Below are 288358 nucleotides of genomic sequence, written 5' to 3' on the forward strand. Positions count from 1 at the left end.
ATACGAAAAGGACTGAGGTGAGAACAAAAATAAAAAACAATACCTCCTTTCCCTGTCTGACTTTCTTTTTCATTAACAACCAACCATCAAGGGAACTCCCCGATGTGTGCTGATGTGCAGTTATGTCTGAGACAACCACTTTGTGATTGTCTCGTTGAATAGCTCCGTGTTTATTCTTCAAATACTTTATTGTATACGTTTTTTTCAATTTTTGTTTTAGTTTGTTTCTATGTGCTTAGTATCCTCTCCCTGGCGATGGCCCGACCCTCTCTAAGCGCTCTCGTTTTTTCATGAGAACTTATCGTTCTTTTTTGATCCAGATAAAATCCAGATAGATTCCTGCCGCTTCTGTGGGGTCGCGGCAGGAATCTATCTGGATTTATCTGGATCAAAAAAGAACTGATAAGTTCTCATGAAAAACAAGAACGCTTAGAGAGGGTCGGGCCATCCGCCAGGGAGAGGATACTAAGCACATAGAAACAAAATAAAACAAAATTGAAAAAACGTATACAATAAAGTATTTGAAGAATAAACACGGGAGCTATTCAACGAGACAATCACAAAGTGGTTGTCTCAGACATAACTGCACATCAGCACACATCGGGGAGTTCCCTTGTTGGTTGGTTGTTAATGATTTTCTTGAAAAAAAGGGACGAGGTTTGGTTGTTAAGTGACTTTCTTTTTCAGGAAATTCAGAATTCTCCAAATACTACACCTCTTACATCTTCGTTGTGGATAGCCTGAAAACCAGGCCCATTAGCTGCACTACAGGACCAGAGTTGCCTGCTCCTGATGTAAGAATTTGTAATTCTGTTATTTGTTTGTGGGGATATTTTGGCGGGAGGGGGGGGAGGGTGTTAGCAAACCAAGGTCCTGACTCAGCTTCCCCCCCCCCCCGATGACCTGAAGCACTTATGACTCGCTGGGTTGAACACGCAGTGACTCTTGCCCTGCAGATGATGCAGGCTCAGTTTGTTGTGTAGTCGCTATATTATCCCAACCAGTTTCTTTTGCTCATGTAACCTCTGGCTGCCTCTTCTCTTCCATTTCATATTGCTGACCCATTCCGGGATGCTAAGGCTGACTGGCATTTTCAGGGTCCACTTCATCCAAATTTAAAGTGTTCAAAAAAAAAAAAATATTCACTTTTGCATGCACTGCCTCTGTGGATACAATGTATCTCCAGCAGCACTCAAGGTAGGGGTAAGCAACTCCGGACCTGAGGTGAACTGAAGAAGATAAAACCAGGACAGCTCAGCTTTTTCCCTGATGTCCTGGGGTCATCCGGTCATTTCAGGAGCTGCGCATTGGAATGTTCCCACTCATTCTGAGTCAGCGGGAGCATTTATCAGCAAAACGAAACATTTTAGAGCAAGATACAGAGGGGCGGATTTTCAGAGCCCTGCTCGCCTAAATCTGGGCGGATTTAGGCGAGCAGGGCCCTGCGCGCCGTAGGCCTATGTTCAATAGGGCCTACCGGCGCGCGCAGACCCCGGGACTCGCGTAAGGTCCCGGGGTTTGGCAAGGGGGGCCATGTCGGGGGCGGGCCCCGGTCGGCGTGGCCGTTTTGGGGGGCGTGTTGGCAGCGGGCCCGGGGGCGGGGCCGCGCCCTCCGTACCCGCCCCCAGGTTGCATCCCGGTGCGCTAGCGGCCCGCTGGCGCGCGGGGATTTACGTCTCCCTCCGGGAGGCGTAAATCCCCCGACAAAGGGTAAGGGGGGGGGAAGGTGAGGGGAGGGCAAAGAAAGTTCCCTCCGAGGCCGCTCCGATTTCAGAGGCGGCCTCGGAGGGAATGGGGGTAGGCTGCGCGCTTGGCGCGCGCGCGGCTATAATCGATAGCCTTGCGTGCGCCGATCCAGGATATGCGCGGCTGCGCGTATCTACTAAAATCCCCACGTACTTTTGCTTGCGTCTGATGCGCCAGCAAAAGTACGCCTATTCGCGCGGTCCTGAAAAATCTACCCCAAAGAAAATAAGCCAGGAGAAAGTGTGACATTCTACAATCGCCTCAATGAAATCTGTATGCAAAATTACCAAAGGATGAAAAACTCCATATATCTATGTTCCTTATGCCCGATATAAAAACTTTCATTAGAAATGGGCCCGGTGGCTCTTGAGAAATCAGTTGAATTTGTGCCCCTCCCCCAATACCCGGCAATTTTTATACTGTTAACTTTGCCCCCTCCCCAAATCACTCACAAAGGGGCGAATGCAATACTCTATGCGGTGCAGCATGACTTAATACAATTGGATGCATGCTTTGGATGTGCGTCCATAACCCACGATGCAGTATAGGTATTAACGCATACAAAACACGCGTCCAAACCACCGCGTAGCTAAGAGCTCTCATTCACATGTAATTCCATGTAGATGAGCACTATTAGCTCATCCCCACGATGCAAAAAAGTTTCACGTGCAGCCAATGCGCCCATTGCAACGCAGCAAACTTTAAAAAGGTAGCCACAGCAAGGGCTCATTGATAAAAGTTACAAAAAAAAAAAAAAGTGCTGCTTTCTGTGGTTCCTCCGACTTACATTCATGATGGTAAAAAAAAAAATAAATTCTGGACGCTCAATATATACGATCCAGGCTGTGTATATATTGTGCCGGTAGCGGGAGAAAAGAAAACAGATCCTACATTGATCATTAGTTTTCCCAACCTGCACCGACAGCCTCCTTCACTGGGTGCCCAATACCGAGGCGGCGCTACCAGGGATGCACAATTTTCCCTACCACCTCCCTTTTAGCGCGACCCTTCATTTAAATATCGCATCACGTGCCGGGAAAAGGCGCAGGTTAGGGAAACGGGTGCTCAACACCGAGTGCCGTTCTCCGCGCACAAGTCCTGCATCAGCCCCAAAGTCAGATGTCCCACAGGGGGGGGGGGTCCTACCCTCCACCCAAAGTTTGGCTCAACGCTAGCTGTTTAAATTGAAAGGGCGCGCGCGCACACACACACACAAGATACAGTACCCAAATGTAATCCGCTTTGATGTACACTTTGAAGTGCCGAAAAGCAAAAAAATTAAAAAAAATCTAAACAAATAAATACGACTGTTCCAAAGGAACCCTGGCTAAAAATTACAAAACAATATGAACAAGCAGAACATGCAGGCTCCACATTTCCTGACTGAGCTGCCAGGAAAGTTTGTCGAGGGAGCAAAGGAAGACAAAAAGCAAAGGAAAAGCCCTGGGGTCTTGGGATCTGCCCCCGCCCGCCGGAGCGCCTGGTGCTGGCAGGAAGGCCTCCCCCCCCCCCAGCAGCTCACAGCAGGGAGCCTGCCCGAGGGCCGCCCGCAAGGGGTCGCTGCGGAGCTTATCCGGCGGGCGGGCGGAGTCCGAGGGAGGAGGCTGCTCCTACTCTGAAGCGGGCACCGCCGATGCCGGAAATCCAGGGCCGGCCTACGGTCGCCCTTCTTGCCCGGGATGCTGAGAGTAGTGGCGGGCCGAGAGCGGCGTGGCCGGGCGAGGGAAAAGCCACAGGGTGCTGAAAAAAGAAAGCGCGAGAGAGCGAGTCTTTTCCTCCTTCTGGGGTGCACAGGAGATTCCCGTTCCCCACCGGCCCCCGTAACCTGGCTGTCCGAGAAGTTTAGTTCGGATAAGTGTAATCTAACTAAGGCCAGCCCGTACAGCTGAATCGCGAGAGATGCAGGGCTTCTCCCACGGAGCCGCTCTGGGGTAGGGCAACCAGCCGGGGCTGCTACCCTGCTTAGTACTATTCACACAGAGCCTGTCCCTGCTCCCTAGAGCTTCCGGCTAGATCCAGACTACCCTGGCAGCCGATGGCCCGAAATCGGACGGAAGATTTACCCCCACCCCGCGACTAGTACGGAAAAAACATCCCTGCGAGTCAGGGCCACTCCTGGGCACTCACCGGCCTTCTCTCCATGCCTGCGATCTGAGCAGGGAAGCCTCCGAACACCCGCTCTTTCACTTCCGATTTCTTTTTTTTCTCTTGCTTTTAATTTTTTTTTTTTTTTGTTTAAGTCTCGGGTTGCAAAATCCAGTGTGGAGGAACTTCCTGGTGCGTTGCAGTTTTCGATGTACACACTGGGTGCCTTCAGCCTGCTTCCTTATAGATCCTGGGGGAGGAGCAGCACTCCGGCCCTTCCAGATGCAGGTGTTAGGCGGGACGCAGACACCTTGGCGAACGCCTTCCTTACGTATCGCTTCTTTAAAAGCTACAGCCCTCACAATAGCAACTCGCTGGTTTCCTGGCTTTCTAGCTCCTAATTTTCTTCCAAGGTCTTTCTATTATGTATTGTCATGTTATTTCTTATGCACCTTTAATTATAGCCATACCTTCTGTTTATTTATTTATTTTTTTAAATCTTTCTCCGAGTCCACTTTTCAGATGTTTTTAGCTGTATTCTGTTAGGGCTGTAATAACAAGAAGGAGATCTGGCAAGGATAAACACTACAGTACTCAGCCCCTTCCCCCAGGTGCCCTCCCATCTTGATTTGCTTCGAATGGTTAAATGTGAGGAGCTTTTATACATTTCTTACTCCTCGGCGAATTCTGCACACAAAACTTAAAATTCTGCAAACTTTATATTGGTCAAAATAACACCATTTACACAACAGTTATTAAGTAATTACATTTTAAATTAATACAGAAAAAAGTTATTACCGGTACTTAGAGATGCAGAATTTTAAATATTTTGAGCAGAATTTCCCTAGAAATTCACTGTGTCCCCTTCCACTCACTCTCCCTACTCCCCTGGCCACTTTGCCCTCTCAGGGTCCCTACTCTTCCACCTGCCAATATCTCTCCCCTCCACATCTTGGCTCAACCCCTTCCACTCTATCTCCACTTCCAGAGTTTGACCCTGTTCTCAGTACTGCCCCTCACAAAGGCTCCCTCTGTCCTTCCCTTTCTCACACACAAGCTCCCTCTCTCTAATTCACGTACACACACCCTCATACAGGCTCCCTCACACACACATCCCCTCATACAGGGTCCCTCACTCTCACATGTAGTACATGTTAGATGAGGCTATTAGCTATATCCCTGTGATGCAAAATGTTTTCTTTCTGCGAAGCCAATACACCCTTAGAACACGGAAAATTTTATGCCAGCCAAAGGAATGTTTGCACTCAGAGATTATTGTAAAAAAAAACCAAAATTCCTGCTTTCTGTGATCCCTCCTACTAGTATCATCGCAATACTAAGTAGGAGGGACCACAAAAAAGCAGAATCATGTAAAAAAAAAATTTGTGAAAAAAAAAACCCCAAATTGTGTCCAGCCAATATACACCCACAATGTACACAGTCCAGGTCATGTATATTGTGAATGTAGTTTTCCTAACCCGCACCGATAGCCACCTTTCCTGGACACCCAATGCAGAGGGAGCGTCGAGACGCACCAATTTCCCCTAGCACTTCCTTCTTTTACCCGGTGGCAGCTAATTTTAATATTAAATCGCCAATCCCGGGAGAGGTGGATTGGCGCACATTAGAGCGGGTGCTCAATCATGAGCGCCTGTTTACAAGTGCTTGATATTGCATCGGCCTGACTGGGCACACATTTTGCACACCACGCTGCACACGAGGACTGTTTTGTGGGCACAACCCACAAAAAATTAGAGGGAACATTGGCTGGAAGCCTAAAGGAGCAAAGAGCAAGTGGAAACTGCTGAGACCTGGAAAGAAGAGGGGTGCTTGAACTTATTTATGTTTTGTTGTTGTTGTTGTTTTTTTTTTTAATCATTTTGTAGTGAAGTTTGTGCTTGCTCAGGATTGACAAAGTCCTCCATTTTATCCTCATCCTCTTTATTTATTATTTATTTATTTATTTAACAGTTTTATATACCGAATTGTAAGGGTTTACAAATCAGTTCGGTTTACATTGAACAGAAACAGTGCTTCAGTAAATGAAAGCAATTACATTGAACATTGACAGAGCTTCAAATGTGAAACAATTACAAAGAACTAAAATAAAATATCTTATTAACCAAAAACAAGCAGAATAACATTTAACATTTGTACAGAAAACAATGTCTCAAAGAGCGTAAATATAATACATATGTGATCGCAGAGGCTTAGGTCTTGGACTAAGCAACAGAAAACTAGGGGTTGACGCTAAGGTATAGCACCAAACTGAAATCTTGGAACAGAGGGGCATAAGGGTGTCACTGTACAATATAATAAACGGCTAGTGGAGTGAGGATTAGGTATGTGAACCGTAGTGAAGGCAACAGGAGCTAAGTAGAGGAGCAAATCTGAACATGAAATTTTTGAATAAGGAGATATAAATGAATAGGAAGAGTGTAAATACTGCTGAGGAACGGGGAGGAATTTAATTCAGAGGATTATCTGAATGGGAAAGGCCTGATTGAACAACCAGGTTTTGAGTCTTTTCTTAAAGTAACCGGGCAGTGTTCTAGCCGTAGGTCTGGAGGGAGAGAATTCCAGTGTTTTGGACCAGACGCTGAGAGGGCTCTCATTCCTGAAGTTGTTTTTTGAAAGGGAACTTGGAGGGTGTCTTTATATGCTGCTCTTACCGGCCTGGATGGTAAGTGCAGTCTGAGAGGGAACTTGAGATCCAAAGGTGTGATGTTGAAAATTGCTTTGTGGGTGATGGTTAGAACTTTGAACATATTCTGAAATTGATAGGGAGCCAGTGGAGGATCTTCAGAATGGGGGTGATGTGGTCCCATTTTTTTGGATCTGGTTAGAATCCTGGCAGCGGCATTTTGTATATCACACCTTCCCAGCCAGGGAGTTCAAGGGCGTGATACAGGCAATACCTGTTGCGGTCCCAGTTGCGGCAGCCGAAACTGGGCCCTACCTCCTTGGTCCCGGTCCGTCTCCGAGGGTCTGGGCCTGTTTCGTGGCATCCCCGCTGGGAGGGGGGGGGGGACGCCACCTAGAAGCCCTGCCTGGAGCCTTCTCCCTAGGCGCGTGCGCAGTCCGCGTTATGAAGGCCGTTTCCCGCCACTGGAAGCTCCGCCCCATCGATGACCTCAGTCGCCGTGGCCTATGTAAGGCCGCCACGGAGCCCAGGACTTGCCTTGCAATGGGGTTCCTTGCGGTTCTCAGTTGCTCCCATGCGGAGTGTGCTATTGTGTTAGCGACCCGTTCCTGCCTGAGACTTGTGTTCCTCCGTGCTCAAGTCTTGCTTTTGTCTGGCTTGCTTGCAGTAACCTGTTCTGCTCAGTTTCAGCTTGGTTCCAGGTTCCAGCAGCCAGTCCTGCTTCAGCTCCTGCCTGGTTCCAGTAGCCAGTCCTGCTTCAGCTCCTGCCTGGTTCCAGTAGCCAGTTCTGCTTCAGCTCTGTCTGGTTCCAGTAGCCAGTCCTGCTTCAGCTCCTGTCTGGTTCCAGTAGCCAGTCCTGCTTCAGCTCCTGTCTGGTTCCAGTAGCCAGTCCTGCTTCAGCTCTGTCTGGTTCCAGTAGCCAGTCCTGCTTCAGTTCCTGTCTGGTTCCAGTAGCCAGTCCTGCTTCAGCTCCTGTCTGGTTCCAGTAGCCAGTCCTGCTTCAGTTCCTGTCTGGTTCCAGTAGCCAGTCCTCTTCAGCCTGTCTTTCCAGTAGCCAGTGCTTCAGTCTGTCTGGTTCCAGTAGCCAGTCCTGCTTCAGCTCCTGCCTGGTTCCAGTAGCCAGTCCTGCTTCAGCGCCTGTCTGGTTCCAGTAGCCAGTCCTGCTTCAGCGCCTGTCTGGTTCCAGTAGCCAGTTCTGCTCCAGTTCCTGCTTGCTTCAGTCCTAGCCTGCTTCAGTTCCTGCCTGTCACCAGAGCCGTGCCTGCCTGCTTCAGCTCCAGCTTCAGTGATCGCCTAAGTCCCAGCGGCCGGGCTCCTCCGGGCTCCTCCCGGGGGAGTACCGGCTTCCAGGGTGAATCACTTAAGTCCCAGCGGCTGGACTCCTATGGGCTCCTCCCGGGGGAGTTCCGGCTTCCAGGGTGAAGCTCACGTCCAGCTCCTGCCTGGAATCCGCCTCCCGACCTGTCACTCTCCAGAGACTATAGTACACCTCTCCCCAGTCTCTCACAGGTCGGCCAAAGGGTCCACTAAACACTTCACTCACAACAATACCTGGTTAAAATAGCAGGCTGCAGTACCTTACAGTAAAAAACCGTGGGAGAGCCGGCGCTCCGAGGTGAGCGCCCTCTCTCCCGACGCGCGCCCAGGCCACTCTCCTGGGCGCGTGATCGAGTATTTAAATGAGGGCCCACGGTAAAAGGAGGCTGTCAGCGGGTTTGACAGCCGATGCTCAATTTTACCGGTGTCAGTTCTCGAACCCGCTGACAGCCACGGGTTCGGAAAATGGATGCAGGCTAAATTGAGCGTCCGGCTTCCAACCCACGGGCAGATTTAAAAATTTTTTTTTTAATTAAAATTTTTTTTTTAATTTTGGCGCCTCGGCTTAATATCGCTATTATATTAAGTTGAGGGTGTATAGAAAAGCAGTTTTTTCTACTTTTCTGTACACTTTCATGTGCTGGCCGAAATTAACTTCTGCTTTTGGGCAGGTGTTAATTTCTGAAAGTAAAATGTGCGGCTTCGCTGCACATTTTATTTTCTGTATCACGTGGGAATAACTAATAGGCTCATCAACATGCATTTGCATGTTGCGGACGCTATTAGTTTCGGGGGGGTTGGCAGCCCATTTTCGACGCTCTATTACCCCTTACTGTATAAGGGGTAAAGCTAGCGCGTCGAAAACGAGCGGCCAGATTGAGCGCACTATACTGAATCGGCCCGATAGTTATAGCAGCCGCTATAGGTACAGGACTAGAACGTAAATATAATATGCTGAAGACAGAGGATGTCCATAGGCTAAGGAGATTACTAAGGTTAACTAAGTAATATGTGAGTGACTTAGGTTTATTTATTTATTTGTTAAGTTTTTTATACCGGTGTTTGGAAATAACCGCACATCGGTTTACAGCAATTACATTAAACATAAATAAAAAATGGATAAGAAAAGTAATAATAAAAATACAGTACAATTAAAATAAACATAAAACTCAGTATTAAACGTTAGCTATTACTCTTATTGTTACGTTGTGAGGGTGTTTAGTGTGCCCTTGGGCCTCAGCCCGGGCCCAGACCTTCTGGGCCGAGCCGAGGGTTGACGGTGGCTCCGCATGGCTGACGGGCTGACCCTCTGCCAGGCCTGCAAGCTCCTAAGGCCAACATCCAAGGATGTTGGAAGTTGAATGGTTCTCCGACCATTCCGAGCCCTTTTGGACCTGCTGCGAGCAGCAGGCCTGGCCTGAGGTTGAGGGCAGACGGAGGCCTTGACACGAAGACAGGACTAAGGTCAATGCGGCGGCATCGCAGACAAGACACTTGACAACAGCTAGGTTGATGCATCGGCATCACGGACAAGGAACTTGACAACAGCTGGGTTGATGCATCAGCATCACGGACAAGGAACTTGACATCCATACAGGGTAAGACACAAGGCATGGACATTGGCACTGTCTCTCAGGGCGCCCTACTCAGGCCACCCATGGGACTGAGTCGCGGACCACGCTGTCCCACTACGCGCCCTACACAGCCCTTGCAGGTTGGTCACGGACCACGAGAACAGGACAGCGCAGGAAAGGTCCAGGTAGAGAGGGACTCCAATGACGAAGCCGGTGTCACCCGAAGCTCCCTCTAAGGCTGGCGGGAACGGAGGCTCCGGAGCGCAGGGACACTTCCCATCTGCAAGCCACCTCATTCTCGGGCATACACCATCCGAGAGCACCGGCTTACAGGAACAGAAGGCTCAGGAGCACCAGACGAAGATGCAGGGAAGAACATCCTGGCAGGAAGACACATCAGGACGTGGAGGAAGACGATCATGACGAGACATCAAACATGGACTGGGACCTCAGGCGGAACACCAAGACATGAAGACGTGGAAGAAGGCAGACGAGACGAGGAGCTCCACGAAGAACAGAAGACCTTACAAGCTCTGGCAGGCAGGAGCCTCCAGAGGGAAGTCACGATGATGCAAGGCGAAGAACAGACTGACGAAGCAGCCCTTTATAGGCTAGAGCAGGAAGTCCACTTGAAGGTGGGGCCAGCACACTTCCTGTGCCTGGCCCTTTAAATCTGGCAGAGAGGCGCGGGCCGGCGCCTAAGGAGCAGGAAGCAGGGCTGTGCAGGACCATGGCCAGCGGCCTGCACAGCGTCTGTGCGTCAGATGCAGGCAGGCCTGAGGAGCAGGCCCTGACGTCGGCAGCGGCTCCAGCCGCTGCGGGGAGCCCCAGGGGCGGCTCCAGCCGCCGGATGGCACCGGGGCTTGCGGCCTGGCGCCGCAAAGATGGAAGAAGCGTCGGGGGCAGTCCCAGCCCCGTAGGAAGGCCGCGGAGCAGAGGACACTCCAGGGCGGCCTCCTGCCGTGTCGGGTGAAGAAGCAGCGTGGGGAGGTAAGTCTGCTCGCAGGGAACCCTGCGGGCAGCGCGGTTCATGACACTTATTACAGTATTAAATGAGGGAATATACAAATTAAAATAGTTGTGAAAACAAAATAAACATAAGAATCAATTTGTTGTAGCACAGTTCAGGTGTATGAACATGCGTGTAGAAATGATGCCAATAGAAACATAGAAAATGACGGCAGAAGAGACCAAACGGTCCATCCAGTCTGCCCAGACAAGTTTCGCACTTTTTTTTTTCATTCTTTATTTAACCATTTTACAATTTTACATGAAATTATCCTTTCATTGATAAGATATAATCCAACATAATAAATAATAAAACATTAACAATCTCAGATAATTTAAAGTGGGACCTAAATTAAATCAACAATGTATAATATCTGATAGAATATTAACAACCAAATTCAAAGTAGAAAAGCCTAACTGAGGCGATCAATTGTTAACAGGAAGTAATAAACATAATATCAGTGAGGAATGGGCATTAATATAGACTACAGTGATAATTTTTTTAATAGACCTTCTACCTTTAGGCTTGGGTAGTTGACATAGCGGCCTTATGGGCCTCAATAAACTGTCGCAGCTGGTCAACTTGAAAAAATACAAATATTTCCTCTCCTTTCTTTATAATACAACGAGAGGATATCTTAACTAAAAAGAAAAATCCTAGAGAGGTTACACTTTGTCGTAAGATAAAAAATTCTTTTCCGCGATATTGTGTAATTGGTGCCATATCTGGGTATATTTTTATCTCTTGATCACCAAAACGTTAACAGGAAACTTCCTAAAGTAATTTCTCATTACTGCTGTTACATCTTGAGTGGAGATAAAGGAAACTAGAGAACTTTACGCTCTGACACCTCAAAATTGGACGACTCAAGGAAAACTAGTTAGATTAGATGGGATTTCTGTTTGTGAACCCCGATCGCGTTTTGCACGCGACCGGGCTCCCCTAACTTCTCCAGCCAGGCCAGCTCGGGTCCACCTTCCCCGCAGTCCGCGGCGCACAGAGCAGCGGCAGCAAGATGGCCACCATCCGGGGGAGCAGCGTCGTCATGCCCGCGATCGGCCCCGCCCCTTAAAGGGGCTGGTACCCCGGAAGAGGGGGCCGGCCCCGGAAGAGGGACGTCAGCAGGGAGGGATATTTAAATCCCTTGCAGTGTAGGGCTGATTGCCTTTGCAATAGGTCTGGTGGTTTGTTCCTGGTTGCGGTTCCCTGGTTGTTTGACTCCTGCCTGCCTGATTTTGCCTTGCTTTGCTGCCTTGCCTAGACCCGGATTGGACTCTGACTTTGCCTTGCCTGCTGCCTGCCTGGACCTCGGATTGAACTCTGACTTTGCTTTGCCTGCTGCCTGCCTGGACCCCGGATTGGACTTTGACCTTGTATTGCCTGCTGCCTGCCCATGAAATCGGATTGAACTCTGACTTTGCTTTGCCTGCTGCCTGCCTGGACCCCGGATTGGACTTTGACCTTGCTTGCACCTTCTGCCTGCCTGGACCTCGGATTGGACTTGACCTTGCCTTACCTGCGGCCTACCCGGACCTTCGATTGGACACTGACCCCTGCCTGGAACCAGGACGCTGTACCCTGGTTGTCGTTGGCCTGTACCCGGTTCATGCTGAAGCCAGCATAGGGTACTGAGGGGTTTCTAGTACCGGGACTTCCACTTCCAGAGTTCGAAAAGCACCTAGATTCCTCAGGTGGGTGACTTTTACTCTGGGTCAAGGGTCCACTTACATAACAGATTGCAAAGGCCATGGACCCGGTGGACCTGTCCGGTCTTCAGGCAATCCCAGGCCTCGCCCAGCAGTTGATGCAGCAACGTCAGCAACAACAACAACAACAACTGAGCTTGGAAGCACTAACAGCCACGGTGGATCGGTTAGCTCGGCATCTGGAAAGACCCCATGGAGCCGAGGCCGCGGTTCCAGCACCACCTCCACCAACTATTCATGCTTCAGTATCTCACTTGCCCGCTCCTCCTCGCTTTTCCGGGGAGGCCAAGTTATGTCGAGGATTTCTTAACCAGTGTTTTATAAGGTTTTCGTTACAAGGACAACAATTCCCCAATGACCAGACGAAAACCTCTTTTATTATCTCTTTGCTCGACGGGAAGGCCATGGCCTGGGCATCCCCTCTCTGGGAGAGGACAGACCCCATATTGAATGACTTGTCTCGGTTCGTGACTACATTCCGCCAGGTGTTTGATGAACCCGGAAGACTGGCCACAGCCTCATCAGAACTACTAAATCTGCGCCAAGGTTCCCGTACCTTGGCAGATTTTGCTATCGAATTTCGGACACTGGCCTCCGAGTTAGGATGGCAATCAGACTGTCTAGGGGCATTTTTCTTGAAGGCCTATCTCCCCGCATCAAGGACGAACTTGCGGGTAGAGATCTTCCGGAGGATCTAGATTCCTTGATCAACTTGGCAGGCCGTATCGATCGACGAATCCAACAGAGGGCCAGAGAAACAAGAACCTCTCGCCGACTATTTTCCTTGGCTCCCAACTTCTCCCGTCCATTGGTAACTCCCGGCACGGCCGAAGTTTCTCCGGAGACAAAGGATGAACCCATGCAGTTGGGAAGAAGTCGGCTGACGGTTGAGGAGAAACAACGACGAAGGAGGCTGGGGCTGTGCCTATACTGCGGTAACCGAGGACACCTTCTGGCTCAGTGTCCCGAGCGCCGGGAAACTACCGGTCCTAGGAGTCTCGGAGGGGCAGACCCTAGGGAGTAATCCTGCTCCTCAATTTGTTGTACCAGTGACACTTCAATGTGAGACAGGACCTTTCACCACCCAGGCCCTGGTTGATTCCGGTGCCGGAGGAAACTTCATTCTGGCAGAACTGGTCCATCAATTACAGATTCCGACTTACCTTCGTAAGACACCACTATTCATTTCCTCCATCCGTGGTGAGAACCTTCCTGGACGGATTACCTCCTGCACTACACCTTTACTCCTCCTCACTGGAGTGTTGCATCAAGAAAAGATTTCTTTTTTTGTCCTGGAAAAAGCCATCCACCCAGTGGTACTGGGTCTGCCCTGGTTACAACGACATTCCCCTACGATTGATTGGAGTACTCTCCAAATTGCGGCATGGGGTCCAGAATGCCATGGGACTTGCATTCAATGGACTCATCAACCTGCAATTCCAGTAACCACCACGAAGCTGACTTTACCACCACAATATGCCGAATTTGTGGACGTTTTTTCTAAAGAAAAAGCAGAGATCCTACCCTGTCATCGAAGGTTCGATTGCGCTATAGACTTACTCCCGGACACCATTCCTCCCAGGGGACGAATTTATCCACTCTCGGGGCCAGAGTCCCAGGCCATGTCAGATTACATTAAGGAGAATTTATCCCGAGGATTTATTCGTCCTTCCACATCCCCGGCAGGTGCGGGGTTTTCTTTGTACCCAAGAAAGATGGGTCATTAAGGCCATGTATAGATTACAGGGGTCTTAACGCCATCACTCGCAAAGATCGTTACCCTCTTCCACTGATACCTGAATTACTAGACCAATTGCACGATGCAAAAATTTTCTCGAAACTGGACTTGCGGGGAGCATATAACCTGGTCCGAATTAAGCCTGGGGATGAGTGGAAGACCGCTTTTAATACTCGTAATGGCCACTACGAATACCTAGTCATGCCTTTTGGATTGTGTAACGCACCTGCGGTTTTTCAAAACCTTATGAACGAAGTTTTTCGTGACATGCTATATAAACAAGTGATTGTATACCTTGATGATATCCTCGTTTACTCCAAGGATCTGAACACACACCGCAAAGATGTTAAACGAGTCCTACAACGTCTCAGAGAGAACCAGCTGTTTGTGAAACTTGAGAAATGTCTCTTCGAGAAACAATCCATACCTTTCTTAGGATTTATTATATCCACCACGGGGTTTCAGATGGATCCAGAGAAACTGGCCAGTATTCGAGACTGGCCACAGCCCAAGGGACTTCGAGCCATACAGCGATTTCTTGGTTTTTCCAATTTTTACCGGAACTTTATCCCACATTATTCACACATCATAGCTCCGATTACCGCTTTGACCAGAAAGGGGGCTGATACCAAGAGATGGTCTCAAGAGGCAATACAAGCATTTAAGGATATCAAGATGGCCTTTTTACAAGAACCATGTCTCCATCATCCGAACCCCAATCGTCCATTTATCGTTGAGGTGGACGCATCCGAGGTAGCTGTGAGGGCTGTCCTCAGCCAGTGTTCGGATCGAGGGGCACTAATTCCCTGTTCTTTTTTCTCTCGTAAGTTCTCACCCGCAGAAAAAAAACTATGGTATCGGTGATAAAGAATTGCTGGCCATCAAGATGGCTTTGGAGGAATGGAGACAGTGGCTGGAGGGGGCGCAACACACCATCACCATTTTTACTGACCACAAGAATTTGGAATATCTTAACAGAGCTCAGCATCTCAACCCTCGCCAAGCCCGCTGGTCTTTATTCTTCTCACGTTTTGACTTCAACCTCCGGTATCGTCCAGCAGCAAAGAATGGGCTGAGCGGATGCCCTATCCAGATCGTTCGAGGTCGAAGATTCACCAGAGACTCTTCAACACATTATCGATCCCGCCAAACTTATGCTAGCGGTCACTGAGACGGTACCACCCGGAAAGACTGTAGTGCCTCTCAGACTACGCCCCAAAGTACTTTCATGGGCTCATGATTCGCTATCTGCTGGACACCCCGGGAAAGCACGAACCTGGGAACTACTTGCCCGTTACTACTGGTGGCCCCGGATGAAGGGGGATGTACAAGCTTATGTTTCCTCCTGTCCAAAGTGTGCTCAGCAGAAGCCGTTGCCGGGTCGACCCTGGGGTCTCCTCCAGCCCCTTCCACCCCCCCAAGAGCCCTGGACCCACATTTTCACGGACTTTGTAGTCGACTTGCCTCCTTCTGGGGGGAACCAGGTCATCTGGGTCGTTGTCGACCGTTTTTCTAAGATGGTCCACTTTTTGCCCTTACCCAAATTGCCTTCTGCTCCCGAATTGGCGGATCTCTTCACCTCGCATATTTTTCGACTTCACGGCCTTCCTCTTCACATCACTTCTGACCGGGGACCTCAGTTCACGGCCAAATTCTGGAACGCGCTTTGTCAGAAGTTCGGCATCCAATTGGACTTTACCACTGCTTTCCATCCGCAGGGGAATGGTCAGGCTGAATGGGTCAATAGGGGATTAAAATTATTCTTACGTCTTTTTGTGAACCACCGTCAGGATGATTGGGCCAGCCTTGTCCCCTGGGCCGAATTCTCTCATAATTCTCATGTACATTCTGCCACTGGACACTCTCCTTTTCAAATTGTTTTTGGTAAACAACCTCGCCCTCCACTACCTCTCCCTCTTACGGTAGCTTCTCCTGCTGCTCAACTTTCGGCTCAACTCCTACATGAACTTTGGGTCACCACCAACGCTCGCCTGCACAGGGCTGCCGAGGCAGCGAAACGGATGGCTGACAAGCATCGCCGTCCCGCTCCGCACTTTCTTCCGGGAGATCGGGTTTGGCTTTCCACTCGTCATCTGCGTCTCCGGGTTCCTTCCATGCGACTGGCTCCCCGGTACATCGGACCTTTCCTTATCAGTAAACGTCTGGGTCCGGTAACCTACCGCCTCCGGCTTCCTACTAGTCTTCGAATCCACAATTCCTTCCACGTGTCTCTATTGAAGCCTCTGACTTCCTCTCCTTTCCATAAGACCCCAGGTCCGGCCCCCACCGTCGAGTCCGCTGAGGATGCCATCTATCAAGTACCGTGAGATTCTGGACATTCGGCGCCACCATCGACGGTGGGAGTACTTGATCGCCTGGGAGGGCTTTGGCCCTGAGGAAAACTCATGGGAGCCTGCGGCAAATATATTGGATAAATCGTTGCTTCTTCACTTTCATCGGATGCATCCTGAGAAACCCGGTCCATCCAGGAGGGGACGTAAGAGGGGGGGTACTGTTGTGAACCCCGATCGCGTTTGCACGCGACCGGGCTCCCCTACCTTCTCCAGCCAGGCCAGCTCGGGTCCCTTCCCCGCGGTCCGCAGCGCACGGGCCGCGGCAGCAAGATGGCCACCATCCGGGGAGCAGCGTCGTCATGCCCGCGATCGGCCCCGCCCCTTAAAGGGGCTGGTACCCGGAAGAGGGGCCGGCCCCGGAAGAGGACGTCAGCAGGGAGGGATATTTAAATCCCTTGCAGTGTAGGGCTGATTGCCTTTGCAATAGGTCTGGTGGTTTGTTCCTGGTTGCGGTTCCCTGGTTGTTTGACTCCTGCCTGCCTGATTTTGCCTTGCTTGCTGCCTGCCTAGACCCGGATTGGACTCTGACTTTGCCTTGCCTGCTTGCCTGCCTGGACCTCGGATTGAACTCTGACTTTGCTTTGCCTGCTGCCTGCCTGGACCCCGGATTGGACTTTGACCTTGCTTGCCTGCTGCCTGCCTGGACCCCGGATTGGACTTTGACCTTGCTTGCCTGCTGCCTGCCTGGACCTCGGATTGGACTTGACCTTGCCTTACCTGCGGCCTACCCGGACCTTCGGATTGGACACTGACCCCTGCCTGGAACCAGGACGCTGTACCTGGTTGTCGTTGGCCTGTACCCCGTTCATGCTGAAGCCCAGCATAGGGTACTGAGGGGTTCTAGTACCGGGACTTCCACTTCCAGAGTCGAAAGGCACCTAGATTCCTCAGGTGGGTGACTTTTACTCTGGGTCAAGGGGTCCACTTACATAACAATTTCTATGATCACATTCTCATTTCTCGCCATTGCACTATTTGGAAGAAATCTACAGAAATTTATTGAAGGCATATTTTGATCATTGAAACCCAGGCTAATGGTCAGAAATCTTTTTAAAGTTGTATATGGAATTTCTCCCATTATTTTGGGAAAATTTTAAATCCTCAAATGTAATTGTCTCAGTCCATTTTCTAATATCTCTAAATGTTTAGAAGTAGAAAGTTGCTCTTTAATTATCACCGAATTTACTGTAGCATTGGTTTGTATTCTCTTCTCAATTTCTAACATCTTATTTGTCAAAGTTGTTTCCTGTTCTTTTTTTTTTAATTTTTAATTTGCTGAATTTTCAAATACATAACAAAGAAACCTTTGTACAGAAATTAATGAAAGTTTTACAAATAAGCAATATATTTCAAATTATTTAAATCATACACCAATCGAAACAAATCTTTCAATATTTCAAAGTAATATTGGGGGAGAGAGAGATAAGAAAACATCAGGAGCTTAAAAGAAAACTAATCAAAGTAAAACTCCCTGTTAACCATTACCCTTTCATTTCAATCACGAGTTTTATCTTAATTCGTGGGGGTGACTACTCTGGCATTTAAGAATTCCCTTAGACGTTCAGGGTTAAAGAAAACAAAAACATTACCAGAGTGTTTTATCACGCATCTTGCAGGATATCTTAAAAGAAATTCTGCTCCGATCGCTTTAGTTTCCGGGCGCATTGAAAGAAAAAACTTTTCTGCGTGTTTGTGTAACTCTTGATAAATCTGGAAATATCCGGATTAATCCCCCCATATACTCAACATTTAGTGCTTTTAAAGTAATATTTCATAATAAGTGCCTTATCTGATTCAGAGAAAAAGACACAAACAAACCGATCTTTCTATAACTTCAAATCCCGTACTTTCTAAATATTCAGATAGATCTTCCATTTCTCCAACATTCCCTATTGGAGATATCTGAATTTGATTTTGTCTTTGTTTGAAATATAGAATTTTTCTTCACCGCTGGTGTTTGTTCATCAGGAATCTTTAGGATCTCTTTTAAATATCTTTTAAATGTTATTAATGGAATTTCTCCCAACACTTTGGGGAAATTCAAGATCCTAATATTCAACTACCTTAAATAATTTTCTACAGTCTCTAACCGACTGGTAGAGACTGCTTGTTCTTCATACATCCAATATTCGAACAGAATAGCTGTTTTATATCATTTTTATTTGAAGCGCAGTTCGTTTGTTTGGCTTTCATTCTTAATTTGATTTTCCAGGGCATCCATTCTAAGGGTCTGTTCATCCGTTTTTTGGTATATTCCTTAACGACCCGAGTCATCCCCACGATTAGGTCCCAAAGGACTCCATAGTTATTACTGCCGGTTTTTTTTACCTCTAAGGAGAGTTTCAGACTTCCACTTGCCTCCGTCTCTCCTCCTCCTGTTGAAGGCAAAAACCTTTCTCTCCCGATGTTATCCGGGGGCAGCGCAGGACTCACGGAGTTTATGAGGTGAGGAGTCGAATTCTCCAACTCCAGCGGGACGCCAAACAGCCCACCATGCTGAGATGCTCCTGTGACTTCATCCACTGGCGTCTCAGCCCGCTCAGGAGTCCATGGAGGGGTCATCCTCGGCAGCTCTCGCGGCTCTGGGGGGGTCAGCAATATTTCCCCATGCGGCAACGGAACTCCTGCTTCCGTTCCACCAGCGGGGCTCACGGCCCCAGTCTGCAAAATGGGGGTCGCGTACTGCAAAATCGCTCGTTGACCGGCAGAAAGTGTGGGCACAGGTGGTACACCCTCACTTTGCCCTTTCTTTGTGCGGCCATCGCAATTAACCGCGGAAATATAATTTAAATTCAGGAAAAACTTGCAGAGCGTTCAGCCAAGCGACCATTCAGGGAGCCATCTTGAATCTCTCCCCCCGTTGTTTCCTGTTCTTGAAGTCCCAAAATCTTCCCTTGTATGTTATAGTTTAGGGAATCCACCTTTTTTTCCAGCCGGTTTAAAGAGGGCCGCTGGTCCGCTATAAGGTCCCAAATAGCTTCAAGGGTTACCGCCTCTGGCCTTGCTATCCCCGGTGTTGACTCACCCTGAGTTTCCAAGCTCCCAATGTTCTCTCTGGCCTCTAGGTCCTGGACCTCTCCCACCAACGCGGGTTCTGTCGAGGAAATGAGCCTCTCTCTACCACCTTCTTGGTTAACTGACTGGTGAGCCAGCACGACACCGCTTCCTTGCTCCGGGGTCTCCCCCCTCAAGTTCGGCGCTCCGGCCACATCATCCAGTTGCGCCTGAGCGGATTCCTCGAACTGGTCGCATTGCGCCAGAGGCGCACGAAGGTCAGGACTGAGGGACGCCTCTTCCAGCGACGCGACTTGCTCTCCTGTCGCAGCGCCCACAATGGTTCCTCGGCTCCCTCGGAAAGCACTGCTTGGGTCAGGAAACGGACTATATCCAGCTGACTGGGGACCTGGTAAGGGTTCTTAGGGGAAACCCTCACCTTCCCTTCCTCTTAGAAAGCCTTCTCGTTTAAAGATTAAAAATTGTAGAAAGCTTAAGGTAGCTGGCATTTCTCCGACCTGCTATGCCGCCATCTTGAAAGCCTCCCAAGTTTCGCACTTTTTTTTTTCTCTTCATACTTATCTGTTACTCTTGGCTCTTAGTAACCTTTTGGTTCTATATCCTTTCCACCCCACCATTAATGATGAGAGCAGTGTTGGAACTGCATCTAAGGGAAATATCTAGCTTAATTAGTTAGGGGTAGTAACCGACACAATAAGCAAGTATCACCCATGCTTATTTGTTTACACAGACTAAATAATCCAGTCCTTGTTGGCTGTTGTCTGTATATAGATCCACTTTTCTCTTCATCCCCCCTGCTGTTGAAGCAGAGAGTATGTATGGATATGCGTGAAGTATCAGTCTTTCTCCCCCTGCCGTTGAAGCAGAGAGCTATGCTGGGATAAGCGTGAAAGTATCAGACTTTCTTCCCTGCCGTTGAAGCAGAGAGCTATGCTGGATATGCTTGAAGTATCAGCCTTTTCTCCCCTGCAGTTTGATGAAGCAGAGAGCTATGCATTGAAAGTGATAGTATCAGGCTTATTTGGTTTGGGGTAGTAGCCGCCGTAACAAGCAAGCTACTCCCCGCTTTTTTGTGAATGCATATCCTTTTTTCCACATTTCCTCTTGCTGTTGAAGCTTAGAGCACTGTTGGTAGTCGCAGTAACCGTGTGTATGTTTATTGAATAAGGGTATTATCTCCAGTGTTAGTAGCTGTCATTCCCGTGAGCCACCCACTCTTCATTCATTCAATGTCACCTAGCCTGTGCCATGTTTAAAAGCTTGATTAAAAGGTTATATAAATAGGTTATATCAAGTAAGAAATGAGGGTATATCAAAGCCTATAGATACGTATAGAAAGTAATTAGGATCTATATTCAGAGGTTTAGTTCTTAAAGTCCTTTATCCACAGAAACAGCACAGGCGGCAGCAGTGCAGGCCACACACACACACACAGTGAGGGCAGCAGGAAAGGTTCATGCCTGGTCTTTGGCCTTTCTGCTGAGATAGGGTGCCAGTCTGTGCTGATGGAGGCTTAGGTTATATGAATATCCCTCCACTGGGAACTGAACTAAAGACAGCAGATCACTTCACAGCAGCAAACCAAACAGCTTTTCAAATGGTTCACTATCAACCCAAACCAGAGCTGAACCGGTGGCCTAGATGTGAATATTCCCATTGCATCTTTTTCCCATGGCCAATACTAAGGCTTTTTTTTGTTCCCATGGAAATTAATATTGATTGCAACGCACCTTCATGGGTGCTGTCAGGCTTTTGGGTTCTAGCTTGGTCTGGTTTCTGATCCACACGCTCCTCAGGAGCAATGCCCAGAAAAACCACCAGGATTTGTGCGCACAGGACGGAGACTTACAGGCAGGAAAATGGGAAACTCTCAGGAGGAAGAAGGAAGACGAGGACGAGAGAGAGGAGGGTGACAGAGAGAAGAAGAGAATGGTACTTGGCAACTTCACTGAGGTCCTTTCATGAGAGATTTCCCGAAACAGCAGGAGTCCGTGCCAGCGGAAGAGGAGATCACTTTCAAATTGGCACCATCGGCAAAGCAAAGTAGGTACCAGAAGCACCAAGCAAACATGCCTGCAAGAAGAAACCTCCAAGGAAGTCACTTCAGCACAGGGGAACAGTCTGAGCTCCCTTCGAGTTTCCTCTCTTATCCGTCGCCCACCTGCTAAGGTCTCTGCAATTCCTGCCACAGGCTCACTGGAGATAAGCGCCTGGCTCCTGGTCAGAAGGCACAACTAATGCCAGTCCTGGTTTCTCAGCTCTGTGCTAAGAGTTTCTCAGTGTGGAACTGCAAAACCTGGACTGGCTTAGCTGGTCCTCTGCACCCTCCCCCATTCCCCCCCTTTTCCCCAGTATAGCCCACCCTGGTATGAGACTGGAGGGGAGGCAGACTGAGAAACAGCACACAACAGGAAGGGTGGTGGATGCGGGGAGCAGCCTCCCAGGGGCTGTGACTGGGGCAAAGAGTAACAAAATTCAGGAACGCCTGGGATCTGCGCAGAAGTTTAACGTCAGAGAACAAGTAGGGGCTTTGCTATTGCAACAGGAAGTGGGAGTGGGCAGATGAGATGCACCGCGTGCTCATCATATTCCTGCCTCTCTCCCACCCTTTTGAATGCTAAATACAATTCAGTCACATAAACAGCTGAGCAAGGAAACATTTTTGGTTTGGTTCGTTAATTTGGTTTGGTTTGCTTCCCAACTTCATTCGTTATGTTATTTCATTCATTGCCATTAAAATCAATGGGGGAAGCAATGCATCCTCCTTTTTTTTTTTTAACAATATATTTATGAGTTTTTTCACAGAAATCAAACAGCAATATAGCACAATTCATAATTCTGCAAACAGATATTTTGTGATTGCACTGAAACACATGCAAAACTACCAATAACTGAACATCTGTAACCACAAGATTTCTCACCTCTACCCCCCTCTTTTGCTTATACCCACCCCCCTACCCAGAAAGATAATCAGCGGTTGGATCAATGATATACATCTATACAACCATCTTGCATTAACACTTACAACAAAATATCTAGATCGCATTACCTATTAAGAACTAAAGAACAGAGGGCATTTCAGTCTGGGTACAGCCGCCCAACTGTTATGACTTGTAGGTGCGCCCTGGGTTGAGGTGAGAGATGGTACCACCCATAGGAAGGAGCCCTGTGAGCCTCACCTTCGGGGAGGTGCGGTCTCAGTGGACGTCCGACACAGCTGTGGAATACAGTCTTTATTGTAAAAGTAGAAAAGGCACAGCCCGCGGAGTGGGGGGTGCAGGAGGAGGAGATAAGGTCTGAGAAGGGGTATACCCAGAGGGAATGCCTCAGACGTGAATATCTGGTAATGGTCCGCAGAGCGGGGTACACCGAAGAAGTCTCTCTGAAGTGATGATGCGGTAGTGGCCTGCAGCGCAGGGTACACCGAGGGATTCCTCACTCAGAGATGATGTTGTAGTGGCCCGGGTACGTTTCTGTAGCGATGATGTGGCAATAGCCTGCAGCGCAGGATACACCGAGGTGGCTCCTCACTAGTGCTGGCACAGTAGTGGCCCGAGGTACGGGGTACACTGGAGAGGATCTCACAATAAAGCTGGTTCAGTAGTAGTCCGTGGAGTCAAGGTACTCACAGAGTGATAGTTCCAGGAGAGGTCCTGGGGCACTGGAGCAGACAGCAGTCCAAGGCAGAAGGCCCTCCCAGGAGCAGATAGCCAGAGACGAGGAAGGGCCCCCGAGGAGCGGGTACCCAGAGCATCTCACGCCGAAGTGCAGGAACTGGAACAGGAAGTCCATACAAGAGAAGCGGATTCAGCAATGAGGGAACTCCTTGCTAACTCGTTGATAGGCAGGGCCAGGCAGCTTAAGTACAGCAGAGTGTAGACGTTATCTGGAGGGGACGCTCCCGAGGTTCCCGCCATGGTGTGCTTAATACTGGCACGCGCGCCTAAGTGATCCCATGAGCAAGAAGGTGGTCGGCAGCACCCTCGCTGTCCCGGGAACGCCAGGGAGGTCGGCGGTAGCTGTTGGAGGCCGCCACTTTCCCCAATGATGTCAGGGCTGCATAAAAAGAGGTGAGCATTAGTGGTCGCAGCCATCTGGGACCGATGGGCATAACACCAACATTTTCCCCCAAAGACAATTTATCATGGCATGTTTAACAGAGATAAAGGATTCTGTATTTCAGCTGGTACTACTGAGAAGAACGGTTTCCAAACCTCTAAGAAACTTTTTTGCTTTTTGTATGTAAAGGATTTATAGATTTATGTTCCAAAAGTGACAATTCCAACATATTTACTTTCCATAAACTTTCAGAACCCCATCTAACCATTTACTCAGTATACATTTCTTTGCTACTAAGCTGGCTTTTATCGGTAATAACGTTTGAGCCTTGTTGACTATAATTGCATCTCCCTTTATACCCAACAGGCAGAAAAACCCAGACCAAGAGAATTGGAGACCCAATATCGAGTTCAAAAACTTTAGTATTTTGCGCCAAAATTCCTGAATATGAGCACATTCCCAAAGACAGTGCAAAAAAGTTGCTTTTACCTCCGAGCATTTCAGACACTTACCAGACAAAGCAATATGAGCCTTAAAGACCTTCAATGCTGGTAAAACAGTTTGTGTACTGTCTTAGCTTGCATTTCTTTTAAGGACATACTCTCTGAAGCAGTATTAATGGATGAAACACCCTCTAGAATCTCTTTTTCCGTTATTTCAATAACAAGGTCCTGCCTTCACACATCTGCCATAGATTCCAGTAAATTATATTGCATAATAAAATTTCAGCCCTGAAAATTTTCCAGAATCTGTAATCAACTCAAAACATTTGGAAGGGAGTCTTGTGCCCCTGTTAGGGTCTTTAATATATCGTCAGCAAATAGCATAATTTTAGATTCCAGTGGGTCAAAAGAAATGCCCCAATAGACTCTTCTTGCTTAATCCATCTTATCAATGGCTCCAGGGTCAATATAAATAAGAGGTGAGAGAGGGCATACTTGTCTGGTCCCTCTATACAATGAAAATGCCTCTGAAAGCATCCCATTTACTTGAATGTACGCAAGTGGATTAGAATACAAAATCTGTATAGCAGCCAATATTTGCTCACTAAATTCAAATTCACCCAGTACAAATTGGAGAAAGGAGCAGGAAACCCTGTCAAAGGCCTTCTCTGCATCAAAACTCATAATAAGTGGATCTTGGACCTTTTTAAGTAGACTCCCTTCCATGTCTTGAACGAGTAGATGTGAATCGGCTATTTACACTTTCGGATAATAGAAGGACTAGGAGGCATTCCATGAAGTTAGCAAGTAGCACATTTAAGACTAATCGGAGAAAATTCTTTTTCACTCAATGCACAATTAAGCTCTGGAATTTGTTGCCATAGGATGTGGTTAGTGCAGTTAGTGTAGCTGGGTTTAAAAATGTTTGGATAAGTTCTTGGAGAAGTCCATTAACTGCTATTAACTTTCCTCTCTCCTCTTGCCTGCCGCTGCTGCCTCTGGACCAACGAGGCTCTCTCCTGGATTTTGCTGCTTGTTGACCTTTACTGCTGTTCCGCTCCAGTTCCCCCCGCTAACACCGCACCGTTCCCCCCTTGTGAGCTGACTCTGCCCCCTTTGACATCACCCGAGGGGGCCATAAGTGCGGCGCAGGAAATTGGAGAGAGTAACTTGCCTCTCTCCACTTGCCTGCCACTGCTGCCTGTGGACCAACGAGGCTCTCTCCTGGATTTGGCTGCTTGTTGACCTTCACTGCTGTTCCGCTCCGTTCCCCCCCGTTAACGCCGCACTGTTCCCCCCTCGCGAGCTGACTCTGCCCCCTTTGACATCACCAGAGGGTGCCGAGGGGGCCTTAAGTGCGGCGCAGGGAACCGGAGAGAGTAACCTACCTCTCTCCACTTGCCTGCCGCTGCTGCCTGTGGACCAACGAGGCTCTCTCCTGGATTTTGCTGCTTGTTGACCTTCACTGCTGTTCCGCTCTGGTTCCCCCCGCTAACGCCGCACCGTTCCCCCCTCGTGAGCTGACTCCGCCCCCCGTGACATCACCCGAGGGCACCCAGGGGGCCATAAGTGCGGCACAGGGACCCCAGGGTGTTGCGAGACAAAGGGGCTTACCCCTTTGTGCACCCCTTCGTGCAGCCCTGAGGTGTTCGTTGATAACATCACAGAGTTGGTTGCCGTCCAGAAAAGATCAAAATGGATAAAGTATCAAAGTCAAAACCCATAACTGTTATGATGAACCGTGGAAAATATCAGATTAACAACAATACCATCTGGAAGCCTCAACCTTTAAAGCATGCAGTAAGGAAGAAAAAGGTTTCACATTTGAATTTAATTAACATTAATACTAACATTTGGTATTTTTTGAGTAATTGTCTAACCCTTTCTTTTATTTTAATTGATATACAAGCCCTAACCAAAAAAAACATCATTATTGATGATATTGTATTAAAATTCCATGTCCAGACTTAGCTCCATCACTATGATTCTTTTGTCTTCACTACGATCTCATACCTTATCCTAACCCCACTAGCCTCTCATTATACTGTAGAGTGACACCCTGATATGTTCCCACAGTTCCATGATCTTAGTTTGTAAAAGCCCATGTTGATCTTAGTTTGTACAAGACCTTGTTGTCTGCAATCTTACGGGGTCATTTTTCGTATGGTGCGATGCAAATCCCAACGCAGAGGTTTAGCTACACCTTTTTCAAATGTGTCCCGTACGGCTTATGTCAGAGGACTTGAGAGAGAGAGAGAGAGAGAGAGAGAGAGAGAGAGAGAGAGAGAGAGAGAGAGACTGGCCATAATAGTATGTCCCATACATAGGTATTTGTATCCCTAGGATAGGCCCACCTAGTAACTAAAGGTGGGGATTAGGTAAGAGTGTAGGGGGTTAGGGGCCGCTTTCACATTGTACATGAGACGTACGAACAGAACAGTGATCTCTTGTGAAGATTAGCTGGCCTTCGGAGTGAGGAAACTCACCCAAAGATGAGATTTGGGCAAGGGTCTCTCAACCTAAGCTAGGTAGGGGAAGGGAGGGGAGGCTGAAGGAAAGTTCCCTCTGAGGCCGCTCCGATTTCGGAGCGGCCTCGGAGGGAACAGGCAGCGTGCGCAGGGCGCAGCGCGTGCAAGGAGCACAAATGTGCACACCCTTGTGTACGTTGACCCCGGATTTTATAAGCTACGCACGGCTACGTGCGTATCTTATAAAATCCGGCGTACTTTTGTTTGCGCCTGGTGCGCGAACAAAAGTACGCGCGGGCATACATTTATAAAATCTACCCCTATATGTCTCCCTTCTTGTGGGTTAAGCCAGCAGTGGAGCTTATCTTGCTTAAGCCTAACTACCAGGCTACTATGCAGGCATCAGCTGTATGACATGTATGACCACCAATGATAACATCAACATGAAGTAGGAATAATGCAACAATAATAATAATCATGGTACTTATAAGGAATCATAATAGTAATAATAGAATGGGAGTAATGCAATAGATAGGATAATAGTGAATAAAATCTTCATTATGATGAGGAAAGGCAAAAAGTATATTGAAGAAATAAGGAAATATTGTAGTTCTCACGTGGTGCATGCTATAGAAATATGAGGTAGCTTATTTTTATTTTTTATTGTATCACTATTACTTACAGTATATTTTTGTTTGAAAATCGTTTTGAATGAAAATTGAATAAAGAATAAATTAAAAAAAAAAAAAAAGAAATATGAGGTAGGGACAGCATCTCAAGACTTAAGGAAAAAGAAGAGGCAAAAACTGACAGAAATTTTTTTTTTAAATATATCTGAAGTAGAAATCCTGCGAGGGAGTCAGTTGGACCATTAAGACGATCGAGGGGTTAAAGGGGCACTTAGAAAAGATAAGGCCATCACAGAAAGATTAAACAATTGCTTTGCTTCGGTGTTTACAGAAGAGGAGAAGGTTTTCATGGGTAATGATTCAGATGGACTGAACCAAATCACGGTGAACATAGAAGTGGTAGGCCTGATTGACAAACTGAAGAGTAGTAAATCACCTGGACTGGATGGTATACACCCCAGGGTTAAGAACATAAGAACAAGCCATACTGGGTCAGACCAAGGGTCCATCAAGCCCAGCATCCTGTCTCCAACAGTGGCCAATCCAGGTCATAAGAACCTGGCAAGTTCCCAAAAATTAAGTCTATCCCAAGTTACTACTAATAGCAGTGTCTATTTTCTGTCAACTTAATTAATAGCAGGTAATGGACTTCTCCTCCAAGAACTTATCCAATCCTTTTTTAAACCCAGTTACACTAACTACACTAACCACACATCCCCTGACAACAAATTCCAGTTTAATTGTGCATTGAGTGAAAAAGAACTTTCTCCGATTAGTTTTAAATGTGCCACATGCTAACTTCAAGGAGTGCTCCCTAGTCCTTCTATTATCCGAAAGAGTAAATAACTGATTCACATTTTCCCGTTCTAGACCTCTCATGATTTTAAACACCTCTATCATATCCCCCCTCAGCCGTCTCTTCTCCAAGTTGAATAGTCCTAACCTCTTTAGTCTTTCCTCATAGGGAAGCTGTTCCATCCCCTTTGTCATTTTGGTCGCCCTTCTCTGTACCTTCTCCATCGCAACTATATCTTTTTTGTGATGAGACGACCAGAATTGTACACAGTATTCAAGGTGCAGTCTCACCCTGGAGCGATACAGAGGCATTATGACATTTTCCGTTTTGTTCACCATTCCCTTTCTAATAATTCCCAACATTCTGTTTGCTTTTTGACTGCCACAGCACACTGAACCGATGATTTCAATGTGTTATCCACTATGACACCTAGATGTCTTTCTAGGGTGGTAGCTAGCGCCTAATATGGAACCTAACATTGTGTAGCTATAGCATGGGTTATTTTTCCCTATAAGCATCACCTTGCACTTATCCACATTAAATTTCATCTGCCATTTGGGTGCCTAATTTTCCAGTCTCACAAGGTCTTCCTGCAATTTATCACATTCTGCTTGTGATTTAACTACTCTGAATAATTTTGTATCATCTGCAAATTTGATTACCTCACTCATCGTATTTCTTTCCAGATCATTTATAAATATATTGAAAAGTAAGGGTCCCAATACAGATCCCTGAGGCACTCCACTGTCCACTCCCTTCCACTGAGAAAATTGTCCATTTAATCCTACTCTCCGTTTCCTGTCTTTTAGCCAGTTTGTAATCCACGAAAGGACATCGCCACCTATCCCATGACTTTTTACTTTTCCTAGAAACCTCTTATGAGGAACTTTGTCAAATGACTTCTGAAAATCCAAGTACACTACATCTACCGGTTCACCTTGATCTACATGGTTATTAACCCCTTCGAAAAAGTGAAGCAGATTTGTGAGGCAAGATTTGCCTTGGGTAAAGCCATGCTTTGTTCCATTAAACCATGTCTTTCTATATGTTCTGTGATTTTGATATTTAGAACACTTTCCACTATTTTTCCTGGCACTGAAGTCAGGCTAACTGGTCTGTAGTTTCCCAGATCCCCCTGGAGCCCTTTTTAAATATTGGGGTTACATTGGCTACCCTCCAGTCTTCAGGTACAATGGATGATTTTAATGATAGGTAACCCCTTCAAAATAATAAAGATTTGTGAGGCAAGACTTCCCTTAGGTAAAGCCATGTTGACTGTGTTCCATTAACCATGTCTTTCTATATTCTCTGTGAGTTTGATCTTTAGAACACTTTCCACTATTTTTCCCAGCACTGAAGTCTTGCGGAGGAGCCAGTCAAGGAAGTTCCAGGAGCTGGTGTACCTCCAGACAGATCTTAAACCAGACCATCATCAGGATGGGAGGATCCAGGCTTAATGAAATCATGGGAAGACAAATCTCCCTGAGCGCCCAAACAGCACTGAAACATTAGAGGACAGGTCAGGCCGAGAAGCCCGAATATGACAGGCAACACAGAAAGGCACTTAGGTTTCTTATTCACCAGTGCCATAAACTGTGGTGAATGTGCATCCGAACGGCTCGCACTGAAAAATTAATGTACATAAAAATTAGGCGCCTCAAAAATAAGTGCCGTAAAAACGCACTTGTGCGCCAAAGCTTGAGTGTTATCACCATGCTAAAAACTGTGCGTGCAAAAGGCGTGCCCAAAACTGAATGCACTGCACACACCGTCCTGCAGAGCGCAGTAAAGTATGCACAGCATGCGAAAACGCCACCGCGGAACACAGTCAAAAACTTTACTGCAGGGCCTAGCCCACCGGGGCCGCTCAACCTGCCCGGCTGCCCAGTTCCTCTAAGCCCAATGGGAGCAGGAACAAACGTCACAATGGCAAGTAGAGCACGGAGACCAGAGAAAGTCCTAAAAATCCCGTCTCTGTTTCTGAAGGTAAACTTTTTTTTTTTTAAACCTTACCTGAGCTCAGCTCTTACTGGCTGAGTACAGAAACGGTTTCCAGCTGCGGGGGAAGAAGGGATCTGCCCTCACCGCTGCGCTCAGCCTCCTGTATCCGCTGCCTTTAAACTGTACAATTAGTTAAGTCCACGCTGGGCAACCCAGCTACTGGACCAAGGCACATGTCCGAGGGACTACAGAAATCACCTCAGGAATTCTCAACTGGCGGAGGGACTATTTGGAATCATCGCAGGAGAGCGAGGCTTTTCTTTCTCAATTTAAAATTCTCCTTCCAAAATCTGAAGCAATCCCCATAAGGAGATGCACGTCCACCATCTGCTGGAGACGGAGAATACTAACAGGCTGGGGTCACTGCTGGAGTATATATACTGTGACATCAGCTTGCTTTGTCTCCATCTGCTGGCAGGGGAGCATAACCCACTGGTCCTGAGTCCATCCATCTACATGCTAGAAAATGGATAGTTTGTGCATCCCTAGCGCTCTGCATGGGGTGCCCAGGAGAAGTGGCTGTGTATCCCCAAGAGCCTGGCCAGAATGCCATCCCCACCCCACTGCAGGGCTGTTCCCAATTGTTCCTTTTCAGTGATGAGTGCCAATAAAAGGACCAATCCCCTTTCAGGACAGCCTTCTTAAAGCAGATTGGTCCTTTCACCGACTTGGGACAGTGAACAAACCAATCTGCAGTAAATGAAGCAGTGAATAAATTAAGTGTCCTGTGTGTGCAGGTTACCAAAATGGATGCTGTTAAAAACCTGGAATTTATAAGCGTCCACTTTATCCCACAGCAGCAAACTTACTGGCACAACACGCATGCACAATATACATGGCCCTGAGTTTGTATATTGTGGGTGTATATTGTGTGCCCCGAAAAAAATTTTTACACGTACTTTTTTTTTTGCATGGTGCAGCTTTCTATGGTTCTTCCTCTTTAGTATTGTGATGATACTGTAGGAGGAGCTACAGAAAAGCAGGGGTTTTTTTGTTTTTAAGTTGAGCCCTTGACATGCAGGAAGACTTTATGCCTGCTCGAGGCAGGCTTAAAGTTTGATGGGTTAAAAAGTGCGCCTCAGGCCCACAGGGATTTTTTGCATTGCGGGGTAATAGCTACTAGCCTCATCTACATGGAATTTATATTTGATGAGCACTATTAGCTATGAGCGAGCCCAAGCGCTTATTAACCTATGCACTAGGCTCAGCGCATGATATTGGCCTGAGGATGTGGCACTTCCTCTCAGACTGAATGCCTGCCTGCTCAATATTGCTCTGATGCCAGCGAGGGTTACTGTAGTCATGGTTGCTAAATTCCCTCACATCCAAAATTCAGCTGTAACACTTCTGCAATGTGCCCAAGCCCTTCTGCCCGTTCCAGATAGGAAGCTCGAGCCTGAATTTCCTGTACCACACTACAGTGTGCTATAAATGAGCTGTCAGGCCAGCCCTTAAAAAAAAAGCCAACACTGCCAGGGTAGAATAGAATTTTATAATTAGTGCAAGTTTCACACACACATACTTATTGAGCCTATGTATTATGTCACTGTCAGACATACAGGTAAATTTTTAAAGACCAGCGCGTGCAAATACCGGGAGATACATGCGTGGCCGGGCTGTTTTGAAAATGCACTCTGTGCGTGCACCGTCTGGCCATGGGCGTATCTCCTGCTACACGCGGAAGTGCTGGGGGTCTGTGAAAGGGGCGGAGCCTGGATGGGCCAGGGGCAGGCCAGGGACCAGCCAAGACAGCAGCCATTAGGCCCTGGAAGCGCGGCTGGCTGCCGCACGGAACTTACTTCAACTCCGAAGAGGAAGTAAGTTTTAAAACAAAACAAAAATCGAACAGTTAGGTGGGGATTAGGGGTTGGGGCAGACAGGGGAAAAGGGAGGAAGGCCAGTTAGGATATTACCGCACGTTTTTTTTATAAAATCCCCCCTCCCCCTTGCATGCACTGATATAAAATCGGGCACGCATGTGCACGCGGGTATCATATTTTATAACAAGTTATAAAATTGGTGTGCATAGGGACGTGTGCACACGTCTGGAAAATCTACCCCATAGGCTGTAGGATTTTTTGAGTATTGAATAGAAAGTCTGGAAATCTGTCACCCTCTAATGGCAAACAGAACTTACTACCCAAAAGTCAACACATTTGCTTTTCAGTCTATTTTCACCTATGATTTTGGAGTACTCTGGTAGTTTTCAAATTGTAAAATATGTATTGGCAGAGCTTCTTATACATCAAGCAAAAGAAAGGAAAAAAGAAAACAGAGGGAGAGACTCCTAAAAGTAACCAAAACATATATTAAGCAAACCTATTTGGGATACACAATGGGTTGATGCATATAATGATTTTATTTAGTTTACACAATATAATCATGAAACAAAACCATGTGTGTGTTGTGGGAAGACATGCTGAAGGAATTATAGTGTGCTGCAGGGCAGGACTGGGGTGCATTTGCCAGAGCTATAGTTGTGGGTATGGGGTGAATTTCAGAACTGAAATAGCAGGTGTGGCACATCAGGACTAAGGTGCATTGACAGCGCTGTGTGGAGGTCTCAGTACTGGAACAGCAGGGGTGCAGTGCACAGCAAAACTGAGTTGTACTGGCAGTTATGTGTGTGTAGGTGGGTGGCAGATTGGTCTATTGGACATCCCTTGGTGGGCTGGTCGCACTGGTCACGTGGTCTGCTGAGAGTGTCCACGACAGAGCGTGCAACTCATCGTAGGTGGAAAGGCTCAGCAGGGCACAATGCAGCTCAAACAGCCACGGCTAAAGGGCTTGACGGGGCCGCAACAGAGCTCTACCCACTGCCTGCTGTGGCCTGAAGAGAAAGGCCTACCTGGCTGGAAGAATGACACATCTGGCAGTTACAGGGCCACCAGGAGCACTGACTTCCTCCCACCTGCCCTCCAGCAGTAAGGAGCAGCGCTGGCGTGGCCAAGGCCCAGCAGAAAGGAGGAGCCCTAAGGTACAGTGTGTATGAGAGAGCCTGCATGTATACATGCATGAGGGAGAGGGCCTGTGTGTTCATGAGAGGGAAGAGCCTGCAAGTGTGCATGACACACAGAGAGGGCCCTGCATGAGTGTATGTGATAGAGCGCACTTGCATGCATGTATGAAAGACAGAGCTTGCATATGTGCATGAGACAGAGTGCTTGCATGTGTCTTATGAGAGACAGAGTGTGCAGAGTGGTCGTGTGGGGGTATATTTTATATTATGTCAAAGAACACTCTACACACAATCTGGTAAAGCAAAACTCAGTTTATTAAATGTAAATATATGGATAATAAATCAGCAAAGTAATATCAATACTGAATACAGTATCACAGTACGCTGTAGATAAATCAATACAGGTAAATAGGAGACAGACAGAAATAAAGATGGAACATTAATCAAAGAACAAAAGACCTGAACACCACCCTTATCAGTCCTCATGTATATAAGCCAGCCTTCATAGGAAATCTGGGGGACTCTGAAGAAGACACCTCTGTGTGATCTATTCAGCTTATCCAACTAAAATAAGCAAATGCTATGCTTTATATATCACTCTCTGCAAGTTAGGTGCTTCAGTTTGCACTTTTACCCAGGAAGGTATGTCAGTACCAGACCTTTGATCTCCCATTTGGTAAAAGACACCAACTGTTTAACTTATTATAAGCTCACTGGTATGGGTACTTTGTCTTTAGCATTTGATCTTCCCAGGTGATAAGAAATACCAACCATCTTAGTCTTTGATGTCCCCAGAGATACCAGATGTTCCTTGGGGCCATCCCAGCTCTTTATCAGCACATTGTTGCCAGAATGTCTCAGGAATGCAGGGAACAAATGGCGACAGTGTCATGCGCCTTTGTACAACCCCTGCACTCACATCACGTACTCATCAATCATTAGAACCTGTCTATTCGCAGTACAAGGTCTTCCAGAGATCTAGCTGTCTAAAAGTTTCTTTCCACAGAGAGAAAGCCTGTATGTGAAGGAGATTGAGAAAACCTACAGCTGTGTGAGAGAGAGCGCCTGCAAGTTCGTATGAGAGGGAGAGTGTTATGAGCGAGCTGGAGGGAGGAGCTAGCAGTCTGTTATGAGCGAGCTCCTCTGGAGCGAGGAGCTAGCAATCTGTTATGGTTAAACTCCTATGAAGGGGAGGAGGTAGCAAGCTGTTATGGTTCCTACTAGGGGGTTAGCATTCTGTTAGGAATCTGCTCCTGTGGTAGGAGGAGTTAGCAATCTGTTATAATCTATTCATGAGGAAAGAGAAGTTAGTAAACTGATATGCTCAGCTCCTGTAGAGGGAGTAGTAACAAACTATAATGAATCTGTTGCTGAAGACTCCTGGTGGGGAAGGAGTAGCCATCTATTACCAGCGGAGTGCTTGGAGAGGACACTCAGCTGTAGAGGAATGTAGGTAGGTGAATCCTTGGGCCGATGGCAGATGACTGCGCCCCCAGGAGGATATCCTGAGAGGGACCACCGGCTAGGCTTGGGTATGGAGACAGACACAAATAATTCTTTTATTAGACAGGATAGTAGAACCACCAGAGGTGGCAGTAGTGAGCTGACATGCCCGGCAGGGCTGAAGTCCCTCAGGTACTGGATCAGCGATCCCAGGGTTGCTGAGCTGTAGAGAAACTATAGATAGTGAGTAGACATGGTATGCTGTATTCATAGCCAGTACTGGATGATAGATCTCACATAAGGTCTTTAAGGAAGCTCAGTAGCTGGAAAGGGTTAGGCCCTCGAGAAGCGAGTACCTGGTTCCAGGGAAAGCTCTGAGAGAGCGATGGTAACTCACAAATGTCTGTATCTGCGATAGCTTCCAGGCAGTAGAGAATCTTCAGAGTGTTCAGGAACATGGGCCCTCGAGGAGCGAGTACTGGTTCCTATTGGCAATCTGAAATAAAGAAAAGAGAGCGAGGCCCCCGAGGAGCGGGTACCCCTGGTAAGTCCGAGGAGACAGGGTAGCATAGGTAGCAAAACCCTTTGCTAACTCGATCCGTTAGCAATTTCTGAGACCTTTTATATTGGAAGCGGGTGACGTCAGTTCAGGGTGACGCCCCTGAGGTTCGCGCCCTTGCTGGTACATATTTCGGAGCGCGCACACGTGCCCTACATCATCAGGAACATGGCGGATCCACAGCGTCGTGCCGCTCCGGGGATGCAGGAGGAAGACTGCAAGAAGACGCCGCAGCAGCAAACCGTCTATCAGGCCCGGAGGGAGTTGCCACAGTGGTAAGGAGGGCGGAGTGAGGGCGTCGAGCAGCGAAGGACGCAACAGAGAGCACCTGCATATGTATATGAGAGAGAGAAAGCTCGTGTGTGTGAAGGGGGGAGAGAGAGGATAAAGATTGTGTGCCCCCCCCCCCCCCAGCAATCTCTGGGTGAGTGGAAATCAAAAGATCCTGGTATTTATTTATTTTATGGTATGGAGACCTGCAGATTTTTTAATCCTATTTTAAATTTTGGGGCGTTATTGCATGTGTCTGCTGTTTTGAAATATTTAGTGGTATTTGGAAAATATTACAACAACTTTAAGTGACATTTTAAGATTTAGATGTCTGTGGCCCGTTTTGACATGAGGAAGTCATGTCCCCGTGGCTGGTTTTGAACAAAATACCCTGGGCTGATATTTTCCTGCAAGCCGCCCCAGGCGGGTGGATGGTGGTCTCAGTAACGGGAATAGCAGGGGTTGCTGCAAGTCAAGGTTAAGGTTAAGGTTCATTAGCAGTGTGAGAAGAGAATTTGGGTGAGAGGGGGCAGGTCTCCACTGGCGAGGGAGAGCCCATAAGGCAGGGGTGGCCAATTCTGGTCCTCGAGAGCCACAAACAGGCCAGGTTTTCAGCATATCCACAATGAATATGCATATTCACCCCTGCCACAAGGAGTAAACCAATCCCTTTCAGAATGTCTGGGAATCTGCAGCAGCAGGGCTCCAAATTATTTAGCTATTTTCAGTTTTCATAGGAGTTTCCTGGATGAGTTTAGTCCTGGGGGAATTCTGCGCTACTGTGTAGAATTTGCACAGAATTCCCCCCTGCGCAAAATTGCAGAGGAGACCCCGGCATGCCGCAAACAGAGCACGTCTTACGTGTACCGCTGGATGTGCTCCATTCGCAGCGAAGATGAAGGCCTGGCGCGCCGTTCGTGGCGAAAAGGGAAGGGCACCCCCCCCCCCCCCCCCGTGTGCCAAGAATGGCGCGCCGCAGCACACGTGGGCCTCGCTCCGTTTGCGGCATGCCGGTGAGAGAGAGCAGGAGGGTGTGGGGGAGGGGAGGGTGAGAGACAGCATGGTTGGTAAGAGGGGGTGGGGGATGCTTGAGTGTGGATTTCAGAGAGGGAGCCTATATGAGGAGAGTGTGAAGGAGTGTGTATGTGTGTGAGAGATTGGGAGCTCGTGTGTATGTGAGGGTGTTAGTCTGTGTGAAGGGATTGTGTATGTGTGAGACAGAGCCTGTGTGAAGGGCTGCGTGAGAGACAGACATAGGTAGCCTGTGTGGGTGTGTATGCAAGAGAGAGGGCCCTGTATGAGGGGATGTGTGTGTGTGAGAGAGCCTGTATGAGGGTGTGTGTATGTATACTAGAGAGACAGAGGGAGCCTGTGTGAGGGGCAGTAGTGAGAATGGGGTCAAACTCTGGGACTGGCAATAGAGTGGAAGGGGTTGAGCCTAGAGGTGGAGGGGCGAGATACTGGCAGGTGGAGGAGCTGGGGCCTGAGACGGTAAAGTGGCCAGGGGAGTAGGGAGAACGAGTGGAAGGGACACTTACAGTGAATTTCTAGGGAAATTCTGCTCAAAATATTTAAAATTCTGCATCTTTAAGTAAACTTTTTTCTGTACTAATTTAAAATGTAATTACTTAAAGACTGTCACGTAAATTGTGTTATTTTGACCAATATAAAGTTTGCAGAATTTTGAGAATTTTAAGTTTTTGTGTGCAGAATTCCCCCATGAGTTGGTAAGAGCGACAGAATCAATAAGAAAACCAGTTGGCGTAGGCAAGGGATATTGACAGGCTAAGACGACAACTTTATGTAAAGGGTCCCAACAGCCCCTTACTATAAGGGGTATCCTTTATTTGTTTGGGATTTGATTACTTACCTACAGCATGTCGGTTCCTATCCCCAGAGCGCTTATGGTCTTAGGGCCTAATTTACTAAGACCTTTCTCCCATTCTGTGCCAATGGGACATGAGAAGACAGGCTCTACTAGGATCTGAACCCAGGATTCTCCTGTCTGTTTACCAACTAAGCCACTGCCCTGCTCAATTACTGAGCCTCTCTGATTACCTGACCCTGGTTCACCAAGATAATCAGCTGTTCAACAGCCCACGTCAAACACTGACCAGTGAGCCCACCCAGTCTTGATTATGGTATAGAGCATACGCTATGCGAACAGAGGGTAGAGTGACTTGCGCAAGGGTCATGGAGGAACAGCAACAGGATTTGTGTAGACTTATCCACGATGCCTATTACCCTGTTCTATGGAGGACACCAATGCCCTGCCGCCCGCTCCACCAGGGAAATTCATGCCATATCCAGCCTGTCGCCTTAGGAGCTCAGTTCGCAGCTCCTGTTACTGAAATCACCCAAGTGAAAGGAGGCCACTGGGAGCTCCCCTCCAGTGCACTGGAACGCAAACTCAAGTAGGTTCCCATGGGAGGGGAAAGAGAGGTAACTTATCAGTACAACCCTCCTTTTTCAGGGAATAAGCTTCTCGGGAAACCAGTGATCAACCCACCTGGTTGCCCTGGGGAAGGGAAAAATCAGTCCTTGTGCGGGATTGTCATCCCGGAAGAGTCCCATCTCCCAAACCTGGATACTTTAGGGAAAGCAACCATAGGAAGGCAGTCACCCTGGAGCCACCATTCCACGCCTGCTTTCTATAGCTGCAACACCAGTCCAGATAGCTACACATCTGTTGAGACAAAGACAAATACGGAAGGGCTGAGGCAGCACCAGACTCTTTTATGGAGAATGAAGTCAGCACTAAGCTTTTAGGCCAGTGATGGCTAACCTATGACACGCGTGTCAGAGGTGACACGCCGAGCCGTTTTTGCTGACACGCGTAGCGTTTCGGGACTATCGATTTTTTTCTTTTTTTTTTATCGGCTGCGCCAACCCTTTAAAATTAGTTTTTTAGTATCCCTCCAGCCCCCCCCCCCTAATGGCCCTGGGCGCAGGGAGGCGCATGCGGCGCAGCGACAGGCAGATAGGCAGGGCCGTGGTGAGGCTCACTTCACCACAGCCCAAAGAAAAAGATTGTGTTGAACGCGCTGATGCTCCTCCTCCTTCCTGCCTGTGCGGCCCCGGAAGTAAACGTTGCCGGAGCCGCGTGGGCAGGAAGGAGGTGAAGCATCAGTGCGTGCAGAAGAGAAGCATCGCTTGCACTTACGGGCCGCCGCAAATCTCAAATCGCAGCGGCCCGAGAAGAGGAAGAAGCCCGGTAGCAGGGCCGCTGCAGGGCCCATCCTGCGGCGACCCGCGAAGAGGAGGCCCAGAGGTGAGAGAGAGGCTGAGGGTTTGTGTGTGTGTGTGCGCGCGCGCGAGATGAGTTGAGAGATTGTGTGTGAGAGTGAGGACCTGAATGTTTGCAGAGACTGCATGTGCTTGAGCAAGACAGCATGTGGGAGTGAGAGAGAGCCTGTGTGTGTGAGAGTTAGACAGCATGTGCCAGTGAGAGCCTGTGTGTGTGAGAGAGAGAGAAATGCATGTGAGAATGAGAACCTGACTGTGTGTTTGAGGGAAGAAGATGGAGAGAAAAGAAACAGAAAAAAAGACAATATAAAAGGAATTGGCAAAAAAAATAAAGGGAAGGTGGGAAAAAAAAAAAGCCTGTGACCAACCAATTAGAAAACTAAGATCAGACAGCAAAGGTTAAAAAAAATATATATTTTTAGTGATTGGCACATGTAATCTTTGGGAATGTGCAAGAATAGCAACATCCCCAATAGTCATGTGGCAGCAGTGGCAGCAGAGGAATGAGAGAGGTTCCGGAGGTTGCTGGCAAAAGAGAGGGGGGTCTGCCTTTAGTGTGTGGCATGTGTATGAATGGGACTCTGCCTGGGGGTGTATGTGTGTGAATGCATAGGTGCCTGCCTGGGGGTCTGTGTGTGTGTGAGAGAATGAATTGGTGCCTGCCTGGAGGATGGAGCGGGAGTGGTGTGAAAATGAATGGGAGCCTGCCTGGGTGTGTGTGTTTGTGTGTATGTGAGGGAGCCAGTGAGTGTGAGAGCATGATTGTGTATGAGAAAATCCAGGGGAGTAAGAGTTTGTGTGGGAGGGGGAGAGAGTGTTTTAATTGAAGATTTAGCCGACGAAATTCAGCAACAAAAAAGTCACTAAGCAAGCAAGGTAAAGAATTATTTGTTTTTGCTTTATTAATAAATACAGTACATATTTATTTATTTATTTTTAATTTTTATATACCGGAATTCCTGTATACAATACAAATCAGTCCGGTTTACATGGAAAGAAAAGATAGCCCTGGTCTGGGAAGTCAGATCAGGTTTTTTTTTTTACAAAGAACATTGAACAATAACATATAATACATTCATAATACAAAGAACATTGAACAATAACAATAAATCCTTAAATATTTTCGTAATTTAATTAAAATTAGGCCAATGGCATGTTGAACTTAAATTAAATGTAAGGTAAATTGAAATTTAATTTTGCATAAAATTGCATATTATTAACTGTAACACAGAATATTCCCAAGTTCAATCAGGATGCGGCGCTTAGTTACATTCTGGAGATTGGAACGCTTGCCTGAAGAGCCAGGTTTTTAACTTTTTTTTTAACTCTGGTAGACTGGGTTCGAGGCGTAGGTCAGGGGGGAGAGCGTTCCAATGGTGTGGTCCTGCAGTTGAGAGTGCTCTTTTTCTTAGTAATGATGTTGCTGGAGGGGCGAATAATGTGCCTCTGTAAGCGCTTCTGATGGGTCTGGAGGATAGGTGTGGACGAAGTTGAGTTTGGAGTGATATAGGTGCGATGTTGTGTATTGATTTATGAATAATGGTGAGGGTTTTAAAAAGGATTCTCTGTTTGATGGGTAGCCAGTGGAGGTTGCTCAGAATGGGGGAAATATGTTCTCTTTTATTGGTGTTTGTTAGGATTCTGGCAGCGGCGTTTTGTACCATCTGTAGAGGCTTGATACTGTTAGCGGGGAGACCAAGTAGAATTGCGTTACAGTAGTCGAGTTTTGAAAAAATAATGGATTGAAGGACGAGGCGAAAGTCATTGAAGTGAAGGAGTGGTTTTAACTTTTTGAGGACTTGTAGTTTATAGAAACAGTCCTTGGTGGTGGTGTTTATAAAATTTTTTAAGTTAAGTTGATTGTCAAGCCATGCTCCTAGATCCCTGACTTTTGAGGAGAGATAAATGTTTAATGAGGAGGGTTGCGAAAGGCTGGGTGAGTAGATACGTGGGTCTTGTGAGATAAGTATCATCTCTGTTTTGCTGGAGTTTAAAATCAAGTTTAGGTTGGAGAGGAGTTGTTTAATTGGTTGTAAACAATCCTCCCAGAAGGAGAAGGTTTTTTGAATAGATTCTGTGATGGGTATGAGGATCTGGATATCGTCTGCATAGAGGTAGTGCGTAAGCTTGAGATTTGATAGCAAATGGCAGAGGGGGAGGAGGTAAATGTTGAACAGGGTGGGTGAGAGAGATGAACCTTGTGGTACGCCTTGGTCTGATAGGATGGGTTCAGATTCCTTATTGTTTATTCTGACCTTGTAGAACCTGTTTGATAGAAACGATTTAAACCAACTGTGGGCAGTGCCTTTAATTCCTATGTTTGATAGTTGGTCTAAGAGTTGTGAGTGGTTTACCGTGTCGAAAGCTGAGGATAAATCTAGAAGAACCAGTAGGTATGATTGTTTTTTCTCCAGATTCAGAAGTAAGGTATCCGTGAGAGAAAGCAGTAGGGATTCTGTGCTTAATGATTTCCGAAAACCATATTGTGCAGGAGAGAGAATGTTGTGCTCCTCGAGATATTCGGAAAGTTGTTTATTGACTGCTTTTTCCATCAGTTTGGAAATCAATGGTAAGTTCGCAATGGGTCTGAAGTTTGCTGGGTCAGTGGGAGATGCGTTTGGTTTTTTCAGTAGTGGTTTAAGAATTGCTAGTTTTAACTGATTGGGTACCGTACCTTGGGCTAAGGAGGTATTAATGATTTCAGCAATGGGTTTTGCTACGGTGTTTGGGATGGAAGTGAGCATGTTGGTAGGTAGAGGGTCTGAGGGATGTGCAGCTGGTTTGATTTTTTTGAGTATGTTTTCGATCTCCATGGCGGATGTAGGTTCGAATGCCTCTAGACTGGCATTCTGAGAGATTTGGTATGTACTCAGAGGTGTTAGTGGAGCATTGTGGGTTGTAAGAGGTAGAGTTAGGTTGGAGATTTTTGTCTTAAAATAGGTGGCCAATTCATTGGCCTTGTTGAGTGCTTGTTGGTCTGGAATGGAAGGGGGGGTTGGTTTGGTAAGAGATGAGACGTAAGAAAATAGAGCTTTTGAGTCGAAGATGAAATTGTGAATTCTTTTTGCGTAGAAGTCCTTCTTTGTTTTGTGTATGGCATTTCTGTAGGTGTTGAGGGTGTTTTTGTAGTCCAGTCTTGCTGTATGTGAGGGGTTGTTTCTCCAGCTTTGTTCTTTATTTCGCAGTTTTTGTTTCAGGGATTTGAGTTCCGGAGTGAACCACGGTTTTCTGTTGTCTCGTGCTGGTTGTATTATTTTGGAGGAGATTGGACAGAGTTGATCTGCTATTTTGTTCGTGAGTTTGATCCATGAGGTAGTGGCTGTGTTGGCGTCTGAGAGGTCTAGTTGGCTGAGTTCTTTGGAGCATTGTTCGTTAAGTAGTTCAAGTGAGCATGGTTTCCTAAACTGTATAGTGGTATTGTTGATGTTTGGAGGTGGTGTGTTTTTCATTTTGAGGGTTGTGTTGATGATCTGGTGATCTGACCAGGGGACTGGTGTACAGGAGGGATTAGAATAGGTGGATAAGCTGTCGTTGATAAAGATGAGGTCTAATGTGTGACCTGCCTTGTGTGTGGGACCGCTGATTATTTGTGTGAATCCTAGGTGACTGAGGGAGGTTAGAAATGTTTCGCAGTTTGAGGATTGTGGGGTGGAGTCAACGTGTAAGTTGAAGTCTCCTAGGATGATGGTCGGTTTGTCTGAGTTGAGGTGTTTGGCTATCAGCTCTATTAGAGGAGAGGGGTTAGCGTCTAGGGTTCCTGGTGTAGCGTAGATGAGGAATATTTGAAGTTGTTGAGATTTGAATGTGGAGCATTCCAGTTTAGTAGTGGAGTATGATTGTTGTAAGGTTAGGCCCAGTTGTTTTTTTGCAGCAAGTAGGATTCCTCCTCCTTTTTTCTTGGGTCTGGGTATTGAGAAGAGATCAAAGGTTTGTGTTGGTAGTTGGTTTGTTAGTGTTATGTCTGAAGGTTTTAACCAGGTTTCTGTTATTGCACATACGTCTGGGTTGTTATCAATGAGGTAATCATTGAGTAGGTGCATTTTTTTGGAAAGAGACTGTGCATTGAATAGGGTTAAAGTGAAAAGTGAGAGGCCTAGTAGTTGCGTGATGGGAGATGTCATGATGGAGATTAGTCTTTGTTGTCTGGGTATGTGGATTGGGTCTGGTGGGGTGTTATTTCTGGGTTTTCTCCTGATTGTGGGGATAGGATGGAGGTGCATTTTTGTATGGAAGCCTGATTTGTGTTAAATGTTGGCGTCCTCAGCGTGTATGCTGGAGTCTTGATAGGTTGTCTGTGTGTGGAGTTGTCTGAGGAGTTGTCTGAGTCAGGCGTTGTTGAGTGGCTGCTGGAGTCCTGATAGGTTGTCTGCGAGTGGAGTTGTCTGAGTCATGCGTTGTTGAGTGGCTGCTGGAGTCCTGATAGGTTGTCTGCGTGTGGAGTTGTCTGAGTCATGCGTTGTTGAGTGGCTGCTGGAGTCCTGATAGGTTGTCTGCGTGTGGAGTTGTCTGAGTCATGCGTTGTTGAGTGGCTGCTGGAGTCCTGATAGGTTGTCTGCGAGTGGAGTTGTCTGAGTCATGCGTTGTTGAGTGGCTGCTGGAGTCCTGATAGGTTGTCTGCGAGTGGAGTTGTCTGAGTCATGCGTTGTTGAGTGGCTGCTGGAGTCCTGATAGGTTGTCTGCGAGTGGAGTTGTCTGAGTCATGCGTTGTTGAGTGGCTGCTGGAGTCCTGATAGGTTGTCTGCGTGTGGAGTTGTCTGAGTCATGCGTTGTTGAGTGGCTGCTGGAGTCCTGATAGGTTGTCTGCGTGTGGAGTTGTCTGAGTCAGGCGTTGTTGTGTGGATGCTGATTCCCAGAACATTGTTTGAGTCTGTGGTTGTCTGCTTCGTCTGTTGTTGAGTGGGTATATTTCTGAAGTGTAGGAAGGAGCGAACCATGTGGCCCTTTGGGGTGTGGGTAAGTGAAAAAAGGATCCTGGCGAGAGTCTAACCCCGGAGTGCCTAGCAACGGCTGCGTGCTCTTTCTTTCTGCTGGTCTAATTTTTTTTTGTTTTTGTTTTTTTTGTTTTGGAGCTCCCGTTTCCTTAGCACGGCACCGAGGAAGGAGAGCGGGCTCTTACCCTGATTATGCTGCGCCGGTCGCGCATGGCCCGTCAAAAGAGGGTATATGTGCTAGAGTGTGTTTGAATGTCGTTGTCGATATAGGGTTCTGCTCCGCTCCTCGGGTCCGCACGAAGGGGCGCACAAAGGGGCTGGCCCCTTTGTCGCGCGCCTTTGGCACGCGCCGGTCTTTTAAATTTATCGGCGGGTCGCCTGTGAATGAGGTAATTGGCGCTGATAGGATCGCTAGCGTGAGCTACGGATCCCACGTGGTCGGCGCGGGGTCCAGCGGGGGTAGGGCGAGATTACAGGCCTTACCCCGATGGGCTCTTGCGCCGATCGCGCGGGCCTCTCTCCCAGCTCCTACGGGCTGGGAGAGAGGCTCGCGCTGGTCTGCAGCCGGCTCAGGAACACCTTAAAAATTATAACTTAAAATTATACTTAAAATTATAACTTCTTGTTATTAATTAGAGCTACAAATATCACAATTATGGATTTTTCTAGAAGTGACACACCACCTGAGTTATGCTCGGTTTTTTTATGAATTTTGACACACTGAGCTCAAAAGGTTGGCCATCACTGATATATACAGATGCAAACATGTACCCACTGCTGGGGACAGAACAAAGCAGATGTAAAATTGTTTAGAAAAAACCTGAAAACATGGCTGTTTTCCTGGAAGGAAAATAGGCATAGTACTCTTTTATTCAATCCTTTTTATTATACTTTAGTTGTTGTAATTTCCTTAAATAATTTTAGTATACTATTTTACTCTATTTTATGTAGGATGCAGTATTTTACGCTATTTGTTTTAGTTAGGCTGTATTTATGTATGACTCTAATCTTTTTAAAAAAAAAGATGTAAACCGCTATGATGGCGTGACTGAATAGAGGTATAAAAACTTAACAAATAAATAAATACCTTGACGATTGGCTGACAGTATCTCCCGACCAGATATCTCTCTGTCAGCATCTAGAATCAACAATTTCCTGTCTGGAGTCCCTGGGTTTCCTCAAACTACAAGAAATTGGTACGCAAACCGACTCAAGTCTTACAATTCATAGGAGTCAGAATAGACTCGATCCAATCTCGAGCCTTCCTTCCCCAAGAAAGGATCGATCATCTTCACCACTTCTGCAAGGACTTGCTAGTCAATTTGAACACCATGGGTCATCAAGTGTTAGTATTACTTGGTCACATGGCAGCAGCTATCCATGTAGTACTTCACACTCATTTTCACATGCACAGTCTTCAATGGGGACTAAAAGCACAATGGACACAATATATTCAATCAATATCCTCTCAAATAACCATATCAAACTCCATGAAGAAAGACATTCTTTGGTGGCTAAATCCAGAAGTGCTAACCAACGGATCACCTCTTGAGGATACAACCCACAATCTCATACTAACCACGGATGCTTCAACACAAGGTTGGGGGGCTTACCTATTCCATTACAAGACTCAAGGTTAATGATCAAAAAAAGAACTTTACCAAATAAATCTTTTGGAATTTAGAGCCATGAGGTATGCCCCAATGACCTTTACACATCTCATACAAGTCATGATTCATCAAGTGGTCATATTTTATGTAAACAAGCAAAGAGGGTCAGGTTTATTTATTTATTTTATTTTAAAGCTTTTTATATACCGGCATTCGTAGGACACATCATGTCGGTTTACAGGTAACTGTGAAAGGAAATTACAATGAACGAAGATAGCAGGTTAATTAGATAACACATGAAGGTACATTTTTGTAGAGGGTAAAAGAGCAAAAAAGTTTGGTTGAACTATTTGGAATTATAGGTTATCCATATTAAAATTAAATAAACAAAAGGTTTCCTGGATCCTTTGCAGGAAAGCAGTATGGATCTGGGAATGGGCCCTAAATAACTCTATAACCGTAAGAGCCATATACATACCAGGAATAGCCAACACCTTAGTCAACCGACTCAGACTGTTTCACCCCCACGAATGGTCTCTCAACCCATCAGTAACAAACAATCTTTCTTCACTGGGGTCAACCTTGCATAGATCTCTTTGCCACAGAACAAAACTGGAAAGTTCCTCAATTTTGTTCAGTATGCCCAAGCCGTCTCAGGACTACACAAGATGCCTTCCTAATGTCATGGTCGACAAGTCTCCTTTATGCGTTTCCTCAGATTCCTCTCATCTCAAAAACAGTACAGAAAATAAGAGACAGAGCCTGTATGATTCTCGTAGCTCCAGCAATGCCAAGACAACCTTGGTTAGCTTATCTAGTTCAGAACCCTTAGATATAGGTCAAAACCCAGATCTCCTGACTCAGGAAGGATTTCTTCTACAACCTCTGCACTCATCCCTCCATCTCATAGAAACATATATAGAAATGACGGCAGAAGAAGACCAAAAGGCCCATCCAGTCTGCCCAGCAAGCTTCACACATTTTTTCTCTCATACTTATCTGTTTCTCTTAGCTCTTGGTTCTATTTCCCTTCCACCCCCACCATTGAAATATCTAGCTTGATTAGTTAGGGGTAGTAGGGGTAGTAACCACCGCAATAAGCAAGCTACACCCATGCTTATATGTTTTACCCAGACTATGTTATACAGCCCTTATTGGTTGTTTTTCTTCTCCCCTGCTGTTGAAGCAGGGAGCTATGCTGGAAATGCGTGATGTATCAGTCTTCTCCCATGCCGTTGAAGCAGAGAGCCATGCTGGATATGCATCGAAAGTGAAGTATCAGACACATTTAAATCTCACAGATTGAATGTTGAACAGCAAGCTTTACGATCATTAACACTGGCTCCAGATATCAAAGAAATTATAATAGCAGCTAAAAAAAACCCAACCACCAGACGTAATTATTCTTTTAAATGGAAAAGATATGCCAACTGGTGCCAAATTCAAAGCATTAGCCCTTTCACCTCTGAACCCTCAGAGATCCTTTCCTACCTACTACATCTATCTAAAGCAGGATTAGCCATTAGCGTTACCTTTGCAAGATAACCAAACACCTGAACTCCTAGCATCCCTGGAAGAGGGGCCCCAGCAGGACTGTGCCACCGTAAACCAACACCGTGTGTAATAGGGATGAAAATCCCAGAGCTACAAGTCTATCGACTCTTTAGCCACCAAACCCCCACTCCTACTCTCCCCTGCAGCTCCGCTCAAGACTGCAGCTGCAAGAAGCGGGCGAGGAAGGGGAGTAGCTCCCGGGAAGCACTCGCTCCTAGGAGCTGACACGTTGAACGAGGGGCTGCCTCCATCCCGCTCCCGCCTCCTCCTCTTTCCAGCCTTGTGTTGACGTCGCTCCACCTATTACCACGCCCAATCCAGGCCGGGCAGTGGGAAAAGGGCTCGTGGCTTTCCTTCTGTTTCCTCCAGTAGACACCGAGAGGAAGCATGGAGAGGGCGGCGCGAGGCGACGTCGCAGGTAAAGCTCGAGACGGGACCGAATGGTGGGGGGACAGCGAGAGGGCGCCCTAGGATGAGCGAATGCGGTTTGACACCGGCAGGTGACTTCGTGTCCCATTCCCTGGGGGTCGGTGCAAGGGGATTAGGCGCCCTAGGAACCCCTCTGCATTGCACCGCCCCCCCCCCCCCGGTCGCGCCGACACCCACGCCCCGCCCCCGGTCGCAGACCCGACTCCTATCTCCTGGGGTGGGGTCCACATGCCGCAGCTCCCCTGCCCCTTGAGCCGCCCCCCCTCAAATTTAAATAAAATAACCCCTCCACCCTCCAAGACTTACGAAAACCCCTGGTGGTCCAGCGGGGGGCCCGGGAGCGATCTACTGCTCCCGGGCCGTCGATTGCCACTAACCAAAATGGCCCCGGTGTCCTTTAGCCCTTACCATGTGACAAGGACTACAGGTGCCATTGGTTGAGCCGTGTCACATGGTAGGGGCAATAGATGATCGGTACCATAAGGCCACCGGCGCCATTTTGGTTAGTGGCAGCTGTCGGTCCGGGAGCCCCAGATCTCGCCCGGGTCCCCCGCTGGACCACCAGGGGGTTTCGCATGCCTTACATGTATCAGTGTGATGCCTTTATGAGGCTCTGATGAGAATTTGTTCCTCAGCTGTCCATGGTGTATGCATGCTTTATGTATATCACTGTGATGCCTGTATGGGGCTCCGATGAGTATTTGTTCTTCAGCTGTCTGTGCTGTATTCATGTTTTATGTATGTCAATGTAACTCTTGGAAAGGGTTCAAATGGCAATCAGTACAGCAGTATTTTGAATTGAGGTGGCTATAGAAAATCTACACCCCCCTTTTGTTGTCTATGTATCATAATTCATGCAGTTAGATATTTTCTCCATTCAATATACCATACTTCATGTCTTTTGAGGCCAAAACTGTTTATTCGGGAGGGAGAGAATATACATATCCCAAAAAAACCCCACCTAAAATCAATGGGGTACGTTTCCACCCCCTATGTTGTTAGTGTTTCCCCAAAACTGTTCAAGCTCCTGTCATGTTTCTTGGGCAGAGTTGGACAGCAAGTCATGCCATAAATTTTTTATCGGCTTGAGGTGGGATCTCTGACTAGATTGCTGCAGAACATTTACCTTTTTGTTCCTCAGCCATTCCAGTGTAGCTTTGCTTGTGTGTTTTGGGTCATTGTCATGCAGAAAGGTAGTCTTCCATCCCCAGTTTTAGCTTTCTTGCAGAGGGCAGTGGGTTTTCCTTAAGGACTTTTCTGTACTTTTTTCCATTATTCCCTCCTATCCTGACAAATGCATCAGTCCCTGCCAACGAGAAACATTCCCATAACATGATGCTGCCACCACCATGTTTCTCAGGAGAGATGGCATTCTCTGAATGAAGTGCTGTGTTGAGTTTGCACCAAACATAATGCTTTTCATTCATGCCAAAAAGTTTTTAACCGTGCCACAAATCTTTTTGCTATATGGCTACTGTATCCCCTGAGTGTTTGCACATTTTAAATGCAATTAAAGGTAACAGCTTCCTTTTTGCCACCCTACCATGCAAGCCGTATTTGTGGAGTGTTTGGGATATTATTGTCAAATGTGCATGTTGATCAGTCTTGACCATGGAAGCCTGTAGTGCTTTCCAAAGTTGCCATTGGTCTTTTGGTTGCCTCTTTTATCAGTCTCCACCTTGCTCAATAATCCAGTTAGGACCAGTTGGTACGCACCCCAGAGTTCTGAAAAAACTAAAAAATGAAGTTGTAGATCTGTTACTAATAATTTGTAACTTGTCATTAAAATTGTCCATTTTACTTGAAGATTGGAGGGTGGCCAATATGACACTGATCTTTATAAAAGGCTCCAGGGGTGATCCAGGAAACTATAGAAAAAACTGTGGAAACTATTTTAAAGAACAAAATTACAGAACATAACCACCCAGGAAAAGGATCTGGGTGTCATAGTGGACAATACTTTGAGATCCTTGTCTCAGTGTGTGGCAGCAGTCAAAGAAGCAAACAGAATGTTAGGAATTATTAGGAAAGGAATGGAGAATTTCATAATGCATCGTATCGTGCCATCATGAGGCTGCAACCAGAGTGGAGAAATAGCCTTTTGGCTAAAGCAGTGGGCTATGAACCAGGGAAGCCAGGGTTCAAATTCCACTGCCGCTCCTTGTGACCTTGGGCAAGTCACTTCATACTCCATTGCCTCAGGTACAAACTTATAGGGTCATTCATCAAAATGCATTATGGCACGGTGCACATGTAAATTTTGGGAAGGGGTGGGATTAGGGAGGAGTTTGGGCGGGATTTATGAAAATGAGGGGGCAATATTACACAGGAACCAGTTATTTACTCTTTCAGATAATAGAAGGACTAGAGGGAACTCCATGAAGTTAGCATGTGGCACATTTAAAACAAATCGGAGAAAGTTCTTTTTCACTCAACGCACAATTAAACTCTGAAATTTATTGCCAGAGGATGTGGTTAGTGCAGTTAGTGTAGCTGTGTTTAAAAAAGGATTGGATAAGTTCTTGGAGGAGAAGTCCATTACCTGCTATTAATTAAGTTGACTTAGAAAATAGCCACTGATATTACTAGCAACGGTAACATGGAATAGACTTAGTGTTTGGGTACTTGCCAGGTTCTTATGGCTTGGATTGGCCACTGTTGGAAACAGGATGCTGGGCTTGATGGACCCTTGGTCTGACCCACTATGGCATGTTCTTATCCAGTTATTAAATCTACATCATCTGTCAGATTCCCCTATACCACATTATCTCTACCTTGCGCATCTACTTTTTCTAGGAGCTAGAATGCCCCAGAAATAATCGTAATTCCTCCAGAATTTTAAGTATTTTCTGGAAAAATTGTCTTAAAAGGTCAAGAGATATCAAACCTAGGGCTGGATTCCTCATTCTTCGCAGAATGATGAATCCCGTGAAAAAGGGGGTGGGGAAGGCGAAGGGGGAGGCGGGCCTGCGAAAGGCCGCAGCTGTTCGTCTTGCAGTGGTGCAATTTCGCCGGCCGTAGTGCGGCCAGCTGCAACCATTTGCACCAATACCGCCACCGTAAAAGGTGGTGCTATTCGCTGTGCTACTGCCGGCGATAATGTTCCTCACATTATTGCTGGCAGCGGTGCTGCGGCCGACTCCTCCCCTCCAGCTAATTTGAATTATATCGCATGCGAAAAGGCCCTAACGCACGCACTAATGCTTTGAAAAATAACCCCCCAGTTTGTTAAAACTTAGAAACTCTTCTTGAATAATTTTCAAAATATTCAAATTGATGGTTAAACCACTCTATATCTTTAACTAAAGAGTTTTGACATTGCTGGATTCCCTTACATTGAGAATCCAACAAATTCACTCATCTAAAATCTTTACCTTTTGATCACACATTTTAATTTGATTTTCCAAGCCTTCTTACGTAAGTAACATAGAATCCGTTTTAATAGTGAACTTCCCATTCCCATAATAGCAGACCATAAAGAGTCCATGGTTATCACAGTGGGCTTGATCAAATTAAGAGAACACGGGTCTTATAGAAGAAACAGGAGTAGGAGTAATAATACTGGGATCTACCCTACTAGAGCCCCGTTACTCCCATCATCTGGAACAGAATCACGAACCTCTTCGAGTAGTAGACTTACTTCCAGTACCTGGGGCCTCCCTAAAAGCCTGGGAGGAGACGGATTATCGGTGCTCAGGGAGAGAGAATCTCCCCCACCAGCGTTGGCAATTGAAGCCAAGCTGCACTGCATCCAGTTATTGAATATCTTGGGGTATCATGAAAGCAGTAATGTGCATGCAGGAAACCGGGCATTCTCCCCTCCTCCTCACACAATAATTACACTGCCACCAAAATTGGTATTTGATAAGGCTGCAGTTTATTACAAACATATATAACCCAAACCATAGCGTAATGCAATTTTACTCTCCCCCCAAGCCCCTTCCCCCATTACCCAAACATCCTGTCCGAGTATGCTGCCACCACGCCCCAGTATCAATTGCCCCTCCTTCTCCCCCCTTCGCCAGCAGGGACAACCCACAGCCTGCACAATGACCTCACTGTGCATTAGCTGCACCGTGTATGCAGCCCCCCCACCTACCCCCAGCTACATCTGCACTTCCCTGTTCCCCCACAGGTCAGGATCTTATCATTAACAATTCTTCACTTTGGCTCGGGTTAACCGCCAACGGCAACATGACTTTCCACAAATAACATCAGAATGGGAGGGAGAGAGGGAGAAAAAAAGGCACGGCACCTGCAAATGCTAAGGTAACAGTTTTTTGGGAAACTGCTCCCTCACAAAGGGCCGGATTTTAAAAAGGTTACGCGCGCCGGGCCTATTTTAAAAAGGCACGGCGTCACGCGTAAAGCCCCAGGACACGTGTAAGTCCGGGGGCTTGCAAAAAGGGGAGGGGGCAGGGCGTGGGCGGTCCGGGACGGTCCAAGGGCAGGGAGAGGGCAGGATCAGCGGCCAGGCACAAAAGGTAAGATAACAATATTGGGGGGGGGTTAGAGTAGGGTAGGGGGGGAAAGGTTAGGGGAAGGGGTGGGTGGTTAGGGGGAAGGGAACGGAGGAAAGCAGCACGGCTTGGCACGCGCAAGGTGCACAATTATGCACCCCCTTATGTGCGCCGATTCTGGATTTTATAATAAATGCGCGCGCAAGTTATAAAATCGGACATACATGTGCACTCGCCGGATAGCGCGCGCATATGTACGTCGCGCACGCTGCTTTGAAAATCTACCCCAAAATGTTTCAGTAAAATTGCACCAAAAAGCCTTCCTGTACTCTTTTATATATCCCCCTCCCTCCTTTCCTAATGTAACTCACCGCTTCCCTGTACCCAATCAGGCTTCCCCTTTCCCAAATCCCCAAACCATTGAGTTACTAACCCTAAGGGGCTCTGATCATAAGCTGGAATTCTGCTTATCTCCCCCCATCTTATAATAATAGCAGGCTGAGAATTAGAAGGGGGAGATGCCTTGGAGATCCTTTCCCGCTACCCCATGTGAAGAAAAGAAGGGTGAGGCACAGGAACTTAGTTCAAAGGAGCCAAACGCCTCGGATGTTCACTAACGGTGCAGCCGCGATGAGTGCCGGTGGTGGCCTGCCGCAGGCCACAGAGTCTTAAAACGTGGTATCAGCGGCTCTCGATGACGTCTCTCCAGGAGCTCCCAAGACACAGGCTGCCTCCAGTAAGGGTGAGGTGTTGTCCCTGCTCCCTCACCAGCCGCCCCTTTGGTTACCTTTACAGAAGTACGAGGGGGTGGACACTTATCCAGCTAAGCTAGTCCATGTTTTTATTTCTACTTCATTTGGTAAAGAATTCTAGAATATTTTTTTGACTTGGTAGTTATGGGATGGGTGGATATATGGAACATGCAGAAGTTTTTAAAAACTGCATCCTGCAGAGATTTGCTCCAGTGCATAATACTTTTGTTCCCCTTTGGGCTTTGTTTTCAGAACAGGGCCCTGATGACGGGGCACAAGTGAAACCATGTCTTCTGTAGATTATGGCCATTCCGTACTGTTACCTCAAACCTGCTTATTTCTGGGATAGCCCAAAAAAAAAAAAAAGGCTACCGATTTCATTCAGTGCATTTATTTCAAAATTGAACGTTTCTGTATTTTCTTTGCATAAAAGTCTTCAACTTTTAAATATACATAATCCCTGCTCTTCAGTCAGAAAACCGTTTGGGAATGAGCGAGCTTTGCAGAAGACAGGAGTATTTATTCTGTAGTTACATGGGGTAATCTTCAGCACTGGCCGCACAGTTGCAAAATCTCCAGGTACTTTTACCAGAGGCTTGTGCACCGGTTCTCCAAAGGGAAGGTAAGAATGTGCTTTCCCTCAGAGAACTGCTCAGGGAAAAAGTATCCCTAGAGATTTGTACCTGCCTTTTCCGTGGGCATTGGGCATAGTTTTAAAAATGCAAAATATTGCTTTGTCTTCCCTCCCCTAACCTGACCCAGTCTCTGAGTCCACTTACTTCCCCCCCCCCCCCCCAGGTAAAATCAGGTGTGCCGTTGATCCCAGTGCAATACTTTTACCAGGGAAAAGGACGGGAAATTTTAGGATATTCACTTTACCCAGATAAATGAGTTCTGAAAGCTGGCCTAGTACATCTGAATCTAATACAAACTGAAGCAAAAAACCCCCAGTTTTCAAGCAAAATAACTTTAAAAAATAGGGTCACTAGCAACTGTAGTGAGCAAACATGTAAAAAGTAACTGACACGCACTGTAGTTTTCCCTTTGCATCTCTGCAGCCAGCAGTGCCAGCTCATTCAGGCTTCCACCAGCCACAGAATCCCCGAGCCACGTAAACTGTTTTTAAACCACCATCAAATGAAAGCAATCTTTGTTTTTGATTGTGGTGCTGCTGTAGGAAAGTAGATACATTCTGAAGTCTTTCCCCCTCCCTTAAAAGTAACTGGCAAGACTAACAGGCCGATACAGAAAGGAATGCGGGAGAGCCGGCGCGCGCACAGGCCAGTGTCCTGTGCTCGTGATCCAGTAAATAAAAATATGCTAATTAGGGTACGCGGTGAAAGGAGGCGCTGGGACACTAGCGCGTCCCTAGTGCCTCCTTTTTGACAGGAGCAGCGGCTGTCAGCGGGTTTGACAGCTGACGCTCAATTTTGCCGGCGTCAGTTCGCGAACCCGCTGACAACCACGGGTTCGGAAACCAGACGCCAGCAAAATTGAGCATCCGGTTTTTGACCCACGAGCCGCAGGCTGATTTTAAATTTTTAAATTTTTTTATTTTAAATTATTTTTTACTTTGGGACCTCTGACTTAATATCGCTATGATATTAAGTCTGAGGGTGTACAGAAAAGCAGTTTTTACTGTTTTTCTGTGCACTTCCCCGGCACCGGCAGAAATTAACACCTACCTTTGGATAGGCGCTAATTTCTTAAAGTAAAATGTGCGGCTTGGCTGCACATTTTACTTTCTGTATCGCGCGGGAATAACTAATAGGGCCATCAACATGCATTTGCTATTAGTTTCGGGGGGGTTGGATCTGCGTTTTCGACACGCTATTACCTCTTACTGAATAAGGGGTAAAGCTAGCCGTCAAACGCGCGTCCAACCGCGGATTAACAGTGTGCTCCGCCGGAGCGCACTGTACTGTATCGGCCTGACAGTTGGCTAATGCATTGAAGGTCATTTGTGCTAAGTATTTTCTCCATAGACAACAAAAGAGAAAAAATTCCCATCACATCTGCCCCTTAGGTAGCAAGACAGGTAATACATTTAGGGGCGGATTTTAAATGCCCTGCGCGCGTAAATCCGGCCGGATTTACGCGCGCAGGGCCCTTGCGCGCCTATTTTGCATAGGCCGCCGGCGCGCGCAGAGCCCCGGGACGAGCGCAAGTCCAGGGGCTTCGTAAAAGGGGCGTGTCGGGGGCATGTCGGGGGTGTTCCCGAAATGCCGCGGCGTTTCGGGGGCGGGCCCGGGGGCGTGGTCGAGACCTCCAGACCAGCCCCCGGGTTGGGTGATGGCCCGCCAGCAGCCCGCTGGCGCGCGCAGATTTACGTCTGCTTTTAGCAGGCATAAATCGAGCAACAAAGGTAAGGGGGGGGGGTTTAGATAGGGCCGGGGGGGTGGGTTAGGTAGGGGAAGGGGGGGGAAGGTGGGGGGGAGGGCAAAGGAAAGTTCCCTCCGAGGCCGCTCCAAAATCGGAGCGGCCTCGGAGGGAACAGGCAGCGCGCGCTGGGCTCGGCGCGCGCAGGTTGCACAAATGTGCACCCCCTTGCACGCGCCGACCCCGGATTTTATAAGATACGCGCGGCTACGCGCGTATCTTATAAAATCCAGCGTACTTTTGTTCGCGCCTGGTGCGCAAACAAAAGTACGCGATCGCGCAGATTTTTAAAATCTACCCCTTATTTTTTAGTTATTAAGTAAAGGAACCGATTACAATATGGTTAAGCGGTTACCTTTCATCGTTTAATGCTACACTTTGTGAACTGACTGCATTTTCCCAGTACCTTTCTCATAACTCAGTCTGTTCGCCCAACAGACCCAGGTTTCTTTGGCTTAGTGGAAAATATATTTTCCATTTCTTTTCCGCCCTGCGTGTTCCAGCATCCTTGATGTATGGGAGTCTGTTTCTTGGTTGCATAATTTTACTCAGGAAGCAATTTGCAGTTTAAAGAAAGCTGCTGGTGTTGGATCAGATGGCACGGAGGAAGGGCTGCACTTCAGCACATCATGGATTCGCTTTTTTATTTGCAATTTAAAAGTCACTTCTTCGTCTTGGTGAGCACATCCACATTTTAAATTGGGTCTGAAGCCGCCTCTATGATAGCAGTTGTCCCCCGTCCTCCTGTCACTTCTTTGACACTCCTGTGCCCTGGCGAACATCTCCAGTATCCGTGCGTGGTGCTTTGGCAGCGCCACACTGATTGTCTTTTCCAGTTCGATGCCCGGCTTACCGAACAATTTTGTTTTCTTCAGTGTTGTCCATGCGCTATAAGCTGCTTACATCAACATTGCATGGTAAACCTCCTCACCCCACAACCCTACCGGCTGGATCCTCAGGTGGCATCGGCGGAAGTACTCATGGCTGTACGTTTGCTGCCCCGGATCCTGCACCTGCCACTGCAGGGCCTTTTCTCTACGGAGCTCTCTCTTTTTTTTGTGTCCATCAGGAAGCCCGGTGAGTCGTGCTCTGTGCTATTGCGCAGGAAACTGGGATTCCTGCATCCTTCCTGAGCCAAGCCCTTCTCTTGTGGTGCCACCCAGCCCTGGTATTGGAAGGCGCAAGGGGAGCAGGTCAGGACCTTATCATTAACGATGCTCCACTTGACATGAATTTTCCACAAACAACATCAGAATGAGAGGGAGGGAGAAAAAAATGTGCGGCACCCGCAAACGCTAAGGTAACAATTTTTTGGGAAACTGCCCCCTCACAACATGTTTCAGTAAAATTGCGCCAACAAACCTCCCTGTACTCTTTTATATATCCCCCTCCCTCCTTTCCTAACGTAACTCACCGCTTCCCTGTACCCAATCAGGCTTCCCCTCTCCCAAATTCCAAAAACCTTTGAGTTACCAGCCCTAGGGGGCTCTGATCATAAGCTGGAATTCTGCTTCTCTCCCCCCATCTTACAATAATAGCAGGCTGAGAATTAGAAAGAGATCCTTTCCCACTACCCCACGTGAAGAAAAGAAGGGTGAGACACAGGAGCTTAGTTCAAAGGAGCCAAAGGCCTCAGGTGTTCACAAACGGTGCACCCGCGATGAGTGCCGGTGGTGGCCTGCCGCAGGCCACAGAGTCTTACAGAGGGCATCAGTGGCTCCCGATGACGTCTCTCCAGGCGCAGACAGAGCCTGTGAAGTTTAAAACCCGGACGTGGATATTCAAGGCCCTTCGTGAGCGAGCTCCGTTTTGCTTGACTACGACCATTCAGAAATATCGGCCGGCTCGATGCCTTTGCTCTGCCTCACAGTACCTAGCGGAGGCTCCATCTTTAAGTCAGGTGCGACTTACAGAATCTAGAAAACAAATTTTCTGCCTAGCAGGCCCCAATTTATGGAATCGTCTTCCCGAGGAGCTAAGGTCTGAATCCGATCGGGTGGACTTTAGCAAGCTCCTCGAGCCGTCTCTATTCACCTTAAGCTTTCGGAGATAGTCCAGCCTAGTCTCACCTGGGCTTTTGTTTCTTTTTTCCTTTTCCTTCTCCTGGGTTGTCGTTTTTATGTAAAGTGTACAGTAATTTTGTAGTTATGTTTGTGGATTATGTTATCAATATGTATGTCGTAATCCGCTGAGGCCGGAGGATCAGTGGAATTAAAGTTTTGGAAATAAAGTTTCTTTTTTTCTTCCAGTTTTCCTCTCTTTTTCTGAATTGGAACATAGTTTTGCTTTCTAAATCAAGTATGTGCTTGTGTTACATTTAAATTCAAATAAATATCTACTTTTACAATGTATAAGCACTTGGAAGCCTTAAGTATGAGATAATAATCGGGGAGCTGTGATACTGACTGACTTGAATGAAAACCTCAGGGTCTTGTTATTCGTTGTTGACCCGACTGACGTTATTTCTGTATTTTTTATGTTTTACAGCGGCATGGCCGGCAGAGTCCCCCTCTGTTCGGCGAAGGAGAGGCAAAGATGCCGACAGGACCAAGGAGGAGGTTCTCAAGTCCAGAAAGACAGTGTGCAGCTGGATGAAGAGGGTTTTTGGGTTTGAGGTGTCTGACTTTTCCAGCTGGCGCCGTTTCGTCTGCCTGCTGAACAGGCCCACAGACCCGGCATCCCTAGGCGTCTTTCGGTTCCTCTTCGGTAAGCATGGACTGGAGGCGTCTGAAAAACAAGAGCAATGGGAGAAGACTTTAGGCTACAACTTATGGGGAAAGGGTACAGTTGAGAGAAATTGTCTGTGGACAGTAATGTAGCTGTACATTTTTGTTTTTTCCTTCACGCTGCATCCCCCGGCGTATGGGGAGCCCCACCCTGGGCTGATGAGAGAGAGATTCCAGGGTAATGATTGCAGTGGTTCCCGTGACTGACGCTGTGTCCTTGCCCCTGCTCAGAACCTGTCATTTTGTGGTTCTGTGAGGAGGGAGATGGAAACCAGTAACCAGCTGGTTTGTTTTTTTTTGTTTGATTGTTTCGTAATCCTGTGCTTCAGAGGAGCAACAACCTGGTGACCTCCTCGTTGGTGCTGTTGAGTGCTCGATAATGTGCTCCTGCCCCTCTGTGTGCAGCTGGGGACTGAAAAGTGCCGCTGAGGTGGCACTTGCAGGCCCTGGAAGGGTGTCAGCGGTATACCCGCGTGCACATTTAAGTGCATAAGGACAGAGCACATTTCAAAGTCATGTTGAGCATCTAAAATTCCGTCTGGAAAACGGGGGGGGGGGAGGGAGGTGGCGGAATAGTAAGGGGTGGGTGACTTAAATGTCTAACACTGAAAATTGGGTGTTTGTATCAGGTTGCAGCACAATGCCACCGGGCACTCTGCTGTTGTCGATGTCTGCATTCAGCATTTGGGCTCCACGTAGATACCCAACGGGTTTCTTGGAAAACTTACTAGAGTCTGAGAGAGAAGGTTTTTCCGAAAATTTGGGCACGGGTTTAAAAAAAAAAAAAAAAAAAAAGTAGGAGCTGGGTTTGAATTCTTTGCTTATTTTGCCAACGTTTGTAGTTTTCTTTCCGTCATTTTGATTTTCAGCACGTTTTTGCCATTTTGTCATTGTTCCCCGCTCCCCTCCGATACATTTTCTCCCTCTCCCTTCTTTCCAGGCTCACTGTAACATTTTCTCTAGGCCCCAAATTTTGGGTGCCTGGGTCTAAGAGCCGCAATGGTCCTAGCTCCTTGTTCTCCCATCCAGCGCTGGAACTGTATACAGGAGCCGCTGTGGGAGGATGCGGCAGGTCGAGGCCTTGGAGAGGGCAGGGAGGGAGAGAGAGGCTTGGCACGATGCGCTCCCTGGTGAGAGCTGAACGGAAGGGGGAAGAGCCATGCAGCCTCTTTCCGATCAGATGAATAATTGCGAATTGGAGGCTTCTTAAAAGTGTAGTACAGAAGAGAGGCTATAACTGCAGGCTGGAAAGCCATGCAAAGGGCACCGTTTGCCCAATTTAAATCGCCCCCCTCAAAAATGATTTCTGAAGGGATGTTGGCTTTATTTAAATTTTTTTTTTCCAGCTAATAACTGTGAGCATTGTGGGAAGTGAAAGAATTGACTGCATTACTTAGGGGCCGACGCATTCCCCGGCCCTGTAGTGCCCCTGCCTCTCCTCCTGGCTTCCATCTGTGTGCGATGGCCCCGGTCTCCCACGCTCACGACCCGCCACCCGGGCTTTTGCTGGGCTGCTTCAGAATATCGGAGGGGATGGGGGAGGCGGGTGCAGATGGGAGGGAGGGAAGGATTGCTGTACCGTCTTCACGTGTCATGTTTGGGCATATATATATATATATATATATATATATATATATATATATTGGGGGTTGCCAGGTAACTAAACCCTTTGAATGCACCGATGGCTGGTTGTAAACGATCCTCTGTGCAGGTTAATCACTATGCAAAAATGTTTCAGCAAAAGTTACCATAGATTATCCCGGTTCTTCATGTTTATTCTCCAGCCACTAGGGAGCCTGGATGGGAATGAAGAACTGCCAGACAAACCCGGCTTTGTGAGTGCCTGGATTTCCCCTGGGACTTTGTTATTACAGAGCTTGCAGCCTGCCAGACAAACCTAGCTGCTAGTCTATTCTGCTGTTGCAGCCAGCCAGACTCAGCCTGGGTCTCTGCAAGGACTTTTAACATTTCATATTAACCACTTTCAGCCAAAACGGCATGGATTGATAAGAACCTCGTGCTGAGGAGACAATCACTTCTGCTGTCTTTGGATACTAACCACTTTGCCATACATTCTGGCAGGCCCAGCAATAATTATTGAATCGGGCAAGTACTGCTAGGTCATGCTTTCTACTGTCTCTTCACTTTTAGCAACTAAAGATCTTCTCTGCTTATCCTATGCCTCCTTAAATTCTGTTGCTGTTTTAGCCTTCACCCAACTCGGAAGGATGTTCTATGCTTCCATCGAACAAATTGGGGCGGTATAGAATCTAACAAGTATCATAAAAAATTAAAAAAACCAGTACTTAAATAAAACAGGTAATAATAATAAAAAAAATAAAATTATTATAAAAAAAGTAACAGAATTATTCTTTTAATAAAAATTCAAAAGATACCATATATATTCTTATGTTTCAAATTTTTATTAAATGATTTTTTATGTATTATTGTTACATATATTTTTATATATATTATTATTCTGTTTTATTTCAATACTGTTTTAATCATTTTTATATTTTTTGCTGCCTTCGTGCGTGCATACCAGCAGTTTTGTGCGCCTTCCTTCCATTCACGAGATACGTGCACTCTGCTGAAACGAAAGGACGAACGAATGTGCATCCCCAATAAAATATAGCATATTTCTGCCCTGAAAGTATATATGTATGTTTCAGTATATTTGTAATGCAGGGAAACGCATAACTTCTCTACCCATTTTTATAAAATTATGCTCATATATTTTATATACTTAATAATTAGAATGTGCCTGTAATAACCCTGAGTTGAACCCAGAGGCATGTATTTTATAAAAAATGTGCCTACTCTGGGGCTGAAAACATTTGTGTGTGTACTTGCAGTCACTACTTTACCCTGACCTGACCTCCCTCTCAAAAGCTGCAGACAAAAGGCAAGTGCCATGACTTTAATTAGCAGGTGTAATCCACAAAACAAAAAATGGAGCAAGGTACTGCACTTCAAATATACAGTAACAACAAATAGGGAAATGCAGCAAATTTCAATGAGTCCAAAACCACTTCAGCGTTGTGAATAAATTTAACTCTTTATTGGCGGCAACTCCATTGCTTCAAGGTAGCTAAACCCTTTGAATGCACCGATGGCTGGTTGTAAATGATCCTCTGTGCAGGTTAATCACTATGCAAAAATGTCTCAGCAAAAGTTACCATAGATTATCCCAGTTCTTCATGTTTATTCTCCAGCTACTAGGGAGCCTGGATGGGACCTTGCCTAAAAAATGTGCCTTTTTGAAGCAATGGAGTTGCCGCCAATAAAGAGTTAAATTTATTCACAACGCTGAAGTTGTTTTGGGACTCATTGAAATTTGCTGCATTTCCCTATTTGTTGTTAATTAGCAGGTGTAAAAGCATCTGGACAAATTCGGTAGTGTGTGCACAAACACCGCTTACAAAATCTCAGCTTATGCACGTACCTCTGAACTCCGTCCTGGAATGCCACCTAAACCGCCCTCTTTTATGCCCCCTGTTAACATTTAACACACGTTTCCAAAATAGCATATAAACGTGTACACGCTACTTACACGCACATTTACCAGTTTTTCATGCAGAAACATTTTGAAAATTAAGTCCTTAATTGGTGCCTGAGGCACTGTAAAGTGACTTGCCCAAAGTCACAGTGAGCATCTGTGAGAGAAGTGGGATTTCAACCCTGGCTTCCTTGGTTCTCATCCTGCTGCTTAAATGTAGGGCCCTAGAGGGCCATATTTAGTAGCTGTCTGGAGAGCAAGTTAAGGGGGTTATTTTCTAAAGCTATCGCCCGCTTGCGCTGGCTTTTCGCACGCGCGTGAAAGCAACAAGGGGCGGAGTCAGCCCCGGAAGAGGAGGAGTTGGGGCGGCACCGGGGCCGACTCTGCGAGCACAGCGCGGACAGCGAAATGGTAAGCTTCCATTTCGCGCCAAATAACTACACCTTTTATGGTGGTGGTATTCGGCACAACACCGGCAGCGATCGCACCGTGGAGGTGCGATCGCTGCCGGCTAGCGCAGGACTGCCCCCCCCGCCTCGCCCCACATCAGTGCCGGGTTTCACTATGTCTTGCAGCGTTAGTGAATCCAGGCCTAAGTGGATAAACTTATCTGACTAACTCTGAAGTTATGTTCAATAGTGCAGCTGCACTGCTGAATAAAGTTGCTAACTTTATCCAGCTTAACATTAGGACAGTTCTTAGGCCTAACCAGACTTAGCTGGCTAAGTTAACTGGCTAACTTTGAATATCTGAGTTAGCCGGCTAACTCAACTCCTCCTAGTTACATCCCCGAAACGTCCCTATCTTACTGGGTCATTCATCAAAATGCGTTTTGGCATTAATGCACACGATAATGCATTAACGCTGCGCTATTATTCATAACGCACAGCACAAATGCAACATTTTTGGAGGGGCGGGATCACGGAGGAGTTTGGGCGGGATTTAGTTAAATGAGGGGCAATATTGCAAGATTTTAACGCTGGAAATACACCTTTTTTCCTGGCGCTAGGCTGTGAGATATGCCCGAAATGGCCATAACGCAATCCGCGATAGGGCTTGAGGGGAGAGAGAGAGAGAGACACTCTCTGGGGAGGGCCTCACTGTGTGCCCCTATTTATATCTGTATAGGAGGGCCATCTAATAGGTCGAGGTGAGGTGTTGGTGGTGGTTTAGGGACCAGTTTCGCATGCAGAGTGAGATGTATGAACAGCACAGTACACCTTGGTGAAGATTTGACATCATTTGGAGTGAGGAAAGTCCCACAAAGATAAAATTTTGTACTATATTCTCTCACCCTGGTTTGATGGTACCCTGTTATAGAGTCTCTCTCTCTCTCTCTCTCTCCTTCCTCGGGAAGCGGTAAGTTACTGCGTGGTGCAGTAATTAAAAAATTTCCATAACCACGCCCCTTTTTGTTATCGCGGGTGTTAACACTTTTTGATGAATCTAGGGGATAGCTGGCTGTATTCTAGCCAGCTGAGTGCCCAACATTCATTTAGCTGGATAATTTCTGAGTTGAAGCCGTCACTTTCTTCTCAGATGGTAGAAAAAAAGCTCAACAGATAGGAGGGATGGCTTCAATCCAGACATCTGGACTGATCTGGCTGGATTCAAGGAAGGGAAATTCAGGTAAGAACAGATTTCATCTTTCTGGGTCTAGTTAGTTTAACTTTATACCATCTCTGATTCAAGAGCCCAAACCTCCAAAAAAAAAAAACCAAACCCCAAACGTGTGAGATACCAGAGTTTGGGACCCCCTGCCGAAGGAACTCTCCTCCTGGACACGCCTACCCCATCCACTCACTGGCCCAATGCAGCTGAGAACTGTGTAGTGTGTTTTATCAGTTTTATGAGCACCACTCACATTGAGGCTGATGGAATAAGGCTGAGCACACATTTCTACTCGCGTGTGTGCACATTTTTGTGGTGTTCCACATTTTTTAGCTCCTGATGTATTTGTGTACCATTAGCTCACTACATTGGGAGATAACTCATTTATTCAGTGCACGGATAGAGAAAATGTGTGCTAAAATTTAATGCACCTTTGCATTCACGTTTTATTACCTTGGCTCCTAAGATGGGTGCCCAGATTTTTTGACTGACTAGTTCCTTGTCAGTTGTGACTGTGCTTGGATTTGTTTCATCTGATCTGGCCGTCTTTCTGCTTCTTTGTGCTTCCAGCTTAATTTCATCCGTCCTTTGTTCGCAGCTGCCTAGGGTTTTCCCTCTATTTTATAATCCCATCTACTACCCTGATGGGCCTTGGCCAGCGGGCACGGACTTTCTCCATCCAAAGCCCAGTAAATGTGCTAGGCAGTTATGGGGTCATTTTTATAACTGCCTTCCTCAATTAGGCAGTAAAGCCGTGCGTAGGTTACAGCAGTCTTCAAAGCAGACTTGTGCACACAAGTTGAAAATTATCCCACCAAATCTATCCGCATGCAGTTACACCTGCTGTTGTGTGCATGGACACATTTTGGGATAATTTTATGTGTGCGCTTTTGAAAATGCCAAAATGTGTTTGTGAGTTCAAAACCCTCACCCCCTCCGCCCCTGGGCTCATCTTTGCTCAGTCCAGGTAAACTTAAACATGAACAGGCAGCATGCACATAAGAAGTATGTGGGCGTGGGATAAACACTGTGGATCCATCAAGTCTAGAGGGCGCGAATAAAGTGGAGGCAGCAAAACACTGCACGGAGCGGCAGTTGCCACAGAGGCATTCAAACACTGCACGGAGCGGCAGTAGCCACAGAGGCATTCAAACACTGCACGGAGTGGCAGTTGCCACAGAGGCATTCAAACACTGCACGGAGCGGCAGTAGCCACAGAGGCATTCAAACACTGCACGGAGTGGCAGTTGCCACAGAGGCATTCAAACACTGCACGGAGCGGCAGTAGCCACAGAGGCATTCAAACACTGCACGGAGCGGCAGTAGCCACAGAGGCATTCAAACACTGCACGGAGCGGCAGTTGCCACAGAGGCATTCAAACACTGCACGGAGCGGCAGTAGCCACAGAGGCATTCACGGAGCGGGATGCCAGTGGCCAGTAGTTAATGTTCCACCTTCACGGAGCGGAAGGATGGAGGGCTGCTATCTCCAAAAATAAAATAAAAAAAACAAACAAAAAAATAAAAACAGGGGTGGGTAAGAGTATGGGGCAAGGGTGTGGCCTGCTTGTTACAGCTGTTGCTACCCCTAATTGAGTTGGATGTCACTTGGATGCAGATTCAAAGCTGCTCTCTAAATTGGAGGTGGGGTGGAGGGGAATCAGGGCTGGAGGGTACTGGAAGCCAATAGTAACAGGTGGGAGAGAGAAAAAGGGGAAAAAAATGGATAAAGTGCGTAGCTTGCTGGGCAGACTGGATGGGCCGTTTGGTCTTCTTCTGCCGTCATTTCTATGTTTCTGTGTAAGTAAATCTTCATTATCAGGCAGGCAGTTTTGTAAGAGGGTGTTTCTGTGGCTAAAATGCGGGTTTTTTTTTTACCTGTGGAGAGCCATCACCAAATCGGATTCTTATTCCCCAGAGGTTATGAGCGATGCCTCCGCAGCACCCCCAGCTGGCCCCATTGACTCAAACCTGGGTCTTGCCCATGGTTGTGCCCAGCACTGCCCCTGTGCTCTTGGGCCAGCCCTGTTTATAGCGCTTGTGAAGCAGTTTTCTTTTATCGCAGTAATAATTTTAGTTTTCCTTTAAAGAGTTCGGCCCGGGGTTTATAAAGCTGAAACTGATCTCCTGAATGAAGTTGGGGACTTCTCCTGCTGTTTGTTGTCACGCTCGGCATTTTGCTGAAGCCTTCTGTGCCTTCCCAGCTCCGCCGGAGGCAGAAACTGTGGGAAAAACGCGCTCTCCCTTTCTTTCTGAAAGGAGCAGAATGTTCTGTTCTGTTGCCGGTGCTCTTGATTGCGACACTGAAAGCTGTAGCTACCAAACAACTCCCTGTTTGAGTTTCTCCACATATTTGTAAACCTTTTACCTTGGCCGCCCCTTGTGTGCGTGGTTGTGTGGCCGATGGCTGCAGCTGCGTGGCAGGGCAGGCGACCTCCTGCTTTACACAAAGAGCCCTTGTGATCGCCACGGCTGCTGCAGGCCAAACCAAGGCTTGTCTGTTAAAGCCTCTTGTTTTTATTTTATTGCTGTATTTGCACGTCTTGTTTGTCTGTCTTGATTGGATTTTAAGCTCCAAGGAGCATAGACTGTCTCTCATATATCTCTGCATAAACCTGCTATAGAAGTTATTAATCATAATAATAATAATAATGTCTCCTGAAGGGCAGAGCATGCGGCTGGTGGAACTCTCTCGGCAAGGCTTGTAATGTCACCATGACGGTGCAGGACTGTGCTTGTTATTTAGTCTGGACATGGGTGCAAGAGGTGCAGAGCTGCTTTGGAAGTCTGACTGCGGAGGGGGCAGAGGCGGGAGTTGCTCCTGGGCGCGGGTTGCATTTATTCATTGCATTACTCCATTATCTCAATAGGAGGTGCTGATCGTGACCCTGGTATTTTTTTATTTTCCAAAACCTGTTTGGGTTTTTTGGGGGCCAGATTTGAGCAGCATGTGTGGTTACAGAGTATGTGTGTACTTTTTTACTGTGTGTGTTTTGTGGGTAATTTTCATAGAGAAACTGCCTGGATAGTTCTTTATCTGTGAAACTGAGCTCGTGTGACATCCGCATGTTAAAAGTGTCCTCAGGCTTCGCACCTGCTGTTTGTGCGGGTGGCGGGGAGGATAAAACTGGGTGCATGTGCTTTGAAAATCATACAACATGCGTCCTGTTTTCTTCTTCTGAGCTAAAACCCCCATCTCTTCCTTCCTCCTCCTCCCTCCACTCCCCAGGAGCATCTGTCTTTCACCCAGCTAATAGCATGCATGCAGTAGAAGCTTGCATGTACTCTTAGCCGGATGGAGGGTGGCAGGACAGTTTACCTTGGGAAATCCTTATTAAAAATGTCCTTTTTTGGTTGTGCTTTTGACTATAGATGCTGGTGGACCTGGATTTATTGCATGCATTTCCCCAATAGACTTCATAAATCAGGCCCTGATCAGTTTTCCTCTCAGATAACCCTAGTAGCTATTGTTTACTCTCAGCCATGTGTATCCATAAAGCAGACCCTCTGAGTCAGCTCTTATTGGAGGACTGTGCCTAAAGGCTCCCTGATGAGCGCCTGATAGGAGGTAGCAGGGAATGGCTTTGTGTAATTAGAAGATTTAAAGAGACAGATGTCATGACTTCTCCCTGATGAGAGCCAGTAAGTAAGATAGGGGCTGTATGCGATACCTCACTGATGAGAGCCAGATAGGGAAGCATAAGAAGAGAGTTAACAAGTGAGGAATAGGTGGCAAGGCTGCCCATGTTGATTCCATGAAGAGACCTTGATGAGGAATAAGGAGAGAGAGAAGACAGTAAAGAAACCTTCCCCTGTTATAAGGCTAATGTTGAGATGGTCTCTCTCTGATGAGACTGAGGCATCTTCGGCAGAAGGTGCTTTTGGGCCTCCTCCTCCTCCTCAGTACAGCGTTTCTCTTTCCTGTGCCTCTTGTCCCTCCCAGGTTTGTTGATGGCCATGGACATTCCCCAGGAGCGGGGCCTGAGTTACTTGGACTATAAGTTCCTGGATGGGCTGCAGGTGTGTCGCTTCCCATTGTTCAACTTCTTGGAGCCCCTCCCGTTGGATTGGATGTATCTCGTCTATGTGATCATGCTGACAGGTGAGAGGTCAACGGCCTTGAGGCGTGGGGTGGGAGGAGAGGAGAGGGGAGGGCAAAGCAAGAGAGCTCGGTTCAAAACGCACAGGCATGCCGGCATTTCCAAACCTTGCAGCGGCACTCAACGGTCTGTTTCTTGCAGTCACCTTGCTGTCTTGTGTATTTCTCTTCCTCTCGGATGTCTTGTAGCTCAGTACTCCCCTGCTCACTTCTTCTTTTTTTTTTTGTAATTGTATGTTTATTGACAGGAAAACCAATGCACACTTCGTAAAGAACAACAAGCAATGCAGTCTAATACAGAGACAAACTAAACCATTGTATATAAAACCATCAACCAACACTGCGATGAACTGATAAGCTGAATCACGAATATCTTGCATATCCGCCATTGGTTTCCACCATTTCTCTCCCCTCCCCCATATACCCAAAAATAATAACAGCAACAGAGTATAATAAAGCATAACAAATGCATAATCTTTAAACCAAAGTGAGAAACAATATTAAAGGCCCTACCCCCCTCCTCCCCTATCCCTCCCCCTCTCCCCGCCCCCCTAGCATGCGCTCTTGGAGCCGTGTGAGGCAGAATCAGACCACTGCGTATATAAGTGCCATATTTTACCCAACTTAGCCAAATTGTCTCTTCGAATAGCCGTCAAATATTCCATATAGTAAATCCATTTCAATCTCCGCAACATGTCGGACAGAGTGGGTGCACTAGGATCCTTCCATCTCAGATCAATTTCCCCTCTCACCGCATGCGCCACCGCTCGTAGCAATTGGCTATGCGCATGCTGGTCTTGAGATACGGGAATATGTAACAATACTTCCTTCGGGTGTAAAGAGACTGGCAAGCCCACCAAACCCCCAAACCATTGTTCCACTTGTTCCCATAAAGACCGTATCATCGGGCAGGACCACCACATATGATAAAAATCTCCCTCTAAGCCACAGTTCCTCCAGCACAAAGAATCCTTACGGAGCCCCATCTTGTGCAGCTTGTAGGGAGTTATATACCAACGAAATAACATCTTATAACCATTTTCCACCATAGAAGCCGCCGTGGAGGACCGCCCCACTGCGGAAAAGCATGTTTCCCACTCAACGTCCGACAGTGCTCCCCCCAAGTCTTTTTCCCAAGCTTTTATATGACTCGGCTTGCTCATGAGCGCTCCATTTAATAAGGAATACAACTTAGAGATCACTCCCCTAGTCAAATGTGCATATGTACAATAGCCCTCCAGTAGCGTTTTCCCTTTTAGCATATCTGGACGTACCTGCTTGGAAAGTAGGAAATGACTCACTTGTAAGTAAGCAAAGTACTGATCAGCCCCTATGTGAAACATGGTCTGAATCTCTTCCCAAGACCGAACCCCCTGATCAAACCACAATTGCCCCAACGTCGTTAAGCCCTTACTCCTCCAAATTTGAAAGGTCCTCTCCGCCCATCCACCTATTAAAGTCTGACAACCTCGTATGGTAGTGGAATGACAAAATGTCCGATTCCCAATAAGCTGTGCCCTCCATCTCCGCCATAACAGCAGTGTAACAAAAGTACACGGGGATTTAAGATCCAAATCAGGAGGAATGGACTCCAGCCCCCAAAACCGATCCTCGGGACTAGCACCCCTTAGCAAATAGCGTTCTAAGCGGACCCACTGCTTGACATCCTTATGATTGTGGAAATCCACCATTGCGCGAAGTTGGGAGGCAATATAATATTTGGGGAGATTAGGGACCCCCACTCCCCCGTCACGCCTGTGTTGGAACAACACCGCACGAGCTACTCTCGGCGGTCGTCGTTTCCAAATAAATGAGAAAATCTTGACCTGCAGTTTTTTCAATACAATAGCTGGTACCAAACATGGCAAAGTTTGAAACAGATATGCAATCCGGGGCAAAAAGGTCATCTTAAGAGCGGCGACTCTACCCATCCATGTGAGCGTGAGTCTATCCCAAGTTTGCAGATCCATTCCCAGCTTTTTAATTAATGGCTCATAATTTAATTGGTACAACTCCTTGTACTCTGGCCCAAGAAAAACCCCTAAGTATTTCACTGATCTAGAGGCCCAAACAAAGGGGAACTGAGCTTTGAGTTGAGCGAGCAAAGATGGTGCCAAAACAATGGGCAGAATCTCTGACTTATCTTTATTAACCTTAAACCCGGAAACCTTACCATATGCCTCTAAAATAGGTAAGAGGCCCGCTAAAGAACGGGCTGGGTCCGCCAGAGTAAATAGCACATCATCAGCATAAAGCGCAAGCTTGTAACTATCTTCCCCAATTGTGATCCCCTGAACCTCCTCCGCAGCCCGAATTCTAGAGGCCAATGGTTCTAAACTTAATGCGAATAACAGGGGCGAGAGCGGGCAGCCTTGACGGGTCCCCCGCTGCACCTCAAAATTCGCAGAATAACCCCCATTAATTTTTATACAGGCAGCCGGAGATCTATACAATTCTTGTATCCACTTGAGAAAACCCCCTCCCAGCCCCACCCTACGCAGCACCTGAAACAGGAAAGGCCAATGAACCCGGTCAAAGGCCTTCTCAGCATCAATCCCAAATAATACCGAGGGAGTAGAGCTCTGTTTAGCACTATGTATTATATTGACCACTTTGCGGATATTATCACCCGCCATCCTACCAGGCATAAAGCCCGCCTGATCATCGTGTACCAATAAAGGAATAACAAACTTTAAGCGAGTGGCCAAAATTTTAGCTAACAGTTTTAAATCAATGTTTATTAGGGATATAGGTCTATAGGAGCTGCATAACAGCGGATCCTTCCCGGGCTTAGGGAGAATCGTTATACCCGCCACATTAGCCGATGGTAGCATATGCTCTCCGGACCCCAGTGCATTAAACATTGCCGCTAAAGGGCTTACTAACACATCCTTGTATTTTTTATAGAAAAGAGGAGTGAACCCATCCAACCCAGGTGCCTTGCCAGGTTTCAGCTCTGCTATGGCTGCCAACACCTCTGCAGAAGTAATTGCCTGGCCCATACCCTCTGTCAGGGATGCTTCTAAACACGGCAACGAGGTCCCATCTAAATATTCTTGGATAGTGTCCTCTGAGGTATCCTGGTCTCTAGTATATAAATGTGCAAAGAAATTATTAAATTGTGCCCTAATGTCCGTCCCCACCGTCGTCACTTCCCCCCCTGGAGTCTTAATCTTAGTGATCTGACATTGTGCTGTTCTAGACTTCAGGGCATGGGCTAGTAATTTCCCGGCCCTATTACCATGTTCATAATAGGTTTGCCGCACCAGATCTAACTGATGGGCTCTCTCAGCAGCATCAAGCTGTTGCAGCTGATACCGGAGGTCCCCCAGCTCCCGTAACAAGGCTTTAGAAGGTGTTGCTTTATGAGCCGCTTCCACTGTTCCTAGTTTTCCTCTCAAAATATTGCCTTGTCGAAGCTTCTCCTTTTTCTTGTATGAAGCCATAGCAATTAATTTGCCCCGGATGACTGCCTTTAGGCAATCCCAAATCACCACTGGCGAGGACTCCCCTGTGTCATTGAATGATAAATATTCTTGGATGGCGTTTCGGATATCCTGTTCTGCCTGTTTTTCTTTAATAATAGAGTCGTTCAACCGCCAAAACCGACGACCAGTATCGGAACCTATAGTACGAAAGGACCACCAAATAGGGGCATGATCAGACCATGTAATTTGACCTATACCGGCATCTGCCGTGTCCCCCACCAAGGAAGAATCCGCAAACAGATAATCAATTCTGGTGTATACCTCATGTGCTTTTGAGAAATAAGAATAATCCCGTGCCGTTGGATTATGTTCCCGCCATACATCCACTAGTCGCCATTTTGCAATGAAAGAATGGAAGGCTCTGCTATCCACTGAGGCATAGTGGCCTACTCCCGTGGAACAATCCAGTCGCGAGTCACAAACCAGATTAAAATCCCCCCCTAAAATCATCCGCCCACTGGAGGTATGAAGCAATTGATCATCTATGCGCTGGATAGTATCCCTCTGCATTTTAGTAGGATTATAGACATTTACCAAGGTATACAATACCTGATGAAAATATATGGACACTATAATAAAACGCCCCTCTGGATCACGAAACACAGAATTCACTTGCCCCACCAGATCTCTGGAGATCAGAATCCCAACCCCATTATACTTAAAGTTTGGAGTACTCGCAGCTAAAAGTACCATAGGGAACCCCACGTGATGCAAGAGATTCTCATAACGTCGACGCAAATGCGTCTCCTGAAGAAATATAATATCGGCCTTCATCCGAAGCGCATCTTTAAAGAGACTGTGACGCTTGGCTGGATGATTAAGGCCCTTCACATTCATGGACACTATTTTAATAGTGGACATTATCATATCTAACCCCTCCTCTTCCCTCAGCATCTAAAACGCTCGCCCCATCCTGCCTGCCCCTAGAAAGCTCCACACTTGGCCTCAAAGAGTAGCCCCCCCCTATCACAGAAAACCCCGCAAAACTATAAAACCCCCAAAAAACTGCTACCCCAAACCACCCTCCCGGTTCCCCCCACCCCCCACCCCAGCACAAGTTCCCTGCCAGAATAACATGGACCAGGGAATACAGAGGTGAAGTGCGTCTCCCACTCCCCTCCCAGCATCCTATCACGCTGTAAGAAATAAACAGCTTAGAACTTTGCATAAAATGCAAACAGAATAACTTGCTGTGGACAGAAAACAGCCATACCAGGTTAATAACTGAGTAACCGTGTGCCACTCACACCATGCTTGCCCCACACAGAACATAACATTATGCAAACCCATCATAGCCAATGCTCTCCCCTAACAAGCAGAGTAGCAAGAAAAAGACCCGCCCAAGTGGGCTGAAAGACATGGAGGACGGTTCAAGGAACTTTTGCCATTGAGCTAGCCGCCACAGTCAGATGAGAATCAGAAGAATTTCTGCGCAGACGAGAGCCCGATGTCCCCTTTCGCTGCCACCGTGGTCGATCCACCGCCACCGATTTAGATAATCCAATGCCCGTCTCCGGAAGGTGCATGCCCTCCTCCGCCAAGACTGCAGCTGCAGCCGACGCCATCTTGATAACTCTGGTGCGTCCCTCCTTGGTAAAAGCAAGGCCCACGGGATACACCCATCGGTATCTCAGATTTGCCTCCCTGAGAATCGCTGTTATAGGTTGAAATTCCCGTCTTCTTTGAAGCGTAGCTGCTGCCAGATCATTGTAGACCGCCACACTGTGACCGTCCCAGCTGATGGTGCCCATTTTGCGGGCTTGTTGCATTATAGCCTCTTTTAGTCGATAATTATGTAAACATGCAATGATGTCTCTGGGGACATTTTGTCGTGGTGCCCCCAGGGACCGATGAGCTCTGTCCAGGATAATATCGCCCGCCCTTGTCCCCTCAGACTCAGAGCTATTATTAAGGATAGTTTCACATATTTTCTGGACCACCTTCGTGGCGTCAGCATAGTCCGCCGTATCGGGGACGCCTCTCACCCGAATATTTGCACGGCGAGAGCGATTCTCCAAATCCTCCATTTTAAGTTGCATCTCCTCATTCGCTTGTTGTAGCATCGCCACTTCTTTCCTGAGAGTCGATGTTTCCACCATTTGCCCCTCGACAATCCCTTCCACATCTTCCACACGTTTACCAATATCTCCGATTTCAGATCGAAACTCCGTCAGCGCCGCCTGCATTTCAGAGCGCATGGACTTAATATCACTTTGAATTTCCCGAAACCAGAGTTGAAAATCAGTTTTGGTAGGTTCTGACGCCTCTAAACGTTGTTGCACATCTTTTCCGGCAGCCGCCGCATCGGGAGCCGTCAAATCAGCCATCGGCCCGGCGTCCGCTATTTCAGGCGCTCCCGAATCAGGCTCCTCACTCAAGGCCGCAAAACGTGAACCTCCCGGTTCATAGGAGAAAGCTTTTAAATCCGCCGTTTTCCTCCTGGGATGCATCTGTAGGGATTTAAACGACCCCTAATGCGGTCCAGAATAAAAAATTTGCCGTTATAATGCTTTTTATCGCTGAATGTTGGATGCGAGGGAACGGAGCTATCGACTCAGACGTCCATGCTGTTGGGATGACGTCACTTCCCCCCCCTGCTCACTTCTTCTGCTGTCACCTCTCACCGTCCGTCTCTCTAACAAACGTGAACACAGACTCCTTTCTTGCCATCTTTCTGTAACATTGTATATTTACGTTGGGGGTTATTCAAGGACTCTTAATGCTCCCTGCCAGGTGCTTCTGTGGGACTTGGGGCTCCCAGTTAGGACCATCCAGATGGATGTTTTTATTTGCAGGTAGCTTTTCCCAGTCAGCAAGTTAATGTAAGGAATAAAGAGATCCTCTCCTTTGAACACCGTTCCCTCACTTCCCCTGGGCTCTTGCAACGTGAAGAATTTGTAGAAAGGCCTGACCCTCACAGGATGCGGCTATAAATACAACAAAAAAAAGAATTGCCCTCAGCCCAGGTCCTGTGGCGGCAGCAGCAGAGGCTCTCTTCTGCCCTTGGCCTACACGTGATGCGCTGGTGGCACCAAGCCCTGACGACAGGGCGATTGGGGGCAGGTCAGCTTGGGGGGATAGGACAGTTTGCTGACTCGTTGTGTCCTACTGGGTCCACGCACTCTGCTTTAGGGTCCCGCCGGATCCCCTGCACTCTCGCTCCAGTGGCAGTGTCTCCACATCATCTCGCACTGTTAGCGTTTTCACGTTGTCCACCCGCCCGCTATGCCCCCGCCTGAAATGTTAGTGTCGCAGGCGGATGGTCAGAATGAAACTGTAAGTGCGTTTTATTACGTAAAACATGCTAAAAAGCATTAAGAGGGGGCAGTGTTTAAAATATATGGAGAGCTTGGAGGCCTGGGCCTGAAAATTTGGTGGTTGGAGGCACCTCAGGTACTTCAGTGACTATGGAGGCGGCATCTACATTACAGCAGATACAAAGACAAAATGAAATCCCTGGGCCTTGTCTGCTGGCCTCGTCCCTTTGCGTCATGAGTAAAAGTACTCATGCAGTTTTACCCTATTTTACCCAGGTAACTATCTGGTTGTCTGAGTACAATTTTCTGAAAATTTCTTTCCTAATATTTGTTTTATATCTTTTTTTTTTTTGTTTGTTTTTCAAAACTCTGTCAGCAGCAGCAGCTTCTTCATACCTGACTGTTTTGCTTAGGGTGGGCTTGTCTTACACGTCCTCAGTAGATGGTATTAAGTGACCTCCTGACCAGCCCCATATTCCCTATGATTTTGTGATTTCAAGGAACAAAGTGCAGATGTTCTTCTAACTGAGAGGCCCACCAGAAATAGTGGAGTGAACATCATCCAGAGTAAACAGCATTCGGCATCTTAGGATGACCATATCTCCCTGTCCCGCTGTCTTTCCTTTCTCCACTCTCTCCTCATACGACCTCCTCCCATTTCCTTTCTACTTTCTGTGCCACTTGCGATGTCTTCTTCTGCTGATCTGGTATCCACCTCGCACTCTTCCTTCCAGGGGCCCTGGGAATCATGCTGGGCTGCTTTTACCGTCTCAGCTGTCTGCTCTTCGTCCTTCCTTACTGGTACGTCTTCTTCCTGGACAAGACATCATGGAACAACCACTCGTACCTGTACGGGCTGATCGGCTTCCAGCTCGCCTTCATAAACGCCAACAGATACTGGTACGGGGGGTTACAGTGTGTGGCACTGGGTCTGAACGAGCATGGGCAAGGGTGGGGCGGCCATTGGTGCAGAGCTTTGTGATCTAATTCTTCAGTGAGCAGTGGATGGAGATGCCAGGATTTAGAATTGTGGGAGGAGGAGTAGCCTAGTGGTTAGAGCAGTGGGCTACAAACCAGGGAGACCAGGGTTCGAGTCCCGCTATTGCTCCTTGTGACCTTGGGCAGGTCACTTTACCCTCCATTGCCTCAGGTAAGCCCTCTGGGGATAGGGAAAGCCCTACAGTACCTGAATGTAAACCGATGTGATATCTCAGATCGAATGTCAGTATATAAAAAATAATTATTAATAATAATAATTTCCAGGGACGGGGAAGAGGAGTCCATTTGCAGAGCAAAACATACTATAAGCAATAGCATTTCTGGTGAAGCTTATTTGTACCTGCAAAAGTAGCAGGGTACTAATATCTCATCTGGATTCTTTGTATTTTTGGTCTGACAGTTTTTTTTTCTTTTGCTCCTTTGGGCTTTCAGCTTAATTGGAACCATCCGGTACTGGCCACAGCGCGCCATGAATTTTCATTCCCAACTCTCCAGAGGGAGAGAGGTTACCCCCGCCCTCCCCCGCACATACTGCAGTTTTAAAACTCTTCCCTTGCTAGTCTTGCCCAGTCACTGCAGCGTCAGCCCTCATCCAGGGGTCATGGACTGCAGCTCACTCCCTCCAGCTGCAGGGTTGGCAGGTGAAACATTTCCCCCTTTTGACTGGCCAAATTTAACTTGCTAAGGGCCAGATTTAATAAGCACTTTTCCCGTGGAGATAGAATGAGAAAGAGAACCTTACTAAATTAGGCGCTACACGTGCGAGGTACCTACATTTAACTGTGTGGCTATGTCAGGGGATGGAATTTAGCCAGTTAATCTGATTTTAACTGTTAGCCATTAAGTTACCGAGTTGATGCTGAGCAGAAAAATAACAGACCTAAACCTATCTGGACAAATTCAGCTGAATTTTCAGCTGAAAAACCAGCCAGTTCGGTTTGGCTGAAAACATACTTTGTGGGTTTTTGAAGATGGAGCCATTTGAGTTTAGTCTCCCCTCCTTCTGCGGGTGGTTCACGCTACCTCCTTAGCATGTGCTCCTACTCCATAGCTATCCCCAGCCAGCTTAGAGAGAGAAGGCTTGGGAACTGGACCCAGAGCTGGTCCCAGCACTGCTGATTTTTTGACTATGAGCCTGGCGCTTAAGAAATTGCTGTACCAGGCATTGACCCTGGGACTGCGTGCAGAACTGTGCTGTACAGCCCTGGACCGAGTCCATTGGGCTGATGGAGGGTGGAAGCTTGCATGCTCAGACCCTGGTAGGAGGACTTTTCCTGGCCACGTTTTGGAGCAACTGATGCTGACGATGCTGCTTTTGGGTCTGATGTTGGGGGGGGGGGGGGGGGTGTGAGGCATACAAAACCAGGAGGTGAGAAGTAAGCGGAAGAACTCCCCCAGGTGTTGCGAATGAGTTTCCTACGTTGCCCTGGTTGTGGATACGCCTCTGATAAGTGAGGAGCATGGAGCTGAGATGCAGAAAGAAGGAACTCTTTACCCTGATGGGTTCTTCTTGTAGGTCCATCGATGGGCTGTGGAATGCCAGGAAGCGAAATGCAGATGTGCCGCTATGGAACTACACTCTGCTGCGGACGCAGGTGAGGAGGGGAAGGAGGCACATGTGGTGTCTTGGGGAGGGAGAGTCAGACATATGGAGAAAGTAAAGATGGGTGGATGCAGTCTTGATGCTTAGTGTGTATGTGCCAATCGTTACAGAGTTAGAGCCGAGCCGGTAATGTTATCTGTCCTCAGAAAACCCTGAGCCCTATTTTTGCATCTGACTGTTCCTGTGAATAGATGCACTTATATTCCCCATCCCCATAGTACTGTGCTGAATTAGGTTACTGGCAGCAGACGCAGAGACCCTGTGCACTTTCTGCTTTTGGGATGGGGAGGAAAGGTAAAGGAACTGTCTGGGCTGAATGCAAGTGGGTATTTGAAGACGGGAGGGTACTGTAGTTTTCAGTTGTTGCTGGTACCTTAAAGCCCATGTGTATATTTGCTATTGGTGAGCCAGGATGCACAAATCAGGCAGACCTTTGTAGCCAGCCTTTGCCTAGAGATTTCAGTCTATTGTCCTTATGCCTGTCGGGATTATTCCAGTGAAATGCTGCAAATTCAACATTTATCATAATGAGCCACCTCATCCTCCCACCCCTGCCCCATTAGATATTGGTGGGTTTGGGAGCTGGGGATTTCAGGCCTGGTTTATTATCCTAAACTGGGTCTTGATAGATTGTCATTCCCAGGAGAAAGCTTTAAATATTAATCTGTACAAAGTGGTATAGTGAAATTGAAAGGGGATAATGATCAATGGGTGGAGAGAGATGAATTAGCAGAAATATTAAACAAATATTTCAATTCAGTGTTCACAAAAGAAGACCCTGGAGAAGAACCGTCACTTGTTATCAAGACTGTAGAAGGAGGTAGCATAGACGAAACTCCATTTACAGAAGAGAATGTATGGGAAAAGCTAAGAAAACTGAAAGTGGACAAAGCCACGGGGCCTGATGAGGTTCATCCCAGAATACTGAGGGAACTCAGAGATGTGCTGGTGGGTCCACTGTATGACCTGTTCAATAGATCTTTGGAAAAGGGTGTAGTGCCTAGTGACTGGAGAAGAGTGGTGGTGGTGGTCCCGCTTCACAAGAGTGGGAGCAGAGAAGAGGCTGGAAACTACAGGCCGGTTAGCATCACCTCAGTGGTGGGAAAATTAATGGAGACTCTGCTGAAGGAAAGGATAGTGAACTATCTACAATCTGGTGGGTTGCTCGATCAGAAGCAGCATGGATTCACCCAGGGAAGGTCCTGTCAGACGAATCTAATTGATTTCTTTGATGGGGTGACTAGAGAACTGGATCAAGGAAGAGCGCCCAATGTAATTTACTTGGATTTTAGAAAAGCTTTTGATACAGTCCCACACAGAAGACTCATCAACAAAATGAGAAGCTTGGGAGTCAGCTCCAAGGTGTTGGCGTGGATTACAAACTGGTTGACAGAAGACAACGGGTGATAGTAAATGGAAAATACTCAGAAGAGTGAATGGTCTTAAGTGGAGTGCCACAGGGACCGGTTCTGTTCAACATCTTTGTGAGCGACATTGCAGAAGGGATAGAAGGTAAAGTTTGTCTGTTTGCGGATGATACTAAGATCTACAACAGAGTGGACACGCCAGAAGTACAGAGAATGAGACAGGATTTAAGGAAGCTGGAAGAGTGGTCGAAGATATGACAGCTGGGATTCAATGCCAAGAAATGCAGAATCATGCATCTGGGGTGTAGTAATCCGAAAGACCTATGTGCGTTGGAGGGTGAAGGACTGCTGTGCACGGAGCAGGAGAGAGTCCTTGGGGTGATAGTGTCTATCAACCTAAAGTCGACGAAGCAGTGTGACATGGCGATAGCCAAAGCCAGAAGAATGTTGGGCTGCATAGAGAGAGGAATATCTGGTAAGAAAGGGGAAGTGATAATCCCCTTGTACAGGTCCTTGAGGCCAATTCTGGAGACCATATCTCAAAGGAGACAGGATGGAAGCGGTCCAGAGAAGGGCAACCAAAATGTTGGGTGGTCTCCATCAAATGATTTATGAGGAGAGTTTGAAGAACCTGAATATGTATACCCTGGAGGAGAGGAGGAGCAGGGGTGATATGATACAGACCTTCAGATACTTGAAAGGTTTTAATGATCCATGGTCAACCACAAACCTTTTCCATTGGAAACAATTTAGTAGAACTAGGGGTCACGATTTGAAACTCCAGGGAGGAAGACTTAGAACCGAAACATTTCTTCACTGAGAGGGTGGTGGATGCCTGGAATGCCCTTCCGGAGGAAGTGGTGAAGACTAAAACTGTGAAGGATTTCAAAGAGGCATGGGATAAACACTGTGATGTAGATTTTAAAAAGTGCACGCGGGCGTACATTTGCACGTGCTACCTGGCGAACGCACGTGTACACCCAATTTTATAACTTGCGCAGGGGTCAGCGCACACAAAGGGGTGCACAATTGTGCACCTTGCGCGCCAAGCCGTGCTGCCTTCCCCTGTTCCCTCCCAGGCTACTCCAAAATCGGAGCGGCCTGGAAGGGAACTTCCCCCCCCCCCCAAATTTTTAATTTACAAGTTGCATGTGCTGGCCAACTGCTGCTGGCTTGTGATCCCAAGCACAGCGGCAAATGGCCGCTGTGCCTGGAGCATCCCGCCCCACCCCCTTCCTGCCTCTTTAGTAAAGCCCCGGGACTTACACGCGACCCAGGGCTTTACGAGCGTCACCAGACCTTTTGAAAATAGGCCCAGCGCGCGTAAGGCCGGTGACGCGTGTAACCTTTTGAAAATCCGGCCCTGTGGATTCCTAAAAGGCTGGAGGATGGGAATAAATAGAAAAGCTTAAACGGCACAGAGCGGCATTTACTAGCCTTAAGAGAAACGTGGGGGTAACCTACACGGAGCGGCAGTTAATACCTTGGGAAGCTTGCTGAGCAGACTGGATGGACCATTTTGGTCTTTTTCTGCCGTCATTACTATGTTACTAAATGTTACTATGTATCTTTGTTCCCTTTGGTGGTAGGATCTAATGTGGAATTTCAACCCCCCTTCCTCCTCTCGTATACTTCAAAGAACACAATGTGCAAATCAACTTGACATGGTATTCTCCAACCTGTGTGGTGCAGCAATTTGCTATAGAAAAGTCTACAACCTTGTTAACGCTGTCTGCCACTGGCAGAAGTCACGATTCCGATTTGCTGTCTTGATTTACAGATTTTCATTGTTTACTTCCTTGCTGGCATCAAGAAGCTGGATGCTGATTGGGTAGAGGGATATTCCATGGGTTCGCTCTCGCGCCATTGGCTGTTTGACCCCTTCAAGTAAGTTTTCTGTCTTTCCAGGTGCCTCATTCACAGGGGGCTACCAGGTTACTCGTCGACATCCAGGTTAAAGTTTGGCTTTTTAAAAATAAACTTCTATGCCACTGCACCTTTGGATCTGAAATCCTAATTTCCTTATGAAAAGGATGATGGTGGATCATTGAATGTGATGGGGGAAAAAAATTAAACAAATAAAAAAAACCCCCCAAAAACAAATACAATCCAGGACTGTTCGGCCTGACTTTGGTGATTAGGCTCCATTTTCTGAATGAAGCCTTTGTACCCAAATGGTCTTTCACCTGTTGGAGATGGACACTGGGCTTGAGGGTAGGTGGAGGTGCGCAATACGTTGCATATCACCATTGTTTCTGGTGATTCTGAAGTGGAGGCAACCATGTGCTAACATCATGAAAGTTTTCAGCTGTAGCGGAGGTGAAGGGTGAGTGTTGGAGGTATCGGCTCCCCTAACCATAAACTCAATTCCATGCTTCATGCAGTGAAGATCTGAAAAATATAAATAAGTGGAAAAATTAATTTTTATCTTAGTCACTTCTTTCCCACTCGTTGTTATTTATTCTTTCATGTCCTTTCTCCCCTTCCTCCCTCTCCCCCTGACCACATGAAGAGTCCTCTTGTGATCAAGTTCTCTTGCTAGCTGAATGTCAGAGGGGGAAACTTCTTGTGAGGCTGAACCCACCCGCCTCTCACTTTCAGATTCTGGGGCCCTGCAGCCTCAGACCTTTCTTGTCCCCAGGGCCCCAAGTCCATCACCTCCATGACAGGACTTGGACCGTACCATCCCCAGCCAGACTTCAGTTTGGGGTCTTCTGTGCCACAGCATTGCCTTTCCCTTATCCTCTTACAGGAGAAAGAAGGGGCCCTGCTGGGCAGAATGACTGAAACACTCCAGCACAGAGCTGTCACAAGCTGATAACCTGCAGATCTTAGATTTGGGGTTTTACAATGCAGAATATGTCTGAGATATGACACAGATAGAGATTTAATAAAAATATATAAATGCAAAGAATCTATTTATATCTTTTGTTTTTATATAGCTTTTCAGATATGTATTTATATATGTAAACTCTGTTCCTGTTCATACCCAGATCAGTCCCGACAAGTGGGTTTTGCATCCCTACCAGTAGATGGAGGCAGAGAACAAAAACTTTGAGGCACTGCTGCATAACAGAGAGTGCCACCTGCAGTCCCTCGGTATTTCTCTGTCTCCAGTAGATTGCAGAGGTGCAAACCTGCAGTCTGACTAAACTTAAAAAAAAAGGAAGATATCGGATTGGATTAGCATTCCCTGAGGTGTTAGGTATGTTAGTGGACCATCCTTCGGTGGTGCTGGGCGACCGGGAGATTGGTAATCCCTTCCTGTCTGTAGGCCACTGTTTCCGGAGGCCCTGAAAGCTAAGGGACTGGCTTCCTTGTTGCCTCCAAGGTCTCCCCCTGCATGTCATCGTCCTCAGACAGGGAAGTATTCATGTTTTTATGTTTTTGATTAAGTTATAAAAAAATTAAAAAGTGAAACCAGGCTCTTCAGTTGAGGTGGACTTGCGGCGGGGGCTGTCGACGCCAATTGCAAGGGGTGAATGGTAAGCCTGTCTTTACTTTGTTCCGTCAGGGGATCCCAGTGGCTAGGGGAGCTTTCCCACACGCCATTCTGAGCAAGCGCGACTGCGCGGCTCTTTTTGCTGACCAAGTGTGTGGCCTGCTTTTTTGTCGGTGCACACACGCACTTTTTTCTCCTGTAGCGATCTTTTCTGTCTCTTGGGGAATGACGCCAAAACCACACATGGCAGCATGCAGGGTGTGTGTCCTCTGGTCTTCGAGGCTCAGTACTCACTTCCTTTGCACCAGCTGTGCTTCAGAGGAGGAGGGAACCTCTTTGGGCGCAACAGGTGACTGGAGGGCCTCTAAGTCATTGGGGATTCAACTGTGGTCCTGGAGGGGAGATCAAATTTGTCGGCTGGTCCGGCAGAGGATCGTGGGCAGCAGCTGCCCGCACCCCCTAGGGAGGCAAATGATTTCCCTCCCCCATTCTCGCCTATGGGTCAGGTGCCTGTAGGGGATCAGGATGGAGGAAGGGAATCTGATGTTAGTCTGCCTGATCAGAATGCTGATGATCTGGAGGAGTTTTCTTCAGAATTTGACCTCCTCCTGCATAAGGCTTTTCTGGCGAGAAAGGGAGCAGGGAAGAAGCGTTCCAGTGAGAAGGTTCCTGGTCACTCGGTCAAGAGGCAGAAGGTGGGATCTTCTGGTGGCTCTGGGGACCCTATGAGGCATCTGAATCTTGGGTGCACTGGGGCCAAAAAAGATCCTAGGGATTTGGAGGACTCTGACATGCAGGAGGATCCTGCAGATCTGGATGTGGCTGCAGATCCGGACCCAAATTCCCAATCCTGATGTGAATACAGATGACCCTGATCCGGATGAGTTACCAGTGATAGAGGGGGATGACTCCAGTGTGGTATCTCTGTTCAAGAAGGAGAAGTTGCATTCTCTCATTTCCCAGGTTCTGGAGGAACTAGGGGTTAAGGTAACCCTGGAAGAGTCAGATAATGAAGGGGTGAAGCCAGTCCTGGATGGCCTGCATGGTTCCCCTATTGCCTTCCCTTTGCCTAAGAAAATCTGTAAGCTGGTGAACCGGGAATGGGACTTCTTGGAAGCTGGCTTGAAGGTTGGTTGCGCAATGGCGAAGCTGTATCTGTTGAATGAAGAGATTCTGGATCTCCTGTGGGTTCCTAAAGTGCCTGTGGCTGTGTCCGTCGTTACTAAAAAGACAACTATTCCAGTGGTGGAGGTCGTCTGCTCTGAAGGATGTTCAGGACCATAAATTGGAGATTCAGTTGAAAAAGATGTTTGAGGTTTCTTCCTTAAGCTTGAGGGCGGCAGTTTGTGGCAGTATGATGCAGAGGGCCTGTTTGTGCTGGGTTCAGAAGGCTCAGGAGCAAGCTTCAACAGGATCCTTTAGCACAATGCAGTCCGCTCGGCTGGAAGCTGGTTTGGCTTATGTGGCAGATGCGCTGTATGACTTGGTTCATACTTTGGCCAGGAGCATGGTCTCAGCAGTGGCGGCTCGCAGATTTTTATGGCTGCGCAATTGGTCGGCTGACATGAGGTCCAATTCTCAGTTGTGTAGTCTCCCCTTTAAAGGGAAATTCTTGTTTGGAGAGGATTTGGATCAGTTGATGAAGACTTTGGGGGAGTCAAAAGGAAATAAGTTGCCTGAAGATAAAAGGAGTGGCAAGAAAGTTTTCCCTCCCTACTTCCGTTTTTGGGATATGCGTCAGTACCGTTCAGTCAAGAGCTCCTCTCCTTTGTGGCCAAAGCAGTCTCTGGGTAGACAGCAGTCCTTTTGGGGGGGGCCCGCAGATCCTCCAGAGATGGTGCTGGTCAGGGGACTGGAAGTGGAAAGTCAGCACAATGATGCCAGATGCGCTCTTTCCACCGTGGAGGTAGTAGGGGATAGGTTGTCCCACTTTTACAGGGAATGGGCCAAGTCAGCTGAGGGGAGATATGATAGAGGTCTTTAAGATCATGTTGAACGAGTAGATGTGAATCGGTTATTTACACTTTCGAATAATAGAAGGACTAGGGGGCACTCCATGAAGTTAGAAAGTAGCACATTTAAGACTAATCTGAGAAACTTCTTTTTCACTCAACGCACAATAAAGCTCTGGAATTTGTTGCCAGAGGATGTGGTTAATGCATTTAGTGTAGCTGGGTTCAGAAAAGGTTTGGATAAGTTCTTGGAGGAGAAGTGCATTAACTGCTATTAATCAAGTTTACTTAGGGATTAGCCACTGCTATTAATTGCATCAGTAGCATGGTATCGTCTTAGTGTTTGGGTAATTGCCAGGTTCTTATGACCTGGATTGGCCTCTGTTGGAAACAGGATGTTGGGCTTGATGGACCCTTGGTCTGACCCAGCATGGCAATTTCTTATGTTCTTATTACCAGAGATCAGTGGTTTCTGAAGATGGTAAGAGACATTAGAATTTTCACACCCTGTCAAGGAGACCTTTCTAGAGTCCCACTGCTTGTCGCAAAGCAAGCGGGAAGCAATAAAGTGAATTCTACAAAGATTACAAATGTTGGACGCCATAGTTCCAGTTCCTTTGGTCGAACAGGGACAGGGGAGGTACTCCATTTATTTCATGGTTCCCAAAAAAGGATGGCTCCTTCCAGCCCATTCTGGATTTGCAAAAGGTGAATGTAGCCTTGCGGATTCCATGTTTTCAGATGGAGATATTGCACACCGTTATAGCAGTGGTCCGCAGAAGAGAGTTCTTGGCATCATTGGACCTGACAGTGACCTATCTCCATATTCCCATTAGAAGTTTCTACGGTTCATGGTGCTGGGTCAGCATTTTCAGTTTCGAGCTCTTCCCTTCAGCATAGCCACGGCGCCCTTCACCTTCACAAAAGTAATGGTGGTAGTGGCGGCAGCCTTGAGGCAAGGAGGGATTCTGTTCATCCATATCTGGACGATTGGCTCAGTCGGGCAAATACTGAGGAGGAGTTCAGTTGTTCCATCCAGCGAGTGATGCTTCAGTTGAGTTCCCTGGATTGGGTTATAAATGTGGCAAAGAGTCATCTGGTGCCATTGCAATCACTGGAGTATCTGGCAGCGAGATTTGATACCCAAAAAGACAGGGTTTTTCTGATCGCAGACAGAGTGTCGAAGTTGCAGGCGCAAGTGCAGTGTCTGCTCCATCTGCCGGTCTGGGATTATTTGCAGGTCCTGGGCTCCACGGCTTCCACATTGGACTTGGCTCCTTGGGCCTTTTCAGAAGGTGCTGTTGTCCAGATGGAATCCGTTGTTGGAGGAGTATCATCAACTTATACCTCTTCAGGGAGAATCCAGGTCCTGTCTCTCGTGGTTGCTGTCTCATCTCAACTTGAAGAAGGATGTAGATCTGGAGTCCCCAGATCGGGTAGTAGTGACCATTGATGCTAGCCTCAAGGGGTGGGGGGACAGTGTGTCAGGGGTGGTCTGCACAAGGCCGTTGGTCATTGGAGGAGGTGACATGGTCGATCAATCACCTTGAGACGAGGGCAGTATGCAGAGCCTTAAAGACCTTTCTTCCTTTGATCAAGGTTCAAATGGTGAGAATCTTCTCGGACATTGCAACAAAGGTGGCTTATATCAATCGTCAGGGAGGTACAAAGAGTCACGGAGTGGCTCTGGAGGCTCAGCAGTTGTTTGCTTGGGCAAAACGTCATCTTGAAGGTATAGCAGCATCTCACATAGCAGGCGTGGACAATGGGCACGTGTACTTCCTCAGCAGGCAACAGCTAGTTCTGGGGGAATGGGAATTATCCCCGGAGGCCTGGGATTGCCTATGTGCCAGGTGGGATGTTTCTCAGTTGGACCTAACAGCAACGAGGGCCAACACGAAGGTGGCAAGATTCTTCAGTCGCAGAAGGGAAGTTGGGGCAGAAGAGTTAGATACTCTAGTTTGCCTGTGGCCGATGAGGATTCTATTCATGTTTTCTCCTTGGCCACTTGCACTGCAACATGCAACCGACATAGAGGTACATCCAGGGCAGGTGGTTCTGATGGTGCCATCCTGGTTTTACTGCTGAAAGAGTGAATGTCCTGGTATTAATTGCAGAAACTTTACACATTGTAAATACGTTGAGTTTTGTGTTATATGGTTATCAGTGTTTTTCTAGAAGCATGAGGGGCTCCAGGTCAGGGGGTGGTCCAACCCTGAGTTTCCTGTTCGCCCTGAAAGTTAGGGTGATGGTCTCTACTTTTTAGATTGGTTACAGATCAATGCTGAGGGACTGCAGGTGGCACTCTCAGATATGTAGCAGTACCTCAAACTTTTTGTTCTCTGCCTCCATCTGCTGGTAGGGATGCTTACCAGCAGTTGGAGACAGAGAACAAACCCTCTTGTCTGGACTGATCTGTGGTATTACAGGAACGAAAATTAGCAGGTAAAAACCAAAGTTTCTTTCCTGCATATGTAAATCAGCCTGAGCAGGAGCTTTGCTAGATATGGGTACATCATAGAGGCAGAGCAGAGAAGAGCAGTTAAACTCCTTAATCAAATCCTTGCCATCCTGTCCTTTCTCATCACTGCTGCTTTTTGTCTGGTACAGCAGGGGAGGGGCTGGAGTGGGCATAGTCGCCCTGGGATTCAGCTGGAGATAAGGAGAGGAAGCTTAGGGATTAGCCTTGGATAGAAAAAGGATTAAACTGGGTACAAAAATGCCGGGGTTCAAGATGTTAGGTGAGATAGAAGGGGTGGATAAAGCATCCACAGGAGAAAGGTGGAAAGGGGGGGAAAAGAATACCTGCTTAAGGAAGGGAGAAAAGCAGGAAACAGTACTTGCAGGAGGAATGGAGGAACTGCAAGAGCAGAGTGCAGAAGGAAAGAAAGTTAGAGAAAGGGGGAAGAGAGAGTGCAGGGGAGAAGATTAACACAAGTGGAGGTGAGAGCTAGAAGGAAGAGGAGAAGAGCAAGATCTTAGGAGGAATAAGAAAGGGGAGAAAACATTGCAGGTAGATATAGGAGAATAGTGTAAGGAGGTGGGTGAGGTACACAGTGCAGAAGGAAGGGCTAGGGGGTGAGAAAACACAAGAATAAGAAGAGAAGATACAGGGAAAGAGCACAAGATGGAGGGGAGAGAAAGATAATGCACATGAGGAAGGGGAGAGAAGAGCACAGAAGAAATTTGAGGTGCAGAACGAAGAAGAGAGGCATCAGGAGGGGAAGAATGAGTAATGAGAAATACACTGCAGAAGGAAGGAGTCAGAGAGGAAGAGACAAATCCAAAACAGAAAAAGAGAAACCACACCAAACAAAGTGAAAATGAAAAGGCAATGGCCACATGACCAGAGAATGAGAGAGAGAAATGCAGAGCCATAAAATCAAGTCAGAGACAGCAAGGTTTGGAAATGATTTTACTGCCTGAAGGAGAATATGAATTAACTAATTGATGTAAAACCGGGTTGGACAAACCGTCTGGCTTGATGGCCACGTTGGGGTTTGTTGCTTCTCTCAAGACCAGCTGAGAAGCAGTGCAGAGATATCTCCTTCAAGGTCCGATGGAGGAGTTGGGGAGATCTCGTCATGTAAGTTTGTGGACATAAATGGCCTACATTCAACATCCTAACTGCAGTTACAGGCTAATAGGCAAGGCCCCCCTTCACGTTAAAGTATATTTCATTTTAATTAAAAAAAAATGATTGTAATTAAAACAAGTTTTGAGTAGGACAGTTTGCAGATTCCCTACGCTTTTGGGGCACACAGCAATACTGAAGATTTCTGCAGCGTTCCTTCTCCTTGTCTACTGTGTTACTACCTTTTAAGAAGGTTTGAGGTGTGGGAGTGAGGGAGCATAGCAGTGCAGGAAGCAGGACACGATTCGGATAACTTTATTGGCATGACAGTTTGATCTGTGTTGTCAAAGTAATACACAGACTGATTAAAAGGAGAAGAAAAAAAAAGAAAAAATAGCAAAATAATAATAGTAAAGTTAAGTTCCAGGTTAGAGAAAGTACAGTATGGGGGTCAAATCTCAGGTTTTAGTGCTGGTCCATATTGTTCTTGTTCAGAATTCATTTGTGGCCTGGTCATAGATACAGAATATTTTGCATCTGTATGATCCTGGGGGAGAAACAGGAGGAATAGCAGGTACAGAATATTTCCTAATCATTGTTCTGTGGGAGTCTTTTTGATTTTCCCTGTCAGCTTTGCGAAATGTGCATCTCTGTTATGTTTGTATTTGCACAGTGCAGGAGGAAATACATTTCTTTTTCTCTGATGTTGCATTGTACACCGAATCTGGCTTCTTGGACTTTACAGTTTAGGTTTTGTCTGCGCATTTATATTTCTAGTGCGTGGTCACTTATTCTGTATTTGGTGAGGGTCTGTCTGTTTTTGCATTTCTGTGCAGGGCTCTGTAGCAGTCCAGATTGTTCTGTTTTCTAATCTGCACTTCCAAATGGGAGGTATATTGGTGTTCTAGGGCACATTGCAATATTTTCCTTGCTGTGTTCTCTTGGCAGGCTTTTCCTCTCGGAGGAGATGACGAGCCTGCTGGTTGTGCATGGCGGGGGACTGCTCCTGGACCTGACAGCAGGCTATCTGCTCTTCTTTGATGTCACTCGCCCTTTCGCCCTCTTCTTCGTCTCCTACTTCCACTGTATGAACTCGCAGCTTTTCAGCATTGGTAAGGCATGGATAATGGGAGCAAGGCTTCCTAATCTCCTGCCAGCTCATGCCCAGGCTCTAGGGAGATAGACAGAACAGCCAGTGCATGTTCGGGAATTAGAAGGAGGTAGCCTGCTCTTCTCTCGGTGATTGCATTGCACACCTTAGATCTGTCCGCACCACTATTCTGTGGACATACCATGTTAGAGCAGACACCAGAGTTCATAGCTTTTGTTATATCCGCATGAAAGTAAGTGAAAGACCTACAAAGAGACAAAAAACTACTGCAATTCCATTTAGAGACCTGCAGATTTGCTTATGGTTTGCAACCACTTTTTGCTGCCTGCAGAAATGTTCAGTGTTCTGAGTTGACGGTCTGTCATGGATTTCTTGTGATGGGTGCAGTGACTCTGCTGTTGTGTGTTTGTCTCACGTCTTTGTGAATCGCATTGCAGTGTGAGGGTATCCCTGTATCTTCTGCCTTTGCATTCTCACTGCCTGGTTAACCCCCTTGCTTCCTTCTCAGGCATGTTCCCTTTCACCATGCTGGCCACCAGCCCCCTTTTCTGCTACCCAGACTGGCCTCGGCGGCTGGTGGCCAGGCTCCCGTCTGCGCTCAGGAAGCTCCTGCCGCCGGCCGAGCCCCCGCAACCTAGCAAGGAATGTGTCTACGAGGAGGGAAGTGGAGCAGAGCGGACGCAAGGACCTACGAGGGCAGAGAAAAAGCTTGGGCTGAGACAGAAGCTTGGAGCTGTTTTCACAGTGCTTTACATCCTGGAGCAGTTCTTCCTGCCGTACTCGCATTTCATCACACAGGTAACAGGAGGGGAACGGTCCTTGTTCTTCGCACACTCAGTCTAAGTGCAAAGGTTCCCGCATAGGTCTGCTCCTGTGAGCCGAGCCGGCTCTGGCAGCGGTGGGGAGGATGGTTAGCTGCAGCAATGTGATATTTCGTAGGTGACACCTGCAGTACTTCTTGTGATATAAGAGCACCACCGCGTGCAAGGTTAGGGGAGAAGGGCAGGGAGACCAGCATAGCAAGGAAAGGGATCATGTACAGAAACACCAGATAACTCACTGCAGTGATCTGACAAACGCCCTATTCAGAGGGATTTGTATTATAATCTTTAAACTGAAAGAATAAAACTTTGAAAGTTGTGGTGCCAAGATCGGAGGGAGGGGGCTGGCAGTGGAGGGGAGAGGGTTTGGGAAGTGCCCAGTACTGCCAGAAGAGGAAGTCGGCCCAATGGAGGAGGATCAAGTAGCAACTTAAATGTCGTTTTCACTGTTTTATACAATTCTGGAGGGAAAATTATTTCACTGTAACTCCTAATATCCAGGAGAGACGTGCCAGAATTCTCTGTATGGTGAGGCGTGGGCAATCTTAACGTGTACAAGCAGAGGTTCCACAAACCGTCACATCCAAAGGGCTAATTATCAGTGCTAAAAACACAGCATCAGAAGTAAGTAAAGTGCTAAATGCAATCTATTGACTCTTGCCTTGCAGGGGCCTGCAAACGGTGTCAGACGATAGGCACAGAAAGCTCTCCTTCATTTGCTGGTTCAAAACATTACCCGAATCATAGGTTCTAGAACCCCTCAAAAAAAACCCAAAAGTGAAAAAATACTTAAGCTCAGGACGCTTCATCTTATCATAGTTCCAAAAGCTGGGTTCAGAATAAACTGCCCAGCTGACACGGGCCCATGTTTCGGTGTCCAGAGCGCCTGCCTCAGGGAAAACGGTTTTACCAAACTCGCTGCAACATCCTCCTCGCGAGGCGTAAAAATGGCAGGAAGTGAATGAGAGCTTTCTGTGCCAATCATCTGACACCGTTTGCAGGCCCCTGCAAGGCAAGAGACAGTAGACTGCATTTAGCACTTTACTTACTTCTGATGCTGTGTTTTTAGCACTGATAATTAGCCATTTGGATGTGACGCTTTGTGGAACCTCTGCTCGTATGTGTTAGATTTATGGGAGGTTCTTGCTAGCTTTTATTGAAACCCTAGCCAGAATGTAAAATTTGCCAGCCCCCTCCGTTTAAGTCGTGCATATACATTTTATTTTCCCCTCTTTGGATACTGAATTCATTGTCATTTATAGTATCTTACTTATGAGACTCGCATTTGTTACCTGAACTTTATATTTTCAAATTGCTTCATGAGGACCTTCCTTGTCGTTATTATTTTGCCATTTCTGTCATATATTTTTTCTAAAGATGTTCTTGCAATTTGGAGAATTCTCCGAGCTCGAGTTCCTGGCACACATGCTCCCTTCTTACAATCCAGCTTCTACTCCCGCTGCCCTCTCGTCAAGTCTGCTTTCCAGGAGCCGAGTGTCCTGACTTCTATAGTCTAATACATTTTTCTGTTTTAAGGCCCAGTGGTGCAGTGACTTACATTTTAAATGTCCCTGTCTTATTGGAACCTGAATAAGGCATAAACGTTCTAGCAGCTCCCAGTGAATGGGATGGGACGCTCCTACTCTCCTGCCTAGCAGTACTGCTTCTGAATTGTTGGGGCAGGCCCATGTAGGTCATCTTTGCTTTTACCATTGGGACAAATAGGACTGGTGGGGGACCTGCAGGGTGATTCTTTTTTTTTTTTTTTTCCCCCAAAGAGCTCAAGACTCCAGTTTCTTCCAAGAAATTCTTGAGCTGTCTTATTTCCTTTCCTGTCTCTCAATAGAAGCTCCAGCTGGGACTCAAACCCTGAGGCTGCCGATGGCAGAGATCTAACCATGCTTTGGCACAGGCCTAGGTAGAGACATGCTCTCGTGGTGCCCGTGCCGCAGCATCTCTGTATGGCATGCGCTTCTTTTCTGAACCAAAGGAGGGGTAGCGTGGGAACCACGAGTGTGCGTGTATCTATCTCTGTTTCTGTGCTGCCCTAGAGAAGGAAGACAATTTAAGCTCCTGCTGCCAATGAACCTGGCACCTAAGACTGCAGTCAGGAGGTAGGGGCGAGAAAGAGCCAGAGAAGTGAAGTTTGGATGGAGAAAGTGAGAGAGGTAGGAGGACCAGAGAGGGAAAGATTGGGAGAGGGAAGAGAGAGAGAGAGAGAGGCAGAAGATGATTGGGGAAGAAAGCCAAAGAGAGAGAATGGGAAAATGGAGCCAAAAGGGGGAGGGAGCTAAAGAGAGCAGTCAGGGGATGGGGGAGGCAGAATATATTGAGAGGAAGAGCCAAAAGAGTAGGGGGTAAGAATTTGTATTATTTATTTAACTCTTTTCTATACCGACATTCACGATACAGATCATATCATATATCGGTTCACAGGGAACAAGGGAGTTATAACATTAACATAGAAGAAGAAGCAAAGTTACAATGAAACAAGGTCGTGAGAACTTGGGAGCTGGAATAGCCAGAGGCAGAGGTTTAACGTAATAAACTTAAGAAGGGTATACTGGTAGTGCCTTGTGTCAGATATAGAGTGCTCTGTATAAGTAGCACTTATATACAATTGGGATATTAGCTACCAAAGCGAAGCAGTGTCAGTACTGGGGGGGGGATAAGCAAGAGGGAGGAGGAGGCTTGCTAGGGTCAAGGAGTTAGGAAGGGGGGGGGGGGGTGGGAGGCTAGCAGGAATCAAGGAGTTGGGGAGGGGTGGAGGGGATGGGGTTAAGGGAAGGCTTGTTGAAACAGCCAGGTCTTGAGTTTTTTCCTAAATGTCAACAGGCAGGGTTCCTGTCTGAGATCTGGAGGAATGCCATTCCAGATGGCTGGTCCCGCTGTAATGTATCGTTCAGAGGATCAGGGCCACCACCTGTTCACTTGACCCTTGTCCCCTCTTGGCTTATGCCATGATTCTTTCTAATATGTTGAACCCCGCCTTTGCTGAATTTCTTATTCAAAAGGACAGGTATTAAATCCAAATAAATTATCAAAGCAGGTAGAGGGGCTGGAAAGAGGTAATTATGTTAATAGCAAATGTCTCATGAAGGGAGGGAATTTACTAGCAAAGCTGAAAGGCCCTGGTTTGTCCTGTGCTTAAAAACCTCCTCACAGGACTCGTTAGATTGCTCCTTTAGGTATTGTGATGTTGGGATGAATGTGGAAGTTTGCTTGGAAGGGCTGAGGATGGATGGGGTTGTTAAGAAGGAGAGAGGATCTGGTTTGGGAGGGGATTGGGAACCGTGGGTTAGAAAGTTGGTAGGTTGGTTTGTCTAGGGAGTGGTGACTTGTAGTATATGTGCAATGATGATTGCCTCTGTGTTTTGTATACTGGAAATTAAATCAAATCTAAGTTAAAAAAACAAACACTCATTAGACATGGCTAAACTTAAAAACACGAAACTTGATGCCATATAAAGATCAAATGGCCTAGCTAGGCCACTGATAACTATAAACCGATCTCTAATATCCCTTTCCAAGGGAAGGTGGTAGAAAGTGCTGAGTCTGCATAAATTTAAGTAGTGAGGTTTGATCACGTGGGCTGTTTGGACAATTTTCACTCTGGGTTTAGATCTATACATGGAACAGCCTTGGTGGGCCTGGTGGATGACCTCTGCAGAGAATTAGATAAGAGTAATGATTTCCTATTAATTGCAGCATTCGATATGGGCCTTATTACGCTGGATTGCTTATTTGAGTTGGGGGCGGGGGCGGGGGGGGTCGCAGAATCAGAACGGCTTTAAATCCTTCTTGGAAGGGGAGGCAAGAGGAAGCTGCATTAGGAGATTGCTTGTCATCTCCCTGGCTGCTATCCTAGGGAGTCACACAAGGCTCCATTTTTTGTCACTTATACCAGGGGTGCCCAACCTGTGGCTCGGGAGTTAACTGCAGCTCTTTCATGTGCAAAATGTGGCTCCTGCCTTCCTGTCCTGTGGCAGCCGAGCACCAGTGCAGAGAATGGGAGGGTTGGGGGCTGGAGCAGGGAGCAAACGCAGAAGAAGAAAAAAGCCGTTCTACATCCTGCTCCAGCCCCTCCCCTCCTGTCCTCACAGTGCTGATGATTGCAGTCGAAACAAAAGAGAGGGAGCAGAGGCTGGATCAGGAAGCAGAGGCTTTTCTCGGCTCACCCATGCACTGCTTCTCCCCTCCTGTCTGCAAGTAGTAGTGCTGGAGGAGAGGAGAAGAGGGGAGGGGGTGAGGCTGTGGCTGACGGGATAGAGAAGAGCCAGTCATCCTCCTGATCCACCCCTTCCCTTCCCGTCCTGTTCACGCTCCACCCTACCTGCTGCCTGGAGTGGCAGGCTCTTTGTTCTGCTTTCTGGAGAAGAGAAGCTGGAAACACTGCCTCAGACTCAGCAGATCACTGTGCTACCAGGACTTGGGATTCAGCTAACAGCAGAGGGAAGGAGAGAGTTACCCAGAGCTCCAGTCAGGCCAGAATGATTTGTGGTAAGGGAAAAGGGTGAATGCTAAAAGGGGATGAGGGAGCAGCAGAGTGAGAACTAGTGAATGTTGAAGGTGAAAGTTGTGAATGCTTGTGAGGGGGAAGAGTGGTGCAAGAGGAGATGAATGTGCGGGAGAGTGGAGCAGTGAAGAGAGGTGAATGCTTCTGGGAAGAATGATTTGAAAAGGGGTGAACGTCGGACACGTTGAGGGGGATGAATGCTGGGAGACAGCACAAAGAGCTGAAGGGTTGTAGGGGAGGTAATGAAGTGAATGTTGTCTCCCTTCCCGATTTCCTGACGTCAGCAATGCAAATTGGACCATCTGGCACCTTGTTCCTCCCCAATGCACACACTGCCACCAGTTATGCAGCAGGTGTGAGGAATGGAGGGAAGGAGATAGGGCCAAGATAGAGAGTTGCAAGATAGGCATGTAGGCATAGGATTGTGTGTGGTATATTATGGGGAAAGTGTAGGGGACATGATTTAGCCAGGGATGGGGTAGAAAGGGTTTGAAAGAACTGGGGGGAAAGCATTAGAGGGGTGCATGTGAAAGAATTCCAAAGTGGTGATGGCGGATACTGGTGAAAGATACAGCAATGGTGTGAGGGTGGTGGTCGGGCAAAGGTGGTGATGAAGGGTGTGTGAGAGAGAGAGAGCCAGAGGTGGTGAAGGGAGAGTGGGAGGGACAGGGACAGTCAGAACTGGTAAAGGAGGCTGGGGGACAAATATGGATGACAGAGCCATAGGTAATGAAGGGAGGAGGGAGGGTAAATGAGAGAGAGGGAGACTACTAGAGCTAGAAGTAATGATGAAGGGGAGGAGAGAATGAGAGCCCAAGGGGGTGATGGGGATAGAGGTGAAAGAGCCAGAGATGGTGATTCCGAGTGGGGAAGAGTTTGAGAGAAAGAGAGAGACATACACAGAGGGATAATTGGGGGGGGGGGGGGGGGAAGAGGTGAGAGTGAGAAGGGATGATGTAAGGGTGTATATGAGAGGGCTAGAGAAGGAGTGGAGGAGAGAGAGAGAGGTGGAGATAAGAAAAGAGAGGTGGGGAAGGGGCAGGGAGATGCTGGTGTTGGGCATAGCATAGGGGAGGAGAGAGAGTGGGAGGCAGGGGAAAAAGAGGGTGTCAGGGATACTGGTCCTGGGCAGAGGGTGAGGAGAGGAGAGGGGGGCATTACATTGTGGCCACCAAGCCCCCATCATTGTTCTTGTACTGGGTGGAGGATGTTATGCTGGGACTGCTGAGAGAGAGCGTTGGCGATTGAGTGAGAATCTTCTCCATCCCGGCCTAGACTCCCATTCTTGAAACTGTGAGGCTCTTAAGCAACTGTGCATTCTGATTCCTTGGCTCTTGCTTGGCCATTCTGTTTAATATCTGTCTTCAACCCTTAAGGAAATTGTAGCACTGGCCAACCACGGCATTTAGAACAGCCAAGAAACACAGCAAGACTTGGCTGTTCAGGTCAGGAACAAAATGTTTATTTACAGGAATTTCAAATAAAACAAGAAAACCAAACAAAAGCTCACCTCGCTTTAAAGTTCCAAGATAATTTAGATGCACTCGGTATGGGCATACCATGGGCTCAAAGCAGCTCCCTGGGGCCTCCTTAACCCTTCTGGGCCCTGATCCTTTATACTGTTACGTAGGGTTTCTCCTGGGACCCAGAATCCTTTGCAGCCTTGCACCTTAAGGCAGACTGCTGCAGATCGCTGTAGCCTGTGTTTTAAGGTGGTTTGAGGGAGTTTTTTGTAAACTCCCTCACATACCCTCCCCCTCAGCTCACCCCTACTCTCCTAACAGAAAGTCAGCATTGATGTTCTCTTTCCCAGGCCTATACTGAATTTTATAAATTAAGGGCTGCAAAACCAGTAACTACCTCATCATCCTGGGGTTGTCTCTTTGTTTTGGTTAATCCTATGAGTGGATGGTGGTCCGTCACTAGGGTAAACTGCCAACCCAAGAAGTAATATTGTAATGCTTCGAGGGCCCATTTTACCACTAATCTCTATTTCTCCACTGTAGAGTTTTTTGTCCTGTGGCAGGAGCTTCCGACTTATATAGGTCACCAGATGTTCTTGGCCATCCTTCTGTTAATTCTAAAGAAGCCACTGCTGCAGTATGTAATATGAAACTTTAATTAGAGAAAGCAGAGACAAAGGGGACAGAGACAGGGACAGGGACCGGAACAAAGCACAAGGAAATAGTTTGTTCCGGGGAGCAAAGGTCTATATGATGGTATAATCACCTAGTCACCCAATATTTACAGCAATGTGCATAACATTATACACCCTTCATACTGACCAATCAGAACATATTCAAAGTGTTGTTTCTAGATAAGTGCAGTACATCTGATTTGAGAATGTATTAGACCAACCAGCTAATGGGTCTGGGGTGTTGTCTGGCTGCATTCCAGCACATAGTCAGGGTATACAGGAACACAGCAGAAAGAAGTGTCCCAGTAAGTCAGTGCATACATACACTTCATTTGGCTGAGGATTGCCCCCAGTCCTATCTCTAAGGGTAACCATCTGAACGATGAAGGGTTCCGAAAAGTCTGGACTTATTCTGGGTTGGTGCAGATTGCTTCCTTCAGCTCCTGGAAGGCTTTCTCTATCTTGGCCAACCATTGGACTTTTTCCGGTGATTTTTTCAGTAAGAGCCTCATAAGTGGCTCTATCTTCTCGAAGAAGTTAGATATAAACCTTCTACAGTAGCCTGTCAGGCCTAGTAATGCCCTTACCTTCCCTTTGGTTTGTGGGACCAGTACCTTGGTAATCTCTTCAGTCTTTCTGGACTACGAGTGGACTTGACCCTTCCCCAAAGTACAGCCTAGATATTGGACTTCTTGTCCTCCCAACAAGCACTTCTTTGGGTTCACTGTCAGCCCAGCCTTCCTCAGAGTGGATAATATAGCTTGAATTTAGCCCAGGTGTGTCCTCCAATCTGGGCTACAGACCACTGTGTCACCCAGGTATGCAGTGGCATAGCCCTGGCGCAGGCAGAGCATATAGACCAAGTGCTGGAACATTGCGGGGGTGTCATGGAGGCCAAATGGAGAACTCTATACTGGAAGAGCCGCACCGGTGTTAAGAAGGCTGTCGTCTTCTTCACCATTGGCACGAGGAGTACTTGCCAGTGTTCTTTGGTGAAATCCAAGGTCAAGATGAACTGAGCAGATCTTAGGCATTGGTTATGCGTCCAGTTTGGAGACTCAGTTGACTTTTTTTTAAAGTCCATACAAAATTGTATGTTTCCATCTGGCTTCTGTACTAGGAATATGGGTGAAGACCAGTCACTAACAGATTCTTCTATGACTCCGAGCTGGAGCATCTCTTTCGCTTCTGTTTCAATGACTCTGTGCTTAGCTTCAGGGATTCGATATGGTCATTGATATATGACCATCCCAGGTGGGGTAATGAACCAAATGAGTACATCCTGGCAAACATGAGAAAATTTCTCCATTCTGCTCAAGGAGCTGTTTTAAGTCGGCTATCTTGGAAGTTGACAGCTCCTCTCCAAACTGCATGGGTCTGGTCCACCTCAGGTACAAGCTGTGGGCCAAATTCCTCTTATATCATTCCACACTCTTGAAGAACCCATTTCTTTAGTAAGTTAACATGGTAAATCTGACTTTTCAGTCTCTTATCTGGTTGGGCTATTTTGTAGTCCATTGGGCTGGTTTTTTCCAAGACCTCACTGGGCCCTTGCCAACAGGCGAGCAACTTGCTTTTTGAAGAGGGTAAGAGACCCAGAGCCCGGTCTCTGGACTGGAAGGTCCCCTGAGCTGTGGGACAAGTGTAATCCTGGGTTTGAGCAGTCTGAGCCTTCTCTAACCACAAGTGGGCCTCCTGCCGGGCTTTTTTTTTTAGGTGCTCTTGCACTTGTATATCACAGTCCACGAGATTCTGTCTGGTGTGTTTTTCATCCTCCCATGTCTCTCGAGTCACATCTAGTAGGCCTTTTGGTCTTTTACTATATAACAACTCAAAAGGCAAGAAGCCTGTTGAACTCTGGGGCATTTTGCGGACTGCGAATAGCACATAGGGTAGTAGAAAATCCCAATTTTTGCCATCTTTATCTACGAACTTCTGCAACATTTGCTTAAGTGTTCTTTTGAAGCGTTCCATGAGACCATCAGTCTGTGGATGGTATACTGATGTACGTAGATATTTCATCTTAAGCAGACTGCAGTGTTGCTTCATTACTTTAGAGATAAATGGGGCCCCTTTGTCAGTTAGGATCTCTTTGGGTAGTCCTACCAGAGAGAAAACTTCCATTAAGGCAGATGCCAGTGTCGGGTTTTCATATTTTTCAGTGGTAGGGCCTCAGGGTATCTCATGCCATAGTCCAAGATCATGAGAATATACTTGTTACCTTGAGTGGTTTTCTCTAACGGCCCCACAAGGTCCATAGCCACCTTTTCAAAAGGGGTTTAAATTATGGGCATAGGAATAAGAGATGCCGCCCAAACACTGGTAGGTTTAGTGAGTTGGCAGGTAGGGCAGGACTGGCAATACCACTGGACCTGTTTATATATCCCCAGCCAAAAGAATTGGGTTAAACTTTTCTGTCCTTTTTTTTTTTTTCTTCACCCAAGTGATCCCTTAGGTGACCATATGCTAGCTGTATGATTCTCTGGCAACAGGACTTGGGAAGTAAGAGCTGCTCTGTGTTGTCCCTCCACACTTCCATTTACAGTATAGTAAATCTCTTTTTCATTATGAAATATGGAGAATCTGGCGCAGTCACCAGAGCTCCCAGAACCACCTTACTGTCTACCCTCTCTAGGTGCTCCCTAACCCACTTAAGATTCGTCCTCCCTCTGGGATCATTTAAAGTCGCCTGGTTTACCCTCCTTTTCCCAGTTAATGGGGTTGGGCATGGCATTCGAGTTGACTGGCAATTCTTCCACTGACTGTGAGGTAGCCACCCCCTCGGTTTCTTGGTCAACTGCAAAACTAAACTTGGCCTGTCTCCATTGTCTCCAGGATTTTGGCATTTTTTAGACTTTAGGGAACAAGTCCATATCCTCTATGGGGAAGAGTTCGGGGAATGGTAACTCCTCCTTGTTGATGGTGGGTGTCTCCATTGTGAGCAGAGTCCAGAGATTGTTGAAGTTCGGACAGTCTCACCCAATTAGGATAGGGTAGAGGAGCCATGGGGAAAACCCCACTTTTATTTTATTTTGGCCAATGGGCGTCTTTAACTCCAGTTGGCAAGTTGCATATTGTCTGTGATCGCCATGTATGCAAGTCAACAGTACCATATTCTCATAATTTGGATCCGCTTTACCAACTCACATCAAATGAGGGTCTTCACGCTTCCCAAATCTACCAGGGTCTGTGTTGGAACGCCACCTATTTCTACAGAAATTACAAAAGTGCTGGTCTTTTGCCGGGAATGTCCGCAAAATGACAGTAATGTGGAGTCACAGCATTAATGTCCATAGCTGCTGCTTCACGGTGTGGACAGTCCAAAGTGAAATGGCTGCTTTCTCTACAAGCGAAACATCGGGGATTCCCCAAGTTAGGCATGGGGTTATGACTTACATTCAGGCCAGCTCTTCCGGCAGCCAGAACCTCTGCATTTTAGAATCTCATCAACCTCTATGCCCATCCCGTACCTCAAGAGAGCGCGGTGTCTCTGGCATAGAGCGAACCTAATAGTAGGCCTCAACTGCTCCTAAGGCCTTCTCCAGTGTCAGATTCGGTTGTTGGTAGACCCACTGCCGCATGGGTCATCTGAGGCCAACTAGGAATTGTTCCAAGAGAATTGTCTCTGCAAACTCTTTACCAGTTTTCCCCTCTGGGCGGAGTCATTTCTGGGTGACATTATGAAGTTGATGAAAAAGGTTTCTTGGATTCTCTCCAGGCTGCAGAGAGCCGGACCAGGAGCATTGTCAATAGGTCTCTAGGGTGAGCCCAGCTCGCTGAAGAATGGTGGTCTTAATTTTTTAATAGGCTGTACCATTGGGGTTCGCGGTCTGGAAAGCAGCTTGACAGTCTCCAGTTAATAAATTACCTAGATATGTAGCCCACCTATCCTCCAGCCAGCCAGTCAATCCACTCAAAATTCTTTAAGAAGCTGTCAGGATCCTATCCAGGAGTCATCTTCAGTAAGGCCGTGGCCAAGGAAGGTGGTTTAGTAACTGTTTGCACTGCCTGTGCCACTTGAGTCAGTATGGTGTTCTGTTGAGCCACTTGCTCCCGTAATGCGTGCTGCTGGTCAGTCTGGACCTGCAAAGCATTTTGCAGCTGTTGCTGGTATTATTTGCTCCATATTTACCTGTATTCTGGGGAAGAGGAAGTGCTAGGCAACGCCTCTCTGGAGAAAGAGAGAGAGAAAAAAAATCCCGCTGGCCTATCCGGCTCTGCTTTACTTCTTGAACCCTATCTATACCAGGTGGCCTACCCCTTAGTCCAGAGCTTTCCAAAGTGTGTGTCGCAACACTTTGGTGTGTCGCCTGAGGTGTGCCGGTGTGTCGCGCAAGCCCGGTGCACGTGACACACCGGCAAGTGGGAGCCAATGCGGCCGCCGGTGGTGCTCATCCCACTGGCGGCTGAGCAGTGAAGAATCGCAGCCGGAAGATCGGTAAGGCCGTGGTGAGTTCACGTCACCACGGCCGAAGAAAAAGGGCACGTCTAAACGTACAGGTGCTCCGCCTCCTTCCTGCCCACGCGGCCCCGGAAGAAAAATGTTGCCGGAGCCGCACGGGCAGGAAGGAGATGAAGCAGCCGCGTGCAGAAGAGGAGCTGCGTTGTTGCAGCGGGCGAGAAGAGGCCCGGTAGCAGGGGCCCCACCGCGGATCGGATCGGCCCGAGAAGATCAGAGTCGCCGCGATCGGCCCGAGAAGATCAGGGCTGCTGCAGAGCCAATCCTGCAGCGACCCGTGAAGAGGAGGCCCAGAGGTAAGAGAGAGGCTGAGGGCCCGTAGAGTGCGTGTATGAGCTGAGTTGAGAGATTGGGTGCGTGTATTAGCTGAGTTGAGAGATTGGGTGCCTGTATGAGCTGAGCTGAGTTGAGAGATTGGGTGCCTGTGTGAGTTGAGAGATTGGGTGTGGGAGTGAGGATCTCAATGTTTGCAGAGACAGCATGTGAGAGCCTGTGTGTGTGTGAGAGAGAGACAGCATGTGACAGTGAGAGCCTGTGCATGAGCAAGACAACATGTGGGAGTGAGAGAGCCTGGGTGTGTGAGAGTCAGACAGCATGTGCAAGAGAGAGACTGTGTATGAATGATTGTATGAGAGAGAGAGCATGTGAGAGTGAGAGCCTGTGTGTGTGTGAGAGAGAGAGAAGGCATGTGAGAATGAGAACCTGACTGTATGTTTGAGGGAAGAAGATAGATGGAGAGAAAAGAAATAGAAAAAAAGACAATATGAAATGAATTGGCAAAAAAATAAGAAAGGGGAGGTGGAACAAAAAAGCCTGGGACCAACCGATTAGAAAACTAAGATCAGACAGCAAAGGTAAAAAAAAAAAAAAGAAATAAATTACTTTTTACTGATTGGCACATGTAATCTTTGTTAATGTCAAGAGTAGCACTTTCTCTATGTGGATCTCACAATGTACGAGATCAACATGGAGGAACTGGAAACCCACGGGGCCTGCACAGAGGAGGCAGCAGAATGGGCTTCAGTGCCAATAGCAGCAATCAGCGCCTCCCCAATAGCCATGCGGCATCAGAGGAATGAGAGAGGCTCCGAGGTTGCTGGCAAAAGAAAGAGAGGGGGTCTGCCTTTAGTGTGTGCATGTGTATGAATGGGTGCCTGCCTGGGGGTGTGTGTGTGTGAGAATGAATGTGTGCATGCCTGGGGGATGGTGAGGGAGTGGTGTGAAAATGAATGGGAGCCTGCCTGGGGGTCAGTTTTAGTGTGTGAGAATGACTGGGAGCTTGCCTGGGTGTGTGTGTTTGTGTGAGAATGATTGGGAACTTGCCTGGGTGTGTGTGTTTGTATGTGAGGGAGCCAGAGAGAGTGTGTATGAGAAAATCCAGGGGAGTAAGAGTTTGTGGTGGGAAGAGGTGGTGGGAAGAGGTGGGGGTGGGGGGAGGGGTTGGGGTTGAGAGGGGGTTTCCAAATAGCAGTAATGTCACTTGGGATCCACCCACTCTTTTCTCTGGAAACAGTGACTGAAAATGAAGCCATCCAAGCACGAGTCGCACTTCCTGAAACTTGTTAGAATGGAAAACCTTGAGGCCAGTGAATCATACATATATATTTTTTTTACTTTTAATTTCTGTAAAGGTTCGTTATCCATAATTCCTTTTGCACTGAGCCTATGACGACTACCACTTCAAAAAGCAGTTCCCAGCAGTAAAAGCTCTGGAATTTGTTGCCAGAGGATGTGGTTAGTGCAGTTAGTGTAGCTGGGTTCAAAAAAGGTTTGGATAAGTTCTTGGAGGAGAAGTCCATTAACTGCTATTAATCAATTTTACTTAGGGAATAGCCACTGCTATTAATTGCATCAGTAGCATGGGATCTTCTTAGTGTTTGGGTAACTGCCAGGTTCTTGTGGCCTGGTTTTGCCCTCTGTTGGAAACAGGATGCTGGGCTTGATGGACCCTTGGTCTGACCCAGCATGGCAATTTCTTATGTTCTTATGTGTGTGGGGTGTGTGTGGAGGGGGAGAGAGTGTCTTAGAGCCTGAGAGTGTGTCAGTGTCTGTGAGAGCGAGAGGTTATGGTGGGTATAAGAGCATGAATGTGTATGTATGTGACAGTGTATGTGTGAGAGAGAATGGACATGTGAGTCTGTGTGAGAGAGGATAACCTCTGGGAAATTGTAAAAAAGTATATGATTTTAATTAATAGAAATTCTATTTATCAGTAGTTTTAAAATATTCTTTTATTAGTATGGTTTTACTGTTATAACTGATGCTTTATGTTTCTTGATTTTGTTTGTTTTATGAGGAATGGTGGTTCTGTTTTTCCATTGTTAATACACAGAGTCTGGCTTCTTGGAGTTTCCATTTCAGTTTTTGTCTAATCTGTGCTCCTTTATTTTGTATTCTGTATTTGGTGAGGGTCTGTCTCTGCTCTGTGTGTGTGACCATGATGAGAGATTCTGCTAGCATAGGGATCTATAGCAATCGGGTTTGTTTTGTTTCCTCAGTAGGTGGTGTATTGGTATTCTAGGACCCAGTGTAATATTTACCCATGCTTTTTCACAGGTAGGGTTATTGTTGTTTGAGTCCTTGGTGTTATTACTGTTATGTTACAATGGGATTGCAGTATAGATTTTGAGTGTCTTTTTTGCGAGGTTTTATTTTAGTTCACAATGTGCCTGGCAGTGGAAGGTGTTTGTGCTGCTGTTACTGTGAGGTGACACCAGCATTTGAAAATATCTTTTAGTATGATGAGCTGTAAGGGAAACATCCAAGCTCCATTGTTTGGGGGAATTTCAGTGGATGCACAGAGTTACAGAACTGGAGGTGCAGGATTTATATTGACATTCTGTCCCTTCCTATAAATTCCAGATTTCACTCTCATAGCCATATAGAATTAGTTGAATGAGGCTATCAAATAATTTTATAATGTGAAACTGGCCAGCTTTTTAAAATTATGCAGAAGACCCTTTGGACTTTTTTATTAACACCAAATATTCAAAAGCTGTGTTCATCCCATCAAGATCATATATCTCATTAAAGAGGTAAATTGAATAACACAATAACTTTGTTTTATTATTGTTACTCATAAATTATAACAATAACATTAATCTTGGAATATTATATATTTTTAATATAAACGAAAGGTTTTCACAAGATATGTTGTGTCGTGAAACATTTTATTATGTATATATTTAAGGAAACATACATAAATTGTCGAAATACATTTCGTTCATTTAGCCTTTAACCTCCGGTTTGCTTGTAGACTAATTACTGTGTCCCGAAATTATGTTTGTCTAAAAAGTGTGTCACCAACATGAAAAGTTTGGAAAGCTCTGCCTTAGTCTGTTTGTAGCGCTGTTAGGTGAGAAACTAGGGAAGTCCCAGGAAACGGGAGAAAATAAATGTGAGGTTTTTTTTTTCTTCTGTACTGTAGCTATGGTTTAGTGCTTGTGGTTCACTTTTTAGGCCACCAGATCCCACGCCTACCACCTTAGCGCTGGGCTGGCCATGGCATTTAGAACAGCCAAGAAACACAAGCTGTTCAGGTCAGGAACAAAAGGTTTATTTACAGGAGTTTCCAAGAAACAGCAAAATCAAACAGTAGCTCACCTTGTTTTAAAGTCCCAAAACAGTTCTGACATATTCGGTACGGGCATACTATTGGCTCAAAGCAGTTCCCCAGGACCTCCGGGACCCAGAATCTTTTGCGGCCCTGACCCTTATGGCTGACCAGGGCAGATGGCTCTAGCCTGTGTTTTTAAGGTGGTTTGAGGGAGTCTTTTGTATACTCCCTCGCAGAAATGAATTCAACAGAATGGGATTAAATATTCCATTTTTAAGGTTTCATGATTGTTTACTGTTTTACTATCTATTTAGCTTTGTGGTTTGAGAGTTTGTGATAACTTGCTGCTTATTTCTTGTTTAGTCCTTGTTTGATTTTTATATTGGTTCTTGGGGTTGTATTAATTTAGTTTACAGATTTAGATTTTTTTTATTTTTGTCTGGTTTTTAGGCTCTTCATTCTGAGATGAACCATTTTTAATAGTATGAACTCATTGTCTTGTTGTTTTACAGTGCTTAAGTCCATGTTATTACACATGGGGAACATTATCAAAGGGATTCTCCATGGGTAAAACAGTTGTTTATCTGTGGAGAAGGACCCTTTGAAAATTGATCTCCATCGGGAAAACATTTTGAAATCCCTACACCTGCATTTTTCAAGATTAACCTGCATACCTTTACACTACATATTTTGAGGTGCAGATTGCCAGCCAACACATTCTTATAGGGATATTCCATGGGGAGTTTTCCTTTTAAAAATTGTCTTACAGGGGGCGCTCTTCCGCCGGCAAACAAGATGGCCGCATAGAGAACTCGCTCCGCTCCCGACGCAGCTTTTACATTAAAAAAAACCCCGTTTCTCTCTAGCTCCGCCGCGGCGCCCACGGTGCACTGGTTATTTTAAGCGATTGTGCACAGGCTGGAATGGCGGCGCGGAAGAAAACTGTGGACCTGAAGCAGTTTCACTTCAGCAAGCTTCCTCCCGATCTCGGCAGCGACCACGAGGCAGGGCCGGAACAGGCCGCGGCCCCCGCGAACGACCCGACGGCACAGGTATCTGATCCTCCGGCTGGGGAAAGCGCGGAATGGGCGGAGACAACAGCCCAACTTAAAAATGACATTCGTGGCTGGTTCGTGGAATTTAGGGCTGATTTAAAAGCTCATAAGCAAGAGCTGATGGCCTCAATGGCAGACATACGAGAAGACATTGCAGGCTTAGGTCTTAGGGTGGATGAGCTTGAAACCAGAGTAGATGCGCACGGAGTATCCTTAAACACAGTAGCGCTGCAACACTCTCACATGGAAGAAGAAATTGGCACCCTACAGGAAAAACTAGAAGATTTAGAAAATCGCTCTAGACGCTGCAATATTAGAATCAGGGGAGTCCCTGAATCCTCTGACTATACGGATGTTATGCGCACTGCCACTACCATCTGTACATTTATTTTACACCACACTACAGAAGCGGGAGATCAGGAGCCGGGGACTCAGAGTGACCCCATCCGCCTAGAAAGGGCGCATAGGGCCTTGGGGCCCAGAGCAGACTCGAGGCCGCGTGATATTATTCTGTGCTGCCATAGCTTTCTACAAAAAGGTCAAATAATGGATGCCGCCAGCAAAAAACAGGCATGGTCTTGGGAAGGACATTCCATATCCCTGTTTCAAGACTTGGCCCCTTCCACTCTCCGCAAACGTTTTGAGCTGAAAGAAATTACCGCCTATCTTCGGGCAGAGACTATACGCTATCGCTGGACTTTCCCTTTTGGACTTCAATTCGCGATCAACGGCGTGAGCTATCGTGTCAAAACACTTACGGAGGCTCTGGGTGCCCTGAACAAGGCCGGACATCAACCTAATATAGTGGCACCGAAGAAACCCACACGAACCCTGAAGATGGATGATCATCCGAAATGGCGCAGGGCGGGGAAGGGAGGACGACACCTTCGTCGCCATTCTGAGGATTCCCGCACTGCTTTGTCCGATCAAGGCTGATTTCAAGTCTGGAGGGAGTTTGAGCTACGGCCACGGTCACAGAGACTCTAATCCGTCACTACTGCTTCAGGATTCCCCAAGTTGTTTTCCACACGCAGTTGTTCCCTGTGTGTGCTTGGGGTGTACGGAGAGGAACGGATGGATTTTTTCACATCGTGAGACTGTTTCTTGTTCTACTTACACATCTATTGCGGGGTTTATTGTTATACTACTAACGGGAGGGGGGTGGGGGAGTATGGGTTTTGTTGGCAGGGAGTGACTCCCAGGAGGGGAGTATACTCACCCACGAGTTGCAACGGGTGATGTTGGTATTGGGGATGATATGGGGATTAGCCTTTCCGGGGACTATACAGGTTACCACTGTGCTGTTTGGCTTGTTATTAGTTATTAGGGGGACACTATTTAATCATGGCTAAGCAACCTACATCCTCCACCAGTGTGGGTACTGGCGAGTGTATTATGTCCATTAATGTCAAGGGTCTCAACCACTACCGTAAACGATTTCTCCTTTACCAAGAGCTGCAGAATCATCATGTTTCCATTGCGCTACTCCAGGAGACACATTTAAAGAAGCGCCACGAACGGGTATTGTCGTCACCTCACTACCCCCATAAGTATCTTGCTGCTAGCACAAAAGATTCCAAATATGTGGGGGTAGGTATACTGATTGCCCGTGATCTAGTCCATGAGGTATTAGAGGTTGTGCGCGATCCTCTGGGGCGATATGTTTTGCTTAAATTGAGGGTGGGACAACAGATTGCTACTTTGGTTAGCCTATACGCACCTAATACAGGTCAGGATCTCTTCTTTCATATGATAGAGGAAGTGCTGAATAGGCACGCTGAAGGAGCACTCATTGTGGGGGGGGATTTTAATGTGACCCATAGCCCTTCTTTAGATAATTCCGCACAGACATCTACAGTGCCTCACAAAATACGGAAGCGCCTCTACACCTTAATATCCCACTGGCAGTTGGGAGATGTCTGGAGGTCGAGAAATCCTCATTCTCGTTGTTATAGTTATTTTTCACAAACTCACCAGCTTTATTCCCGGATAGATTATTTCCTGGTAGATAAGCAGTCACAAAACTGGGTGCTTGATGCTGGTATAGAACCCATAGTCTGGTCGGATCATGCCCCAGTGTGGATTAAAGTGCAATTCTCCCATCAAGACCCGGGCCAAAAATTTTGGCGCTTGAATGAGAGCCTGCTCAGGGATCCCTCTTTTGTGGCCCACTTGGGTGCCCAACTTACTGAGTTTTTTCACCGACATACTGCTGATTGTACCCCTGGACCGACGATATGGGACTGCTCCAAGGCAGTTGCACGGGGCATACTCATATCCCGGGCCTCTTTTTGCAAAAGGGAAAAGGAGACGCAAAGGCGAACCTTAACCTCCGAGCTGGCGCAGCTGTCTCAGAGGCATATGCAAACACAGTGCCCTCGATCCCTCAGGCGTATGGAGGGCATCCGTGCTGCACTTAGGACACTTGATGCTGAAAAAATTGCTTTTCAATTGGACATTGTAAAGCAGCAATACTTCGAAGGGAGTAACAAGGCGGGCCGTTTCCTAGCCCGCCGCTTAAAGGAGGTTTTTACCCAAAATAATATAGCCAAAATTAGGGATAGCGGGGGATTATTGGTTACGTCCTCTGAAGGGATACGGAAATGTTTTACTGATTTTTATGGGCAACTGTATAGCGAGGATACTTCCATAGTCAACACTGATATAGCGGGGTATCTGGAGGATCTTCCTCTGCCGACTATCACTGTCGAGCAACAGACGTATCTTGATTCCCCCATACTTCTTGAGGAGGTTCAACAGGCCATAAAGGCCCTAAAACCCGGGAAGTCTCCGGGCCTTGATGGTCTGACTGGATGTTATTATAAAAAGCTTTCTCATGTGGTGGCTGCCCCCCTTACTGAAATGTTTAACTCTTTGCGGACTACTGGGCGGCTGGCACATAATGCCAATGTTGCGGGTATTACAGTACTTGCCAAGCCAGGCCGGGACCCTATTCACTGTGGGTCATACCGCCCAATTTCACTTATAAATTTGGATTTGAAACTTCTGGCCCGCATCTTGGCGGAACGTTTAAAGGGTATCCTCCCTTCTTTAGTGCATAATGATCAGGTGGGCTTTATTCCATCCCGTATGGCTAGTGACAATATCAGGAAAGTGGTTGATCTGATTGATTGGGTACACCATCATAAGCTCCCTGCCGCGCTGTTGGCCATTGACGCGGAGAAGGCCTTTGATTTAGTTCATTGGCCCTTTCTCTTTAAAGTGCTGGACGCCATGAACTTTGGCGAATTTTTTCAAACTTGGATCAAGAAATTGTATATGCAGCCACAGGCTAGAGTCAAGGTGAATGGAGGGTATGGGCCGTTACTCAACATCCAGAGAGGGACACGCCAGGGATGCCCGTTGTCACCCATGCTTTTTGCACTTTTTTTAGAGCCCTTGGCTTGGACTATCCGACAGACGGCTAGTATTACTGGCGTCCGCCTTCCTAACTTACATTTTAAATTGTCCCTATTTGCGGACGATATCCTTTTTACATTAACTAATCCTGCCACATCCCTACAGGGGGTTGCCGATGCGCTGGATCGGTTTCATAAAGTCTCTGGCTTCACCGTGAATTTAGAGAAGTCAGAGCTCTTGAACCTCACTTTGTCTTCCCAAGAGGTCCTGGATATTAAACAACGTTTTTCCTTTAGATGGGCACAATCCTCTATTAAATACCTGGGGGTACGCATTGGATCCCACACTTCCCAATTACAATCCCTTAATTATGACTCTCTCTGGAAGAAGATTGACAGGGATCTGCTTACGTGGTATAGGGATTCATTCTCATGGCTGGGCAGACTGGCCATCGTTAAAATGGTAATTCTCCCACGCCTCCTATATTTTTTCTCTACCATACCTATTTTTCTCCCCACTGCATTGCTGAAACGCTGGCAGACTAAAATTTACAGCTTTATTTGGAGAAAACGGCCGCCCCGGGTAGCTCGAACTGTTTTATATTTACCCAAGAGGGCAGGGGGCTTGGGAGCACCGAACCTTACCTGGTATTACGCAGCAGCACAGCTTCGCTTTTTAGTAGATTTTTATCGTAAGGAGGATGCCAAACAATGGGTTCAATTGGAACAAAGGCAAATAGGGCCTATGCCCCTTCAGGCGCTCGCATTGCAGCCTAAATGCACCTGGCTGCCCATGGCCAGACTACCTCTAGCTCTTACTACCACACTTAGAGTGTGGAAGATTTGGAAGCCTAAACTTGTGGGCCCTTCTGAATATTTTCAGTCTTCTCGCCTTTTTTCCAATAACCTTTTTCAGGGGGGCACAGAAAATCCCCAGTTGGTATCTTGGGACAAACAAGGGCTCTCTACGTTTGGCCAATGCCTAATGGATATGTCTGTGCGGAGCCTGGAGGCTTTATCTAGACCAGGGGCGCTTGGCCTAGGACAAGTGTTGGCATATGCCCAGGTCCGTCACTTTCTTCAGCCATTATTATCTGCCAAAAAGATCCACCCCCATAAAACTCTCTTTGAGTCCTATTGTGAACATGCAGACAAAATGAGGGGAGTCCTTTCTAAAATTTATAAGCTACTCAATAATCACTCCCCTTACTCGGCCAAACACCTTCTGGCCTGGAGCAAAGACCTAGGGGAAGATATATCAAAGGATGATTGGGATCTCATCTTCCTGCAGTTTTCTAAGGTGTCTATTGCTGCTTCTATACAAGAACACTGCTACAAAGTGTTGTATCGATGGCACTGGACCCCTGAGAAACTTCATAGAATGATGCCTGCCATCTCTAATTTATGCTGGCGCGGCTGCGGCCTTGTTGCTAATTATACTCATATTTGGTGGCATTGCCCAAAAGTACGCTTATTTTGGCAACAACTTTTTGAATGGCTTGAGTCTGTGGTGCCGGGATTCCGGACTCCTAGTATACGGGGTGTTTTATTACATGAGCCCTCTGAGGACTATCCTAAGCATACTCATAAATTCCTTACACACGTATATATTGCTGCTCGGGCTACATTAGCTAAGGTGTGGAAATCTCCGGACATCCCATCCAGGGCAGAGGTCCTGCACAGGTTACATAGCCAGTATCATTTGTCGTACCTCACTGCGGTTAAAAATGACACTTTGAAACCCTTTTCAGCTATATGGCACCCTCTGACCCAATGGCTACGTACTCAGAAGGGTCCTACTCAGGGGACGGCCTAATAGCGGTGGGACACCTTAGCCCAGTACTTAAGGGTAGGATGATCTACCGACACACTTCTGAAGGTGGACAAAAAACAAATAAAAAATCTGACACCGTTTATTTCGATTTTATACCTCTTTATTGCAGCCAATACAGTTCTCTCTTTGCCTCACATGTTGATCCTGTGTATGTACCTGGAAAGGGGGGGGGGGGGGGGGGGGGGGGGGGAGCTGAAAAAATAAAACCTTACTTAGCTCATTTAGAGTGCAACATGCCTGCTGGTTTTGGCAGCGGATATTTCATTGCTCTTTGTACTCTGAGTTGTATTCTTCTTTAAGCTGTATTCCTGTTATTCTGCTTGCTTAATGTTCATGTTTTCAACTTTCAATAAAATACCAATTGCAAAAAAAAAATAAATAAATAAAAATAAAAATTGTCTTACAGGCCTGTGGAAGTAAAATAGGGTGGAGGAGGACCATAGTGGTTAGAGTAGTGGAGGGCAAACCAGGGAAACTAGGCTTCAAATCCCACTGCCACTCCTTGTGACCTTGGGCAAGTTACTTCACTCTCCATTGCCTCAACTGCAAATGTATGGCCTGATTTACTAAAAGTTTTCTCCTATTTTGTGTCTATAGGAAAAATGCTTAGTAGATGAGGCCCTTAGATTGTAAGCCCTCGTTCATTGACCAAGAAACTTGGGAATCATACCTGATAGAAATTTATCAATGCAATCACATGTATCCAAGACAGTAAGGGCTTAATTTTTCAAGTTCCATCTGCATAAAAGATTAAAACCACTACTTCAACACTGGTTAGTCCTGTGATCTCTGAAATTAACCCAACTAGATTACTGTAATTCTATGCATACTGGACTACCAGCAACAGTATTAAGTCCCTTACAAGTCATTCAAAGTAGTGCAGCATGAATCCTTACCAGCACCAGACTCTGAAGACCATAAAACACTCAGATTAGCTCATCTTCACTAGCTCCAATACATTTCCGCATTCAGTACAAAATATTAACTTTAGTGTACAAACTAATTAATAACGATTCCTCACTGTGGCTGAATGCATCACTCTGACTTTACAGACCCACTAAAAACCTCCTTGAGGTTTCTGCACCTAAGTTGGATATTACTTGAAAAAAGAGCCTTCTCGGTAGCGATTCCACCCCAGATTATCTACATAACATCTCCTGCTACAAAACTTTCAAAAAAAGGCCTTAAAGGCATTTCTTTTTACCAAAGCTTTTGACATTTCTTACATTATCTCTAGGGCATTAAATGTACTACACTGCTGCAAGGCATTTAACACCTGCTGTTTTAATATAATAGTTGCAAATTGTTGTTGGCCAACCTTTTTTATTATTTTATTTATTTATTTAAAATGATTTGTATTCCGTTTTTACAATAAAATAGTGAACAAAGCGGTTTACAATAAAATAATAGTAAAATGACGAACCAAATATAATATGAAAGAAAAGAAAAATTACATACATAAAATTAAAAATAACTAGGCTAGGATAAAATTAAGGAATAAAATAGAAATCAAAGAAGAAGGAATACAAGACTAGGTAGATCCTGGTAATCTCTGAACATTGAAAGTGGGAGGATTAAATGTGTTCTGTGTGGGAAGTGGCAAAAGCTTTTGAAAATAGATGTTTTTAACGATTTTTTTTAATTCCTTGGTCAGTAAGCTGCCTCGTTCTAAAATTGTAGGAAGCAGGTTATAAATTTTACAAAAAAAAAATAGTGAAATATCTACAGTACCTGAATGTAATCTGCTTTGAAAGCGCCTGAAAAGCAAAATATAGATCAAATAAATAAAATCCCTCTGGGCCTTCAAATACTGCAGCGGCACTGAAAATGGCCCTCATAAATTATTGATTGCATATTACTTGCTATTCTTTCATTTAAGCTGACATTTGGAAAAGCAGATAATAAATTGAATAAAAATGAAATAAAAGCGAAGGGGCAAAAGAAGTGGAAGAGGGGGAGATTGCATGATGGCGGTGGAGGGGGGGGGAGGGAGAGGGGATGAGAGATGGAGATGAGATAATAGAGAGAAGTGAAGGAAATCTGAAACATGAGAAGAAAGGAAGGCTGGATGCCAGTGACAGATACAGGAGGAGAGAAGAGTAATAAACTGGAAAAGAGAGCCTGGAAAGAGTTAGAACATAGACAAGAAGACTTGACCTTGATTCTTTAAGCCAGAGCTTTCCAAACTTTTCATGTTGGTGACACACTTTTTAGACAAACATAATTTCACGACACGGTAATTCAGTCTACTAGTAAACCAGAGGTTAAAGGTTAAACGAACGAAACATATTTCGACAATTTATGTATGTTTCCTTAAATATATACATAAATAAAATGTTTCACGACACAACCTATCTCATGAAAACCTTAAATTTATATTAAAAATATATATTCCAAGATTCATGTTATTGTTATAATTTATGAGAAACAATAATAAAACAAATTGTCTGTCCCCCACACACTCATCTCTCTCCTCCCCCCAGCACATGTCTGGCCCCCACACACTCATATCTCTCCCCCTCAAGCACATGTCTGTCCCCCCAGCACGTTTGCCCCCCACTCACTCACCTCTCTCCCCCCAGCACATGTCTGGCCCCCACACTCATGTACCTCGTCTTTTTGATTGTTGCCAGTTAAGTGCTTCACTCCCTTCCATGATCAACGGACACTGCTGCTTGCAGTCAGTACTCCTCATGGCCAGGCCTCATCGGCAGCAGCAGCCAATGCAAGGATGGCTGGGCTCGTTCCACCCACCAAGCCCCCCCAAAAAACGCGATTGACAGCAAAAATCACCCAATAATAAGCAACCCATAAACTGAAAAAAAAAAGTGAATTTCTAGGGAAAAAAAAGCCCAAACTCGCATCAGAGTTGACCGGGCTTGCGCGACACACCTGCACACTGCAGGCGACACACTAACGTGTCCCGACACACAGTTTGGAAAGCTCTGCTTTAAGCTTTGAGACTATCTCTGTCCCTGCTCATTTAAGCATTATTTGGATAATTCTTTTAGGCCAGTAAAAGATATTGGAATCTACCCAGAATCTTGTGATCGGAATGTGGTTTTCAGAATTAAATTATGCTCTTTGTATAATTTATATATGCATAGATATAAGGAGTAAATAATTTCATGAAAAGAAAACCATTTCTCACCAAGTAGAGCTTTGCTAGTGAGAGCTCCGTGATAAAAAGCTGGCATCTTATGATTTGATTATTCATATGAATTAACATATGACAGTGCTCTGTTCTTGCCAGCTCTGTTTCATACTGAGCAGCAAAGTTAACTGGTTAACTTCTCCAGATCTTCCGCCACAGTTAATATGCTAAAGCTGAGGCTAAATATCCAGTTAGAACTAATCACATACAACTTGTACAGTTAGATGTAGAATAACTATTTCTTTGCACATGGAATTTCAGCACAAATTTTAGCTGGGTAGCGATTACATTTGAAAACCCTGCCTTGGCCCATTTTTTTTTGGATCTGATCTGGCTAAATTTGTGTGCACAACAGATTTGTGTGGAAAGATTTTAGCCTGATAGGGATGAAAGGAGAGGGAATTTATGTGGATTTTAACAGCATAAATCATTTGAATATTGACCCCAATATTAACAACTTTAAATGTATCTAATGCTGTATTTTTGGGTTGAGTAGGACAGGGGTATTTTTATATATATATATATATATATATATATATATATATATATATATATATATATATATACACCCCTGACCTATAGTAGGACAGGGGTGTGTGTATATATATAATTATATATAGCACCAGGACAGACTTTCAGTGCCATGTGATCTTATTTCCTGTTTGTGCTTCCTTGCATGGACCTTTCAACTCCTTGGGCTCTCATCACTTTCCTCCCTTTCTTGTTTTCCTCTCCCTTTTTTCTTTTTTTTTTATTAGCCTGGCAGTTTTCCCCCCGCTCTTTTTGAGCTTCCAGTTCAATCATATCTGGCTTCTGTTGGGCTACAGTGCCACGAGCCTTCATTTACCACTACCCAGGGATTTATCCCCCTCCCAGTTCACCTAGCACACTCAATACAGCAGTGCTTGGCCAGGAGACACACACCAGGTCTCCTTTCCAGAGCCCTGCAGTCGTGAGTCCTGACTTCAACCACTAGGTGTCGCTGTTGTGCAATGACTGGCATGCCCTGTCATTCCCCCCCCCCCCCCCTTCCTAACCTTATCAAGGATTGCGAAGGATGGCGCTGCACCAGCCCCAGCCAACCCAGGGAACAGAAACCTGGAATGGAAATTGAACCCAGGTGCACCAGGCTGCCTACCCCCCCCCCCCCCCCCCACCTCCTTCCTTTTTCTGGCATGGTGGATGAGTTCAAAATTAAAAGTAAAGCTGCCTTCTGCTCAGTAATCCTGTTCCTTCCAAAGGACAATAGCAATGCAACTTTTCAAAATTAAAAAAAACCCATTTTGTTTTCCAAAAGCTATGGGCCCAATATTTAAAAAAAAAAAAAAAATCTGGTTTCTCTAAATTATCTGTCTATAACTTAGATAACTTGGAAAGGATTTTCAGTGGCAAACCTATGCCACTAAATATATCTGGATAAGTTCTAGTTAGCTTAGATAAGTTATATCTGGATAACTTCAGACCTGCTGTTGAGCAGGTCTAACTTATTATTCGGTGAACTTAACCAGATAAGTCTAAATATCGGTACTTATCCAGCTAGGTTAACTGGATAAGGCGCTTCTCCCTGATCCACCCTCATCCTGCCCACAGGTTATCTGGCCAGATAACTTCTTATCCATTTAAGTGGCGAGCACCGATCGCAGCCAGATATTCAGTAGCTTCCTCTTAGCCGGGTAAGTCCTACTTATCTGTCTTAAGTAGCGTTTCAGTATGTCTGTAATTGGTCCAGTGTGTCACCACCTGTAAGGTGGACCCTTTGTAATGCAGGACGCAGAAGGGAATGGCTTTCTTGTAGTGTAAATTTCTGCCACTGTTAAAATGATTTGTAATATGATTGGCAAGCATCACACTCTTCCCACCAAGCCTACGCTGGTAAATCAGCAAGAACCCATATACCAGTCAGGTCAGCTGCTCCGCTGGAAAAGAGGCATGGAGATCTTTCCAAATTCATTATTCAGGCGATGAGCTTGTGTTTGTAGTGCTCTGAGTTATTTCATAGATTCATCTTCCTTTCATCCTAACACCTTCTCCTGTTCTCTTCCCAGGGCTACAATAACTGGTCCAATGGACTGTATGGGTATTCATGGGATATGATGGTCCATTCCCGTTCTCACCAGCATGTGAAAATAACCTACAAGGATGGTGTAACCGGGGAAATTGGATACCTCAACCCAGGGGTAAGGACAGAACTGGGCATACGCAGCACTCTTGCCCCCAGATACGGCGAGAGCTGGGGTGTATGTGGCACGCACACTGTTCCTAGAGTAATATGAGAATTACGTGACGGCAGCACCCAGCGCTTTGTAACCCTCTCGTGATATTTTCATGCTATGGGATAATAGAAAGATAGAGCATGATGGCAGATAAGGATCTTAATGCCAATTTAGTCTGCCCATACTCCTTCCTGTCACAGTGTTTTAGATCCTGCCTTTCCCCTGGCTTACTCACAGCCAAGAATCCACTGTGCTTTTCCTGGGAGATGCTCGGGGCTTTCCTGTTTTAGTTTCAAGTTTGGTCTCATATGTACGTGTGCCTCCTCGTTCCCTCCGTGGAGAGATGGAGTGCATAGTTACAGTTGGTTAGGTTGACATAAGACCAGAGTGCCTGGCAGCTCTTTACACAAGTTTCCAGGGGAAGGTGAGGCAGTGCCATGTGTAGCCGGTTCAGTAACTGTGGAAAAAAAAAAAATTCCTTTCTGTCCCCAAATTAGGCAGTCAGCTCAGGATTGCAGGGCTAGCGCATTTCCTAGGCCTGAGCAACATCTTCCTACCCATAAATAGCTTTCTGCTCTAAAAACACATCCAGTTTACTTTTCAGTTTAGAGTATCGGTTATAACGACTTCCTCTGGCAAAATGATCCATGATTTTCCTGCATTTTGAGCTGATTCCCTTCCTATGGAGATGGTGAAATCTGTTACTCCCTTCATCTTAGAGGATTGCCTCCTTGGTTTTTTTTGGTTGTAGCTGCTGTGGTAATACTAACAATATCACCTGTGAGATCCCTGTGGAGTCCTCTGATTATATTTATTTAGTGTAATTTAGTTTCCATGAAACGTCTTTCTAATGTAAATAATTCAAGTTTGTATATGTAGACCCCACTGGCCCCTCTTTGTCCTGTAACACTCTGAGATCCTTTGAGCATGAGTGCACAGAACTGCCCCTGCCCCCTATATTACAGATGTGGCCTGATGAATGCCTTTAAACGGTGGCTAGGATATCCTTTTGCCAGCATATGTCCAGCTTCAGTTGCTGCTGCTGCAATCATCTGACTGAGCCCGGGCTTATGCCTGGGTAGTGTATTACTTGTCTGTTCTTGTGCCCCAAGAGGGCAATTTTTAAATTGAACGTGGGAACTGCAAGCACATTTTAAAGACAGGGCCAGTGACTCTCTCAGATACTTAGTACCTGGGCACAATTTGCATCTGCTTTGAAGCAAATGCAAATGTAGGGTGAAGAAAATACGTGCAGGGCTTTCAAAATGAAAACCCTGCATGTGCCTGCCCTTGCCAAACCTGACCAGACCTTTCTTGGATCTGGGTAAACGTATCCGCCTTGTGAATGGTAGAGGTTCTTTCATCTGTAGTTCTGGCTGGGAGGACGTGTAAAAAAAAAAAGCTGAAAATGTGTCCTCCAAAAGCATTACCTTGCACTTCTCCACATTTAATCTCATCTGCCATTTGTCTGCCCCATTTCTTAAGTATCAAAATTCTTTTGTGAAGTTGGTGAGTGCTGCTGAGTGTTTACCACGTGGAATAGTAAACCAAGGGAGAGTGGGCTGCATTAGGGCTCCAGCTGGTGTGCTGGGCTTGGATGCCTTCTTCAAGGCTGGACCTCCTCCTTAAGAGCCGGGTGACTGGCACTCATCTCCTCTCCCCATCTCCCACACATATCTAAGCCCTTGCCATCCGGCGAGAGTCTCCATTGCACACCATGCTGCTACCAAGCTGCAAGGTTAGGCTGCACAACCTTATCCTAAGATAGGGACAGCGGCTGCACTAGGCCTTCCTCTCAGTAGAATTGTGCTACGGTGATTATGGGAAATGGGTTGCTCCTTGGTTTAAATGAAAGTATATATATATATATATATATATGTGTGTTTGTAGGTGTTCACACAGACCCGGCGCTGGAAGGACCATGGAGACATGCTGAAACAATACGCCACCTGCCTGAACCAACTTCTTCACAACTACAATGTCTCGGACCCTGAGATCTACTTTGATATCTGGGTGTCCTTCAATGATCGCTTCCAACAGAGGTGGGTGGAGAAGGGTGGGTGGGAATCCCGTCTGCATGTGGCAGTGCAGTCCCTTGCTTCTTTCTTCGATTTCTTCTCTTCTGTTCTGAAAAAGTTCCAGCTTCTCTTTAAGTAGAGCAAGGTTACGGATCCATAGAGGTATTGGGGTAAAAGCCGGAAATATGAGCAAAAATATATGATTTGTTGCTTTTTTTTTTTTTTTTTTAAATCTTTGCTAGCCAGTTCCCTCCTCACTTCCCACCCCACTGAGTGAGTCTTGTTAGCCATCCTGAACCTCAGTGGTTATTTTCTCCGTAGCTCAGAAGTTGTCTGTTTGTTTAAAGTACACTCAGAGAGCTAAAAATATCTTTAAACCCCCCCTGAAATGTTAGATACAGCCACGCCGTAGTGCTGGTGCCTACAAGGAGCTCTCCATCCCTTCCCCACCATGGCATTCAAGTCCCCCATTTGCCAGAGTTTCCTTGGTGGACCTGCATGGATCAGGAGATTGTCATATTTTTATCTGTTGGCTTAAATCCACTTCCCCAAATTGCACAGGGTTATTTTGAAGGTGGCACCCTCCCACCCTATTCATTTACGGTTTCTCCTCCAAAATAACCCTGAACAACTTAGTGACATAAATTTAAGCCAAAAATTAAAAATAGATTGTGGGAAAAGGTCCTCTAAATATCAGACAAACTTTAATATTGCACAGATTTGGTACGTGAGAAAACATTATAGAAATAACATTGGAATATTAAATGTTTCAAGCTGTTTCTGTTTGATGCAGGCCACACTACTCTGGTTTCATTGCTTCCTTCTCCCATCCTCCTCATCTCAGACTGTTTAAAAACATCATTCATTCATTCATTATTCACTTTTAAATAAAATATTTTCCTCTTTGTCCAACCAGACCAGTCCAGATGCTTGGGTTTATGCTCCCCTACCAGTAGATGGAGACAGAGAACAAGTTAGCTGATGTCACCCTATAAAATGTTCCATATGGACATCATCCTCCCAGTTTTCTTGTAACAAGCAGAACATCAGAGGGCTTACAAGGGATAAACACTACTGAACCTTCCCAACTTCGGGAAGCTTTCAGCCACACAAAGCCAAAACAAGGCTATAAATCTAGCCATAAGGAACTTGAATTATCCCGAAAGAATAGACACATAAGACTTCCTGTATACAGAGAGAATAGCGGAAAATAGCATTTCGGGAGAGTCCTGGACTGGTCTGGCAGGACTGGAGGAAAGGAAATTAGCAGATAAAACTAAACTTCACACTCGTCTTTGTCCAGCTAGACCAGTACAGATACCTCGAATATTCCCAAGCCATCCCTCAAACTAGGTGGGAAACTGCTAACTCTGCTCTTAAGATCTTTGCATCAATGCAGCCTCTTCTCTGGCATTCACATCCAGACCGTAATACTTTGTGAATGATGCAAAGATGTCCAAGCAGCTATCCTGCAAATCTACGCTGGAGAAACCAATCTGATCTCAGACCATGACAAGGCCTCCGCCCATGTGGAATGCATTCACAAACCTTTGGGAAGTGGCACAACCTTAGCAATGTATGCTGAGCCGATCGCATCCTTAATACGCCGGGCTAAGGAGGCCTTTGCGTCCACTTCCTCTTTTCATTGACCATTGAAAAGGATGGACAAGTGATCCGACCTTATAAAGGGATTAGTCACATTCAGATATCACAGAAGGACCCTGCAAGTGTCCAGCTGGTGGAGCTCCTCATAAGCCTTCATAAAGGCCTCCATCCTGAAGGAGGGAGGGAAATCACCTGATTAAGATGAAATTGTGAAACCAGTTTAAGTAGAAAGGATGAAACTGTGTGGATCAAAATTGCCTTATCTGTAAATTTCAGAAATGGCTTTCTACATGAAAGGGCCTGCAATTCCAAATTTCATCTCATAAGAACATAAGAAGTTGCCATACTGGGTCAGACTGAGGGTCCATCAAGCCCAGAAGTGACTAATTCAGGTTACAAGTACTTGGCAAGTACACAAACATTAAATAGATCCCATGCTACTAATGCCAGTAATAGCAGTGACTATTCCCTAAGTCAACTCCCCAAAACCCACCAACCCATGGTACACCACAGAACTGAGAACCCTAAAATCTACTCTTAGGCAAAAGGAAAGACAATGGCATAAAGACCAAACCCCGCAGAACTCCGCAGCATACAAATCAGTTCTCCACAGCTACAGACTCTCCACCCAAAAACACAAACGAGATTATTACGCTAAAAAAATCCATGACTACAGATTCAACCCCAAAACACTCTTTTCCTACGTCTCTGGCCTCACGACTCCTATCCCTCCCACTACACCTGAATTCAATGACTCCGCCAAATGCGAGGAACTAGCCAAGTTCTTCTTCAACAAAATTGCAACGCTCCTAAAGAGATTCCCCCCTTCTTCGAACAGTCTCACACCTACCCTGACCATTCCCTCTTCCCCCTCCCAACCCTTAATGCCTACTCTTAACTTTACCTCCACCATAGAAACTCAACCCTCAATGCCCACCCTTGACTTCACCTCCACCATAGAAATCCAAACCATTTTCAAAAAACTCAAACCCTCTTACCACCCTGAAGACCTTATACCCTCCAAAGCATTTCTAACCATACCCAATACAATAGCTAAAGCCGTAGCAGATATTATCAACTGCGCGATTGCACATGGATCTGTTCTAGATGCACTCAAACACGCAGTGGTCAAACCCCTCCTTAAGAAACCTTCGCTCGACCCCAAAGACCCTGCTAACTTCCGCCCAATATCCAACCTCCCCTTCATTGCCAAGCTTTTGGAAAGAGTGGTTAACTTCCAACGCATGAACTATCTAGAAGACCACCAGATCCTCCACCCAGCACAATTTGGTTTTAGGAAACACTTCAACACTGAATCCCTTCTGCTCTCCCTTTCCGACCACCTCCTCAGAGGCATGGGTCAAGGCCATAGCTACCTCCTTGCCCTCCTCGACATTTCATCAGCCTTCGACACTATCAGCCACCACCATCTAATAACTCGCCTGGAACTCATTGGCATCTCAGACCTAGCCCTTTCCTGGTTTAAATCCTTCCTCTCAAACAGAAAGTTCTCAGTCAAAATCGGGAACTCCACATCCACACCACAACCCCTCCAACAGGGAGTCCCCCAAGGCTCATCTCTCTCATCCACCCTTTTCAATATTTACATCACCCCCCTCTGCCAACTCCTCTCTGATCTCCATCTCAAGTTTACCTCTACGCTGATGATGTTCAGATCATCATCCCCATCCAGAACTCCATCTCTGACGCACTAGAACATTGGGAGAAATGCCTTACAGCCATCAACTCCCTGCTCACCAACCTACACCACGCCCTCAACACGAACAAAACTGAACTTCTACTCATCTCACCTCACGCTGCCCCTGCACCTCCGCCATCTGGTACCTCCAAACTCCACCTCCTCTCAACACAACCAGCCGTGAGAGACCTTGGAGTTCTCCTTGACCACCAACTAAGCATGAAGAACTACATAAACTCCATTCTCAAAGCCTGTTTTTTCAAACTCAACGTACTTAAAAAACTCAGACCCCTTCTTCACACCCAAGACTTTCGTAAGTCATACAGGCCACCATATCATCCAAATTAGACTACTGTAATGCTCTTCTTCTAGGACTCCCTTACTCTTCCATCAGACCTCTACAAATGTTACAACATGCCACAGCGAGACTCATTGCAAACTCTCGTAAATACGACCACATCACCCCTATACTCAGAGACCTACACTGGCTCCCCATAGCCTCTCGTATTATCTACAAAACACTCACCATAATGCATAAAGCAATTTACACCCACAACTCCAACTGGCTAGACCTACCCTTCACAACCACCCAATCCAATCGACCGACTAGAACGACCAATAAAGGCACCCTAGTTGTGCCCTCCCTTAAAGCAGCCCATCTCACCTCTACACGTGACCGTGCTCTTTCCATAGCAGGTCCCACTCACTGGAACACACTGCCGCCTGACCTACGCCTTGAACCATGTATGAACAACTTCAAAAAGAAATTGAAAACATGGTTGTTCAAACATGCCTACCCAGAATAAAAACTCACACCTCCTCCAATAAAAAATAGACCACATTGCGTCTGTTCCATCTTCCTCATACTGAGGAACCATATGTTGTTATCCTCTCTCCTCGTTCACACCGAGGAACCATGTTAATGTTAATGTTACTGTGATTTCTCGTCTATCCTATTTAATTATTTACCCTCCTCCCAGTTTCTAATTCCCTGTTAAAATGTAACTTCCATACTTTACCAGTTTTGATGTAAACCGGCATGATGTCCACAACTAATGCCGGTATATAAAAATGTTTAAATAAATAAATAAATAAATAAATAGCAACTTATGGACTTCTCCAGGAATGTATTCAAACCTTTTTTAAACCCAGCCACACTAACTGCCCTAACCACATCCTCTGGCAATGAATTCCAGAGCTTAATTATGCATTGAGTGAAAGAATTTTCTCAGATTTATTTTAAATGTACTTGCTAACTTTATGGAGTTCCCCCTAGTCCTTCTGTTATCTGAAAGAGTAAATAAGAGTCACATTTACCCGTTCTAGACCTCTCATGAAGTAATAGACCTCTATCATATCCCCCCTCAGCCGTCTCTTCTCCAAGCTGAACAGCCCTAACCTCTTTAGTCTTTCCTCATAGAGGAGCTGTTCTATCCCCTTTATCATTTTGGTTGCCCTTCTCTGTTCCTTCTCCATCGCAATTATATCTTTTTTGAGATGCGGCGACCAGAATTGCACACAGTATTCAAGATGTGTCCTCACCATGGAGCGATACAGAGGCATTATGACATTTTCTGTTTTATTCACCTTTCCCTTCATAATAATTGCTAACATTATTTGCCTTTTTGACCACTGCAGCACACTGAGCCGACAATTTCAGTGTATTATCCAGATCTCGCCAAACAAATAGCTACTAAAAAGACTGTCTTGAGTCAAGTTAAAGGGCTTTTTGAAGCATTGTGAGTAGAAGTATATGAGTTCCTCAAGGTTCGTACTTTTACTCGCTGTGAGTGAAGTGTTCCCGGGGCAGGGATAGAGCTGGTGGTGCAGAACATGCACAGTTTTGAAGGGAAAAGTGCCCATGAAATAAGCAGACGCAAATCTCTGCACATACCTCTGCACATACGTAATTCTTGAACATTAATATTATATGGTTATTATAGTTAATGAAGTTAGCATGTTACCATTGAACCCGTTTTTTTTTTTTTTACTGTAAAGGTTGTAGCTGTTAAATGTTCTACTGTTTAAACTGTTATATGTAAAGCCTGTTGCTAATTTATTGTTTCACTGTAAACCGAGGTGATGTATAATTATACGTACCGCGGTATAAAAGAATCTATAAATAAATAAATAAATAAATAAATACCTTTTTTCCTAGGCAATTTTGAAAAGGCAGATAACATAGAAATGTGATGGCATATAAAGATCATCTAAAGTGTCCATTCGCACCAACTAATCCAGCTTTGTGATCTCTTTTGTTTATCCCATGCTTTTTTGAATTCCGATACTGTTCTACCCTCCACGGGGAGGCTGTTCCATGCATCCACTGTCCTCCCTGTAAAGAAATATTTCCTTAGATTACTAGTCTACCCCCTTTTAGCCTCATCCCATAACCCCTCTTCTAGAGCCTGCTTTCCTTTGAAAGAGTCCCATCTGTGTATGGAAACCTGGGAGGTAGTTAAACATCTCTATAACTCCCATAGCTTGCCTTTGCTCTAGGGTATACATGTTCAGATCTTTGTCTGTGCCTATATACTTTAGAACAAAGACCACTAGTCATTTAAATAGCCGCCTCCATTTTTTCTGCTGACCCTTCCTCTCCCTATGCAGCCAAGCATCTTTCTGGCTTTTGCCATTACCTTATCCACCCATTTGGCCACTTAATGATCATCGGATACAATCAATCCCAGATTCTGCTCTATTTTTGTGCTTAGACGAATTTCACCCCTAATACTGTCCCTCTCCCTTGGGTTTTTGCAGCCTAAATTCATAACTCTGCATTTTTATAACATTAAATCTTAGCTGCCAGACTCTAGATCGTTCGTCGAGCTTCGCTAGTTCCCTCCTTATGTTTTCCGCACATTCCTGGCTGTCTACCCTGATGCAAATTTTATCATTATTGGCAGAAAGAGAAACCTTTCCTGACAATTCTTCTGCAGTGTCACTCAAGAAAATGTTGTAAAGAGCTGGTCCTTGGATCCCTGTGGTGCACTGCTAGAAGTGCCTTCCCCCCCTCCCCCCCCTCCTCAGAGTAAACTCCATTTACCACTACCCTTTGTCACCCCCCACTCGACCAATTTCTATTCACTTTAGTGCCCATAACAAGGGTGGCTTTATTTATAAGTCACCTATGCGGAACGGTAGCAAAGGCCTTCTGAAATCCAGTCTCTTTGATCCAGATCTCTGGTCATCCAGTCAAAGAAATTGATCAGGTTCGCTCTGACCTTTGGTAAAACCACGCTGCCTCAGATTCCAGAAACTGTATTATCCTCTTTACACGAGTTCTTTCCCTTAGAGGATTGGTGCAGGGATAAATATCCAAACACTTTGCAACTACCCACAGATGTTTGAAATTTTGCCCCATATCAAATTTTCCAGGATAGGTGTATCTATATAAAAACTAAAACATATGGATGGAGCCCAAAAATAACTTACCGTATTTTTCGGACTATAAGGCGCAGATAAAAACCTACGATTTTCTCAGAAATCGGAAGTGCGCCTTATAATCCGGTGCGCCTTATATATGAATTTTTCTCAAGCACAGGCTCGCACTCACCTCTAGGCCTCCTCTTTGCGGGTCGCCGCAGGATGGGCTCTGCAGTGGCCCTGCTACCGGGCCTCTTCTTCTTCTGGGGCCGCTGCGACTTGAGATTCGCGGCGGTCTGTAAACGCAAGTGCTGCTCCACGTCTGCACGCACTGATGCTTCCCCTCCTTCCTGCCCACGCGGCTCCGGCAACGTTTACTTCCGGGGACGCACAGGCAGGAAGGAGGAGGAGCATCAGCGCGTTTAAACGCGATCTTTTTCTTGGCCTTGCCGATCTGCCTGTCGCTGCACCCGGGGGCAACTATGCAGATACTTGGAAAGCCCAGGGGCGCTTTAATCAGCGGACTTTGCACCGGTTCTCAAAGGGCAAGTATCTGCCTACTTTCCCTTTGGCTATTGCCCACAGAGATTTGCAGCTGCTTTTTCTGAAGATACATTTTCCCCTCCAAAACAGTCCATGTAGTTTTGAAAATGCAACACTTCGCATGCTCTTGTCCTCTCCCCCCCCCCCCCCCCCCCAGCCTAACCCCGTCTCTGAGCCCGCCTGCTTTTCCCAATGTGTAAAGGTACGTGCATTGTTGGTCCTGTGCATGCTCTGACCGGGTACAAAGAAGTCAAATTTCAGTCAAGCTGTTAACCCAGGGAAAAGCTTTTGTAAATCACCGCATCCTGTAATAATACTATCTGGTTTTAGTTGGGGGGATAATAAAAAGTACCGTAGTTTTAAAGGGTCGACGCAACAGATTAAAAAAAAGGCTCTGAGCCGCGCCTTATAATCCAGTGCGCCTTATATATGAACCTGGACGCCTTAGCAGGCGCTCATTGATAATGCGCCTTATACTCCGGTGCGCCTTATAGTCCGAAAAATACGGGTAATTCACCCAACATCAGTGGACTTCCTCACAAACTAATTCATAAAATTGGAAATTAAGAATGTCTTATTTGTGAAATCTCCCTCATATTCTATGTCTCTTTAGTTCTGGACTGGGACTGTTTCCTGTTCATACCCAGATCAGTCCAGACAAGTGGGTTTTTGCATCCCTACCAGCAGATGGAGGCAGAGAACAAAACCTTGAGGCACAGCTACAAAACCGAGCGTTCCACCTGTAGTCCCTCAGTATTTCTCTGTCTCCAGCCGATGGTAGAGGTGCAAATCTGCAATCTGGGGAAAAAAAAAAAAAAGAGAAAATAAGGAGTCAAGAGAGTATTTGGCAGAGGCTTCCCTAGGTGTTAAGCTCCTTTGTGGACCATCCCTCAGGTGGAGCAGGGCAAACGGGGGGTTAGAAACCCCTGGTTGGTATTCGCCCGTGGCCGGAGGTCCTGATAACCAGGGGGCTGGCTCCCTCGTGACCTCTGATATCTCCTCTTGCAAAATCACCATCCTGTCAGGGAAGTACCCTATTTTGCTTGTATTAAGTTTTAATTAAAAAGAAAAAAAAAAAAGCATTAGGGCTTACAGCGGCTGAAGAAACAGCAGTCTGTGCATGGTGGTGAGTGCACCTGGGACGGCGGGAGCTGTCGGCGCTTGCAGGAGTGGGAGCTTGGAGTAGCTGCCCTTTTCCCTTCTTCCCGAGGGCCTGGGGATTAGAGGGAGCCCCCCTGTCTTTCTGGTGACTGAGACAGTGCGGTGGTGCAATGCAGTTTTTCAGCCACGGGTGTGGCCTAAGGCTTTCCTGCGCATTGCTCGGGCCGGTGGTGCCATGGACCTGCAATTTTGCAGTGTCCGCGGCCTCGTGTTTTTTCCCCGCATGCTGTTTGGGCCAGCATTACAGCGCAGTGCTTCAGCCATGTGTGCGGCCTGCTGTTTGTTGAGTGGACCGCATGAGTGATGGCGCCAGAGCCGCACATGGCAGCTTGAAGGGAGTGTAATCTGCACTGCTCAACACTTATTTCCTGTGTTCTGGCTGCGCAGCGGGAGATGAAGGTACCTCAGCAGGGGCAGCCATGGAAAAGAGGGCCCTCCATCGGGGGCTGCAGCTGCGGTTCTGGGGGGACCTCTGAGTGCAGCCGTACCCATGGGGGATCGCGGGCAGGGGTCCTCGGTCGTCAAAGAGCCCAGGGATTCCCCGCCGCCTCTTTCGCCTGTGGTACAGGAGGGACAGGATGGCTGAGGGGATTCAGATGACAGTCTTCTTGAGCAAGGGACCAAGGATCCCAAAGATTTTTCTCTGGAGTTCTGCTCCTGCATAAGGCCTTCCTGGTGAGGAAGGGGGCAGGGGTGAAGTGTCCAAAGGGGAGGCCACCTCGTTCTTCTAAAAGACCTAAAGTGGCTTCTTCTGGAGAAGAACAGCTGTGACGTCTGGGTCTGGGTCAAGCAGGTTCGTAGGCTGATCCCAGAGATGTGGGAGATTCTGATGATTTGTATGAGGATCCTCTGGATCTACATGGGGAAGATCCGGATGTAGATGCAGAAGCAGCTCCGAATGCAGATTCTGATGCTATTAAGGATGATTCTGATCTGGGCAACTTTCTGGTGTTAGAAGGGGATGACTCTTCGGGTGGTCTGCTTGTTTAAGAAGGAGGAATTGAGTCCCCTTGTTCCCCAGGTGTTGGAGGAACTGAGTGTTAAAGTGTCTCAGGTGGAGTCTGATAATGAGGGCATGAATCCAGTCCTGGATGGGTTGCAGAGTCCTCCTAGTGCCTTTCCATTGCCTAAGAAGATTCGGAAGATGGTGAACCAGGAGTAGGACTTTCCAGAAGCGGGTCTGAAGGTCATCAGGGCCATGGCTAAGCTTTACCCTCGATGGAGGAGACCTTGGAGCTCCTGTGGGTGACTTAAGGTGGATGCGGTAGTTTTGGCAGTTACCAAGAAGACGACCATACTGGTGGCAGGGGCTGCCACCCTGAAGGTTGTTCAGGACCACAAGTTGGAGATTCAGTTGAAGCAGATGTTCGAGGTTTCCACCTTGAGTCTCCATGCCGCGGTTTGTGGCAGCATGATGCAGAGAGCCTGTTTGTGCTGGGTGCAGAAGACATAGGAGCAAGCCTCATCAGGGGATGTTAGTGCTCTGCAGTCGGGGCGCTTGGAGGCTGGAGAGGCTTATGTCGCAGATGAGCTTTATGATTTGGTATGCACTTCGACCAGGAGCATGGTCTCAGCAGTAGAGACACGCAGGCTTTTGTGGTTGTAAAATTGGTTGGCTGAAATATGGTCCAAGGTTCAGTTGTGTAATCTTCCCTTTAATGGGAAACTCATTTTTGGGGAGGATTTGGATCAGCTGATGAAGACTTTGGGGGAGTCCAAAGGGAACAGGTTACCTGAGGATAAGAGGGACCAGTAAGAAGGTTTTTTCCATCTCATTCCCATTTTTGGGAGTCGCGTAGGTTCTGTCCAGGCAAGACCTCCTCTGGTTCAAGAGTGAAGCAGTCGTCAGGGCGACAGCAGTCCTTTTAAGGTTCCCACAGATCTTCCAGGGATGCTGCCGGGCAAGGAGCCAGTGGTGGAAAGTCAATGCAATGAAGCCAGTGTTGTCCATTCCTCCATAGAAGCGGGAGGGGGCAGATTGTCCAGCTTTTACGAGGAGTGGGCCAAGATTACTTCAGACCATTGGATTTCACGCCCTGTCAGGGAGGCGATGTGGGGGACTCTGCAGAGGTTGTTAAATTTAAACACGATAGTTTCCTTCCCGCGGGAGGAGCAATGATGGGGAAGGTACTCCATTTATTTTGTGGTTCCCAAAAAGGAGGGAACTTTTCAGCCTATTCTTAACTTGCAGAAGGTGAACAGGGCCCTGAGAGTTCCGCATTTTCAAATGAAGACATTTCGAACTGTGATAGCGGCAGTCTGCAGAGGAGAGTTCTTGACATCATTGGACCTGACAGAGGCGTACCTCTATATTCCCATTCGGAAAAACCATCAGAAGTTCCTTCGGTTCATAGTGTTGGGACAGTATTTTCAGTTTCGAGCTCTTTCCTTCGGCTTGGCCACGGCACCACGAACCTTCATGAAGGTGGTGATGGTGGTGGTGGAGGCAGCCCTTCGTCTCTGGAAGCTCGACAGTTGTTTCTTTGGGTGGAACGCCATCTCAAGGGAATAGTAGCTTCTCGCAGGTTCGGACAATGTGCTATTGGATTTCCTTAGCAGGCAGCAGCTGATCCGGGGGAGTTGTTCCTAGAAGCTTGGGTTCGCAACTGTGCCAGGTGGGGCATTCACCAGTTGGATCTCATGGTGACTCGTGCCTATGCAAAGACAGCAAGGTTTTTCAGTCACAGACGAGAGGTCGGCGCAGTGGGACTGGATGCCCTGGTGTGCCCTTGGCCGACAGGGATCCTACTGTATGTTTTTCCTTCATGGCCACTAGTCAGTAGAGTTCTGTGCCACATAGTCTCATCAAAGATTGGTGTTGCTAATGGTACCAGAGTGGCCATGACGGCCGTGGTTCACAGATCTGGTGGTTGGCCCACCTGCTGAGGTTGCTTCGGCAGGGTTCCATATTTTCAGATTGGGAAGATCACTTCTGTCTCGCGGCTTGGCTTTTGAGATGCGGCAGTTGTGCCTGAAAGGCTATTTGGAGTAGTTTATTTCCACACTCCTCCGGGCTCGGAGGCCCTCTACATCTCTGGCATATGTCAGGGTCTGGAGGGTCTTTGAATCATGGTGTCTGCAACAGCGATTGCATTTCCTATCTGTGGATGTTTCTCATATCTTAGCCTTTTTGCAGGAGGGATTGTCTAAGGGTCTGGCCTATAGCTCGCTCCGCATTCAGGTGTCTGCCTTGGGTTCCTTAGGGGTAAGTTGTGGGGGAGGTTTTTGGCCTCTCATCCTGATATGATGCGATTCCTGTTGCGGTATCTGGAGGTCACTAATTATTTTCGGTGGTCAAGACCATCTTTTTGTTTTGTTCGGTGGTGTGAAGAAAGGATATAAGGCCTCAATGGCTATGATTTCTCGTTGGCTGAAGGAGGCCATTTGCTCTGCTTGTATTTGTAAGGGCCGCAAGATTCCAGTGGAACTGAAAGTGCATTCTACAAGGGCGCAGGCAGCCTCCTGGCCAGTGTCCTGGGCAGTGTTTCCTCAGGAGATATGTAGGAGAGTGGTGTGGTCCTTGCTTCATACTTTCACCAGGCATTACCGTTTGGACATGCGGGCGCAGTACGATGCGTCTTTTGGTGAGAGTGTTCTTTGTGCGGGTCTTTCAGGTTCCCGCCCAGTTTAGGGGTGCTTGGGTACATCCCACTTGTCTGGACTGATCTGGGTGTGAACAGGAAAGGAAAATTGGTTCTTACCTGTTAATTTTCATTCCTGTAATACCACAGATCAGTCCAGAGACCCTTCCCGTCACTGCTGAAAGACTGAATTTCCTGATAGTCGATGTCCCGTATTTCAAAGAGGTTTTTGCAGTTTGTACATATGTTGTGTTCAGTCTGTTTTTGGTTTCTGGATGCCTGAGAGGCTCCAGTGCAGGGGATTCCAACCCTGCCTTACCTGTTCACCCTGGAGAGGGTTTTAGGGACTAATCTTTGGCTTGGGTACAGGTCAGTACTGAGGGACTGCAGGTGGCACTCTTGGTTATGTAGCAGTGCCTCAAGGTTTTGTTCTCTGCCTCCCTCTGCTGGTAGGGATGCAAAACCCATTTGTCTGGACTAATCTGTGGTATTACAAGAACAAAAATTAGTAGGTAAGAACCAATTTTCCTATCCCAGGGGTGTAGGGCAAGGTGGAGTCCAGTGCTATTCAGGCACAAAATATTAAAAAGTATGCGGCACTCAGATATTTTCTTTATAGTTTATTGTTCTATGTTTAATTGTTTCGATATCAATTAATGATACTGTAGTGTTTATTATACAATGTGCCAATAAAAATTTTAAATAAAAAAATAAATTTAAAAAAAAAAATATTAAAAAGTATGGGGAGAGGGGTCACAAAAATCAGAGCCTCATACAGCCACTTAGCACAGCCATGTGCAATGCCCAGTGACATTTCCCCCACATGTTTAATTGCTCAAACCATTTCCAGAAAGGGTAACCCGAAAGTAAGAAAAGAATCGCAGAGCAATTCATAAGAGCATTTTTTGGAGAAAAAAAAAATTAAACAAAACCCAACAATTTACAACATATTATACAATCAGGGGTTCAGTCCCGTCCCACCACCTCTGGGCAGCATTGGGGTAATCTGAGCTTTTGGGGTGCTCTGCACAGCCACTACAGCTCCTCTCCCCTCCCTCCCAAATTCTGTATAATCACTTTCCCCAGCTTTGGGAGCCCTGGTAGAGCAAGAATTGCAGTGACCCATGAACAGAAACATCTGCCTCAGGCCAGAAGTACAGTTGCTTTCCACGCAGTCTCAATCCCCTCCCCGCCACTGGGCCTGAATAGTGAGAGAAGGTAAGAATTCCTCACACGCTGGAGAGACTGTCATCCGATTGGCAGATGGCCCTGTGCACATTTACAATTGACATTAGATTTTCAAAGGAATAAAATACTTAAGAGGCCAAATCTGAAACACTACTTAGCCGGATAAATAGGACTTATCCAGTTAAGTGGCAGTTCAGCAGTCACCATTTAGCCAGATAAGTCTCACATGTCAGGATTAAGTAGATAACTGGAAAGTTAGTGGGCGTGGAATAGGCGGATCGGGGTGGTGTTACATATCTGGTTAACTTAATCGGATAAGTGCTGATATTTCGGCCTTAACCGGTTAAGTTAATCTGATAAGTTAGAGCTGGTCTAACTTAGGTTATCCGGCTAAGTGGAGACTTAAACACGGATATTCAGCAGCATAGCAGTGCCGCTGAATATGCCATTTAAGTTATACCGAACAAGTCTTTATCCAGTTAACTTAAGTAAGCGTTTCTTTTGGAATGTTTCCCCCTAAAGAAGGATTTCATTGTCAGGTACGGTCTTGGATATGAAGGTTAGCAGTTCTGGTGCTCTTGCTCCTCTCTGTGCTCATCTTTCCCCTTCACCCATGTGTTCAGATTTTGAGCGTTTTTAATAATTCTCCCCTCCTCCTCCCCAGGATTACTCTTTGCTTTCCTCCTCGCTTTTTGCTCTCCATTATCAGTAGCAGATCAGCTAATTTGCCGCAGAGCCTTGGAGTACACGACCAGCAAATTTCTCTGTCCTTGTCTAAGTCTCCCACCTCCCGTTACCTCACGCACCCATTCATTATTTGACACAGCGTTCTTCCAGCTAAACGCCAAATTATTCCTGTAGCGCCGTATTTTCAAGTGCATGCGTTTTCTTGTGTAATCTCCTCACACTCGAGCCCTTAAGGGTGGGAATACATTTGCCACATGACAGGGATAACGCGTTGGGGGGGGGGGGAGGAATTCTGAGATGTCCCCTTGGGGAGAAGCACCTGGAAACTTGGTTTCAGCGTTCAAAGTTCCTGAGTATTTTCACTTGAAACCTGCGGTGGGTATATAATTTCCCTGCAGAGATTTGCACCTGCTCTTTGTACAGGTTCACCCCCTAGTTTATTGGGGTTTATCTGGTTCACCCCCTAGTTTATTGTAAACCGGTACGATAAGACCTGGTCTTGAGCGTTGGTATATTAAAAGAACTTAAATAAAATAAAATAAATAAAATACAGATGGGTGGCCTGCAGAAAATAATATCTGAAAATGCAGATTTGTCTGGGTTGTTTTCCAATCCCACGCAACATGGACCATTTGAACGCCCAACCTTTCCCTCCAAATGTGGCTGAAAGTACCAGGGCTATGAAAGCAAACGCTGAGGGAGGGCAGTTCTCAGGCAGCTAATTGATGTGGGTAAATCATTATATACCAGCGTAAAAAGGCTTTGAAATTTGCCCTCCCCCGTGACTCAGTGGTGTGGGAACTGTGGTCCCCGGTTACATAATTGGCTTGCACTATTTATACAATCCAGTGCATTAAGAAAGATGGTGAGAGATACAACAGTTTTGAATCTTTTTCCCAATCCCCCATCAGGATGTTTGATCCAAGGGTGGACATCGTGAAAGCAGACTGGTCTCCCTTCAAGAGGACGCCCTGGCTGCAGCCCCTGTTGGTTGACCTGTCGCCCTGGAGGTTGAAGTTCCAGGAGGTGGAGGACTCCCTGGATAACCAGACGGAAGTGGTTTTCATTGCAGACTTTCCAGGTACTGTGAGCGCTGCAGCTGGGCAGCATGTGGGGGCATTACCAAACCAGCCTCTGACTGGCTTTACATTAAGGCGGTGAGTGGCCGGCCAGGTTATCTCTTCGGGCGTAAGAGACATTGTCATGTGCTGATGCGCCGGGAGAGGCTCACTGACTTGTGCAGTGGGGTGGGGGGGGAGAGCAGCCCACCTCACACCACCTCACCCCTGGCACTGACATGGGGAGCAGTCTATTTCCATTCCTCTTAATGAGGTGGGACACAGAATAAGGGGGCAGCTCCTTTCTGTGGCACGGGCTTTTTGAAGGCGTTCCTTACAGGCTTCTCTCTGAAGCTTCCAGGCCTGATGTCCTGGTCTCATGCCGTCTGCGGCCTGCTCTTTTGAAAGTTATGGGGGGTTTTTTTCCTTCGTGCTGATTTCCGGGTTGTTTTGATGCTTTCTTTTCCTCCCTCATGTTTCCCTTTCCTCTTCCTAGGCCTGTACCTGGAGAACTTTGTAAGTGAAGATTTGGGTAACACCAGTATTCAGTTGTTGAAGGGAGAGGTCACGGTAGAAATTGTGAAGGAAGAGAAGAACTACACCCTTATCGAGGGGGAGAAGATGCAGGTGAGAGCATCCCCCCCTCCCTCCACCAATGTAAAGTGCTTAGGACCAAGGCCCTTACCCTAAGAGCTGCAGTGGTTTTATTTCCCTACTGCGGATTGTAACGGTGGAAAGGTTACGTACTGAAGCAAAAGACAAGCAGCCAGAAAAAAACATTGACTGGATGCTGACCCTCTTCAGTCTGTTTTGCTCTCTCTTGTTTTTGGTGCTTTTCCCCCTCCTCATCCTTTAAAAGCCAAAGTATACCACAGGGGTCAGTTTGTGTCCCTTTTGTTGGTGAAATAACACAGCTTTGCAGTTAGACTTTGGAGCGGAGGGTCTGACAAGCACATGTACCCAAGATGGTGGCGTAATGAGGAGGAAGACAAAAGATGGCCTGGATTAGGAGGGATTATCCTACTGGTAGTCACGCTGTATGGCTGGCAACTGGGATTTCCTCTTCAGCCAGTTAGATGAGTGGGGTATGTACTCTGACCAGCGGATGGAGACAGAGATGAACAGGTTTGCTGATGTCACCTTTCTGTGCATCCGTGCTGACCTCAGCCTGCCAGTATTCTGTCTCCAGCAGATGGTACAGGTGTGTGTGTGTCCTGTGTGGACGACGGAGGCCTGTAGGCTGAATAGGAATGGTTTGGGGTCAGCTCCTTAATTGAAAGACAGGCTCTCCCTTCCTCAGTTGAGCAGTGCCAGAGGGTAGCTGGATTGAAAAAAAAAACAAAAGAGAAGAGATCCAAGGGGCAGCTCCTGAGATGAAAGCAATTCTCCCTCTCTCGATGGAGCAGGGCCTGGGCATAGAAGGGGGACTTCTGTTCCTGTCCTTCCCTCCAAAAAATGGACGACCTCTCCCCTGCTGTCTGTTGATCCTCCTCCTCGTTTTTTTGACTGTCTCTTATGACACTGTTGGTGTAAAGTTTGAGCTGCGGGTTGACGGCAGGCCGGAAGCCTCAGAGTCAAGGCTGTTGCTTGTGAGTTTAGCAGTGGGACTTAGGTGTTTGAAGTGCTTTTTCAGCTCCCAACTGCAGCAGGTTCATTGGGGAGGTGTGAACTTGGGAGTTGGCCATAATGGCAGCGGCAGAGCACGGGGAGAAGCTGTGCTCTGTCAGGACTGCAGTACTTGTAAAGTGGCTGTGGGGAGAGCGTCCAAGTTGTGCCATGTCTGTCAAAGTGCAGAGGGAGAGCTTTGAGATGGTGAGTTAGCCTTTCGGGGGGGGGGGGAGCAGACAAGGCATCTGGGTGGTAGTGGGCCTGGGTTTCTGGATTCTGGATCAGCAACCATCTTAGAACTGCGTAGTAAGTAGTGCAAGGGAGTTAGGCCCTCCTCCACCCAGCCCCGAGGAACAGACATCAGAGAAGTGTGTATGTGTGTGTGTGGGGGGGGGAGTCGTCTTTAGATTCCTGTTTGTTGATGACCTTTAAAGGAGGTCCTATAATGGATGCTTCCGCTTCTTACCAAGCTTGGACAGCTATTTATAAAAAAAAAACATTTTAAGCGTTTGCAACAGGCCTTTTCTATGGCACAAGGTTCAGTCCTGGGATGTGCTCCCTGTCTTCTGGAGCCCCTCTGGCTCAGAGACCATGAGGAAGAAAAGACCCAGGGGAGAGGAAAATAAGGGATTGGAAGAGGAACATTTTTCGGATTCTCTGGGTGATCTTAAGAGATTGCCTGATGCTGTTTCTGAAGAGGACCTGGAGGAGGCTGAATATCCCCCTGACAGAGAGGATGCCACTGCTATGGTGCATCGCTTTCATAAAGAGGAACTCATGGCCTTGATTGCGGAGTTCTTGAGTTTTCCAAATACAGCAGAAGACAAGAACGAGGAGACTCCGGCTCAGCGGAGGATCCTAGTATGGTCGGTATCGGAAAGTCTTCCAGATCGCGTTTTGTTTGCAGTAGGGCTGTAAAGGACCTCAGTGATCTGGCGTGGGTTGTATCCCTTGGTGCCTCAGGAAAAGGGTAGATTGAGGTTCCCAAAAATGGATGCACTGGTTTGTTAAGTTATGAAGCCATAGTAACATAGTATTGATGGCAGGAAAGGACCAAATGATCCATCCAGTCTGCCATAAGTTTCTTATGGTAATAACTGCTGCTCCGGGCAGGTTACACCATAACTTATGCTAAGGGCAGTAATATTTGTAATCAAAACAAAGCAACTGCCCAACCCATAACAAAATTACTGCTACCAACATTTTTACCAGGTGAGCAGCCTTCCTGACAATTCAGCCATGTCTAGCCAAATTACTCCAGGAGACCAGGGACCTTCTCAAAAAAAATGTATTGGACAGCGCTCAACGAATTGCCCCTCTCCTGCCTGCCCCAGACTTTTTTAAAATGTAAAGTGGGCCAGCGGCTGTCGGGTCGAAAACCGGACGCTCAATTTTGCCGGCGTCCGATTTCCAAGCCCGTGGCTGTCAGCGGGCTCGAGAACAGACGCCGGCAAAATTGAGTGTCGGCTGTCAAACCCACTGACAGCCGCCGCTCCTGTCAAAAAAGAGGCGCTAGGGACGTGTTTTTACTGTATCGGCCCAATTCAGGGATCGGTTCAGGGATGTATCTTCCCCCTTTCCTTGATCGTTGTGTGTGTCCACGTGCTCGTTCCGTCTCTCCTTTTGTTCACATCTTCTGTTTGGACCCTTTGACTGCTTCGCTCCTTGCATCTCCTCCTGTTTCTGCAACCTCTGCCTTTCTCCCTTCTTCCACCTCCCCAACCTGTCTCGGCTTTTCTGAATCTGCTGTCTCCGCGCTTCCTGCTCTCCTTGTGACTCCTGCTCTCTTCCTTTGCTTTCAAGCTTCCAGCAGGAGAGTATCACAAGGTCTTCACGGTGTCCGAGGAGCCTTCCTGCTATATGTACGTGTACGTGAACACCACAGCCGTGTCACTGGAGGAGAACTTCACCAGGCTGCAAGAGCTGAAGGAGAAGGTTCAGAACGGCACCGGTGAGTCCTGCCTTTACCACCTCCCACACCTACCACATGTCCGTGGGATAGACTGGAAGAGCAATCCTCCCAGTTTGAAAAATGTTGCAATAAGTTATATGAGCATTTTAGACCAAAGAACTACCCCGGCTGATTTTGTAAAGAGGAGGTTGTCCCACTCAGATGAGTCAGACGAACTGAACGAAATCACTGTGAACTTGGAAGATGTAGTAGGCCAGATTGATAAACTAAAGAGTAGCAAATCACCTGGACCGGATGGTATGCATCCTAGGGTTCTGAAGGAACTCAAAAATGAAATTTCTGATCTATTAGTTAAAATTTGTAACCTATCATTAAAATCATCCATTGTACCTGAAGACTGGAGGGTGGCCAATGTAACCCCAATATTTAAAAAAGGCTCCAGGGGCGATCCGGGTAACTATAGACCAGTGAGCCTGACTTCAGTGCCGGGAAAAATAGTGGAAACTATTCTCAAGAACAAAATTGTAAAGCATATAGAAAGACATGATTTAATGGAACATAGTCAACATGGATTTACCCAAGGGAAGTCTTGCCTAACAAATCTGCTTCATTTTTTTGAAGGGGTTAATAAACGTGGATAAAGGTGAACCGGTAGATGTAGTGTATTTGGATTTTCAGAAGGCGTTTGACAAAGTCCCTCATGAGAGGCTTCTACGTGAGGTGAAGTTCTCTCACCCGCCCGGCCCGAGACGAGATCGTGCGAGGCCTGCGCAGCCGGCGCCGAGACCAGCCGAGGTAAGGCCTTGTTCGCACACCTACCTCGGCCGCTCACCACGCCGACAGCGAGACTCCGCCCGCCTCAGACCCGACGCCATTCTTCAGCCCTTCCGGGCTAGCAGCCAATCGCAGACCTCCGAGGGGCAGCCAATAGAGAGGGAGCAAGGAGCCCTTTAAATCAGCGAAGCGGCGCGATTCCTTCCCTTCTCTCACCCGCCCGGCCCGAGACGAGATCGTGCGAGGCCTGCGCAGCCGGCGCCGAGACCAGCCGAGGTAAGGCCTTGTTCGCACACCTACCTCGGCCGCTCACCACGCCGACAGCGAGACTCCGCCCGCCTCAGACCCGACGCCATTCTTCAGCCCTTCCGGGCTAGCAGCCAATCGCAGACCTCCGAGGGGCAGCCAATAGAGAGGGAGCAAGGAGCCCTTTAAATCAGCGAAGCGGCGCGATTCCTTCCCTTCTCTCACCCGCCCGGCCCGAGACGAGATCGTGCGAGGCCTGCGCAGCCGGCGCCGAGACCAGCCGAGGTAAGGCCTTGTTCGCACACCTACCTCGGCCGCTCACCACGCCGACAGCGAGACTCCGCCCGCCTCAGACCCGACGCCATTCTTCAGCCCTTCCGGGCTAGCAGCCAATCGCAGACCTCCGAGGGGCAGCCAATAGAGAGGGAGCAAGGAGACCTTTAAATTCACCACACGTCCAGGCGCCGCGCGCCGTGCGTCGCGCGCCTAAGGAGCACGACAAAGGGGCTTGCCCCTTTGTGCGCCCCTTAGTGCAGCACCTCAGTGCCACCCTCCACGCTCCTGTCCACATCTCTGCCCCGCAAGATCTCCCCCTCTACATACAATCAAACTACGCATCCAACACACGCTCCATACTCACAGCACACGATAATGCACCCAATCGCCTGTATTCCCATCCTTCAACACCCCTCTCTTATTACAAGGATACCGTTAAGGCACCCTAGACAACGCTCACTTATAAACCTGATGCCAATCCTAACTGCTCCGATCACCCAACTCCTAGGTCTTACCTTATTCTCCCTCAGTCTTTTCAATGCACAATCTCTAACAAAAAAATCCCTACTACTTAATGACTACCTCCTAGAGGCCAAACCTGACATATGCGCCATAACTGAGACATGGCTCAAACCCACGGACACTGCAATAATAAATCAACTGCCTACGCAGGACTACAACATCTTCTCCCTCCCCAGACTAAAAAAAAGAGGAGGGGGCATCTTACTAGCTACAAAAAAAGGCCTTGGCTTCAAACAACAACATTCAGCTACATCAGAACCCAAGTTAGAAATCGGATTCTTCTCCTCAGATCAACTCCAAATCCTATTAGTTTATGCCCCCCCAGGGCTCCTGGAAACTGACACCTCCCCGATCATCGAACTAATTACTACCACCATCAACTTGGACACCCCAGCAATCATCCTGGGAGATTTCAACTTACACGTTGACGAGCCGATTCCTTCACACAGCTGTGAATCCTTACTCACGGCCCTATCCGCCCTAGGATTTAACCAGATAGTCAAAAAACCCACTCACAAAGCAGGCCATACGCTTGATCTAATTTTTGTTAATTCAGGCATAAAACATCCTTCTCCCCCCAAATGTAAGAAGATACCCTGGTCGGATCATTCTCTTATCACTACCAAATTCACCTTAAATCAAATCATCAGGGAGCACGAACCTCAACCCTCCTTCCAATATAGGAAAACATGCACCACTGAAGACCTCAGCACGCAACTAATCCCTCAACTGACCAACATAGATCTCACCAATCCTAATACTGCTATTCGATCATGGAACAAAATTACGGAAAACATAGCTAACAAGCTCTGCCCCACCACAACAAAAAAATCTAACTCAAACCCGCAAAAAAAACCAACCTTGGTTCACGGAAGAGCTAAGAAAACTGAAACTTACCCTAAGAAAGAAAGAAAGTAATTGGCGTAAAACCCCCTCCACGAGCACCCATGGCGCCTATAAACAGGCCCTCCACCAGTACAAATCCGCCACTTCTAAGTCAAAAAAGGACTACTACGCAAACAAGACCCATGATCTAGTCTTTGACGCCAAAGCACTTTTCTCCTTTGTCTCAAACCTCACAAAACCCACCACTCCAACCATTCCTTTCACTCAAGCACAATCAAAAGCCGAGGAACTGGCCCAGTACTTCCAGGACAAAATCAGCAAGCTCGTATCGCAGCTACCCATCACTACCTCGCCTTATTCGACCCCCGCACCAAACAATACCAATGCAGCCCCGCAGATGGACCAATTCGAACCCACATCAGCCAAAGAGGTCCAATCTATCCTGAACAAAATGAGACCGTCCTCTCACCCTGCTGACCACATTCCCTCCAAATCCCTCCTGTCCATCCCAGAAATCATATCACAAAAACTAGCAGACATCATCAATTGCTCCTTATCACAAGGCCTCTTCCCAGATGACCTCAAGATGGCAGCAATTAAACCGCTCCTAAAGAAGCCAAGCGCAGATCCCAAAGACCTGAACAGCTTCAGACCAATCGCCAATCTACCATTTATAGCCAAAATAATGGAAAAACTAGTGAACTCGCAAATTTCAGACTACCTCGAAGACAACAAACTCCTCTTCCCCTCACAATACGGATTTCGCAAAGCTGCCAGCACAGAATCCCTCTTGGTATCTCTAACGGACCACCTGATTCTGGGTCTTGACAAAGGTCATTCATTCCTTCTGATCCTGTTGGACCTTTCAGCTGCATTCGACACGGTCAACCACACCAGCCTCATAAAACAACTATCAGCCATTGGAATCACAGGGTCCGCCCTAGCCTGGTTCAAAGTTTCCTTAACAACAGAGGTTACAAAGTGAAAATACACAATAAGGAATCCACCCGTTTTCATGCCCCCATAGGAGTACCACAGGGATCCTCTTTATCACCTACCTTATTCAATATTTACTTACGCCCACTGTGCCTACTTCTAACGGATCTAAATCTCAAACACCTTATCTATGCAGACGATGTGCAGATAGTAATTCCCATTAAAGAAACACTAGTCAAAACACTGGAATACTGGAATACGTGCCAATCAAAAATCAATGATCTTCTCTCCAGCCTGAACCTCATACTAAACACCTCCAAAACAGAACTTATTCTCATTACTCCTGAAAACAACAATCAACATACCTTCATACCAAACATCCCCCTATCTTCTCAAGTCAGGGACCTAGGAGCCATTATTGACAACAATTTGAACCTAAAAGCTTATATAAACCGGACCACCAAGGACTGCTTCTATAAACTACAAGTATTAAAAAGAATTAAACATCTCTTCCACTTCCAAGATTTCAGAACCATACTTCAAGCAATAATCTTTGCTAAATTAGACTATTGCAACGCCATACTTCTGGGCCTTCCATCTTCATACACCAAACCGCTACAGATGGTTCAGAACACAGCGGCTAGAATCCTCACAAACTCCAAAAGAAGAGACCATATCTCACCCATCTTAAAAAATCTTCATTGGCTCCCCATCCAGGCCAGAATCCTCTACAAATCTATTACAATCATATACAAGTCAATCCACCACCTTTCATCCCTGGACCTTCAATACCCACTCAGCCTTCATACCTCTCAAAGACCAATCAGAGAAGCACACCGAGGATCCCTCCAGGTTCCGAACACAAAATCAACCCGTCACACAACGGCAAGAGACCGGGCACTCTCGACAGCTGGACCCGCACTTTGGAACTCAATTCCTACTAATCTCCGCCTAGAACCTTGCCTTCCAACCTTTCGCAAGAGACTAAAGACTTGGCTTTTTAAACAAGCCTTCCCGGACAGCTCATAACCCCCTCCAGTTCATATAACAATGTCTCTATATAGTACTGTAAATAATTATTAAATTTATTTATACTTCCCTTACAGTTCCTGTTACACCCCACTCTCCCCCTTTCTGCTCATTCCATGTTATTTTCCCCTGTTTTTTGTAACTGCTTCCCCCCCTGCACAAGTTTAGTTATACTGTTCACTGCACCCCTTGTTCTATGTGAACCGGCATGATGTGACTTGCTCATGAATGCCGGTATATAAAAAAGCTAAATAAAAAATAAATAATAAATAATGGGATAGGAGGTGATGTCCTTTCGTGGATTACAAACTGGTTAAAAGACAGGAAACAGAGAGTAGGATTAAATGGTCAATTTTCTCAGTGGAAAAGGGTAAACAGTGGAGTGCCTCAGGGATCTGTACTTGGACCGGTCCTTTTCAATATATATATATATATATATATATAAATGATCTGGAAAGGAATACGACGAGTGAGGTTATCAAATTTGCAGATGATACAAAATTATTTAGAGTAGTTAAATCACAAGCGGATTGTGATACATTACAGGAGGACCTTGCGAGTCTGGAAGATTGGGCATCCAAATGGCAGATGAAATTTAATGTGGACAAGTGCAAGGTGTTGCATATAGGGAAAAATAACCGTTGCTGTAGTTTCACGATGTTAGGTTCCATATTAGGAGCTACCACCCAGGAAAAAGATCTAGGCATCATAGTGGATAATACTTTAAAATTGTCAGCTCAGTGTGCTGCAGCAGTCAAAAAAGCAAATAGAATGTTAGGAATTATTAGGAAGGGAATGGTTAATAGAACGGAAAATATCATAATGCCTCTATATCGCTCCATGGTGAGACCACACCTTGAATACTGTGTACAATTCTGGTCGCCGCATCTGAAAAAAGATATAGTTGTGATGGAGAAGGTACAGAGAAGGGCAACCAAAATGATAAAGGGGATGGAAAGGCTTCCCTATGAGGATAGGCTGAAGAGATTAGGGCTGTTCAGCTTGGAGAAGAGACGGCTGAGGGGGGATATGATAGAGGTCTTTAAGATCATGAGAGGTCTTGAACGAGTAGATGTGACCCGGTTATTTTCACTTTCGAATAATAGAAGGACTAGGGGGCTTTCCATGAAGTTAGCAAGTAGCACATTTAAGACTAATCGGAGAAAATTCTTTTTCACTCAACGCACAATAAAGCTCTGGAATTTGTTGCCAGAGGATGTGGTTAGTGCAGTTAGTGTAGCTGGGTTCAAAAAAGGTTTGGATAAGTTTTCGGAGGAGAAGTCCATTAATGGCTATTAATCAATTTTACTTAGGGAATAGCCACTGCTATTAATTACATCAGTAGCATGGGATCTTCTTAGTGTTTGGGTAATTGCCAGGTTCTTGTGGCCTGGTTTTGGCCTCTGTTGGAAACAGGATGCTGGGCTTGATGGACCCTTGGTCTGACCCAGCATGGCAATTTCTTATGTTCTTATGTTCTTATGAATGGAAGTAGGGGCCATTTTTGAGAAACTAAGGGGAAAAAATATTTCCCCCAACTCTCTTCTGTCATCGTGTTCCTCCAGTCTCCGATCCTCCCCAGTTCTGGTCTCCTCTCTAACAAGTCACCAGTTCCTTTTGGTCTGTCCTCCTTTTCCCTTAACATGGCTCTTTGCTTCACTCCTACTCGAATAGCAGTGTTTGGTTTGCAGGCTCACCGAGGGGCTGCACCACTATACTCATAGTGCTAGAAGTGAAACTAGCAGCCAATGTGCCTCCTCAGGCTTATGAACCAGGAGTGTGACTGAGAGGGTGGGGGGAGCCAGGAGACGGTGGCACTGCACCCATTGCCTAACCCTAAGAATATAGAAATCTGGTGACATCACCACCTGTGATGTCACAAGATGTCGCACACTGATGATAAAACAGAACAGATCAAGGAAGTTTAAAATCAATCTCTTCTCAATGTAGTTCTTCCTAGGTCTTCTGGTTCTCAAGCCTGTGGATTAAATTTTATCTTGGTACTTTAAAAAAAAAAAAAAAAAAAAAAAAAAGGACTCATTTTCCCTCTTGACTTTCGTGTTTCCATCTTGAATATGCCAAAGACGTTCTATTCTCTCTGAATAATCACACTGCTCTGATGGGTGTGCTAATCCTCTCCTGTTCTTCATCCCCAGAGACTGAGCCCCTCGCGGCTGAGCTGCAGCCCATTCTGGGTGGCGTGGGAGAGGACATGAACGTGACTGATCCCGTCGTCCAGGCCTTCCTACGTCGGCAGCGGAAGGTGGAGGAAATGGAGAGGAGGCGCAATGCCACCATGGCGGACAAGTTCCTGCGCTTTGCCAACAAAAAGTACTACCTCTTCAGGCGCAGGTAGGGAGCCCTGCTTGGGAGACAGGGAGGGATTGTATCTAAGACCATCTCAATAAAACAGCAGCCAGACTGCAAATCCCAGAATGCTTTGCTACAGGAGCTGAAACAGGAGCAGGACAGCGTTAACCTGAGGTCATTGGCAGGCTTGTGTAGTATCGCCCTGAGTCTTTGGATATCTGGAACAGAGAGCTCGTGGTGACCTCTTACCTGATAGATTTGTAGAGCCTGTGCTTTAGGGCTGAGCTCAGCTTCCCCACACCAGGGCATTTACCATAAGAGTTTATTCTGGGAAAAATGACACTCTGTAAGAAGCTGTTAAAATGTAATTCCTGTTCATACCCCAGACAAGTGGGTTTTGCATCCCTACCATCAGATGAAGGCAGAGAATAAAAACTTTTCAGGCACTGCTACTTAACTGAGAGGGCCACCTGCAGTCCCTCAGTATTTCTTTGTCTCCAGCAGATGGCAGAAGTACAAACCTGCGTCTGAACTTAGTTTAAAAAAAGATAGAATAGAGTTAGGAAAAGAGAAGAAGCGAAGACAGTGCTCCTAGAAGTGTTAGGTTCCTTCGTGGGCCATCCCTCTGGTTGAACAGGGCGAGCGGAGGGTTTGAAATCCCCGGCCAAGCTAGACCCATGATTTCCAGGGGGAGGGAAAGCCAGGGGTCCTGGTTCCCTCGCTCCCCCTGAGGCCTTCTCACCCATTCCAATCGTCTTCAGCAGCCAGGAGCACCCAGAAGCAGGAGAGTACAACTTCTCTTTGTTTTCTCTGGGTTGCTCGGTGACTGTATCTTTAAAAAAAAAAAAAAAAAAAAGTATAGTGTGAACTTTTTTTTATTGGCAGACAGCTCACATCAGGGTGAGAAAGAAGGTGCATGTGGCTCTTGCGAATTCAATACCCGGGGCCAGGCCAGCTCGGCAGCAGTGTCAGAGCTGTTTTTTCTCCTGCTCGGTGTTATTTTTAGCTGCGGGCTGTGTCGCTATTCATGCTGGTTCCCACGGAACATGGGAAAGTCTGTTAGGCCTGCGGGGGGAGGCGATCACACCTCAATGCTAGCTCTGGACTAGCTGTGCCTCTGGAGGCGAAGGGGCCTGGTCAGAGGGCTCAGCAGGTAGACCTTGCACTCGTTCTGTAAGTCCAGCTCAGGAAGCCCCAGGGGGTTTGAAGGAGATGGTGGCCATTTTGTTTCCACATGGCAGGAGGCCTGCCATGGATAGGGAGTGTAAGGAACTCCCCTCCACCGCTTTCTCCAGTACAGCAAGAGTCTGGAGAAGGTAGAGAGGTGGCAGTGGAACAGGAGAAGACCTGGCAATTGTAGAGGGCAGTGAGGGTGTCTGTTTTTCCGTGGATTTTGTTTTGTTGCTGCATGAAGCCTACCTCACCATCTGGTAAGCGGTTGGCCACCCAGAAGGCCCAGAGCACAGGTAAGAAGCCTCAAGCAGACGCGCCTCCCAGGTCAGGGGCATTCTTCGCCTACTGGGCCTGGGATGATCGGGAGTGGAGGAGAGCTCCTCTGAAGAATTGGTCGGAGACGATCCTCAGGAGGATCCATGAATTGACCAGGGTGCTGATCAGGGCACGGATCCTGCAATTGTCACAGTGGGTAGTGACCTGGATGCAGAGGATGTTCCTCTTGCGGAAGGGGATGACCTTAGTGTGATAAGTTTATTCAGTAAGGAGGAGTTGCAGTCTCTCATCCCCCAGGTTCTGGAAGAACTGGGGATCAAGGTGGCGTAGGAGGATTCGCACAACGAGGAGGTAAACCCAGTGTTGGATGGACTGCATGGACCACTGAAGGCCTTCGCTTTGCCAAAGAAGGTGAAGAAGCTGATTGACCAGGAATGGGATTTCCCTGAGGCAGAACTAAAAGTGGCCAGGGCTATGACTAGGTTGTATCCCTTGCCAGAGGACGCTTTGGAAGCTTCCAAAGATGGATGCAGCAGCGTTGACCATGACGAAGAAGACAACCATCCCCGTGGCAGGGTCGGCGGCATTGGAAGATGTCCAGGACCAGAAGCTAGAGATCTTGTAAAGGAAACTATTTGAGGTCTCTGCTCTGAGCTTTAGAGCTGCGGTCTGTGCTAGCCTGATGCAGACAGCTTGCTTGTGCTGGGTGCAGAAGGCACAGGAGAAGACATTGGGGACCTCTGCTGATTCTGGCCAGGAAGCTCAGTTGGAGGCGGGGGTGGCCTATGTGACAGATGCCTTGTATGATATGGTTTGGACTTTGGCCAGGAATATGGTGTCTGTGGTAGCCACTCTAAGGCTTCTGTGGTTATGTAATTGGTCAGTGGATGTGTGGTCAAAAACTTTGTAATCTCCCCTTCAAAGGGAAATTGTTGTTTGGGGAGGATCTGGAGAAGCTGATGAAGCATTTGGCGAATTCTAAAGGGAATAGACTGCCCAAAGATAAGAAAGGAAGTAAGAAGACATTTCCGCTGGGTGCTTGCTTTCATGAGATGAGATTTCGATCCAACAGAGGTTCTTCCAGATCCACGCAGAAGCAGGGTTCGGGAAGGCAGCATTCCTTTCGGGAAACCCATAGACCTGCAGAGATAGCTCCAGAAAGGGTTCTAGAGGTGTGAAATGTGCCCAATGAAGGCCGGCTAATCCACTCCTCCCTGGAAGCTGTTGGAGGAAGGTTGTCCCGTTTTTACGAGGAATGGACCAGAGTCGCTTCTGATCAGTGGGTTCTGGAAGTAATAGGGGATGGCTATGCCTTAGAAGTTTTGCGCCCCATCAAAGACGCCTTTGTGGTGTCCTGTTGTGCTTCATCTGTCAAGCGGGTGGCAGTGTGAGACACTCTTCTAAGGCAACAACGATTGGAAGCCATCATCTGGGTGCCGCAGGAGGAACAGGGTTGAGAAAGGTATTCTGTATACTTTGAGGTCCCCAAGAAGGAGGGCTCCTTTCAACCTATTCTAGATCTGCAAAAGGTCAATACAGCCTTGCAAGTGTCGAGCTTTTGGATGGAGATGTTGTGGACGGTGATTGCAGCGGTATGCAAGAGAGCGTTTCTTGCCTCATTGGATCTTACAGAGACATATCTTCACATCCAAGTAGATCATCAAAAGTTCTACGCTTTGTGGTGCTAGGAAAGCATTTTCAATTTCAAGCTCTTCCCTTTGACCTGGCTACTGCACCAAGAACATTCATGAAGGTGATGGTGGTGGTAGTGGCAGCCCTCAGAAGGGAAGGGTTACTAGTGCATCCGCATCTGGATGATTGGCTCATTTGGGCAAAGTTGGAGGTGGTGTGTCACTGTTCCATTTGGTGGGTGATGGAGCATCTAAGATCACTGGGTTGGGTGATAAACCTAGCAAAGAGCCATCTGGAACTGTCCCAGTCACTGGATTATCTGGGAGCATGGTTCGACACCCCCTAGGCAGGGTTTTTCTTACCCTAGAGAGGGTGGTCAAGTTGCAGTCGCAAGTAGTTCAACTGCGGAATCTGGTGGTCCCCAAAGTCTGGGATTATTTACAAGTGCTAGGTTCCATTGCCTCTACTCTGGATTTGGTGCCATAAGCCTTTGCTCACATGAGATCTCTTCATAAGGCACTCCTGTTCCATTGGGATCCGTTGTCGGAGGAGTTTCAGCTATCATTACCACTCTAGGAAGAATCCAGATCCAGTCTCTCGTGGTGGCTGTTGCATCCCAATTTGGAGGAAGGAGTGGATCTTGAAGTTCCAGACTTAGATGGTTGTGACCACAGATGCCAGCCTCAGCGGTTAGGGTGTGGTATGTCAAGGATCTATAGCCCAAGGTCAGTGTTCTCCGGTGGAGATGTCCTGGTCAATCAACCATCTGGAAATGAGAGCAGTACATAGGGCATTTCTCTTCTTTCTTCCTTGGATTCTGGGACGTGCAGTGCATGTGTTCTCGGACAGTGCGACAGTGGTGGCCTATGTCAGTCGTCAGGGCAGAATGAAAAGTTATTTGGTGGCTCGAGATTCAGAAACTCTTTGCCTGCGTGGAGCATCATCTAGCAGTTTTGCACGTGGCAGGTATGGACAATGTGCAGGTGGACTATTTCAGCAGACAACAGCTGGATATAGGAGAATGGGAGCTGTCAGCAGAGGCCTTTGCCATCATTCAAGGCAGGTGAGACAAGCCCCAGTTCGATCTCATGGCAATGCAGAAGAATGCCAAGGGAGCAGGTTTTTCAGCTGCTGGAGAGAGTTCGGCTCTGGAGGGATCGATGCACCTGGTTCAGCCGAGGCTAGTGAGGCTTCTGCTATATGTGTATCCCCCATGGCCATTCGTAGATCGGGTGTTACGGTGCATTGAACAACACCCGTGAAAAGTAGTCCTGCTGACACCAGAGTGGCCGTACTGTCCACCTGAGGGGAGTGCTGCATCAGGGACCAATCTTTTCAGAACAGGCAGGTCACTTCTGTCTAGTAGCTTGGTTTTTAAGAGGCAACACTTCTGCTTGGAGGAATATTCAGAGCTGGTGATTACTACTCTTCTTCAGGCTAGAAGATATTCTAATTCTTTAGCATATATCTGAGTTTGGAGAGTGTTTGAGTCCTGGTGTGGGGTTAATGATGCTGAACCTTTGCAGGCGAATGTTTCCCTGTTATGGTATTGAGGTGTTTGAGTGGATTCTTGGGTACTGTGGGGATGACCACGCCCACGGGGAGGAGCCCCGTGAGGAGCCACAGTACTAGGCTAGACTCGAGATGCACAAACACAGAGTTTTGTCTTTTATTATACAGCTGATATACGGCAGAGGGAAGCCGTCTCACCGAGATGGTATAGAGAGATCCAGGTGTAGGTTCCCAGCGCAGCAGAGCTGTAGATGAGACAGACTGATAAATTAGATTACTCACTAGTTGGTAGCAGGCAGAAATAGTTGAATACAGGCACTGACCCAGGGAGAGCAGGCCCTCAAGGAGCGAGTACCTGATCCCGATAGGCACCTGAAATAGAGCAAAGGGCCCCCGAGGAGCGGGTACCCAAGGTTAGTGAAATACCCCGAAGGGCAGAGAGAGCTTCCAGCAGCAGCAAGGAAGCAGCAGAGTAGCTCAGACCGGAGGCTTTCCATCCATTCACGATCCTCATATCGATCCTTGCTAACTCGAATAGCTAGCAAACAAGGGCAGGCTAAATACCCGGATGGCGTGACGTCACTTGAGGAGGACGCCCCGAGGTTCCCACCAAGACGTGGGTTGCGCACGCGCGCGCACCCTAGGAGGCCCTTAGGAGAAACATGGCGTGAGGCTTTGCCATAGCCAATCCGGGGACACCGGATAGAGCGGCATGCAGACGCGGCAGTGGCCATCTTCCCAAGGCTAGCTGGGAGAGCATAGAAAAAGGTGAGGCACAAAGGTTGAAGCCGTCTGAGACCAGGTGCAACATTCCCAGGTCTTGGCCTTTTTGCAGGATGGCTTGTCAAAAGGTTTAGCCTATATATCTCTCCGAGTCCAGGTAGCAGCCTTGGGCTGTTTCAGAGGGAGGTTGCAAGGATGACCACTAGCATCTCATCTGGACATAGTACATTTTCTTAAAGGAGCAAAGCATTTGCGTCATCCAGTCCATAGAATTTGTCCGGCTTGGAATCTTAATTTGGTTCTTTGAGCATTGTGTGGACCTCCTTTTGAACCATTAATAAGGACTTCTTTGAAGGACCTTACTCTGAAGATAGTGTTCCTAGTGGCAGGTTGTTCAGCAAGACGAATTTCAGAGCTTCAGGCCTTATTGTGCAGGCATCCTTTCTTGCGGATTTCCAACGATGGAGTTTCATTGTGTACGGTGCCTTCCGTTTTGCCCAAAATCATGTCGGCATTTCATCTCAGCAAGACGGTAGAGTTGCCGGGTTTTCCGTGCTTGATGGCTGATTCTCCCCATGCAAGGGAGCTTCATCTTTTGGACGTGCATCAGGTTCTATTGCAGTACCTCAAGGTGACTAATGACTCTCAGAGGTCAGACCATCTTTTTGTTTTATTCAGTAGACCAAAGAAAGGTTGCATAGCAGCTAAGAGCACGATTGCAAGGTGGTTGAAGGAAGCGATTGTTTCGGCCTATATTTGTAAAGGTCGATCGATCCCTGAGGAGTTGCAAGCGCATTCTACTAGGGCGCAGGCAGCCTCCTGGGCAGAGTGTCAATTGGTTTCTCTTCAGGAGATTTATCGAGCAGCAACTTGGTCCTCTTTGCACACTTTCACGAAACATTACCATTTAGATGTCAGGGCCCCGGAGGAGGCCTCGTTTGGTGAAAGTGTACTGCGTGTAAGTCTTTCGGGTTCCCACCCAGCATAGAGGGGTTTGGGTACATCCCACTTCTCTGGACTGATCTGGGGTATGAACAGGAAAGGAAAATTTGGTTGTTACCTGCTAATTTTCATTCCTAGAATACCACAGATCAGTCCAGACTCTCATCCCCTCTTTATTTCGAAAGACCTTTCCTACTTCTGGATACTGTTGCTGATGCAGAATTTAAATAAGTACTGCAGATTTTGAACAAGATTGTACATAGTTTAAGCTATTTGGAAGTTTTTTAATTACCCTAAGTTGAGGGTTCAGTTTTGTTGGGGGTTCCAACTAATTTCTCAGCTCGTTCTAGAGGGATAAATCCTGGGAGTTTGGGGAGTAGTCATCGTGGTTTGGGTACAGGTCAATACTGAGGGACTGCAGGTGGCGCACTCTGTTAAGTAGCAGTGCCTGAAAAGTTTTTACTCTCTGCCTCCATCTGCTGGTAGGGATGCAAAACCCACTTGTCTGGACTGATCTGTGGTATTCCAGGAACGAAAATTAGCAGGTAAGAACCAATTTTCCTTTCTTTCCACAATGGAAAGAAATTTTGCTCTGCAATGGCTTTATTTTCTAGGGGGTCCCATGAGTTAATACCAAAGCGAGCTAGGACTTGTCCGATCCCTGCTCCTTAGAACAATATACTTTTGATAAGGAGGAGGCAGCCAGTCAGTCACTGTAAAGTTGGTTACTAGAAATATAAGGACAACAGATTTAGCAAGCCTCAGCTCTCCAGTAATCCGTTGTTGCTTAAGGTAGGCCTGGAGTTATTTTTGTCCTTGTCTTTTTTCAGTTGATGATCTAGCATGCTGTGCACAGGCCTTGTATAATGATTAGCAGTGAATTTAGGATGGATTTTGTAGCAAGCACATACCGTATGTATTGCTAGAACATAGGATTGTGCAGCATATAAATGTTTTAAAAATTAAATTAGAACAGGTCTTTTTCACCCTGTGTTGAGATATATTCTAAGAGAAAAAATAAAACTGAATTCATTATGGCAATAACTATTACAAACCAATCAAAAAGTCATATATATATCAAATAAACTCTAATGAATGCCAGAGTAAAAGAGACCTTTATAAATATTCAGTTGAGCTCAGTGAAACAATCACTTATATGTGGTTACAAACACGTTTCATTAGCTCTTTAAACCACCAAAATGAATGAATGCCCAACAGTTTTCTAATCATCTGTCTCTTACACACACTTTTTTCATTTTCTTTTTTTGCATTTAAAATAATTTCACCAGTAAATAACCACAGATTATTAGAAGTTGTGCTGCATAACTTCTTTCATTATTTTGCCAGTGCTTAATATTCATGCTAAAATGCCCGATACGATTCGTGTTTCAAAAAACCTCCTTCCTCAGGGGCTACCACGGCACAAAATATAACTATTTTTGACCAAAAACAATAAAGGCTGGTTTTAATATAAAGCAATACTATTCCAAGATAACTTGACATTATATCTCAATAAAACATAAGTGTCTTGGATAGAAGATCCAATTTCCTAGTGTGTAGACAGATGGACTCAGGTTTATGCTCCCCTGCCAGCAGATGGAGACGGAGCAAGTTGATGTCACAGTGTATATAACCCTGCAGTGACTTCAGCCTACTAGTATTCTCCATCTCCAGCAGAGGGTGTACGTGCATCTCCCTATGGGGATTGCTTCGAGCTTTTTGGAAGGAGAACTTTGAAATTCTTAATTCAGGAAAAGAGAGCCCCGCTCTCCTGCAGTGATACCTAAAGGGCCCTCTCCCAGTTGAGAATTCCTGAGGCGATTTCTGTGGTCCCTCAGAGGTGTGCCTTGGTCCGGTAGCTGGGTTTCCCGGCGTGGACTTAGCTGATAGTTCAGCTGAAAACAGCGGGTGCAAGAGGCTGAGCATGGCGGTGACGGCAGATGCCCTCTTCCCCCTGCAGCCAGAGACCATCTCTGTACTCAGCCAAGCTCAGGTAAGGTTTAAAAAAAAAAAAAAAAAAAAAAAAAGAGTTTTACCTGAATCAGAGACAGAGAGTGGTTTCTGGTCTTCCTCCTGTCTCCATTCTCGGCACGCCATTCTGACGTTTATTCCCACTCCCGTTGGGGTTGGGGAACTGGGCAGCTGGGTGGGTTGAGCAGCCTCCGGTGGGCTAGGCTCTGCACTTAGGTTTTGTTCTTGCACGCCACATGGTAGGCCGCCGCGGCCATTTTCGCACGCTGCTGTGCATGTGCTGCTGCCCTCTATAGGCCGTCGGTGTGCACAGTGCATCAGCTGTGCACTCGGTTTCTGAGCACGCTTTTTACACACACAAACTTTTTTACAAGCTTAACTGGATGGACAGGTTATGCATAAGCTTGGCTACGCTTTCTTCTAGGTGTTTAATTTTTGGGTACACTTCTTTTTTTGAGCGTGAACTGATGGTGCCAATAAGCAAGAAGCCTGAGTGTCTTCCTATTTGTGTTGCCTGTCAAATTGGGGCTTCTCAGCCTGACCTGGTTTTTAACCTGTGTCAGCGCTGCTCAGAAGCTCAGGGAGAATTGTCTTCCTCTGATTTTGCTAAGCTTGGCTCTTCCCATTCTGATGATGGGTTGGTCACAGCCTTGATGCCAGATCTTGGTTCTCCCTTGACAGGCTCCTCCGCTGGTGAGGGCAGTTCTGTGGGACCAGCTCCAGTTCCTTCTGGGCTTGGTCTGGACCCGAATGCTTTTTCTTGGGTGGAATCCAAGGCTTACAAGCCTTTCTTCAGGCGCAGTCCTCTGGTTCCCCCATTTCTGTCCGGTTGGACCCTCAGCCGGTGGCTCCATGGTGAGACCGCACCTTGAATACTCTGTACAATTCTGGTTGCCGCATCTCAAAAAAGATATAGTTGCAATGGAGAAAGTACAGAGAAGGGCAACCAAAATGATAAAGGGGATGGAACAGCTCCCCTATGAGGAAAGGCTGAAGAGGTTAGGGCTGTTCAGCTTGGAAAAGAGACAGCTGAGGGGGGATATGATAGAGGTCTTTAAGTTCATGAGAGGTCTTGAATGAGTAGATGTGAATCGGTTATTTACACTTTCGGATAATAGAAGGACTAGGGGGCACCCCATGAAGTTAGCAAGTAGCACATTTAAGACTAATCGGAGAAAATTCTTTCACTCAACGCACAATTAAGCTCTGGAATTTGTTGCCAGAGGATGTGGTTAGTGTAGCTGGGTTCAAAAAAGGTTTGGATGGGTTCTTGGAGGAGAAGTCCATTGACTGCTATTAATCAAGTTTATTAAGGAATAGCCACTGCTATTAATTGTATCAGTAGCTTGGGATCTTCTTGGTGTTTGGGTAATTGCCAGGTTCTTGTGGCCTGGTTTGGCCTCTGTTGGAAACAGGATGCTGGGCTTGATGGATCTTTGGTCTGACCCAGCATGGCAATTTCTTATGTTCTTACCTCACATTACAGGAAAAGACAACATAAGAGCAGACTTTCTCAGCAGGGAGAGTCTGTACCCAGGATAGTGGGTGTGGTCAGCTGAGGCATTTCAGCTGATTGTGGATTGCTGGGGCCTTCCATTCCTAGACCTTGAAATGTGAAGGTTTCTCAATTCTGTAGTCGCAGGAGAGATCCGTGGTCCTGAGAATAGATGCTCTCGTACATGTCTGGTCAGAAGACAGATTGCTTTATGCCTTTCCTTCGTGACCCTTGCTGGGCAACAGAATTCGCAAGATTGAAGAGGGCTAGTACTCCTGGTGGCGCCGGACTGGCCCAGGCATCCATGGTATGCAGATTTGTGATGACTCCTGGTGGAGGCCCCCCTTCGTCTTCCGCCTCACATGGATCTGTTACAGCAGGGGCTGGTTCTTCATGAGGATCTGACTTGATTCTGTCTTATGGTCTGGCCCTTGTGAGGGCTCACCTGTTAAAGCATGGTTATTTCTCTGCAGTGATTGCCACCTTACTCCATACTCACAAGTTCTCCACTTCCTTGGCTATGTGCGGGTTTGGAGAGTGTTTGAGACCTGGTTTGAGGAGCAGGCTGTTCTTCCTCATTCAGTTATGATCCCTCTCATTGTGGATTTTTTTGCAGGATGGGTTGAATAAAGGTTTGGCCTTAATTCCTTGAAGGTGCAGGTTGCAGCTCTCACCTGTTTCAGAGGCCTGGTGAATGGTGTTTCATTGTCGTCTCATCCTGATGTGGCCTGTTTTTGAAGGGAGTGAAGCATCTTCAGCCTCCCTTGAAGTGTCTGGTTCGCTTATGGAGTCTTAACTTGGTGCTAGACTTTTTGGTGGGCCCTACATTTGGCATAGCCTTTCCTTGCAGTTGTTGACCTTGAAGACTGTGTTCCTGGTGGCTATATGTTCAACGTGTCAAATTTCTGAGCTGCAGGCCTTGTCTGTTCCTTTGGGTGACTCCAAGGACATTACAGCTGCATACTGTTCCATCCTTTTTGCCCAAGGTAGTCTCGGAATTTCATTTGAATCAGTCCATTTCCTTACCATCCCTGGATATAAGGTCAGTGATGTGGAGGAGTATCGCCTCTTGCACTCCTTGGATGTCAAGTGACTTGTCGTGTGGTATCTGGAGGTTTCTGATCCTTTTCAAAAGACGGACCACCTGTTTGTTCTCCATGGCGGGAGTAAGCTGGGCGCTCCGACTTCACAGGCTACCATAGCTCACCGGATTAAGGAGGTAGTTATGGCCGTGTATGTGGATGCTGAAAAGCCATTGCCTACTCAGATCAGGGCTCATTCCACTAGGACTCAGGCAGTGTCATGGGCGGAGGTTAGTTTGTTGTCTCCTGTCGATATCTGCCGAGCTTTAATATGGTCCTCCTTACACCCTTTTTTCAGGTTTTATCGTCTGGATGTGCAGACCCGGGAGGATGCAGCCTTTGCATGAGCGGTGTTGACTAGAACGCGGGCAGCCTCCCACACTGTTGGGGAGTAGCTTTGGTACATCCCACTGGTCCTGAGTCCATCTGTTTACACGCTATGAAATTAAGAAATTACTTATCTGATAATTTCGTTTTTCCTTAGTGGGGGGCCCTCTGCTGCCACACGAGTGTGTCAATAGTCGTCCTATGGGGCTCTGGGTCCCAAGGGATTACTGGTAAGTGTTCACGGTATATAAAAATAATAAAATAAATAAATCCTGTCCCTAGCTTGGGATACCTAGAATCTTATGTGAGTTCAGTGTTTATGGTTGGCTGAGTACAGTTCTGGTTATCTGTTTTTAATCATGTTTTTAATCAAGTTTTTTGCTAGTCTGTCCACAGTTGCTTTTGAAGAGAATACTGGCAAGCTGGGGTCACTGCAGGGTTATATATACTGTGAGGTCAGCTTGCTCCGTCTCCATCTGCTGGCAGGGGAGCATAAGCCCACTGGTCCTGAGTCCATCTGTCTACACTAAGGAAAACAAAATTATCAGGTATGTAATTTCTCCAATTTTCTTTATACACATCAAACAGCAGCCATGGTATTCTGAGCTTAGATCTACCATCTTGAATAAGCTTATTTATACCAGTTGAATAGATGAAAACAAACCAATGAAACAAAACCACAGTTTTATTGACTATGTTTAAGTATGTTTATTAATTTTTTATTGACTTTTTTTTTTAAAAGACAAATGTACTCCGAGTGTAATTCACATAATGTAATCTATGTGCTGCAATGTACAATGTTACGATTCCTCTCGTAGCTGTGCCACGGGAGGCCTCTCACCTTCTCTGGAGGCCGCTCTGAAGCCGGGGCCTCGCCTGAGTAATCCTTCGGATCTTGCTCCACAGCCTGGGAGGCCTTCGGTGTCAGCAGGGCCTACCCGAGGCCTACTCCACTGCAGCCTGGATGCTCTGGTGTGGGCCACGCCCTTTTCCTAAGGGGCGGGCCCGCGGCTTCTCTCCACTCTTGTAGGGCCAGAGAGGTGTGGCCCATCTGGACTCCTCCCAGGCAGTTGCCTGCTCCTGGGGTATAAAAGCTCTTCTCCAGCACTCATGGATTGCCTTGCATTGGAGTTACTCGTCTCTGGATGTCTCCTCTTCTAGCGCTCCGTCAGGCCTTCGTTCTTTGTTCCAGCTGGGTGTCCTGCGTCTTGCAAGTTCCTGATGTTTCCTGATGTTCCTTGATGTTGGTTCCTGTTTTTCCTGTCCCAGTCTTCGCTTCTGACTGCCAGTGTGCAGTACCTTGCTTTGGACTTCCGGTGTGCAGCATTTTGTTCCCGATTCCTTGTCTTTAGTACCTCGTTCCCTTCCTGCGCAGGTCCCACTCCCGCGGATGTAGGACAGGGTGGTCTGTGACCAGACCAGTGGTACTGGCTGTGTAGGGTGCCCTGAGGGACTGTGCCAACGACTGAACCTTCCAAGTTCCTGAGTCTACGTCTATAGTCTACAATTCTAGAGTCTTCGTCTTCTGTGCCTGAACCTCAGTCTGCCCACGCCCTGAGTCCGACCTGCTGCCTTTTGCTATCCCAGCGGCAGGTTCGAAAGGGCTGGGAATGGTCGGAGGACTGTTCATTACCAACATTCCATAGTTGGTTCCAGAGGGATGCAGGTCCGGCTGGGGGTCGGGGCGTCTCTCGCCACCCACGCTGACACACGCTACACCTACCCGTGGCGCGGTCCTGATCCACCTGGGATTGTGCCAGGGGCCCAAAGGCACACTCCCTCTAAGGGGGACCGCTCTCCCAGCGCTCCCCATAGCATACAATTCCTCAGTTATATGTTGGACGTACATCACAACCTATTAGAATGCGTCTGCGAGAACATCGCAGCAGATTACACACTCAGAAATTAGATGCACCAATAGTGAAGCGTTGTTTACAGTACCAACCCACTTTTGAACAATTACGTTGGACTATCATGGAAAGAGTAGTACTTTTGGATAGAGGTGGTGACACTAAATCTTTATTAAATTATAAAGAACAACGCTGGATCGCTATCTCTCTTCCAGTTTTCCTTTAGGTATGAATGATAAGAATGGATGTCCCTATGGTGACTGGTAATGGATAAGATTTTTCAAAAATCTTTGTTTTCATTACGTAGTTATTTCAAATGTGGCTTTGTTTCATTTGTTCGTTTTGTATCTATTCAAATAGTATAAATAAGCTTATTCAAGATGGCAGATCTAAGCTCAGAATGCCGTGGCTGCTGTTTGATGCGTTTAAAGTATCTTCTGACCAAGATACTTATGTTTTATTGAGCTATAATGTTAAGTCATCTTGGAATAGTATTGCTTTATTTTAAAATCAGCCTTTTAGGCAAAAACCCCTCTATGCTGGATGGGAACCGGAAAGACTCGCACGCAGTACACTTTCACCAAACGAGGCCTCCTCCGGGGCCCTGACATCTAAATGGTAATGTTTCGTGAAAGTGTGCAAAGAGGACCAAGTCGCTGCTCGATAAATCTCCTGCAGAGAAACCAATTGACACTCTGCCCAGGAGACTGCCTGCGCCCTAGTAGAATGCGCTCACAACCCCTCAGGGATCGATCGACCTTTACAAATACAGGCCAAAACAATCGCCTCCTTCAACCACCTTGCAATCGTGCTCTTAGCTGCCGTGCAACCTTTCTTTGGTCTACTGATGGTCTGACCTCAGAGTCATTTGTCACCTTGAGGTACTGCACTAGAACCCAATGCACGTCCAAAAGATGCCTTTATTGTTTTAGGCAAAAATGTTTTGTGCCGTGGTAGCCCCTGAGAAAGGAGCTTTTTCGAAACATGAATTGTGCAGGCATTTTAGTATGAATAATAAGCGCTGGCAAATTATGAAAGAAATAATGCCGCACAACTTCTAAGATAAGTGTCTGTGGTTATTTACTGGTGAAATTATGTTTAATGCAAAATAAAAAAAATGGAACAAGTGTGTGTAAGAGACCAATGTTTAGAAAACATTCATTCATTTTAGTGGTTTAAAGAGCTAATGAAACATGTCTGTAACCACATATAAGTGAATGTTTCACTGAGCTCAACTCAATATTTATGAAGGTCTCTTTTACTCTGGCATTCATAAGGTTTTTTTTATATATATATGACTTTTTGATTGTGTGAGATATAGTCTAAGTCTTGATGGGGGATTCCTCCTTCAGTATTCTTGAAAAGAAAAAGTCATAGGTGTCTTTTAAGTGAGGAAAAAATCTTTAATACCTGTTACCGCTTAGCTGAAAGTTTCTGGGCTCATCCTGACTGAGGTTTGGATGTTTCTGATGATGTTTCCTCTTCCTGCTAGTTTGACTCTTGGGCCTTCACTTTTATTTATTTTACTCGCCAGTGCCCTGATGACTGCTATCTCACTGCGGAACTTGGTATTTGGGCGCCCTTCACTAGAGCAGTTGGCACAAGAAGTGACCTATGCCAACATGAAATCTAGTGAGATGGCAGGATCCGAAACGAGAAGAAGTGAAGATGTGCAGCGGGAGGTGGAACACTCTGAGCTGTGAGGGTGGAGCCGTGGGGCCATTCTGTGTTGGGGAAGAGCGTTGGATCAAAGGTCAAGCGGTGCTACTAGGAGCCTGTCTCAATCCTTGGAAATGGACTTTGCTGCTGGTGTGGACTCTCTGAATGGTAACGAGGTGTCTCGGCTGTCAGCAGCTATATAACCGCCAGCATTGACGCTATCCCCCAGATTTCAAGAGAGCCTGGTGCCAGTTACTCAGCATTTCTGGCTTAGTGTTTGACTCCGGCTATGTGATTTTATTTTCCCATATTTTTATTTTTTTCCTTTGTCTAGTTTCTGAGCTACTTCAGAAATCACTTGAGGACAAGGTAAAAAGGCAATCATGGAAGTAAAGATGCCGAGCAGTAATGGAAGCTGTTTGTCTCTAATGCTCTGAGACCCCGCGAGTATCCCTGTTACAAGAGTGTCATTTGAGCTGACACTGCTGGATTTGATTGGTCTATTCTGGCTGTGATGTCACAGAGTACATCCCTCACACAGCATCAACTGGTCAGCTTTCTGTGTGCACATCTGACCCGTTGCACCCTGCGCAGACCTCTTTCATGCACCGAGGCGCAGGAGAGGACATGATGTATCCTAGCTTCTCCTTCTCTCTAATTTTCACTTCTCTCCCTTGTCCTTCCTTTTGCCTCCTCTCTCCCCTGCTTTCAAGACTCCTCCCTTTGTTACTAATTCCTCTCCCTTCCTCTTGTCCCATTCTCTGCCTCCCTCCAGCTGCCCTCTCGTCTAGTGTTACGAAACTACACTGCACCACTCCCAACCTGTGACCCTGTGCCAGAAATGGGTCTTGTCTGCTGATCAGTTTCTTTGACTGGGTGACCAGAGAGTTGGTCCAGGGAGCGCACTCGATGCAGTGTACTTAGATTTCAGTAAGGCCTTTGACATAATTCCATCTTATAAATAAACTGAGCGCTCTTGGTATGGGCTCTAGTGTGACCGGGTGGGTTAGAAATTGCTTGAGTGGAAGGAGACAGATGGTAATGATAAAGTAAGTTTACTATAAGGCGAGGAGTGTTACAACTGCTGTGCCACAGGGATTCGTCTTTGGATCGGTTCTTTGTAACATTTGCAAGCAATATTGCAGAAGTACTATCAAGAAATGTTTGTCTTTTGATGGATGATACCAAAATCTGCAACAGGTTAGTCAGCCAGGAAGGCATAGAAAATAGGAGAGATCTAGCAAAACTAGAGAAATGGTCCAGAGTTTGACAGTTAGGATTCAATGCCAAAAAATGCAGAGTCATGCATTTAGGATTTAGCAATCCAAGGGAGTGGTACAGCAGAAGCTGGGAGAGATCCTGTCTGATGATCTTAAAGTGGCCAAACAGGTGACTAAAATAATAGCAAAAGCAAGAAAGATGCTTTTGCTATTAGGGGCTGCATAGGGAGAGGAATGGTCAGCAGAAAAAGGGAGGTGATATTGCCCCTGTTTAGGTCCCTGGTGAGACCTCACTTGGAATACTCTGTACAATTCTGGAGACCCCACCTTCAAAAGGATATAAACAGGATGGAGTGGGTCCAGAGGGTGGCTACTAAAACAGGGCTGGACTGAGACATGTTGGTGCCCAGGGCAGGCTAGTAATTCGGCATCCCTCCAAACAGATAGGATTACACCTTAAATTCAGCATTCCTCATAAAACATCAAACAAAACAATCAAGAAATAATAAAACATCAACCATACTAATATAAAGAATAAGTATTTCAAAACAGCTGACAAATAGAACTCAATAATTAAAAACTCATATTAACATTTAAAAAAATTTACCAAACACCAATAAAATAATTCAAAAACAACAGACACATCAAATAGCATCCAATAATTACAACTTCTAGGGATAGAAAAAAATCCTCCACTCTCCATTTTGATTTCTAATCACCCTAAGATTGTCCTGAATTAGTAGGGGAGGAGCAGTGTGCACAGTCATTATTCTCTCTCTCTCTTATACAGAGCATTCAGAAAGTTATTCTAAAATGGATATGCATTTTCCCCTCCTCAATCTTCATACAATACCCCATAATGACAAAGCGAAATCAGGTTTGTAGAAATGTGTGCAAATTAATAAAAAAACATAAATATCACATTTACATACATTAAGTATGCAGACCCTTTGTATTGACATTCCAAGTTAAGCTTAGGTGCATCCTGTTTCCATTGATCATCCTTGAGCAGTTTCTCCAGCTTGATTGGAGTCCACCTGTGGTAAGTTCAATTGATTGGAGATGACTTGGAAAGGCAGACACATGTCTATATAAGGGCCCCCAGTTGACCGTGCATGTCCGAGCAAAATCAAAACCATGAAGTCAAAGGAATTGTCTATAGAACTCTGGGACAGGATTGTGTCGATGCACAGAATTGGAAAAGGGTACAAAAAATTGCATCATGGAAGGACCCAAGGAATATAGCGGTCTCCATCATTATTAAATGGAAGAAGTTCAGAACCACCAGGACTCTCCCTAGAACTGGCTGCCTGCCCAAACTGAACAATCGGGAGAGAAGATCCTTTGTCAGGGAGGTGACCAAGAACCCGATGGTCACTCTGACAGAACTCCAGAGTTACGCCGTAGAGATGAAAGAACCGTCCAGAAGGACAACCATCTCTACAGCACTCCACCAATCAGGCCTTTATGGTACAGAGGCCAGACGGAAGCCACTCCTCAGTGAAAGGCACATGACAACCTGCTTAGAATTTGTCAAAAGGCTCTTAAGACCCTCAGAGTATGAGAAACCAGATTCTCTGGTCTGATGAAACCAAGATTGAACTCTTTGGCCTGAATGCCAAGCATCATCTCTGCAGGAAACCAGGCGCCGCTCATCAACTAGAAAATACCATCCCCAGGGAGGAGCATGGTGGTGGCAGCATCAGACTGTGGGGATGTTTTTCAGCTGCAGGAACTGGGAGACTAATCAGGATCGAGGGAAAGATGAACAGAGCAAAGTACAGCGAGATCCTTGATGAAAACCTGCTCTAACATGCTCTGAACATCAGACTGCGGTAAAGATTCACCTTCCAAAAGGACAACAACCCCAAGCACATAGCCAAGACGACACAGGAGTGGCTTCAGGATAAGTCTGTGAATGTCCTTGAGTGGCCCAGCCAGAGCCCAAACTTGAACCGGATCAAACATCTCTGGCGAGACCTGAAAATAGTTGTGCATTGATGCTCCCCATCCAACCTGACAGAGCTTGAGAGGATCTGCAGAGAAGAATGGGAGAAAATCCCCAAATCCAGGAGTGCCAAGACTGTAGCGTCATACCCAAGAAGACTTGAGACTGTCATTACTGCAAAAGATGCCTCAACAAAGTACTAAGTAAAGGGTCTGAATACTTATGTAAATGTGATATTTCAGGGTTTTTAAAAATTAATTTGCACACATTTCTACAAATCAGATTTCGCTTTGTCATTATGCTGAGAAAGAAAAAAAATGCATATTATCCATTTTAGAATAAAGCTGCAATGTAACAAAATGTGGAAAAATGAAGGGGTCTGAATACTTTCTGACTGCGCACACATTCTAAAGTACACATGTGTTCTCTCTCTCTCTCTCACTCACTCACACACACACATACATTCTCTCATACTTACGCCCTCTCTCTCATACACAAACATGCTCACTAACACACAGCACATGCGCTTCCTCCCTCAGATACCCACATCAGCTGTGTCACACTCTGGGCCTCTTCTTTGGCCGCAGGATATGCGTCTGGGCCCTGATGGGCCTCTTCTGCAGTCAGGCCAGAAGAAACGTGCTTGGGTCCCGGCCACTGAGCCTCTTTTGCAGTAGCAAGGAGAGGTGCTGGTGGTTCTGCCGGGCTTTATATTGGGCCCAGGTGGGAGTAAAGATGCCTGCGCCCCCCCCCCCCCGGGCCTTTTGTTAGGTACAGGTAAGCAAGTTCCATCTCGTTTGGACCCCCGCCAGCTCCCAGTCGCCATGCTCTGACAGACTCGCTCAGTTCTCCCTTCTCCTCAGACCACTGCCTGACATTTCTCCCCCTGCAGGCTGCAGCCATGCAGAGTGAATCAACAGAGGGGACAGCAGCAGCCAAGGCCAAGCAATGAAAAGCAAAAACTGATATTTTAAACCCTAGTGCTTACCTTGAGATCCTGCAGGGCTCAGCTAAGCCAGCAGCACAGCAAGTGGCAAGTGCCACCGAAAAGGGGCAGAACAGTGTGGAACCAGCAACGGAGAGCGAGCACATCTGCACCTTTGCTTCAGCTCTTTAGCTGTACAGCACGAGGCAAAACAAGACACCCGTGTAGTGAGGTTTCAGCGCCCTATTGGTAGGTGCCTCGGGGGCTTGCTCAATTGGGCCCGCCCCTTAATCCAGCTCCTGTTCTAAAATGGCCGGTGGTCTTTGTTATAAAGCACATGGGGACAGATTTTAAAATACTAGATGAAAGGTGGGATAGGGAAGATATGATTAGAGACATTTAAATACCTCCAAAGTACCAATGCACAGCAGCCAGAACTCTTGACAGAAAGGAGGCTCTGGAACGAGGGGGGTCATGGGATGAGGGTGAAAAGGGGTGACTCGCAAGTAATCTAAAGAAATATTTCTCTACAGCAAGGGTGGTGGATGCATAGAACAGCCTCCCGGGGGCAAGGACAGTATCTGAATCCAAGTAAGCATGGGCCAGGCATAGGAGGTCTCTGAAGGCCTGGTAGGGATTGGGATTATATACTGTACAAGCCTGAATGCTGGTGATAACTGTTGGCACTGGTGTGGTATTAGCATAGGAAATCAATGTAGTCTGAGCCCTGGGATTAAGAAGCAGCTCTGAGGGCAGATTCTGTAACACAGGTTTTTGAAGTTCTACAGCACATATGCATAGAATTGCATGGTATATGTTTACAAACCCCCCAGTTTATCAAGTTCTAAAAATGTCCTTCTAAAAGTCACCAACTTCCAGCCTGATTGCTGAATCAATTATTTTTTCATGTTTTATGTACTTGTGTTCCTTCTCCTGTCTTTTCCTCTTCTTTACCCTTCCCTTTTCTTCTTCTGAAAGATGTCTTGCTTTGCGCTCAACTACCTCTACTCTCCTAGCCTTTTTTTTTTTTTCTGCCTCCCCCTTCAGTTTCTCCTTCCTAATTTTTACCTCTCCTTACCTTTCATCTCCCCTACTCACTCTTCCTCCCCTTTGCCCCCAGTTCCACTTCTTTCCTTTTTGCCCCATCCCCTGCTGCCCTCTCGTGCAGTACTACCGAACTATACTGAGCTGACACCTCGCCTGTGTCGCTGCGGCAGGTGGCAGGAACAGCATGACTCTGTTTCCCTAGAAGGGGGCCATGCCAACAGAGGAGAAGGAGGCGGCGACAGCAACACCCCTGCAGATTTACAACACAAGGAAATTTCTGTGGTAGGAATCCTGGGAAATCCATGGAATCCTGGGAAACAGGGCCCGGCCTGTTCTATCAAACTGTGGGAACACTTCACCTTTCCTGTTTGGATATTGTATTTTAGCCTTGTGGCTCTCTGGTCGCCTGTGTCTGCTTTGGGGCTGTGTGAATGTGCGCGTGTGTGTGTGTGTATGTTGCGAGGGTGGGTGAGATCAGTGTTAGTGTGATTGGCCACATAAACTCCCATGCTTGAATTCCACAAGACATTTTGTGCATGCACACAGAGAAAATCTACAACCAAGAGGTGAAATTTTAGGGCTTAACTGTATGTATATACCTGAAAGGAGGAGAGTTAGATACCTCAAAGATATAAATAATGCACCAGAGGCAAACATTTTTCAGTGGTAATTAATTTTTAGAACAAAAAGTTATGAGGTTTGAAGGGGGTAGACTGGAATAAATATTTCTTCACAGAAAGGGTGGTGGATACATGGAACAGCCTCCCCAGGTAGTGGAGGCAGAACGGGAGTTTAGGAAGGCATGGCGTAAGCACAGAAGATCCCCTAATTGTGAAGAATTTAAGCCAGATATGTACAGGAAGAAACTGGGCAGACTAGATGGGTGTTATGATCTTTTCCTACTGTCACATTCTGGGTAGATTTCAAAGGTACTTTATCTGGGTAAATAAGTCTTTGACAATTTCTCACATAGGTGCAGGGATCAACAATGCTCTTAGATTGCACTTATAGGAAGGTGGGATTAAGTCAGGGGAGGCAACAGTGCATGCAGTTTGGCATTTTTCAAAACTACATGCATTGTTTTTAAGGGAAAACATCCATGGAAAAAGCAAGGGCAAATTTCATCAGTTCTTACAGGGAACATTCACCCTTATTTTCCCTTTGAGAACTGACCAAGAATCCATATCTATGGACTCTGCACCTACCTGCACAGTTTTGAAAATTAGCCCTGTATGTTTAATGGGGCTATGCACATTGAGGAGCATCATAGAAATGATTAGTAGCAGCAGCTGTAATTCCTGGGGACCCAGGTTCCAATCCCACCTCCACTATTCAAGAAATCTTGTTCCGGGTAATTTGGGGATAGGGACACTGACTGGGTGCATGCCCTCTAAATATTTGTAATATCGGATATCAGCCAATGTTAATAAAATACTGGCACTGGGCAGTAGAGATGTGAATCGGAACTGAAATCTGAACCGATTCTGGTTCCGATTCACATCTATAGAGATGTGAATCGGAACTGAAATCTGAACCGATTCTGGTTCCGATTCACATCTCTACTGGGCAGTGACAGAGCAGGAAGTATGAGCACAGACCTTTACAGAACGTCTTGATTTTATGCTTGGACTATTTGCACCCATAGCTAGCATTCCAGGAAAGGGCTTATTTTTATCTTCTAAATGAACATTCCCACATTTATAGATACTGTATAAACAGTTTTATTTTTTGATGTTGTGTATTCTGTGTTTTATAACAAGCAATAAAGGTAAAACTTTCACTGGGAAAAGAATCTGAATAAATCCTATAGGGTTGTTTGGTTTTTTTTTTTTCTTAAATTTCATTGTGCAGCTGTGGTATAATTTTTCTGGGTTAGTACAGAGAACCTTGGCCTTGCCTTTCTCTGTACCCTAAACTGAAAGGTCTTCGGGTTACTGGTTAAAGTATGCGTTTGTCACTCTTAGACAATGTGGAGCCAGGCTGGTGAACAAAGGAGCTGTTGGATGGAGCCCAAGATTGAACATGCTCGCTTAGATAGGTCGGTTTGGAAAAAAAAAAGGCACCAAAACTTCCTCAAATTCAGGACTTATTTTCTAATCAATAAGCCAGAAAAAAAAGGGAATTAAAAATTCCTAGCATGCATCTGGCTGATTCAGCTGCAGACTCCAAATATGGTAATCAGTACAAGCACCTGGCTCAGCAGCCTTCCCTATAGTCAAATTACATTAAACCAACACTTTTTTCTTTTAAAAAAAATAGATTATTTTATTATGAAATCTTTTATTGAGCTAATGAAAAGAAATTCTACATGGGTGTTGATACACATGAACTTTCAAAGACTCTGGTCCCTTCAAGAGTTTTTTGTGTGTGCGTGTGTAAGCAGATATTTTTTTTTCATTGTACAAGTTAATCAGTAACCTTTCAGGCCCTCAGAGGGTTCTTTTACAATCAAGCATTTTAGACTTCCTGGAAAGAAAACTTTGGCCTGCATAAGGCACATTTAAACATGCTTAAACCACCACCCATCACCCATACCTTCTATTATTAATATTCTTTGCACCATAGGGGGTTCACCATTTCCCTGTGTATTCTATTGAGTTTTGAGAGAGAAAATTCCTATAGGACAACGTGTAGCCTTTGTTTGAATCAACGATGAACAATATATCACAACTATCTATCCAAATCCATGTAACAATATTTCCCCCCCACCATTTTGTTTCCAGTGGATTGCACAGCAGTGGGCTAAACTAGCTTGAAATGCTGATTAATCTGGGTGCCGGTTAGGGTGTTAGATTAGTATTGTTCACATGTTTTGGGAAGGAAGCAAGAATTAGACTAGCTGTTTCCATTGGGTCTCGTCAGTATTCTCCCACGCTTAAGCTTTACTACGTGTTGATAAGCTTCCTGCTCACCTCTCTACTCATGGGACCGCTGTAGAGTAGAGTGAAAATTGCTAAATAGACCCAAAGATGGCTAGGATGTCTACAAAACCATTTCTTTGTACAGATAAGACTCTTCAGATAAGGGTATTGCATGCTTGCTGTCAGCAAACAATACTTTCTTCAATTAGCAATGTGTACTCAAGATATTTACAGGAATCTCTCCCACTTTAGTACAATGGTGCTTGATTTTTCATTCACACACAATTTTTTCAAAAATATTCAAGGACATATAGAGTCACACACACAAAAAAGGATTTATTAAATGCCAGAAGAAATGAAGAGTTTCTCTGAAAGGGGTTTTTTTTTTCTCATGATGGCAGCTTGCGTGCAAGCTAGATGCTAGAATACTGCAGAAGTTTTAAGTTTTCTGCAGTGGCTGTCTGAGGTTTTCCTTTCAAAGTAAAATATTCTTCTTTATTGGAGACATTTACTCTTCTTTACTGGAGACATATGGTTGGTGCTAGATATTTATTTAGTCTTAAAAATGTTTTTCTTAAAAATTAAAATAATTATAAAAAAAATTATTTTGATATTTGAAATAACTAAACAATTTCCAGTGTATTTTGGATGTTTTTGCTGTACATTGTAGAGCATATCAGTTGGCGATTTATCTACTGAAGTAACAGTATTTTCCCATAATATATTGTTAATATGTAATTTTTATTACCTATTTCTTACTCACTAATATACTGATACACCTTCTTAGCAAGGAGCAACATTAAAAATACCTAAATACATACAAAGGCAACATTAAAAAAACACAAAATACAGCAATAAAAATTACAAAAAACATATCAATACATGAGTAACAGATAAAAACAAAACATCAAAATAAAATTCTGAAAAATGGAAACAAACAACACAAAGGCTACCCAAGCAAAGACAGATACTGGAAGAGAAAAGCAGACAAGAGCCTGTAAAAATAAAAATGTCTTCACTATCTTTCGAAAGCAATACACTTATCAGCATCAGTAGGGTATCTAGTTCCATAGACTTGGTGCCATGCAGTTATAAGTCTGCTTCCTTATCATCCTCCACCAGTTCAGATGTGGGTTTTTCTCCCCCTACTAGCAGATGGAGATAGAGGATCCACCTTTTTCTCTGACATCATCACTGGTGGTTACTATGCAGCTCCAGCAAAAACCAATATTTTCTGTCTCCAGCAAATGCTAGGATGCACTAGTCTGATGCAGCAGGATCAGTAGCTCCCAGGGTTAGCTTGCTTTGCCCAGTGCAGTAATTTGTGGGCAGTTCTTTTGCTATTGGAACTGCGGCCAAGCTGGTGTTCCTTTTCTTTTTTTTAACCAGTTTAGTGAGCCCTGTTAAAACTCTCAGCTTCAGAGGGGGTTTTGTAGAGTGAAGGGGTGAGGGCTTCTTTCCTCTCTGATGCTCTCATTGAAGCTTATTTGAAAAAAATATTGTTTTAAAAGACAGAAAGCTAAGAGTTTTCAGTGTTATTGGCTGAAATAAATGCACTACTCAGGGGGTACTTCCGGTCTTTTGAGCTTTAGGTCCAGCCAGTGTTTTTATTTCTCTGGTAGCCTGTACTACACTGCATGGAAATGGCAGCTAAGTGGTCGGCGTGTGCACTGTGGGAGCCAGCGCTCCAGCAGTATGACCAGCTCCGCTTGCCTCGTTTCCAACCACAGTACGAGTGTGTTAAGGGAGACCTCCAAGCTTCCGAATCAGATGGCGCAAGGTTTTTTAGAAGCTCTGAAGCTCCCTATTTCTTCCACGGTAGCTCTAGAGGTTTGTTAAGGCTCTTCATCTGAAATGGCTGCTATTTTGAAAGCCTTCCCATGGTGCTTCTCCCATGCTGATTCCTCTTGTGTTGGTTTATGTTCATGTCTGTCTGAGGCATGCTGCAAGGAGTGGCCAGTATTGCTTTGGTCAGTATCATCCTGGCTTCAGCCAAAGAGCACTAGATTAGGGCTGGCCTTAAAACTCTCCGAAGGTGCAAGTAGCAGCTATTTGTTGCTCCATTGGTGGAGTCCAGGGAGTTTTAGCCATTGCCTATTTAAATATATCTCGTTTCACCTGAGGATTAAAGCATGTTCAACACTCCTTTAGACCTCTGATCCTTCAGTGGGACCTTCATTTGGTCCTCAGAGTTTTAGTAGGTCCATCTTTTGAGCCTTTTAAGAGTTCTTCTCTGAAGGATGTGGCAGTGAAGACAATTCTTCTGGTTGCCATTTGTTTAGGCAGGCAGATCTCAAACTTGTCAGGCAGAGACCTTTTCAGGTATTTTCTTGGGACTCTGTTTTCTCATTGTCCAGTCCCTTCCTTTTTACCTAAAGTTTTCCTGCATTCCACTTAAATTATTCATTTCTCTTCCAGCTTTATTGAGAGAGGCATGTCAGGATAGTAATAAGAAAAAAAAATCACTCTGGTTTCTAATCTGTTCTGTAAATTTAATAGGTTGTCTTTCCTTTTCAGAGGGCTAAGTAAGGAAGAGGCAGTTTCTTTGGCCATATGGATTAAATATTATTGTCAGCTGGCTTATTTAAAGGTCATCAGCCTTCCAACGCTCTTTTAGATCCACTCAAAAGAGCTTATGCTACTTCTTGGGTGTTCAGCTCTAACTCTGGAAGATACCTGAAAGGCAGCCACCTGGTGATCTTTGCATGCATTCACTAAATATTCCAGACTGGATGTTGGTGCAAAGGAGGACTCGGCCTTTGGAGATGGTGTTCTCAAATTGGCCACAACATCTTTCCTCTCAGATTAATTTTGCTTGGGTACTTGCCGCATGTAGCAGGATGAGAAGAAAGGAGAAGTTTAATTACCTGATAATTTCTTTTCCTTGAATCCAGCTATACCAGTCCAGGACCCTCCCGAGAAGTTAGACCTGTACAATCTTTGGGACAGTGTTCCTTGGCTACTGGCTTTCGCTGGAGCTGCACCATGGGTAACTACTAGTGGTGATGTCACAGAAAAAGATGTATCCTGTCTCCATCTGCTACTAGGCGGAGTAACCCAGGCAGCTGGACTGGTGTGGCAGACTTCAAGGAAAAGAAACTATCAGATAAATAATGTTTCTTTTCTTCTGCTGACCAGATACATTTATGAGATGGTTCAGTTGGTAAAACTACCTGTGATTAATGCATGGATTGAATGGGATTATAGGCTGTCAGCCAATTCTTTAAATACCTAGGCTTAATACCATGCAGATTTTATATAAACGCCAGCTATAAGGTCTAAAATTGCATCTGGAACTTGCCTGGCAGCCTAGGGTAGCCTTTCTATCAGTATAACCACAGCCAGATATGATCCATTCTGCTCCTAATGTTTTTTTTTTGGCAAGCCAATAAGGTACTGTTAAAAGAGTTGAGCCTTCTGCTATGTAGCCATGTATTAGAGCAATGGAGGAAGCCTTTGAAGAAAGAATCTGTACTTCTTAATTGCCAACATTCTGTTTCCTGCTTGTAATAAGCTGTTTGTTAAGGCTGGGTACTGAAATTAAGTACATAGTTTTCTTGATGCATGTGCTAAAAAAGTTTTAACTCCAGTTCCAGTAAGCTAATGGTGTGCTAATGCATTGTGAGTTTAAATCGCAAAGCACGCTAACCCAAAAATGTGTGCAGAAGTAATACTTAGCGTGCATAAAATACAATTTATGCACATAAAACATGTATTGTACAAAGAAAGCATTTGTGTGTACAGTCTGCTACAGCTAATACATGATATATGCACACACAATTTGTGCACAAAGCATTTTCTCTTTGCATAAAATGTGCCTTATGTGGAGAAAATGTGATTTGTGCAAAAATTGTGTTTTTATATACATAAATTCAGAGTATAGGATCCTTGCCCCACAAACTTCAGGTTCAGCCCTATAGCTTAATATTAGCCCTCTAGATTAATATTAGCCCAAGTAACTTTACTCCAGTTCTGACCAGGAGTTAAATTTCTAGCATTAAGAAACCGTGCATTACTCCCTGCTCTAGAGAGACATATAGGCTTAATAACTAATGCCTTCATTAACATGGCATTTAAATAGAGGGGCGCTAATTTGTGCACACATTTTTTGCCTGCAAAACTCCTTGCTATATCAGGAGAAAAGTCTGCATACAAAAAATAAAGGCACAGGGTACTGTGCTGTTCATGCGTCTCACTCTGCAAGTAAAACTGTCCCCCAAAACCTAGACCACCACCAAATCCTCACTTCGAGTTACTAGTTGACTCTCCTACAGTGGTATAAATAGTTGACCAATATGAGCTCGCTTGCTCGCTCCCTCTCTCTCATTCGCTCTCCAGGCCAAAATAATGGAAATGCCTTTCTGGGCACTTCTCAGCTTGTGAAGTGAAAATATCACAGGTGCGATAAATTTAATGCGCATTGCAGTAACTCAAAAATTGCACTAACTATGACCTTTTTTTTTTTTTTTTTTTTTATCGTGGATGCTTTTCATGCAAAATTTATAGCAAAATGATTAATCTAGGCCTTGGTTTGTTTGACTTTGGTTTCTTTTGAAGTTATTTTGGATTGTTGCTACATCCGTTTGTCTTGGCAAAAAGGTTCTGTTTCTTCCCTGAGTAAAGAATGCCTTTCTTCTAAAGCTAGGTACAGCTATTGCCTTAGTGGGTGCTTTCATAATTTGGGGATTGCTTCTGGGGCTAAAAAGATTGCCTACATGATCTCTGTAGGTTTTATTGATGTGTTTATGGAACGTTATTAAAACTGACTTCTGTCCTCTCTTCCCAGACTGGATACTTTTTAACCCTAGGTAAGTTCTTGCATCTCCTCATTAGCTTAGCTGCCTTTTATCACACTTTTTCCCTTAAGTGGCAGAGTTCTTAATGCCAAGGTTAGCAACCGCGTTGCTGAGAGAAGTGTTCCGTCTGCTTTCCAACATTCATTTATCTGATAAAATATGATAGAGCAGAGGCAAAGAATGCTTATTAGAAAGTGATGAGGACAGAGCCTTCTCTTAAAATGTTTGGCCAATTCCAGAATTGCTCCTTTATCTCCCTTCCCCCAGCATTCCTTAATTCTTTGTACCCAGATCGACCTCTTCCAGTCAGGATTCCTTGTATATCTGGCAACTGCTATTGGAAATAATAAGAGGGGTGTGTGAGCAAATTTGAGCTGTGGCACTCTCTCTCTTCCATCCATGGAATTGGTAGGTGTATCCCCAAGATGGGGAGGGGTATGTGTGCATGTGTTTTAGTCTTCTGTTGTGGGAAGAAAAAGCCAGTTCATAACTAGGCAGGAAGCTAATTCCTTGCCTTCTTATTGCCACCAGACTTTGCAAGAGGTCTAAATCTCTACTGCTATAAAAAAAACCATCCCCGTTTTCCCATTTTCTAAAGTGCAACTTATAAATTAAGCCAATCACCAACAAATAAAAAGTGTCCTTATGAAGAACTCTGCAAGTAGCTCAGAACATATTCAGCTCTTGAAATTCAATAATTTTTTTTATGACCCCCCAACATGAGGCCTCTGCTTTCCTGTATGTCGCTTCCTCAAGGGGTTGTTTGTTGGCTCTACAGTTTTTTAAGTCATACTATGTAGCTGCATAGACCAGCCATTTTGACTCTTTAATGGCCAAATTAAGTTCTACGATATGTAAGTATGTGTGTGTTGGGACATTTTTTGTAAGTTGGTTTTTTTTTATTATTTCATAAGAACATAAGAAATTACCATGCTGGGTCAGACCAAGGGTTCATCAAGTCAGCATCCTGTTTCCAACAAAGGCCAAACCAGGCCACAAGAACCTGGCAATTACCCAAACATCAAGAAGATCCCATGCTACTGATGCAATTAATAGCAGTGGCTATTCCCTAAGTAAACTTGATTAATAGCAGTTAATGGACTTCTCCTCCAAGAACTTATCCAAACCTTTTTTGAACCCAGCTACACCTACTGCACAAACCACATCTTCTGGCAACAAATGCCAGAGCTTAATTGTGTGTTGAGTGAATAAGAATTTACCGATTAGTCTTAAATGTGCTACTTGCTAACTTCATGGAATGCTCCCTTGTCCTTCTATTATCCGAAAGTGTAAATAACCGATTCACATCTACTCGTTCAAGACCTCTCATGATCTTACGACCAGGAAATAACTTATTAAGGAAGGACAGAGAGGACAGAAAAGGGGAAGAGTGGTTCTTTATGTCAAAAACATTATCCAAGCATTCGATCTGCAAGGAGGATAGGGCAAAGAAGAAACTTTATGGGCCATCCTAAAAAAGGATAATGGGGCATCTGCTTTTATTGGACTGGTTTACAGACCTCCAAATCAAATAGAAGTACTAGACGGAGATCTGGTTGAAGACATCCAAAAGATGGGGAAGAAGGGAGAAGAGGTGATTGTTGGGGATTTTAATCTGCCGGACATAGACTGGAGAATCCCTTCTGCGGAATCTAACAGCAGTAGAGAGATAGTGGATGCCCTGCAATGGGCTCTGTTCAAACAAATGGTAATGGAGCCTACGAGGGAAGGAGCTATTCTCGATTTAGTGCTCACTAATAGAGATAATGTCTCTAATGTCCGGGTGGGCGCCCACCTCAGCACTAGCGATCATCAAATGGTATGGTTTCATATCACTAATAGGATATGGAGAAATTGCACGAAGACCCAGGTTTTGTGTTTCAAAAACACAGACTTTGTTGAAATGGGAAAGTACCGGGTGGAAGAACTAGAAAACTGGGAGAAAACGAGAGAAGTGGAACAACAGTGGGCCAAACTAAAAGGAGCAATTACAGACGTGACTAATATATATGCTAGAAAAATAAAGAAAAGCAAGAAAAGAATGAAACCTATCTGGTTCACAAAGGAGGTGGCTGATAAAATAAAAGATAAAAGAACAGCATTTAAGAAATATAAAGGATCCCAAAGGGAGGATCACAAGGAAGAATATCTGGTGGAACTGAGGGATATGAAGAAAGTAATCAAGACAGCAAAAAGTCAAGTGGAAGAAAGGATTGCCAAAGAGGTAAAGCAAGGTGACAAAACATTTTTCAGATACATCAGGGAAAGGAGAAAAGTCCAAAGTGGTATACTGAAATTGAAAGATGAAAAGGATCAATGGGTGGAGACAGATGAAGAAATGGCAGAAATATTAAACGAATACTTCAGTCTGGTGTTCACTAAAGAGGACCCTGGAGAAGGACCGTTGCTAGTTAACAAGAAACTGGAGAGGAGTGGAATGGATGAAACTCCGTTTACGGAAGAAAATGTATGGGAAGAGCTAGGAAAACTGAAAGTGGACAAAGCCATTGGCCCAGGATACTGAGGGAGCTCAGAGATGTGCTGGTGGCTCCGCTGCCTGACCTGTTCAATAGATCCCTGGAAACGGGAGTGATGCCGAGTGATTGGAGAAGAGCGACGGTGGTCCCGCTTCACAAGAGTGGGAGCAGAGAGGAGGCTGGAAACTACAGGCCGGTTAGCCTCACCTTGGTGGTGGGAAAAGTATTGGAGTCGCTGCTGAAGGAAATAATAGTGAACTATCTACAAGCAGCAGAATTGATGGACCAGAGGCAGCATGGTTTCACCAAGGGAAGGTCCTGTCAGACGAATCTGATCGACTTTTTTGATTGCTCGAATAAGGAATTGGATCGAGGAAGAGCGCTCGATGTCATCTACTTGGATTTTAGCAAAGCTTTTGAAACTGTCCCACACAGGAGGCTTGTGAATAAAACGAGAAGCTTGGGAGTGAGGGCCAAGGTGGTGGCCTGGATAGCAAACTGGATGAAGGACAGAAGACAATGTGTGATAGTAAATGGAACTTACTCTAAAAAAAGAGAGTGGTGATGAGCGGAGTGCCACAAGGGTCGGTGTTGGGACCGGTCCTGTTCAATATCTTTGTGAGCGACATTGCGGACGGGATAGAAGGTAAGGTTTGTCTATTTGTGGATGATATTAAGATCTGCAACAGAGTGGACACACCAAAAGGAGTAGAGAGAATGAGACGGGATTTTAGGAAGCTGGAAGATTGGTCGAAGATATGGCAGCTGAAATTCAATGCCAAGAAGTGCAGAGTCATGCATATGGGGTGTGGAAATCCAAAGAAATGTATTCGGGGGGGGGGGGGGGGGGGGGTGAAGGGCTGATGTGCACGGAGCAGGAGAGAGACCTTGGGGTGATAGTGTCTAATGATCTGAAGTCGGCAAAACAATGTGACAAGGCGATAGCTAAAGCCAGAAGAATGCTGGGCTGCATAGAGGAATATCGAGTAAGAAAAGGGAAGTGATTATCCCCTTTGAACAGGTCCTTGGTGAGGCCTCATTTGAAGTTCTGTGCTCAGTTCTGGAGACCGTATCTCCAAAGGGACAGAGAAAGGATGGAGGTAGTCCAGAGAAGGGCGACCAAAAAGGTGGATGGTCTTCATCGAATGACTTATGAGGAGAGATTGACGAATCTAAATATGTATACCCTGGAGAAAAGGAGGAGCAGAGGTGATATGATACAGACGTTTAGATACTGAAAAGGTTTTAATGACCCAAAGTCAACAACAAACCTTTTCCGTTGGGAAAAACTCAGCAGAATCAGGTGTCACGATTTAATACTCCAGGGAGGAAGACTCAGAACCAATGTCAGGAAGTATTTCTTCACGGAGAGGGTGGTGGATGCCTGGAACGCCCTTCCAGAGGAAGTGGTGACGACCAAAACTGTGAAGAATTCCAAAGGGGCGTGGGATAAACACTGTGGATCCATAAAGCTAGAGCATCATAAAGCCTAGAGGTTGGGAATGAAGAGAAGAGGCATGGGGGTGGCTTGCAGGAATGATGGCTATAACCTGGTGATTAATACACTTATTCAATAAACGTTCACATGGTTAATGCGACTCCAACATTGCTCTATGCTTCAACGGCAAGAGGAAATGTGGAAAAGAGGACTTGCATTCAGGCAACAACCATCAAGGCTGCACAGTCTGGGTAAACAAATAAGCGTGGGAGTAGCTTGCTTGTTGCGGCAGTGACTACCCCAAACCAATTAAGCCTGATACTTCACTTGGAATGCATATCCAGAGCAGCTCACTGTTTCACTGACAGGGGGGGAATGAAGAAATAGGATTTACATTCAGACAACAATCAACACTGATTGAATTGCACAATCTGGTTAAATAAATAAAAGTGGGAGTACTTGCTTGTTGAGGTGGTTACTACCCTAAACCAATCAAGCCTGATACTTCACCTTGAATGCACATCCAGCATGGCTCTCTGCTTCAGCAGCAGGAGGGGAATGAGGAAAAGAGGATTTACATCCAGACAACATGTAACAAGGCATTGATCTGAGCAGTATGAGTATACAAACATCGGGGTAACTTCTCATTTTGAAGGTTACTACCCTCAAACATTAAGCCTTATACTTCACTTTGATGCAGCTCCAACACTGCTCTCTGCATCAATGGTGGGGGTGGAAGGAAATTGGAATAAAAAAAGTTACCAATAAGGGCCCTGAACTCAGCGGTTGGGGTAACTGAAAGGTATGGGAAAATAAGTGTGAGAGCTTGCTGGGCAGACTGGATGGGCTTGTTGGTCTTCTTCTGCCATCATTTCTATATCCCCCCTCAGCCATTTCTTCTCCAAGCTGAATAGCCATAACCTCTTCATTCTTTTCTCATAGGGGAGCTGTTCCATCCCCTTTATCATTTTGGTTGCCCTTCTCTGTACCTTCTCCATCGCAACTATATCTTTTTTGAGATGTGGCGACCAGAATTGTACACGTTATTCAAGGTGCAGTCTCACCATGGAGCGATACAGAGGCATTATGACATTTTCCATTTTATTAACCATTCCCTTCCTAATAATTCCTAATATTCTGTTTGCTTTTTTGACTGCTGCAGCACACTGAGCGGACAATTTTAAAGTATTATCCATTAGGATGCCTAGATCTTTTTCCTGGGTAGTAGCTCCTAATATGGAACCTAACATCGTATAACAACAGCAAGGGTTATTTTTCCCTATATGCAACACCTTGCACATGTTCACATTAAATTTCATCTGCCATTTGGATGCCCAATCTTCGAGTCTCGTAAGGTCCTCCTGTAATGTATCAAAATCCGCTTGTGATTTAACTGCTCTGAATAATTTTGTATGATCCGCAAATTTGATAACCTCACTCGTCGTATTCCTTTCCAGATCATTTATAAATATATTGAAAAGCACCAGTCAAGTACAGATCCCTGAGGCACTCCACTTTTTACCCTTTTCCACTGAGAAAATTGACCATTTAATCCTGCTCTGTTTCCTGTCTTTTAACCAGTTTGTAATCCATGAAAGGACATCACTCCTATCCCATATTTTCTTAGAAGCCTCTCATGAGGGACTTTGTCAAACGCCTTCTGAAAATCCAAATACACTAGATCTACTGGTTCACCTTTATCCATGTTTATTAACCCCTTCAAAAAAATGAAGCAGATGTTAGGTAAGACTTCCCTTGGGTAAATCCATGTTGACTGTGTTCCTTTAAACCATGTCTTTCTATATGCTCTATGATTTTGATCTATAGAATAGTTTCCACTATTTTTCCCCAGTACTGAAGTCAGGCTCACTGGTCTATAGTTTCACGGGTCGTCCCTGGTGCCCTTTTTAAATATTGGGTTTATGTTGGCCACCCTCCAGTCTTCAGATACAATGGATGATTTTAATGATAGGTTACAAATTTTAACTAATAGATCAGAAATTTCATTTTTTAGTTTCTTCAGTACCCTAGGATACATACCATCTGGTCCAGGTGATTTGCTACTCTTTAGTTTGTCAATCTGGCCTACTACATCTTCCAGGTTCACAGTGATTTGGTTTAGTTCATCTGACTCATCACCCTTGAAAACCATCTCCGGAACTGGTATCTCTCCCACATCCTCATTAGTAAACACGAAAGCAAAAAATTCATTTAGTCTTTCTGCAATAGCCTTATCTTCCTTAAGAGCCCCTTTAACCCCTCAGTCATTTAATGGTCTAAACGACTCCCTCACAGGTTTCTTGCTTCGGATACATTTTAAAACGTTTTTATGTGTTTTTGCCTCTACAGCCAACTTCATTTCAAGTTCTCTCTTAGCCTGTCTTATCAATGTTTTACACTTAACTTGACAATGCTTATGCTTTATCCTATTCTCTTCAGATAGATCCTTTCAATTTTTGAAGGATTTTTTTTTTTGGCTAAAATAGCCTCTTTCACCTCACCTTTTAACCATGCCGGTAATCGTTTTGCCTTCCTTCCACCTTTCTTAATGTGTGGCATACATCTGGACTATGCATCTAGGATTGTATTTTTAAACAATGTCCATGCCTGTTGAACACTTTTAACCTTTGCAGCTGCACCTTTCATTTTTTTCTATTTTCATTTTATCAAAGTTTTCCTTTTGAAAATTTAGTGTTAAAGCTGTAGATTTACTTATTGTCCCCCTTCCAGTTATTAGTTTAAATTTGATCATGTTATGATCACTATTGCCAAGTAGCCCTACCACCGTTACTTCTCTCATTAAATCCTGTGTTCCACTAAGAATTAAATCTAAAATAGCTCCCTCTCGTTGGTTCCTGAACCAAATGCCCCATGAAGCAGTCATTTATTGCATCCAGGAACTTTGTCTTTAGCACGTCCTGATGTTACATTTACCCAGTCAATATTGGGGTAATTGAAATCTCCCATTATTATTGCACTGCCAAATTGGTTAGCTTCCCTGATTTCTCTTAGGATTTCATTATCTGTCTGACCATTTGTCCAGGTGAAAGGTAGTCAACTCTTATCACTATACTCTTACTCAACACACATGGTATTTCTATCCATATAGATTCTGAGCATTTAGTCTCTTGTATGATCTTTATCCTGTTGGACTCTATATGCTCCCAGACATAAAGTGCAACTACCCCCCCCCCCCCCAAGTTGATCCTCCCTATCACTGAAATATAATTTGTATCCTGATATAGCACTGACCCATTGGTTATCCTCCTTCCACCAAGTCTCTGTGATACCAATTATGTCAATCTCATCATTTACTGCTATACACTCTAACTCTTCCATCTTACTTCTTAGACTTCTAGCATTGGCATAAGACACTTCAAAGTGTGTTTTTTTGTTTGTATTAACAACCTGCTTTTCAGTTAGGGATAATTTGGAAATCTTTAGCTCAGGTGATTTTTTACATATAGGTACATGGACTATATTTGCTTTTATTGGAACCTCTCTGTTGGGATGCTCTAACTCTCCTGTTTCATTAATATCTTTCAAGGATACATTCCTCCAAACCATGCACTGCTGATTGACTTAGCTTTCCCCCGTTTGATAGTTTAAAAGCTGCTCTGTCTCCTTTTTAAAAGTTAGTACCAGCAGCTTGGTTCCACTCTGGTTAAGGTGGAGCCCATCCTTTTGGAAAAGTCTCCCCTTCCCCAAAAGTTTCCCCAGTTCCTTAAAAAACTGAATTCCTCTTTCCTGCACCATTGTCTCATCCATGCATTAGAACTCTGCCTGCTTCTGGGGACCTGCACGTGGAACACGAAGCAATTTAGAGAATGCCATGCTGGAGGTTCTGATTTCAGCTTTCTACCTAATATCCTAAATTTGGCTTCCAGAACCTCTCTCCCACACTTTCCTATGTCATTTCTACTATATATTTATTTTCTACTCTCTCTTTTCCTTTTCAGTCTTCTATCTTTATCTTTTAAATATTCTCTTCACATCGTAGTGGATCTCAAAATGTGGCTGTACCTTGTATTGCCTACATCCATCTCTTTGCTATGGGTCAGTAGTTCTCTCCTGTATGACACTCAGCTAAAGGCCTGCGAGAGATTTTATATAGGATGTGGTGCTTATGGGAGCCTTTGTTAATTAGCTTATGGGTAGGTGGGGGGGCGTGCTGTGCATGACAGGCAAATGTCTAATACTGCATATTTGACATGTGACGCTGGCAACTTTCATACCTCTGCCCCTCTCTCAACAGTAGATATAAACTGTGAGCGTACCAAGGTAAATGTTAGCGTGCAAGGCATGAGGACATTCATACTGCAGCCCAAATGCTCAACTTTCAGAGGTGCCCTTTCTCAAGAGTGCAAGCACTCAATTATTGCTGTCTAAAAGCTATGTATGCACAATTAATGCACACGCACTGACTGCTCTGGGGTATGGATTGGTGTGGCAAGGAAGGGATCTCTGAGTGCAACAGCACCCCACCATACAGAAAGTGATACAAGACTAACACAGCACGTCACTCACCGAGTCACACACTTATCTTTTGAGTACAGACTACCTACAGGAACTGGTCGAGAGCGAGACTGATTTTATGGGCTGAATTCACTTATCTCACCTGATACCAAGCATTAATCCTGATTTGAGCAGGAAATCACCTGAAATGATACCACTCGATTTCTTTGTTAAGTCCACTCGGGGCAACTGATTCCAATTGAAAAATCCATTTTTGTTGACACTGTCTAAGCCTCTTCACACGATCTCCCCCTCGCCAGTGTGGGTGAATGATCTCTAGCACTGTTCACTTAATATCCTTAAATTCATGATTACAGTCTTTAAAGTGAGCTACCAGAGGTTCCTCAAGTCTGCCCGTATTTAGGCAGCACTTGTGCTCTGTTAACCGGATTCTGATTTGGCATTTGGTCATGCCCATGTCTGTTAACAGGCATGGGCAAAAAATGGCATAAATCACAAATGTAGAATGGCAGGAAAACTCAGGTAAGTCTATCAGTCTGCCTGTTGCTGCACTCCGTGAAGTGACCAGAGGAGCGCTGGGCACAGTCAGCCGGAACATGTCCCTGAAGCAGTGACTCGCAGAAACCGCACGTCGGACCTCTGACTCCAACGAAAACAAAGGGCAGTAACATCTCTTGAATTTTAAGTAAAACTTAAAAATAAAAAAAATGTTTGTCTCTAAATACTGGATTACTAGGACCTATGATTAAAGATGACCCAGTAAAGTACAAAACACAAGTGTAAACTTGCAGCACAGTGGGTGTTATGATGGTCCCTAATTCATCACTAATGTGTTTATAGTAAAGCTTAAGAAGGCAAAAATATTTTCAGCTTTTTCAACAAAAAGTGTGTGATACGTCGTCTCCTATCGAAGTCCATTCAAAGCGTTGTTCTCTGTGTAAAGAGATTTCTTTTATTTAATGATTGAAATTTCCCATTATTTTTGCACTACTAGTTTATCTCTTTATTTTATATACCATCATTCAGTATTCTATCACAACAGTTAAATCATAAAAAACATTAGAAGAAAATCATATACAAGCAAAAATAAAATTATAAAACCAAACACAATACCAGAAAAATAAATAGCAAAATTTAAATCAAATACAATGATAAAGCCAAGTAAAATAAGATAAAGAGAGATAAAACAGACAAGATAAAATGGGACAAAGTAAGAATATACTGGTGCTATAACTTTCCATGTCAATGCTTGTCATCTAGTTATTATATCATCTGTGTCTTTGATGTGATTTCAATCCTGCTCTTGGTATGTCTGTGTAAATAACCATGTCTATTTCTTTTTTAAAGGTTTTTAAGTTATGCTGTAATCATAATTCAGTTGGTAATGAATACATATTTTAGGGCCCGCAACAGATATAAGCTCTGGCTCTCACATCGCTCAAGTGTGCAATACATATTCACGGGACCATTAGTAATCTCTTGTTTGACGATCTAAGGTTACGTTGGGGCATATGTAAATGAATTATCAAATTCAACCATGCTATCTGTTCTCCGAATATTGCTTTGTGTATCAGGCAGAGTACTTTGCAAGTGATTTGATATTTAATAGGTAACCAGTGCAGTGAGATTAGGATTGGAGTAACATGGTCAAATTTTTCACCTATCAGTATTCTTGCTGCCGTGTTTGAGTATTTGTAACAGTCGTAGTGTATGACTTGGGAGTCCAAGTAATGATGAGTTGCAGTAGTCAATATCAGAAAATATTAAAAGCTGCAATACTGAACAAAAATCATTTTGTTTTAAAAGTGGTTTCAGTCACCTTAAGGTGAGTAGTTTAAAATATCCTTCCCTTTATTTTGTATTATCGTGTTTTTTTAAAATTTAGCTCAGTGTCGATAATTCCTAAGTCTCTTGAATTGGCAGTCAGTTTAATATTTATATTTGGATTATCTGTATTTAAAATAGGGAGGTTATTATCAGTATTTATGTTTATTAAAATAATTTCTGTTTTACCAAAATTTAAAAACCAGTTTCATTTGTGTTGTTTATGATTGACATATCCATAGCTACTTCTTTTAGGGTATCTTTAATTGTACTTTTGATGGGTATTAATAATTGAATGTTATTTGCATAAATATAGTGTATAATACTCAAACCTGCTAGGAAATGGCAAAGGGGCAGTGTGTAATATATATATATATATAATTTTTTTAATTAAATAGCATTGCTGATAGTGAGGATCCTTGCAGCACAACAGAGTCTAATCTTTTTTTTTCCTGATAGTTTAGAATTGTTTACTTGAAGAAAAAAAAAAAGCAGTTATTCAAATATGAAGTGAACCATTATTTATATGATCCCCATAATCCAATTTCCTTAAGTCTATCGATTAAAATATTATGATTTACAGTGTCAAAGGCCACAGCCAAATCAAATAGGACCAAAAGGTATGATTGACCACTATCAAATTCTCTTAAAACTGTCTGATAAAGCCAAAAGTAAGGATTCTGTACTATGGTGTTTTCTAAACTCAAATTGTGAGGTAAAAAGTATAATATTATCTAAGTGTTTCGTCCATTGGATTTAGGCAACTTTTTCTAATAAATTTGCAATAATGAGAAATTAGACACCAGCCTATAATTATTAAAATTAATATCTGTCTTTTGCTTTTTTAATACTGGTTTGACTACTGCAGTTTAAGGCCTCTGGAACAATTCCTTCTTTAAGTGATAGATTAATCATTTCTGCTATGGGGATAGATAGTATGTGAGCTACAGCTTTGTGTGATTGTGGGAATGTTGTCAATTGGGTGTATTGCAGGGTTGGGGTTTTTTGTTTTGGGGTTGTTTTTTTTATTATTAGTGATTTAATTTCAGTTGAGGCGGTATATTCAAAATTGGACCAGATCTTAGACTCACGGTCCTTAAGTGTGATCTTATTACCATTTGCATTTGGGATATTTCTTACGAGGTTTAGAATTTTTTCTTCAAAGTATGTTGCTAATTCCTCACATTGATCAGAAACTACCAGTTGCAGAATGACAATTTTATCATCAGTTAGATTTTGCACTATGTAAATAATGCCCATGGGCTAAAGCTGAAATTATGAATTTTTTGCATGAATTATTTTTTTTGAATTTTTAATCAGTATTCTGTATCCAGATAAATATGATCGGTAGGCTCCTAAAAGTTGTGGGGTGGGATTTTTTCCACCAGTCTCTTTCTAACGTAGTCCATTTGGCTTCCCTAATCTTTGAATTGTACCAGAGATTATGATTCCTCGACTTAGTAATGGATTTAGTGATAATGGGGCTCAGTTTGTCAGCAATAGATTTTATCAAGCTGTGCCCTGAATCAGTGGCCTTATTGCTATCTTCCAGATCGATATTTTCCAATATATGTTCCAATTCTAGGGCTAACATCCTCTTTAATGACGGTGATAAGATAGTCTTTTGATTATTTGGAGTTAATTGGTTTAAGATCTAGAATTCCACAGGTGTGAATCAAATTGTGGTCAGCCCAGGGTACTAGTCTGGTTAGCTTCCCTCTTAGCAGTTCATTGTCCATCTCACCATTTTGGCCAGGTGGATGGTAGTATACTCTTATCACTATTCTCTTCCCCAACACACAAGGGATTTCTACCCATGATTCAATTGTCCATTTAGTCTCTTGCAGGATATTTATCCTGTTGGATTCTGTGCCATCCTAGACATAAAGCACAACGCTGCTACCAAGATGCTCCTCTCTGTCATTGCAATATAATGTGTACCCTGGTATAGCACTATCCCATTGGTTATCTTCTTTCTACCATGTCACTGAGATGCTAATTAAGTCTGTCATTCACTGCTACACACTCTAATTCTCCCATCTTACTTCTTAGACTTCTGGTATTAGCATACAAACATTTCAAAGTGTAGTTTCTGCTTTTCAGTTGACAGGGATAAATTGGAATTTTTTAGCTCAGGTGAGTTTAACTATAGGCACTTGGACTACTTTTCTTATTATTGAACCTGTGTTGAGATGCCACTAACTCTAATGCTTCATTAATATCCTTTGAAGTTATCTCCCTCCGAACCATGTGCTGAGCAACTGGCAGCTTCCCCCCTTTGTTCTAGTTTAAAAGCAGCTCTATCTCCTTTTTAAAGATTAGCACCAGCTGCTTGGCTCCACCCTGGTTAAGGTGGAGCCCATCTCTTCAGCAAAGACTCCCCCTTCCCCAAAAGGCTCTTTGCATCAGATGCACACGTACAATTTCTCACTGCTGGGTAAAAAATCATACATGTGACACTTGATGCAAAGGAGTGGGAGGCCCCCTCTTGTTGGACTGCTTGTCTTAATTTTGTTTAGTTCTTAGCTAAGTTCATTTTGGTAAGGGACTAGGTTTTAACTCCTAGCTGAAGGTCCTGCACAATTGAGGGAGAACTAGTCTTTCACCTCATGAGCCACCTCCTACAATTTTCTTTTTCAGCCTACTAGGCCTTAGTTCACAGCACAAGCACTCTTATCTACCATCTGCTAGACAGAGAATATGGGCAGGTTAAGGTGAACACTGATTCATGAGGTGAGGTTAGCAAACCTGTTGATCAGTTTGCCTCTGCTGCTCAGTGGCATAACCTATTTGTCGGGACTGGTCTGATGAAAGGAAAAGCTTGTTTTCTTTTCTCTCAGTTGAAGGGAATCAAGGCTAGTTCTGGGTTTATGTAAGTTTGGTTATTCCTGCTTAAATGGGGGTGTTGAGTTTGTTTAGCTTTGATACAGAAACACAGAGGAATTGCACATAAAACAGTGCCTTAACAGCTTCACTGTAACAACCTACTTATCTCTAGCTGCTGGTAGAGAGGAAGTTACTATTACCTGATAATTTCCTTTCCTCTAAGGAAGGCAGGCTAAGCTACACCACTGGCTTATGCACTTTTGGTAGCAGCTGGAGCCAGAATAAAGCAGACGCCTGATGTCACTGACATCAGCCCACCACTATCTATAGAAAAGCCAAACCATGGACAAACTGATTATACTTAAACATAACTTAAGTCAAGCACACATGCTTCCAAACAGTTCTGATATGGAACACAGTTGCTTTGAGTTCCCATTTCATCTTTTGAGTGGAATAAATAAAATGAGTAAAAAATATTTGGTGTTTCTTAGTAATCCTTACCAATGTTGACATCTTCCATTCTAAGCTGATTTTCTCTTATCTGGCTATGAAATAAAAAGGAAAATTGGTTCTTACCTGATAATTTTTGTTCCTGTAGTACCATGGATCAGTCCAGACTCTTGAGGATACTTAGTGTTGGATTAGGGTTTTACCTCCCCTCCAGCAGATGAGACAGTAGTTTTGACGGACTCTGCCGTGTATATACGAGGATGCCACCTACAGTCTGTCAGTATTACTCACTCAGTCACAAAGCAGAAAGGTTACTGTATATAGTTTGGTTTTATACTAAACAACTTGAACTGGTTCACTAACCCCCAAGTGGGAACAGAATCTGTGAGACACGTTAAACTAGATCTACAGACTAAACAGAAATGCTGAACAAGCAGACTCTCCATTACCCTTACACACCAAATGTGCAGGACTCTAGACTGATCTGTGGTACTACAAGAAATGAAAATTGTTTAGCTACTAATTTTCATTCCTGTAATACCACAGATCAGTCCAGAGAAGTGGGTTGTGTATCCCTACCAGCAGATGGAGTCAGAGAACCAAAACTTTGGGCACTGCCATATATACTAGAGTGCCACCTGCAGTCCCTCAGTATTGTCCTGTACCCAAGCCCATGCTAACAGAGGGAAGGAGCAAGGGGTAGCAACCAAAAAAATCCTGACTACCCCTGCGCCCTAAACAAAAAACAAATCAAACCAACTGTGCATAACTGCCCCAGCAAACCGTTCTGCAAAAAGGAGCTTCATCGCTAGCCAACACAGTCTTTCGGTATCTGAAATAAGGGGTGGGGGCCTCTGCCCTGATCTGTGGTATTACAGGAACAAAAATTAACAGGTAAGAACCAATTTTCAGTCCAGAGAAGTGGGGATGTACCCAAGCCACCCTACACTGGGCAGGAATCCGAAAGACCCGCATGCAGAACACTCTCACCGAAGGACAATTCATTAGAAGCCCTGATGTCCAATCGATAATGCTTAGTGAAAGTGTGAATAGAAGACCACATTGCCGCTCTACATAGCTCCTGAGGCGACAGGAGTTGACACTCTGCCCAGGAAATAGCCTGGGCCCTAGTGGAATGCGCTCTGAGACCTGCAGGAATTTGACGTCCACGGGCTATATAAGCCGAACACACCGCTTCCTTAATCCACCGAGATATGGTTGCCTTAGATGCTTTATCCCCCTTCTTTGGGCCCCCAAAGAGAATGAACAAGTGATCAGAGCATCGAAAATCATTGGTAATCTCCAAATAACGTAAGAGCTTGTCACACATCCAAAAGATGAAGGTCCCTGTCCTGAGAAGAGGCCCTAGACCAATGTGGGAACCCTGGGAGCTCCACAGTCTGATTTACGTGAAAAGCCGAAAATGACCTTAGGGACGAAAGACGGAACCGTGCATGACACCTGATCGTCATGGATCCGTAGAAAGGGGTCCTGACCTGATTAACGCCTGTAATTCTGAAATCCTACGAGCTAAGCAAATGGCCACCAAAAATACAGTCTTCAAAGTCAGATCCTTCAGCAAAGACCTGCGGATAGGTTCGAAAGGGGTGCCACAGCGTACTCGCAGAACTAAATTCAAACTCCATTCCGGGCACACAGAGCGGACTGGCAGTCGCAAATACTTGACCCCCTTGAGAAACAGAGCAATATCTGGGTGCGCTGCAAGCGAATAGCTGTTGAACCTTCCCCGCAAAGCACCCAGAGCCGCAACTTGCAACCGAAGGGAATTGAACGCTAACCCCTTAGCAAGTCCCTGTTGCAAAACGTCCAGCACCCGAGGGACATCGGCTGCTAAGGGCAGTCCCGCTGACAACACCACGACTCAAAAAGCTTCCAGATCCGCACATAGGTCATCGAAGTGGCCGGACGATACGCCTGTAGGAGGGTGGAAATGACCTGCTTGGAGTAGTCCTTCATGTGTAGACGTCACCTCTCAAAAGCCAAGCCGCGAGAGAGAAGTGATCGTCCTGATCCCAAAAATATGGGCCTTCGAGAGCCAGGCATACAAGGTCCACGAACCACGGATGACATGGCCACTCCGGCACAACTAGGACCACCCGTCCCGGGTGAAGTTCTATGCGGCGAAGAAGCCGACCTATCAGGGGCCAAGGCGGAAAGGCATACAGGAGAATTCCTGTGGGCCAGTGGCACACGAGAGTGTTGATGCCCACCGAGCCCTGTATGTCCTTGAGGGCGGCCGCTCCCGCGACAGTGACCGCAGCACCCACCTTAGGAATCTTTAGCAGGTCCAAAACCTCAGTCGATAGGGGTATAGCTTCGCCATCACTCTGCATCAGGAGCTTCCCACTCCCTTGTCACCAATTTACGGACTTTCTTCGGCAGAGGAAAGGAAGTTGAAGGGTCCCTAATGCCATCGAGTAAGGGATTAAACGCCCTCACTGTCAGATTCTCTCTGTGAAATCATAGGGCCCAGAACTTCAAGAACCTGGGGGATAAAAGGCCGTAGCTCATCTCTTTTAAATAGCCGCCCCAGGCTGGGATAATCTCCCTCCACCGAAGGGACATCGGGGTCATCCGCATCATCCGTATGTCTGATCCTGATCCGCCCCTGTGATCGCCCCTGCAGGAGGAGACTGTCATGAACCAGGCGGTGAATCTCGCAGTCCTCGGGGGCCCTCCTCCCTTGGAGGCGGCTGATCTATGGGGCTCTGACTAGTAGCCATATCTCAACCTCATTTCCCAGCCTGTTTCCTCACCGCCTCCCAGGGCACATGACCTCTTGACAGCTGCGTGTTTCCATTGCAGGAAAGCCTCATGCATCAGAAGGACAAATTCCAGGGAAAACCCCTCCGGCTCCCCCTCTCCCTGTGGGACCTCGGCTGGAGTCACATCGCCATTTCCCTCCATGGGATGTTCCCCCACCTGTGCTAAAACTGGAGGAGAATCCTTCCCTGGGGGTCTAGGCCAGAAATGCCCAATTCCACCCCAAACGAGTGGGTCACCAACCCTGATGAGTCCTCCATCCCAGAGGAACAAGTAGGGCATAAAAGAATCCGCATCCAGAGCCTGGCCGCATGTGCCGCACATGCGGCAGGCCGGCAACTTTGAGCACGGTCCCATGCTGGAAGCACGCCGCCTCGTGATACTATGGGGGAGGAGAAGGCCCAATCCCAATCACTGTCGCAGCCGCGACGCGGGAAAAATTCCAGGCCGCCCGAGTAGAAGAAATGATGCCCTGAAAAAAATGGTGTGCAGCCGCTCTGCTGACAGGCAACTGAAATGTGGCGTGATCCCGGCCGACATGCCTGAGCTCTGCTGCGGCGAACTGAAAAAAGAAACTACTATAAACTCACCCCTGTCCTCCGAAGCAACTCGGAGCCCCGGGAGCTGAGGGACCAAAATGCCGACAGCCTCCCCACATGGGAGGAGGAATAGCCTAGTGGTTAGAGCAGTGGGCTACGAACCAGGAGACCAAGGTTTGAGTCTCGCTGTTGCTCCTTGTGACCTTGGGCAAGTCACTTTACCCTCCATTACCTCAGGTACAAAACTTGATTGTAAGCCCTCTGGGGATAGAGAAATACCTACAGTACCTGAATGTAAACCGATGTGATCTCAGAACAAATGTCAGTATATATATAAAAAAATAAATAAAAATAAATTATTTCAGAGGATCCAGTCTCCCTGCACTGACTCCTTACCTACACAGAAAGCAGTTGACAGAAGCTCAAGTAGCTTACTTTTTTTTTTTTTAAACTTTACTGAGCAAAAAATCAATTAGAAGCAGCTCTTGCAGGGGTCGAGGAGCAGCTGCTGCAGCCTTGGTGGGGAAAAGCCAGGAGCCCCCAGCCGTCACTCACCGAACCATGGTGGTGGGCGAGACCCTGCCAGGGATATCTAATCCCCCGGACACCTGGCTTCCACTGAGGGATGGCCCACGAAGGTGCCTAACACCTCAAGAAGCGACAGCAACTAAAAGAAAAAAATTCTACTTAACTGAAAAACTGAACTAAAGACTGCAGGAGTGTATCTCTCCTATCTGCTGGAGTCAGAGAAATACTGAAGGACTGCAGGTGGCACCCTAGTATATATGGCAGTGCCCAAAAAGTTTTGGTTCTGACTCCATCTGCTGGTAGGGATACACAACCCACTTCTCTGGACTGATCCGGGTATGTTCAGGAACGAAAATTTATTTCTTTTCCCTTGTACACAGATCAGTCCAGATTCCTGGGATGTACCAGAGCTACTCTTATCTGGGATGGGATCTGGAGAGGCCCGCTCTCAGCACACCTTCTCCAAATCCACCTGCACCCGGGCCCTGGCCATCCAGCCAGTAATGTCTGGCAAAAGTATGTAACTATTTCCAGGTAGCCGCCCTGAAAATCTCCTGACATTTCACCCATGACACCTCCTGAGAACAAGTAGAATGTGCCCAAAGCCCCTCGGGTAAGGGTCTACCCCTTAGCAAATATGCAGTTTATAGCCTCCTTCAACCATTGGGCGATAGTGGACTTCGATGCCATGTTACCTCTTCTGGGGCCACTCCAGAGCAAAAAGATGATCAGAGACCCGAAAACAGTTGGTAACCTCAAGATAAAGCAGCAAAGTCCTACGACCACCCAATTTCTTTGTCCCTAGAAAGAGGATCTGAACGATCCAGATCCGAAAAGGAGGGAAGCTCCACAGATTGATTCAAATAAAGTGAGACTACCTTCGGGAGAAAGGAAGGAACCGTTCGCAAGGATACTCCAGAATCCAAAATCCTCAGGAAGGGTTCCCCTGCATGACAAAGCCTGAAGCTCAAGCAGAAGAAATGGCCACCAGAAACACCACCTTCAACGTGAGATCCTTCAATGTTGCTCTTTTCAAAGGTTCAAAAGGCGCAGCACACAAGTCCGTAAGAACTAAGTTTAAGTTCCAGGACGGACAAGGATGTCTCAGTGGACGTAAATGCTTCGCTCCACAGAGAAAGCGAGAAACATCCGGATGCGCTGCTAACGATACCCCTTGAATGTTACCGTGTAAACAAGCGCTGGCACCTGCACCCGCAAGAATTACATGATAATCCCTTGGCTAATCCAGCTTGAAGGAAGCACAAAATATCTGGCACGGACACTCAGGTAGGCAGGATCTCATTATCTACGCACAAAGCCTCACATAAGACAGCCTTACACGACCTCAATAGCGTAGACACTACCGCGTCTGAATATCCTTTGCCCTTCAGACACTGCCTCTCAAAAGCCATACTGCTAGACAAAAGCGATTGACCTGGTCAAAACAGGCCCTTGATGAAGTATCCTCAGACTGTAGGTTTTGCATCCACCATCTGCCGGAGACAAGAGAAATACTGATGGGACTGTAGGTGGCATCCTAGCATATACGGTAGAGTCCGTCAAAACTTCTGTCTCCATCTGCTGGAGGGGAGGCAAAAACCCTAATCCAACACTAAGTATCCTCAGGAGTCTGGACTGATCCGAGTACGTACAGGGAAATGTTGGTTTTACCTGTATTTATCCTCTTTGCATTCAGAAGATTCTTATATGCACCGTAAGTTTAGCTATCTCCTTCCTCTACAGTAACTAAGAATACACAGAAAGTTGCCAGATTCCATTTTTCTGCCTTCTTTGGAATACAGCCATAGCACAGTGATCAATAAAAATAGTACAAGCCTCTTCGACAGGGCTTCCTGATCTTCAGCTTCTGTAACATTAGTAGAGCACTGTTCCAATCTTACCCCTAGCAGACAAGGATTTCAGGTACAATTTTAACTTTTTTGCTGTTTATAATCGATGTGGCTTCTCCGAGAGGATTATATTTTGAACTGTAATAGTGACTTTGGGGAAGTTCAAAAAGTACAAATTAAGATGGCTCTCAGTATTGTCTAAAAGTTCAATACTCGTCAAGAGAGCAGTATCGTTCATGGTAGCGACTGTACAAACGCCATCAGTAAACACATTTTCTTTCCAAAAGACACACACCAGATTACTGTGAATGTTTTGATTCAAGATAATTTAACCAATTTTCTTGCAAATCCCACACTGGAGGTTCTGGATAGTACACTGTTGGTCTCATTTAATGAACTTAAATTACACATCACATTATTACATTAGGAAGTTTCCATCTTTATTTTATGGTCAACGTATAAAGACTTTTCCTGATCTTGCTCAAGCTACTCACGGTAGGAGGAAAGGTTTTTTAATTTTCCAGTAGAAAATTATATTTTATTTATCGAGTATTATATACCGTCATTCGGATTCATCATCATAAATCCATCATAACGGTTTACAAGAAATATGAAGGTTACAATGTTAAGGGGGATAAACAGGGTTTCAAAAAGATTCAAACTGTTGTTAAACATAGGGGTATTAAATGCTAGTTATTTACTGTTCTGTTTTATGTTTCACTTCTTATAGTCCATAGTTGTGATAAGTTCATTTATTCATTTAATCTTCAGGTTGAAGTGGAGGGTGAAGTTGTTGTGTTGTTCATTGGGTGAGTGTGTATGCTTTGTTTTTAGATGTATTTTTATTTTATTTTTTTAATGTTTTTAGGTTTTCTTGAGTTCTGAGTTCAGTTGGTACAGAGTTCCAGAGTTTTGGGCTACCTAGAGATATTGCTCTCTTTTGGGTTGAGGTGAGTTGATTGGAACACATAGGTGGTGTATTTAGAAGTCCCTTATTTGCTGATCTGAGGTTTCTATTTGGGGTATGTAGTTTTATAGATTAGCTTAGTCAATTTTCTTGTTTTTCATATATAATTTTATGAAGGATGGATAGTACTTTGTATTCAATCCTGAATCTTATTGGTAGCCAGTGTAGTGAAATAAGTATTGGAGTGATGTGGTCATGCTTTTTGGATCCAGTGAGGATTCTTACAGTTGCATTCTGTAGGATCTGTAGTGGGCGAATAGTGTTGAGAGATAAGTTGAAAAGGAGTGAGTTGCAGTAATCTATGTTGGAGAAAATTAGTAATTGAAGGACTGATCTGAAGTCATTATTAGAAAGAAAAGGTTTTAAATGACGGAGTGTTTAAGTAGTTTATGATATTCGTCTTTGATTTTTGTTGTGATATGGTTTTTAAAAGAAAGTTCTCTGTCAATTATTACTCCAAGATTGCAGGCATGATTGGAGATATAACCGTATTTTGGTTCATTAGGTTGAGTGGTGGTATTTGAGGAGAGTAGTTTTGTCTGTCTAATAAAATCATTTCAGCTTGTCGAAGTTGAGGATGAGTTTTAAGTTGGTTAGTATTTCCTTTATATTTGTATGTTTCTTCCAGTGATTTTTTTTTTTAATTGGGATTAGTATTTGAATATCATCAGCATAGATGAAGTGTGTCAGATTGAGATTTGATAGGAAGTGACATAATGGAAGCAGATAGATGTTAACTAGAATCGCTGACAGAGCATATCCCTGGGGAACTCCAGTATTTAGATTGATTTTCTTTGAGGGAATCATTGAGTAGCACTTGGTAGGATCTTTGTGATAGGTAAGAGGAGAACCATTGTAGGGTTGTTTCTTTAGCTCCAATTTCGGATAGACGGTCAATCATGATGGAGTGGTTAACTGTATCAAAGGCTGCAGAAAGGTAGAGTAGGATTAGAAGATAGCTGTGGCCTCTCTGAAAACCTTTTGAGTACGAAGTCGTTCATTGCTAGTAGAAGCGTTTCAGTGTTTTCTGAAGCCAAATTGAGCGGGTAAGCAAGATGTTTTCTTCTAGGTGGTGAGTCGTGCGTGGACAACTTTTTCAATGATTGGGAGGTTTGATAAGGGGCGGTAATTCATTGGGTTTTCAGGATCAAGATTATTCTTTCAGAATGGGTTTGATGATTGCCGATTTTAGGCATTCTGGGTAGTTTCTTTCCGTGAGGGAGAGGTTTACGATTTCAGTTATCGTCTTAGTTATTGGTGGTTCGAGATTTTTTATCGTTGTAATGGGAATGGCATCAATAGAGTGTTTGGCTGGGTTCATTTCGACTTCTGAAGAAGATGCTGTCTCAAAGTTGGGCCAGCTTGTTTGAATGTTTGGTATTTTCTGGTGAGTCATTTTTTAGGTTGTTCTTTGAGGATTTTGATTTTTTCATTAAAGAAGTCTGCAAAGTCATTACTAGAGATCTTTGATGTTGATTGTGGCTGATCATTGTAAGATTTGGTTAGGCTTTTTACTATGTTGAAGAGCATCTTAGGGTTTTGTTGGTATTTGTTTGTATTTGTTTATTTTGTTAGTGTAGAAGTCTTTGTTTTATGGATGAGTTTTTTGTATTCAGCTAGTTGAGTTCTGTATGCATTTAGTAGAATGGTTGTTTTGTTGTTTCTCCATGATTTCTCTTTTTTTTTCTGAGTTTCCGTTTGGCTGCTCTGATATTTTCATTGTACCAAAGGTTCTGATTTTGTTTCTTTTATAGTTTTCTTTATCATGGGATTTATCTAGTCTGCTACAGTTCTAGTTATGGTAATCTAGGATGATGTTGCGTTTTTAGTGTTTGACAGGTCTGTTAGTTCAGTTTGTAGATTTGCTTGAAGAGTTTTGATGCAAAAAGGTGGACGGTATGAGAAGGATTTAGTTGTGCTTTTTCTTGTTGTTTACAATTTGAATATGTTTGCGTGGATGATAGAATGGTCTGACCGTGGTGGCTTGACCAAATGTTAGTGTTGATGAAGACTAGGTTTAGTGTATGACCTGCTTTATGTGTTGGGCCATTGATAATTTGACTGAGACCGAGTGATGATAGTACGTCAATGATTGAGGTACAGGCAGGGGAGTGGGGGGGGAAGTGTCTATATGGAGGTTGAAGTCACCAAGAATAAATTATGGGTTTGTTGATTGATATTTTGGTCAGGAAAAATTAAATAAGTGATGAGCAGTTTACCAGACAAATTTGTAGATGTGGAGAATTAAATAGTGCAATTTCCAGTGGCGAGCAATTGCTTGTTGGGATTAATTTCATCTGTAAGGTTTTTTTTTATGATTAGCATAAAGCCTCCACCTTTCTTTTTAGGTCTGGGAATTGAAAAAGTTCTGTAGGTAGAGTTATTGATTTGGTTAATACTGTATCTGTTTTTTGCTCATGTTTCTGTGATGGCTATGAAATCTGGTTTTTCATCATGGAGAAGGTCATTGACGATTAATGTTCAATCTATAATTAAAAAAATACCAGAGTAGGAAGGAAAGGGTTAAGTAGCTGCTAAGAGATTTTTTGTTGTTGTGCATAATGGTTGAGAGTTGATATTTGAGTTTTATTTTTGTTTTAGTTTCTCTGTCTTTCCAATTGTTGTGTTTGGGTCGTTTATGTAGATCTTATGGTCTTTGGGGGGGGGGGGGGGGGGTTTGATGGTTTGCCATTCTTGGTTCATTCAGGAGTTAGAGAGATAAAGAGATTGAGTACTGCAAGCACTGCTGTTTGCATGAAGGGGTGTGCCCCTTTGTCATGCCCATTCGGCATGCAACGCCTGTTGGTGTCGCTCTTTTTGCACTCCAGCGCTGATGACATTGGGTTTGGGGGGGGGCAGGGCTCCCGATCACGGGCCTCCCGCTGTCTTTTTTTTCTTCCCCCTTTCTTACCGGGGCTGCAGGCGGTTGGGTTTCCTTTTTCACCTGAGCAGAAGCTCCTGCAGGCATTTTCCTCTCTGCTTTCAGAATTAGAAATTAATTGGGCTAGGGAAGAGCTGAGTGTCTCTCTTGCTGTCACAGGGAACAGAAAGACTATGGGCCGGATTTTAAAAGGGTTACACGCATAAGGTACGCGTGTAACCCTTTTAAAACCCCCCCTGCGCACGCCGAGCCTATTTTGCGTAGGCTCAGCAGTGTGCGCAAGTCCCGGGGCTTGCCGCACCGGCATGCGTAAGTTACTACTGGCCGGAGGCAGTAGTAACTTTTAAGATAAAGGTAGGGAGGGGGGGTGAATGGAAAGTTCCCTCCGAGGCCGCTCCAATTTTGGAGCGGCCTCGGAGGGAACAGGCGGCGCACATTGGGCTCAGCGCGCGCAAGGTGTACAAATGTGCACCCCCTTATGCGCACCGACCCCGGATTTTATAAGATAAGCGCGTATCTTATAAAATCCCGCATAGATTTGTAAAATCTACCCCCATATGTTTAGGGTTTCCTTTTATACTTTACTACCCCTGTAAATGTGTAATTAAAAGGGGTATCATGTTTCGTTTTCTGCCTGAATTAAAATCCTTTGTAGAGGCCCGACGACCACTCACATCTACAGAACCTGTCTTAGAGTTAATAGTATATTATTGCTAATTACAGCAATGTTATTTAAAATCTTTTCTATACCGTCATTAAGCGGGTGGCGTCACAACAGTTCACAAAAACTGTTAAATACAGTATCTAGAATTCTAAACTGTTAAATGGGTGCCATACAGTTTCATAAAAATTATATGGTGAGTGTTAAGTCATGTCCAGTTTCCTCCTACTCAGCTATAAGATATCGTACTACTTTATTTTGGTTCTTTGTTTAAAAAAATAGAAGGAATAGTTTAGGATATAGTAATGAGAAGCACACTTAAAGAAACAAGGTGTGAGTGGGAACTTGACTGCCTGCAACTAAAATTTCCCTGTTTTCTGCTCTCAATTCTCTTTGTGGTATGCTTGCTTAAATAGCCATGTTTTTAAACTTTTTTTTTTTAAGGTTTTCATGTTACTTTGTAGTCTGATTTCTAACTGCATATTGTTCCATATTGTGGGTCCTGCTGGGGATAGGGCCCTATCCCTTACCTGGGTTAGTCTGGCCATCTTTACTGAGGGAATAGCAGTGCTTTGTTTGCTGATCTCAGATTGCTGTGGGGGGGTATGTACATGTAGGGCTGTGTTCAGCCACTCCGCTTTTTCGTCATGTATTTATGCACCATATATAAATTAAGTCTTGAATTGTATTCTTTGGTCAATGGGTAACCAGTGTAGTTCTATTAAGGTTTCGGTGATATGGTCTTACTTTTTCCAGTTAAAGTTCTTGCCGCTGTGTTTTGAAGTATCTGTAGTGGTCTTATTGTGGTGTATGGTAGGCCCAGTAGTAGGGCGTTACAGTAGTCAGTACTGGCAAAGATTAAGGCTTGTAATACTGAGCAGAAGTTGGTGTGCATTAGTAGTGGTTTTAGTCTTCTCAGTCATAAATTTGGCATAACCTTCTCTTACTTTTTGAGATACATGTTGTTTCATACTTAATTCTGAATCGATTATCACTCCCAGCTTTCGTACTCTCTGCTAGTTGTATTTTTTTGGTTGTGTTTTAGTGTAATTGGGTTCTGAATGATAGTTAATTTTTTCGTTCTAGATGTAAGAATTCAGTTTTCTCTATGTTGATTACTAGTTCAATTTGGTTTAGAAGTTGTTTTATTATATCTAGGTACATGTTGGCTGAGTTTAATGTTTTCTCAATTGTGTCGTCGATTGGGAGCATTAATTGAATGTCATCTGCATAGATATAGTGTGAGATTCCGAGGCCTGCTAGTAGGTGACAAAGGCAGCATATATACGTTGAACAGTGTGGCAGATAGGAGTTCCACAGGGATCTGCCCTGTTAGGTTTATTTTCTCTGACATAACTTCTTTGATTTGTACTTGGAAGTATCTTTTATTTAGGTAAGATTTGAACCACTTGATTATTTTGCTTAGTCCTATTTCTTCTAATCTATTTATCAATATGTTATGGTTTACTGTGTCTAATGCTGCTGATAGGTCAAGCATTACTAAGATGTATTGTTTACCGTTGTCAAATCCTCTCATGATGTTGTCCATTAGTGCAAGTAGTAGTGTTTCCGTGTTGAAATTTTTACAGAAGCCATGTTGAGAGGGGTACAGTATATTATTGCTCTAAGTGTTCTGCTAGTTTTTGTATGGTTTTTTTCTATTAATTTTGCAATTAGGGGCAGGTTTGATACTGGTCTATAATTGCTCAGAATTAGGTGGTCGCTGTTTTTTTTCTTTAGAATTGGTTATTGCCCTTTCTTTGATTATCTTGGCTTGTACTGTCCTTTTATTCTCCCTTGCTGCTGCAGGGCGGCAGCAAGGGAGAATAAAATATTTTTAAATAGACTTATTGCCCATAAAGCAGTCTCTCTCCCTTGGTAACTAGTGGGGCATGCAGCTGCAGCACTCATTGCCTTCAGAAAGGAGACTAGCTATCTTAGCCCTAGAAAGACAATGAGTGCCTAGACAGAAGGGAAGCTGGTATCCAGGAGTTGAAGGCTTACACTATTCTAGCAAGAGAAAAGACAGGAGAGACAAGGGACATAGAAAGCATCCTAGTGAATTTCACTATCACAACTCTGTTTTTTATTTTAATAAGAGAAAATATTTTCAGAATGTTTAGATAAGAGCTTTTGCATATTAATTTAAGCCCTTATATTGCACAGCTTTAGCGCATTACTCTTATTATCCAAACCCTTTAAACACTCATCCACTCAGCTTCCAGTGACCAGTGCTATGTTTAGTCATGATTAATCTTATTACTTGAATGTTAGGCACAAGGCACTTAAAATTCAGCTTACATGAACAGCCATTAGAGCATTTAAAGCCATAGGCATAGAAGCACATTATTTTCCCTAAATGAAAGTAGAATCAAGGCTAATCACCTATGTTGGTAGAGGGGAAGAAATTTAAAAAAATAAATAGATAAAAAGGTGTAGTGTTTTTAAACAATTTTTAAAGGTGCTGGGATAATAAAAAAAAATGGAGAAATTTACCTGATAATTTTGTTTTCCTTACTATAGACAGATGGACTCAGGACCAATGGGAGCACATAACCCATTGGTCCTGAGACCATCTGCCTACACGTTAGGAAATGATAGACAGAGCAGTGCCTTGCTCTGCCTACACTATGGCTGCCACTGTCAGCTTCCTTACAATACAGGCTACTGCCTTTACCTTAAAAAACAAAAATGACGTAGTTTGTTGTGGGTTACTGTGTAGAGCGGACAACAGTAGCTTTAACAAAGGGCCTGGTTTAAAAAGCATTTACTCAAGTAAAACTGGTGTTCCGTAAGTAAATGCACTTTACTCAAGGAAGGTTTTTGAAAATTGCAACAATGTGCCATTAAATTATCCACAGAATTTACTTGCATAAGTGCACTTTATGCAAGTAAATGGCTTTTGAAAATTACTACAATAGCTGTGACATTTACACACTAACTGCTTTTGAAAGTTACTCCGTTTCAAAAAAGTATATTTTCATTTTTTTATTAATCCTCAATTCAAGTACTTTTAGAATACAAGCTAATCTAATTTTACCTTCCCATACTGGCAGCTAATAACTATCACACTTTAATGGGCATATTATTAATATAGCAGCCTTACCAATGGTGAGTAGTCTTTAATAATGGATTAGTTTTATGAAAGAGAAAAGGGAGCTTATTTTTAAAACATTCGAGTTTTTCTACTAAGAATGAAGTATTTAAATGAAGCTCCCTTTTCTCCCCTCCCCCCCCTTTTTTATTTTTAAACTGGTCTGTAAATAGCTTTTACATGTCTGGACATAGGACAACCTCATCATATTTACAATAGTGCTATTTTAGAATAGTGCTGTTGTAATTGATCTTTGTGATAGTAATGTGTAACTTTTACCCTTTAGTATGCCATGCTTCTACAGTAGCTGCTTCTGCTAACCTTTTCAGCTACTGTAGCATATGAGTGGATGGCAATGTATCTATCCCTACATTGAAAAGTAACATTTTCAAACATCCCCTAGTGATGTTTTACTACTATAGTAATCCTGTCTCTCCATGAGCTGGACTAGGCCTAATGCAACAATAAAATGCTTTTAACTTTAGAGCCATAGTTTAATTCCATTCAAAAAGTATAAAAAAGAGTAAGTAGCTCCAACACATTAGCCAGCTTATATTCCAGGCATAGATAGTGGGCAATGGGCAATGCATTCAGTACTACTATACCTACCTCTTCATACATATAAATGAAGACATAGAAACACTACTTTAAATAGAGCCTGTATGTGCATGTTTAATCACTAGTTGTAACTTCCTATCTCCTTAAGTAAAACTGGACTACTTTTACTTGATTCTTTGTATAAATAGCAAACTAGCTTCCTATGGTAAAGAATATGCACCTGTAATTGTATACTGAACAAACAGTAAGAAAGCAACATGTGGTCTGTCTACATGACCCCTTATAACAGAACCAGAGTAGTACAGAAGTCCAAAGCAACTCTTAAGTATTGTATCCTCTAGTCAACAGCTGCTGCTTTTTTTTTTTTTTTAGGAACAGTAGTAAAGGTAGAAAGATTCCAGACTCATCTACTTAAGCTTACGTTGAAAGTCAATCAATAAAATAATGTTCTATGCAGGTGAGAGTAGGAAACTAAAAGATTAACAAAAAGAGGGCATAATGCTACCGGCCCATGGAATGTGTGTCTATACAATGTGTGGTTCAAATTCTGAATTACATAAACATTCAAATCACAAGAGCCAGAAGACTTAAGGGAGAACCTAGCACTTTATTTAATAGATTTGATTGGATTCCCCCATCCACCCCCTTACAAGAGACATACGTAATAAACCTCCCAAAAAAAAAAAAAAAAAAAAGCTGAAGAAAGGCAGAGCCTGCCCAGGGTGGCAGCAGAAGCAGGAAGGGGGCATGTAAACAAGCTGGCTTCTCTGTACAACACCAGCCATAAGTAGCCCTCTCTTGCTGGGCTGGCTGCCTCATTTTTACACCAGCCAGACCCCCTGTAGGTGCAACCCAAGGTTTTTCTGTAGGACACCTTGGCCTACCAGGGAATGCTGGAAACATTGAGGAACCAAGGCATTCAGTTGTTTAAAAAAGCTGCAGTCTGAGGTTCTGGCTACTCTGTACTCACACCATTCCTCAGAAAAACAATAAATAAAACAATTAGAAAACAGTTTTCAAGTATAAAGGCTTTTCCTCTCCTCCCCACTAATCAAACCTTTTCAATCTGCTACAGAAGGAAGCTGGCTTCTCTGTATTAACACCAGCTTTTCAGTAGACAGGAAGATGGACCTGGTTTGGAAAAAAAAACAAACACAAACTAAAGAGAAAGACCCATACAGGAGATCCTTTGTGCAGTGGGAATTTCTTCAACTTTCTTATAAAGAAAAAGAATACTCTGGTACCAAAGTGTGCAGCCTACAGACCTTGGGGGAGCTCTGCAACTTCTCTGTATTACATCACAAAGCTTCCACGTCTGTCTGGTGTTGATTTAACACATGGAGATTAGTGAGGTTTGGCTAGTGCTGACACTAAAATGCATAGTATGCGCTTTTTTTTTTTTTTTTTTAAACTTATTACATACATCCTAAAACTCTGAAAGATTAAAACCCTGGTGCTGTTCCTGAGATGGAATGTAGAGCATTTGCACCAGAAACTAAGACTGGTACTCCTATTTTAGCTAGAATTACCATTCCTGACTGTAAGGAAAATGCATGCAAAGGCTGGTTGGTAGATAAACAGCCCCATGATTTAAAGTGGACTGATTTTTAGGGAGGCTTTTTCAAGTATGATTCTGATCCACAGAATACTGAGAAAAATCCATGCATTCTTAAATCAGGTAACTGATACCTTTTACAGAGGAACTGGGCAAATTCTTTCTAGCACTGGATGGAAAAAAAAAAATCAATGCCCATTTATTTCAATATGGGGACTTGGTCATAAACCCAATGGGATGTTACTTATACAGAACAGACTGGCCTGTTCACATTAAGCAGTTACAAGAACAGTACTAGTTCCTCTACCACACCAAACACCAGGTATGAGAAGAATCTAGCTCATGGCCTCCTTCCTAATGCTGAATGAGATGGCACTGGATAGTGACTGCTGCTAATAAAGATCGAGGACAGGACAGTTTAGGGAGAGGGGCCACTCCCCCCCAGAACCTGAAGGCTTCTCTGTAGCCTACGCCTACAGGTCTGTGAGGAAAAAGCCTAACACTTTCAATATTTGAGCTTTTTGGGCACTTCCCATGGGAAGCTGTCCCTACCAAAGTGGCCATAGGCTGCAGTCCTCTGATAAATGGGCTTCTTCAGATCCAGATCCCTGGAATATACAAGTTAATTATTTAATATACAGCATTATTCAAACCACAGCATACCAAGCTACAGCAAACAGCACAGGGTTCCCTTCCATGCAAGACATGTACTGATCCCAGTTTAGTCATTCTCTGACAGATGGAGTGATCAAGTGACTTAGCCCTGGCAAATGTGAGACATTTAAAGATGCATTTCAGCACAGGCATTCCAGTGAAATGATTTAAGTTACTGTATCTACTACTGCCAAATGTCATAACAATTAACATTAACTGGCATGAACTTCTGACTTGCTCTCCCTGCTGATGATTAAGTATTGCTTACTCCTGATTCAACAATCCTTCAAAACCAAGTTTTCTAATAAGATTTTTACACATCAGCAAAGACAGGAAGAAATGAAGTCCAGTCAGTCCGTTAAAATGGTGGGGTTTCAGCCTTCCAATTTCATTAGCTTATCTCCATTACTCCCAATGGAATATTTTAAGCACTCTGCTCAACTATCCTTTCAAATTCTGAACTACCCAGTTGTAGCTTCTCTGATTGATATTCTATTAATCCTTTTCTAAGCAAGAGCTTAGATCTTCCTCCTGGCTTGTCCATATCACAATCCCGGGAAGCTACAAGTGCTAAGAGTTGATTCCAAGATTCCATACTTACCCCTTTCAGGGCTACATAAACTGCACTTCCAAGGCTAACGATCTCCAGGTGCTGAACTCACTTTTGAACAGGAAACAAGGTTAAAGGTCTAAGAAGGGCCAACCCTGATTTCAGATAAGGACTTTTCTGAAAATAGAAGGGCATGATATGGCAGTTCAGATGTTCCCAACTAGTGGGCTACAGGAGAACTTCCAGGTATGCCATGAAATTCTGGCCCCCATTTTGAGAGAAGACAGGACAGGTCACAGCAGCCACTGGCAGCAAAAGTCTTCTTCACTCTTTCCCCATGTGTCCCTTCCACCAGCAGGAGTTAGTATTCCTTAGCTGCTAGCTCCTGCTGTGCTGGGTTCCTGCTGAAGTTTGAACCTTTACACAGCTACAAGGCCCCTCTGTGGTTATGACTTCCAACAGCATACCAGCTGAGGTAGCAGTAGCAAGAAAGGAGCACTATTTGCCTAATTTCTCTTGCTGGATTGAGATCCAAGTGGAGAAGGGAAGGTAATTGTGCACTGCAACAAAGTGAACTCCGTGCTGGGCATGCCATATAATAAGAGGTTGGGAACTACTATGGTAGTCCAAGGTAAACTACAGCCAAGGTTGTACCAAATTTGGAAAGCAGTTGAGTTCTGTAGTGTATGGTGGTGGGAGAAGGAGACTGATACAAAAGCAGTACACCTTGCAGGCATTTAGTGCCTGAAGAAAGCCCTGCATGTTTACTGTAAAAATCTCATGCTACTTTGGGCAAAGTCAGTCACTTAACCCGACTGCTGTCAAAGAGGTATGAACAAAATCAAAAAAGAAGTTATGTTTGCTTTTTATATTACCTGCAAAAATTCAAGTCTATATCCTAGAACTGCACCCCCTCCCCCACCCGGTTTTTCATGTTGCTTTGCTGCTCCCCAGCATGCATTACCATCTTTACCTGACAATAACACCAGGACGCAGATCAAAATTTTTCTTCACAATCTCCAGCAGCTCCCTTTCACTTTTCTGTGAAGTCCCATAGTGGAAAATTGAGATAGATAATGGATAGGCCACTCCAATAGCATAAGACACCTACACAGTTAAAGAGACAATTACAGAAGATTCCTAGGCAATAGAGAAACTGGTCACTTCTAGTAAAGCTGCTAACAAAGTTGTTTGTCCTGCCTGTTTGCATGCACTATTTTCAAATTATTTGGTTGCAGTATACAATGGAGCAGCTTTTTAGCTGGTAGTTTTCCTACTTGTCTGCTCTAATTTGCTAATCTACATGTTACAGTAAATAGCAAACCTCAACTCAGTATATATGAAAACATCCAGAAAGAACCAGTTGCCATACATACCTGAACAAGCACCCTTCTGCAGAGACCAGCCTTTACCAAGGACTTTGCCACCCATCGAGCAGCATAGGCTGCAGAACGGTCCACTTTTGTATAATCTTTACCGGAGAAAGCACCACCTCCATGAGCACCCCAGCCTCCGTAAGTGTCAACAATGATCTTTCGGCCTGTCAATCCAGCATCTCCCTACAAATACACAAGTTATGAGATCTTTCAATGAAAAATTAGCTATGCAAGTCGAACACTCTAGATGCGAGTTTAGGTTACCCATTTCCTACCATTAGCTTTTGGTAACCATATGCCTTTCTATCCTGAAGTGCTGGATGTTAACATATGCAAGAACAGATTATGTAGATCAGATGCATATGGCCCAACAGCAGACTAAGATAGCAAAAGTATTTAGTGCCTATGCAACAAAGCAATATTCTTGCTCAAGAAGTTTCAAATAATTTTAAATTACTACAGATTTTTAAAACTCCAAAGTCAAATGAAGCACCAATAAAAAGCTAAACATATGCAGAAAAGACAGCTCCCTACCTGAGGCCCACCAATGACAAAGCGACCACTGGGCTGCAGGTGGTAGATGGTGTCATCATCCAGATATTTTGCAGGCACAACAGCCTTGACCACTTTCTCCTTCAGGGCATCCCTCATCTCATCCAGGCAGATGTCTTCATCATGTTGCACAGAGACCACAATGGTGTGCACACGGATGGGGATAACAGCTCCACGATCCTGCATGTATTGTACAGTGACCTGAAGGAGGAAACCACACATCAGAATTGGCATCTTTGCCCAAGAAAACCAAACATTGAAAGTATTACTGGGGGAAGTAACATTTCCAGGGTGAAAAGCTATGAAGATTGAGCTGACCATTTTATTTCCTGGCCTGTTTTAAAAATCACTAGAGAAAAGTAAAGAGGTAATCCAGATACAAACATATTCAATTGTTAAGTATAATCAAATAATTATAAAATGCCCTACCAAGGACATGCAAAGTGATATAGAGTGTAGATGTCTGATGTATATTGCTTTAAATCTCCTTTGAGAATGATTTAGTGGAAGGTCAAAAAAAAGTTTTACCTTAAATTCTCCATTTATAACTCTTTAGTTCTTAGTAGCACAAGTTTAGAAAGGTAATAGAAAATAGGAGCATTTTACTGCCATGCTTTACAAATCCTTTACTTACTTGAGTTTTTGAGTCTGGTCTTAACCATGGTAGTGTGCTGTTACGACGCAGCTCTGCCATTTTGGCATTGAGTTTGTGCGCAAGCATAATAGTCAGGGGCATGCATTCCTCTGTTTCATCAGTAGCATATCCAAACATCAAGCCCTAAAACATAAGTCAAACTTTATAGAATTTCCACCATAAAATCTAAGTCCACAGTGTGCTAATAAACATTCTACATTTACTGCAGGATGAATGTTATTCTACCTTAAATTCATTCCCCACTCTGTGCAGATGTTATAGCAAGCAAATGTGTCTTGGCACAAGCATCACTTTACCTGATCTCCAGCACCAATATCTTCCTCATTCCTGTCCAGGTGAACTCCTTGGGCAATATCAGGAGACTGCTGTTCCAATGCCACCAGCACATTACAAGTCTTGTAGTCAAACCCTATTATGAAAGAAATTCAATACTAGTCACACTATCTAGAGTTAATGTAGCAACACCTTTACCGTCTTGCTCCAACTTTGAGGATAGGATAAGTGGTGCATTTAGCACTAACCACCAACATAATGAGAAGTCTATCCAGTTATTGATTACAAAGCTAAGACAGCAACTCACCTTTGGAAGAATCATTATAGCCAATGTGTTTGATGGCATCACGTACAACCTTCTGGTAATCTACAGATGCCCTGGAAGTGATCTCACCAGCAAGGAGAATCATTCCAGTCTTAGCAACAGTTTCTAAGGATTGAGAGCAAAGGGATTAGTGACTTGTGTTACTGAAGTCTGACAATACAAGTCAAATCATTTAGTTACTGATTTCTACAACACTTGTATTACTAATATAGCTATAGTACTAGTGAAAAGTTGTCACCAATAGCTATTAAACAGGGAAATATTAAGCTATTGTGTACATCCAGACTTAATTCAACAAATTATAGGGAGCCAAACAGAAGTGGTACAGCCAAATGTGTATTTTATCTATTTAAAATCTTTTTTATACCATCATTAAGTTAAATACCATCACAACAGTTTACAGGAAGGCACAAATTAAGGTTTGTTAATGTATTGGAACATACATTCTACATAGGTGCCATAAAGATTCGGTAACCAATATTATTTGGTTAAAGTGATAAATCATGTCCTTTTATATAGGTTTCATTCTAGATTACAGGTTTAGTTTATAAACTGAATATTTCTTCTATGTTAACAGTGTGATAAAATAACAGCGCACATATCGAGTTAAGTGTTGTGTTCTACCGCCTGCTCCCTTCTATTTTCTATTCTCCATTCTCTTTGTGATAGGCTTGTTTAAAAAGCCAGGTTTTTAAACTCTTTTTAAATGTTTTGAGATCTCTTTGTAATCTGATCTCAAGTGGCATGGTGTTCCATAGTATAGGTCCTGCCAGTAATAATGCCTATTCTCTAACTTGTGTTAGTCTTGCTGTTTTGACAGAGGGGATGGCTAGTAGTGTTTTGTTAGCTTATCTAAATTTAATAGAAACTGAACTCACCACAGGCAACTTTGGCATCTGGATCTTGTTTGAGATGGGCATCAAGGACAGCATCACTGATTTGGTCACAGATCTTATCTAAAAAATAAAAATCCACCACTTACAACTCAAGTACTCTTTGGGACTTCAAATTTTACTTCAGCATATAAGAGGCACATCTTCAATTTAGCTCTTATGACCAATTGCATTTTCTCTACACTCAAAACTATAGAGCAGGACTATCAACAGCACAGTGTACATATAAACTAGTGCCACAAAGACATCAGATACTACATGCTTAAAATTAAGGGCATGCAGATTTAATTGAATAAAAGTGCAAGTTAAAAAGCCTATCAGGTTTTTAGGCCAAACATAAAACTCAATAAATACACAAGTATAAATCTGCTTCAGAACACTAGTATAATCTATGTAATCATGACAAACTAGACCATAATACAACATGAAACATTACATTAATATGCATGACAGCTGCATAAGCTATAGCCAATTCTGAAACAGCAAAAATTCAGGGAATAGCATAACAGGGCAGAGTACTAACCACAAGCTTCTCCTCATTCATAGTCCTATTTCCTGCCTGCAAGCAACTTATCAAGTTTCCACATTTCAAATTTGATATTTGACTCGACAGCTCATAATGCAAAGCTTCACTATAGTAACTCTTAAAGCCATCCTTTGTCTGAATATAAACAGATACGTGGCTCTTGCATGCCCAACACTGCAAAGTGTACCAAGCTGTACAGCATTATTTATAAGTCACTAGGAAGCTTTCAGCCAATCTGATTCACTGGCTGACTCAGCCCTCCTTTACAGCTCATGTACAGTGTCCTACAATAAAGTGTGAATTAGTATGCTAGAGGTCACATGAGATTCATGTACAGAATTTGTAAACTAGTATAATGCAAAATTTCAGCAATTTAAAAGATTCTTTGGGGGGGGGGTAGTACCTTTCACTGCTTGCATCTTTATTTGGGCAAAAAACTGTTTATTGTACTCATCTGACAATGCTCTGCAAACATGCTTCATTTTAAGACTGAAGATACTTTAAAAACTGAAGATACTTTAAAAATTAAAGTCAAGAAGAGTCTTGACTTTAATTTTGTACATATTGTAAATATTATCTTGTAATTTTGTTTTTTGTACCCATTGCTATATTTTTCTTCTTGCTTCCTCCTCTCCCAGTTGTATTTTTCCTTGTTTTATTGTAACTGCTATTCCTGCACCAGTTCAATTCATCTAGTTTTATGTTCATTACACTAAATGTTAAATGTAAACCGGGTTGATGCGACTACTAGTCGTGAAAGCCGGTATAGAAAAATATTAAATAAATTAAATAAAGATAAGCACTAAAAAAATCTCAATATAAACTGTTTATATGAAAAATTCAGTGTAAAACAGCACAATATAAATTAAGCTGCTACTCTCTCATTCAGATTAGTGGTTAATGCTTTTCTTACTCTACCACACCCACTACCATACACCCCCACTCCTTAGCTCTAATAAAAGCAAATATACAAGTTTATTATACATCAGCAGTAGCCAATTCCTGTCCTCAAGAGCCACAAACAGGCCAGATTTTCTGGATATCCATGCTCATATGCAAATCTCTCTCATGCATATTCATTGGGGATATACCAAAAAGCTGGCCTGTTTTTGGCTCTTGAGAATGGCATTGGTCACTCGTTCCTTATACATGATCTAAAAGAAATTTGTGGCTTCAAGCCTCCTAGGACTACTCAAATCTTGCAGCCCACCAACCATGCGTTACCTTTAAACAGAACATAGCTCCTGTCAAAAGTGTGAACACCAACCTGCCAAGCACTGTCCTCATTATGCTATTAGCTACTATTTTTTCTTCTAATAGCAACATTCCTCCTAGTACCTAATGCAAACACTGCTACTGTGTCAGTATAGAAGTGGTACTATATCATTTAAGTTTTCAATTACAGTATATTAAGGATTACTATTGTAGTTTATGAATCAGTTTGTTTTAACAAAAGAAAATTAATTACAAGTCAAACCATCAACAGGCCCTGAGAAAGCAAACAGAGGTGGAAAAAAGAAAGAAAGCCGAAGCGCGCAGGTGCATTAACGCCATGCTATTAGATACCGGAACACAGGGTCCACTACAGCCGGAACCCTTCCCGCTCAGCGCAGGCGCAGTACGAAACGGCGAAGTGGGTGGAGGTACGTAAGCCGTGCTTTTCCCGAACATTCAGCGCTCCTAAGAAAAGCAGCCAGGCTGTGTCATTCCGCACCCAACGCTTCCACACAAGAAAAAAAAAAAAAGCCCCGAAATCTCTCGCCCTGCCACTGATCTGTTCCCATCGTACCATCGTATAAAATATATATATATATTTGAGGGCGCGAAAAGACTGCGCTCATAGGCAGTCACGCGCGCGAGAAAAAAAAAGGGGGCGCGCGGGTGCAGAGCAGCCTCACTGCCCCATGTGTGTAAACATACATAAATGACGAACATTAGTTGCACAGCCCAACACCAACAATTTCTTTAAAATTAAAGGTATTTAACTCGATAGACGGCAGGGTGACGTCACAGGCAAATCAACTGCAAAGAAAAAAAAAATCCCGCTCTGTCAAAGCGCGCGCATTCGCTCAGCAACCTGCCCTCCGTAGATCAAAGCGCGGGGGGCCACTCAGGATCTTCACCAAATTGACATGTAAGTCATCAGGTCTCACATGATTTAAAAAATTAAGAGTTAAACCTCACATCAGGTTGCGATATCTAACTAGAATTTTTCCCCACGAATCCCCCTCTCCCGCATTCGTACCGAGGGAGAGGGGATTACCATACCACCAGCTCCACAGCGGCTCACCTGGATGACCTTCTCCCACGGATTCGGAGGTGAAAAGGAAACTGCCCTCCTCAATCAGGGACTCGTGGAAACCGTTCACCTGTCCGTTCATGCTGCTAGGTTGCTATGGGGAGTCGTTAAAAAATAATATAATAATATTAATAAAATAGAAGTCTAACGCTACTGACAGACAAGCCTTTAAATAGGTCAAATAAATAGAAGCTTTTAACACGTTAAACTCTAGCTACTTCCGCCGCTATAAAGAGAATGAGGGGAAGTAGGGTGAGCGCGCGGGTATTTATAAACCTCCGTACAGTGACGTCAACCAGCCCGCGCAATCGGTTCCAGTTCCACCCCAGGCTGGCACCACTCCTCGCGCCAATGCGTCAGGCCAATGCAAAAGACAATGTGTGAAGGGAGGGAGAGAGGGGATCTGGGTCCACCTCGGATCGCACCACTTTTAAAATATTGGGGGAGAGACGGATATGATTCCGTAATATAAAAAAGCCTTTGAGCCCTCAGCTTTTCCTTTTGTTGAGTTAAGGTAGTGTTTGTAATTGTACTATAACTTTAATAGCTTTTCAGGAATATAAGTCGTAAGATAATGTTTGCAATCCGTATGTGGTATGATACACATTCCCCTCTGTCACTTGGCGCTGTTGGATCGCTCCCAGACTGTTGGTGCAGACCGGAAAGATCTGGCTCAGTTCCGTGCAGTCTGTAGAAGGTTGAGTGATGTCAGGACTCTTCTTCCTAATTTACATTTTAATTAAGTTTTTCTAGTAAAAAAATAAAACAAAAATAAATAACCTCAAGTAGCGCCAGTATTTTTTATGTTACTAGCATATGTGATAAATAGAAAAAAATACAAAAAAAAAAATAAATACATAAGTAGATTCTAAGTTCAAAATTAGGGGGCTTAAATGGAGAGAAGAGAAATAAAAGAAAAAAGTGGAAAAATGAAATATACTAGTTTAGCCCGCCATAAAACATTCAAAGCAGGACTAAACCATTGAATAGCTGGAGTTGTAGTTTTCCTTGGTTTAGTCTAAGAAAAGAAATGATGGTTAGTGTCAACAAAAATAAATCTATTACTTTGATAGTTCACAATACATTTAGATGACAGGAGTCTGGTGGCACCATATAGATTAATCAAGTTATTAAAGCATGAGCTTTTGAGGATAGAGTTCACTTCATCAGATGCATGAAATGATGTAGAGAAGAGGGATAAAATATATAGAGAGAAGGCATTGGATTAGGCAGGATATGGTGTGCAGAAAGTGTTAACTAGCATTTTAGCAGTGATGGCAAACTCCGGTCCTTGGGAGCCACAAACAGGCCAGGTTTTCAGGATATCCACAATTAATATGCAAGTCACTTTACCCTCCACTGCAGGAGGTACAAACTAACAGGGTCATTTATCAACTCAAGTTACAGCGTTTTCGCATGCGTTAAGCACCATGACGCTGGTATGATGCAAATTTTTAAAAGGGGAGGGATTGGGGAGGAGTCGGGGGGAGGTGTCTGCAAAAGTGGGTTGCCTTCACGAAGCCATATCGCACAAGATTGCACAGTTTTAATGCTGAAAATAACGACACCTTTTTCAATTGCGTTAAGCTGTATGATCTCATGCGTTAACCCCATAACGTAATTTGCGATTTTATCGCAAATTCCGTTTTGAGCATTTTTAGGCTGGGGAAGGGCCTGAGATGTGGGAGGAGAGTGGAGGGAAGGGCCTGAGATGAGGGGAGGGGAGAGAAGAGAGAGAGAGCCTATGGGGGTGGCACCATAGTAAGCAGCTATTTATGCTACTATAGGAGGAACACCTAGTAGTGGTGTAGGGGTTAGGGGCCACTTTTACATGAAGAGTGAGCTGTACGAACAGAACAGTACACTTTTGTGAAGATTTGATGTCCTTCGGAGTAAGGAAACTCACACAAAGATGAGATTTGTACAATTTTCTCTCGACCTAGCTTGATGTTTCCCAGGTAGAGAGTCCATCAAGCTAGGTTGAAAGAACATTGTACAAATCTCATCATTGTGTGAGTTTCCTCATTCCGAAGGTCAGTAATTGGGGCAGTGCCCAAGGAAGAGTTTCTGGCTTCTTTGGATCTAACAGAGGCGTACCTGCACATTGTTATTATTTGTAAGGTTTGGGGTGGACCCTTGAGCACTGTGGCAGGTGACCACGCCCACGGGGGGAAGTCCCGTGAGGGGCCACAGGTCAGGCTCAGCTTTAGGACACACAATACAGAATTATCTTTTATTACACAGAGTTGAGAAGCCACCAGAGGTGGAAGTAGTGAGTAGAGATGAAGCCTGGCTGGGCTTGTAGTCCCTCAGGACACTGGAACAGCGATCCCTCAATAGCTGTGCTGTAGTGGAGAGAAACTGAGATAGTGAGTACAGTGGAGCATACACAGAGTTCTGGTATAGCGCCTCGTTGGTTGATTAGAATTGTACACCACACATCTCTGTAAACAAAACTCTCCAAATTTTTCATGCATAATATCCATTAAAGAGAGGTTGGCCCCTTGCCCCCTCTTCTGTATATAGTATTTATTCTATTTTATTTCACTTTATTTATATATTTATTGCTCCGTTCACCCCTTCTTTATTTTCCTACTCCAAGTTAAGGCTTCCTTGTTATAATGTAACTGTATGCTCCTTATCTCTTGTTGATTGGTTAATTGTATATTCTGCTTAGTTCATTGTAAACCGAATTGATTTGATTTGTATCAAGAAAGTCGGTATATAAAAGCCTTAATAAATAAATAAAAAAAAATTACTCACACAGCGGTTTCTCCCGGAAGGTAACACAGAAGCTGGAATAGAGGCAGGCCCTCGAGGAGCGAGTACCTGGTTCCAGGGAACAGCTCTGAGAGAATATAGATGGTAACTCCCTGATGGTGTAGGTAGCGGTTTCTTCCAAGCAGAAGTGAGCTCAGGCAGCGAGTCCGGTAACATGGGCCCTCGAGGAGCGAGTACCAGTTCCAGACAGCGACCTGAAAGAAAAGAGAGAGGCCCCCGAAGAGCGGGTATCCCGATAGAGTAAGTCCAATTAAGGAGAAGAAGAGTAGCTAGGTACGAAGAGCGAATCCCATCCGTAAGGAGTCACTTCACCCCTTGCTAACTCGATTAGCTAGCGAACAAAGTAGGCTTTTGTATCCGGGATGCGTGACGTCATCACAGGGGGATGTCCCTGAGGTTCGCGCCAAAGAAGGAATAAGAAGCAGGGCCGCGCGGCACGTGTGCCCTATGGCAGCTGAACAACATGGCGGGATGCAGCGCCCAAGCCGGACCGGGGATGCCAGAGAGGACGGCAGGTAGACGCGGCAGCCAGGTGTCCATCAACTGCGGAAGGAGTCGCCAAAGAGGTAAGGAGGGCGGAGAGGAGACGTCGGGCAGCGACAGTTGTAACACACATTCCCATTTCATAAGAACATGACATAATGGGTCAGACCAAGGATCCATCAAGCCCAGCATCCTGTTTCCAACAGTGGCCAATCCAAGCCATAAGAACCTTGCAAGTACCCAAAAACTAAGTCTATCCCATGCTACTGATGCTAGTAATAGCAGTGGCTATTTTCTAAGTCAACTTAATTAATAGCAGGTAATGGACTTCTCCAAGAACTTATCCAATCTTTTTTTAAACCCAGCTACACTAACTGCACTAACCACATACCCTGGCAACAAATTCCAGAGTTTAATCATGTGTTGAGTGAAAAATAACTTTCTCCGATTAGTTTTAAATGTGCTATATGCTAAGTTAATGAAGTGCCCCCTAGTCCTTCTGTTATCTGAAAGAGTAAATAACTGATTCACATTTACCCGTTCTAGACCTCTCATGATTTTAAACACCTCTATCATATCCCCCCTCAACCATCTCTTCTCCAAGCTGAACAGTCCTAACCTCTTTAGTCTTTCCTCATAGGGGAGCTGTTCCATCCTCTTTATCATTTTGGTCACCCTTCTCTGTACCTTCTCCATTGTTTTTGAGATGCGGTGACCAGAATTGAACACAGTATTCACCATGGAGCGATACAGAAGCATTATGACGTTTTCTGTGTTATTCACCATTCCCTTTCTAATAATTCCCAACATTCTGTTTGCTTTTTTGACTGCCACAGTACACTGAACCGACGATTTCAATGTGTTATCCACTATGACGCCTAGATCTCTTTCTTGGGTAGTAGCTCCTAATATGGAACCTAACTGTTGCACTCGGGGGTGGACCCCTGTCCTGTGGCAGTACAGGGACTGTCCACAGGGGGTGGAGCACGGAAGGAGACAGAGGCCTAGCTGGACTTGCAAGGGCCGCAAGGGAGACAGGACCGGGATCTGCTGTGTGACCCCGAAGGTGAGTGGTCCCGTGTGCGGGACGACCGCGGGTGGGGTGCGTAACAGTACCCCCCCCCCCCCCTTCTAGGCCTCCCCCTACGTGGCTGGGGTTTCTCAGGATTCTGTCTATGGAAGGTCTTCAAGAGATCCTTGTCAAGAATATTCTGAGAGGGTTCCTACGAGTTCTCCTCGGCCCCATAGCCCTCCCAAGCTAGGAGATACTCCCATTTGCCTTGACGTCGTCGAACATCAAGGACTTCTCTTACCTGCGGAGAAGTATCAGGCTCTGCCGAGACGTGTGGAGCTGGAGGGTCTTTGCGAGAGGGCCATGAGACAAGAGGCTTTAACAAAGACACGTGGAACATGTTGTGGATGCCCATGGACCAGGGTAGCTGGAGCTAATAGGAAACGGCTCCCACTCTTCTGAGTATTGGGAAAGGACTGATATATTTCGGGGCCAGCCAATGAGATGGAAGTCGGAGACGGATATGGCGGGCACTCAGCCAAACTTTCTAGCCAGGTCGGAAGAGTGGAGCAGGTTGTCAGTGGAGATCCGAGGTGCGTTTAGTGTGCTCAGCAGCCTGCGAGAGACATTCTCTTATTTGAGTCCATACTTGGCGGATGGTTTGAGCCATGGATTGTGCTGCAGGAGTCGGAACCGTAACAGGAATAGGAAGAGGCAGACTGGGCTGCCTTCCAAAGACCACTGAAAAGGGAGACACGTTGGTGGCTGCTGTGAGATGAGTATTATGTGACAGCTCGGCCCAAGGCCCAAATTTAAACAAAACCTTAAAACCTGGCTATTTAAAAAAGCCTACTATCAATGATCTGAATCCTCAACTACTCTTCCTAACTGCCACAATCTCTCATATATTGCTTATATTCTATTAATACAAAGTTATATACTGTATTGTTTTCGTTTAGTTACCTTGTTATATTGTAAAGCGCAATGCTGAATTACTGTTTGAATGTAAACCGAGGTGATGTTATTTACGTACCCCGGTATAGAAAAATCTATAAATAAATAAATAAATAAATAAGGGAGAAGGTCTGACCAATCCTTCTGTTGGTCATTGACGTATGAACGTAGGAACGTTTTCAAGGTCCGATTCGTTCTCTCGGCCTGTCCATTGGTCTGAGGGTGGTAGGCCGAGGTATAACTCAAGGAAATACTGATTTCCTGTCGTGTAGCAGATGGACTCAAGACAAGTGGGTATAGTGTGCTCGTGCTAGCAGTTGGAGATGGATCTGACGTCAGCACGGGTACATATACCCCCACAGGGAGCACCAGTACTTGGCGGCAAACTGTGGTCCCCGATCGGAGACAATCTCCTTGTGGAGCCGGTGAAGTCGAAAGATGTTTCTCAAGAAGAGTTTTTCTAATTCCAGGGCTGATGGAAGACCCGGCAACGGGATGAAGTGCCCCATCTTCGAGAAGCGGTCGATTACGACCCAAATCACCGTGTTGCCTTGCGATGGGGGAAGATCCGTGATGAAATCTGTGAAATAGTGGACCAGGGTTCCGTAGGCACTGGGAGTGGCTGTAGCAAGCCCCAGAGCTTTCCTGTTGGCGGCTTTTGTGGTGCGCAAGTGGGACAAGAGTCCACATAACTCCGAGAGTCCTGTAACATGGTGGACCACCAATAATGTCGGCGCAGCATCTCCAGCATCCTAGCACGGCCAGGGTGACCTGCTAGTTTTGAATCATGGGCCCACTTTAAGACCCGCTCTCATAGTCGGCAAGGAACGACAGTCTTCCCAACTGGAATAGTAGTGGTTGCTGCTATTGATATACAGGCAGGATCGATGATATAACTAGGAACTTCTGAAAGATCCTCAGGTTCAAAGGATCGAGACAGCGCGTCAGCTCGCTGATTCTTAGAACCAGGTCAGAAACAGAGATTAAAGTCGAATCTCTCAAAAAACAAGGCCCAGCGGACCTGCCGAGGATTTAGAAGCTGAGCCTCCTTGAGGTGCTCTAAGTTCTTGTGATCCATGAATATAGTGAATTTGTACTGCACCCCCTCCAACCAGGGGCGCCATTCCTGAAGAGCTAACTTTACTGCCAGTAGTTCACGATTGCCAACTGTGTAGCGTTGTTCTGAGGGGGTGAACTTGTGTGAATAGAAGGAACAAAGAACTAACTTGCCCGTGGACGAGTGTTGGCTTAGGACAGCTCCGATAGCTGAGGCATCAACCTCTACTACAAACGGACGTTTGTGATCCGGGTGATGGAGACACAGACCAGAGCTGAAGGCATTCTTGAGCCTCTGGAAGGCCGTGATGGCTCTAGATGTCCAGACTTGGATATTGGCCCCCTTCTTAGTCATCGTAAGTGGGGCGACCATGGAGGAGTAGTTGACAATGAAGCTTCGATAATAGTGAAGCCTAGGACCATTGCAAGGCTTGAAGCCCAACTGGATGGGGCCAGTCACGGATTCCTTGGACTTTCTCCAGGTCCATGGAAAAGCCACGGTCAGATATTATATATCCTGAGAAAGGTTGACGAGTGCGTTCAAACAAACATTTTTCTAGTTTAGTGTGTAGATGATTCTCTCTTAATCATTGGAGGACAGTATGAACATGTTCACGGTGACTTTCGATGTCCTTGGAAAATATCAGAATGTCGTCAAGGTAGATGACAACAAACTTGTACAGGAGGTCATCGAAGATCTCATTCATGAGACGCTGAAAGACAGCTGGGGCATTACATAGCCCGAAGGGCATGACTACGTATTCATAATGGCCATTCTTAGTATTAAATGCTTTCTTCCAGATGTCATCAGATTGGATGCGTACTAGATTATATGCACCTCTCAAATCCAACTTGGAAAACACTCTGGCGCCTTTGAGGTGGTCAAATAGTTCACTGATAAGGGGTAGGGGGTAAAGGTCCTTGCGCATTATGGCGTTGAGATCCAGATAGTCAATGCACGGGCGAAGTCCACCATCTTTTTTCTTCACAAAGAAGAACCCTGCTCCTGCGGGCGAATCAGATGGTCTAATAAACCCCTTCTCCAAGTTTTCTTTTATGTACTCTGACATAGCCTGAGTCTCAGGCTGTGACAAGGGATAGGTTCTGCCTTTGGGAGGCGTCGTGCCCGGCAGCAGTTCAATGGGACAGTTGAACTTACGTAACGGAAGCAAAATGTCTGCTTTCTGTTTTGAGAATACATCACTGAATTCCACATACTGTGGAGGCAGACCAGGAAGCATTGTAGACTTCAAAACCTGGATTACGGGAGACACCGGTTGGAGACAAATAGCTTGGCATTTCGGACCCCACCGTATCAGCTGCAGGGATTGCCAATCGAACTGGGGTTCGTGAGTCTGGAGCCAAGGCAACCCCAGAATTACCGGATGCGTTGAGCGTTTCAACACGTAGAAGGATGTTTCTTCTTTATGAAGTGTACCCACTGAAAGGTGAATAGCCATGGTCCGATGGGTGATTAGACCGGGAAGATGTTCTCCTTGAATGGAAGTGATACAGAGACTCACCTCCAATGGTTGTAAGGGTATTACCAAGATTTTGACGATATTGTCCATAATGAAACTGTCACTCACTCCAGTATCAATGAGAGCAGTGGTGGCGAATGTGTGGGTCTTTTTGAATTTGACAATTTTTATTCCTTTTACAATATATAATGCAATAAACACCAAGTCAATAAACATATACATAACATTCGATAAAGCCGGGGTCGTAACAATCCCCGGCAGGAATCCAATAGGAAATTTCCCATACCCACTCTCCCCTGCCCCTTCCCCCAGATAGAGTGTCATTCTGCGTCATCATGGCCATCAGTCCAATGCAATGTAAAGCTGCAAGAATGGGTTAGTTACCCATGGGTATAACATCTAACGTTCTTCAACATGTATAAGCAAATGTCTTGATTGGTAGAGAGTATCAGATAAAGTGTAGGTTGACTTATCATCACAGTCTAACGCAATAGGAAGTTCTCCGCGTCTTAGGGAGTCTTATAGCATCCCAATACCAGACCAGTAGTAGAACTAACTAAACCGGACCTAATGAAGTAATGAAGGGTTTCCAGGTTGCTGTAAAAGTTGGGAGCCGGTGATGCCTGGAGGCTGTCAGGTAAGCAAAACGATGATATAGGTGGAGCTTCACCTTGATCTCCGGGAGCGAGGGGATAACCTCTGGTTTCCAATGGGAAGCTATAAGGCTACGTGCAGCAATGAACAATTGGGTGCAAAACTGCTGGTATTTCCTGGGTATAGTATCAGGAAAAACATGTAATAATGCCACTGCAGCTGTAGGACCGATATCAATTTCCAGGCGTTTACCTAGCCAAACAAATATCTCCCTCCATAAAGGAGCGAGTTTTGGGCAGTCCCACCAAATATGCAAGTATGTGCCAGTGGCGCCACAGTTACGCCAACACTTATCTGCAATGTGGGCATAAAATTTATGTAGTTTATCGGGGGGTAGGATACCACTGATACACCATTTTATAACAGTTTTCCTGAAGTTTGGTGGATATCGAGCAATGTCTGGCCGATTTCATAACATCACCCCAGACACGAGCCCCCAGCTGGATTTGCAGGTCTGTCTCCCATTGTTGAACAAAAGTACACTGTTCAATGCCCTGCTGGAAGAATAGTTGATACAGTTTAGAAATGGTGCCTCCAAGTATATCACTATATAAAAAGTAAGATTCTACCATAGAGCGGCCCGGCCGAAGGGATCCTGTGCATTGCAATGAGCGGATAAAATGGGTGACCTGCGCATAAGCTAAAAAGTTCAGGGGGGGGGGGGAAGATTGTATTTAAGTGCCAACTGCTCCACTGAGAGGAATTCCCCCTGAGATAGGAAATGCCCTATAGTGAATACCCCTTTCTCTCGCCAGCATTTAAATTGGGGAGAAGAGTGCCCAGGAGTAAATTGCTCATTATAAGCCAAGGACGATTGGTAAAAATAATTAAAATCCCCTACAAGCTGCTTACAAGTCTGCCCCCATATACGCAACGTAGTCTCTAGTGTCCATGGAATGCATTGTACTGGTCTCCAGACATCACGCGGCTGCCAAGGCATAGCTGCAAGTGCCATAGAGCCTACCATGGCCTGCTCAAGTTGGACCCACTGTTTGGGAGATTGGGAGCGATTAATATCCAGAAGAGCTCTCAATTGGGCTGCGTGGTAATACCGCAGGATATTGGGGACTCCCATACCTCCCTGCTGTTTTGGGAGATGAAGAAGAGCCCGAGAGAGTCTAGGCGGTCGCCTGCGCCAAATAAAATAAAAAATCTTGCGCTGCCAATTGCGGAGTATGGACGAGGGGATATATACCGGTAAAGAGGAAAACAAGTAGAGGAATTTCGGCAAAATATTCATTTTGACAATGGCAATTCTTCCTAACCAGGAAAACAGGCCTCTATTTCATCTACTCATATCTGTAGTAATTTTATCGACAAGCGATTGGTAATTTAACTGATATAAATCAGATATTTGAGATGATATACGCACTCCCAGATACTTTATATGGGATTTTGCCCACTTAAAAGGGAAGCGCTCCTTTATCTTTTGCACTGTCTCTGGGGTCAGATTAATATTGAGCAGCTCTGATTTATCAAGATTTACCTTTAGGCCTGAGACAGCGCTGTACATATCCAACTCCTGCTTAACCCCTTTGAGAGAGGACAACGGGTCAGTTAAAATCAGTAATACATCATCTGCAAATAAAGATAATTTGTACCAGGAGTCCCCCAGCTCGACACCCTTAATTTCTAAGGATTCACAAATTCTAATGGTGAGGGGTTCCAAGTACAAAGCAAATAAAAGGGGTGATAGGGGGCACCCCTGCCGAGTGCCCCTGCCAATATCAAAGGCGGGGCCATAACCGTTGTTCACCTTGACCCTCGCCTTGGGTTGATCATACAGCTTTTGGATCCACTGAAGGAAGTAAGGTCCAAATGCCATGTTTTGCAGGGCTGAGAATAAAAAGGGCCAGTGGACCAAATCAAACGCTTTCTCAGCGTCTAAAGAAAGCAACGCTGCAGGCTCGTTCTTCCTGTGAACCCACCACATTAAATCTAGTACCTTTCAGATATTATCAGCGGCCATACGATGTGGAACGAATCCCACTTGATCACTATGTATGAGAGAAGGGAGATATTTATTGAGTCGAAGCGCCAAGATCCGGGCTAGTATCTTAAGATCAATATTGATAAGGGAAATGGGTCTATAGGAAGCACATTGCGTTGGGTCTCGCCCAGGGTTAGCTAAAACTGTAATTCCTGCGACATTTGCTTGGGGTGCGAGAGACCCATCTTAGCGTTAGCTGTTAAAGAATTGTGCCAGGGGTCCAGCTATGGTATGAGCGCATTTCTTGTAATAGACTCCCGACAGGCCATCAAGGCCCAGGGCCTTACCAGGTTTAAGGGTCTTTATAACCGCTAAGATCTCCTCTACCATGATGGGAGCCTCCAGACCCTGTTGTTGGGCAGGGGTGAGACTCGGCAGGGTGACCCCCTGTAGGTACTTTGTTATGCTATCCGGACAAATAGTATCGTCCGATTTATACAGCTGACCATAAAAACCCGAAAATGCTTCCCTGATCTCCTTTGAAGCCGTCAGCATTTCGCCCTTGGTGCTCTTAATTTTGGAGATATTGTTGTGCGCTATCCTGGCCTTCAGACTACGAGCTAACAAACGCCCCGCTTTGTCCCCACCCTCGTAATAGGCCTGCTTTGTGATCTCCAAGGCATGAAGCAACTGAGCATTATCCAGTTTATATAGTTCCGACTTTGCGGCTAATAATTTTTGATAGCATCGAGATGATAAAGTTCTCATATGTTCCCGTGATAGAACCTTAATTTTATGTAGTAGTGCCCCCCTGGCTTGTTGCCATAGGCGCTTGCAAGCTGCTGCTCTGGAGATTAATAATCCCTGAGCAAACGCTTTGGAACACTCCCAAACGATACCAGGATTTACTTCGGGAGCAGTATTCAACTCAACATATTCTAGAAGTTGGGGTTCAAGCTTCTGGACAAAGGAGACATCATGTAGCAGTGATTCATTTAATCTCCAAAAACATTCCCCCCTGTCCCCGTCACTCACGTCCACTTCTAAGATAATTGGGGCATGGTCGGACCAGGAAATGGCATCAATATCCGCCTTTCGGACCCTGTTGCCCAGCTGCCTATCCACCAGAAAGTAATCTATTCGGGAATAGCTATCATGTGGGGTTGAGTAAAATGTGTAAGAGCGAGATTTAGGAAAGCGGGCCCTCCAGATATCTATGAGGGTCCAGTCAGTCATGAAAGTCTTTAATTGTGTGCGTAATGTCTGGGGCATGTGAGATTGCAAAGTCGAATTGTCCAAGCCCTGTTGCAGGGAGACATTAAAGTCGCCACCCAGAATTATAGAGCCCTCCGCATGGTCCAGAAGCAGGCTCTGGATTTCTGCCAAAAATGGGCCACAGTCCCTGTTTGGAGCATAAACAGCTACTAATGTATATACCTGGGTGCCCAGTTTGATTTTCAGTAGGAGATAGCGGCCTTTAGAGTCCGCAACATGAGAGATATATTCATAAACCAAAGACGCTGAGAGCAATATCCCCGTCCCCATGTACTTGGTGCCACCACTACAACCTGCATGATACACATGTGGGTAGGATTTATGCTCTAGTAGGTGGCCATATCTGGGCTTTAAATGCGTCTCTTGCTTATATACTATATCTGCCTTTTGATGCTGGAGTTCTTGTTTGAGTAGGAAACGCTTCCTATAAGTGTTTAACCCTTTGATATTGAGGGAAACTAGTTTAACCATATTGAAAACGTATGGAACACCTCCGCCAATGAGTGATACTCTGGCATACCACAAAGACCGGAAAATCTATGAGAAAGGGAACTGATGTTGGTGATCCCCGAACCCCTACCAGGGGTCGGGATGGACATTTCTTAACCCTATACAGCTGCAGGTGAGACTCTATCATGTGTGGGTTTAACACCAAAAGGGTCCGCTCTCTTTCCCTGCAGACCGCAACCCTGGGGGTACAAAAGAACAGTGCAGGCGAACAATAAGTAGCCCCCCTCCAAATCTCTCCACATATAAACAGAAATATATCTTTGAATAACAACATTAAACTGCTATGCAAGATAGCCGGGTGTTCCACCATATAGCTGTATGCATGACATCAAAGAGAGTTATTATGGTGGAGAAGCAAAAACTGAACCAAACCTCGTGGCCATGTAATAGTGGCCATGCGATAACAACAAGAAGAACAAACAGTCATCACCATCACCAAAGTTGTAATTCTGCAACTACTATGAAAGAGTTTCAGCCTTTGTCAGCTGGGAAAAGGCTAGCTGGTATGTTCTGCCGCCGAAGGCGTCCCCTGCTTGACCCAGGTCGTCTCCATCGTGGCGTGGCGTCCGTCAAGGTTTGCTTAGTGGAGGATGCCTCGGCGGTAAATGTGAACGCTAGGCCTGCCTCCTTGAAGGTTTGGGCTGCATCTTCCATCGATTTGATCTTGTAGGAAATCCCATTGTACTGAAAAAGTAGAGCGAATGGAAAGGCCCAGCGATACTTAATCTCTGCCTGGCGAAGGGCTGCCGTGGCCTCACGTAGCTGATAACGTTTTTGAAGAGTGGAAGGCGCCAAATCATTATAGAAGGCGATATTGAGGCCCTGCCAGGTCCAGCCAGGATGAGACCTCGCTAGAGCAATAACGTCCTCTTTCTGCTGAAAATTGAGAAATTTAAGGACGATGTCCCTCGGTTGGTTATCTCTCCGCTGCCCCAGAGCACGGTGAGCGTGCTCCAGCACAATCATCGGTGCAGACTGTAACTCTCCCGAGGGTGCCCTATGGTCTGAGATCATGGCTTTGCAAATGGCCGCCGCCGTTTGCATACCGTCCTTATAAATATCAGTTTCCGGCACCCCGCGGATGCGGAGGTTGGAGCGACAGGATCTATTCTCAAGATCCTCGATTTTATCTGCCATCGCTTCCACAGTGAGGGATATTTGCTTCGAGTGACTGCTGAGTGTGTTCAAATTAGCGCTCTGGTTGTCGGCCCTCATGTCCATTTCGTCCACGCGGTGCCCCATGGTAGTGAGATCGTCTCTTAACTCAGCCATGCTCGCCATGAGGTCCGCTTTATAGTTTTTAAGGTCCGTGCGGATTTCACAAAATCAGGTCCGTATTTCAGACCGTGTGGGAATGTTCGGGTGCAGACTTCCTGCCGTCCGGTCCGCCGTAAGTGCAGGTCCAGAGTCCAAAACGGCAGGCTCCGCTAATTCAGCCTGCTGCTGAAGGGCCTGCTCGCCGCCGTCATCGGATGGAAGATCCTCCGCAAGTTTACTAAATGAGAACTGCTTGAGGTCAGCGGCTCTCTTCCTCGCAGTCATCCTGCCTATAGCCGCAACTTGTCGCTTGGTTTTAAGTATAAAAAGACCCAGGTATCTTCCGATATGAACCAGCTTGAGAGCTTAGGGAGGGAGCACAGCTTTTATGCGGCCATCTTCTAGCGCTGCTTGATAGCGCCCCGAATGTGTGGGTCTTGATGCCAAGGAATACTGGAAGCAGGAGTTGAGGGCCAGAAACAGTTGCACCCAAGCTCGGTACCCCCCACCCCCCGGACTCAGGCGTTGCAGTTTCCCAGACGGACCGGGCAGAACTGCAGACGATGTCCAGAAGTGCCACAGTAATGGCAAAGCCCTTCTTTTCTACGACGGAGATGTTCAGTGGGAGACAACCGTCCCCGGTTCACCTCCATAGGTTCCACCGTGGAGGAAGCTGGTGGTGTTACGTTCCTTACAGGAGTGCTGGGTATGCTTGCAGGCCATACTGGAGAAGAGCTTGGAACAAGCAGGGCCATATTGTAAACCGTTGTGATGGCACCGCTTAACGACGGTATAGAAAAGATTTTAAATAAATAAATAAATAAATAAATAAATACTTCTAGGCGTCTTTGCCGGAGGCGATGATCGATCCTTCCGGCAAGCGAGATCAGACCCTCTAGAGACGGGGAGTCTCATGGACAGAGAGCTCATCCTTTAGAGCAGATGAGAGTCCATCTAGGAAGATGGCTTGTAGGCAATCCTCTTGCCACCCAAGTTCTGTGGCTAAGGTTCGGAACTCCACCGTGTATTCAGAGAGGGTCCTTGACCCTTGACGAAGATGGAGTAGATTGTGACTGGCGATAGCCATCCGACCAGGATCTCCAAAGGTCTGCTTGAAGAGAGCAATGAAGTCAGACATCTTGGAGAGGATGGGATCAGAACGTTCCCATAAGGGAGAGGCCCATGCCAGAGCCTTCCCTTCCAAATGAGTCAGGATGAAGGTGACCTTCGTGATCTCCTTCAAAAACAAGGAGGGCTGGAGTGCAAATTGTATAAAGCACTGATTAAGGAAGCCACAACAGAAGCGTGGATCCCCATTGTATCTAGGAGGTGCAGGAAGTGACAGAGTTGCTCTAGGAAGCATAGTGGCTGGGAGGCCCACAGGGTTGGCCATAGCAGTCTCTTGTAGCTGGGAGCATAGCTCCTCTACTGAAGAAGCCAGCGTCTCCAATGCTTGGTGATGTTGCTTTACTGTAGCAGCCAGTCCTGGTATGGCCCTGGAGGCGGGAGACACCGCCGAATCAATGGCCTTGGCAACCTGTTGCGCTCGTGGGTGGACCCCTGTCCTGTGGCAGTACAGGGACTGTCCACAGGGGGCGGAGCACGGAAGGAGACAGAGGCAGTGTAGAGCTTCACTACTGGAAGCCCGAGATCTCCCCGGGGGGAGCCCATAGGGACCCGGGCTGCTTGGACTTAGGTGGGCCTCGCAGGGTCTCCTGGGAGAGTATAAGTCCGGCATGCCCACAGCCACTAGAGGAGCGCTATCGGGTTCGAGGCTGGAAACAGGTTGGAGGAGAACAAACCAGAATAGAGATGGTGAGGACAAGGCTAGGGACAGAGCCAGAAACAAACAAGGTCAGGTGAGCAAGGTCAAAGTCCAGGAATCAGTCCGAGGAGTGGTCAATGAAGCAAGGGTCAAGATACAGAGGTCAGGCAAGGTCAAAGAGCAGGCTGAGGTCTTTGGCAGGCAGGTCAGGAACAAGCTGAAGTCTTTGGCTGGTGGCAGGCAGGCAGGTGAGGAACAAGCTGAAGTCTTTACTAGTAAGTCAGTCCGGGGTAAGACCAGGGAGACGAACAACGAACACTGGAACAAGCAGGGCAAGGAAGCAGGTACAAGTAGGAATGGAAATGGAACAGAAGGATCCTGGAATGAGACTAGGAACAAGCAAGCAGGAACACAAGCAAGGGCAATCTCAGGAACAAACCGATCCGATTGCCAAGGCAAGGAAGTGAGGCCAGGAACTTCCTTTTAACATGAGTTCAATCAGGGTGTGCCGCAGAACAAGGCCCTGCCCTGGAACCTACATCAGGGCGGCTGGTCTGCGCGTGAGTAAGGGCGTGGCTAGCTGCTGAGACGCCGAGGCCTGGCATGAGACAGGACCGGGACCTGTGGTGTGACCCCGAAGGTGAGCATTCCCGTGCGCGGGACGATCGCGGGTGGGGCGCGTAACACTAACATTGTGTAACTATAGCATGGGTTATTTTTCCCTATATGCATCACCTTCCTCTTATCCACATTAAATTTCATTTGCCATTTGGATGCCTAGTTTTCCAGTCTCACAAGGTCCTCATGCAATTTATCACAATCCGCTTGTGATTTAACTACTCTGAATAATTTTGTATCATCTGCAAATTTGATTACCTCACTCATCGTATTCCTTTCCAGATCATTTATAAATATATTGAAAAGCAAGAGTCCCAGTACAGATCCCTGAGGCACTCCACTGCCCACTCCCCTCCACTGAGAAAATTGTCCATTTAATCCTACTCTCTGTTTCCTGTCTTTTAGCCAGTTTCTAATCCATGAAAGGACATCGCCACCTATCCCATGACTTTTTACTTTTCCTAGAAGCCTCTCATGAGGAATTCTTTCAAATGCCTTCTGAAAATTCAAATACACTACATCTACCCGTTCACCTTTATCTACATGTTTATTAACCCCTTCAAAAAAGTGAAGCAGATTTGTGAGGCAAGACTTGCTTTGGGTAAAGCCATGCTGACTTAGTTCCATTAAAACATGTCTTTCTACATGTTCTGTAATTTTGATAAATAGAACACTTTCCACTATTTTTCCTGGCACTGAAGTTAGGCTAACTGGGCTGTAGTTTTGTGGATCGCCCCTGGAGCCCTTTTTAAATATTGAGGTTACATTAGCCACCCTTCAGTCTTTAGGTACAATGGATGATTTTAATGATAGGTTACAAATTTTTACTAATAGATGTGAAATTTCATTTTTTAGTTCCTTCAGAACCCTGGGGTGTATAACATCCGGTCCAGGCAATTTACTACTCTTCAGTTTGTCAATTAGGCCTATCACATCTTCTAGGTTCACCGTGATTTGGTTCAGTCCATTCACACGGATCATCAGAGGTTTCTGCAGTTCATGGTGCTGGAGCAGCATTTCCAGTTTCAGGCTCTTCCCTTTGGATTGGCCAGGGCGACCCGCACATTCACCAAGGTAATGGTGATAGTTGTGGCAACATTACGGCACGAGGGAGTGCTGATGCACCCTTATCTGGATGACTGGCTTATCAGGGCAAAGTTGGAGGATGTTTGTTACCGTTCAGTGCAGAAGGTAATACATAGTCTGGAATCTCTAGGCTGGGTGGTGAATTTAGCAAAGAGTCACTTGGCTCCATCTCAGATAAGGCAGAATCAATAATCACACCTAGATTATGGGCTTGAGTAACAAACTGGAATTTTAAAATCCTCTACCATCAAAGAACTCAGGAAAACTGAAGATGGATACCGAGCTAACAGGGTCATTCATCAAAATGCATTAGGCCATTATCGCAGGTGTTGGGGCCCTAACATCTGTGATAATGCCATACTGCATGTGTTATTTATCACATTGCGAATGGAAATTTTCATAATTTGTTCAAAAGGGAGGAGTTTGGGTGGGATCTATGAAAATGAGGGGCATTAACCCAGTGTGTGATAGCGTAACCTTTTTCCTGGTGTTAAAGTGTGCGATAATTCACGATAAATATTGTGAATTCTGAGAGAGAGAGAGACTCTTTATAAGGCATTCATCGTAGTCAACTATATCACTATAGGAGGGCCAGCTAGTAACAAGGTGAGGTTTTGATGGTGGTCTAGGCTTTTGGGGCCAGTTTTACAAGCACAGTGAGACATAACGAACAGCATAATACACATCAGTGAAGATATGATGTGAATTTGAGTAAGGAAAGTCACACAAAGATGAGATTTCTACAGTGTTCTCTCGCCCTAGCTTGTTAGTACGCTGGTAGAGAATCCATCAAGCTAGGGCGAGAGAAAATTGTAGAAATCTCGTCATTGTGTGTCTCTCAAAATCAAAATCAAAAGCCTCTCATGTGTTATGGTTTTGTAGGAAATTGTGAACCCTGGGCCGAGATGAGAGATGTCTCTCTGCCCACAGGGAGGAGCCCCATGAGCCTCACCGTCGGTGGGCTTGGTCTCAGCGACGTAGGACACAGCTGTGAGAGAGACTTTATTAGAGAGAAAGATAAGGCATAGCCCGTGGAGTGGGAAATGCCAACAAAACACAGTTCTTGAGCAATAAGATATACCCAGGATGGTACTGCAGATGAGAAGGTCCGGTAGTGGCCCGCAGCGAGGGGTACACCAGGAGGTTTCTACAGGCTGGTGGAGATACCTCAGAAGTGCAGATCCGGTAGTGGCCTGAAGCACGGGGTACACCGAGGATGACTGTACTGTTGGTGACGAGGTAGATGAGGTCTGAGATACAGGAACCAGGCAGTGGATCTTGAAGTAGATGCAGCGATACCTTGCAGCTCAGGATATGTAGAAGCGATAATGCTGAAGAACGGTAGTGGCCCGAGGTATGGGGTACACCATGGAGACTTCAGCAATGTTGGTATCATAAGAACTGAAGAAGGTGCTCACACAAAGAAGTTCCAGAAGTAGTCCTAGGCAAGAAGGCCTTCCGAGGATCGGATAGCCAGGAAGCGGAAGGGCTCCCGTGGAGCAGTTACCCACCGCGTTTGAATGCCACATAGCGATACTGGAACAGGAGATCCAGGATTGGAGCGGATTTAACAATGAGAGAACTCTTTGCTAACTCGCCTTAGCAATGGGCCGGTCAGCTTAAGTACAGCAGTGAGTTGATGTCATCGGGAGGGGACGCCCCCGAGGTTCTCACATGACGTATACAAAAGGAGGCCCTTGCGCACACGCCTAGGTGATTCCAGAAGTAAGATGGCGGTCAGCAGCGCCCACACTGGAAAGGCAATCCCAAGGGGCAGAGCTGTGCAGTGAGGGAGGTGCTGTAGTAATGACGTAGGCCAACCTGCGGAGCAGGGAAGCCTGAGTCAGGTCTCCGATGACAAAGTGTGCTCAACCCCAAGGAGCGGGAAGCACTGGCAGTCTCTGTATGGCATGGAAGCATTGCCCCGAGGAGCAGAGAAGCACTTGCAGTCTCTGTATAGCATGAGAGCGTGAACCCGAGGAGCGGGAAGTGCGGACAGTCTCAGTATAGCACAGACGCACTGCCCCGAGGAGCGGGGAAGTGCTGACGGTCTTGTACAGCACGTAGGCAGCACCCCGAGGAGCGGGGAAGCACTGAGGTAGAACTCCCGAGTGGTGAAGGTGTTCCAGGGGCCGCCCCGAGGAGCAGGGAGCCTTGCAGGGTAGGACTTCAGGAGGGCGCAGGGCCAGCCTGAGGAGTGGGGGAGGCTAGGAGACCAAGTCCCCGTGGAGTGCGCACACTGGCCCCGAGGAGCGGGTACCAGACAGAGTCCAAAGTCCAAGTAGTCCAATAGCATAGCCACAGGAACATGGAGGCAGGAGCTAGTAGAGACGTACAGAACTTGTTGCCAAGTCGGTTAGCTGGGGGCGAAGGTGGAGCTTAAGTACCTTGATCCGATGATGTCATCAGTCAGGGACGCCCCCGAGGTTCCCGCCGAAGAGGCTTCAAAGGAGGGCCCGGTGGCACGAGCCTAGGAAGGCCCGGAGTTGACGAGGGTGGCGGTGGCGTCCCAGCCGCCATGAGGAGGCCTGAGGAACGTGGCAGTGGAGACTAGCCTGCGCCACAAGCAATCCCGGAGAGGGTAGGAGAACGGTGCAGGATGTGAGTAGACGCGGTCGCAGCTGTCTGCGACCAACAGTCATAACAACAAAATAACATTTTCCTAGGAAATCATGGGAACTATGCAGGCAAAAAGAAGGCTGGTGGGACATAGTGGTGCTCATTAGGAATGACTCTATTTTGGTGATAGAGGCCTCAGGAAGCAAATAAAAACTATGTATCTAGGTGGGTGGTTAACTGGTTGGAGGCGGGGCCAGAGGCAGAGCAGAGCCAGATTATGGAGAATACAGATAGACTCCACCTCCTACCCACTACAAATATCTATTTTGGGACCCTTACAAATAAGTTTTGGAATTGTTTCAAAACACACTGTATCTCCTTTTATGACCAAAGATATTTGCCAAGTGGTGACTTGAGCTCTATCTTTTGTTGGAGAGGTACAGCCTCCAAAACTGAAGACAATAGATGAGATGAGGGCTCACCAATGACTTGTACAGAGGCATTATCATCTCTTTTTTGCTGTTTATACCTCTCCCAAATCACTCTAGCATTTCTCTGATTCTTACAGAGATCCTCAAATAAAATCACCCCTTGTCCTGTTGTGGAGAAATCACCCTCATCAGTCTGCATCTTTTAGGATAACTGTTGCGCGTTCTGGCCGTGCTAGGCCCGCGCCCGGGTCTGCTTATCTCGCCCTCACTCCAGCGGGCCCCGGACCGACCTCTTCCACGGCCGCAGCCAGCTCCCTGCGCCCGCGGCGCTCCGTGGCGGTGTCCCCAGGCCCTTCGGGGCCTTCAACCTCCCAGCACTCCTCTCGGTGTGGCTCGGCATCCTCCTCCATGTCGGGTCTGCCGGCGCGCACGCACATGGACTGCCCAGCCCTTTAAAGGGCCTAGGGCGGGAAATCACTCCAAGGCGCGCAGCGATGACATCACCTAACCTCCATATATAAGGCGAGGCCCTGTCCCCAGACCTCGCTTTGGCAATCGGGTCGTCACCTCTGTGTGAAGCTAGTTGCCGTCCTTGTTCCTGTGCTTGTTCCAGTGTTCCTGCGTTCCTCGTTCCTGTGCTTGTTCCAGTGTTCCTGCGTTCCAGTGTTCATGTTCCTGAGTTCCTTCATTCCTGAGTCCCTTCGTTCCTTTGTTCCTGAGTCCTGTTCCTTGTCTTGCTACCCAGGTTGTACCTTCTCGGACTGATACCCGGTACTGACCTCTGCCTGCCTTTGACCATGCTCGGACTGATACTTGGAACTGACCTCTGCCTGCCTTTGACCACGCTCGGACTGATACCTGGAACCGACCCTTGCTTTGGCTGACCATCCTCGGACAGATACCCTGGCTTTGACCCTTGCGCTCCATTTGGATACTCTCTTCGCTTCTCCTGTGAGCACCAGGCCTGCCTGCTTTGACTCTACCTGCGGCCTTCTTCAAGCTGGACCACTAGGCGCTGCCTATCCTACCCGGAGGACCTTCAGTTCCTGTCCGTGGTCTCCGGTACTCCCGGTTCCAGTCTAGCTCGCCTGTTCGCCGATAGCCACACATCTCTTCTCTTGTTGGGCACACCTCTCCGTCATCTGTCCGGGAGACCCCCAGACAGTCCGGGAATCCAAGGGCTCAACCCGCGGAGCCCCTGGACCGTTTTTGGTGAAGTTCCTGTCAGCCTCTGTCTCCTTGTGTGCTCCGCCTCCTGGTGGCAGGCGCACTCAGGGATCCCTCAAAGGGCCTTACCAACCCTGCACCAGGCCAAGGGTCCACATCCAGTGCAACAGAAAACCTTTGATAAAATGTGCCTTGAACATTTTAATACCCCTCACAGAATTTTCTATAGCTATATTTCTTCTCTTCCTTACTACATTAATGGTTAATTGTGGGAGAAGTTCCCTAACAAGGAACATGTATTATCTAGTTCTTCTTGACCATGTTTTCCTGGCTTCTGTGCTTCTCTCTGTGCTCAGTGTATATGTTCCCTTGATCTCTCTGTCTTTCCCTATTTTCTCGTTTCCTTGTCTTTCTTCTTTGGCCTTATCTCTCTCTCTCCCGTCTCTTACACTCTTTACTTGCTTTAATGTTTCTTTTCCCACCAATACCGCATCCTCCCTGTGTTTCTCTTTCCTTCTCTTTCATCTGTCTCTTCTTTGTCTTTGTCCCATCCTCTCCTCTGTCTTGTCTCTCTCCCCTTCCCTTTCACTTAGGCTGTACCTCCCTAGCTCAATGAAATTAGAGGTTAAAGATTTAAAACTTGAGCTTTCCCTCTGTCTTTGGTTTTCTGCTTCTCTCATTCTTTTTTTCTCTACTTCTGCTGTCTTCTATTTCATTTCACTCTTTCAGTCTTTGTCTGGTATTCCTCTTTCAAACTCTTTCTTCCTTTGATATCTTTCCCTCGCTCAGTCACTGCTTCTCTCTTTTACCTTTATCCTCCTCCATGTCTCTCTCTCTCTCTCTCTGCTACTTTCTGGTCCTGTATGTCCTTTTTTTTTTGTTTAGTATCTTTTTTCAGTTTACAGAAAAGGATTCAATCCATTATTCAACAGAGCCATTAACAATCCAGTCGCAAATAGATATAACAACAAAAGAGCAAGCAATCTTGCAGTATGAAACAAATAGAACAAGAAACAGTTCAGATTTATAACTGGACTGTAAAAAAATACAGTATACCCTTCTCCCCACGCTTCCAAACCTATCCTCCCCTGCGAGAAGATGTATGTTGGCCAGATGGGTGGTGGGAGATACTCCAATATTATCTTTCTGGCACTCAGAGATATTAGAGCTTTTATCAATGGATTTTAAATCTTGGTGTATAGGAGTTGGAGGAAAGAAAAGTAAACAATTCTCTAGCATCTGGGGGACATTTCTAAATAGCCTGTATGTCCTTTTATCTAATTTTTGTGTGTGTCTCTGTGTGCCCCTCCCTCTCTCTTGTACTGTGCGCCTGCCTAACTATCCTGACACAGAAATTAGGGATGAAGGATCACAGCATTAATTCTGTCTGTCCGTAGCACATGCCATGCTGCAAAGACGTTGTGTGCAGAAAGATGAAAGGAGATTGTGGTTTTGCCTTGGTTCTGTCCCTTTAAGCACAGGCGGGGCCCTGTCATCTCTGGCTGGGCTATCACCATTGCAGCCCTGCTTTCCTGGAGAAGGGAATGTATGCGTTGCCTGGCAACCTCACTTCCTTACCTGCCAGCCCGGATGGGCATTCGGCTGTGAAGAAATGAGTTGGGGGGGATTTACACAAGGAAGTAGAAAGTCCTCCGGTAATAGGGCTGCCAGCTTTTAAAAACAGAAGAGCCAGCAGAGCTTCCAAGGCCTCCTCACTGTCTTTACTGCATCCCACCCTGCCCCAAGATTCTCTATGAATAAAGTGGTCTGGCTGCCATATTAGTCCACTTAAGAGCACAGAAATAAAAGGTTAACAAATAAAAACCAAAAAAATATTTGTAACTCCCTGTCCATCTGGGGTCACCTTCTTATCTTCGGGATCCTGGGGTAATCAGTCTCAGCTGGGTCGTGGGATTAAGAGCTGAACCAGTCTGTAGTCAAAGTGTTACCATTAGATGATCCCAAACTCTCACCATTATATACAGTTCAATCTTTTCTGTGGCACACAGGGGCCATATATATATAAGGTGATACCTTTCTTTTGGACAATACATTTCTTGAGTAGCTTTCAAGAGCTAATATTCTCTTCAGGTCAGAATTCAGATGAGCAAAATATAACATTACCAGGAAATATAGAGTAGTGTGGCTGCCGTAAGTGAATCATTAAATGCATTCCCACGATAGAGTGAAGGGGAAGGGATGAGAGGTTCATGAAGCAGGGGTCAGCCCTGGGCCCCACTGTGATGGCAGCAGCAGAAAGTGAAAGAGCATAGGCCGAGGACAGAGGGAGCATGTATTCTGCTCCCGGGTCTCACTGGTCCCATCCCCTTCTGGCTTCTCTGTGTGGAGGCACATTCTCCCTTACTACCTGCAGCTGCCATCACAGTCAGACCTAGGACCGGTCAGTTTGGTTTAGAAGAACATTATCTCTTGTTGTTTAGCCAGGTTTAAGTGATACAAAAAATGGTGGGATTTAAGTCCTCTAATAGGTCATTAATCAGAGGGCTTTTTTTGACAGAGACTGTGCATTTAGTAGAAGCAGAGTAAACAATAAGTAGGAAGAGGTAGGTGAAGAGTTTTTACTTGTGGTAGGGTGGACCAACATTGTGTTCCTTCTGTGCTTATTTCTCTGGATGTTCCTTAGATCTCCATACTGACATCTCCCAAGCATGGGCTCAATGTAGCACTTTTGATCCATGGTTGTGGCAACGTAATTAAAGGTATAAGCACTTCAGACATGCATGAAGGGGCGCACAGATTTTATATGGGCAAACACACATGTACCCATATAAATTACTTTATTGCTCCTAATATGATTATGGTAGTTAATGTAAGAGAAAGAGATGTAAATCCCAGAAAGAAATTCACAAGTCCAAATTCAGTATATTGGTCCTTTCAAAGGAAAAGAGGCTGCAGAACGAGGGGTCATGTGATAAGGGTGAAAGGGGTAAACTCAGGAGTAATGTTAGGAAATATTTCCTTACAGAGAGGGTAGTGGATGCATGGAACAGCCTCACTGAGAATGTGGTGGCGACAAAAACTATCTGAATTCAAGAAAGCATTGGCTAAATACAGTGGGGGGGGGGGGGGGGGGGGGGGGAGAGAGAGAGAGAGAGAGACTCTTTATAAGGTCTTCAGAGTTGTCAACTATTTATATCACCATATGAGGGCCAGCTAGTAACTCGACGTGAGGTTTTGGTGGTGGTCTAGGGTTTTGGGGCCAGCTTTATATGCAGAGTGAGATGTATGAACAGCACAGTATACCTCCGTGAACATTTGATGTCATTTGGAGTCAGGAAAGTCACACAATGTTCTCTCACCCTAGCTTGATGGTATTACGACGAGGGCCCATACCTGTTCTCCACCGATGTCTTCCCAAGGTGGCATGGGTCCTCATCAACGGCGTCCTTGCGGCACTGCATGTGCAAGAGATACGCCAAATTCTTATGGTCGGTATAGATGGTGATGGTATATTTAGCTCCCTCCAATAAGTGTTGCCATTCCTCAAGAGCTAACTTAATGGCCAAAAGCTCTTGATCAATGGCATAAGTTTTCTCTGCCGAAGAGAATTTCTTAGAAAAATAGGTGCAGGTGACAAGATTCCCCTCCTACGATGGTTGTAAAAGGATCGCTCCTACTCCTAGTGCGGAGGCATCTACCTCAATAATGAAGGGTCTTGTAGGATCTGGTTGTTGCTAGCAGGGATCTTTTATGAATTCCTGCTTTAACCGTTGGAAGGCTTGAATGACTTCTGGGGCCCAATTATGGACATCGGCCCCTTTTTTGGCCATAGCTGTGAGGGGTGCCACTAAGGTTGAGTATCCGGAAATAAATTGCCGATAATAATTCGAGAAGCCTAGGAATTGTAAGGCTTTGAGACCTACCGATTGAGGCCAGTCCAAAATCGCCTTAAGCTTCTCTGGGTCCATTTGTAGGCCAGTCTGAGAAATAATGTAACCCAATAAAGGTAATTCCTCATTGTGAAACATACATTTTTCTATTTTTGCGAATAATTAGACTAGGTGTTGGTTCACTGTCTTGGAAAAAAATAAGAATATCATCCAAATAAACGAGAACATGTGAATAAAGAAGATTCCGAAATATATCACTCACCATAGCTTGAAATACTGCTGGAGCATTGCATAGACCAAAAGGCATTACTAGATATTCATAATGTCTGTCACGAGTATTAAAGGCCGTTTTCCACTCGTCTCCCTCCCGGATTTGCACCAAATTATAGGCTCCTTAGAGATCCAGTTTAGTAAATATCTGTACCTCTTTAAGTCAGTCAAAAAGCTCGGTAATAAGGGGAATAGGGTATCGTTTTTTTCTTGTGCTTGCGTTCAGGCCTCGATAATCAATACATGGTCATAGAGATCTGTCCTTTTTTTTTTTTAACAAAAAAGAACCTGGCTCCCGCCAGAGAGGTTGACAGCTTGATGAATCCACGGGCCAGGTTTTCTTGAATGTATTGGTTCATGGCCTCAGTCTCGGGTTTCAATAGTGAATACACTCTTCCTCGAGTAGGAATTTTCCCAGGAAGTAAATCAATGCTGCAGTCATAGTCGCAATGTGGGGGCAGAGTCTCAGCTTGCTGCTTACTGAAGACATCGGCGAAATTGGCATACTGGTCAGGAAATCCAGCAAGAGTGGGTACGGAACAGAAGATGTTACAAAGGAGTGGTTTTATGGGAATCAGGCAGTTGTGGTGACAATTGGAACTCCAACTAGCCAATTGTAGTGTATCCCAGTCTATTCTGGGTTGGTGTAACCTCAACCAAGGCAGGCCTAGAATTATTTGGTTTACAGAGGAGGGTAAGACATAAAGACGAATAGACTCCTGGTGCAGAAACCCAGTAGTCATGGTTATGGGTCTAGTAATGCCCGAGATCCTATCTACCAGGGGCTGTCCAGATACTGATGAAATGGTAAGAGCCACCTTCAGTGGTTCAGTGGGAATCTGATATTGTTGAACCAGACTTTCTTCAATGAAGTTCCTGGTGGCTTCAGTGTCCAAGAAGGACTGCAGGTGAATGGAGTTATTGGCGATGGATAGAGTCACAGGAATTAAGATTTGAGGAGAGGAAGTTCCACAACCCAGGGAGGCCTCTCCCACCAATCCTAGGTCCGAGAGTTTCCTAGCTTCAGAGGGCAAGTTTTGGCATAATGACCCACTCCTGCACAATACAGACAAAGATTCTGTTGTTGTTGTTGCTGCTGTTACTCGGATGAAATCCTGGTCAATCTGCATAGGTTCCTCCATGGCGGCTTGGGATTCCTGAGGTTTGGGAGAGATGAGCGGGCATTGAAAGGAGGGCACCAAATGCACCGGGCAACAAAGGTAGCCCTTTCCTGAGATCTTTCCTGGAATCGGAGATCCAAGCAAATAGCTAACTGGATTAGATCTTTTAGAGAGTCTGGCAGGTCTCATCCAGCCAATTCGTCTTTAATGGATTCTGACAGATCCTAAGAAGATAAGTAGATAAGAACAAGCCATACTAGGTCAGACCAAGGGTCCATCAAGCCCAGCATCCTGTTTCCAAAAGTGGCCAATCCAGGCCTTAAGAACCTGGCAAGTACCCAAAAACTAAGTCTATCCCATGCTACTGATACTAGTAATAGCAGTAGCTGATGAAAAATGGCAGTAAAGCTATCCTCTCCCCAGCAAAGTCTTTAAGGAATTGATCCAGGTTATTCAGTAATGGATCATCTTGTTGCTATAATGGAGAGGCCCATGTCAAGGCTGGACCCTCTAAGAGGGAAAGAATGAACGTGACCTTGGTTTTGTTGGAGGGGAATAATGGAGATTGAAGTGAGAAGTGCATTTTACATTGGTTTATGAACCCACGACTCTGCTGTGGATCTCCATTGAAATGGGGAGGAGGAGGCAACCGAAGAACAGCACTGGGTTGCGGAGTCATCGGAGGTAATGGTGGAGTGGCAACAGCCAGAGCATCCATACGAGCTGCCAGTCTTTCCAAAACGTCTGTCACCTGATCCAGAACTCCCTGTTGTTGTTGCACTCAAGTGGCTAGTCCTGGAATTGCCTGTAAGGCTGTTGATCTAACGGATCTATGGCCTCCACTAACTGTTAGATAGCGTGGACCCAATGATAGTGTAACAGTCTTACCTCAATCTGGTGACTGAACAGAGGCTGCCGAGATGCCTGGGTGGGAGCGCAAGCAGGTCCAAGTCCAGGCAAGAATCAAGGCAGGCAGCAGACAAGGCAGAATCCAAGTCCAAACCAGGGTCAGAGGCAGGCAGCAGGCAAAGCAGAATACAAATCCAGGCAGGGTCCCGAGGAACACAGAGTGAACACGGAACAAAGCAGCACCAGCACAAGCAAGCCTGTAGCCAAGGTAAGGCTTGTGCTGGAACGCTGGGTTTAAATGCCTTCAATTTCCCACGCTAGCGCGGGGGCTCCTGGGAGGGATGTCGATGTCCTGTGGGGGGAGGGGCCAAGATGTCGCTCGTGCTGTGCTGCACAGTGTCGCAAGGACACCGTTGACAAGGGGCCCATGCCGCCTCAGGAAGCCGTTGGTGGAGAACAGGTACAGGCAAGAGAACATTGAAGTAATCTCATCTTAGTTTGACTTTCTTCACTCCAAATGATGTGAAATCTTCACTGAGGTGTACTGTGCTGTTCATACGTCTCATTCTGCATGTAAAACTGGCCCCAAAACCCTACATCACCACCATAACCTCATCTCAAGTTTCTAGCTGGCCACCCTATAGCATATAAATAGTTGACTACTATGTGTGCACGGCGCACTCTCTCTCTCTTCAGCCTTTGAATAAATTTACATTCATGCCGTGCGCTGCTATAACTATCGTGTGCTTTATGGCATTGATGCCATAACACACTTTGATGATTGACCTTGTTAGTGGTGTACAGAGTAACATACATAGGGGTAGATTTTAAAAAGCATTTACTCGAGCAAAACTGGTTTTTGCTCGAGTAAATACACTTTACTCAAGTAAGTGGGCTTTTCAAAATTGCTACAATATATGCCATTGAATTGTCCATAGGATTTACTCAAGTAAGTGCACTTTACTCGAGTAAATAGCTTTTGAAAATTGCTACGATAGTATGTCACATTTACATGCGTAACTCCTTTGAAAATGACTCCCATAATGTTAAAATAACAGACAGTATGCATATCAGAAAAATTTCAATTATACTAAGTCGTGTGTGCAAGAACTCTATAATAGCTTTAGATACACCATCCTCATCTTTTGTTGTCGATCAAAGACACTAACCAAGCTCCCAATGTGTAACGTTTGTGATAGCCAACAATACGTAGCCTACTTCAACTATTTACACATAAGCCTGCCTAAGAAGAAATGACTTTCGCAATGATTTAAGTCTTTGGACGCTCCATTTGTCTTAGTACTTTAGCCAGAGAGTTCCAAATAGAGGGAACCACAATGGAGAAAGCACAGTCTTTTTTTACGGAAAGGCGGGCTTGCTTCAGAGAGAGTATGTCTAGGAGGCCCCTTTTCTGTTTTGGTTTTTTTTTCCCTAAGGTCAGGGGGTTCACAAGACTGGTGAGGTCCTAGCAATTCATTATAAATCTTGCAGAATCTCACTCCTCTCTCTTCATCATGTGCTGCTTAGTCTGCATCTGCCTCCAGCTCTCCATCTTCAGCTCCCTAGAGCACATTCCTCAAGTCCACACCTCTCTGTTTCACCTCTCCTGATTGGCTCAGGAATTAATGGGCTTCTGACTGCCTCAGGATCAGAAAGCGGATTCCTCAATGATGTGGACTGTCTGTCTTTATATTAAGCTTCGGGATCCTACAAAAGAAATTAAAAGAAAACAACATCTTACTCAGCCTAGGAGGAGGGAGGGGTAAGGGCTGCATAATTTCGGAAACATGTTTTGCAGTGCTATTTTTCTGGAAAATACTATAAGTGCTGGTCCTTGCGTGCAGGATGCGTAGTGTTTTTGAGGGGTCACAGGGCAAATCAATCACACACACATGCTCTCTTTCACACAAACAGGTTCTCAATCACACACACACATGCACTTTCTCTCTCATACCCACAGACTCTCAATCAGACATTAACACTCAATCAGACATTAACACTCAAACACAGACACACAGGGTCTCAAACACACATGCTCACTCACTCACTCTCCCCCCCACTGAAGAGCAACTAGTGGCAGCAGCAGCCTCCTCTTCTTACAACCCTCGTAGCCTCAAGAAAGGGGTCCCATTGGCTGCGGGGGCTGACGTTGCTGCAGGCCGCACTGCTCTTCTCCTTTGGGCTGATGCTACACGCACTTGTACCTTAGCATGGTCTCTTCTTCCCGCAGGGGTGGCCGCCATATACTACTTGCTTTTCCAGGCTACGGGAGCAGGAAGAAGAGAGCATGCTGCTAGTGCCGCTGACTCCAGCTCTCCTGCTGCATTCCGCCCGGGGCTATCAGCATTTCAAGCCCGGGTGGAAGAAGAGTTCCCATCTAGCTGGGGCGGGGAGCAGCTGGGTCAGTGGGGAACCGAGAAGTGTGGTGGCACACCTGCGTGTGCTTGGGGACACACCAGTTGAGAACCGCTGATCTGATCTACAGCATTCTGTTCAATTCTGGAGGCCATATTTCCGAACGGATATAAAGGAAGTAAAGGCAGACCAGAGAAGGGTTACCAAAATGGTGCAGTGTCAGACGTGGGTGGTGGAGATGAATGCAGAATGCAGGGGCTGGAGATGCTATAGGTTTGCAGGGCATAGTCATCCAGTAGCAGAAGTGTAATTCGAAAGGTGGAAAGGCAGAGGTGGCCTAACATCAGGCAGCCCTTCTGCTGCTGTGTCCAGCTAGTACTGTACATAATGCTTATAAAAGAAGCAGCTCTTTGAATTGTGGTGGCAGGAATGGGTCTGGTGAAGACATTGTCACCTGACAGCATCTTCATTGCAAGGAATTCTCCAGGGAGCAGCCTCCAATTGCCAGAGCACAGTTCAAGGTCTTCATGTTGCTCTGCTGCAACCAACGGTGTAAACAATTATTTTATCAGTGAGTTGCTGGAGCTCAGTCCAGTTCTTCTGTTTCCACAATATATATCATTTCTTTCTTATTATCTCCTGAATCCCCCTTCCCTTTCACCTAGCTTCCACTTTCCACATAAACTCATAATTTTCAAGTTCAATCTGATGGCCATCAATGTGTCATGCTTTCAGTGGAAAATAGAGACAGAACAGATACTACTGTTACTTCTAAAATTGTATATAGCGCTATAAGAGGTACACAGCACTTTACAAAAACACCTATGTGCCAGTACCTGCTCCACAAAGTTTACAAGCTAGTCAGGATAGATGGACAAAACAGTTTTGCATTTTGAGAGAAGCATGGATAAGTCTCAAGGTAGGTTACTAAGTTGTTGTGATCTTGCTTGTTATGCAGCCTCCCAACCACCAGAGGTCCCCATGGAGCTGCTCTACTCTCGCTCCAGTCATAGTCTCTGTGACCCCATGACTCAGCAGGGCGCAACTTATTTAACCCTGACTCTGTCTAAGCTTGGTGCCTTGTTATTGAGTCTCCTCTGCTCTCTGCTTGGCCCTGTTCTGCCTTGGACTACTTTCTGGTCTCTAGGCCTTCCAACTTTATTTTGCTTTGCCTTGTGATCTTTTCTGGCCTTCTGTTCTTGCCTTGCCCTGTGGCCTTCTCAAGCCTTCTGCTCTGGCCTTGCCCTCTGGCCTTCTGTTCCTGCCTTACTCTGTGGCCTTTCAGGCCTTCTGCTCTAGCCTTGCCCTGTGGCCTCAGGACTTCTGCTCTGGTCCTGCCCTCTGGCCTTTTCTGGCCTTCTGTTCCTGCCTTACTCTGTGGCCTTTCAGGCCTTCTGCTCTAGCCTTGCCCTGTGGCCTTCTCAGGCCTTCTGCTCTGGCCTTTTCTGGCCTTCTGTTCCTGCCTTACTCTGTGGCCTTTCAGGCCTTCTGCTCTAGCCTTGCCCTGTGGCCTTCTCAGGCCTTCTGCTCTGGCCTTGCCCTCTGGCCTTTTCAGACCTTCTGCTCTAGTCTTGATTTGTGGCCTTCTCAGGCCTGCTATCTTCAGGCTTTTGTGTTCCTTGTTCTGTTCTGTTAAGTCCTGCCAGCTGCCAGAACCCAAGGGCCCAACTTGTGGGGGAAGTGGCTAGTATAGGCCGAAAATCCTCCAGCTCTGTCTGCGTCCATCCTGAAGCCCTAGCCGAGCCTTTAACCATAATGTAAGTGGAGTTTATTTGAAGACAGGGACCTCTGACCTAATTGGGTAGCTCTGCAAGAAGTTCAACCTATACTCAAAAACAATCTATATAAGAAAATCAGGAGATGGGGTGGATGGGAATTAAAGCCAGAGAAATTAACATTTCACCCCTTAATACTTCAGTACAGAAAGCATGCAGATAAAGCCATGAAGTCACTTCTCCTAACTTCTCTCCCAAGTACCAGAGAAAATTGAACAGAAAGGGAAGCACCAAGCTTCGAAAGTCAAAGAAATTATCATTTCACCCCTTAATTCTTTTACCCAAATGCAAGAATTTAATAGAATGCTTTATATACAGGAGAGAGAGAAAGGAGGCATAAGTGGAAGAGACAGAAGAGGCAGGGGAGAAAGGGGAAAACGTGTGGGTGTAAGGATGAGAGCTGGGATACAAAGGAGACAGAGAAGAAGCACTAGGGAGGAGAACTGTGAAGAAGTACAAGGCAGAGAAGAGCATGAAAGAGGAAAGAAATGGAGTGAGATGAGCGACAGTGGCTGCAGTATGGGAGGCAAGGGAGACAGAGAAGCAAATATAAACTAGCAAATAGAAAATGAAAAAGGCAGATGAAAGAGACACAGAGGAGAAAGACGCAGGAAAAGGACTGAAACACAGGGAAACCTGGAGTGAGAAAAATAGAACAAAGATGATGAAATAGGAAAAAGGGAAGCTTGAATGAGACAGAACAGAAACAGAGAAAAACAGACACACGTAAATAAGAGGCCCAAATAAGAAACAAAACAGAATAAAAAGGAAAAGAATGAAATAAAAGCATACAAGTAGGCAAAGGATCAGTACTCTTAAATCTTAGTGAGGGACACATGGGAATCTCCAAGCATTTTCTTGCTTCCGTAGGCGTTTTGCCAGAGATGGTCGCTGAGTGGTTCACGCTCCCTGGAAACCTCCGTCCTGCAAGTAAAGATCATGATGCTCGCCAGTTATAGCAAGTCTGACAAGCAACTAGCTCAGACTGCTTCTCCCTTCTGCCTGCCTCCTCCCTGCTGTCCTGATTCTGTCTCGCACTTGTAGCCAAAGCTCTTAATGTAATGCGACAGATTCCTGAAATTTAAGCTGAACGACTGTACTAGTTTCTGTTTACTATGAAGAGAGAGTGTGTGTGGTCACCAGCTGTAGCTTAATCATTCCCATCCCCAAGAATGCTGGGAACTGTGGACAGGGAAGACAGACATGGCTTCAGCCCATCACGGGGCGTAAGGTCTTGGCAGTACCGTCAAGAGGGCCCAGGTATTGATAATTAGGAATCTGGGAGGGCACCAGTGGACAGGAGGCATAGGTAGCACATTTGTATTACAGGCTAGGGAGGTGTCAGTAAGGGAATTTTGCCTGAAATGGCCTTTAGTAACAGACAAAAGGATTTGACATTGGTCATTTTGCAAACATGCATTTACTTTAAAATTCACAGACAGGACTTTACTTTAGGCCTTGCCTGGCAGCACCTTGGTTTCGACGAGACCACTCGTCGAAACCAGGCATTAGATCGGTACTGGTTAAAAATTGCCCTCTACAGTACCAGCTCAGAGGGAAGACTGCCTCTAACATATTGCTTCTCAGCCCAGTCCTCGGGACATACCTAGCCAGTCAGGTTTTCAGATTAGCCACGATGAATAGACAAATCTTCTCTTGCGCATTCATTGTGGATATCCTGAAAACCTGACTGGCTATGTGTGACCCTCAGAACTGAGTTGAGAAGCACTGCCCTAACAATGTTTAAATATTGGGTCACTAGTCACTTAGAGCAGAGGTAAACCACCCTGGTCCTGGAGTGCCACAAACATGTCTGATTTTTCAAGCTAATCACAATGAATATGCTTGAGGTATATTTGTATGTACTGCCTCTACTGTATGCAAAACATAGCTCATGCATATTCAGTGTGGATGTCCTGAAAACCAGACCTGTTTGTGGCACTCCAGAACCATAGTTTCCTACCCCTGGCTTAGACAGAGGAGTGCTCCCTGCTAGGGCATTGGGTCAGTACTGGCTCAGAGGGAAGAATGCCCTATAACATCATATTGAGATATCGGGTTAAGTACTGGCTCTGAGAGAAGAATATCCCTAACACCATGCTGGGACATTGGGTCACTGTTGGCTTAGAGGGAGGCGTGTCCCCTAACACTATGATGGGGCATTATATTAGTATTGGCTCAGAGGGACGAATGCCATCTAACCATGTTGAGATATTGGGTTAAATACTGTCTCTGTGAGAAGAATACCCTTAAAACCATGCTGGGGCACTAGGTCTGTATTGGCTTGGAGAGAAGGGTGTACTAACTCAGAGGGAAGTGCTTAAACACCATGCTGGGGCACTGGGTCAGTGCTGGCTCAGAATGAGTATGCTTCTTTGAAGATTGCCTTACACCTCTTCTGCAGCTTTCTGGGGCTAATGCAATAAGACGCGCATTAAAGCGGGGGCTCGTATTAAGCGCCCATTTTCCTAACGTGCACCCAGCCATGGCTTCTGGGCGCCCCATGCAATATTTTAACGAGCTGCTGCAGTACAAAGGACAAGCGAGGGAAGAATTGTGCGTCCCTAGTGCTCAAATGCGTCAGGCGCCCACAATTGCAACAGGCGCTCAATACGAGCATCCGTTTTATTCTGCTTCAGGTTGATTTTGCCCAATATACACGCACAATAGCAAGGGACAAAATTGGCCTGGAGCATGTATTTTGTGTGTATATATATTGTGTGTCCAGAATTTTTTTTTCATCAAACCTTTACTTTTAAACACTGCAAGTGGTAGATTTAAACACTGCAAGTAGTAGATTTAAGCATTGCAATGATACTAAGTAGGAGGAACCACAGAGGACAGTATTTTTAAAATTTCTCCTATGCCCTTGACTCGCGGATTGATTTAACAGCACCTCTGAGGCAGGAGTTAAATTTGCCGTGTTAAAAAGTGTGTGTTGGGCACCCAGAGATTTTCTGCATTGGGTACTAATAGCTAATAGCCTCATCTACATGGAATCTACATGTGATGAGTACTATTGGGTGCACGTTTTGGGTGCGTGCTAATCTCCTTATTGCATTGGGTGCTAGTCTAGCGCGTCCAAAACGAGCATCCAACTGCGTGTAAACCTGTGCATTAGGATGGGTGCACTGTATTGCATCGGCCCCTCTGTGTTTTACCTAATGGAACCAATACTAAAAGGGGTTGAATTAGCACAAGTCTGAAACTTGTGAGCAGTAGGGCTAATTGTCAGAAGTTCAAACCTGTCCATTTGCGCTTTTTTTGATACATTCATAATTCAATCATCTTACAACGTCCTGTAAACCGTTATGAATTAGTGATTCTCACATGGAATGATGGTATATAAAACATTTAAATTAAATAAATGAATAAATAAATCTAAAGTGGAAATGACAGTATAATGAAAACTAAACTCAAGGTTTATGTAGCACTCTAGTGTAAGCAGCTGAAATGTGGACAATGTACAGGAGACACCTCAAGATGCTGGAGAAATACTATCAGCATCACCTGAGGAAAATCCTCTGAATCCAATCATTAGATCAATGTACCAGCATCAGTGTCCTCACACAAGAAAACACCCTCAGCATCGAGGTCATCTGACATCAACTTTATCGGGCCGGCCATATCATCTGGATGCCTGATTTTAAACTTCCAAAGCAAGATGTATTCTTTAAGTTCCGTCAAGGCATATACTTCAGAGGAAGTCAGAGAAAACACTTCAAGAACATTGTCAAGGCCAGCATGAACAAGAACAACGTCAATACCAACTCATGGGAGACCACTGCCCAGCACTGCCCCAGATGGAGGAAGAGTGTGCTACAAGGATTTCAGCAATCTAAAATCATACATTGGCAACAGGAGATGGAAAAGCAGGAGTGGCAGAAACAGCATGCCATGAAATGAACCAACAATCCAGGGTCTGTTCAGAAATACACCCAAATTGTGTCATTCACCATGGATTGGCCTCATCAGCCATCTTCAGACCCTCAGATGGGGCAATCATGGAAAACCATTATCCTTGACTGTGAGACAGGGCTAGATTTGGAACTGCAGCAGCCATAGGCACGCTTGGTGGGTGGTAGGGGAGTGGTGTCCCCCAAAGAATGTACAGCAGGTCCTTCCCTCCTGCATACCCCTTCCCCTGATTATCCCCTCACCTCATTTCCTGCGGCCCAGCCCATAGCAGCAATTGAAAGCAAGGTACCTGGGAGACAGCACATGCTCATATGACCTGTGGTGGACCCACTCCCTCCTCTGCATGAGCTTCCTGGAGTACATTTTCAGTCGGCTGATTCGTAGGGTATATTCAGCACTGCAGTCATGCCACTGAATATGCCGGGCTATCTTAAAGATAGCCAGATAAGTTTATCTGGCCATCTTTAGGTCAGGTCAGTTGCTCAACTAGAATTAACCAGATAAATTATCTGGCTAACGCTGAATATTGGCATTAGCCTGTTAACTTATCCAGTTAATGCAACTCCTCCTCCTAATAATGCCTCCTGCCTGCCCCCGGAATAACTCCCACTTATCCGGCTTCATTCTAGCCAGATAATTAGTATCCAGCCATAACTTTTAAGTTATCCATCTAAATGGCTTTTGAATATCAACCTTCTAGTTACTAAGGAAATCTGTGCAGGGCAGGGCCCATTCAAACTTCTATTGCTTTCGTGGGCCAGTTGGGAGGAGGAGGGGTGGGTGTGGAACAGTTCCATCTGGATCCCCACTGGCATGCTTCAAGCTCTGGGTTAATGCTGGCGCCAGTACCACCATCTTGATGGCATCTTCAAAATTTGGTTCCAGAGACAACAGCCTACACTGCCTATGGGTAAATCTGAACCTGGTCTGAGGGGTAACCAATGCTTGTGATATACATACATATTTATACAGAGACACTAGGGAACCAGCATTTATTTCTCATAAAGTCAGATATTGCGTAATAAAACTATACAGAATTTCCCCTTTTAAAGCTGGGAATCAGCTAAGGGCATGTTCTGCACCTTGTTCTGTTCTCATAAATGTCACCTGCTCGTTCCGATTTTCTGATAAGCTGTTTGCAATCTCCCTGCAGGCCTGCTGAGCCCCTCGTGTGCACGGCTAATTAGGTTTCCTAGACGCAGCTCCGGCATTTCCAGCTCAGAAGTATCTCCAATAGATTCCGCCCTACCCCGAACCGGCTCCCTCTGCGGTTTTTCTCTCGCTCTCTGCCCGATGCTTCGCAGGCCTTGGGGGACATCATGTTCCTTCCTGGGAACGGGGCTTGCTGCTGGTTGCCGTGGTAACAGGAGGCTCAGCCTGGCCTGCTGCACCAAGCACAGAGGCCACTGGCTGCCTGCCAAGAGCAGAAGAGCTAAAAGGATACGATGTGCTGGAAAAGCAGGTGTGGAAGTTGATTTTCGTTATTGATTTTCATATTTCATGCATTATTATCTTCTGCTGACGTTGGGATGAAAGTGCAGTGTCTCTGCACCATGAAAGATAATGGAGCTTATGTAATCAGGAACAACATGAGTTATTTTCTGCCAGGGGTCAGAGAAACTTCCTATATAGGAGACAGGAACCCATCTGCGCATTTTATTTCATCTATTTTTTTGTATGCATGCATGTATGTATGTGCGCACATACATGTACGCATATTTTATTTATTTTATTTGTGTTTTTCTATACCGGCATTCACGGAAGTTCGTATCATGTCGGTTTACATAAAACAAGGGGTGAGCAATACATTATAACGTACATAACTATAACAAGAGAGTATACTTTACAATTTATAACAAGTGCATAGAAAAATAAGTTACAATAAACAGGGATGAATCTAACTGGGAGTAGAATAAGAGGAAAGATAGAGGTTTAACAAGAAGTAGAACGTTGCAGTAATTGGTAATGTCTATTTACTATGCGTGTGTGTGTGTTCTGTGTTGTGTCTACATATTACAATCATATTTTTTGCATTTTCTAAATATCAGCTTACATCCCAGGCATGAGAAGAGTGGTCATGTGATGTGGTGTTTAATGATGTACACATCCTCCAAGCCCCCCAGATTTCCTCTGTATCTGCTAGTGGTGCTGATGTCAGTTGTCAGCTTCCCATGCAGTCATGTGATCACAGAGCAACAGCTGCAATCTGTACCTAACAAAATGGGAATGCAGCAATAGGGGCGGCTCAAGGCAATCTGCTTGCCTGAGGCGAGGTATCAGATGGCACTCTCCCCCCCCCCCCCCCCCGCCAAGACATGGCACAGCTTTAATCATTGAGGACCAAGGAAGGGATCCCCTTGGAGTCCGGCCACTTCAATGATTTCAAAGGCTGCAGAAGGGGAAAAGCGGTAGTCATAGTTCCCAGAGAAGTGGTAGATAAGTGTCACCGATAATATTTCTAGGAAGCTGGCAACCCTGCTACACTCCTAGGAACTCTATGACTTGTCTCCCACAATTCCCCAGCATTTGCCACCTGGAGAAGTGGGAGATGGTGAATGGTGGGGGTCTGTAAATGGTGGAGAGGTGTAGTGAGGGTCTCCAGCACCCGGGGGCCAGTGCATTTGTGTTTCCTCTGCAGTTCTCCCCCCCCCCTTTCTCCCCCACCATTGCATCACCACATGGAACAACTGGGTGGGATCGCCTTTCACTGCGGAAGGGCAGGAACCCAGCCAGCACATCAACATGGCGTGCTGCTGTGCAGGGCCAGTGCTAACATTTTTGCAGCCCTCTCCTCCATACACACAAGCTGGTGTGTCCCAATAGGTGAGCTAGACGGTCGCCTAGGGCACCAGCCATTAGGGAGCAGCAAAGAGCAGCCATATGGGACCGCGAGTGGAGCCCATCCCACTCACAGCCGAGAGGAATAGAGACTTAGCGAGCCACAAGCTGCAGAGACTCGGCAGGCCGCAAGCAGCAGCCATCTTGCTTGCAGACGAGAAATGCAGACACTTAGCGGGCCACGAGTGGCACCTCTGTTTGTGTGTGTATGTGACTTAGGGACTGTGTGTGTATGAGAGAGCAATAGTGTCAATAAGAGAGAAGGAGGTAGTCTGTGTAAGGGTGCGTATAGGAATGAGACAAGGAACCTAAGTGTGTGTAAGAGAGGGGGCCTGTCTGAGTGAATGAGGTCAGGGCTGGAGCCGGGCCTGGTCCCGGTGCGGAGGGGGATTGGGGGTGCAAAGCAGAAGGTTCACCTAGGGTGCCTAATACCCTTGCATCAGCCCTGCATACACACACAGGCTGGCTCCATTCCCTCTCCTTCATACACACACATACGCTCACATGCTGGTTTCACTCTCCTCTCCACACATGCTGGCTCACTCCCTCTCCTTCTCTCACATATACACACTGGCTCTACTCCCTCTCCTCCAATCACACACATGCTGGCTCCACTCTCTCTCCTTCATACATACACACACGCTGGTTCCACTCCCTCTCCTCCACACCTCCTAGCTTCACTCCCTCTCCTTCACTCACATACACACACACACTGGTTGCACTCCCTCTCCTCCAATCACACACATGCTGGCTCCACTCCCTCTCCTAGACACACACACACACACACACACACACACACAGGGGTTGGCTCCACTCTCTCTTCTCCATACACACACAGGCTGAGGCTGGCTTCATTCCCTCTCCTTCATACATATTCACACACACTGGTTCCATTCCCTTTCCTTCCCACACACACTGACTACTCTCTTTTCTCCACACAAACACACGCGCGTAGGCTCTGGCTGCAGCTCCAGTTCCTTTCCTTCAGTTAGGTCACGGGCCTTGTCCACCGATGCCGCCAGGTGAGATGGGATTTCCTGGCAGCCACGGGCTTCCTCCTCTTCTGCTGCCAAGTAGGATATGCACCCCCGGTTGCCGCAGGCTTCCTCCTCTTCTGCATCCAGGCGGGATGTACTCCCCCGGCAGCTGCTGGCAACCTCCACCTCTGCCACCAGGCGGGATAGGCGCCCCCGGCGGCCATAGAACCTTTTCTTTTTTAGATGGGATGGGATCCCCTGCCCCCTACGTGCCCCCCTACAGCCTGGCGCCTGGGGGCCTTGGCCCCCCTCGCTATGCCACTGAATGGCGGACTCTTAAGGTCAGTGCAAGGATATTAGGTGCCTTGCGCGCCCTCCTTCCCAGCCCTAACCACACACAATTAAAAATTGTACATTTATAATAGATTTTACATGAACAATAATATTCATAATCTTCTGAGCTAAAAAATAATCACAACAAATATATTAATTTTACATGCTGTGATGCCAACCAGAAAACTCTGCAAAAAGTCATTTGGAACCCATATGGTATTAGGCATATTGTAAAAGTGTGTTCGATATGGGCTTTACCGTCAGAAAGCCATGAGTAATCTGAATTTCAATTACAATATAGTAAACCTTCCATACCAAAACAGCACTAAATGCCAGCAATCAAATGGTAACAACCTTACCAATCAAAAGGCAATACTGCAAATATTACACCAGGTTCTAACACCCAATACACCTCATATTATTAAAACATAACAAGCTAGACTGCTTTAGATCTCTACATAGAAATTACATTCCAGCTGAATACCTCACCTCAGTCATGCAGGCAGAACACAGACCCTCAGCAAATACAGAATAAACAGACCATAAAGTAGGAACAGCAAAATGCAGATAAAACCTGAATTGGAAACTGCAAGAAGTCAGAATCTTTATACAGTGCAACAGTGGAAAAACAAAAATACCATCCTTATAAAACAATAATAAAATCTAGCAATATGACACATCAAGCATAATTGTAAAACTATACTAATAAACGAAATATTTCAAAACAGCTGATGGACAGAACATCATTCAATAATTAAACTCAGGAAAATTTGTAAAAAGTTTTCAAAAACCAATAAAATATTTCAAAACAATAGACACAACAAATAATATCCAACAATTAAAATGAATAAGAATCTAAAAAATTCCCCTCTCTCCATACCTGGGATCTTTTGATTTTCTGTCACTCTGAGATTGTCATGGATTGGGGGAGGGGAGCCACACATACTTTATCCTCTCTTACACACACACATACGCAGGCTCTCTGTCCCTCTCACACACACATACACACCCCTACATACAGGTTCTCATGCACAACCACACTCACAAATGCATGCAGGATCTCAGACAGACAGACACAGATTCTTTCACATATCCTCTCTCTCACAAACAGATTCACACATGCATACAGGCTCTCACCGACACAGACACACACGCACGTTGGCACTGTGAAAAGAGATGTAAATGTGAGTCCTTTGTGCTGCAGCATAGACCCTATGAGGCTTATGCTGGCAGCTGGCAAACACACCCTGTAGTAGGACAGACCGGAGCTTCACCTACACCAGCTACCTCTCCCGCAGATTGAGCCCTTGGGTTCTGGTGGCCGGCAGGTCTTAGGCTGTTCCCTAGGGTGGAATCTAGAGCATGAGTCTAATGGCACACTGGGTGTCAAGGCAGGCAGCAGACTAACTGAGTTGGAGACAGACCAACATCAGGGCAAGCAGCTGACAAGGGTATTCAGGCCCAGGCAGCAGGCAATCATAGGTCCAGGTAGCAGGCAATCATGGTCAGGTCTAGGCAGTCGTGGTCAGGTCCAGGCAGCAGGCAATCGTGGTCATGTCCAGGTGGTAGGTAATCATGGTCAGGTCAGGCAAGCATTCTAGTCCAGGCAGCAGGCAGTCGTGGTCAGGTCCAGGCAGAATGTCAAGATCCAGAGAGGTAGTCCAGGGGGAGATGAAGACATACAGAAGACACTGGATGAGGCAAGGCTGGAATCAGGAATGCAGGACACAGGAATCAGGAACTTGAAGCAACACACACTGCAAGGCAGGAGACCCATTGCTAAGGTGAGGTACTGCTGTGGGACCATTGCTTATATAGGCCAGGAGGCTGGCGTCATCTGGAGGCATGACTCGATTCCTGCCACAGGGCCTATGTTATGTGCACGCGCCTATGGGAAAGCAGCAGCAGCAGCAGCAGCAATGGTCGGTGGTGTTTGGAAAGGATGGAATGCCACCAGAAAGGGAGGTCTCTGGCAGGGTCATGCAGCAGCAGGAGGGGTAGTACAGTGGCTTACGGACTGTCCCATGAGCCATTAAATGTAACAGGCACTCACACAGAGGGCTTATCATCTAAGTTTGTACCTGAGGCAATGGAGGGTAAAGTGACTTGCCCAAGGTCACAAGGAGCAACCGCAGGACTCAAACCCTGGTCTCCTGGTTCATAGCCCACTGCTCTAACCACTAGGCTACTCCTCCACACATGGGCATACAGCCTTTCTCATTCACCTCCCCCCAGCACGTCATGGTGTGCCTTCCTACTGCTCACGGAGTGAGAACCCCATCAGCTTATCATTTGCAACCCTGCCGCTACCATAGGATCTTCTTACTGCTAGTGGGGACTGGGAACCCTGCTAGTATATTACTGAAGTGTGCTGCTGCCATAGGGCCTTCCTACTGCTGGTGGGGAAGGGGAACCCTGCCAGCATGTCATTGTGCGCCGCCGCCGCAGGACTTTCCTACTGATGGTGGGGAGTGGGAATCCTGCAAGCACAGCATTGAGGTGCGCCGCCACCACGGGGCCTTCCTACTGCTGGCCGAGAATGGGAACCCTGTCAGCATATCATTCGGCAAAGCTGCCCTATGGATGGATCTTCCTGTCAGCGGGGTGTGGGAACCCCGCTGGTGTTAAAATACAAAATTCAAAGTGAGGCATCCGCTGCAGGAGTATTTTGGGGGACAATTACTGCTGCTCCAAAATTTTGCCACCTGAAGCTACTGCCTCACCTTGCCTGTTTCGAGAACCAGCTCTGATAATAGTGATAGTGCAAAGTACTAGAGATGAATACAAGCTCCTCCAAACACTGCCCCTCCACATAAGAATACAACACAGGCAGAAGCTTTCCTTTCACACATTGCCCCATCACAAAACAGGTATAGGCAATGACAGTGCAAGCTTCTTTCATACAAACACACAAGCACACTGCCTTACCACAGAACAGGTACAGCAGGGGCAGCAGCAGCGCAAGCTTTCTTTTCACAAACACACACAATATACACACTCATACTGTCGGATCATAGGACAGGTACAGCAGGAGCAGCCACACACACACTGCCATCACAGAATAGGTATAGTACAGGTGGCAGCAGTGCAAGTTTCCCTCATTCACACACACACACACTTCCCCATCACCGCATAGAAACAGCACAGGCAGCAGGAGTGCACATTCCCCAAGCACTAAACACACACATACGCACGCACACACACACACTGCCCCACCACAGGCCTTTTTTAATACTATGTAAAGGCCTTGTAGTCTCTTACAAAAAACCATGCTGTAAATCAAAGATGATATCACCCTCCATGCACTCCTGTTCCAGGGTGCATTTATGGTATGTGCCATTTAGGGGGTATGAGAACATAACATAAGAATATAAGAAATGCCATACTGGGTCAGACCAAGGGTCCATCAAGCTCAGTATCCTGTTCCCAACAGTGGCCAATCCAAATCACAAGTACCTGGCAATTACTCAAACATTAAATAGATCACAAGCTACTATTGATTATTAATTACCGTAATAGCTTAAAAAAAACAACTTTTCTTTATTGAAAGTGTTTTGTTTAATATGGACATAATTTGCATTTCTCAAACATAGACAACAATATTAAATCCCCTATCCCCTCCTCACCGTCCCCCCCCCCCCCCCCCCCCCCCAGCAGGAACTAGAGTCTCTCCTCCATCTAGGGCCTTGAGGAATCCCAAGCAGAGTCGTGGTAGATATATTTTGTAGATCCAGTAATAAGTTCTCTCTTGGAAGGCGGGAGCGTCATCCAGAATCTGCTCCAGATGGAGAAACAGATAGTCTGTGCCTCCATCCTCTGAGTACTGGCCGTCGTGTGTTCATTCTGTAGCAGGGTAACCAAGCGAGTATGCCAGTGACCGCCCTTCGGCCTGTCTTTTGTAATCCACAGTGCCATTATCGTTTGCAGAGCAATTAGTAAGGCTTTACCTAGAAACACTTTATCATGTTCAGACAAGCAGTCCAGAGAATCATTTAAGAGGCGCAATAAACATAATTTTGGTTCCCTTTGTATCCTTGTATTCAACATCCGCCCCTGTCTAACTAGGACTTCCTCCCAGAATAGCACCAACTGCTCACATTCCCATAAACTATGAATATACGACCCTTGTTCCTTCTGATATTTCAGACCCAGGTCTGAGTCACTTAATTTGGCCGCATATATCCGAGTAAGGGACAGGTACGTACAATGCAGTATTTTAAACCTTATCTCACGTAGAACAAGGTTTTCTGTAATAGTAAAGCATCCTTCAAGTACTTTTAACAACTTCATCAAACGTCATGGAGATATCTGCTTGTTTTACCCACTTGTCTTGAATAGCCTTCAAAGCAGAATGATCTATTATACCTTTCAAGGCCCTAGAAAAGGTAGAACATGAATTACCTTTCCGCCTCCCAGGTGTAAAAAAGTCCCTTAACCCTTCCCACTGGAATCCAATCGGTTGTTTCCCAAACAGCGCTTGTATAATAATGCTTCTTCTGTAAGTATGCGAAAAAGTCTTTTGAATTGAGCTTATAAAGATCCTGAAGTTCACTGAAACTCCTTAAAACCCCCATCCCAATTTTGTAAAACTGATGTAAGCTCTTCAATCCTTTGCTGCTCCATTGCTGAAATACAGAGCAGTCTAGTCCTGCTGGGAATTGAGGGTTGCCCCCCAAAGGTACGGGGTAGCTCAGCTTCCAAGGCGCAGTTTACTTAGACATAAAAAGCACCATGCACTCCTCACTGAGGATATTGTCAGGTGCTGTTTGTGAGAGGAAGGAACCTGTGATCCAGGGATCTGCATAACATTTTCAGGCCCAAATGGCTGTAACCCATTCCTTCAAGAACTCATGTGGCGTATACCTCCCCGTCCCATCTAGCCAATCTTGTATATGTCTCAGCATACACGCCAAGTTATATTCCCTCCAATTGGGACACGCCAGGCCCCCTTGAGTTCTTTCCAGTTTCAGGGTGCTAAGTGCTAACCTGGCTTTGCGGCCTCCCCACAGATATCTTCGCACAATACGGTTTATACGATCAATCTCCCCCTTTCTTAACCAAATCGGAATGGGTGTAAGATTAGAGCCACCTTGGTAGTTCTATCATTTTAAGCAAGAAAAGTTTCCCCATCAGGGATAGTGGGAGGGTGCTCCAAACCTTCAACTTTTTTTCCATTTTCTTGAGTAAAGGTCCTATATTTGCTTCATACAGCTTAGTTATTTCCCTGGTTAATTGAATTCCCAGATATCTCATCTCCCTGTCCACCCATCGCAAAGGGAATACCCCCACCCTTCCAGTCTTTACCGAGTTGCCCAAGTCCATAGCCTCCAATTTGTCAACATTTATTTTCAAGCCCGCAAAGGATCCAAATAGTTCTTGGTGTTGTAAGACTCGCCCCAGTGAATTCTGAGGTGTGGTTAGGAAGATCAATACGTCATCTGCAAATGCAGATATTTTAAATTCCTGCTTCATCCACATGAAGCCCTTGACTAGTAGGTCTGCCTCTATCTTACGGAGGAGAGGGTCTATGGACAGGATGTATAAGAGGGGAGAGAGCGGGCAACCTTGACTTCTACCTCTGTATAACCGGAAATCTGCAGAGACCTGCCCGTTAGCCAGTATCGCAGATTGAGGGTTATGATATAACATAGATATATTTTGTAATATGGCTCCTTTAAATCCATATTGCTCCAAGGCTGAGAACAAATATGCCTAGGACACCCTGTCAAAAGCTTTCTCGGAGTCAAATCCGACTATCATCACTGCTATTCCCTGCTTCTGACATTCCTCTATAGATATTATTAATTTGGTCATATTCTTACTGATGGAACGTCCTTTAACAAATCCAACCTGATTACTTGTGATGATTGCGGGAAATACCTTACAATCAGGCCGATACAGTAAGGTACTGTTAACCTGTATTTGGACACGCGTTTTCGATGCGCTAGCTTTACCCCTTATTCAGTAAGGGGTAATAGCGCGTCGAAAACGCACGTCCAACCCCCCCGAAACTAATAGCGCCCACAACATGCAAATGCATGTTGATGGCCCTATTAGTTATTCCCGCGCGATACAGAAAATAAAATGTGCAGCCAAGCCGCACATTTTACTTTCAGAAATTAGCGCCTACCCAAAGGTAGGCGTTAATTTCTCTTGGCACCGGGAAAGTGTACAGAAAAGCAGTAAAAACTGCTTTTCTGTACACCCTCCAACTTAATATCATGGTGATATTAAGTCGGAGGTCCCAAAAGTTAAAAATAATCAAAAATAAAAAAAAATAAATTTAAAATCAGCCCGCGGCTCGCGGGTTGAAAACCGGACGCTCAATTTTGCCGGCGTCCGGTTTCCAAACCCGTGGCTGTCAGCGGGTTTGAGAACCGACGCCGGCAAAATTAAGCGTCAGCTGTCAGACCCGCTGACAGCCACCGCTCCTGTCCAAAAAGAGGCGCTAGGGACCCGCTAGTGTCCCTAGCGCCTATTTTTACCGCGGGCCCTAATTTGAATAATTTTATTTACTGACTCGCGCGCACAGGAGAGTGGGCCTGCTCTCCCGCGATTTTTACTGTATCGGCCTGTGAGTCTGTCCGCCATAATTTTTGCGAACAATTTGGCTTCAGAATTAAGCAAAGATATTGGTATGAGGCCAGGGAGGATAAGTCTTTACCGGGTTTTTCTAGCACTGTGATATATGCCCTCGGTACTTCCGTGGGGAATTTACCCCTCCTTTGAGCCTCCTGATAAAAATTTAACAGGTCCCCGGCTGCCTGGTTAATCAAGCTCTTATAATATTCAGCGCTAAGACCATCCGGGCCCGGTGCTTTGTTGGATTTGCTCCCCTTTATAGCCCCTAGTACCTCTTCCATCCTTATGGACATATTCAATTTTTCTACTTGTGCCTCAGTAATTTGGGGAATCTGAAGCCCTCTGAAAAACTCCTCCTCTTGAAGGAAATCCCCTTTCCTATCTTCTTTATATAGAAGTTCATAAAATTTACGAAATTCTGCACATATTTCCTCTCCGGACCTTATAGGCTTGCCTTCCTTATCTCTCAATTTATCTACGATTGTTTTTCCTTTCATCATGCGCACCATATTGGCTAATAAATGTCCTGATTTATTTCCATATCTAAATAATTTGTGCGCACCTCTCCTCGGCATCTGCTGTGCTCGATCATGTAGTAAGGAGTTTAAAGTGTGGAGTATATCTTTATATTCGGTTTCAGCATGTATAGTGTTGTGCTGTGCCAAACAAGCTTTGGCCTGATCTAATTTCCTTTCCAGTAGGAGTATGCTTTTATGCATTACCTTAGATTTAGCAATCATATAGGATGTAATTTCTCCTCTCATTATGACTTTACTGGTTTCCCAGTTCAGACAGGGATCATTTTTACGCAAACAGTTATCATATTCATATTCTTTTCATTTCCCTTGCAAGAATTCTTGAAATTTCTTATCCCCCCATCATGTGACTGGGAAATCTCCGTACTCTAAATCGATTCTCCCCAGTTCCTTCCCCTATGTCAATCCAAATCTGCGCATGATTGGATATCTCTATTGGACCTATTTTCACTTGTTGCACTTTAGGGAACAGAGACTCAGACACTAAGATATAGACTATTCTAGACATTTTTGAGTGTACTCTCGAAATGTGAGTGTAGTCTCTTTCAGTCGGGTTCAGTGTGTGCCACATATCTAGCAGGTATAGTTCAGAGCATAGATGGGAAATTCCCTTGCTAGAAAAATCCGGCATTGATGGATTTAGGTTAGATCTATCTATCCGAGGGTCATATACACAGTTAAAATCTCCCATCAGAATTACAGGGCCTCTCAATACTGGGATAAGCACTTGAACCAGACCTTGAAAGAAAGCATGTGTATATGAGTTGGGTGCATAAATATTACAAATCGTGACTTCCCACCAATATGAGAGAGCGCCTGGTTTCATCTGATATCTGTTGTAATAGTTCGAACTTGATATTCTTGTGTATTAATGTTGCTACTCCCGCCTTGCGTCCCATTGCCGGGGCATAATTGCATTGGCCTACCCATTGTCTTTTCAGTTTTGTACTTTCCCCAGCTGACAAGTGGTTTCCTGGAATCCTGCTATCCCCACCTTTTGTCTCTGGAGCGCACTGAGCACTTTTTGTCGCTTAATCGTGGTCCCCATACCCCCCACGTTCCAAGAGATGTAATGCAAGTTACCTATCCTGTGACCATACTGTTTGTATATATATATATATATATATATATATATATATATACATTCCATGCCCAGTCCGATGATCCCCCAGCCTGGACCACCAGCCCCATTACTGCCTGTGTCTCTACTCTGAATCTCACTGCCCCTGCAATAACCGACACCTCCTTCCCCTCCCCTTTAACATTATTAACCATTCTAAACATGTACGCCCTCAAAATTCCGGGCTAGAGGTCAGTAATTCATATGCTCGGGTGCTAACCCCCCACATTTACTTTGCGAGACTGAATCATGCTCACATAGATCTGAATACCATAAAATATAGTCAATCTTTTGCCTAATCCACTTCAGTGACCCGGTTGTTCTGATCTCTTCTCTCAAAAGGCAGCTAAATGAGCGCTGCTTCTACTTCATCTGTCCAGTCCTGAGTGAAAAATAATTTTCTTCAATTTGTTTTAAATGAGCTACTTGCTAACTTCATAGAGTGCCCCCTGGTTCTTCTATTATCAGACAGAGTAAATAACCAATTTACATAAACTTGTTAAAGTGCTTTCATGATTTTGTACTTCTATCGTATCCCCCCTCAGTCGTCTCTTCTCCAAACTGAACAGCCCTAACCTCTTTAGCCTTTCTTCATAGGGCAGCCGTTCCATGCCCCATATCATTTTGGTCGTTCTTCTCTGTGTTAGGATTCGTGGGTTTCGTGGACCCTTGGCCCAAGGTAGAGGTTGGTGCTACCTGAGGAGTGGGGCCCCACAGGTCCTCACCATCAGGAGGCGAGGTCAGCTGCAGCAGGGACACGACTGTAGTTCAGTAGAGTGGTGAGAACGTCCTGCATCACTGCCTCGTGATCGCAGTTACTGTGAGGTGCCCCGTGGAGCGGGACAAAGAGGCACAGTTCAGAGGGGTCATAGTACTTAGGCAGGACCGAAGATACAATTATCAGAGAAGAAACCTCCAAGGCAGAGGTGTGCTAGGCAGGCCCCGAGGAGTGTGAATCGTGGTCAGGATCTCTGAAGGAGTGATGCAGAGACTGTCCTGAGGCGCGGGACAGCGTAGCAACAGAGTCTATGATGTGATGATGTAGGGGTTGCCCCGAGTTGCGGGGAAGCATAGAGTCAGTCTCTGATAAAGTGGTCAGAATTCACTCTGGTATCTGCAGCAACTATACTATCCATGATATAGAAGCAAAAAATGTCGAATTCTCCATTGAATCCATGCTCTGGTTCTCTTTTCAAATCTATGGGGTCCCTCATCTGCAACTTTCTATGTGCACTGGTAAACCAATCTCTTGAGTCAAGTTTGTTTCTGGATAGTTTAAAACAAACTTCAATTCTCCCAATAACAAAAAAATAAAATGAAAGAACCCCTAGACCCTAACAATCTTAGACCTATCGCATCGCTTCCATCCTTTGCCAAACTCATAGAATCAGTAGTGTTATCTCAACTCTCAGACCTTATCACCGAACATGACATTCTTCACCCTGGTCAACATGGTTTCCGTAAAGGTCATTCAACAGAAACATTACTTCTTTCCTCCTTTGATTCATTATTTTGAGGCTTTGACTCTAATACTGATTTTATTCTACTTTTCGTAGACATTTCTTTTTTTTTTAATTTGTACTTTATTAAATTTCTTAATACTTTTTTCAATGAGAAAGAAAATAAGTAATTTTTTGGATTACATTACAAAGGTTTTTAAGCAAACACTTAAAAAAAAGAAAAATAATCCTATGAACTCCAATACTTAAGTCCCCAATACTGAGAAGCCTTTCAAAAGAAAATTTAAGGTAAGATTCAATCATAATTGAACACATGGAGACATTTATCTATTAACCAGTAACATTATCCAATAAGAGCCGTTACAAATCCCTCATCCACCCTTATCTGAAAGAAAAACTTCTAGGTGTGCAGGATCAAGAAAGACAAACTTATTCTCTTGATATGTAACAAGACATTTACAGGGAAAGTTGAGAAAGAAGGTGGCTCCTAATGACACCACCCTCTGTCTCATAGTAAGAAATTGTTTTCTTCTTAATTGCGTATTCCTGGAGACGTTTGGAAATACTTGACCTCAGAAGCAGAACCCTTTATTTTTAAAATATTTTTGCATAACCACATTTTTTTCTTGTTCTAAACCAAAAGCCACAATCAATGTGGCTCTTGTTTGAATGTCATCTACTGACGCCTCCAAAAAAGACGTTAAGTTTGGGCTTTCAACTGACAAAACATCTATTCCCCCTTCAGGTGCTACCCCTACTCTTTTCATGTTTGATATGTAATATATCTTAGAAATAAGCAAATCATTAGATATACCCAATATTTCTTTTACATATTTCTTACATAGTTTTTTTGCTGACAATAATCTTTTAATAGGGAAGTTCAAAAATTGTAGATTTTTACTTCTCATGATGTTCTCCAGCCCCTCTAGTTGTTTATATATAATCAGAGTGTCTTTTATAAAGGTGGTTCCAGTTGACTGTAAAGATGTAATTTGCACTTCTGAGGCTGCACCTGCTTGTTCCATTAACTCTATACGCCTTCCGTGATCCTTCAGCATTTCCTTAGTCTCATTAGAGAAATTTGTGGATTGGGTCATGGATAGAGATAATTTTCTCTCCATTTTCATAACTGCTCTCCATACATCAAGGAGAGTGATATTTTCAGGCTCAGCCATTTCAGGTTCTAATTGTATCGGCAAGTCAATGACACTCCCTGCTATTTTACTTCCACCCTATTCAATAGCAGGTAGAGCCTGATCTAATGGTTTAATCTCTCTCTCCTTAAATGTTCTTAAATCCCTCAAGTTAGGGGTAGTTATTGTATCACTAACCCCGTTATTGACTGGAAGCACATTGGATAACTGGTCCTGGGTGGGGCTAGATGTAGCCCCCGATGAGAATGAAATATCAGATGACTTCCCTCGAAGTCTGACTCACCCTTCTCACAAGATGAGTGTCCATCAGGCCCTTTACCTCCTTCGATACAGGTGTGGATGCCACAATCTTCATTTTTAGTTTATTTCCCATCGAATTAGATGAGAAAATCTTCTCAACAAATTCTCCCCCAGGGGCGCGCCCCTTGCGCGCCGGCGGCTACGCGCTGCTGCGCTGGGATTTAAATAGGCGCAGCGGTCTTTCCCAGATGACGTCAGGGGGCAGAAGTCAGCCCTCAAGCTCCCAAGCTCAGTCCCTTTCACCCTCGCTCCTTTTGGGCGGCTCTCCCAAGGCAAGGCTTCCACTGACCTGCCGCTGCGCTGGGATTTAAATAGGCACAGCGATCGCTCCCGGATGACATCAGGGGGGCAGAAGTCAGCTCTCAAGCTCCCAAGCTCAGTCCTTTTCACCCTCGCTCCTTTCAGACAGCTCTCCCAAGGCAAGGCTTCCTTCTTAGATATTTCTGCCACTTTCGACACTCTTGATCATCATATTCTTGTATCAGGTTTACACTCCATAGGCATCTCCGCGACAGTCCTAAATTGGTTTTCATCTTATTTATTTATTTATTTATTTATTTAAAAACTTTTCTATACCGTCGCTAAGTTATATACCATCGCAACGGTTTACAAATAGGCACATAGACTAAGGTAAGTAAATGTAGGATATCGTACATTCTAACAGGTGCCAATAAAGTTCGGTTACAATTTCATAAATAAAATCATTATTTGAGTAATGTTGGTCAAGTCCAGGTATATTATTGAGTTACTATCGCTTTGAAATATTTCTTCTTAAATGTAGGATTGAGTAAATTCATTCTCATCTGCATTACCCTGTACTTTCATTCTCTACCCTACACACTCTTTAGTGAAGGCTTTTTTAAAGAGCCATGTTTTTAGATTTTTCTTAAAAGTTTTGAGATTATTCTGTAATCTGAGTTCGGGGGGCATCGTGTTCCATAGTATGGGCCCAGCCAATGATAAAGCCCTTTCTCTCTGTTCTATAGTATGGGCCCAGCCAGTGAGGCTAATCCGAGGAGCGGAGGAGCAAGTCGGCAGGATCTCTGGTGAGGAGCGCAGGAGCTATCCCGAGGAGCTGGGAAGCCTGGAGACCAGGTCTCCTGAAGGAAGTGCAAGCAGGCCCCCGAGGAGCGGGTACCCGAGCCAGACTGCACGCAATAAATTAATATTGGTAATCATTCATCTGATCGATATACGATTTCTTCTGGTGTTCCACAAGAATCTCTTTCCCCAATTCTTTTTAACATTTACCTGCTTCCTCTCTGTCATATTCTTTCCTCATTAAACATTCATTTTAAAATATACGCTGATGATATTCAGTTTCCGGCTCCTTATAACACTTCATGGTCTTCCACTCTCTCTGTGGTTACACTATACATAAACATGATCAATGCTTGGCTATCGCCAACCATCTAAAACTAAACTCTTCCACAACAGAAATTATCTACCTAACATCTGTCTCTAACCCCACAACTGGTACTCCCTCCCATCTCTCAATAAATGGCATATCCATCCCTATTCTAAACCAGGACGCAACCTAGGAATACTGATAAACTCTGATCTCTCGCTGACTCAGCACATCTCTGTGGTAACAAAAAAAATCATTTTTCAAGCTACATCTGTTAAAGCGTCTTTGTCCCCTGCTTTTCTATCAAGATTTTCGCACAGTCCTTCAATCCCTTGTTTTCTCAGGACTCAATTAATATAATGCACTCTATCTGGGTTTACCTGATTCAGCTATCTATCCCCTCCAATTAGTTCAGAATGCTGCTGCTCATATACTATCCGGTACCTCTTTCAGAAACCATATTTCTCCAATACTCTGTTCTTTCCACTGTCTTCCCATTAAATTCAGGATCCAATATAAAACATTGTCCACTCATTTATGTATAACCCATCTTCAACTTGGTTATGCTCCATCCTGCGAATTTATAAACCAACATGACACTTACGATCTTTAACTAAAAACTTATTGGATATTCCTTCAGTCCGTCTTGCAAGGCTGGACATTACACGAAAAAGAGCCTTCTCTGTTGCTGGTCCATCCATTTGGAATTCTCTACCAAACTCTCTTCGACAAATTTCAAATTTGCAACAATTCAAAAAATAATTAAAAACATACTTATTTCAATTAGCCTTTAAGATTCCTGCATCAGAACACACCTAATCTCCATCAACTCTTATCTTCTCCACTCCCCAGCTACTTTACTTTAATACACTTATGTGGTTTGGTGCTTGAATACTAGATTAGATATTATTTTAGTTTTTAGTAGTTTTATTTTTTCATATGTTTTTGTTGTTTTTAGTTTTTTATACTATATTGTTTGATATTTTATATTTTATTATGCATGTTTTGTATGTAAACCGTTTTGATTAATTTTTATTTTGTAAAAGCGGTATATAAACATTTTCAAATAAATAAATAAATAAATAAATAAAATAAAGTGACATAGAGGCTGCCCCGAGGAGTGGGGAAACGTAGAGATGGGATCTATGATAGGCAGTGCTGAGGCTAACTCGAGGAGCGGAGGAGCGAGTCGGCAGGATCTCTGGTGAGGAGCGCAGGAGCTATCCCGAGGAGCTGGGAAGCCTGGAGACCAGGTCTCCCGAAGGAAGTGCAAGCAGGCCCCCGAGGAGCGGGTACCCGAGCCAGAATCCAGGTCAGCAGATGGAGATCCAAGGCAGGAACCACGGGTCTGTAGAAACAGGAACAAGCACCAGTGAGGTGAAGGAACTCGTTGCCAAGTCAGTTTGTATAGGCCAAAGGAGGTGCTTAAGTATCCCGAGGTAATGATGTCATCAGTCAGGGATGGCCCAGGGATTCCCACCATTGGCCCTTTAAATAGAGAACAGGTGACGCGCACGCGCCTAGGAAGGCCTGGAGTCGGAGCATGGGCCGGCGGCGTCCCAGCCGCCATGTGAGCAAGGAAGGCTAGGAACAGCACGGCGACAATGGCTGGCCAGATCTGTGAGTTCCCCTGGAGAGGAGGGCCAGGCATGACAGGATGTGAGTTGGGTTGGCCGCAACTGCTGCGGCCGACGGTCATAACAGTACCCCCCCTTCTAAGGCCCCTCCCCAGGGGTTTGGGTTTTAAAAGATGTGTAGCATTAAATTGCTTGATGAGATCCTTATCCAGGTTGTTGGTGGCAGGCTCCCAACTATTTTCTTCTGGGCCGAAGCCCTCCCAAGACAGGAAGTACTCCCATTTCTTTCCACATTTTCATACATCAAGAACGTCTTGAACTTGGTAAATCACATCCGCTTTGGAGGACACAGGTTGGGGATCCGGAGCTTTCTTGTAGAATCCTGACAGTACCAAAAGTTTTAACAAAGATACATGAAAGGTGTTGTGGATCTTAAGGGAGGCTGGGAGCCGTAGTTTGTAAGTGACTGGACCCAACCGGTGGACCACCGGGAAGGGACCGATGTACCTGGGAGCAAAGCGGGAAGAAGGGAGTTTGAGACGGATGAACCGAGTACTGAGCCACACCTTGTCACCCAGATTAAACTGGGGAGCTTCACAGTGACGGGTGTCAAAGAACAATTTGGCTGTGTGGGCTGCTTTCTGTAGCAACTGCTTCATGCTGTTCCATAATTGGTGCAACTCCCGGGTGGTCAACTGGGCCGCTGGTGAAGGAACAAACAACAGAAGCGGTAGAGGAGGCAGAGGCTGACCTCCATAAACTACTTGAAACGGTGATGAGCTCGTTGAAGAGGACGGATGAGAGTTCATGGTGAACTCTGCCCAGGGTAGTAGATCAGACCAATCTGTTATAGTTAGTGAGGTTTGGGTGAACCCTTGGACACTGTGGCAGCTGACCACGCCCACGGGGAGAAGTCCCGTGAGGGGCCACAGGTCAGGCTCAGCTCTGGACACACAAACACAGATAATTCTTTATTTAGCCAGTTTGAGAAACCACCAGAGGAGGCAGTAGTGAGTAGATGTTGTAGCCCGGCTGAGCTAGTATTCCCCAGGGCTCTGGAACAGCGGTTTCTCCGGTAGCAGTGCTGTAGTGGAGAGAACTGAGAAAGTGAGTACAATAGAACATTCACAGAGTCCCAATTATGGAGACTATGTAGCCGAGGAAGGGAACGGTCTCCTGCTCGAATGAACAATTTTCGAGTTTGGCATAGAGTTGGTTGTCTTGAAGGCGCTGGAGGATGCGGCAGACATTGTGACGGTGGCTCTGAAGGTCCTTGGAGAACACCAGAATGTCATCGAGATACACCACAACACATTAATATAGCATATCCCTGAAGACCTCATTCATTACATTTTGGAACACAGCTGGGGCATTGCAAAGGCCAAACGACATCACAAGGTATTCAACGTGGCTATCTTGGGTATTAAAAGCTGTCTTCCATTCATCACCTTTGCGGATACAAACCAAATTATAAGCTCCCTTGAGGTCCAATTTGGAGAAAATGTTTGCTCCCTGGAGCCAGTCAAAAAGTACAGAAATTAAGGGTAGAGGATAGTGGTCTTTCAGGGTGATCTCGTTCAAACCCTGGTAATCGATGCAAGGGCGGAGTGATCCATCTTTTTTCCCTACAAAGAAAAAACCTGCACCAATGGGAGATTTGGAGGATCGAATGAACCCCTTGGCCAGGTTCTCGCGGATGTATTCAGACATGGCCTGAGTTTCTGTGAGCGATAACGAGTAAATCCTTCCCCGAGGAGGATCGTGTTGAGTAGTAAGTTAATTGCGCAATCGTAAGCTCGATGCAGAGGCAGAGTGTCCGCGGCCTTTTTGGAGAACACACCTGCGTAGGATGAGTATTGTGAAGGAAGGCCAGGAAGTAAAATCAAAGTACTCAGGCAGGGTAGAGGTGAGACGGGCTCTAGGCAATTGGTATGGCAAAAGGATCCCCAGTGAGAAAGCTGTAAAGTGGCCCAATCAAACTGGGGAGTATGTTGTTGTAGCCATGGTAGGCCTAGAACCACCGGATGTATGGCCTTGTCCAAAATGTGGAAGGAGATGGACTCCACATGCAGGGAACCAGTGCAGAGAAGAATAGGAACTGTGGTGTGAGTAACTTGACCAGGTAATGGCTCTCCATGAATGGGCGAAAGAAGTAGAGGAACTGTGGAGCAGAAGGTGGGAATCCGGAGGTGCTCCGTCAGTTGTTTTAGGATAAAATTTCCACCAGCACCAGAGTCCACAAGAGCCAGGGTGTGGAACTCTTGGTTATCCAGCTTGATGGATACAGGCAAAGTCAATGGAGGAGAAGGTGAAGTCAGGCCTAGGTGCAGTCCTCCTGCTGAACCTAAGCCTGGGAGTTTCCCGGACAGACAGGGCATGTAGCTAAGGCATGGCCAGACTTGCCATATTATAAGCAGAGACCTGATTGCTGGCAGCGATGTCATTCGTTGGGCGAAAGCTTGCTTCGGTCCATTTGCATGGGTTCTTCCTCCGGCTTGTTTTGGCTCGAGTCTAACCTGGGGGAGGAAGAGCATTGATGATGGGACGAGCTGGATGAAGATCCTCTGGAGGACCGGGTCTCCCATGAACATTCCTGGAGGTGTTGGTCAATTCGCCTGGCTAGGTCGATTAAAGAGTCCAAGGATGCGGGCAACTCTCGAGCTGCCAGCTCATCTTTGATTCGAGAGCTCAGTCCGAGAAAAAATGGAGTGGAGACAATCAAGGTCCCAATGGAGTTCAGATGCCAGTGCCCGGAATTCTATGATGTAATCTGCCAAGGACCTGGTGCCCTGATAGAGATGGAGAAGCGTGGATCCGGATGCGGATTTTCTGCCAGGGGCATCAAAGACGGAGTGAAATAAGGCAAGAAATCAGGGCAAATCTCGTAGAACAGGTCGGCACACTCCCATAGAGGAGAGGCCCAGGCCAAATCCTTACTATCCAGGGGAGAGAGGATGTAAGTGGTCTTGGTAATCACGTCTGGGAAATAAGCTGGTTGCAGGCAAAAGTGCATGTTATATTAGTACAGGAACCCTCTTCACATCAGGGGATTCCCGGAGAATTGTGGGAGTGCTGTCAGCGGAACGGTTGGTCGAGGGACCGGCATGGAGGTAGACGCATTGAGCTTGGAGGACGTTGTGATCACTGAGGTGTCCAAGCGGAAACTCAGATTATCAATAGCTGCTGCTAGTGCTTCCAAGGTTTTTTGTTGCTCGATGATCTTTTGTGCCAGGCCAGGCATGGCCTGAATAGCTGAGACCTCTGCAAGGTCCATGGACTTGGCAATCTGTTAGGATTCGTGGGTTTCGTGGACCCTTGGCCTGAGGTGGAGGTTGGTACTACCTGAGGGGTGGGGCCCCACAGGTCCTCACCGTCGGGAGGTGAAGTCAGCTGCAGCAGGGGACATGAATGTAGTTCAAAAGAGTGAGAACGTCCTGCATCACTGCCACATGATCGCAGGTACCTGCACTGAGATGTACTGTGAGGCGCCCTGTGGAGCGGGATGAAGAGGCACAGTTCAGAGGGGTCACAGTACTTAGGCAGGACTGAAGATACAATGTATCAGAGAAGAAACCTCCAAGGCAGAGGTGTGCTTGGCAGGCCCCGAGGAGCGTGGAGTGCAGAGACAGGATCTCTGAAGGAGTGATGCAGAGACTGTCCCGAGGGGCGGGACAGCATAGCAACAGAGTTTCTGGTGTGATGTCGTAGAGGCTGCCCCGAGGAGCAGGGAAGCATAGAGTCAAGTCTCTGGTGTGGTAAGTTAGAGACTGCCCCGAGGAGCAGGGAAGCGTAGAGATGAGATCTCTGATAGGCAATGCTGAGGCTACACCAAGGAGCAGAGGAGCAAGTTGGCAGGATCTCTGGTGAGGAGCTCAGGAGCTACCCCAAGGAGCGGGGAAGCCTGGAGACCAGGTCTTCCGAAGGAAGTGCAAGCAGGCCCCTGAGGAGCGGGTACCCGAGCCAGAGTCCAGGTCAGCAGATGGAGATCCAAGGCAGGAACCACAGGTCTGGAGAAAAAGGAACAAGCACCAGAGAGGCGAAGGAACCCGTTGCCAAATCAGTTTTCATAGGTCAAAGGAGGTGCTTAAATATCCCGAGGTAATGATGTCATCAGTCAGGGATGGCCCAGGGTTTCCCGCCATTGGCCCTTTAAATAGAGAACAGGTGGCGTGCGCGCATGCCTAGGAAGGCCCGGAGTCGGATTGTGGGCCGGCGGCATCCCAGCCGCCATGTGGAGCAAGGAGGGCCAGGAACAGCGCGGTGACAATGGCTGGTCAGAGCCGCGAGTTCCCCTGGAGAGGAGGGCCAGGCATGGCAGGAAGTGAGTTGGGTTGGCTGCAGCCGCTCGCGGCCGATGGTCATAACACTCTGCACTTTCTCCAGTGCAGTTATATCCTGTTGGAGACGCGATGACCAGAATTGCATACAGTATTCAAGGTGTGGTGTCACCATGGAGCGATACAGAGGCATTATGGCATCCTCCATTTTTTTTTTCCATTCTCTTTCTAATAATTCCTAACATTCTGTTTGCTTTTTTGATCACCACAACACACTGGGCCAACAATTTCAATGTATTATCCACTATGACACCTAGATCTCTTTCCTGGGTGGTAACTCCTAAGATAGAATCTAACATTGTGTAACTACAGCAAGGGTTATTTTTCCCTATATGCATCACTTTGTACTTGTCCATGTTAAATTTCATTTGCCATTTGGAAGCCCAATCTTCCAGTCTCACAAGGTCCTCCTGCAATTCATCACAATCTGCTTAAGATTTAACTACTCTGCAAAATTTTGTGTCATCTGCAAATTTGATCACCTCACTCATCATACCCCTTTCCAGATCATTTATAAATATATTAAAAAGCACCGGTCAAGTACAGATCCCTGAGGCACTCCACTGTTTACCTTTTTCCACTGTGAAAACTGACCATTTAATCCTACTCTCTGTTTCCTGTCTTTTAATCAACTTGCAATACACAAAAGGACATTGCCTCCTATCCCATGACGTTTTAGTTTTCTTAGAAACCTCTCATGCAAGACTTTGTCGATCGCCTTCTGGAAATCCAAATACACCACATCTACCAGTTCACCTTTCTCCACATGATTATTCACCCTTTCAAAAAAATGTAGGAGATTTGTGAGGCAAGACGTTCCTTGGTTAAATCCATGTTGGCTGTGTCCATCAAACCATGTCTATTAAATGTTCTGTGATTTTATTCTTTATAACAGTTTCCATGATTTTTACCGGCACTGAAGTCAGACTCACTGGTCTATAGTTTCCTGGACCACCCCTGGAGCCCTTTTTAAATATTGAGGTTACATTGGCCATCTTCTAATCTTCAGGTACATCGGATGATTTTAATGATAGGTTAGAAATTTTTACTAATAGTTTTGAAATTTCATTTTTTAGTTCTTTCAGAACCCTGGGGTGCATACCATCCAGTCCAGGTTATTTACTACTCTTCAGTTTATCAATCAGGTCTCTAGAGCAGTGGTTCTCAACCTTTTCCCTATCAGGACACACCTGAGAGATGACGCTCACATGTGTGACACATTGAACACATGACCATCATGGGACTAAATATAAACATATGCTCTGCATCCACAGGAATCTCCCACTTCCTAACAATGAGTGCAGAGCAGAACTAAGACATTTCCCTGTACAACTCACCATACAAAAAAGATATTCTGATTCTGGTGTCATCTTAATAACAGCATCACAAACTCCCTCTACTACCAGGTGCATTGTAAAATAATACAAACAAATCCCACTCTGTTTACATTTATCAAACTGTTGCGACCGTCGCTGCCCGATGTCTCCACTCCGCCCATCTTACCTCTTTGGCGACTCCCTCTTTGGTTGATGGAAGTTTGGCTGCCACGGCGTCATTTTGCCAACCTCCTCCAGCGTCCCCGGACCGGCTAGACGCTGCCTTCCACCATGTTCTCCTGAGACCTAAGGGTGCGCTCGCGGCCCCGACTCAAGTACCAACCGTGGCGCAAATCTCAGGGCGTCCCCCTGAGATGACGACATCATCGCCAGATATTTAAGGTCTCTTGTTTTACTAGCCAATCAAGTTAGCAAAGGGTTTCCTACCTAGCTGCCTCCAGGTATCGCTGTGGATGGGAATCGCTCTCCGCTTACCTTGCTACTCTGCCTCCTCGGACTTTACCAGGGGTATTCGCTCCTCGGGGGCCTCGCTCTCTCTCTTGCTTTTCAGGTTGCAGTCTGGAACTGATACTCGCTCCTAGAGGGCCCACGTTCCCAGACCAGCTACTGAATATAACTTCTGCCAGGAAGACACCGCTGCCTACAACACCAGTGAGTTACCATCTCTCTCTCAGAGCTTTCCCTGGAACCAGGTACTCGCTCTTCGAGGGCCTACTTCATTCGAGCTCCTGGGCTGTTCCAAGAGACTATTGTGTGAGTATTACCATCAAGGTTCTGTTCCTGAACTCTGAATACTCTGCCTACTCACTATCTCAGTTTCTCTACAGCTCAGCCATCCTGGGATTGCTGTTCCAGTGCCTGAGGGACTACAGCCCAGCTGGGCTCTTCCAGCTCACTACTGCCACCTCTGGTGGTTCTCTAATACAGTTTAATAAAAGAACTAAGTGTGTGTCTGTCTCCCAACTCTGAGCCTGACCGGTGGTCAGGGGCAGATTGGCCTATCGGTGCTTCGGGCATGCCCCGGTGGGCCGGTCACCCCAATCACGTGACCCAATCACCAGCAGCAGCCATCCGCCTAAGTGTTGCTTTTGTATTTTCGCTATGGCACCAGCCCCGGTTTCATGGGAACGACAGCAGTGTAGGTGGAGGCTGGCAACTGCGGCTGGGCCTTTTCTTCTTCCGACACCTGCCCCCCTGGCCCGGAACAGGAAGTGACGTGCAGTGGGGGGCGCAGGAAGAAGAAAACCATGCCATATGAAAAAATAGCGGCAGCAGCGGCGGCGACCCCAAGCAAAATCAGAAGCAGCCAGAAATCGGCACAGGAGACAGCAGAATTAGCCTCCTGTGGCCGATAGGCTATGTTCCATTAAATCATGGTCTTCTTCGTGGAGCTCCTCTTCGTGATTTAATGGAACAGAACCAGCATGGATTTACCCAAGGGAAGTCTTGCCTCACAAATCTACAACCAGGGACGATCTGGTCCCAAATGGAGGACCATCCCTAAAAAATCAGCAACAACTGGTAACCTTACCAAAACTGAAGCAAAAGAAAGTTGAATTGAGTTAATCAATCACTTCCCTGATATAAGCTTTTGCAACTCTTCACTGTTGCAATTGCATCCCTTGGAATCACTCGTCACACCTCTCCCTCTGTCTTAAAGGCAAATCACTATTCCTCTACAGCAATGGTTCTCAACAGGTGTGTTGGGACACACTTGTGTGTTGTGAGGTCACAGAAGGTCTGTCGCAGATCCAGCAGAAGGCTGCTCTTTCCTCATCAATGATATATGTTTTGTGAACTTGTTCTTTAGAATAGTTTCCACAAATTTTACTAGTACTGAAGTCAGGCTTACCAATCTACAAATTCGCGGATCACCCCTAGAGCCCTTTTTAAGTATCGGGGTTACATTGGCCACCCTCCAATCTTCAGGTACAATGGACAATTTTAATGATAGGTTAAAAATTACTAATAATAGATCTGAAATTTCATATTTTAATTCTTTCAGAACCCTGAGCTGTATAGCTGTATACTATTTGCTACTCTTCAGTTTGTCAATCTGGTTCAGTTCATCATCCTTGAAAACTATCTCTGGAATGGGTATCTCCCCAACATCCTTGTTAGTAAACTCGGAAGCAAAGAATTAAATTAGTTTTTCCATGATGGCCTTACATTCTCTAAGTGCTCCTTTAACCCCTCAATATTCTAATAATCTAACAGACTCCCTCACAGGCTTCTTGTTTCAGATATATTTAAAAAAGGTTTTATTTGAGTTTTTGCCTCTAAGGCCAACTTCTTTTCTAATTTCTCTTAGCCTGTCTTATCAGTGTTTTACATTTAACTTGCCAATGGTTATGGCTTTTGCCTATTTTCTTCAGTTAGATCCTTCTTCCAATTTTTGAAGGAAGTGCTTTTGGCTAAAATTGCCTCTTTTACTTTGCCTTTTAACCATGCTGGTGGTTGTTGGCCTTCCTTCCACTTTTTTTAATGTGTGGAATATTCTGGACTGCGCTTCTTGTTGCAAACGGGTGTCTAGTGTGCCCTTGGGCCTCAGCCTGACCCCAGATGAATCCAGGGCCGAACCGAGGATTGATGGCATGTCCCAGCGTGGCTGACTGTCTGACCCTCTGCCAGGCCTGCAAGCTCCCAAGGCCAACACAGGATGATGTTGGAAGTTGAATGGTCCTCCGACCATTCCGAACCCTTTCGGACCTGCTGCATGGAACAGCATGGAGCAGCAGGCCTGGCCTGAGGTTGAGGGCAGACGGGCCTTGACACGTAGACAGGACTATGGTCGATGCGACGGCATCGCAGACAAGACACTTAGTTGATGCGACGGTATCACTGACGAATACACTTGGTTGATGCGACGGCATCACTGACGAAGACACTTGGAACTTGACAACAGCTGGGAGGAAGGACATTTGCACTGTCTCTCAGGGCGCCCTACTCAGGCCACCTGCAGGACTGAGTCGCGGACCACCCTGTCCCACTACGCGCCCTACACAGCCCTAAGAGGCTGGTCACGGACCACGAGGAGAGCGGGACAAGCGCGGGGAAGACCCAGGCAAGGAGGAACTCCAATGACGGAATCGATGTCACCCGAAGCTCCATCTATGGCTGGCGGGAACAGAGGCTCCGGAGCACAGGGACCAATCCCACCTGCAGACCGCTCCATTCTCGGGCACACACCATCCGAGAACCACAGCTCTACAGGAACAGAAGGTTCAGGAGCACCAGATGAAGACACAGGGAAGAACATCCGGAAAGGTAGGCCCATCAGGATGTGAAAGATCATGACGAGACATCAGGACATGGATCGGGACCTCAGGCAAGACATCCAGGCACGAAGACGTAGTAGAAGGCAGACGAGACGAGGAGCTCTACGAAGAACAGAAGACCTTACAAGGCTCTGGCAGGCAGGAGCCTCCAGAGGGATGACACTCCGATGCAAGGCAACGATAGACTGAGAAGACAGCCCTTTTATAGGGCTCAAGCAGGAAGTCCACTCCTTAGGTGGGGCCAGCACACTTCCTGTGCCTGGCCCTTTAAATCATGCAGAGAAGCGCGCGCCGGTGCCTAAGGAGCAGGACGCAGGGCTGTGCAGGACCGTGGACAGCGGCCTGCACCGCGTCTGTGCGTACAGACGCAGGCAGGGCCTGAGGAGCAGGCCCTGACGTCGGCAGCGGCTCCAGCTGCTGTGGGGAGCCCAGGGGCGGCTCCAGCCGCCAGATGGAACCGGGGCTTGCGGCCTAGTGCTGCGAAGATGGCAGTAGCGTCTGGGGCGGTCCCAGCCCCGTGGGGAGAGGCAGGAAGGCCGCGGCTCTGACCGCGGAGGAGATGATGATCCAGGGTGGCCTCCGGGCTGTGTGGAGCAGATGAGACCGTGGCTCCAGCCGAGCAGGGGGCCCGACGGCGGTGTCCCTGCCGCGTCGGGTGAAGAAGACAGCATGGTAAGTGAGTCTGCTCGCGGGGAAACCCACGGGCAGCACAGTTCATAACACTTCTAAAATGGTATTTTTAAACAGTGTCCAAGCCTTTCAGTTTTTTTCTGTCTTCCTCATTTTATCAAAATCTCCTTTTTAAAAGTTTATTGCTAGAGCTGTAGATTTACTTATTGTCCACCTTCCTATCATTAATTCAAATTTGATCATGGTATGATCACTGTTGCCAAGGGATGCAATCACCATTACCTCTCTCACCCTATCTTACAAATTTACTTGGAAAATGTGGGCATTGAGCCTACTGCCTCTCGCATGCAACGCGAATGCTCTGCCATTTGAGCTAATTCCTCTTGTGATGAAATTGTTTTCCTGGAAGCTTTGTTGTCCTAACCTTTTCTTACATAATGTTTGGATTTTGCAGACTATTGGTATTTGGATGGATTTTTTTCTCTTGCATCTGTCAGTTTGTTTATTTCCTTATTAATTATTTGCCTCCATAGATTCCTTCATTTTTTGCCTGGTAGTTCCTCCTCTCTCCTTTTCCTTTCAGTAAAATGGAACCAATGTTGGGATCCTGTCACAATTAGGCCAATGCAATACTGTGCGCTCAGGCTAGCGCACTGGTTAACCCATGGTTGGATGCGTGTTTTGGACGCTCATCCTTAACCCTTTATGCAATAAAGGGATCAGCAAGTCCATAACACACAACCAAACCAACTCGTAGCTTATAGCGCTTATTACATGTAAATTCATGTTGATGAGGCTATTCGCTATTACCCACTTATGTATGAGGCTTATTGGTCGCTGTTAATGATCTTATGATGTATATTTTTAATGTACTGATTTATTGGATTTATTTTATGTAATATTTTAGATTTTTAAAAATGTTTAAGTGTTGCAAGCGGTCAGGCTAGGAAAACACTTAGGTAACAAGTGTCCATTTTCTTAACCTGTGGCTATGCACAGATTAGGATAATGGATGCTCGTATAATTGAACATTCGTTTTCCTAACCCTCTGACAGCCACCTCTCCTGGGAGTCCGAGGCTGAGGAGGTGCTAGGGACATACAGCTTCCCCTAGCATCTCCTTTTTAACGCAGTGGCCCATTTGCCTACGGCGTCGCATGCAAGGGAGAAGATGGATGGCTGCATGTTAGGAAAATGGGCACTGAATCATGAGTGCCCATTTGTCATGCACCGATATTGCATCAGCCTAGATGAGCTTTCATTCTCAATGTGCAAGGGAATGTTCCCTATATTTTAATATACTTTCCCTCTCACTCTTTCTAGTCTGGTCACTCATTGCAGCAACTGTCCTGGGGCGGGGAAGCCATATCCCAGAACTCCTTCTGGAACCCTGTATCAGGTGTTGCCTTTACTGATGAAGCTCACTCCCCCTCTTAACCCTTCCAAGGGCTGCAGATGCTGCCTTAGTATCCTCAGACAACATAGAGATCTGGGAATTGAGTCAGGGTCCCTCCTCTTGGCAGCACTGTGTGCCACCCCTAGGCCCGCCCATCTTTATGTATTCTTGGGAGATCTGTTAGCAAACCAGAGCAAGGATCTCCTAGGCGGAGAAGCTGCCTTGACTGTGGAAACAGGCTTTAGGTGATTAGAGGCAGGATCTTACTGCTCCCTTTGCGAAGCCCTTCCTTCTGAGAGCCTCCCGTAGACAAGTTTACCTAATGAAAGGTCAGAGGATTTCCCGGACCCTATGCTGACTCTGGCCTGATCTACTAAGGCTTTTCTCCCATTCTATGTCTATGGGAAAAGGTTTAATGCATTAGGCCCTCAGTGTGTGACCTGTGCATTCTTGATGTCCTGAAAGATGGCTGCCTGCCAGTTTCTGTCTCCTCCATGCTGCTGCTGCTGCTTAGGCTTAGGAGTTCCAAATGGCATTCTCAGACTCTGCTGAAGCTGGTATCCTATTTGCATATTTAACAACAGCGGTATTCATGTTCTTTTCTGCAGAAGCAGTTGAGAAATGTATTTTTTTTTAAATAAAACAGCTCCTTGGAGAACAGTTGTCCACACTTTCATGAGACACACTGAATGGAACGGGGGAGTAGCCTGGATGTTAATGCAGCAGACTGAGGAAGTCAGGGCTCAAATCCTGCTGATGCTACTTGTGACCTTGGGCAAGTCACTTTATTCTCCACTGCCTCAAGTACAAACTTAGGCCTGGATTTATCAAAATGTGATAGTAAAAGGGGTGTGTTTTATGCTAATATACAGTTTATTGCAATTTGTGCTGATTACCTATGCAAAGAGCTAAGTTAGCAGAAATTGCCATACCTGCATTGAGAGAGAGAGAGAGAAGCCATAATGTCCTCTCCCTAGATATGTATTTGTATCCCTATGGGTGGCCCTCCTAGTAACTCAAGGTGAGGTTTAGGTATTAGTGTAGAGGGTTAGGGGCCACTTTGACATTCAACGTGAGACGTACGAACAGAACAATGGTCTCTTGTGAAGATTTGATGACCTACGGAGTGAGGAAACTCACTCCAAGATGATATTTGTGCAAGGTTCTCTCACACCAGCTTGATGGACTCTCTACCTGGGTAACATCAAGCTAGGTGGAGAGAACATTGCCCAAATCTCATCTTTGGGTGAGTTTCGTCTATCCGTAGGTCATCAAATCTTCACAAGAGACCACTGTTCTGTTCGTACGTCTTACGTTGAATGTCAAAGTGGCCCCTAACCCCCTACACTACTACCTAAACCTCACCTTGAGTTACCAGGTGGGCCACCCATAGGGATACAAATACATATCTAGGGAGCAGTCATTACGGCTAGTCTCTCTCTCTCTCTCTCTCTCTCTCTCTCTCTCTCTCTCTCTCTCTCTCTCTCCAGATCTACTAAACCAGGCCCTTCAGGAGACACCACAAAATGTAATAAAACTTTACCACACACACAGCTTAATGCTACTGAAAAAGGTGTAGTTAAGTCTGTACAATAGCACTTCACAGACTGGTAAGCCCTCCTCTTTTTCAAATTTGCATCGCACCATACAATATGGTGCTAACACATTTTGATAAATGACCCCCTTAGATTGTAAGCCCTCTGGGGATAGGGAAATACCTACAGTACCTGAATGTAAACCGATGTGATATCTCATATCAAATGTCGGTATATAAAAATAAATAAATAAAATAACTATATCTTTTTTGAGATGTGGCGACCAGAATTGTACACAGTATTCAAGATGCAGTCTCACCATGGAGCGATACAGAGGCATTATGACATCCACCATTTATTTATTTATTTTTATATACCATCATTCAAATAGTATATCATGAACGGTTTACAATCAAAAGAATAAATCATATAAGCAAATCATAAAATACAATATAGAAAAAAATTAAACAGAAACATAAGAAAATTATTTGACATTCCCTTCCTAATATTTAGCAAGCAACTTCTTAGGTTATACTCTTAGTCCTGGGAGTATCAAGAAGATGACATAGCTTTTGCCGCACAAATAAATCACACATGTTCCTTTCTTGACAGGCTTACAGTGAATACCCTAGGGTTATTGTGCAGAGCATGTTCCAGAAATTACAGGAAACTAGAGGAGGAAGGGAGGTGTTACATAAGATGGGAGTGATATTCCAAGGAAAGGAGCCTGGATAGGTTTCATTGAGTAACAAGAGGGATCTGGTTTCCGCTCTAGTTGCAAGGTAATAAGAGAAGGGGAACTCACTACCCAGCTTGTCAACCATCTGTATCTCTGCTTTGCCATCAGTCATAGAGAATGAGGCAGCAAGCAGCTTGGAAGACCCAGAGACAGATGTACAGTATATCCAGGTTACATGCATGACCTATATGTACACTGTAATAGTGTAAGAAAGTTATGGCTGTGGGATCAGTATCGCAGCCTGTTGTCCTTCCAGAGGTAATAGTGAGGTCCTTAACAGCCTGCTGCCCCTCAGAGCTGACGGTGGGGGGTCAATAACTCAGTCTGCTTCCACCCTACCAGAGTTGTTGGTGAGGTAGATAACTCAGGCCAGTAACTCAGTCTTCACTCCGCCCCCCCAGAAATTATGGTGGGGTCAGTAACAGCCTCCTGCTCCCAGCCCTGGGGATGGGATCAGTAACTGCTGCTCAGAGCTGACTGTGGGATCAGTAACTCAGTCTGCTGTCCTCCAGAGCTGGCGGTGCATCTGCTGCCTCTGAGCAGCTCAGAGTTGGCAGTCACAAAGCAGAGTCACACAATGCACAGGCAGCTTGTAGGTCGCAGTCTCAATGTGACAGTGAGGCCCCAGGTAGCTAATGATCATCATCTGTAAACTGTGCAAAGCCTGGCTATTGCCCTGATCAGTGAGCGCTGACCCAGGTGCTCTGCTCACCCTCTGCCCCTCCAAGCTGGGTTTTATTTTTGAATGCCAAAGATTCCCTGTGCACTGTTTCTTTGTTCTGATTTGCAGTGAAATAATTACTGGCTCTGGTTTGAATTACATCACATTTATTTGTATTCACTTTCCTTTTTTAAGGGGAATTAGGTTGGCATTCATGATTGGGCCCTCACTCAGACAGATAAAAGGGACTTTATTTACAGTAGAAAATTATTAAAATCAAGGAAAAACCATGATCAGGGAGCATCAGGGTTTAGTTGAATTCTTTTCTTTATGCAATTTTCACAAACCAGTACAAACTAGAATCAGGGTTTAAGTTTTAAAAGCAGCCTGAATCTGATCTGAGAGGGAGCACGCCGCGCCAGCTCAGGAAGGCCTCTCCAGGCGTGCGGCACAGCGAGGTGGGAAAGCGCAGTCAAGAGTCAGGGAGGGAGGGAGGAGAAGCACACAGAAAAGAGCTTTTATTTTTATCCCACCTATCCATAGATCTAGGGCAGGCGGCTTCCATAAAAAAACATACACAATCAAGATAAAAACCTGAAAACGAGAACAGAGGAGGTGGCAAGGAATACTGTAGGGAAAGTCAAGAGAGGAGCGGTAACGAGGAGCTGCAGGATGAAGGCACTTCTAGGTGAGTTAAGGGAAGCTTGAACCTTAGTGGATGGGGAGCCAATGTAGTGACTTGAAAAGAGTTTATGTGTTTGTAATGAGCTTGAAAGAAGATTAAGTCATGCAGCTGAATACTGGCTAGAGTAGACTGTAGTGCGGAGAGACGTTGAAGTGGGAGACCTGTGCAGTGGTCTAATAATGGCTCTGTGAATGTACAGTGCTGTGTAACCTGACGGAGCTTCATAAATAGTCATTGCTGTGTGTATTTCCCCTTTCTGACTTTCTTCTTGCTCTGCCCCCCCTCCCATGCGCAAGTTTGCAGCTGTGTTTTGGAATGTAGGATGTCTTTTCACCTTTGGCTTGCTTCCTGCTCTGTCACATACACAAACATGATCACATGTACAGAGGTTACTTGAGTTTGGGCCAAGTCCTCTGCTTACGCCGTCTACCCCACCCATCACCACGCCTGTAGAAACAACTCCCTCCTGGCAGAGGCACAGCCAAACACAGAGCAGGATGGGAATGTTTCCATGTGTGCGGATTACTGGAGGTTGTGTCCTGGAGACTGATCCTGCCTCCTATCCTAGACACACAGGCACATTGCCAGCGACACCTGATAAACCTCAGCCGACCTATGTGTTCAACCAGGAACTATAGGGACTAGTTCTCTACATTTTCTTGCAGCAGTTTATTCCCTGCAATAGATTGTGAGAAATATTTGAAATAAGAATTCCAGGCCCAAATCTCAATTCAGTAGTGATCCATGTCTTCACATGCCTGCATTAGTTTAGTTTACTGTAGTTTATTTACATATTAGACTGCTTTTCACTTATCTTTTAACTACACCCTACCACACGCACACAAACAGAAAGACACATGCTGTGTAACCCTAGTTCAAACTCCCACACACATTCTGTGTGATCCTGACTTTCACACTCTCACTCACAAATAAACACACGCTCTGTGATCCTGCATCCTTTCCCTCCTCCACACACACACACACACACCACACACACACACACACACATACACATACACACACACACACACACACACACACACACACACACACACACTCTGGGGCCAATGCAAAACAGTGCGCTCAGCCAAGCGCACTGTTTAACCCGCGGTTGGACGTGCGTTGTGTAGGCGTGTCCACAGCCCCTTATGCTATAAGGGGATTAGCGCCTCCACAACGCGCGTCCAATGCACTGCAAAACGAAGGGGTAGATTTTAAAAAAGGACGCACGATTTTATAACATGCGTGCGCTGGTGCTCGCATGTATTAAAATCGCAGGCAGTGCACAGACAAAGGCCATAATCGTGCGGCAGTGCATCGTCCGGCTTCCCCAGTTCCCTCCCTGTCCGTTCCAGTTAAGGAGCGGACTGGGAGGGACCTTCCCTACCCACTTCCCTATCCTCCCTTCCCCTTCCCCTTCCCCTATCCTACCCACCCCTATCCCTATCCTAGGCCTCCCCCCCCTCCCCATTTTTTAACTTACATTTTGCTTCTGCAAGGGAGCTGTAGCAAGTTGCACATACCGGCAGGGTGCAAATTGTTGCGGTCCCGGGTCGGCCCCAGCCGCACCGCTTACCTCCTGGGGCTTCCGGCTTCTCCCCGTCCTCCTTGGGCCTCCGGGGACCCTTGCTGCTGTGCTCCCGGCGCTCGCGCGCTGCGCCCGGGCCTGCCTCCGCTTCTGCCTCCGTGCCCCCACTCCGGCGGAGCAGCCGGCATCTGGCCGCGGCTGGCTCCGCCCCCTAGGCGCACGCACGCGTATCGGCTCAGGATTTAAAGGGCCAAGCGCGCGAAACCTGCTGCCTCCCTCGGATGACGTCAGACGCTGTAGGGGCTACTTAAGCCCTGCAGTCCCTCTCCTCAGGGCCTTGCAACGAGGTTCCCAGGTTTTCCTGTCTCCAGTTGCTGTATCCTGAGTTCTCTTGGTTTCCTGATTCCTGATCCCGGATTGGCTGACGGTGTTTCCTGGCTCTTGACCTTGGACTGACTTACGACTATTCCCTGGCTTCTGACCCTGGTTCGGCGTACGGTGATCCTCTGGCTTCTGACTTTGGACTGGCAAGCAACGACTCTCAGGCATTCGACTCTGGACTGGCAAGCGACGACGCTCTGGCATTTGACTCCGGACTGGTGAGCAACGACCCTCTGGCACTCGACCTCGGATCCCAGCTGACTCCGCCCCCGCGGGCGCTCCTAAGTCCCAGCGGCCGGGTCCCTACGGGCTCCTCCTGGGGGGACTCCGGCTTCCAGGGTGAATCTCCTAAGTCCCAGCGGCCGGACTCCTACGAGCTCCTCTCGGGGGAGGCTCGGCTTCCAGGGCGAAGACTTCCTCACCACTGTGCCAGCTCCGTCCGTTCCCTTCTTCCTTGCCTAGCCCTTGGTCGCAAAGGGTGTCCCAGGGCCTCCTTCGCTCCAGCCACATCTCCGTCCTTGCCGCCTCCCGGTCGGGACCTCTGCTGCTACCTTGCGGCAGTTCACCTTTCGGTTCCGATCGGCTCAAGGGTCCACGAATCCAACACAAATGGCCGCTGTACTTGGCGCCTCTAACCCCGCCCGTCCCCTCCCCTCCCCTCCCGGACTGCCCCTCCCTGCTCCTCCCCGCCCCTCTGCCGAGGCCCAGCTCTTGTGCACATAATAGGGGTTACATGCGCGGCCGGGCCCCTTTTAAAATGTGCGCGGCACACGTGTAACCCTTGTGTTTTACGTGCGCAGGCCATTAAAAATTGGCCCGTAATAGCGCTCATCACATGCAAATGCATGCCGATGAGGCTATTACTTATTCACCCCACATGTAAATAAAATAAAAAAAGTGCATCCAATTCGCACAGTTTTGCACTCAGAAATTAACATCTGCCCAGAGCAGGCATTAATGTCTGAGCAGCCCAAAAAGTTGTACAGAAAAGTAGAAAATGCTGCTTTTTTGTACATCCTCTGACTTAATATCTTGGCAATATTATATTGTACAGACCTGCAATGTTAAAATTTTATGATAGATGTTTTAAATTATGTTTGCTTATATGTTTTTCAAAAATCTGTTAGGTGTTTTAGATTGTTAATCCTCCTAGAAAGATTTTTCAAGGTAGGCAGAATATAATAAGTAGATAAATAAATAAAACAAGTGCACATTTTCTTCACTCACACAGTGAAAAAAGAGTTTGCCCCCCCATGCAGTAAGCTAATGGTAAGTGAATGCATCAAAAATCAAACAAGAAAAGTGCATTAACCCGAAAATGTGCACACAAAAATATGCTTAGCTCACATAAAACACGATTTGCATGCTTCTTGCACAGAAAACACGTGTTTCCTAAGGACAAGTGAGATAGTTCTCACACATGGTTGATACCGGCGACAGAGCCCAGCTCGGAGTTGCATTCTAGCTCTACGCTTTAAAAAAATTCTCCACGAGGGCCCGGGGCAGCTCTCCAGTTCCATTTCTTCCTCAGAGCCAATGCTCAGTTTTCTTGTCAGCTCTATGAAAATTTATTCCCACTCTGTGATTTTGCGACTAAAATCACTTTTTCAGTTGCGGGCACCTCCCTGTCTCTTCAGTCCCTCTCCTTAGTACCTAGTCAGGGTCCTTTCATCGTTTTGTAAGTCTCCTTTCATTTTTTGCTTCAGCTCTGTTGAGGCCTAGCGGTCCAAAGAGCTTTGACAGCCTTTCTATTTTTTTTTCTGCCACTGGTTCTTTTGCTTTCTCTGCAGCTAAATTTCATCCAGTGTCACCACCAAAGGCCAGCAGCTTCAGGAAGTGCTCCTAGTGCAGCTGCGTGATATTGATCATGGGCCCACGCTATGTTGATATGGTTTTCCTGGGGGATGGACATAATACAAGATAACTCCTAGAGATGGTCAGATTCATTTAGAGCTCATGGAGAAGCTCTCTTTGGGTCATGTAAGACCAATCCATTAGTATCGGCATCGGAGACATTAGCATCAAAAAGTCCCAGAGCTGCACCGGATGCTGGCGCTGCATTGTCATTAAAGGGAGTGTCTTTCTTCATCGAAGTCAAGCACTGGTATAGGCCAAGGAGACCGCCCATCATATAGTTCCTCCCACCTGCTGAAAGTGAGGAATTCCGCTTCATCAGTATTAGCATGCGGAGATTCAGTATCGATGCATCAAAGGCAACAAAGCCGCAACATTGATCCTAATCAATGCACAGTGCCAGAACAGGGATATACTGGCTGCAGCTGTATGTCCTCCTAAGCATCCTCAAAATATCCTGGGAGTCCTTTGTCATCCTAGGTGACAAAGGAAGATGTGACCACTCCACCTACTCTCCATGCTGTTTTGACATCTGACATTTTTGAAGAGGATTTCAATAGAAGAATTCAGGAGGCAGTGAACTGTTGCCCGGTTAACACGAGTGTATGATTGGCATCATTAATGTTGATGTAGTTTGAGATTCATCCATTTCTGGAGACTCTTGCAGCACTTGGCTTTATGACATTGATGCAGAGACCTGGAATTGTGTCTGTTGTGATTTCTACTGCACCATTGTCCAATTCCAGCACATTGGGGAGAATTCTCCACATACTGTAGGTGCAGGGATTCATCTAGCCCCCAGTAGTTAAGGGGAACTCTCACAGAGGCCTTGCCTGCTAGCTAGGTACAGACTCGGACAACTTGGATGCTTTATTCTGATTCAGAATCTGAGAATTCTCTGGGTTATGATAATTATCTAAGAACTACTCTTATTAGGAAAGGAGAACATCTCCACCAGAGCTCCTCTTCTTCACTGTCAGGGTTATTTATCATTTCGCGTTATGGCGTTATCGGGCATGATAAATATTGCATCGCAAAATGCATATGCAAATCAAAAATTAGTATTCGAGTGGGAGGAGTTTGGCCAGGGTAAATGGAAATGAGGGTGTGCTAGTGCGGCGTGCGATACCGTAATGCACACTACCACGGGATTTAATGTGGGAAATATTTTTTTTGTGGTACAGTGAAAAAAGTATTTATCGTAGGCGATATCACAGATCGCAGCTATTATTGCAGCGATTTTCATGCGTGTTAAAAAGAGGATTTGTAAGGGACACACCTAGCAGGCCTTCCTGGCCCAATAAAAACACCTTACCTGGTCTACTTTCCTAAAGCCATAATGTTCGTGGCAAGTTTAATTGTTGTGGGATACTGGATTCTTTGGCTCACCGCAGACGACAACAAGCAGAACAGCAAAAACCTCAAGAACAGGCAAGGCCAGTTCCAAGCCCTCCTAGGGAAGTCCCTGCACCACAAGGAGAGCTCCTGACCCCGCAGGGTCGGGGCACGCAGGCGGCCACAGTGGAGGAGATATAGGGAGTGTATCTTTCCTCCACAAACATCCTTCCTGGGCATGCCAGAGGACTATGTGGTTTGCAGGTATCGCATGAGCTCTCGGGCTATCCTGGAATTATATGACGAACTCCGAGGGGATTTGGATCCGGTCACGGAAGGTTCCCACGCTGTGCTGGGCCTCTCCAAACTATTGTCCGCCCTGCATTTCATGCCAAGCAGATCCTCCCAAACGACAGTAGGGGCTGTGGGGGGAATGTCCCAAACCACTTTTCCCCACTGTCCGGACCAGGTCATCACAGCAGTCTCTGACCGTATTAATCGCTGCATAGCATTTCCTCGGGGCAGGCAGGACTTGATGGACTTGAAGAGAGGCTTTTATGCCTTCGCACACTTTCCCAGTGTTCTGGGAGCTATCGACTGCGCTCACATGGCCATCACTCCACCCCGTGACAGGGAGGAGATGCACCGCAACAGAAAGCTCTTCCACTCCATCAACGTGCAAGTGGTCTGTGACGCTCGCATGCACATCCTTGACGTGGTGGCCAGGTACCCGGGAGCCGCACACGATTCCTTTATACTTTGGCAATCGGGCGTTTGTGAAAATTTTGAGGACGGCCTGTACGGTGACGGTTGGCTCATAGGTAAGAGAGACGCTTCTTCCTCTATTCCATCTCTGGCTATGTGTTTGTGGCATGGGGGGGGGGGCTGTAGGGGATGTAACAGCATCGTTGCCATGACAAGAGGCTTGTATATTTACATCTCCAGGCTATTGCCCCAGGGCCTGCCTTTTTCTCCCCATGCTGTACAGGCCTGCTAATCTTGTGAGGGCAAACAATGCACCGGCCAAAAAAGCTTGGGGTGTGAGCAGGCACTATACACTTTCAACGTGTTCATTGCCAAAATGGCCCTGTTCCTATCCTCCCATTAGGAGCTATTTAAATCTCACTGGTCAATGACAAGCTTGAAGTGTCCACACTGCTGGTACTGCACGATCACGTGTGGCCGGTTAGTGATGCGTCATCCAGATTGTCGGCCACAGTTTGTCTGGAGCCTCACTCACCTCAGCCAGAAGCAGTGTCCTGTGCATATTGGTGGCCTGCCATATTCCCTGTGTCGGCATCACAAATGGGTTTCTATGGAGGACATACTGCAGAGCAGGCAGGGACATTTGCAATCACATCATCAGGTACCGTTTTTGCAGCTAACCCAGGTGTGGCAGCTCTTTATGTATTACTTCAAGGTTGGATGCCTGCTACACACCAGTAGCCTTAGCTCGGTTGTGAGGGCCTGGCACGCAATTGTTGGAATACCCAGATGCGATGTAGTAGTCCTGAATAGCTAAGCTACTTTTGGCTACTGCTGGCCTGCACATATACTGGCTCACAACTATGTGATATGCACATAGGCTAGCCAAATCGGCCTTTAAGAATCAGGGAAAGGAAAAGGCTACCTTATACACTGTTACAGGATGCAGTGGTTTGCCAGCCAGATCTGCAAGTGACACTGCTATGACTGATGGCTTTATTCTGTCATTGCCACAGGCGATTCTGGGTACAGTTGCAGGACCTGGTTTCTCACCTCCATTGCCATTCCAAACACGCCAGCAGAGATGAGGTACAATGAGGCCTTATGTGCTACCCGCTGTGTAACTGAACGCACCTTCGGAGTTCTCAAAAGTAGATTTCACTGTTTGGACAAGACAGGGGGAGCTTTCATGTATGCTCCACCCAAAATAGCAGATATAGTGTGGCTCTGCTATGTCTTCCATAATCTCCCTCTACGCCATGGACTACGAACGGAGATACATCTGGATCTCCCCCCGGATCCCCCATGTGTCCCCACATGAGCCCAGGTCACCACGCTGAGTGGCAGCCAGCTTCGCCAAAATCTTATACAACGCCACTTTGCCTGATAGGCCTCACCTACCACATCCTCTTCCAGAGAAGGGAGGCCAGTAGCTGCTGCTGCTGTCCTCACTATCATCTTTCTTTCTGTCACTGCTTCCTATGTCAGTGTGTAACCGAAAACACGTATGCCTACTCAGGATTAGTCTTAACAACGGAGAAGTGGACTGTACTAGAAAAACAGTTGTGAAAGTAAAGATTACATAAAATACATGTGGCTGCCATAATGTGATCTGTCTGATAGTGACAGTAAAAGCGGCATATGTGGCATGTGACTTTGTGGCCTAGCTAGCACCATGTGGCTTGCTGGCCCTCCCCAGCGGACCCCATCCTAGCGCTCACATGTGGATGAGATAGCGCCACAAGTGTGATGCCACCCCAGCTGCTCCTCGAGCATGGAGAGCTACAGCTCTAGAAATGCTGTACATCGCAAAGAGCTCGGAAGCTTAAAGGCACAGCCTAAAGGGACAGGTAGACAGTTGAAGGTTTCAGTCACTGATTTCCCATTTTACTGCCTCATTCTGTAGCTGAGAAATGTGTCATGTGAAGTTATACACCTGTACTAGGTAGGCTTACTGTCACATGGGTGTGCCAAGACACAGCTGTCACCACTGCCTCACCAGTTTCAGAGCCACTGCTGACTCCGTTTTCAAACTGGATCCAGATTTACAGGACATGTTGATCCAGTCCTGGTCTTACTCCCCTGCATGCAGGTATTGATAGTCTTGGTTTTGCTTGGATAAACTATAGGGAACTCAGATGAAATCCCAGCAATTTTCAGGACAGGATTAACCTGTCCTGAAAATTGGAGGCAGTTGGCAGCCCTACTGCTGACATCAGAGTGCTCTAGTAGCACGCCTACCATTACAGCCTTGGTTAAAGAACCTGTGCTACTTGGCGCTATTCCCACAATGCACACAGGTCCTTCAAGGTAGCATTCCTCTTGGTGGTTGCATGCACACCGACACAGATGCATCGTAGTACAACTACCTATGCAATGTATTAGTGATAAAGTGCGGAAGGTGAGGGCCTTGGCCGGGCTCACTGAGTCATGTGGTGCAGCTGTATGTACGTATGTATGTACCCAGAAAATAAGCAGAGTATTTTGCTTTGTCCTATAGCTAGTATCTCTTATAGTCCTGGTGAGATCTGTGACCACCCTTAAAGCACATAGGCTGAGCACTCCTGGTTGCAGATTGTTCTGTTTCCAACATCACTCGACACATTAGTGTTGTTTCATACTTTAGGCCCTTGCTGTTCCACATGCCTATCACGACTGGTGGGGAATCTAGAAGAGCTGCTGTGCCTCATGTGGTGTAAATCACTTTTACAGTTCGTGGTATGCTGGGCTGGTGTGCTCCTACATGTCAATGATCTGCTCTGTGTATAGAATTCTGGCTAGAAACTGTTGTCAGCTGATAACTTGATGAGCCCACAAGCTGCCGCCATAGTACACAGGACACAGTGCTGAATGTATAGGCCTACTGCTCCCAGAGGTCTCACGTGGTAGTCATGAAGACAAGGTCGGGTTCAGGCTGAAGTCAGGGCAGGTGGCTGAAGACAAGGTCAGGTGCGGGCAAGGGTCAGAGCCAGGAATCCGTCCAAAGCGTGGTCAGGAACGAGCGAGGGTCAAAGCCAGGAATCTGTCCAAGGTAATCAGGAATAGGTAACAGGTACTGGAATACAGGACTGGAACAAACAAGTACAGGAGCGAAGGAGTAGCAACTAAGCACCCAACAAACGTGGAGACCTATTGCCAAGGCAAGCTCTGAACGTCAGAGCTTGCCTTTAAACCCAGGCCGCTGACGACACACACAGCTTTTGGATAGCCTTGATCGAGTGCTTGCACTCTTGAGAAGGGGTGCTTGTGACAGTTGAGCATATGGGCTGCAGTATGCTCTCTTGACTTGTGCTCTAAAATTTCCCAAACTATGCTCACAGTTTATACCTAGAGTTGAGAGAGGTGCGGCAGTGTGAAAGTCGACAGCGTGACACGTCAAAGGTGTGTTCTTCGTGTATGTTTTAACGTTTTACTTGTCATTTGTCTCAGACCAAGGACTGCTGTGGGGTGTGGACTCCAGTGATGCTGGGGAAGACTCTGATGGCAGCTTCGGCATCCTTTGCAGGATCTGCGACAGAATGTTGGTCATGCTGTTCGCTGCAGCAACCAGCGTGGTCACGTTGTGTCGTGTGTTGGCAGCAGTTTGATCACGGAGGATCTGATTCTGCCTGTTTACAGACCTCCTGAGGCGCAGTAGCTCTGCCCGTGTGTGTCTGAGGTGTATCCCATGCCTCCTTTCCAGTTGGTCCAGCTGCTCATGCATGGACTTCTCTGTTGGTGGTGGGGATGTAGGTGCCGGTGCAGGTGCTGAAATTTGAGCTGCCAAATTTGGCATGGCCGGGCTTGTGTGCTGCTCCTGCCGAGGGCGTGGGGCTTTGGGCTGGCGCTGTGGTGTGCTCAGGGCCAGCGGAAGCACTAGGCAAACTAGGCGGTCGCCTAGGGCGCCAGCTTCCCGGGGGCGGCACTGCCCCGGTAAAATTAAGAGAGCCGCGCTCAGCCGCTGCACCGGTAAAATGAAAAGAGCTGCATTAAGCCGCCGCCCCCCCCCCCCCCCCCGATAAAAATAAAAGAGCCGCTGCCGGCAGCCCGCCCCAAAAGACCCATCTGACCTCCCCCAGCGGTTCGCGTGCTCCCGGTCTCTCCCGCTGCTCTTTCTTCCCTGCTGCTGTTGCCGCCGGGCTAGTTCAAGCCCAGCGGGAACGGCAGCAGTGCAAAAAAAAAAAAAAAAAGCTGTGGCATCCGCGGCTGCCCTTTTCTTCCTCCCGCCCCCCCCTGACCCGGAACAGGAAGTGATGCGCGGGAAGGAGAAAGAGCGGTGCCGCATGAAAAAAATAGTGGCGACAGCAGCATCGGCCCCCGAGCAATTGAAGCAGCCGGTAATCGGGAAAGGAGTCAGCAGCATGAGCCTCCCGCGGCCGATGGGATTCTTCCTTTTTGGCCTGCGGGGGCTGGAGGAGGAGGCTGTTGCAGCTACCATTTGTGCTAGGGGGGGGGGAGGAAGTGAGTGAGAGAAAGAGAGAGAAGCAGCCAGCCTGCCTGTGTGTGATTGAGAGCCTGTGTGTAAGTGAGAGAATGTATTTGATCGAGAGCATGTATGTGTGATTGAGAGAAACTGGTCAGAGAGCTGATGTATGTGTATATGTGAGAGACAATGAAAGTGACTGCTCAGAGAGATGACTGATGTGTGAGAGTGTGAGACAGTCAGGGATGTGACTGATGTGTGTTTGTGTGTGTGTGTGTGTGTGTGTGAAAGAGAGAAAAAGCATGGAAGTGAGAACTCTGGGTATGTGAGAAAGCATGGGAGTAAGAAGCCTGGTGTTGTGGGGGTGTATGTGAAAGAAAGCATTGGAGTGAGAAGCCTGATTATGTGAGAGAGAGCATGGGAGTGGGAAGCCTGTGTGTGTGTGCATGTATGAGAGAGAGACTGGTTGGTAAGGTGACGGTGTGACTGGTGTGTATGTGAATGTGAGAGAGAGAGAATGTGATTCAGGGAATGAGAAGCCTGTGCACCTGGAGAGCGAGCATGGAAATGAGAGAGAGACTGGTGTATGTGTGTGTGTGTGTGTGTGTGTGTAACAGAAAGTGATTATGGGAATGAGAAGTCTGTGCATGTGAAGAGAGTGAGCATGGGAGTGAGAAACCTGGGTGTGTGTGAGACACAGCATGGGAGGGAGAAGCCTGTATATGTAAGACAGAACAGGTGACTGGTGTGTGTTTGTGTGTATGTGAGAGAGAGAAAGAAAGTGATTATGGGAATGAGAAGCCTGTGCATGTGAAGAGTGAGCATGGGAGTGAGAAAGCTGGGAGTGTGTGAGATACAGCATGGGAGTGAGAAGCCTGTATATCTGAAAGAGAACATGGGAGTGGGAAGCCTGTGTGTGTGTATGCATGAGAAAGATCAGGTGACTGGTGTGTGTGTTTGTGTTTGTGTATGTGTGTGAGAGAAAGAAAGTGATTATGGGAATGAGAAGCCTGTGCATGTGGAGAGAACAAGCATGGGAGTGAGAGACTGGTGAGTGTGTGTGAGAAAGAGAAAGTGATTATGAGAGTGAGAAGCCCATATATGTAAGTGGAACACGGGAGTGGGAAGCCTGTGTGTGTATGGCATGAGAGAAACTGTTCAGGAAGGTGACTGGTGTGTTTGTCAAAGACTGTTTGGGAGATGATTGGTGTGTGAGAGACAGAAACTGGTCATGGGGGCATGACTGATATGGTGTGTGTGTGAGAGACATGGGCCCTAAGGAAGAGGACCATGAGTATAGAGCTTAGCCACTACTGCTGCTTCTGGTGTGTACAACAGCCTGCATGGAAGAGGAGTAAGAGAGCTGCTGGAGGGGGTAAGTAAAGATGGCTTTTTAAGTTTATTTTTCTTGATTGACTGCCATTTTAATTATTTAATATTATGTGATGTGTCTGCTTTTTTTGTTTGAGCAACAAGTATAGCTTTGGTTTATGTTTATTTATTTATTTATTTATTTTTATTTATTTATAAAAGAGTTTCTATACCGTCGATAAGACAAATCATCTCAATGGTTTACATGGCATAAAAATGTCAAATAAGTGTTCTGTTATAAATACAGACTTCGTTATTTTCATTAATGCACAATGTAAGTTAATTGTGTGTGGAGGCGGGGGGGGGGGGGCGGCATAGCTGACGTTTCGCCTAGGGCGCCTAATACCCTTGCACCGGCCCTGGGTGTGCTGGCTCAAGGTTGTGCAGATTGTATAGCCTCCCTCTCAAGTCTCTGTTCCTCCATGAAACCAGAGAGGGTGAGGGATACATTGAGTGGACTGGGTGAACCCAGGGGTTCCAGCATCACCAATGGCTCCTGACCTGTGGCTGCTGCTCCTTCTTCCTCTCGCTGACCCGGGTTTGGGCATCCATCGGGATGGGCCTGTGCAAAAGAGCTGCTGAGCTGCTGGTCCATAGGGCTTCCTGGCTGGGACCGCAGCTTTATGGGTGAGGACTGTGGAAACAAAACATAAGACATAAGTACCAATGGCAGCAAATATCCTGTTTTCATTTGCCATCAGAGGTGCACTTTGCTTCTTAGCATTGTGAGCATCTTATGCCAAATGATGTATTCCCCGTTGCTGCCTGCCCATTTACAGGTGAGGTGAACTTCCTGGCTGCAGCTCGCGTGGTGTCCAGCCGCTCAGGCATGCCCTCGAAGACATCGGGTCCCAGCCTTTCCAGGAGGTGCTCCTCCATGGGGGTGAGGACGATGGGACAAGGGGCTCCTCCTCTGGTCCACCTTTGATATTTATTTCTAGCTGCCACCTTGGCTTTCAGCTGCGCTTTGATGTCCCAGTACCGGGGCGTCACCTTCTCCCCGCTTCGTACGTATCTGCTGCGTGTGCTGATGCCCTGGGCTGTGTTGCGCCAGATCTGGCTCTTGGCTGCCTTTGAGGTCTTGGCCGCCCGATTGCCGAAGAGCATGGCATAATGGCGCAGGGACCCCTGCAATGACCATCTCGTCCTCTTGCACACTGAATTTGAGAGTCCTGAGACAAGGGCGTCCTGCTGCCTGGCTGCAAGAAGGGTGTGCCACTTCTGCTTCCAGAGAGGAGTCCTTCCTTTTCTCACTCTCTCTCTCCCACTCCCCTCTCCCCTCTTCCTTCCTTCCCCCCTCCTGCCCCTGCCCTGCCAACTTCCTTCCCCCTCTGCCCTCTCTCTCTATCCCTAGCCTTGTATCCTCCTCCCTCTGTCCTCACCTGCCTATCCCCTTTCCCCTCCTCATGCCTCTCCTCTCCTCTCTCCCCACGCCTCATACGCTCCATTCTCTCCACCACCTCCTCACTCCTCCACAGAAAATGACAAACACAAACTTTCACACATGCAGATAGACAAAAGGTAAAGGTACACAGAAGGAAAAACAGTAAAGAACCGGACAATGCTGCACTTAGTAATCGCAATACCAACTAACTCCTAATCCACTGACCACTACTCACCTCCTCTCCTCTAACCCACACCTCGACACACCCTCGAAGAGGCAGCTGCAGGAAGCCTGTATATATAATCTGGAAAAAAAATCACACACCACGCACTAATTAATGCGAGCCACATCAAATTACACGGCATTCGGTGATGCAATGGTGCAAGCGCTGACACAACGCCGCGTGCGGTATTTACCTATGTGCTGCGGCAGGCTGCAAATTTGCCTAACCATGCCCTTTTTTAAATTGCGGGCGCTATTTCCGTGCTATTTATTGCGATTTGATGAAACTAGGTCTAAGTTTGCCCTGTGAGGAAAGGCTAAACAGTTTAGGACTCTTCCGTCTGGAGAAGAGACTGGCTGAGAGGAGATATGATAGAGATCTATAAAATAATGAATGGAGTGGAATGGGTAAACACAAATCGGTTGTTTACTCTTTCAAAAAGTACAAAGACTAAGGGACATTCAATGAAGTTACTAGGTGATACATTTAAGACAAATAGGATAAAATGTTGTTTTACTCAATGCATAATTAAACTCTGGAATTCATTGTTGGAGATGTGATAAAAGTTGTTAGTGTAGCTGGGTTTAAAAAAGATTTAGACAAGTTCCTGGAAGAAAGGTCCATAAACCACTATTAAGGCAGACCTAGGGAAATCCGCAGCTTATTCCTGGGATAAGCAGCACGGAATCTATCAACCTTTTCGGAACCTGCCAAGTACTGGGCTTGATGGACATTTGGTCTGACCCAGTATGGCAAATCTTATGTTCTTATGCCTTTCAGATTTGGGCTGAAAACTAACTCTATGAGGGTATATCTCAATCCAGCTGGTACTTATCACCAGCCTGTAGAAGGTGAACCCATCTCTGTACTGCCTCTAGTGGTTTTGCTTATCTGGAACTTACTTCTAGTGAAATCTCCCATCAAAACCTTCCACTGTGTCATTGAACCTTAACTTGCTACTGACCTAGGGCTGGATGACGGGGGCTTACACCCATAAGCAATGGCAGAGAGGGAGTTATCCTATCCATCCTCCCAGCAGGGTTGGGGTGGAGGGTATGATCCCTCCTGTCCACATCCTCTTCTCAGGGCATCCTTCTCCCTCTTACTGTGTGTGTGTGTGTGTGCAAGTGACTGTGTCTCAGTATTTAGTACTGTCTGTGTGCACAAATGTCTGTGTCTCTCAGTATATACCGTGTGTGTGTGCAAGTGTCTCAGTAAGTATTGTGTGTGTGTACAAGTGTCTGAATCTTAGTACTGTATTTACTGTCTCTGTGTGTGTGTGCACATGGCTGTCAGTATTTACTGTGTATATGCACAAGTGTCTGTGTCTGTCAGGGTACACTCTGTGTGTGTTCAAGTGTCTGTCAGTATA

The 288358-nt window shown here is 45.9% G+C and overlaps 2 protein-coding genes across 3 annotated transcripts; one reads left to right on the forward strand and one right to left on the reverse strand.

Annotated features, from left to right (window-relative positions):
* Positions 1-46431: 46431 nt before the first annotated feature.
* Positions 46432-157002, forward strand: GGCX (gamma-glutamyl carboxylase). The gene is made up of 15 exons (XM_029604279.1): positions 46432-46574; positions 56664-56882; positions 65956-66114; positions 73591-73756; positions 75372-75450; positions 78606-78712; positions 86742-86905; positions 87413-87702; positions 113841-113972; positions 115899-116050; positions 130768-130937; positions 131411-131541; positions 134326-134473; positions 141220-141415; positions 155891-157002. The coding sequence occupies exons 1-15, from the start codon at positions 46544-46546 to the stop codon at positions 156057-156059; spliced, it is 2313 nt and encodes a 770-aa protein (XP_029460139.1). The 5' UTR covers positions 46432-46543; the 3' UTR covers positions 156060-157002.
* Positions 157003-197541: 40539 nt separating this feature from the next.
* Positions 197542-206171, reverse strand: MAT2A (methionine adenosyltransferase 2A). 2 transcript variants are annotated; one of them, XM_029604281.1, is made up of 10 exons: positions 206108-206171; positions 205815-205917; positions 202984-203061; positions 202088-202210; positions 201804-201916; positions 201487-201630; positions 200835-201053; positions 200301-200483; positions 199898-200031; positions 198226-198328 (listed from the first exon to the last, which is right to left on the reverse strand). In XM_029604281.1, the coding sequence occupies exons 2-10, from the start codon at positions 205903-205905 to the stop codon at positions 198226-198228; spliced, it is 1188 nt and encodes a 395-aa protein (XP_029460141.1). In that variant the 5' UTR covers positions 205906-205917; positions 206108-206171. The 2 variants fall into 2 exon arrangements, with proteins under 2 accessions (XP_029460140.1, XP_029460141.1); XM_029604280.1 differs by lacking the exon at positions 206108-206171 and having other exon boundaries at positions 197542-198328; positions 205815-206069.
* Positions 206172-288358: the final 82187 nt, after the last annotated feature.

Source organism: Rhinatrema bivittatum, chromosome 5 (assembly GCF_901001135.1).
Source record: "Rhinatrema bivittatum chromosome 5, aRhiBiv1.1, whole genome shotgun sequence".
Lineage (NCBI taxonomy): Eukaryota > Metazoa > Chordata > Amphibia > Gymnophiona > Rhinatrematidae > Rhinatrema > Rhinatrema bivittatum.

What these genes read in the sequence shown, in the direction of transcription:
- GGCX (XM_029604279.1), top strand. Translation starts at nt 46,544, where the DNA reads ATGGAGAGGGCGGCGCGAGGCGACGTCGCAG. An exon ending in GGCGCGAGGCGACGTCGCAG is followed by an intron (nt 46,575 to 56,663) that starts GTAAAGCTCGAG and finishes TATGTTTTACAG; the next exon opens with CGGCATGGCCGGCAGAGTCC. An exon ending in ACTCGCATTTCATCACACAG is followed by an intron (nt 87,703 to 113,840) that starts GTAACAGGAGGG and finishes TTCTCTTCCCAG; the next exon opens with GGCTACAATAACTGGTCCAA.
- MAT2A (XM_029604280.1), bottom strand. Translation starts at nt 205,905, where the DNA reads ATGAACGGACAGGTGAACGGTTTCCACGAGTCCCTGATTGAGGAGGGC. An exon ending in TTGTCATTGGTGGGCCTCAG is followed by an intron (nt 200,484 to 200,834) that starts GTAGGGAGCTGT and finishes GTGTATTTGTAG; the next exon opens with GGAGATGCTGGATTGACAGG. An exon ending in GCAGAAGGGTGCTTGTTCAG is followed by an intron (nt 200,032 to 200,300) that starts GTATGTATGGCA and finishes TTAACTGTGTAG; the next exon opens with GTGTCTTATGCTATTGGAGT.